At 44.2% G+C, this 259252-nt stretch overlaps 4 protein-coding genes and 1 non-coding gene across 6 annotated transcripts; all 5 read left to right on the top strand.

Moving 5' to 3' along the window:
• Positions 1-17240: 17240 nt before the first annotated feature.
• On the top strand, positions 17241-29602 carry chmp1a (charged multivesicular body protein 1A). Of its 2 annotated transcripts, none has more exons than XM_078210644.1 (7): positions 17241-17324; positions 20957-20976; positions 21811-21888; positions 22761-22907; positions 24065-24193; positions 24422-24615; positions 27319-29602. In XM_078210644.1, the coding sequence occupies exons 1-7, from the start codon at positions 17318-17320 to the stop codon at positions 27338-27340; spliced, it is 597 nt and encodes a 198-aa protein (XP_078066770.1). In that variant the 5' UTR covers positions 17241-17317; the 3' UTR covers positions 27341-29602. The 2 variants fall into 2 exon arrangements, with proteins under 2 accessions (XP_078066770.1, XP_078066769.1); XM_078210643.1 differs by lacking the exon at positions 17241-17324 and adding an exon at positions 18102-18738.
• A 5185-nt stretch (positions 29603-34787) lies between these two features.
• On the top strand, positions 34788-70929 carry LOC144492529 (beta,beta-carotene 15,15'-dioxygenase-like). Its single transcript, XM_078210636.1, has 11 exons — positions 34788-34931; positions 37291-37419; positions 42355-42484; positions 44161-44308; positions 45945-46092; positions 51445-51671; positions 54039-54305; positions 56470-56575; positions 59143-59237; positions 61820-61931; positions 68141-70929. The coding sequence occupies exons 1-11, from the start codon at positions 34868-34870 to the stop codon at positions 68308-68310; spliced, it is 1596 nt and encodes a 531-aa protein (XP_078066762.1). The 5' UTR covers positions 34788-34867; the 3' UTR covers positions 68311-70929.
• trnaf-gaa (transfer RNA phenylalanine (anticodon GAA)) lies at positions 35955-36027 on the top strand. The gene has a single exon. It is a non-coding gene; the product is annotated as a tRNA-Phe (tRNA).
• A 15250-nt stretch (positions 70930-86179) lies between the features above and the next one.
• On the top strand, positions 86180-225700 carry LOC144492987 (polycystin-1-like protein 2). The gene is made up of 45 exons (XM_078211742.1): positions 86180-86486; positions 99072-99236; positions 100217-100399; positions 101286-101396; positions 103729-103876; positions 109153-109382; positions 119166-119570; positions 120074-120193; positions 120850-120899; positions 123178-123346; positions 127192-127399; positions 130203-130323; positions 133659-133803; positions 138811-139011; positions 141194-141339; positions 142998-143189; positions 144212-144280; positions 146482-146658; positions 146780-146907; positions 161524-161647; positions 163432-163563; positions 166533-166761; positions 169210-169403; positions 171248-171478; positions 174760-174861; positions 179824-180002; positions 182799-182945; positions 183648-183847; positions 185613-185827; positions 186767-186983; positions 188461-188490; positions 189110-189116; positions 192514-192693; positions 193592-193823; positions 199979-200075; positions 201557-201694; positions 202903-203088; positions 206103-206430; positions 210857-210990; positions 213810-213937; positions 215565-215725; positions 216722-216932; positions 218844-218945; positions 220144-220275; positions 225553-225700. Exons 1-45 carry the CDS (start codon positions 86180-86182, stop codon positions 225649-225651), a joined length of 7410 nt encoding a protein of 2469 aa, XP_078067868.1. The 3' UTR covers positions 225652-225700.
• Positions 225701-229143: 3443 nt separating this feature from the next.
• Positions 229144-253498, top strand: LOC144492524 (glycine cleavage system H protein, mitochondrial-like). The gene is made up of 5 exons (XM_078210627.1): positions 229144-229314; positions 240472-240551; positions 244373-244436; positions 248332-248463; positions 252846-253498. Exons 1-5 carry the CDS (start codon positions 229170-229172, stop codon positions 252941-252943), a joined length of 519 nt encoding a protein of 172 aa, XP_078066753.1. The 5' UTR covers positions 229144-229169; the 3' UTR covers positions 252944-253498.
• The last annotated feature ends 5754 nt before the right edge of the window (positions 253499-259252 follow it).

The following is a 259252-nucleotide window of genomic DNA, read 5'->3' as shown; positions in this document are numbered from 1 at the left end:
GAAAGAGGCCATCCGGCCCATCGAGTCTGCACCAACCACAATCCCACCCAGGCCCTATCCACATATCCCTACATATTTACCCACTAACCCCTCTAACCTATGCATCCCAGGACACTAAGGGGCAATTTAGAATGGCCAATCAACCTAGCCCGCACATCTTTGGACTGTGGGAGGAAACCGGAGCACCTGGAGGAAACCCACGCAGACACGGGGAGAATGTGCAAACTCCACACAGACAGCAACCCGAGCCGGGACCAGCTTCATGCATATATTTTGAAAAGCGACATGTATTATCTCAGCTAAGTACCTCCACAAGAATGTGGTCAGTGAGCATCTGAAAGAGAGACTGGTCAATGTTTTATGTGTAATGCATTAGAACTAACAGACTTCCTCCTCCACCTTCAGGTGCCATGCCCCAAATAGGCTTCCATGGACTTCCATTGGATTGGTCCAGGATTATGCTTCGCAAAGTAATGTAGTGGTTTGTCATTCTGGCTGACCAGGAAACTCTCTCAATCTTAGCACCTGCCATCAGATTTATTGGAAGGATTCACACAGGCTGATGATCAACCTGTCTGGCCATGTTATGAACACACCTTTCATGGCCATCAAGTCCTGATGTGGAACATGAACCCAGAGCTTCTGGCCTAGACCTAGGGACACTACCACTGTGCCACAAGACCACTGGCTAACGGACCACACGATGATAATGGAATTGTTCTCAAGTTCCATTTCCTCCTTTTATGTAACATTCACCAAGTCTTAGAATACTGAAGGCTTCTAGAGATCAAAGTGGTTCATATTCCTTCAAGGAGTATGTATGTTACAGTTAGAGTATTTTTGAGTTACTACACAAATGGTGTTTCAATGAGGTGAATTACACCCACTCTATGGACATTTTTTTTACCCTCAGCAAAACAGTTTGCGCAACAGCTAAGATTGAACCCTAATTAAGATCTATTAGGAGCCTCTTTAAATTGGCTCTCAAACTGTGAACTCAGAACTGCCTGTTGAAATAATTGTATCATTTGAAATTCAGCCAAGCATTCATAATGACATAATAATACCTTTTGGGGAAATATCAGCAAAGATCTCCCACAAATAAAGAGCCCTGTTAGATCTATTTTTTGATGTGGGGGAGCCGGTTGGCATTATATGTGGTGGGATAGAGTCAGGTCCACCAACCCCAGAAGCAGATCCAGGAGAGTGGACGGTTAGCAAAGTAAGCTAGTTAAAAGGTTTGTTTAACTTCTCTGGGATTAGGTCCCATTTGCTTTAAGCACTGTTAGGCCCTCAAGCCCTCACCCATCACAACTCCTCACCTTCCATCCACTCTCATGTCCTGCCATATCCTCATGCACCTCCATACCAACTCAAGGCCCACCCACCCACCCCATGCCCCCTCATACCCTATGCCATCTTCAAAGCCACTCACTCAGTAGTCATCATAGGCAGAACCTCAGGAGCTATGTGGAGATTTCATAGCCACTCACCCAGTAGTCACCATAGGCAGACTTCAGGAGCCGTGTGGAGAGTTAAGAAAAAAATAACAATCTAAAATAACTCTCACTCATATACACTTGATAGTGATAAACTCCCATTCAATAATTTTTCAAAGTTTTTAAATCTCAAGTGGTTAATCTCTTATTAAATGCAACAAAAACTTCTATTCAAATGTGACATCAAAGATAAATAGTATTTTAATAGCCACTTTAAATTGTCAAACTCTTAACTCAGAACTGCATGCTGAAATAATTGTCGCAATTGAAACTCAGTCAAACATTTATAATGACATAATGGGGAAATGTCAGCAAACATCTCTTTGGAAACTGCATGGTGAGATGGTAATGTATTTTCGAAGATACACTGGGTGATGAGCAATTAAAGCAGCCCAGCAGAGGGTTTTATTTTAACCCTCACTGACCTTAGCCTGTTCATTTTCATATTTAAAGAGCAGGGGGACTTAAAAAACATCAGATCATGACACTTAAATAGGCTTTTATCCACACTTCCAAGTGTGGATAACGCATATCTACTCCGTCAATTTATAATGCCCACATTTTGGGTTCAGACTTTTGCAACAGTCCAAGTTCAAACAAGCCACACTAAATTCAAATGGCCCTGCTGAGTTTGGATTTCTAGCCTGTCTGAATGATGCCCCGTCCCTTCACCCTGCCGACACAACCTGGATCTTTCAGAAATGGGGGCGGGGGGAGGACTTCCACATCAGAGTCCCGCTCACCATTTAAAAGTTCCTTCAATGAAAAGTCAGCCCCTGAGTGTCGAGTGCACGTTTCCTGTCATTATAATGTATTTGTATTGACTGAGCTGGAATTACAATTGTGCTGTGAATGTTTGCAAGACTGATCTTATAACTGAAATGGATTCAGGTGGGTGTTATGAAATATTTAAACAATTTAAGCCCAAGAAATATCCATTAATGTTCCTGTAAATCTGTATTCCAGCTTTAAGTTTTGAGGTTATTGTTACCCTGGTAAAGTAATTATTCTAATCGTTGCTAAGGATGGGTGGTTTAGTGCAATCTGCATTAACCAACAGTACTTTAATAGATGGAAAGTTAGAATGAGTACTAAACCAAAGCTTTAGAGTGTAATCTTCTCAAAACAATTCTAAGGGCATGATCTTACCACCCTGTCCCACCCATCGATTAGCGTGGCGAGGCCAGAAAATAGCACGTGATGTTAAAAATCAGACTCGCACCCGGCATCAAACGGTTTGGTATCTTCTCAGCAACCTTTTACAGGTGTGAACAACCACGCATCCAAAATAGGCACGAAATTTATTAGCATGCATTTGAATGGATTTCAATATCATTAGCGAGATCGGCACAGCTGCTTCCTCCCCTTCCGGATGTTTCCCACCTTGTTGCCGTGACGTCACGCAGGCGCAATTCACAGCTACTCGATAAAAGTCTGGTTCAGGCTCAGCAGTAATGAAGAGGAATGTGGAGGTCAGTGTTACTGAGCACCAACCTCTGTAGTGTGGTCGGAGTGAGGGGGAGGGCGTGACATGTTGCGATGGCTTGCATGGGTGCAGGGGTTTGGGGGGGTTCATGCCGGTCTGGGGGACCTCAGCTTGGCGGTCGCTACTGGCGTGGGGCTCATATTGCGCTCACACCCCCTGGCTGCTGAGTGACCACCGAGGGGTTTCACATGAGGTCGACTTCCAACCCCACGAATATCGCTCTGATTGCCCTGCCATCTGTCTGCTGTGGAGATGCCGGCGTTGGACTGGGGTAAACACAGTAAGAAGTCTCACAACACCAGGTTAAAGTCCAACAGATTGATTTGGTAGCAAAATCCACTAGCTTGAACACCGCTCGACAATCACCAGGCAAGAATGTTCTTTTCCTATTGGGGAACACTTCAGCGGTCACGGGCATTTGGCCTCTGATCTTCGGGTAAGCGTTCTCCAAGGCGGCCTTCACGACACACGACAGCGCAGAGTCGCTGAGCAGAGACTGATGGCCAAGTTCCGCACACATGAGGACGGCCCCAACCGGGATCTTGGGTTCATGTCACACTATCTGTAAACCCCATGACTTGCCTGGACTTGCAAAATCTCACTAACTGTCCTGTCTGGAGACAATACACATCTCTTTAACCTGTGCTTAACACTCTCTCCACTCACATTGTCTGTACCTTTGAGACTTGATTACCTGCAAAGACTCGCATTCCAACCATTATTTTGTAAATTGAGTTTGTGTCTTTATATACCCTGTTTGTGAACAGAACTCCCACTCACCTGATGAAGGAGCAGCAAGCGCTCCAAAAGCTAGTGGCTTTTGCTATCAAATAAACCTGTTGGACTTTAACCTGGTGTTGTGAGACTTCTTAATCTGTCTGCTGGACAGGCTCTGTGGTTCATCGCAGACATTCTTTCCCAGCCCCGCTAACAGTAACAAGTAGCAGCTCTGTCAGCAGCTGCTCCAATCAGGGGAGCTTGGCAGGTGTTAACTCGGCTCCTCACACTGCATGGACTCTGCAGTGCTGCCTTCGATGGTGTTGGTGGGGTTTTTGAGGTGGCCGGATACCATCAGAAATTCACACAATACAAGACTCACAAAGCCAGTGTCTCAGTTTAAAGATGTAACCTTTATTTTGACCAGCGGCCGCAAGGAGAAACCATCAAAGGGTCGGAGCAACTCCCGAGATAGAAACATAGAAAAACTACAGCACAAAACAGGCCCTTCGGCCCCTCAAGTTGTGCCGAACATATCCCTACCTTTTAGGCCTACCTATAACCCTCCATCCTATTAAGTCCCATGTACTCATCCAGGAATCTCTTAAAAGACCCTGTTGAGTTTGCCTCCACCACCACTGATGGCAGCGATTCCACTCGCCCATAGAAATGGAGATGGAGCAGCTAGACCTCGCCAATGAATTCTAATGCATACAATTCAAAACAAATCAATTATAGATTTTCTTATCAATTACTCCCACCTTCCATTCGCTTTAAATCGATCATCTTCAATATACAGAAATCAACAATAATACCTGTCATATCCATTAGTCAATTGCATCTTACCTTCTGGCATAATAGCATTTCATTAGTCCTTGGAATCCAGACGCTTCCACTCATATTGGCTAACCCAATATCCTGTATCTCTTAGCAACCAGGTGCCTGGCCAATAAGTTCAAAGTTAACATTCTCACAAATTTACCTCCAGGTCACTGTTAAGTCAGACTAACACGTGATTCCACGTCTGGGCATGCATCCATCTTATCTGGACAGCGAATAAACCCTATTCATGAAGTTTGATTAAGTGTTCTGAATATTCTTACCACTAGAAACTTTGCTGATAAAACTTGCATATTTCCAAGGTTTCAGTATTCCCTTAGAATATAGCTTTATTCTAATGCCCTTTACCATGATGTTTGCAGCAATCTGCCTTTGGCTAAAGTGAACGATGATTCTTAAAAATACATTCAAAATATCAGCATATGTTTTTTAAATAATCATAATCACTTGTTTAAATCTTTTACTGCGTTTCATGTGTGTAAGCTGCTTTCTTGTTAGTTTATAAGTCTATTTTAAAGTCATCTAACTCAATGCTGGTAGTTCTGTCAGTGTCTTAATGTCTAATCGTTTAAAAATCTTTACTAACCTATTGGGATTTCTTCCCCTTACAGATGGGAAGCCATCTCGTAATAGTCATGAGGGTGCCTCTCCACTGTCTCCCTGAACTGCAAGCCATTCCTGGAAGCCACTGTACCAGATATCCAGATGAGTGTAGCCATGCCTATGCTTCAATGGAGGAGACGGAAAACCTGGGTGTACTGGACCCTTATGTCCTTTGATGGGCTGATGGGTGCTGTGTGCCACTGCAGACTGTGTCTCAGCAGGGAGACAGTGTGGCACCTGGACCAGGTCCTTGTGGATCTGGCACCTCATGGGACAAGAGCACACCCGCTCCTGATGGCAGTGAAGGTCACGGCAGCCCTCAACTTTACACCACAGAGTCCTTCCAAGGCTCTGCGCCATCTGTCAGTCTTCCCTGCACAAGTGTGTCCATGAGGAGACAGAAGCCTGTATGACTGGGCATGACCATGTGTGCGAGAGGGTATCACCATGCGGTCCAATGCCTCGGGGGTTGTGGTTGAGGGGCCTGGGGGGAGGGCGGTCCCAGGGTTTGGTGGGTGCTGGAGATGCCATTCCAGCCTGTCTGTCACTGTGGACCTACAGGGCCCCCACACTGCTGGGACTGCGCGCTTGGAGTATCACAGAGTCAGAGATTTGGCAAAATCGCTTTGAACTGGGGATTGCATACTCGGAGGGCTGATAGGCCTCTCTCGCGCAGAACGGTGTCTGAGCCTCTCTGGGTCTAATTGGGGTACAGTCATCCCTGTGGGAGGTGGATGACAGACATAGAAGTCACAGCTGTGGGGTGCAACAACATTTATTGGTGATTTTTAACAGTGCATATTATCCTAACCCTAACTAGTATATGCCTTCTTAATCTTACATAGAATCATAGAATCCCTACAGTGCAGAAGGAGCCATTCGGCCCATCGAGTCTGCATCAACCACAATCCCACCCAGGCCCCATCCCCGTAACTCCATGTATTTACCCTAACTAGTCCCCCTGACACTAAGGGGCAATTTAGCTTGGCCAATTCACCTAACCTGCACATCTTTGGATGTGGCCTACCGCTTTGTCGAGGTATCTCTCCAGGATGCTCATCAGAAGTGGGGGGGATCAGCTGCGTTCCACACCCCGTGGCCTGTGATGCCCTTGGCAGGCGTCTCCTAGGATGGCCGGAACCTCGAGCGCCCAGGTCAATTTTAGGATGACACGGATGTAGTCGTGGTTCCCTGTTCATCCCACTGCCTGTAAGATGCTCCGGTGTCTGCAAGGGGGGGAAAATCGGAAGGTCTGGCGGGGTCTCCCGGGTGGAAGGCTCCGGCATGGGCTCCAGCCCTTCCTCCATGGGATGGCGGGGCAGCTGGAGTGAGCTCCAAAAGCCTCAGCATCACATGGCTCTGCCAGTCCTGGAGGCCCAACTGCATCCACCCCATGGTGTGCGAGCTCTCAGCAATGGCCCTCTGGAGTTTAGACAAAGCTCTGGATGCTCTCCGTGCTCTGAGACTGGGACAAGCTCTCGAGGCACACAGCCATGGCCCACTGAGTCTAGAGTCCCCAACAGCCTCAGCATGGTCCTCAGAGGCTCACCATGACTTGGACCCTGCTACCCATGACAACCATTTCCTGCCCCAGGCTTTCCATTGCAGATGCCACCCTTAGACAGTTGGCCTGAATGCCACGCAATGCCGGCACCACCTCCTGCACCTCCAAACAGCCTCGCAGCTGCTGCAGTGTTGCTGACAGCTCCTCCTGCAATCCCCGACACTGTTGCTGCATCTCCAGCAGCTTCAGGAGAACTGATCCCAGTGATCTGGCACCTGGCTGGGGGCCAGCTGATTCCTCAGTTCTGGCAGACCTCCATGTGCCCGAGATCTCGGATATTCCAGCCCCTACCCAATGTGCATTTAAGACTGTGTTGTGCACACCAGGAACTGACCCAGAAGCCCCACCATTAACATAGCGAGTCACTGAGATGACTATATCTGCACTGATGGATTGTGTGGTGAAAGCGCGTGTTGAATGCGACGTGCTTTCCTCAGAGGTTTCATCGAGCCTGCCTCTGAGGTGTCATCAGTGCTGTTGTCGGGTGTCACAGCAGGAGGACAGCGGCGACTCCTAATGTGCCAGCCTCCTCGGGGTCATTTCCTGCAACAAAAGACACATGGTTCTGAGCAAAGAAGGGGCAAGTAGTAGAGATATGTCATATGAACAAAGGTTCTGTGGATCCTCACTTCCATGGCCCATGCTGACCTGGCTATCGGAGATAACTCTGTCCTTGGCCTCCCGATAGCTCCAGTGCTCGCTCCTCAAAGGGCATGAGGAGACACAGCTCAGCGGAACCCCATCTTCGGTCTTCTCCGGCTCCCGGCAACTATCATAGAGTTAAAAGTAGAGGAGTGTTTTAGGAGCATAAAAGTAGAGAAGTGTTGTTGCAATTGTATAGTGTGTTGGTGAGACCAGATCTTGAGTATTGTGTCGAGTTTTGATCTCATTTGAGGAAGGATGTGATGTCACTGGAGGCAGTTCAGAGGAGGTTCACCAGATTGATTCCAGAGATGAAAGGGTTGACGTATGTGGAGAGATTAAGTAGTTTGTTTGGGCTTATACTCACTGGAGTTTAGAAAGATGAGGGGATCTAATCACGGTATATAAAATTTTAAAACGGGATTGATAAAGTAAACGTAGACCAAATGTTTCCTCTTATGGGGAAATCTAGGTCACAGGTATAGGTTGAGAGGCGGTAGATTTAAAACTGAGATGAGGACGAACTACTTCTTGCAGAGGGTGGGGAATTTGTGGAACTTGCTGCCCCATAGCGCGGTGGAGTCCAAATTGTTGAACGGTTTCAAGGAGGTAGATATATTCCCAATTTTAAAAAAGGGATAAGGGGACATGGGGACCACATGGGGAGGTGGATTTGAGACCAGGGAGAGATCAGCCAAGATCTGATTGAATGGTGGATCAGGCTCAAAGGGCTGAATTTGCCAACTTCTGCTAATTCCGATGTTTGTTCCCATGATTATGGACCGTTTTCCCCTGCAGGTCAGTTGGGAGGATTGAAAGCCTGATAACTGGAAGGGCCATGGGTGTCGGGGCAATCAGGTGGTGTATGTTGGCAGGCATGGGGGGTTGTGATGGGGTTGCCAGAGGGGTTGGAGGCAGGCGCTGGGGGGTGGGTGGAGTCGGTTGCTGGAAGGCCACAGGGTGTCAGGATGTGGAGATCCCAGGGGCAACAGATGTGACTGATGCCAGGACAGGATGGACTCTCTTCCTTGCTGACCAAAGGAGGTCATTCAGTTTCTTCCAGCACTGGACCCCCGGTCCGTCGCGCCAGTGCGTAGGCACTCACTGTCGTTGCCATGGACTCCCAGGCCACATTGCTGGCCTAGCCCCTGAGCCGTTGACCATCTAGGGGGAAGAAAGTATCCCTCTTCTCCTCCACGACATCCAGCTGCAGTCTCAGCTCTCCTTCTGTGAAGTGTGGTGCTGCTCTCTGCAGTGTCATCTTCCTGGTGTGACTGACTGTGAGTCCATCCTTCGCGCTTAAATGCAGCTGGCTCTTGTTAATGACTTTGGCCGAGTCATGCACCTGGAAGGTCCATTAACGGTGAGAATCGCATGGAGGCTCTTTCATTGCACTAAGTGTTGAATGATTGAGATGCGGGAAACACCAAAAACAAACCAGTGCATTGGACTCCTGTTTTCTCGCTGTTACGATGCTTCGAAGCTTTTTTTTGTAAGATCGCACCCAAATTGTCATAAAAGTCTGGAAAAGTCTAAACCTAACCCTGATGTTCCACACTGGTGTTTTGGGCGAATTTGGCACTGCAATCTCCCCATACTCCGTCCGTTTTTCTGACAGCAGGGAAATTTGCACCAGGTGGGTGGGGTGTCGGGTGAAGGGAGCCAGGGTGACGGCTGCAGACTGCTCGGAGCGCCATTGCGCAGGACTCCCCGATCTGCCAGTGAACCGGGAGACCTCTTCCCCATCATTGGTGGCACTGTTACCCCCATGGTCACCTTGCATAGCCCTCCACCCCGCTGACCAGTCGCTTTGCAGAGCTGCCCCCTGCATAAGCCATCCTCTTTCATAGCCCCACCCCCATCTCCTTGCTCACTTATGGTGCCCAACTGATGCTCAGTGGCCATTGCCAGGCCATGCCCCCTACCACCCAGGAGCTTCAACGGCCTCCCCCTCACCGATGAGGGGGAAGATTGCAGGAGGCTGGAAGCCATGCGGGAGCAGGCAAGTGGTTTTAACTCTCGTTAGTTTTATGTTAATCAGAAGCTGATCCCCGCTGGCAAAACAGGGCCAGAAGCAAACCATCCTTGGCACTATCTTCCTGGCTCGCCACACTGATCGACTGGTCTGGCGAGCTGGTAAGATCATGCCCTAAGTGTCTATTCAGTACCTTTCAATTGTACAGACAACTGTCTTAGTGATTTCAAATTACACATGGACACGAGGGTATGAGTAAATGTTTGTATATCTTTATAAAGAAATGCATTTTCAAAATACTTAAATTTGTTCTCACGATTTATAACTACAAGTCGTTTTTCTTTAAAACAACATTGACAGTCTTATTTTGTATTCTGAAGAACCCTTGGAACTGCATCGTTTATGGTCCTTCTTTGAACAGATAAGTCTGCACTTAGCAAACTACTCGTGGATGGAGCTGTAATTACAATTGTAGGAACCGTTAATTTTCTGCCTTTCTCGTCTTTCTTATGTTTCTGGAGTTTACCTGAAGAGATTATTTTAAAAAAAGTAATCAAAGCCCAAATACTACAAAATAAAATGTTTAACAGAATTCCCTAATATAAGTAATAGTGTGGCCTTTGATTTTCTTTGCATTCTATGATCTGTATTTCTTTCCCATTTTATTCAATGAACTGTACTATAATTCTTAAAATCAGATTAAATGGCAATCGCTAATTCCAATTCCAAAATTATACCGATTATTTACCCACTGGAAAATCTGAGGTGATGCCTCCATCTACTTGAACTCTGCTGGCCTAGTGACCAACAACATTATGACAGCCTTAACTTGCTTCAAAAAACAGTTGTTATCCTTCATTGATTGAAATATGACTTTCACTTGCACTTACAATCTCTAGTTTTTAATACAAGTTAACAAAGTAGCTCGCATTATACTTTACAGTACGTTTAGTCCATCCAAAAGGTCCTCCTGAACAAACTTCACACTAGATCGAGAAGGTTAAACATTTCCTGGATGCGCGACCCCCCCGAGGACTAAGTTCTTATTCTTCTCTGCATTTTCTCCAGTATTTTCACATCTCTTTGTAGAACTGAACAAAATAGTCCAAATGTAGTTTGATCCATGCTGTGTATGGCTTTGTTGGCACAGTGATTTAGCAATGCTGCCTCACAGCGTCAGGGACCTGTGTTCAATTCTGGCCTTGGGAGAGTTTTCCATGTCCATGTGGAGTTTTCATGTTCTCCCCGTGACTGCGTTGGTTTCGTCCAGGTGCTCCGGTTTCCTCCCACACTCAAAGACGTGCAGGTTAGGTGGATTGGCCATGCTGAATTGACCCTTAGTGTCAGGGGTAGCAGGATAAATGTGTTGGGTTATACAGATAAGGACTGGGTGGGATTGTCTTCGGTGCAGGCTCAATGGGCCAAATGGCCTCCTTCTGCACTGTAGGGATTCTATAATTGTGTACGTACTTACTATACATGCAGTAAACTATTGTTCTATTATTCTGCCAGTATTTTACTAGCTTTTATTAATTACTTCACCCTATTGTCCAGATATTGACAAAAGCACAATGACTCTGTGGGCGGCACGGTAGCACTGCTGCTTCACAGCTCCAGGGACCTGGGTTCGATTCCCAGCTTGGGTCACTGTCTGTGTGGAGTTTGCACATTCTCCTCGTGTCTGCGTGGGTTTCCTCCGGGTGCTCCGGTTTCCTCCCACAGTCCAAAGATGTGCGGGTTAGGTTGATTGGCCATGCTAAAAATTGCCCTTAGTGTCCTGAGGTGCGTAGGTTAGAGGGATTAGTGGGTAAATATGTTGGGATATGGGGGTACGGCCTGGGTGGGCTTGTGGTCGGTGCAGACTCAATGGGCCGAATGGCCTTTTTCTGTACTGTAGGGTTTCTATGATTCTATGACTCCCAGGTCCTTCTCGTTTTTCCTGTGTTAATTTTCTTCTCTTCCTTCTGTACTTGTGTCTCATCATTTCGCCCATTGTGCAAAAGTTTGAGCAATAATATTTCATTTATTTTGCTCTTTGGTTGCAAATAAAACTAAGCAGCAATAGCAGTCCAAGTACTGACCTTTTGTGGAAATCCATTCTTCACTTCCTTTCTCTATTCCACTCTTCTCCAAGAAAACACATTTCACTTACATTTCTTGTTTCCAACTCTTCAAGCCATCTACCTTAACAGTCCCATAACCTACTGTGCATTCTCAAGGCTCAGTTTAAGTGGAGGTTTGTCACACAGAAGCTGGTTAAAAGTCTCCAAAAGACAAATAAGTTGATAATTACCACTTTCCTAGTTTGGGTGACACTGATTCTGAGGCCACTATTTGAAAATGTCTGACTACCTGCTGGCTGGGAGAAGATTGGAGCAGAGAGGATAAAATATCGGGAAGAGGCTACTCAATCACATTAAATTGTAATATGTAGAAATCAGGCCATGGACAAAGTTCACAGACGAGTGAAATGGGGGCCTGATTCATGCAAAGTTGTGACTGGATCACATCATAACTTAGTACATGAGGAGGCACAACCTACGGGAGCTCCAGGCAGCTGATCAGAGATGCAGATGCTGAGTATCCTAGCTAAGTGGTTCTATAAGCACACCTTGTGGGTCGAGAGAATAGGAGTGCCTTTCTTCCCACTGAAGAAGCAGTCGGCTTCTCCCAGTCTCATTCTATAGCACTCTATTTTCCTTCTGATCACCAACCATCCCTAGCCCTCCAAATTGGAGATGCTCTCCCCTCCCCACCCCCCCCCCCCCACCCCCGCCCACCCCCTCCACCCCACCCCAGAGTCCTCCTGATCATCAGAAAAGTACGGTCTCCAAGGGTCCTTGGCTATGCCTGCCTGCCACGAGTGTACTTCTCCTTTACCAGCCTATTTAGTTCCCTGCTGGGAGGGAGATGGCCCTACAAAATGGTAAGAATTGGCAGAGCCTCCACATCCCTGGTCTTCAGTTGAGTTCAGCTTTCCCTGCACCACCCCTGGCATGCCGGCAATATCTGGGCCCAAGTGTCTGTTCGGGACTCTTCACAGAAGAGAGAACATGCTGCCTCTGCTATGGGGAGACTTGATAAAGGACTTTATACACTCTACTCACCATCCTAACCCCATTTCACTGTTGATGGCAGTGCCTTCATTTGCCTAGGTTCTAACCTCCACAATTTTATCTCTATGCCTCTCCATCTCCATTAAGCCACCCCTTAAAATCACAGATCTGAGGCCAGAGTTGAACCCGGGTCCCTGGCGCTGAGAGACAGCAGTGCTACTCTGCCACCGTGCCATCCATATAAACACCATCTCCCCAACTGGCTTCTGTGATGGTATGGATTTCAAGAAAGGGCCCAGATAGATCACACTTCTGGTTGAAGATGGTTGCAAATGGCTTGTATTGTCTTCTGCACTTGTGATGGACTCGCCCATCATTAAGAATAGAATAATAATTGATCCTCCTCTATCTGTCAGTTGTTTAATTGTCCATCACCATTCACAACTGGATGTGGCAGAACTGCAGAACCTTGATTATGGAATCACTTAATTCTGTCGACAGCATGTTGATTCCTCTGTTAATCATTCACCTAGTTGGCACCTAAAATTTATGTACTGCTGGCCCGCTGTCAATATGAAGTCTCATCAGCTGAAGGGGGGCAGTATGTAGCAATCAGAAGAGATCCTTGCCCAAATTTAACCTGATGCCATAAGATTTCATCATGTGTGGAGTCAATGCTGTCTACTCCTTGGGCCATTCCGTCACAATAGTATACCACTGTGCCACCATCACTGGTGGACTTGTCCTGAGAGTAGGAGTTGATGGAGGAGTCTAACATATTGACTGAAAGATATGATTCTGTGAGTATTCATATGTCGAGCTGCTGCTTGACTAGTCTGGTCAATATTTGGAATTAAAAAGCCAGCATTAGTAATATTGACTAGACTCGTCGAGCAGCAGCTTGACATATGAATGGATGTTATGTTCGGATTTGAACTAATGTCTCTGGATCATCAGTCCAGTAATACAATCATTAGATCACGATGTCTGTGCAGTTAGTTCATGCAACCTGTCCTCATACTTTTAGTCCTAGAATTCCTCTGGAGAACCTGCATTACAGCCTCTCCAAAGCAACCTATCATTCTTGAGCACAATTCCCTTGATGCGGCCTAACCAAAGCTTTACACAACAATAGCAAAACCTTCACCTCATTGTATTTTAGTCCCATCGGGATGAAGGTTAACATCACCCTTCTCTGCTGTGGGATTCTACGTGTACTCCTCAATAGAATAGGGAAAGAAGAATGTTAGTTGGGAAATGACTGGGACAGAAGGGAATAATAGTTTTGCAAAAGAGATGAGATTCAAAGGCAAAGGCTCTGCTTCATGGTTCACAGTCTCTTGTGAATGGCAGAGCTAACTTCCTCCAGCTCATGTGTGAGGTCCAAGGTGGATTTGTGCCAAAAAGAGAAAGTGGTGGGAGAGTTCCCCTTATATCAATTTACCATTCTCAATCCTTGAGGCAGAGGGATCCTCACAATTGGTCCATGTTCGTAGCAAAGCCTCTTGTATCAGAAGCAGTCAAAGAAGATTCATTTAACTCATTCCTGGGATAAAGGCCTTGTCTCATGAAGAAAGGTTGAATGGTTGGGCTGATGTCCATTGGAGTTTAAAGAATCAGAGGTGATCTTATATCCAAGATCTGGGCGGCACGATATCACAGTGGTTAGCACTGCTGCTTCACAGCTCCAGGGACCTGGATTCGATTCCCGGCTTGGGTCACAGTCTGTGTGGAGTTTGCACATTCTCCTTGTGTCTGAGTGGGTTTCCTCCGGGTGCTCCGGTTTCCTCCCACAGTCCAAAGATGTGCGGGTTAGGTTGATTGGCCATGTTAAAATTGCCCCTTAGTGTCCTGAGATGCGTAGGTTAGAGGGATTAGCGGGTAAATATGTAGGGATAAGGGGGTAGGGCCTGGGTGGGATTGTGGTCGGTGCAGACTCGATGGGCCGAATGGCCTCTTTCTGTACTGTAGGGTTTCTATGATCTTTCTATATAGTACATATAAGATCATCTTGAAGGGACCCGATAAGAGTGGATACTGGGAGGATGTTTCCCCTTATTTTTAAAATAAGAGGTCTCCCCTTTAAGACAGAAATTTTTTTTTCCCCTCAGTGGGTCATTAGTCTGAAGAATTCTGAAGAATTCTGTTCTCCAGAATGCAGTGAGGGCTGCGTCATTTATTTCATTCAAGGCAGAGAAGCAGAGATAGATTTTGAATAGACAGGGCATGAAGGGGAGCAGGAGAGGCAAACAGAAAAGTGGAATTCAGATCACAATCTGGTCAGCCACAATCTTATTGAACAGCAGAGCAGGCTTGAAGGGCTGAATGGCCTACTCTGTTCCTGAGTCCTCTGAATTGATTAATTATTGTCACATGTACTGGGATACAATGAAAAGTTTGGTTTCTTGCATGCTATCCAGACAAAACATTCTCTTCATCAAGTACATAGGGGAGGAAAGGAGAGGGTGTAAAATATAGCGTTGCAGTTACAGATAGGGTGAAGAGAAAGATCAGCTTAATATATATGATAGGAGACAGGACCATTCAAAAGTCTGATGACAGCAGGGAAGAAGCTGTTCAAGTCTGTTGATACATGATTGCAGACTTTTGAATCTTTTTCCTTACGGAAGAAGGTGGAAGAGAGTATATCCAGGGTGGTTGGGGTCCTTGTTAATGCTGGTTGCTTTCCTGAGGCAATGGGAAGTGTAGACAGAGCAATGGATGGGAGGCTGGTTTGCATGATGGACTGGGCTACGTTCACTATCCTTTGTAGTTTCTTGCAGTCTTGGTCAGAGCAGGAGCCATACCTAGCTGTGATACATCCGGATAGGATGCTTTCTATGGTGTATTTGTAAAAGTTGCTAAAAGTCATAGTAGACTTGCCAAATTTCCTTAGCCTTCTGAGAAAGTAGTGGCGTTGGTGAGCTTTCTTAACTATAGTGTCGGTGTGGAGGGACCAGGACAGATTAGTGATCTGAACACCTAGAAATTTGAAGCTCTCAACCATCTTCACTTCAGCACCGTTGATGTAGACAGGGGCATGTCCTCCATTACACTTCCTGAAGTCGATGACTATCTCCTTCATTTTATTGACATTGAGGAAGAGATTATTGTCATCATGCCATTTCACCAAATTCTCTATCTCTTTCCTGTACCCCATCCCATCATTGTTTGAGATCCGACCCACTATAGTGGTGTCATCAGCAAACTTGAAAATGGAGCAGAATTTGGCCAGGCAGTCATAGAATCATAGAATCATAGAATCCCTACGGTGCAGAAGGAGGCCATTCGGCCTATCGAGTCTGCACCGACCACAATCCCACCCAGGCCCTACCCCCACACATTTTACCCACTAATCCCTCTAACTTACGCATCTCCGGACTCTAAGGGGCAATTGTTAACCGAGCCAATCAACCTAACCCGTTGTGTGTAAGGAGTATAGTAAGAGGCTGAGTACACAGCCTTGCAGGACATCGGTGTTGAGGATAATCGTGGAGGTAGTGTCATTGTCTATCCTATAAAGACAAGAATCAGACCATTATTAAGCATTAATCCTGGTGAGTAGCACTGGGCTGGATATCTGGGACTACAGAGTGACCATTACAATGCAGAATGCACGACATAGATGTTCTGCTACACTAAATATAAGATGGATGAGGAAACCTTTGAGATGTGGCATATTCCCAGGCAACTGGAGGCTTGGTACTAGCTACCTAATCTTATATACTGTTTTGGTGTGTGTACATATTCAAAATGATGGTAGCAATGGTTATTATTACATTGAATCATGCTGCTCTCAAGAAGATGCTATTTGTAAGAAATTCCTGCTATCTGGCCATCTTGAAGGATTCCAACATATGCCTATTGGTTCTAAAGATAAGCTAGTAACTACCCTCTTGGTAGAGGGATAAGAGAAATCTTTGGGGTAAAGTTCACTCTCAGGAGGCATTCCCAGCAATGCAAGACAAAAACAGAAAATGCTGGTAAATCATAGATTTACTCAGCTCTACACAGACAGTGAGTGACCCAAGCTGGGAATCGAACCCAGGTCCCTGGAGCTGTGAGGCAGTAGTGTTAACCACTGTGCCACCCTGACAGCATCTGTGGGCAGAGAATGGAGCCAACGTTTCGAGTCTAGATGACCCTTCTTCGGAGCTCTGCAATGCAAGATTGGAAGCAAGTTAAACCTCCCTAAGGTAAACTAAGTAATAATGCCGAAAGATCAATGGCTTGAAACATTATTTCTCTCTCCACATATTCTGCCTGACCTGCTCAGTGCTTTTAGTATGTGTCCCGGAGCCTCTGGTTATTTGCCCCATATTCTTTTGGGGTCTAACCCTGAGGATGGAGATTGTATGCATTGAATTCTTCGCAACACTACGGTGATGAAAAATAATCCTGCTGAGAAAAACTTGGATTTAGTGTCCCTGAAAATGTCACGTGAGGAAGGTAAAAATTGCACAAGAGGCAAAAAGTACAGGTGAAAGAATTTTAAATTAATCTGCAACACATTTTTAAAAATAAATAAAATACTTGCCTTTTACTTTACCTTTGCGGTGTTTCACATGGCTGACTGCGCCGCCCATGGTGAGTGACCAGGGAAGCCCAGGGGAGCTGCTGCCACCACAGAGCTGACCCACCGCCGCCGCGCAGCCCTGTCACTGTCACTGCACGGGAGCCCTTTGTTGCGCCCGTGGTGACGTCAGCCTGGCGAGGAGGGGGCGGGGGCATTACATCATGTGCTGGGCGGTTCGACGTCACCGCACCAGGGGGCGGGGCCATTTACGTCATGTGCTGGACGGCGCGACGCCTCCGCGCCAGGGGGCGGGGCTGCGCGCGGCGGTGACGTCACACGGTCTCGCGAGAGCTGGGGGCTGGAGGAAGGAGGAAACAGCAGCAGCAGCCCTGGGCAACTGGTTCAGTCACTCAGACACCATGGATGGTAATGGGGAAGAGGGGTATGGAGTTAGGTTAATGTTCAAGCTGGGGTAGAGGGAGGGGTATGTATGGGGGTGAGGGAATGGCTGGGGTGGGGTAGAGGGAGGGAGTGTGTGTTGGGGAGTAGGGAGTTAATTTAATATTGACGCTGGCCTGGGGAAGAGGGAGGGAGGGAGTGTGTATGTATGTGTACATGTAAAGTGGAGGGAGGCAGTGAGGGGTGTGTATATGGGGGGGGACATGGGTGGAGTGGGGTGGCTAGAGGGAGGGAGGGTATGTGTTGACCATTCACCCTATCGTGGCTGATGGACTCTCCTAGCACTGGTGTTTATTTACCTCAGCCAGCTTTGGGTTCAGGGGTTCAATAGTCAATTGTCCGGGGAGGGGGGGAGACAACATCTGCCCTTGTATTCCATGTACTCCCTGAGTGAGGGGTGGGAGACAACATCTGCCCTTGTGCACCATGTTACTCCATGAGTAATGGGGTGGGTGGGTGGGGTGGAGGGTAGATTAATAGCTGCTCATGTACTCCATGAGGAAGGGGATGTGAACTCTCGGGTCAGATCTGGTGCGGGGAGGTGGTGGAAAGTGTTCTGGGGCGAGGCAGGGATAGAAATTACTTGTGTTTGTGCAATGCTTTTCATATAAACATGGAATATAGAAGCAGGAGTAGGCCATTCGTCCCTTTGAGCCTCCTCAGCCCTTCATTTTGATCATGGCTGATCATCAAATTCAATATCTTGATCCTGCCTTCCCCTCATATCCCTTTCTGACTGAGAAGTGAGAGTACTAACATTGAGCCAAGGCTGGCTGAAACTCAAAGCAACTTGCATTCATGTGGTGCCTTTAACATCGAATCAGTGCCTTGTGGTACTACACAACCATAAGGGAAAATGAACAATGACCCAAAGGAATAGATAATGGAAAGGGTAACCAAAAACTGGGAATCGAACCCTGGTCCCTGGCGCTGTGCGGCAGCTAACCACTGTGCCACCATGCCACCCTGTATGAGTTTGAATTTAGGTATAGGGTTTTGTAGCACGAGAGAAATGATGAGGAGGATTGAGATGAAGAAGAAATCTAAATACAATGATAAGAATGTGAAATCTGAGCTATTGAAGGACTAATGTAAATCAGAGGACAAGGGAAATGCATTTGTGGGCCAGGTGCAGGGTGGACTCGAGCAGAGTTTTACACAACCAATGTGTGTGGTGGATGGGAGATGGATCAAGGTGAATATTGGAATAGTAGAACCTGCAGAAGACATCAATGAGTGTTTCGGTTGCAGATGGACTGAGATAGGAGAAAGATGGTTGATGTGGGGTTGGATGTTGGTGGCTTCTGTGATGTAGTGGATGTGAGATTTGAAACTCAGCTTGTGATCAAATGGAATGCCGTGCTGGTAACCTTTCCACAAGGTAATTATAATTAGAATATGTCACCGTTCATTTGTATCTGTAATTTTCAAACTCTGGTGGTACTCCTGAGCTTTCAGCAAGAATAGGCAGCAGGTGCATTTTCCTGGGATGGCAATCCAGGGACGACAGTTCAGTAAATAAGCAATGGTCTTATCTTTTTGATTGTCGTTATGCAAAGTGTTGTTCTGTTCATAACACGAGCAAGAAAATACAGCAAGGCCAACCTGGGGATTGAGAAGATGATGTCATCAATTCTGATGGCAATACATTCGGGTAGTTAGACAAGAAAAGGTGAACTACATTCTGTTGAATAACGCTAAGTGTAATCTTTGGACATGGAGTTTTTCCTGTGGTTTCAAGAGGAAACACTCTATTGTGCACTTGTGGCAGGCTAGCCACGTGAACCAACCAACTTTGCCAGTAATTTAGACTTGTATTTTGCTGCTCTAATTCACGTGAAGGCCCAGAGCAGCTCCATAGAACGATTTCCAAATATCATCTTGTCAACCAGGTTGACTTGTGATTCTGGAGCTAGGAACTGTGAACACAAACGAGTATGTAACAGCATTCAGCTTGTGTGCTGGCTTTTCTTGGTATGTTTTTTTTTCCAGATTGACAGATCAGCCACTTCCTGGTTTCTGTCTGAAACCACACCCTGTAAGGCAAAGGTGGAGTAAGGGCTATGACCAAATTTATTATATAGCATACCATTTGTCGGAATATATGGCAAGGTCTACAGTATAATGTCTATTGTAGTACCCACTGGAGCACCTTTAGTTAATTTTTCTGCTGACTGTAAGGAAGTTTGGTATACAAGACAGCATCCAGCTCAAGTATTTTTATCTATGGGTGCCCCTAGATTCTGAATTTTTGTTTTGACACTGAAATAGCAATTGTGGTTAGTGTAATATATATCAAAACATAATGGTGGGGGATCTTTGTATGCCGCATGTTTAGAACTAATCAGCCAAAGTACTGAAGTTAATTATTTGGAAGGCTGGCTCTTAGGATCGACTAATAGCCTAAATAATGCCCTTCACTTGGGGGGGGGGGGGGGATGTAGTGCTGTTGGATTGGAGCTGAAAGTCATATTTGCATCCTGTAAAGCTAGCTAGTGTACAGAGTTATGTTGATCTGCAGTGTAGCTGGTGATCCCAGGTGGCTTTTGTGAAAGCACCAAAAGTTTCAATTTTTGAACAGCCTGTTACGGCCAATGATTGGCATATCAGTGTGATGATGGTACGATGGAATCGGGCTTGTGTTTTTCCTCTGTTGCTGTCCCCATTTCTTTCAGGTGTTGTTGGAATTTGGGTAGCATGTGCAAGGTGTTCATAGCCGACTTCCAACTTCCTGTGGCGGAATTTGAATGTGTCGCAGGTCCAGTAATATGATTACAGTAAAGACCAGCCATTCACGGGAGTTACGTTTCTGTAAAACCTCAAACAGCAAAATTGCGAATGATGAAAATGCTTTTCAATGAGAGTCAGTTAGATAGGTTCCAGCAATGCGAGGGCAGCATTGGGTTAGTGCGGTTACTGTACTGCAAACTGTGGTACAGTACTGGCATATGACATACAGGGGGAGCTTCTGAGCAATGCAAGACGTCTTTAAAAAATTTTAAAAGAGACTATTCTCATTTTTTAAAAAGGGAATCACCTCAAAACTAGTAAGCAAAATCATTCAACATTTCAAAATTGAACAGAGCCATTATTGCAGCTCTGAACTGAAAGATTCAGTTATTTCCAAGCTAGTCTCTCTGTTCAGGCTGCTCTCGGATGCAAACATTACAGGCACCACTTCTCGCCCCTATCAGAAAGGTGCTTCAACAACGAGAGTTCAATGTCCACAGCCAGGACTAATAGAAGGAATCCTCTTCCAGAGACATCTCCCTATTAAATCATGTCCAGGTCTCTGCTCTGTCGTGGCTGCCATTTCGGAGGGGAAAGAAATTGTGAATAAGTGAACGATTGCTCACAATGTGGTGTACAAAGGCTTTCATGCGGGTAAGTGAATACGAGAACAGGGACTTAGCAAGGCAGGACTTCAGTAGCTTGCCACACTGGTCTAGGTATGGTAACCTATTTTAGGAATATAATTAAGATGGTTGTAGCTGGGGCGATATAAATATTTTAAACATGGGATGCAAAGGTTTGATACTTGTAATACTATGCAAGTGTGAATAATGGTGATCATATTTACATTTCCTTTTTTGTTACAGATACTATGTTTCAATTACGGGTAAGGACAAAAGTTCTAATTTGCTTTTTTAGGCTTTAAAAATGAAACAAGTTTTAACATTTTAATAAATGTTAAGTTGGCTATGATGTGATAGTAATGCAGAAGTTATTTTTTATTGTGTTCTGTTTGTGTGTGTGTGTGTGTGTATATACAACATTGATTAATTAATCCTGATCCACTACACCTCCTCCATGGTCCACTACCTATTGAGGCTACTTCTGCATTAGTGGGATAATATACCACATGACCAGATGCAGGAATATCGAGGGATTAATTCCTGGTCTTAGTGACTTCGCTGATTTTAGGCAAAAAAGCCATTGGGGAGAGGGTTGCTCCTCTTGGTCTTCTGCGCCTAGGCTACAGAAAGCAAAAGGACAGGGCTTCTCGACTTACCAATGACCCAGTAATCCCTTCTCCCCTCTCTGCCATTGGCATGTTTCTGTATGTGCATAGGATCTGCCTCAACTCTGATGCCGTCCTTCTGTTGACACTTATTGTTCAGGATCTCACATGTAAAATGACCATTTGAATGATGCACCGGGGACCATGCCAAAAAACTGGGGCAGAGAAGACTCTTCACTGGAAGAATTTCATGGAGTATCATAGAATCATACAGTGCAGAAGGAGGCCATTCAGCCCACCGAGTCTGCACCGTCCACAATCCCACTCAGGCCCTATCCCCAAAACCCCATACATTTACCCTAGCTAGTCCCCCTGACACCAAGGGGCAATTTAGCATGGCCAATCCACCTAACCCGCACATCTTTGGACAATTTATTTTGTCATTGTTTTTTGCTCTATATTGCAGGAAGTTACTTTATAATCTTTTTACAGTTTACATCAAAACAGCTCGAGAGATTGGCCAAGAAGGCAGAAAAAGACTCCAAAACCGAACAGGCGAAAGTGAAGAAGGTTAGTGCTCGCTTTACATATCTTTATTTGAAGTTTTTCCAGCTACCAAGGCATAGTGGTTAGCACTGCTGCCTCTCAGTGCCAGGGACCCAGGTTCGATTCCCAGCCTTGGTTGACTATCTGTGTGGAGTATGCACGTTCTTCCCGTGTCTGCGTGGGTTTCCTTCGGGTGCTCCGGTTTCCTCCCACAGTCCGAAATGGTAAAATTTGGCCATGATAATTCTCCCTCAGTGTACCGAACAGGTGCCAAAGTATGATGACGAGGGGATTTTCACAGTAACTTCATTGCGGTGTTAATGTAAGCCAACTTGTGACACTAATAAACTTTGATTCATAGAATCATAGAATTTACAGTGCAGAAGGTGGCCATTTGGCCCATCGAGCCTCCACCGACAACAATCCCACCCAGGCTCTATCCAGGTAATGCCACGCATTTACCTTCCTAATCCCTCTGACACTCGGGCAATTTATCATGGCCAATCGTTTGCATTAACATTCTATATTCCTATAATTCTGTTCATGGAGGAAGCTCATTGGACTGGACAGCATTTAGATCCCATTCTGTCACTGTTGGGAGCAGGACTGAATTGTCATAAATATTGACACTTTTAAGTTTCATAAATATAAGTCGTATATAATTAAGTATTACTGTCACTTATTGAAAGATGCCACAAGAAAGGAGCATGTAGGTTCACTCATTTAACCCATACAGCTTTGCTTTTGGTGTTATTTAAATTTAACATTTGTCGTTTTTATCATAGCTTACATGTACTTTGTTAGCACGTGTAGTTTCAGTTGTAGCCTTCCGGTTTTAAGCAGCAAAACGCGAAGGTGAAATATTAGAATGGTAACCACCTCCTTTCTTCCTGCAGGCTCTGCAACAAAAAAACATTGAAGGAGCAAAGATCTACGCCGAAAACGCAATCAGAAAGAAAAATGAAGGGTTGAACTGGCTACGGACAGCTTCTCGGGTAGATGCAGTTGCATCGAAGGTTCAGACGGCAGTCACGATGAAAGGGGTATGAAGTAGCTGTTGGGGACTTGATTTTCTCAAATAATTCATTACCGTGTTTCATATCCTGACTTTGATATTAATTGGTGCCTACGCACTGTAGATACACAAATAGTGCTGATGGGACCGAGAGTACACGAGACAGTTACCTCTTTGGAGAGGGTGCAAAGAAGGTTTACCAGGATGTTGCCTGGCCTGGAGGGTTTTAGGTATGAGAAGAGGCTAGACAAACTCGGATTGTTTTTCCTGGAAAGAAAGAGGCTGAGGGGGTGACCTGATAGGAATCTACAAAATTACAAGAAGTATAGATGGGGTGGATAGTCAGAGGCTTTTTCCCAGGATGGAAGGGTCGACTACAAGCGGGCACAGGTTTAAGGTGAGAGGTGGTAAGTTATGGGGAGATGTGCGGAGCAAGTTTTTCAGAGGGTGGTGGGTGTGTGGAGCACACTGCCAGTGGAGGTAGTGGAAGCAGGCACGTTAGCAACATTCAAGGTGTATCATGATAGACTCACGAATGGGAATCGAACAGAGGGATAGAAATCGTGTATCGGCGCAGGCTTGATGGACTAAAGGGCCGACTCCTGTGCTGCATTGTCCTTTGTTCTACCCAATGTGTCTCTATTACACTAATCTTGAATTCTCGGGTAGCCTGGCAAGGTGAAATTAGCCTTTTACTGAAACTTATTTCAGAATGCAAGGCATACCAGCTTAGCTTTGTATCTAAGATAGTATGAGGAGGGAGCAGTGACATGATAATACATGTTAAGAGTTTTGGTGAAGCAAAGGCACACGGATAAGCAAGAGATGGAGAGAAAGCATTGCGTCCTTAGAGATAGTTATATAGGTGGAGAAACAGTGAAGGGTGAAGTGAAATTTGTTGAAGATGTAATCATTGTTACTATGCTGTCTCAGTTTTGTACCACAGATTCTCGATAACTCTAACAAGGGGGCATAGTGGATTTGTATTTAATTGTAGGGAAAATTAAAGTCAAAATAATGTACACTTAAGCTGAATGTGTAGATTTGGTTTTGGGACAAATGCAATGTTTTGCAACGTGATTCATAATTGAAACCTAGGTAACAGGACCCATAGACCTATTGACAATATCTGAGACTGACCAACTTGGAATCAGACTTGGACGTATTTTCTTCTGATATTTCTAGGTTACAAAGAATATGGCGCGTGTAACACAAGGACTGGACAAGGCACTGAAATCAATGGATCTACAAAAGATTTCTGCTGTAATGGACAAATTTGAACAACAGGTTCAGAACCTTGATGTCCATACTTCAGTGAGTACTTTTTATATTGTTGAAGATGACAGTGAAATTTGTATGCATATTTTTTGATCCTCTATTTGTCTTTATTTTCTCCATAAATGTTTTAGTTCATTGTATCTATGCTGTTGGGATGGTTCTTACTGTTTCCCTTTTTTTTCTACCTGTCTTTATGGTTAAGCGTAAATGCTTGCTTAATTTATTACTATCCGGTTGAACTAAGTGGCATATCTATACTTCTAGGTGATGGAGGACTCCATGAGCTCTGCAATGACACTGACCACTCCTCAAGAACAGGTCGATAATCTAATTCTGCAGATTGCAGAGGAGAATGGTCTGGAGGTCATGGACCAACTGAACCAACTTCCAGAAGGTGCAGCGTCCCTTGGTGAATCCTCCGTTCGTGAACAGGACAAGGAGGACCAGCTTTCAAAAAGGTGGGAACCGTGGGGCACTTGCATTGGCTAGACTTGTATCTGCTGGAGTTCAGAAGAGAATGAGGCGATTTGATTGAAACTTATAAGATCCTGATGGGACTTGATCAGGTGAATGTGGGGAGGATGTTTCCACTTGAGGGAGAATCCAGAACTAGGGGTCACTGTTTCAAAATAAGAAATCACCCCTTTAAGACAGATGAGAAAAAGAAATCTCAGGGTTGTGAGACTTTGGAATTTTCTTCCTCAAAAGGCAGCTGAGGCAGAGTCCTTGAATATCTTTCAGGCAGAGCTACATAGATTCTTGTAAAGAAAGGGGGTGCGAGTTTATTGAGAGTAGGCAGGGATGTGAAGTTGAGATTGAAATTAGATCAGACATGATTATATGGCACAACAGGCCCGAGGGGCCGAGTGGCCTTCTCCTAATTCATATGTCTGTTTTCATTTTTTAACTTTTTATATAACATTGAAGATAGATTGTGGACTTCAACAAGTCTTCCTGATGTGGCTCTGAGATAAATGATGCTCCAAAACCCATTTCCATTCGGGCATTTCCTACAGCATCTTGAAATATAAATGATTGACAGTTATTTAACTTTGCCATACCCACTATAGCCCATTGAGAGGTTCTGTGTAAGCCTTTTCTGGTGAGTGGAATGCTGTTTATTCCAGTTGAATATGATCGCATTGCTTGGTAAAGCTGAAGTTCTCTCTCGTAGCCATTGGGTAGCCTGGCCAGTCCTGGTTTTTCACACTCCTCTGTCAACTTGGGGGACTTCACTGCAGGAGATCCTCAGGCTAGTGTCCTAGGCCCAACCATCTTCAGCTGTGAACATCCATCCATCATAAGGTCAAAAGTGGGAATGTTCGCCGATGATTGCACAATGTTCAACATCATTGTGACTCCGTAGATACTAAAGCAGCCCATGTCCACATGCAGTAAGACCAGGTCAATATTCAGGCTTGGGATAGCAAGTAACATTTGCACCACACAACAGCCAGGCAATGACCACCTCTAACAAAAGTGGATCTAATCATCTCCCCTTGACATTCAGTGGCATTACCATCGCTGAATCCCCGCTATCAACATCCTGGGAGTTACCCTTGACCAGAAACTGAATTGGACCAGCCAAATAAATTCTGTGGCTTTAAGAGTAGATCAGAGACTGAGAATTCTGTGGCGAGTAGCTCGCCTCCTGATTCCACAAAATTTGTCCATCATCTATGAGGCAGGAGCGTGACGGAATACTCCCCACTTGTCTGGATGAATGCAACTCCAGCAACACACAAGAAGCTTCATACCATCCAGGACAAAGCAGCTTGCTTGATTGTTACTCCACCAACAACTTTAAATATTCACTCCCTCCACTACTGGTGAACAGTAGCAGCAGTGTGTACCATCTGCAAGATGCACTGCAGCAACCACAAGACTCATTCAACAGCACCTTCCAAATCTGCTACTATCTAGGAGGACAAGGGCTGCAGATACATGGGAACACCACCATCTAAAAGTTCCGCTCCAAGCCACTCACCATCCCATCCCATGGAATTTTATCGCCATTCTTTCACTGTCGCTATGTCTAAATCCTGAAACTCCCTTCCTAACAGCACTGTGGATGTACCCACACCACATGGAAGGCAATGGTTCAAGAATGTGGTTCACCACCACCTTCTCAAGGGCAAATAGGGATGGACAATAAATGTTGGCCTAGCCGGTGATGCTCACATCCTGTGAATAAATATTTTTTTTTAAATCATTTAAAATTCCCCCAGAAATAACACTACCAATTTTGTCAAAAGTCTAATCTTGTTACTTGTTTGTAGTCAAAAGAACAAAGAAAATCACAGCACAGGCACAGGCTCTTCGGCCCTCCAAGTCTGCACCGACTGAACTAAAACCCCCTACCCTTCCGGGGACCATATCCCTCTATTCCCATCCTATTCATGTATTTGTCAAGATGCCCCTTGAAGTCTTGGAGTGTGAAAGCCTAATTGGGAACTATTCTCTCCTGAGTTGAAAAAGCAGGTTTACACCTGATGGGCTCAGTATTGTTCAAGGAATAAACACTGTTTCATTGAAATCTGCATGTTGTCATTTCACCATCTACCGTCAAAGGACAGCGCTAACTACCAATCTTGTTCCAGGACAGAGTCCTTGTTCAGATTTAATGTTCTGTGGCACCATCATTACAACTACTTCTCCCTTGACTCGAAGTCTGTGCCTATAGGCCTGCCTATTGGAGTTGGACTGTGTAGAAACTCTGGAGGTTATAGACTGTAATCACCTTGGGGGGGTGGGGGGGGGGAGATTTTCCCATCCCGCCCACTCGCCACGGGAATCGTAGCGGGGAAGCAGACCATGCACAGGTCCGTTGACCTTGGGCGGGATTTTCCAATTTTGGAGGTGAGCGTGGCCGGAAAATTCCACCCATCGTTTTTGTCTATGAAATCAGCGCTGATCTGACCACTTTTCTAAAATGTTGTCATTCAAATCTAGTGAATCTTCCACTTTTTGCACAAAATGTAGCATTTGAATAATCATTTTCCCCACCATTTTGCCGATTCTGTCATCTCCCTCCCCTTCCTTCCCATCCCATGTCGTAGATCATAAATCTGTGCTTTGTTTAAATACTTGAAAACTACAATTTGAATAAGTAATTTTAACTTTTCCTGATGGCCTTGTTGCTTTTCAATGTTCCCTTCCAGATTGGCTGCTCTGAGGAATTGATGGAGTTGGCGTCTAATCCTGAATTACTGACTATAATGATCCTGCAACATCTTTTGTACGTGTTCCAGTGGTACCTAACTGTACAATCTGTGTAATGGCCAAAAACATTTACTTTCACTTACTAGTTTGGTTGCTTTCACTTTTAAACCCTTATAAAAGTTAATCTGAATTAAAGCGAATATGTATATTAAAGGGTGAGCTTTTATGGGATGTGTAGATATTAAAAATCATAATTGCTACCACTGAATTTAAAATAAAATGGTTTGTTTCTAACAGGCAAGTCCTATATGCTCATTGATATGATGTACAGATGCAAATTGACTTGCAAGCATGCTTTAGACCTGCAGTGAAAGTACGATATTCAGCAGCACACTTGTAGCCTTGATTCTAAGAGCCACATGACTTGACTATTATATTGTCACAGAATCAATGACCGCCTGAAGTTTTATTAGATGCTTTATAAAATTGTTTTTCAGACTATTGATTTGGGAATTTTTGCAAATGTCTTGATAAACTGAGGGTGGAGGGGAGTGGGGAAAGGAAAAAACATGAAATATCTGAAGATTATTTATTCTTCTGTCTATACCTTCTGAAGTGAACTTTTCCTGCAAAATGTGTGCACTCTTCTTGTAGACTATCATTTCCAATAACGTGCTGATGTCTCTGCATGACCAATAGGCACAAGAGTGGGTAATAGAATCTCCTTTTATGCTGTAGATATTAGGATGGTGGCCTGCTCAAGTCTTACATGCTTTTGGTAGATATCTTCTGTTTTAGAACTTTGACAAACAATTGATTTTATCCTGTGAGCAGTCCTAAAGCCTCATTTATGAGATAGGTTTGGTATCATTGCTCTGTTGACTGAACAGGAACACTAACAGAGTTGAAGAACTGCAGTTCTACAAGCAGCTAAGAATTTGAACAAAATCTGGCCTTATTTTAAAAAAGTGCCTCCTGTGTAATATCTGCCTCTTTTTCTAAAAATGCTGATATATTAACAATATTAACTTGCTGAAATTTTTACTTGTGCAACTACTCGCTGATTGCAATTAACTACTTTCTGTATGATTTGTTAACTCAAGTAGCTGGTGTATGTTCCCCTTGATAATATACAGCATAATTTATTTGCATGAACCTGTCAAATTGTAATTTGAATGTGTACAGTTCAGACTTGGAAAAATGAGATCATTCAGAGTGGGGGAAGAAAATCAGAGATAAAATCCCCTGCACCAGTCTTGAGTGTTCAACGTGGCAGTAAGCATGGAGTCGCAAGTTTTGTAATGGTGCTTTTGGAGATTGTCTACAAACGTTTAAACCTTTAGGAAATGTTCATTGTCATGTTGAAGGTACACTAAAATTATCGATTCCAATGTGATATCAGGTTACAAGATTTCACTGCTCCATGTAAAATCTTGTCAATTTGTTTTATTTATGGAGTATCTTTGATTTTAAGCTGTAGCCCATAATCAGTTCAACAAGTGGCCTAGGCCTGGGTTCATCCAATTGTGCTTTAACTGCAGTCTTTAGATTATAGACATAATAATATTGCAACACAGCCAAGTCTATCTCAACACTATCTTTGCCTCATTCAAAAAAGCTATTGAGGTGAAATCAAGGACTAAAATTGACACTTTTTTTAGAACTCCATGGTCTACTAATTTATTTTTAAAACAGGTCTCCGTGATAATACAGTGAACTCTACATGCAGACAATTTGTTGCTGCGCAATTTTCAACAATTTAGGTTAAACATTTTTTTGGGTAGAATTCCTTTTCCAAAATAGGCTGCAGTTTTGAAAATAACTTAAAAATATGACTGAACTAACCAGGATGTTAGCTCTCTTTAGGGTGGCACAGTGGTTAGCACTGCTGCCTCACAGCACCAGGGACCCGGGTTTGATTCCCGGCTTGGGTCACTGTCTGTGTGGAGTTTCACATTCTTCCTGTGTCTGAGTGGGTTTCCTCCGGGTGCTCCGGTTTCCTCCCACAGACCAAAGATGTGCTGGTTAGGTACATTGACCATGCTAAATTCTCCCTCAGTGTACCTGAACAGGCGCTGGAGACTGGCGACTAGGGGATTTTCACAGTAACTTCATTGCAGTGCTAATGTAAGACTACTTGTGACACTAATAAATAAACTTTTTAATCACCAAGCCTGTTTAATTTGCCTCAAAACAGTAATGCTGAAGTTGCTGGTCGAGTACTAATAGACTCTCCTCTTAACCTATAAGTAATGCCTTTAAATTATTTTGTTACAGCGCTGTTCTGGTGGTGCCTGATTACTGGCGTAAACTAGAACGTTGACATAGTCACAGACCATAAAGGTTGCTTAGAGATACTTCCTGAAAAGCATGTTCAGCAAGATTGCCTAACTATTGGAAATGCTTTAAAATACTCGAGCCCTGTAGTTCCCTTAAATAGAAGCAACAAATGCTGAAAATACTCAGGCAGCACCAATGGAGAATCAGAACTGACGAAAGGTCAGCGAACTGACAACTCCCAATAATATTTCCAGCATTTTCTGCTTTTACTTTGGATTTTCAGCACCTGCAGCTTTTGTCTGCTTTCATTAATTCAAGTAAACAATAGTAATATCAGTAAGTTTGCTCTTTAGATTCTTCCAAACACTGAAGTAGGTGCCTGGCATTGTTTTTTATTGTTCTTTTGAGGTAAATATATTCTGTTGATATATTGTGTTTAATATGTTTGTTTTTGGTTGGGTTCTGATTTTTTTGATGGGTAATTTGATTATTTATGTGCGAATAAATGCGGAAGTTAATTTCAGATTTAGTTTTAATGTGTTTATATCTTGAAATAAAGAATTAAATCCTACCTGCAGTTTGCTGTTTTTATTAGTATGTGGGAGGAGTAGAGGTTATTAAGCAGCCTGCCACGAGGTGGTGTATGTGTAGCATTCTGGATTTGCTTCAACCAAGTTAGAGCATGACAGTCCCAAGGCATCAACATCAGAGATAATTGATTAAAGGAACTATCTGGATTACAGCCAACACGTGTATTATTAAGTAAAACCATGACATATCCCCCAGAGTCATTTCGCCAAGTTTGCTTTTCCATTAGCAATGTTACCAGCGATTCTAATTTATAAATCTACACTTTTTATGTACTTGTTTCCCACCGTTCCTTAAGACAATGACTCATTAGATTTAATTTCTATAACGCTGCAACAACCTCTGGTTATTTTATAGAAAGAACACTATCTGTTTTAGCAGTCTACAAAGAAAGCAGGACATTTGGCCTTTCGTGTCTGTTCTGCCCTTCGTTATATTCATTATGATCATGGTTGATCATCCAACTCAATAGCCTGATCCTGCCTTCCCTCCATATCCTTTGATTCCTTTCTCCCCAAGAGCCATATCTGACTCCTTCTTGAAAACATATAATGTTTTGGCCTCAAATGCCTTCTGTGGTAGTGAATTCCACAGGCTTACCTCTCTTCGGATGAAGAAATCCCTTCTCATCTCAGTCATAGAAACCCTATAGTGCAGAAGGAGGCCATTCAACCCATCGAGTCTGTACAAACAGCAATCCCCATAACCTCTCTCATTTACCCCGCTAATCCTAATCTATGCATCCCAGGACAGTAAGGGGTAATTTCGCATGGCCCGTGCACACCTAACCCGCACATCTTTGGACAGTGGGAGGAAACCAAAGCACCTGGAGGAAACCCATGCCATCACAGGGAGAACATGCAAACTCCACACTGACAGCCACCCAAGCCAGGAATCAAACCCAGGTCTCTGGAGCTGTGAGGCAGCAGAGCTAACCACTGTACCATAGTGCCGCCCCTTCCTAAAGGTTTACCCCTCATCCTTAAGACTATGACCCTTTGGGTAAGGACTGATTGCAACTTTATTTCCCTATGTTTACATGCCAAAGTAATAGGTTACTGAATATGAAACAGAAATGGGATGATTGTTAAATGCTATTTGTAGTAAAATACTAATTGCGAGAATTTCTTGCATCCTATAAATTTAAATATGAAACATTTCATGCACATTATTGACATGCTCAAGCAGTGGCAAGACTTTGTTTTTGAAGTTCCTGTGTTGCTTTTAACAGCTCACTTCTCGCATGTGGGCATTGATGAGAGAGCTAGTATTTGTCTCTAATTGCTCTCAAAGGTGGCAGTGAGAGACCTCCCTGAATTGCTGCAGTCCATCTGGTGCAGGTACATTGATGTGGAGATGCCGGAGTTGGACTGGGGTAAGCACAGTAAGAAGTCTCACAACACCAAGTTAAAGTCCAACAGCTTTATTTGGTAGCAAATACTACCAAATACCAAATAAACCTGTTGGACTTTAACCTGGTGTTGTGAGACTTCTTACTGCAGGTACATTCTGCAGGGGATGCGATGGCCGAGTGATAATATTGCTAGACTATTAATCCAGAAACCCAGATAATGTTCTGGGGGACCTGGGTTTGAATCCCACCAAGGCAGATGGTGGAATTTGAATTCAATAAAAAAAATTCTGGAATTAAGAGTCTACTGATGACCATGAAACCATTGTCGATTGTTGTAAAAACCCATCTGGTTCACTAACGTCCTTTAGGGAAGGAAATCCACCGTCCTTACCTGGTCTGGCCTACATGTGACTCCAGAGCCACAGCAATGTGGTTAACTCTCAACTGCCCTCTGAAATGGCCTAGCAAGCCACTCAGTTGTAACAATCGCTACAAAGTCTCAACAAAAGAAATGAAAGCGGACGAACAACCTGGCATCGACCTAGGCATGATGTGAAGATGCCGGCGTTGGACTGGGGTAAACACAGTAAGAAGTCTCACAACACCAGGTTAAAGTCCAACAGGTTTATTTGATAGCAAAAGCCACTAGCTTTCGGAGCACTGCTCCTTCGTCAGGTAAGTGGGAGTTCTGTTCACAAACAGGGCATATAAAGGCACAAACTCAATTTACAAAATAATGGTTATCAATCGCATGACTGTGACTCTGGCATCACATCGACCATGCTTCATTCCCTAAAATGAACAAGCTAGTAAGTTCATGTCACCAGTTTTTTTTAATTTAGATTTATTTTTCTATATTTAATTAACTGAATTTAAATTTCCCACCCAGATCCAGTGGTAGTACTTGAACTCACATCTTCAGATCCATTTGTCCAGTTTATCAATAGGGTCGCCAACTGTGTTTAGTTGTGTTCCTGGAGCTTTAATTACATGACTGGCCCAACCCTCCAGCCAATAGTGGCCAACACATCCACCCTTGTAATCCTGCCTTCCTATGCCAATTGAATGTTAAATAGAATAGAATTCGGCCCATTGAGTCTGCACCGACCACATTCCACTCAGGCTCTATCCCCATGACCTCACTTATTTACCCTGACACTAAGGGTCAATTTAGCATGGCCAATCCACCTAACCCGTGGACTGTGGGAGGAAACCGGAGCACTCGGAGGAAACCCACGCAGACATAGGGAGAATGTACAGACTCCACACAGACAGTGACCCGAGGCTAGAATTGAATCTGGGTCCCCGGCAATGTGAAGCAGCTGTGCTAACCACTGTGCCACCGTGCCGCCCAGGTACTTGGCTATCAACCAAAGAACAATTTATTCGCCAATTTTCAATACTTTCATACTCTCGTTTCTTCGCTATGAACGGTATGCTTTGTCTGTATAGCGTGCAAGAAACAATACTTTTCACTGTATGTTAATACATGTGACAAAATAAAATGAATCAAATCAAAGAGATGTTCAAAGAAAATGAAGCAAAAAGGAATCTCTCTTTTAATATCCCTATGGTGTTTCTCCAGGGTTACACATTGCGGTGTTCAGAAGTATGGTCTTCAATCCTGGAGGGTTGACAACACTATAATCTGTCAGCATGATCACTAAGCTACTGTTCCTGTTCAAAGTCATGATGTGGAGATGCCGGCGTTGGACTGGGGTAAACACAGTAAGAAGTTTAACAACACCAGGTTAAAGTCCAACAGGTTTATTTGTTCAAAGTGCCAGCGTTTATTGTGTATCAAATAAGGAACTTGAACAACGTTCATCTCCACTGCTCTGGTTTCCAGCTGGAGAATCCGTGTGGAGTATTTGTGGTGGTCACAGGCAAGTCTTTAAAGTAACAGATGTCAGAGAGACTGGGAAGTAAACAGCTTTTTCTTATTTTAGCTGTTCTAATGCTGCTTGTTGTACAAGAACCTTCAGGGTTTTTCAAATCGTGAAGATTAGTTTGGAAGCAATCTTTCTGTAAGCAGGAATTTTGACATCTCAACAATTATTTCTTTAATATTTAAAGCAATGGGTTTGGAAATTTGATAGGATCGGGCTAGATGTTTTAAGAAGTCAGAGTGTTACAGGAGAGGCCATTCGGCCCAGTGGATCGGTGCCGGGAAAGTTAACAACATTGTTGATAGTCGAGTGTTTGAGGTACCTGCTCTAAACAAGACTTTCATGTAAAACTTCTTAAAATTGGGCATGACAATTTGAAATTGGTGGTAGGAATAAAGTGTGGCAGAAAGAAAACTCTCTTGTGCCATATGGTGGCACAGTGGTTCGCACTGCTGCTTCCCAGCGTAAAGGAGCCGGGTTCGATTCTGGCCTTGGGTGACTCTCTGTATGGAGTTTGCACTTCTTCCCTGTGTGGGTTTCCTCTGGTTTCCTTCCTCAGTTCAAGGATGTGTAGGTTAGGTGGATTGGTCATGCTAAATCCCTCATCCCTTAGTCACAAAATCATAGAATCTCTACTGTGCAGGAGGAGGCCATTCGGCCCATCAAGACTGCACCAACAACAATCCCACCCAAGCCCTATCCTTGTAACCCCACATAATCCCCCTGACTGTAAGCGGCAATGCCACCCAGATTTGTTCCTGTAAACCCAAGTATTTAGCCCACTAATCCCCCTAATATCTTGGGACAATTTGGCATGGCCAATCCAAATAACCCGCACATCTTTGGACTGTCGGAGGAAACCCATGCAGACATGGGAAGAATGTGCAACCTCCACACAGTCACCCCAGACCAGAATTGAACCCAGGTTCCCGGCGCTGTGAGGCAGCACTGTGCTGCCCCTGTGTCCTTAGAGTCCAAGGATGTGTAGGTTAGTTGGAATAGCCTGCGGGTGAATCTGCGGGGGTTACAGGTGTGGTGGGTGACACAAAAACAGAAAATGCTGGAAAATCTCAGCGGGTCTGACAGCATCTGTGGAGAGAGAATAGGGCTAACATTTCGAGTCTGGATGACCCTTCCTCGGAGTCGTAATGGGTGGAATGGGCTCCTTCTGGTCTGCAGGGATTCTGTGGTTTAACATGGGCAGAAAACAAGTTTTTAGTGTGTTTTGGTGCGTGCTTTCACTTAACACTGGACTGTTATCAGCTGTGTTTTGCCTTTTCCTCCACATTAGGTCAGCAGTGCATGAAAGCAGATTTTTTAAACTCTACAGTTTGGTGGCGCTCTTTTAGTGAGACTGATAGACCTATTTCCAGAGAGAGAGAGAGAGAGCTGTAACGCAGACACTAAGAGAACTCGCACCCTGTTGCTGCTATCACAATGCAATCGCTCTTCACAGGAAATAAAAGGGAAAATCCAGAGCCAGTCAAAGCAGAAATTCAAGGTGAGAGTTATAGTTCTTTACGGTATAACCTAGAATTGTCGGTAGCGGTTCCGTTTAATAGCAACTTCTTATTGCAAGATCAGAATAAAGCCATGGCGTTTTAAAATACACTCAGGCGGTGGAAATTACCTGCCCCAGCAGTACATCAGTTGCAAATCCCCGGGATAATCCCCGGTTTGATCAAATCCTGAAATATTATTGTCTGTGTGTCCTGTTAGAAAAGCAACTGGGACTTTGCTAACTTGTTGCTCTCTGTGAGAGCTCGATACATATACACAGCCAGGACCAAAACTGGTAAAAAGGGGAGATGCGTTTACTTTGGGGATTTCATAGCAGAGGTACGAGGAGTCTGGACATGATGAGAGACCCAAAAGCCTCCCTTGTGTGAGATTTAACCCCGCTCCAAGGAGGATTATATCCCCTTCACTCCAGAGTGAAACTGCGTGAAACTGAAACTGTATCACAAGCACAGTGTTTGGGGAAGTTAACTTCACTTGTTGCTCGTCGGTGCGTGACTTATCAACATCCGCTTCGAAGTTGGGCTGTTTTTTTTCGTGTATCTTGTTTTCTTTCCCCCCGAGCTTGTTTTTAAATCTGGGCAGAACCAATGTCTCGGATTCTGCAATATTTATACTTTTTTGGGGGTAATAAATCTCACAGAGACACACACACGCATTGATCTTACGATGTTACGTAACGAGTTTTTTTATCATTATGTATTAATAAACCGTGTGAGCTCGACTTTCATAATTCTGATCTGATGACAGTGCTTCTTTTAGATTTAGAGCAGTGGCCTTTTGGCTAAGATCAAAACGTCAGATGGCCTTATTCTGTCAGCTTGGATCTTGTCCCTCTTGTGGGGGACCTTGAATTGGATTCAACTGGATTTTTGAACTTGGTTTTTGGAGTAAGAAAGGAATGCATTTGGGTCTACCCAATCCATTCTGAGCATTGGCTTTGTAACTTTTTAAAAATGTATTTAGTGTCACAAGTATGCTTACATTAAAACTATAATTTTGATAAGCCAAAATAGCTCAGTTGGGAGAGCGTTAGACTGAAGATCTAAAGGTCCCTGGTTCAAACCTGGGTTTTGGCACCTGCTGGTTCTCGAAAATAGTAGGTCCATTGAGCCTGCTCTTCCATTTATTTTAGGGGTGGCACAGTGGTTAGCACTGCTGCCTCACAGCGCCGGGAACCAGGGTTCGATTCCCGGCTTGGGTCACTGTGTGGAGTTTGCATGTTCTCCCTGTGTCTTCATGGGTTTCTTCCGGGTGCTCCAGTTTCCTCCCACATTCTGAAAGACGTGCTGGTTAGGTGGTAACCTGTACAGGCGCCGGAGTGTGGCGACTAGGGGGATTTCACAGTGATTTCATTGCAGTGTTAACGTGAGCCTTACTTGTAACTAATAAATAAACTTTTCTTTATGAAGTTACTGTCCTCTGGCGCCTGTTCAGTCGGGTACACTGACGAAGAATTTGGCACGGCCAATGCACCTAACCAGCATATCTTTTGGACTATGGGAGGGAACCGGAGCACCCGGAGAAGACATGGAGAAGACACCTCAGGCAGACATGGGGAGAACGTGCAGACTCCACACATGCAATGGTTCAAGTCGGGAGTTGAACCCAGGTCACTGGTGCGGTGAGGCAACAGTGCTAATCATTGTGCCACTGTGCCAACCTGTGTTGCACCCCATCACACCCAAGATGGGGTGCAATGCCTTATGCCAGCTTTGGATCTTGTTTGTCTCTCTTGTGAGGACCTTGAATTGGATTCAATTGGATTTTTGAATTTGGTTTTTGGAGCAAGGAAGGAATTGATTCGGGTTTGCCCAGTCCATTATGAGCATTGGCTTTGTAACTTTAAGGGTGGAATGAAAATTTAAAAAAATAACAGAGCCTTTTGTGAAATTTAAATTGAAGTTTCCACTTTGGAAAGGTGCTTAGATTTGCAGGTTAGGTTGAGTGCCTATGCTAAATTGCACTTTGTCAGGGGGACTAGCAGGGTAAATACGTGAGGTTACGGGGATAGGCCCTGGGTGGATTGTTGTCAGTGGAGGCTCGATGGGCCGAATGGCCTCTTTCTGCACTATAGGGATTCTATGATTCTACTGCACTGTGACATTGACTAGGCGACTAGGGGAATTTCACAGTAACTTCATTGCAGTGTGAATGTAAGCCTACTTGTGACTAATAAATAATGTTTAACCTTAACATTGATATTTTCAGGTACAAGTAGGTCCTGCTTGCCTTTTCACTTCTTAAAGTGCATGAGGTATTACTGACCTTGCACTGAATTGTAATCTGCACCATGAGCGGTGAATAAAGATACATTTTAACCCGTGTTTATTTTTAAAAAGGCCGGATTCCACAATGGCTACACGGGACACTCATTCGAAATGGACCAGGCATGCACAAGATTGGGGACACTGTCTTTAACCATTGGTTTGACGGGATGTCACTGCTCCACAGTTTCACTTTTGAAAATGGTATGTTACTGCTTGCTTCCGAATGCGAAAATGAGAAATATCAAGACAGTTATGGACATCCGCACCGTGTCCATCAATTTAATTAGGCGTGCATTTCTCATCCGGCATATAATCTGTTTGCCAAATCTAAATTACTGATGGTCTTCAATAAAGGAAAAGGAGCGGGCGGAAGAATGTTTGTCACATGGCACAGCTGTACAGAGATTTCACTCATTTGGATTTGAAAACTGTTGAACATCAGTAACTCGATGTAGTCTCGGGAATGCAATTTTGTTTCTCGTGGATATTTTGTCACTAACCATCCTTTCTCCATTCATGCAACAGTGCACTGTAATAACCTCTGGAGTAAAGAACTGCCTCCAAAGATTTTTGGTGCAGGTTTTATTTGGATAATTAAAGAGAACTTCATTTTTCTGTAGGTAGGTCTGCACTGTTGTCGTGAGAGCAATGACTGGTTCATCTAGAATTATATAGAGTAGAATCACAAAATCCTTACAGTGCGGCATGGTGGCATAGTGGTTAGCACTGCTGCCCCACAGTGCCAGGGACCTGTGTTCGATTCCCAGCTTGGGTCACTGTCTGTGCGGAGTCTGCATGTTCTCCTCGTGTCTGTGTAGGTTTCGTCTAGGTGCTCTGGTTTCCTCCCACTGTCGGAAAGACGAGCTAGTTGGGTGTATTGGCCATGCTAAATTCTCCTTCAGTCTACCCAAATAGGTGCCAGAGTGTGGCGACTAGGGGATTTTCACAGTAACTTCATTGCATTGTTAATGTAAGCCTACTTGTGACAAAAATAAAAAATATTTTCAGTGAAGAATGAGGCCATTCGGCCCATCAAGCCTGCCCTAGCAACAATCCCAACCAGGCCCGATCCCCTTAACCCCTCATACTTACCCTGCTAGTCTCCCTGACACTAAGGGGCAATTTAACATGTCCAATCCACCTAACCTGCACGTCTTTGGAGTGTGGGAGGAAACAAGAGCACTCAGAGGAAACACACGCAGACACTGGGAGAACTTGCAGACTCCACACAGACAGTCACCCAAGGCTGGAATAGAACTCGGGTCCTGAGGCAGCTGGAATAGAACCCGGTTGTGAGGCAGCTGTGCTAACCACCGTGCCACCCTATCTAACATGACAAAAGCAGCAGTAGAGTAATATCTCTGATTCTTTGGATAGTCTTGACGGTTGTTTTTTAGCTGGTAGCAGCAGATGAGAAAAGAGGGATCTGATTCATGCCACAAGTGAAATGAAAGTATAGGACTTTAGAATTAAAAAGTGAAATGGTAGAGTGATGTACATGCAAAAGCAAACCTCCCTTTTGGTTGCTATTAGACCAAGAACACAAGAAATAGGAGTGCGAGTAGACCATATTATGGCCTAGTGGTGTTATCGCTAGACTATTAACGTAGAAACTCAACTAATGTCCTGGGGACCCGGGTTCAGATCCCACCATGGCAGATGGTGGAATTTGAATTCTATAAAAAATTTCTGGAATTAAGAATCTACTGATGACTGTGAAACCATTGTCGATTGTCAGAAAAACCCATCTAGTTCACTAATGTCCTTCAGGGAAGGAAATCTGCCATCCTTACCTGGTCTGGCCTACATGTGACTCCAGAGCCAAAGCAATGTGGTTGACTTTCAACTGCCCTCCAAGGGCAACTAGGGGTGGGCAATAAATGCTGGCCAGCCAGCGATTCCCATGTCCCACGAATGAATTAAAAAAAATACGATCTGCTCTGCCATTCAGTTGGATCATGGCTTATCCTGGGCTTCAGTTTCACTTTCCTGCCTGTTCCCCATAAGACCTGAGACCAAAAATCTGTCTATCCCATACTTAAATATATTCATTGATGGAGCATCCAAAACCTTCTTGAGTAGAGAATTCCCAACGATACAGCTGGGTCTTTGATAAAGATATCCAATTTGTCCTGCTCACCTGTTCTTTTCCATAACTCTTATTTTTTTTTAGGTTTAAAAAAATATATAGTTATAAAGAAGCCAGTGTTTTTGTTTCAGGTGAAAATGGGAGGGATGAAAAATTGGGGAGATGAAGAAATGTTGTAACTATCATCCTCTGAACATTCTGTGCTGGGTCCCATACATGCGAGGGACATTATCCTTAACTATTCTGATATAAGTGAGATAATTGTCTCTCTGATGCTTAATTCAGCAACTGGTGCCAACACAACACCCAAAAGAAAGGGATGTCAATGACTGACACCTAGTTGGAGTTTGGAATGCTGCCTGAGATGAATCAAGCAGTGACATTTGTTCCAGATACAGATTTTAAAAATACATTTTTAACTCCGAACATGTTATTATTCTCTATATATTTATCCACATTCAGATGTACTGGAATGAGTCCCAGTCATTTCCAATCCTGAATTAGATGTGCTAATTAGAAGTAGGACTACTGATAGAACCAATTGAGGTAGTGCAATTTCAATAGATTACATAAGCTACAACTGTTTAATTTTTTTAAAAAGTGGATGAACATCACAAAGGGGTCACGAAATGTTCTTGGCAGACAGGATTAAGGAGAATCCCAAGGCATTTTATTCATACGTTAGGAACAAAAGGGTTGTCAGGGAAAAAATCGGACCTCTCAGGGACAAAAGTGGGGACTTATGCTTGGAGCCCAAAGAAGTAGGGGAGATCCTAAATGAATACTTTGCGTCGGTATTCACAAAGGAGAGGGATGTGTTGACTGGGAGTGTCTCGGAGGGGAGTGTTGAACCGTTGGGGAAAATCTCCATTACAAAGGAGGAAGTGTTAGGTTTGTTAGAGAATATAAAGACTGACAAATCCCCGGGGCCTGATGGAATCTATCCAAGGCTGCTCAGGGAGACGAGAGGTGAAATCGTTGGGCCTCTGACGCAAATCTTTGTCTCGTCACTGGACGCAGGTGAGGTCCCAGAGGATTGGAGGATAGCTAATGTGGTCCCGTTATTTAAGAAGGGTAGGAAGGATAACCCGGGTAATTATAGGCCGGTGAGCTTGACGTCCATGGTGGGGAAGTTGTTGGAGAAGATTCTTAGAGATAGGATGTATGCGCATTTAGAAAGGAATAAACTCATTAACGATAGTCAGCATGGTTTTGTGAGAGGGAGGTCATGCCTCACTAACCTGGTGGTGTTTTTTGAAGAAGTGACCAGAATGGTTGACGAAGGAAGGGCCGTGGATGTTGTCTATATGGACTTTAGTAAAGCGTTTGACAAAGTCCCTCCTGGTAGGCTAGTGAAAAAGGTTGGATCTCATAGGATAAAGGGGGAGGTGGCTAGATGGGTGGAGAACTGGCTTGGCCATAGAAGACAGAGGGTGGTAGTGGAAGGGTCTTTTTCCGGCTGGAGGCCTGTGACTAGTGGTGTTCCGCAGGGCTCTGTATTGGGACCTCTGCTGTTTGTGATTTATATAAATGATCTGGAAGAAGGAGTAACTGGGGTGATCAGTAAGTTTGCAGACGACACAAAACTGGCAGGACTTGCAGATAGTGAGGAACATTGTCAGAGGCTACAGAAGGATATAGATAGGCTGGAAATTTGGGCAAAGAAATGGCAGATGGAGTTCAATCCTGATAAATGCGAAGTGATGCATTTTGGTGGGAATAATGTAGGGAGGAGCTACACGATAAATGGAAGAACCATAAAGGGTGTAGAGACGCAGAGGGACCTGGGTGTGCAAGTCCACAGATCTTTGAAGGTGGCGTCACAGGTGGAGAAGGTGGTGAAGAAGGCATATGGCATGCTTGCCTTTATAGGACGGGGCATAGAGTATAAAAGTTGGGGTCTGATGTTGCAGATGTATAGAACGTTGGTTCGGCCGCATTTGGAATACTGCGTCCAGTTCTGGTCGCCACACTACCAGAAGGACGTGGAGGCTTTGGAGAGAGTACAGAGGAGGTTTACCAGGATGTTGCCTGGTATGGGGGGGCTTGGTTATGAGGAGAGATTGGGGAAACTGGGGTTGTTCTCCTTGGAAAGACGGAGGATGAGGGGAGACTTAATAGAGGTGTATAAAATTATGAAAGGCATAGATAGGGTGAACGGTGGGAAGCTTTTCCCCGGGTCGGTGGTGACGTTCACGAGGGGTCATAGGTTCAAGGTGAAGGGGGGGAGGTGTAACACAGATATCAGAAGGACATATTTTACACAGAGGGTCGTGGGGGCCTGAAATGTGGTGCCGGGCAAGGTGGTGGAGGCGGACACACTGGGAACGTTTAAGACTTATCTAGACAGCTATATGAACGGAGTGGGAATGGAGGGATACAAAAGAGTGGTCTAGTTTGGACCAGGGAGCGGCGCGGGCTAATTGTTCTTTGTTTCTCGTTTCAAGGCTTCATTCTATGATCATCTTGCTGGTGCCAGTACAGAGCGAGACTGCGGATAGTTGGGAACCTGTCTCGGGGGCAGGGAATTCAGATGGTGTTCGTAAAGCAGAAGTGGAAATGAATAGGGTTGGGAAGCATTTTCTGATCAGGGCCAGTGTGATCTCCTGGACTCGTTTCGATCGCCTCAGGGGGTCGGAGAGGAATTTCCCAGATTTTTTTTTCCCCATATTGGCCCTGGGGTTTTCACTCTGGGTTTTTGCCTCTCCCTGGAGATCACATGGTCTGGAATGGCGGGGGTGGGGGTGAGTTAATAGGTTGTGATGAACAAAGCATCGTAGCTGTGAGGGACAGCTCGGTGGATAGGATATTAGTATGTAGATAGGCTGGAAAATTGGGCGGGGATCCTGGATTCAGGATTCAATCCTGGACCGGGGAGCGGCGCGGGCTTGGAGGGCCGAAGGGCCTGTTCCTGTGCTGTATTGTTCTTTGTTCTTTGTTCTTTGTTCTTAAAGTTCCAATTCTAAGTTTCCTAGACTAGAATGGAGAATTGAAAATGCACTTCTGCTAATCACAATGATGACTGGCTTTTATGTTCTTAAATCTAGGTGAGGTATCCTACAGAAGTAAGTATCTCCAAAGTGATACTTACAAGACTAACATAGAGGCCAATAGGATTGTGGTGTCAGAGTTTGGCACAATGGCTTACCCAGATCCTTGCAAGAATATCTTTTCCAAGTAAGCATGGAGTGAATTACTGATGTTTCCTACTTATGTTAATGATCAAATTAAACTGTATCATAGAATTACAGTGTACAACACAGAAGGAGGTCATTCAGCTCATTGTGCCATGCCAGTTCTTTGCTGAAGCAATCTTAAACTAATCTTACTGTTCTACGCTCTCCCCTATGGCCTGATGTCTTTCTCTGCTTCTAATGTTAACTCTACTTCTCTTAAAGGAAGCAATAGGTTCTACCTCAACTAATCCCAGTGGCAAGCATTCCATGTTTGCAAATGGCCTCTGGCAAAGGTATTGGGAAAATGTCTACAACTGCACACGTACAGCACTCGAACTGTGGCCCAAGCAAGTTATTTACATGAATTCATCATTACTCTTCCATTCTCTGCCCTTTCTTATAAAACCTAATCTCCTTTAGCAATGGTTTTAAATTGATGATTTTCGATCATTAACTCCAAATTTGAGAAGATAATCTTTTCCTCTTCACTTCATTGAAACTTTGCATAATTTTTAAAAATATTATTAAATCTTTGAGAACCTGTGTTAAATATTGAATATTCTATGTTCCAGTGTAAATGGTACTAGTATCCCAAGTACCTCCTTGAAACTGGAGTTTCTCATATATCTGACGAACTTGTGGTAAATGCCTCAATGGCTTTAGTGCCTTTGGTATGACAGAGTGTCCACAACTGCACATGTACAGCACTCGAATTGTGGCCCAACCCAGTTACTTATATAAATTTGTCATTACTCTGTTACTCTCTGTCCTTACTTATAAAACCCAAGGTTCTATTTATGGTTAATCTATCGACACTGGCACTTTGAGGAAATTTTCTATTTGAACCCTTTGATCTCTGCTCGCCACAGCCTCGAGGGCTTTTGCACCAAGTATGTCCATTCATTCATTTTTTTTGTTCTCTCTTTCCTCTAAAATATATTATCCTCTGCATATAAAATTGCACCTTCTAATCTCTTATCTTGTCCATTCCATTCTTAAGTTTTTTATGGCCCTCTTATTGTTTTCTGGATCATCTGCGTGTGTGTCATCAGCAAATTTTGAGTCTGTATTGCTGGCAATCCCGATTATCTGTTTATGCCAAGAATAAAAAATGACCCATACTTCCCTTGAGGTGCACCACTTCCAAGCAAAACCCAGTGGTCCTGTTATTTTAGTTTCTTATTTGCCACCAAATCTATGTTGCCATATTACCTGAATTATTGCAGTGAAAAATATTATTGAATGACTTCTGATGACTCAAATACTCTACATCCACTGAACTCCTTTTACCTGTCCAATCTGTAAGTTATTCAAAAAGAACAGTTAAGTTCATCCGGTTTGGCCACAATTTGCATTAAAATCACAGACAAAGGTTGCCTATTCTGCCTCTCCTTCCATCTTAAACAGTTGTCCAGTCACATAGAAAAAGATTGCATGCTTAGGGTAGATTTTAAAATTATATTCAAAGCCTTTATTGTCTCACCTTTGACCTCTTTCAACAACCTAAGTGCATACCATTAGGGTCCAAAACAGCTTATCCACCTGAGTTCCACCAACATTGCAAAAACACTTCTTTTGTAATGTCAGCTCTCAATTATTCCATTGCATACTGACTCAGAATGGAAAACAACTGAATTGAACATAAACAAGTAACGTGCCTCTGTTTTTATTTTACAGGGCATTTTCCTATCTCACACATGTTATTCCCGATTTCACTGATAACTGTTTGATCAATATAATTAAATATGGTGGGGACTACTTTGCTTCATCGGAGGTCAACTATATCAGAAAGATAGATCCTAGGTCACTTGAGACATTGGATAAGGTGAGATCAATTTAAATGAAACTCTATCCCAGCCTCGGGTGACTGTCTGTGTGCATTTGCACGAAACCCAGTGGGTTTCCTCTGGGTGCTCCGGTTTCCTCCCATAATCCAAAGATGTGCAAGTTAGATGGATTGGCCATGCTAAATTGTCCCTTAATGTCAGGGAGATTAGCAGGGTAAATATGGGGATAGGACCTGGATGGGACTGTTGTGGGTGCAGGCTCGATTGGGCTGAATGGCCTCCTCCTGCATTGTAGGGATTCTATGATTCTATTGCTGGGTTTCTAGTTTAGAGCTCAGTGGACAGTTGTGTTTACACAGAAATGGTCCCCAATGTTTAACAAAGGTATATTCAACAATTAAGTATTTTAGATGTCTTTTTGTTGCATCAATTGATCAGGCATGCTTCTATTTTCATCTTCCACCGGAATTAAAGCTTTTAGCCCCATTGGCATTGCACACTATTGTCTGGAAGGGAGGATGTCCAGGCTAAAAGCAAATTACTGCGGATGCTGAAATCTGAAACCAAAAGAGAAAATGCTGGAAAATCTCAGCAGGTCTGGCGGCATCTGTAAGGGGAGAAAAGAGCTGACATTTCGAGTCCAGATGACCCTTTGTCAAAACAGAGACATCCACTGTCCACTAGGCTGACCACTTCCATATCCTGTTCACATAGTAACATAGGAATTAGGAGCAGAAGTAGGCAAATTCAGCCCTTCGAGCCTGCTCCATCATTCAATCAGATCAGGGCTGATCTCTCCCTGGTCTCAAATCCACCTCCCTACCTGTTCCCCATATCCCTTTATCCATTTTATTAGAAATATATCTATCTCCTTCTTGAAACCATTCAATGATTCAGACTCCACCGCGCTATGGGGCAGTGAGTTCCACAAATTCACCACCCTCTGTGAGAAGTAGTTCCTCCTCATCTCAGTGTTAAATCTACTGCCTCTTAACTATACCTGTGACCACTTGTTCTAGATTGCCCCAGAAGAGGAAACATTTGGTCTACATTTACTTCCATCAATCCCTTTTAAAATTTCATATGACCCTATCAGATGCCCTCTCATCCTTCTAAACTCAAGCCCAAACTGTTTAATCTCTCCTCCTACATCAACCCTTTCATCCCCGGAATCAATCTGGTGAATCTCTGAGCGGTTAATGCCGCTGTTAAGTCAGCCAGTTGCCAGTGAACAAATCCACTCTGCTTGAGCTGAGTCATCCCTTGGAATGTCTCATCCTCCCTGTGAAGAAAAGCCTATACTTCACTTTTACAGGTGTTATAATATGGTACAGACATATTAGAAGCTTGAAGTATAGCACAGAAGTAGGAAAACAATTGGAATCCTTCAGGAAGGCTGCAAATTTCACCACTACTCAGTTTTATGTCTCTGTGTCCCTTTGGTTTCATGGGATTGTACTTAGCACCATGTGCCATCATTTTTGTTGTCAGAATCTTCATAAATAGCTTTAATTTTTCATTTCTCGATGCGTTCTAATAACCTCCAATTGAACTTATACTAAAACAATGTTTCAAGTGCACAATAATGAAGAGGTGTGTGTTATAAAACAGTAAATGACAGTGCATCTTCAGAGGTGAAGATTGGTTTAATTTACCTTTGGCCTATTTATATAGGTTGACTACAGAAAATATCTTCCTCTGAACCTGGCGACATCTCATCCACATTATGATAGGAATGGAAACACTTACAATATGGGCACCTCTATAGCTGAGAAAGGCAAAACAAAGTACCTGTTTGTGAAGATACCAAATATCAAGCCAGGTAATGGATCACAAAATTGTAACAGCACGGAGGGAGGCCATTTGGCCCATCATGTCTGCACCAGCTCTCAGAACGAGAAACTCATCCAGTGCCAGTCCTCCGACTTCTCTCCCTAACCGTGCACATTTTTTCTTTTTGGAAAATTGTCCTTAAATGCTTCAATTGAACCTAACCCCACCACAATCTCAGGCATTACATTTGAGACCCTAATCGCTCGCTGCGTGAAAAAGTTTTTCCTTGTATGGCTTTTGCTTCTTTTATAAATTACTTTAAACCTGTGCCTTCTCATTGATCCTTTCACACGTGGAACAGTTTCTCCCTATCTACTCTCTCTCCAGAACCTCATGATTTTGAATACCTCTGTTAAATCTACTCTCCGCCTTCTTTTCTCTAAGGAAAATATTTCCAATGTCTCCAACATCTCTTCATAAGTAAAGTTCCTCATCCCAGGAACTATTCCCATGAATCTTTTCTGATCAAGATTTGTCTGTTGTTTTAACATTCATTCATGGGATGTGGGTGTCTCTGGCTAGGCCATCATTTATTGCTCATACCTAATTGCCCTTGAGAAGGTGGTGGTGAGTTGCCTGCTTGAACTGCTGCAGTCCATGTGGTGTAGATACACCCAAAATGCTGTTAGTGAGGGAGTTCCAGGATTATGACCCAGAGACAGTGAAGGCACAGTGATATAGTTCCAAGTCAGGATGGAGTGTGACTTATAGGGGAACTTGAAGATGTTGGTGTTCCCATGCCTTTCCTTCAAGGCAGTGGAGATCATGGGTTGGAAGGTACTGTGGAAAGAGCCTTTGGTGAATTGCAGCGGTCCATCTTTTGGATGGTACATACTGCTGCCACCATGTGTCGGTGGTGGAGGGAGTGAATGTTTAAGGTGGCGGATGGGATGCCAATCAAGTGGCCTCTTTGTCCTGGATGGTGTAGAGCACCTTATGTTTTTGGAGCTGCACTCATTCAAGCAAGTGAGGAGTATTCCATCACACTCCTGATTTGTGCCTTGTGGATGGTGAACAGGATTTGGAGAGTCAGGAATTAAGTTAGACGTTGCAGGATTCCCAGCCTCTGACCTGTTTTTGTAGCCACAGTATTTATACAACTTGTCCAGTTCAGTTTCTGGTCAATGTTAACCCCCACGATATTGGTATTTGGGGAAGTCTGAAAGATTGGTTTGGTTTTAGTTTGCGTGTTTTGTTTAGTGGGATATTGATAATTCCATTCAGCAAAGTGTTTTATCAGTTTCTTAAAATAAATTATTTCTTGAAGAAATAGCCTCTGACAGGACAAGGTTTATTGAGAATATCTGGGCTCTCGGGCTTGTCTCATCTCTCTCTCCCACTCCCCACCAGTTGTCTGGGACAGGGGAACCAATGTAGTGCCCCTCACTGTGTTGCAGCTGTAGAAGCTGGAGTCTGAATCAAAGTACTTTATAACTCAGTTATGGTTCACATGCTGACTGAACAATTATTCCATGTTCAAAATGCTATGAAATATTCCATTTTAACAAAATATCACTACTTGAAATTCTAATTATCTCTTTATATCAGGACAGCATGGTAGCACAGTGGGTAGCACAGCTGCTTCACAACGCCAGGGACCCGGGTTCGATTCCTGGCTTGGGTCACTGTCTGTGCAGAGTCTGCACGTTCTCCCCGTGTCTGCGTGGGTTCCCTCCGGGAGCTCCAGTTTCCTCCCACAGTCCGAAAGACGTGCTGGTTAGGTGCATTGGCTGTGCTAAATTCTCCCTCAATGTACCCGAATAGGCACCGGAGTGTGGCTATTTAGGGATTTTTCACAGTAACTTCGTTGCAGTGTTAATGGAAGCCCACTTGTGACAATAATAAAACTTAAAGAAAAATTGAGGACTAATTGAGAAGAAAAAGTTACTTTGGCTAAAAAGAACTCCATGAAATATAAATAAAGAATCTACTTGCATTCAGCTAGCACATTGTAATATCCTTAGGCTGTCCCTGAGTGCTATACAGTCAATGGATTATATTTGCAGCTCAGTTATTGTTGTTTTGCAGGCTCACCCATTACCTTCTCAAGAATAATTAGCTTTGAGTAATAAATGCTGCCTTTGCCAGCAAAGGCTACATTATCTTGCAGATATGATCGTGACTTTTAAGGAGCATCTCGACAAATACATGGATAGGATGGGAATAGAGGGATATGGTCCCCGGAAGGGTAGGGGGTTTTAATTCAGACAGGCAGCATGGTCGGTGCAGGCTTGGAGGGCCGAAGGACCTGTTCCTGTGCTGTAATTTTCTTTGTTCTATCTGAATGAATAGTGTCCATTGAAGGAAGCGCATTAACCAAGTTGTCTCATTGCTCCTCTTCAGATAGCTACACTGAGGTTCAAAAATTGTGCTGCACTCGCATTGCAGTGTGATCCTGGTGTATCACAAGCTGCATTTATCTAATGAGGCTGATGGCCCCATCAGGATATTATTAGTGACCTGAGGGCATCATTCACAATCCCTAGGACAGCTAGGTGGTTGTCTGGGGATCAGTGGAGAGGCAGCAATGGGAAATGGTAGAATTCTTCAGCTCACTGACCAGCCAGGATCTTCAGGATCAGGTGCAGGATGCAAGGAACAGACATAATCACAGCAAGGTAACTAAACTCCCAGGCCCCATGTTTGGCTGAAGGCTCTGGACACAGGCCCCAGTAGGCCTGAACATGTGGCCCTGTGTTTTCCTTTTGCTTGAACCCAACCAACCCCCCCTCCCGTCCCCCGTCCCCCCCCCCCCCCCACCCCTCAATCATCAAGGAGCTTCAAAACAGACATCCACAGCCAATACAGGAGGTAGTGGCGAAGAGGTCTTGTCATTGGACTAGTAATCTAGAGACCCAGAGCTGGATTACCCAGATCTGGGGACCCGGGTTCAAATCCCACCATGTGAAATTTGAATTCAATAAAAATCATAGAATCAACAGTGCAGAAGGAGGCTATTTGGTCCATCGAGTCTGCACCGACAACAATCCCACCCAGGTCCTATCCCCGTAACCCCACATATTACCCTCCTAATCCCCCTGACACTGAGGGACAATTCATCATGGTCAATCAATCTAACCCGCACATCTTTGGACTGAACATTCTGAAATTAAAAGTCTAATGAAGACCGTGAAACCATTGTCAGTTGTTTTAAAATCACTTATGCCCTTAAACGAAGGAAATCTGCCATCCTTACCTGATCTGGCCTCCATGTGACTCCAGATCTCCAGCAATTTGGTTGACTCTTAAATGCCCTGTGAAATGGAGGAGGAAGTTAGGGATGGGCAATAAATGCTGGCCCAGCCAGCGACGCCCACATCTCATGGAATGAATTTAAAAAACCCACCAAAAATATCTCCCCAAGGAAATAATAAATAGGTTATAAAATTTTAAGGTCATGCTCATATTTCTCTGCTACATTTTGCTGCCTTCTTTTATCCTTAATTGTAGCTCACACACAACCCGCACGGAGGCCAATTTTTCCTCCTGAAGGTGCTGAGTCCTCACTTGGGTATAACTTCTGTCTCTGACATATGAGCCTTTGTGATTAGTTTTGGTAGCTGTCATACATGGCTGGATAATGAAAAGGTTAAGGAAGCCTGATCAACCTCCCTAAATCAAGGAAATTAAGACCATGAATTTGGGGTTGCGAATCAGGAACGGTGACGGTTTCCAGTTCCCGAATCCCTCCCCAGAGAGAAACAGTCACTCTTTGGGATTTTCCCAGACATACCCCCTCAATCGGCATGGAGCCAGGTTCCCAGTCCGATCGTGGGCTGAGGCTTAGCTCTTGACTTCAAAGGCCTTCCAGCTTCAGAGGAGAGCCTGGCTGCAATAAATGGTAAATGGAGACCGCTCCAAGGCACTTTCTTAGAAACCTAATTTAAAAAATCAAAAAGCAGCCAGGTCAGACCATCACTGTGGATTGGGAGACATTCTATAGGGGTGAATTTGGCTGCACCCTAACCCAGGTAAACAGGGAGAGCCAAGAGACTGTCCTGGAGTGCTGGCACCCACTGGAGCAGGTTTTTTTTGGGCTCCATTGAGGTCAGGAACAGAGGCAGATAGTGCCCAAAAATCCCAGCAAAGGTCAGGGAGTATCCAACCCTATTCCCAATGTCCGCCATTTTTGTCAAGGCGAGTTCAGGACTGGTTGGACTGCTCGGCCCTATGAGGCTGACAGCCAATTCACTCATTATAGGCCCTGCTAAAGGTAATACAGGGCAGCAGGGCTTTTTCCAGTTGGCCTCCAGTTTCCCCACATTCCAGGAGTTGCATTTGACTCCTAGAATGTGGGGCAACTGGAGGCCAATTGGAAAAAGCCCTGCCAGCCTGTATTACCTTTAGCAAAGCCCTTAAATGAGTGAATAGGGCTGGCAACCAGTCCTGAACTCGCCTTGACAAAAATGGCGGACATTGGGAATGGGGTTGGATACTCACTGACCTCTGCTGGTATTTTTGGGCACTATCTGCCTCTGTTCTTGACCTCAATGGAGCCCAAAAGAAAACCCTGCCCCAAATGCAGGATTAGCTGAGCACATACCAAAAACCAAACCTGGGACCTTCCAGGTATCCGTGATGCAGTAATTCACTAACTAAAGCCATTGAATCATTAGACTAGCCATCAAGAAATTCCACTCTGGCAATTTTATAAAAATAACTGCTCCGCAGTTTTCAGAATTGTAAAACTTCAGTCAGAGAGATTCGACTAAGATTTTGAAGCAGTAACTTCCTCTTCCAAACAATTTGGAGTATCAATCTCCAAATCCTTCCAGTGCACGTCATTGGTAGGTGGTGAGAGTTTCCTGATCAGCCTCGTGATGGCAGTACGGTGGCACAGTGGTTAGCACTGCTGCCTCACAGCGCCAGGGACCCAGGTTCGATTCCCGGCTTGGGTCACTGTGTGGCGTCTGCACGTTCTCCCCGTGTCTGCGTGGGTTTCCCACAGTCCAGAGATGTGCGGGTTAGGTGGATTGACCATACTAAATTACCCCTTAGTGTCAGGGGGACTCGCTAGGGTAAATGCATGGGGCTATGGGAATAGGGCGTGGGTGGGTTTGTGGTTGGTGCAGACTCGATGGGCTGAATGGCCTCCTTCTGCACTGCAGGATTCTATGAAATTGGCCTCTACCATCACTGCTATCCATAGCTCCACACTAGAGGTTGCATGTAAATAGTGCTTGTTGCCAGAGCAGCTTGGCCTCCCTGATGGAGCTGTACCACGCCATTGCCACCTTCTTCTCTGGGGATTTTTCTCCCATTACTTTGCAGATTATGAAGTAGCATATTAGCTTTGAAAGTTGTGATTCGCTGCAATTTGGTAACTACTCCTTTATTTCAGAACAAACAGATGACAAAAAGGACACGTGCTTTAAAAATTGTGAAATATTATGTTCCATCCCTTGTCACTCGCTCCTCAATCCTAGTTACTACCACAGTTTTGGTATGACTGAAAACTACATTATCTTCATCGAACAGCCGCTTAAACTGGATATACTTAAAATGGCTACAGCCTACTTCAAAGGAGTGAACTGGGCCAGCTGTCTGACATGGCAACCAAACAACAAGGTAATCTTATTTTTCATTGTACTCCAGATAAAGTACATGGATGTTTTATGGACCCAACACACTCTTGATAACCACAAAGATGCAGTCACTTACTTCTATTTAAGGGAGCAGATTTTAAGTACTAGGACTCTTGGGTTGTTACCCATTCCATTTTGAAATTTATAGTCTGATTTTGAATCATGGGCAGAAGCTTCTCAAAGTCAGAAGATTCTTGGGCGTCGGGACCATACCGGGGGACCCAACCCCGATGGTGTCCATTATGTCTCACCCACCTCCAGCAGTGCCATACAATTGGGAATGGCAGGTGCACTCAGCAGGCAGGCAAAGTGGCCGCTCGAAGCTGTGGAGAATTGGCAGCCCCAACAGAGAGGTAGACATGCCGATGCAGGTGGGAGGCCACAGACTCCTCCACAGGATGGCCTGCAACTGAGACCCTCAGGCACCCAAGGCTCTGGGAAAGGGGAGAGTTAAAGGAGGTCCATCAGGACTCTGCTAGCAGGCCATCTCTGGGCATCTTTGGGACTTTGGCTACAGTAAGGAGTCGCCACAGTGCCACCAATTCAAGAACAGCTTCTTCCCTGCTGCCATCAGACTTTTGAATGGATCTACCTCATATTAAGTTGATCTTTCTCTACACCCTAGCTATGACTGTAACACTACATTCTGCACTCTCTCCTTTCCTTCCCTATGTACGGTATGCTTTGCGCATATAGTGCGCAAGAAACAATGCTTTTCACTCTATACTAATATAACGTGACAATAATAAATCAAATTAATTTGTTCCCATGGACACTTCAATTATTTTAATTAGTCACTTGTCCTGCAAGAGGGATAGCCCATGCCAGTCAGTGCCAGTGCAAGGTCTAGCAAGATTGCTTGGAGGTAGGAATTTGCCAGCTCGAGAACCTGACATTGAAATTTCTGACTTTCTCCACACTCTTGCCTCCAAACCTGCCTCAGGCTGATAAGGTTCTGTCTAAATGAGGGGTATGGACAGGGTGAGTAGGGAACAGCTGTTCCCCTTGGTTGAGGGGTCAATCACGAGTTTTAGGGTAAGGGGCAGGAAATTCAGAGGGGATTTGAGAAAAACCTTTTTCATTTGGAGGGTGGTGAGAATCTGGAATGCACTGCCTGGATAGGTAGTGGAGGCTGTTAACCTTACAACCTTTAAAAGATATTTGAATGAGCACTTGAAATATCATAACATTAAAGGATATGGGTCAAGTGCAGCAAAATGGGATTAGCATGCCTATAGTGGTAGTTATTGTCAGTTTAGACTCGGTGGGCTGAAGGGCCTTTCCTGCACTGTATGACAATGACCCTATATGTTGTAAATGGTAAGTACACACCTCCAGGTCTCTCTCAAACTACAGACCGCATAAAATTTAATTTAATTCACAGTTAATTTATATTTAACTTGCATTGTCTTCACAATGGGGAGACCATCGCTCACTGTCCTTGAATCGAAAGAAAAAAATCATTCACCACTCCTCTCTGCTTTCTCTCAGCTGATCTCACACCCACACAGGAACTGCCCCTTTAATCCCATGTGCTTCAATTGTACAAACAAATCTATTATGTGGTACTTTATCCAACACCTTTTAAAATTCCAGGACTTTTGGTGGGTAGGTGCCATTGCTACTCCCTTGAAATTCCCTTCATTGCATAACAATGGTAAGTGCCAGTGCTGCTGGGGGAGCAGCTATGTACACGATGCAAGTGGAGAGGCTGAGAGAGCAGTGACCACAAACTTTATAAGGGGAATTTGTATGGGGGGTGGTGGGGTTGTAGGCATGGAAGGAGAAGATGGATAAGACTAAGTACATTTCTGCTCCAGGGTTCCCGGGCATGATCTAGACTCTCAAGTGAGCTCTGCTCTGCCCTTCGGTTGACTGGTAAACTGGGTTTCACCTGGTATGTGGCATTGCATCCATAGTATCCATAGAATTTCTACAGTGCAGAAAGAGGTCACTTGGCAGACCGAGCCTGCACCAACAGCAATCCCACCCAGGCCCTATTCCTGTAATCCCATGTATTTACCTTGCTAATCCCCCTGACACAAAGGGGCAATTTAGCATGGCCAATCAACCTAAACTCAAAGTCAAAAAATACATGAAATTTTATGATAGGATCTTTACCATTCAGCGACACAGGAAGAAATGACCTCAATTTAATGCATCATCCATACTTTATGACAACCTAGCAGTCCTTTAGTATTATACTGCCTTAGATTGTTAGTTCAAATTCCACGTACAGTTAAATCCAAAACTTGTTCCGAGGCATGAGTGCTGTCCACGGAAAAACAGCAGAAAGCATTTCAATTGATTTTTCTTGAATTAACGATGATATCAATTCTATGTTTTTCAGACTTACATTCACATCATAGACAAAAAAACAAAGAAACTTTTACCCACAAAGTTCTACACGGATGCATTGGTCGTTTACCATCATGTCAACGCATATGAGGAAGACAATCACATTGTCTTTGATATAATTGCATATGAAGACAACAGTTTGTACCAACTATTCTATTTAAAGAACATAACTTTGTCTGACCGTGAATTTGAAGCACAAGGCAAAGGCTTCAGTCTTCCGTCCTGCAAGAGATTTGCAATCCCCGTGGAATATGACAAGGTAAAAAATTCAGCCATTTCCCTCCAATAAATTAGGATTGCACAGAGAACTCAGTGGTAGAACTGGCAAATCAATCAAACGGTTCTCAGAAAACATGTGTTGCTTATTCTCAGTAACCACACTGGGTTCCAGTCCAACAAAGTGGGATTCTGTTTCTCTATGTTATAAGCTTTAAAAAAAAACAATGTAAAAGCAACTCTGACATGATTACATTGAAGCTATCTCGTGCAGAACCTCTCCAAGTTGCAAAACCTTTCAAAATCTCTCCTGGGGATTGAATTTGTTGAGGCTATCTTTTTGGGGGAGTGGGTCTGTTTGTGCTTATTAAGGTGAGGGATTTCATAGCTCAGAAAGGCAACACTGACCAGAATTCTCCATTGGTGCTCAGCCAAATCTCCATCCATTGCAGCGGGAATGGATAATCCCGGCCACAGGCAAGGTCGGATAATTCCGTGTTGACTATAACCTGGAGCAGGGGTCAAGCCAGCAGGGGGCAGAATGATTGCGAAACATACTCCCTGTTCTCATTTAAAGTTGACTCACAAATTTCCTACTCAAATCACGCAGCAACAAAAAGCCTGCCTAATTTCTGGCTATAATTTCCACCAGGCATACCAAGTGTTCAAGAGGTTATTAAGCAAGCTTGTGCTTGGGTTCCATCTGCTACTGAGCACTCTTGTCAGTGAGGTAAAAATTAAAAGTCAGTGGGGTAAAAATCCACCTGGGCCTGTTCTCATTGCTGCAGAAGAATTCCAGTGAATTGGCAGATATTAGTCGTCAGGCCTCGATGGAGTAATCGTGCAGGCCGTGTGCCCGAGAGGGTGACCGACCTTGCCAGCAGTGGCCATCTGTAAGGATTGAGAGGTGGAGATTGGATCATGGGAGCATTTCTAATCCTTCTTCTTCCACAGGGAAGTGTTACCTCAAAATAAAATATTAATATTGACCCTGAGGTCTGAGGTAGCCATTGAATAATATGACTGAGCTGGGCCCCAATTGCCTGTGTCAATCATTGCTGATTAATTTCTCAATAGGATACTTTAATAAGCACGGTGCCTCTAATTTATATACTTGAAGGGACTGTTGCCTAATTAAGGCATCTACCTGGGACATCTAAGAAGGATCCCATCAATTTGGCAGTGGGTCAATACCTGCACAAATTGAGTGCAGACCCTCCCACTAATAAATTGACCTGGGTCAGGAACACATAAGGATCAGGCATATTTTTTTCATATTCATTCGTGGCACATGAGCATTGCTGGCTGGCCAGCATTTATTGCCCATCCCTAGTTGCCCTTGAGAAGGTGGTGGTGAGTGGCCTTCTTTAACAAGCGAGCAGTTTGTTAGGTCATTTCAGGATGCAGTTGAGAGTCAACCACATTGCTGTGGCTCTGGAGTCACATGTAGGCCAAACCAGGTAAGAACGCCAGATCTCCTTCCCTAAAGGACTTTAGTGAACCAGGTGGGCTTCTTCGAAATGGTTTCATAGTCATCAGTAGGTTCTTAATTCCAGATATTATTTATTGAATTCAAATTCCACCACCTGCCATGGTGGGATTCGAGCCCGGGTCCCCAGAACATTAGCTGAGTTTATGGATTAATAGTCTTGCAATAATATCACAAGGCAATCACCTCCCTGTAAATGATGGGAAGGATCTTATTTGGTGCATTCCTGCATCCTGCAAGTAATTATTATACACTGGTCTATATTTGAGTAGATGTAGAGAAAGAACGGGATAGGGATGATGCGAGACAAGCGGAAGGAATTGGATGGACATAGCACAGGAAGGATGGAGTGGTGCATGGGATTTAAAGAAATACTGTTGCAATAAGGATACTAATGCCACTGCAATGGTTTTGTAAATCTCTGCTTCTACATTCTTAATTTGTTTTGTGCATTAAATTTATCGGAAAGGAAACTGTGAAAAGTGTGTGTGCTGGATTGACCAAGCTTCATGGTGGAATCACCCATGTGATTCTAATGCTTAGCACAGGATTTGATAAGAAAATTATTTCAAAAGCAACACAAAAGCAAATGACTGGAAATGCTGGAAATTTGAAATAAAAATAGGAAATGCTGGAATGAGCTACTTGCCTTTGGAATTGGGCTGAAAGGGAGAAAATGCAAGGAAAACTCCATTCTAAGTGTTCATTATCTTTACAGAACACAGACATGGGCGTGAATATGGTCAAACTTCAAGACACAACGGCATATGCACTGAAAGAAAAAGATGAATATGTGTACTGCAAGCCGGAAGTGTTATTTGAAGGTAATAGCAATAACTTGCATTTATATGGTATATTTTGTTCCAGTCCCAGCCGATAATATTGGACAATTCAGACCCCAAAGTAAAATCTGGCTTTTTTTTATTCATTCGTGGGATATGGGCGTCACTGACTGGCCAACTTTTATTGCCCATCCCTAGTTGCCCTTGAGAAGGTGGTGGTGAGCTGCCTTCTTGAATCGCTGCAGTCCATGTTCTGTGGGTTGACCCACAATGCCGTTAGGGAGGGAATTCCAGGATTTTGACCCAGCGACTACGGAGGAACGACGATATATTTCCAAGTCAGGATGGTGAGTGGCTTGGAGGGGAACTTGCAGGTGGTGGTGTTCCCATGTATTTGCTGCCATTGTCCTTCTAGATGGAAGTGATCGTGTGTTTGGAAGGTGCTGTCTAAGGATCTTTGGTGAATTGCTGCAGTGCATCTTGTAGATAGTACACACTGCTGCTACTGAGCGTCGGTGGTGGAGGGATTGAATGTTTGTGGATGTGGTGCCAATCAAGTGGGCTGCTTTATCCTGGATGGTGTCAAGCTTCTTGAGTGTTGTTGGAGCTGCACCCATCCAGGCAAGTGGGGAGTATTCCATCACACTCCTGACTTGTGCCTTGTAGATGGTAGAAAGGCTTTGGGGAGTCAGGTGAGTTACTTGCCGCAACTTGATAGATCCTAACTTTGTTTGCTTTTTAAAAAAAACACGGAGGTCAGTTACTGGACACATTCATAAGAGTCTGCCAGCATACTTTTAATACAAAGCATTAAACGTTTATTAAACAAGAAAAAAATAATTGTATTACACTAGTCAAAAAGGTTGGAAATATATTAATACAAACACCAGAAAAATGTTCCTTTTACCCCAGCAATATCCTCACAGACACAAAACTCCAGGGAAGATTTACCACTATTTCGACACCAAGGCTTCTTGCTTGGGCTGGCTCAGTTGCAAACTGGTTTCCTGCAGGTGGAATTCCGATCATTCACTCGCTGCTTTTCCCCCAACTGGTATCCCTCCCTAAGGCACCCAAAAGAATCCACAGTCTGAACACAGTATTATCTGAACTTCAGAGCAAACGTGAGTTCCCTTCACAGTCTTACCCTGACAGAAGATGGCGGAGTGCAACCAATATCATGGAGTTAATCAAAGTGAGAAGGTTTCAGGTTTTTCATGACTTCAGCACAAAACCTAGACTGATATTTTATGGCTGTTGGTCAGAGCTGCTGCCCTGGCTCTATTCATCCAGGTGGCATTATTCAAAGAAGTGTAATTCGATCCTTCTAATGTCCTGGTTAACACTTTTTCCAGCCGTCATCGCAATAAATGAATTAACTAGTGCAGATTGGGCAAAATGGCTGACAGGATAGTAGTGACTGATTCTCTGAGGTATTTGTTGAGTGCTTGAAAATATTGGAGCTGTGATAGTATATTGTATAAATGCACATTCTTTCTTCTCTGCTCAGAGCATTTCGAACATATGAATTAGGAGCAGGAGTAGGCCAGTCAGCCTGCCCCAAGCCTGCTTCACCATTCAATAAAGTCATGGCTGATCTGAAAGTAACTTCAACTCCACATTTCTGCTCACCCCCAATAACCCATCAACCCCTTGCTCATCCAGAATCTATCTACCTCTGTCTTAAAAATATTCAAAGACTCTGCTTCTGCTGATTTTTAAGGGAGAGAATTCCAGAGACTCTTGCCCCTCTGAGAGTAAAACATTCTCCTAATTTCTGTCTAAAATGGGTGACCCCTTGTTTTTAAACAGTGACCCAAGTTTCTCGATTCTCCCACATGAGGAAGCATCCTTTCCACATCCATCCTGTCAAAACCCCTCAGGATCTTGTACGTTTCAATCGAGTCACCTCTTGCTCTTCTAAATTCCAGTGGATGCAAGCTTAGTTTGTGCAACTTTTCCTCATAATACAACCTGCTAATTCCAGTTTTTAGTCTAGTAAACCTTCTTTGAATTGCTTCCAACACATTGATATCCTTTCTTAAATAAGAAGACCAATAAGGTACACAGTACTCCAGACGGTTAGGTTGATTGGCCATGCAAAACTGCCCTTAGTGTTAGGGCGACTAGCGGGATAAATAACGTGGGGTTACGGGGATAGGGCCTGGGTGGGATTGTTGTTGGTGCAGACTCGATGGGCCAAATGGCTTCCTTCTGCACTGTAGGGATTCTATGATGATCCTATGTGGCCCGACCAGCATCTGAGGGAAGCCGAACTGGCTTCGTCCCACACCCTACAAAGATCCCGCCATCCTGGAGAATTTCTCTCGCGGTGGCTGCAGCAAGTTGGGAAATTTCCCGGCTCACTCTACCCAACTTGGGAGTGAAAATCCGGGCCAACATGTTCACAATCAGGTAGTTATGGAGTAGCTTTGAGGGTACAAATTGACTTTCCCCAAGCACAAAGATACATAGATAAACAAAATAACATGAAATTGATACTTGGCAGTTCGTCTGTACATTCTAAGATTCAATTATTATTATTAAATATTTATTTGCTGAATAACTTGACCATAATAAATTTCACAACATATTTGTTTGTTTTCCAGCTGTGGAACTACCTCGAATAAATTATGATTACAATGGTCTCAAGTACAGATATATCTATGCATCTGGAGTTCATTGGAAACCAATTCCGACAAAGGTAGAATATTAAATCTCTCCATGAGGTGGGCAAACGTGAATTGGAGAATGCGCTGAGCATTGAGTTACTTGTAGTTTCTTCACAACTGGCTACAATTTTTGATTTTTACAAATGGGATGATTTTGAGTTGATCTGTGCCTTGAATGATATATGTTGAGAGTTGTCCGCCATCTGCAACTGCAAACACTCCAGCAAAGTTTTGCCCTTTACTTACCTGTCTCAGCAGGGTCCACGGTCACTACATGTGGACTTGGTTTCTCAGGAGATCTAATTGGGAAGGATTGATTTGTCTTTAAGGGAGGGATGTGCGTTTGCTCTAAAGTTGATTGTCCATCCTGTGTGAATGTTAACGTTGAGGTGATGGACGAGTTTCCATTTATTCACTGCACGAGTACATTTTCCCTTGCTTTGATTTTGATTTGATTTATTATTGTCACAAGTATTTGTATACAGTGAAAAATATTGTTTCTTGCATGCTATACAGACAAAGCATACCGTTCATAGAGAAGGAAAGGAGAGAGTGCAGAATGTAGTGTTACGGTTGTAGCTAGGGTGTAGAGAAAGATCAACTTAATGAGATGCAGGTCCATTCAAAAGTCTGACAGCAGCAGGAAAGAAGCTGTTCTTGAGTCAGGTGGTACGTGACCTCAGACTTTTGTATCTTTTTCCCGATGAAAGAAAGTGGAAGAGAATGCTTTCTATGGTGCATCTGTAAAAGTTGATGAGAGTTGTAGCTGACATGCCAAATTTCCTTCGTCTTCTGAGGAAGAAGAGGCGTTGGTGGGCTTTCTTATCTATAGTGTCGGCATGGGAGGACCAGGACAGGTTGTTGGCGATCATTTCTACTTCGTCCCCATTGATGTAGACAGGGGCATGTTCTCCACTGTGCTTCCTGAAGTTGATGACAATCTCTTTCATTTTGTTGACATTGAGGAAGAGATTATTGTCATTGCATCAGTTCACCAGATTCTCTAAGTCATTCCTGAACACTGTCTCATCATTGTTTGAGATCCAACCTACTACAGTGGTGTTATCAGCAAACTTGAAAATCTTTGGCAGTCCATATAAGGATACTTCTAGGATTACCTGTATTTTTAATAAGCTTCATAATTATCTGAGTTTTGGTACTTCAAAGCATAATCCCAAAGAGCACAATGTTTTTGCCACTTAATTATACAATCTATCATTTGGCCTGCCCACCATAAGGAAGGTTACAGAAGATGATTTCTGTCCTTGAATGTAAAACAGAGTTTATTCTCATTTGCACTGCTTCAAGATCCACCAGAATTACAAATGGTAATGCAGATTTTTGTGTCTAACCTTATTTGCCGAACTGTTTACAATTCTCGGTGTTGGTTCAGTGCTGGTAGGAGACAGAAATTATATGCAAGCCAAATGTGAAGAAAGGTTGAGTTGGAGAGTCTGACCCTTTCATTCCTCCAGATGCCAAGAGGAGAGTCATGTTCTTCCATGCGCCAGATTTCCACCTTCTCTCCACAAGACCCTCCCAGTACAGCATACCTATCTTTATAGAATCATAGAATCCTACAGTGCAGAAGGAGGTCGTTCGGCCCTTGAACCCTTGAATCCCATCCAGGCCCTATCCCCATAACCCCATGCATTTACCCTAGCTAGTCCCCCTGACACTAAGGGGCAATTTAGCATGGCCGATCCGCCTAACCCTCACATCTTTGGATTGTGGGAGGAAACCAGAGCACCTGGAGGAAACCCACACAGACACGGGGAGAATGTGCAAACTCCACGCAGACAGTGACGCAAGCCAGGAATCGAACCCGGGTCCCTGGCTCTGTGAGGCATCAGTGCTAACCACTTAGCCACCATGCCACCAGGGACTCTTCATACTGACAGCCCAAGGATCACCTCACCTTTCAGGGGTTGGCAGCCACCTCCAGTCCACCTTCTTCCTGAAACAAGTAATCGGCCTGTAACACAAAGCTTAAGAGTTAAATTCACAAAGCCTAAGAGTTAAATTCACTCCAGTCGCCTCTCATTATCCCCTCCCCATCCATGCAAAACCTATAGACCCAAAAATGCAACTAAAATTAATCTGTGATCTTTTTCTGAGACAACACTTTAATTACTTAAAATGCTGAATGATTAGAGGAATGTTCCTTCGATTTCAAAAACTTGTATTGTTTTCTTTTAACTGTTACATTTTAAGGATGGTCTTTTTTGATTTGATTTATTATTGTCACATGTATTAACATACAATGAAAAGTATTGTTTCTTGCGCGCTGTACAGACAAAGCATACCGTTCATAGAGAAGGAAATGAGGGAGTGCAGAATGTAGTGTTACAGAGGGGTGAAGCTAAAGCTTTAAGCTGCAGCGTTCATTCTGTGTGTCCATGGATCAGGTATTAACAAGCTGACTGGTATATATGTTTCTGTACAGAATTGATTCAGTCCATTTACTCTCTATTTCTGGAGTTGGGCAGTCTGAATATTCTTTCCTATTTTGCTGGGGTTTTTTGCAGTAAGATTTATTAATTTGATATGGAAAATGTCTTATTAGGGCTACATTTCCTCTGCATGCTGTTGTAAATAAAGTATCTTCTTCCAGATATTGAAATGTGATGTTCAGACCAGAAGCTGCCTTGAGTGGAGAGAAGAAAATTGCTGGCCAGCAGAGCCAGTGTTTGTCAAAGCTCCAGAAGCTAAAGATGAAGATGACGGTAAGTTTTCCTTAACCCAAAGCATCTCCACAATGGCAGCAGTTAATACAAGCATTAGGAGAAGGTTCTAGGAACAAGGGAACACAAGTAGGCAATTCAGCCCATCAAGCCTACTCCGTCAGCCAGTTAGATCATTCATCTCAAAACAACAGGGACCTGAGGGGCACAGAGGATGGTGTGCACACGGAAGGAGCTTCCAGAGGAGGTGATAGAGGCGGGTACAATTACAACATTTAAAAGATATTTTGACAGGTACATGGATAGGAAAGATTTAGAGGGATGTGTGTCAAATGCAGACACAGGGAGAATGTGCAAACTCTACACAGTCACCCAAGGCCGGAATTGAACTCGGGTCCCTGGCACTGAGGCAGCAGCAGTGCTAACGGTGCCACTGTGCTACCCTCATATCAATGTGCAAGTAGAAGGCATGGCAAATCCAGTTTCTTGGGCATTCAGAGGTGTATTTAATGTAAACACTGCTGGAAGGCTTGCATTCCCGAAAGGTAGGTTTTGGAGTATTTTGAAAATATCTTTGAGGGGCCTATTACTCGTGCCCTCTAGCCATCCCACTGCACAGTAAATTTGCTGATAACACCAAGATTGGTGGAGTAGTGGATGAGGTGGAGGGCTGTTGTAGGCTGCAAAAAGACATAGATAGGACGCAAAGCTGGGCTGAAAAATGGCAAATGGAGTTTAACCCTGATAAATGTGAGGTGATTCATTTTGGTAGGTCTAATTTAAATGTGGATTACAGGGTCAAAGGTACGGTTCTGAAGACTGTGGAGGAACAGAGAGATCTTGGGGTCCATATCCACAGATCTCTAAAGGTTGCCACTCAAGTGGACAGAGCTGTGAAGAAGGCCTATAGTGTGTTAGCTTTTATTAACAGGGGGTTGGAGTTTAAGAGCCGTGGGGTTATGCTGCAACTGTACAAGACCTTGGTGAGACCACATTTGGAATATTGTGTGCAATTCTGGTCACCTCACTATAAGAAGGATGTGGAAGCATTGGAGAGAGTGCAGAGGAGATTTACCAGGATGCTGCCTGGTTTGGAGGGTAGGTCTTATGAGGAAAGGTTGAGGGAGCTAGGGCTGTTCTGTCTGGAGCGGAGGAGGCTGAGGGGAGACTTAATAGAGGTTTATGAAATGATGCAGGGGATAAATAGAGTGAACGTTCAAAGACTATTTCCTCGGGTGGATGGAGCTATTACAAGGGGGCATAACTATAGGGTTCATGGTGGGAGATATAGGAAGGATATCAGAGGTAGGTTCTTTACGCAGAGAGTGGTTGGGGTGTGGAATGGACTGCCTGCAGTGATAGTGGAGTCAGACACTTTAGGAACATTTAAGCGGTTATTGGATAGGCACATGGAGCACACCAGGATGATAGGGAGTGGGATAGCTTGATCTTGGTTTCAGATAAAGCTCGGCACAACATCGTGGGCCGAAGGGCCTGTTCTGTGCTGTACTGTTCTATGTTCTAATACAACTCCTCCCCCGTTCACAGACACGCATATATACACACCCACCCACTTCAAGAATTAAATAGTAATATTATTTGAGATGAGGAGTGTATTGGGATTACGGTGCGGCACGGTGGCAGAGTGGTTAGAACTGCTGCCTTACAGCGTCAGCGTTCCAGGTTCATTTCCACCTCGGGTTGTGGTGTTTGCATTTTCACCCCGTGTCTGTGGGGGTTTCCTCCTGGTGCATCGGTTTCCTCCTACAGTCCAAAGAGTGCGGGTTAGGTTGATTGGCCATGCTCAATTGCCCCTTAGTGACAGGGGGATTAGCAGAGCAAACATGTGGGGTTACGGGGATAGGACCTGGGTGGGATTGTTGTCAGTGCAGGCTCGATGGGTCGAATGGTCTCTTTCTACTCTGTAGGGATTGCAAGATTCTCTCTACGATTCTAGTGGTCTGGCTTAAAGTGACTAACTTCACTTTTGCTGCAATTCTGATATGGCTGCAACATGAGTCTGGCATCAGATTCTCTTGCAACTAGGAATCAGTTTGAATTTAATATCCCTCACCCACTTTGCCTGCCTTGTATTTGTTTAAAATCTGTTGCATTTCTAATTTTTTTTACCAGTTCTCATTATCACTAAAGAAGTAGTGTTGGGCAAGCTAACGGGGCTAAAAGTAGACAAGTCTCCTGGCCCTGATGGAATGCATCCCAGAGTATTATAAGAGATGGCGGGGGAAATAGCAAATGCACTAGTGGTAATTTACCAAAATTCGCTGGACTCTGGGGCTGTGCCGGCAGATTGGAAAACAGCAAATGTGACGCCACTGTTTAAAAATAGAGATAGACAAAAGGTGGGTAACTATAGGCCGGTTAGCTTAACTTCTTTAATGGGGAAAATGCTTGAATCTATCATCAAAGAAGAAATAGCGAGATACCTGGATAGTAATTGTTCCATTGGGAAGACGCAGCACAAGTTCATGAAAGGTTGGTAATGTTTAATGAATTTACTGGAATTCTTTGAGGACATTACGAGCGCGGTGGACAATGGGGAACCAGTGGATGTGGTGTATCTGGATTTCCAGAAGGCATTTGACAAGGTGCCTTACAAAAGGATGATGCATAATATAAAGGTGCACGGTGTTATGGGTAATGTTTTGGCCCTCATTTTAATGATTAACTAACAGAAAGCAAAGAGTGGGGGTAAATGGGTGTTTTTCTGGGTGGCGATCAGTGACTAGTGCTGTGCCTCAGAGGTCAGTGTTGGGACTGCAATTGTTTACGCTTTACATAGATGATTTAGAGTTGAGGACCAAGTGTAGCGTGTCATAATTTGCAGATGACACTAAGATGAGTGGCAGAGCAAAGTGTGCAGAGGACACAAAGTCTACAAAGGGACATAGATAGGCTTAGTGAGTGGGCAAGGGTCTGGCAGATGGAGTACAATGTTGGTAAATGTGAGGTCATCCATTTTGGTAGGAATAACGGCAAAATGGACTATTATTAAAATGGTAAAATATTGCCGCATGCTGCTGTGCATGGGTGTCCTTGTGCATGAATTGCAAAAAGTTGGTTTGCAGGTGCAGCAGGGAATTAAGAAGGCAAATGGAATTCTGTCCTTCATTGCTAGATGGATGGAGTTTAAAAAAGGGGAGGTTATGGTGCAGCTGTATAAGATGCTGGTGAGGCCACACCTGGAGTACTGTGTACAGTCTTGGTCCTTACTTGAGAAAGGATATACTGGCACTGGAGGGGGTGCAGAGGAGATTCACTAGGTTGATTCCGGAGTTGAGAGTGTTGGCTTATGAAGAGAGACTGAGTAGACTGGGACTATACTCATTGGAATTCAGAGGAATAAGGGGGGATCTTATCGAAATATATAAAATTATGAAGGGAATAGATTGAAAGCAGGGAGGTTATTTCCACTGGCAGGTGAAACTAGAACTCGGGGGCATAGCCTCAAAATAAGGAGGAGCAGATTTGGACTGAGTTGAGGAGGAACTTCTCCACCCAAAAGGTTGTGGAATTCCCTGCCCAATGAAGCAGTTGAGGCTACCACATTGAATGTTTTTAAGGCAAAGATAGATTTTTGAACGGTAAAGGAATTAAGGGTTATGGTGAGCAGGTGGATAAGTTGAGCTGATTCCACGAAAAGATCAGCCATGATCTTATTGAATGGCGGAGCAGGCTCGAGGGGCCAGATGGCCTACTTCTGCTCCTGGTTCTGATGAAAGGCCATCAATCGAAAACATTGGGTGGAATTTAATGCCACAGCTGAACAGACTGGGAGGTGGATGGCATCTAATGGGGCAGGAAAGTGTCGAGTGATGAACGCATCGCCTTCCCAGTTCCTGCCCCCACCTCCCCCCAAATGAAGTCCAAGTTCAATGCAAATTTAAACTTACACAATAAAGTAATCAAGAAAAATATAAGATTGACCTAATCCTTAATTAACTAATTTTGTGATCAAAGTACAAAGCAGTGAGATAGATTAAAGATAAAGAATGATTTTATACAATGACATACATGTAGAATAGATTTGAGATCGATTGGTACATTGGAAATGGAGCTGGATTTATATATGTGAAGGGCAAAAATTATTATTTTTTATGTTCAAAGCTTATTTATCAGTGTCACAAGTAGGCTTACATTAACACTGCGATGAAGTTACTGTGAAAATCCCCTAGTCACCACATCCGGCACCTGTTCGGGTACACTGAGGGATAATTTAGCAATCGCCAATACACCTTACCCGCACGTCTTTTGGACTGTGGGAGGAAACTGGAACACTGGGAGGAAAACCACACCGATACGGGAAGAATGCGCAAACTCCACATAGACAGTGGCACAACCCAGAACTGAACCCAGGTCCTTGGCACTTTGAGGCAGCAGTGCTAACCACTGTGCCACCCCTACTAGATTGGAGCCTGGAGACATTAAAGTATTGTCAATGGTTTTAGGGTATGGATTTACATTGGGGCTCACTCACATAGGCCACTGAAGGTTCAGTTACGGGCCTCATTACACCAATTCCGGTATTCAATGAGTGGCTGGCAAGGGTCATGCCATGTGGTAAACCACCTGGTGGGGGTGGAAAGGGAGGGTCCTCCTCGCGTATTCTGTGCCCAATGGAGGGACACGTTGGGTGAAATTGAGACACCCTTGAGAAAGGGAAGGCAGTGGCGTAGTGGTATTGTCCCTCAACTCGTAGCCTAAAGACCCAGGGTAATGCTCTGGATATCCAGGTTCAAATCCCACCATGGCAGATGGTGAAATTTGAATTCAATTTTAAAAAACTCTGGAATTAAAAGTCAATTGTTATAAAAACCCATCTGGTTCACAAATGTCCTTTTAGGGAAGGGAATCTACCTTCCTTACCTGGTCTGGCCTACATGTGACTCCAGATCTGCAGTAATGTGGTTGTCTCTTAAATGCCCTCAGGGATGGGCAATGAGTACTGGCCCAGCCAGCGATGCCTACAACCCATGAACGATTGAGAAAAGAGAGATCCTTGCCAACAAAGCCTTCTCCTTTTATCATCCCTGTGACCTCCCTGACTGGTCCCAGCGATCCTGCTCATTCACCATTGCTCCAGCAATGATCCAGTCCCTGGTAATGGCCATAACATTAGCCCATAGAACTTGGAGATGGGATATCGGATCCTTTATGGCCACGAGGTGTATTGATTTAAACAGCCCTGATTTCTCCCCTCAAAGGTGGTAGTGTCGTGATATTGTGGCTGAACTAGTAATCCAGAGAACCAGCATATTTCTCAGGTTCAAATCCCACCACGGTGATTTATATTCAAATTTACATTTAAAGCTTGCCAATGGTCTGAGACCTTGCCAAGCTCACGACAGGCTTTAGGGGCGGCATGGTGGCACAGTGGTTAGCACTGCTGCCTCCCAGCACCAGGGACCCGGGTTCGATTCCCGGCTTGGGTCACTGTGTGGAATTTTCACGTTCTCCCCATGTCTGCGTGGATTTCCTCTGGGTGCTCCGGTTTCCTCCCACAGTCCAAAGATGTGCAGGTTAGGTGGTTTGGCTATGCTAAATTGCCCCTTAGTGTCAGGAGAACTAACAGCGTACATGCACGAGGTTATGGGGATAGGGCCTGGTTGGGATTGTGGTCGACACAAACTTGATGGGCCGAATGGCCTCCTTCTGCACTGTAAGATTCTATGATTCTAATTGTGGAAACCTTTGTGCATTTTTTAAAAATGCTAGTTTTTAACGGCGTAGTGACATAGATGTGTGCTCATTTTCTGTCTGGCTTCAGGAAGTCCGTTGGAAAATTCCCCCTGTCGGACCCAGGAATCCCGACAGCAGGCTGTCTAATTGGATCTTAATCCCAAAGGGGCTACTAGGAATGAGCAATGCACTATTAGATTTCACTCGTTAAATCGGTTTCTATCTCCTCAGATGCTGCAGGACCTGCTGAGTTTTTTCAGAATTTGCAGTTTTTTCTCAGTATTTTCAGAATGTTCCATTTTAATTACGCACTGTACAGACATGGGGTGGAATTTTCCTGTCCCGCCCGCCACGGGAATCGTAGCAGGCGGGACACGGACCATGCAAAGGTCCGTTGACCTCGGATGCGATTTTCCAGCCTTGGGGCGAGCACGGCTGTAAAATCCCGTCCGCGGTGTCGATTTGCAGCTGAAAGCATTTTGTAAAATAAATATTTTAGCAAGATCACCAAATGTGCAATACGTTGAAGGTTACATTTGGAATTTTTTTTTCAGGTGTTCTACTTTCTTCCGTCATTTCTACTGATGCCAAGAAATCTTCCTTTTTACTTGTACTTGATGCAAAGACTTTTAAAGAACTTGGCCGTGCTTCAATTAGTGCTGATTTGCATCTTGACCTGCATGGCATGTTCATCCCTGAAGAGGAGCTCAGTACAAAACAATAAAAATATATGGACTTTGAAGGGGAGCAGCAGCTGTTTACAACTGTCTTTCAAGTTTAAAAAAAAAGGTTGCTACTTTGACAGAAACTAAGGGGAAGAAATCTGTGGTCATCGCAACGTGCTGATATTATCTTTACTGTGCATTTCTAGGTTTAAATCTCAGTGCAAATTTTAATCTGCGTCCTGTAACAATCAAGCAAAGTGCCTGATTTAACTAATCTTCATTCTGTGATCAAAGTGCAAAGCCTTGTGATAGATCAAAGATCAAAAGCAACTTACATCATCATGGAGACGTGGACTAGATTGAATGTCAATTGTGACATCAAAATGGAGCTGGGTTGATGCTTATGAAGGACAATGACTAGAGGTTTTGAGATATTAAAATATTGTTGGTGTTTTTAGGTAAGGTATAAGAATAGGCTTAAATAAGAAGTTGTTAGAATGATGGGACTGAATGTTTCAGGCCCTGTGGATTCAGGGTTAGAGTTGGGAAGGCTGGCAAGATAGTGGGGCGCTGCATCAGGTTGGCTCCTTAACGCATTCCCACCTCTCGGAGTGTTTTCTAGGGAGGAAGTGGGATCTGGGTTGGCTGCCCACTCTATTGAGACGAGCATCTGATTAGTGCAAATAAGGCCCCACATTTGTGACGACAGCTGTATGTTACTGATATCAGAGAGGTCCCTCTCCTAACCCCCCATTCCACACACCCCACCAGTGTGTAGGCCACCAGCACAATTGAGATGGCCTCCAGTAACTGGTCAGGTGGCCCTCAAAGATGGAGGTCCCATGCTCCAATGATGAGGCCAGGGGGATGAAATGCTGCAATCACAACCATCAATAGACAAGTCATGGTAAACGTTTTCCCCATACCAAGCCCGTTTATTTTGTTACTGCTCTGTTGGCAACCAAGGGTATCTCTGTGCTGAGGCACCCTTGTGCTGGCCTGCCTGCTTCAGCCATGGCCATCTCTCCCAGAAGACCTAGGGCCTGACACTGCTGCAGGTCCTCTGATTGAGCTTTCACCCTTGGGAGCCCACCATTAAGGACGGTAAATGTGAAGGTGGACAGCTGTGAGGCCACCTCCTAGGAGGTTGGGTCGATGGGCACACTAGGGACATGGCTGTGCGCCCATCGCACCATATGGATGAAATGTTGGGGTCCTGGTGCCTGCTGGAAAATCCAGCTCTTGGACACTCTGGGAGGAGTGAACTTGATGGTTTATCTTTTATCAAAGTGGTATTATGACATTTTAAACTCTTAGGGACAAGAGCATGTGATTCTTTCTTGCCATTACTAGAATAAATATTATTAATCAATCCTTCCAGAAGTAATCCATGATTGGGATTGTACATGTTGTTGAGTTGAACTAACCTGGACAGGTTAATCTGGATATGAGTGTGAGGCTGCAACAATTTAAAGATAGCTAAAATTTAATAAAACCTACAAAGTAGAAGGGAAGATAGAAAAAAAGTAGCATTACAGGATAAAATACAGCAAATTGCTTTTGATAAAAGCAAGAAAAACTATGGGAAAAGAAGATACATGTGATAGAAAGTGTACAACAAAGGAAGTGGAGGAAAGAACTTTCTTTTCAATGTTACATTATTGACTTAGTGTCACGCTTCTCTGGCACCTGAATAATCGGTGGCACAGTGGCACGATGGCTAGCACTGTTGTCTCACAGCGCCCAGGACCCAGGTTTGATTCCAGCCTTGGGTGACTGTATGGAGTTTGCATGTTCTCCCCGTATCTGCGTGGGTTTCCTCCGGGTGCTCCCATTTCCTCCCACAGTCCAAAGATGTGCGGATTAGGTTGATTGGCCATGCTCAATTGCCCCTTAGCGTCAAGAGGATTAGCAAGGTAAATACGTGGGGTTACAGGGATAGGGCCTGGGTGGGATTGTTGTTAGTGCAGGCTTAATGGACCGAATGGCCTCTTTCTGCATTGTAGTGATTCTATGATCGTTAATTTCCAGAAACAAATGACAAAACTCTTACCACTACTCAATATTGTGTTAACATGTATACAAGAGGTGCTAAGAACATCGGTAAGGAGAGCTCTTATTATACTAGAGATATGTTCAAAGCCATAACTTATTTCATGTGCCAAACTGACCAAATCAAGAGGAACATAATAATAACCAGATACATAATTGTATAGAAAGTACATTTGGAACACGGAAACATAGGTGGAGCTATTTGGGTTAATTCAGTTACAGTACACAATGACATAGTGAAGAATAAACAATGTTTGGTGTGCTGTGTATTGTATCACGGGCAATGTTGAGAAATCTACAACCTCTATGTGACAAGAAATATGTATGTGCAATGCAACCTGAGGAATAGAAACTTAAATACTCTCCTCCTGGTGATGTCCTGATGCTGCCTCAGCCAAATCATTTTTTCTGACTTTGTTACCATTTGATGACTCTGTTCAGAGAGCGTGAATTATGTGGGTGGATTAACAATTGACTATAACTAGCATATAAACCATAAAAGTGTACAAGTAGCCTATACGGCGAATAAACCATTTGACACATTTCATTTACTGTGTAGAATACATTGAGGCTTTAGTGACTTTATGAAGCAAATGAGAAATAAAGTACCGAATCATTTATTTATAACTGTTGTCTTTGTCCCCCTTATTACCTTACGCTAATTTCTCTGCAAAAACCCACTGCGAGAGAATGGTGAGCTACCTACCCCACGGCCATATAGCCTTCAACAATGGAGAAACAAGTTCTAGCTTATAGCCGCTCTGAGGAGTCAGGTTCATAAATTCATTGAATGTATTCAAGAGGCGGCTAGATATTGCGCTTGGGGTGAATGGGATCAAAGGTTATGGCGAGAAAGCAAGATTAGGCTATTGAGTTGGATGATCAGCCATGATCATAATAAATGGCGGAGCAGGCTCAAAGGGCCAAATGGCCTCCTCCTGCTCCTATCTTCAAGAATAAAACTGTCTCTATGTCCAATGGTGTCTACTTGGGGTCTAATCAAATGAAAATTAACATTTGAAGGATTTCCTAGTTTGGAGCAACAGAAGTGAATTACTGTCAGAAATCAGAGGCAGGGAATCGAAGAACACTAACACCAATGACCTAATTAGCACATTCAGGAGGTCAAAATGCAATCATTATTCTTCGTGTTGTGTTTATCCAACTAATGACCTTTATTGTAAAAAAAAATCCAGGTTTTGCTCACTCAGAATTAATGCTGATTAATAACACATTCTTATTTTTATATTTTTTGACAGACGGATAGAAATTGGACAACTTTGCACCATTAACTTTTAAAGTTTTGTAGATCATTAAGTACCCTAAAAATCCTGGCAAATGTGGTTAGGAATCATGACCTTAAACATTACTGCCTGGAATAAGTACGCTAAGTAATATGTGGTAGGTACTGAGTTAGCAGATTTCAAGACAATATGAATTTAAAAGGAAAAACAACCAACATCAAACTAACTGCCTTATTTTACCATTTTCATTCTAAGTTCTGGGTGGACTTGAAACTGGGAGTGTTTCAGATCCGACTTTTAGATCCATTCTGAGGCGCCCTCATACGCACTCTGCCTGCAAAAATATTAGCGATTCCGAGTCACGCAGGGTTTAGGGGCTTAACGCGCCCCTAAACCCTGCAACTCCAATCAGTGCCTCCAACTGCAAATGCGCAGAAATAAATGATAGAATGCGCTCCACTGCCACAACCTTCCCAGGCTGGATAATGCCCCCCTCCCCCTCCGCCACCCAGACTGATCGCGGACCCCCCACCCACCCCCCGCTAGCTCAGGCAGAGCAGAGCGGCAGCGGACCTCCCTCCCCCTCCTACTGATCTCAGGCAATGTGATCCATCCTGCCCCTTTCCCTTTCCCCCCACCGATCTCAAGCAGAAAGCTATCGGATGCTTGGCACTTACTTCCTCACTAACCCTTACAGATGGAGCGTCCGAGTCGGACTTATATGGAATATGTCTGTTTCGCGCCGATTTCGGATGGGCGATCACATGCAAATGCATTTAAATGGCTGTCACGCCCTTTTCAGGTGCAGTCCAGATTGCGGCCATTTTCGGGCTTTGGTAAAGGGGGAAGCAGCGCAGAGGTGGGCGGGAGTCGTGTTACTGACCTCATGTCCAACTTTACCAAGTTTTTGCGCCTGAAAATGGGCACAACGCAATGGTAAAATCAGGCCCTAAGGCTGAAAAACAATAAAGATACCAAACATTTTAAACAGCAGATAAGAATATCCAGTTCTTAGTTTGAATTAAAGAAGGTACATTCTCACTGGAGCAACACTGTGGCACACTGGTTAGAACTGCTGCCTCACAGCTCCAAGGACCCTGGTTTGATTCCCGGCTTGGGTCACTGTCTGTGTGGAGCTTGCATGTTCTCCCCGTGTCTGCGTGGGTTTCCTCCAGGTGCTCCAGTTTCCTCCCACAGTCCAAAGATATGTTGGTTATGTGGATTGGCCATGCTAAATTGCCCCTTAGTGTCCTGGAATGTGTAGGTTAGAGGGATTAATGGAGTAAATGTATGGGGTTATGGGGAGAGGGCCTGGGGGTGTCAGTGCAGACTCGATGGGCCGAATGACCTCCTTCTGCGCTGTAGGGTTTCTATGATTCTATGAAATTGCTCCTTAGTGTCAGGGGGACTAGCTAGGGTAAATGCATGGGGTTATGGGGATAGGGTCTGGGTGGAATTATGGTTGGTGCAGACTCGATGGGCCGAATGGCCTCCTTGTCCACTGTAGGATTCTCTGATTCTAAATCTTCCCCTCTCCATCTTTAGCTCTTGCTGCAAAACATTAACCCTTTGACCAAGCTTTTCATTACCTGTCTCAATATTTCCTCCTTTGGCTCAGTGCTACTTCTGATTTTATAACCCTTTTCTAAAAAGCATCCTGGAGCATTTTTCTATTTTAAAGGCACCATTTTGATGAGGTTGATGCTGCATGTATCGGCAGATTCTTGTAATCTGATTCCAATTCTTGTGCACATTTAATTAGAACTGTTAGCTCCTTAGTAAGGTCATGGCGTAAGAGGTTTTAACTGACACATTTCATTCATTACCCTAATCCTAATCTAACTGTAATATTTCACTCAAATATAGATAGAACATTATGCCAAAAGTAAATGCCTCTGATTTTGTGACTGTCAGCACATTTGAATTTCACACTTGTGTAATTGTGGAGTGTGACTGTGCCCTGTCCAAAAGACAAGGCAGTGTCAATGACACAGCAGCAGATGAACATGATGGAAATTCGATCGGAAACACAATTTTACAACACAACATTACAGTGAACGTAATCGTAAGTAAGGTGTTTCATAAGTAAACTATCCTTCCAGGCAGTGAGTTCCAGACTCTTACTATGCTCTGGGTGAAAACATTTTTCTTCATGTCCACTCTAATCCTTTTACCAATAACTTTAAATATATGCCCCCTTCCCACTGACCTCTACACTATAGTAATTAGGCCCTTCCCATCAACTATATCCAGGCCCTTAAAGCTTTGTACATCTCAATAAAATCTCCCCTCAGCCTCGTCTGTTCCAAGGGGAACATCAGCTTATCCAATCTTTCATAGCTGCAATGTTTGGGTTCTGGAAACATCTTCATAACATCTCCTCCATACGCTCTCTAATGCAATTACATCTTTTCTGTAATGAGGTGACCAGAGCTGCACACAGTGCTCACGGTGTGGCCTAACTAATTTTTATATAGTTCCAGCATAACCTCCCTGCTCTTAAATTCTATGCCTTGGCTAATAAAGGAAAGGATCCCATTTTCCTTCTTAACCACCTGATAGATCAGTCCTGTTCCCTTCAGGGAACATTTGTTCCAAGGTCCCTGACTTCCTATACCCCTGTCAGTATGATTGTGTATTCCTTTGCTTTGTTTGACCTCCCCAAATCCTCTCTGGATTGAATTCCATTTGCTCATTTTCTGCCAAGCTGACCAGTCATAGATGTCATGATGATCTATGACATCTATGACTGATCAGCTTGGCAGAAAATGAGCAAATGGAATTCAATCCAGAGAGGATTTGGGGAGGATTTGGGGAGGTCAAATTGTCCATTGATATCTTCCGGGAGTCTACTCCTGTCCTCCTCATATGCAGTCAATTTTTGTGCATCTGCAAACCTGATCATTTCCCCTAAGTTTACATCCAAATTGTTAATATATACCACATAAAGCAGGGGACTTTGTACTGAGCCCTGAGGAACCAGACAAGCGGAAACTCAGGAACCAATTTGCACACAGCAAAATTCCGCAAAGAAGAGAAATGATAAATGATCTGTCTTAGTGAGGTTAGTAAATACCGGTCAGGACAACAGGGGAACTCTCCTGCCCAATGTTGGTGGGACACTTTGTTTTAATACTTTTCACAGAGGTGCTAAATTTAATCATAAGATAACACTAAAACCGTTGCAAGTTCTTATCCCCCTTTCACTCTGTTCAACTGCATGCTACAAATAAACAATTATAAATGTAGATTTGATTTTGAATTTAAGGGAATGGTTTTAATTTTAGTCACCCAGTGCAAAACTGACACAATCAGATGGACCATCGGTTTTACCCACTGCCTGATTTTCTTTACATTGAAAAATGAGCAGCTAATATGATATTATCACTTTCTCATTGGGCAAGTAGGACTATGGACTGTAAAAGACTTAGACAATAATTGTATATAAGTTTAACTTTATTTACTAGTCTCAAGTAGGCTTACATTAACACTGCAATGAAGTTACTGTGAAACTCCCTAGTCGCCACATTCCGACACCTGTTTGGGTCCACTGTGGGAGAATTTAGCATGGTCAATGCACCTAACCAGCACGTCTTTTGGACTGTGGGAGGAAACCGGAGCATCCGGAGGAAACCCACGTAGACATGGGGAGAATGTGCAGACTCCACACAGACAGTGACCCAAGTCGGGAATCGAACCCGGGTCCCTGGCACTGTGAGGCAGCAGTGCTAACCATTGTCTAACCATATTGTGTGTGCTCCATGTTACAGAACAGGCCCAGACCAAAAGAAGATTTAACATCGGAGGCATCTCTTGTTCCAAGCTTAGCAGAAAAAATCAACAGCAAAATGAATTTTGTTATTTTCCTGCTGAAGTATTTAGCCTAATTTCTTTATGCTGCATTAATCCTATTGAGGAAAAGTACATTTAGAACTTCCATGCGACAGAGCATGTGAATGAAATTACTGCCTGCTTTGTAATTATGGTGTAATCTCTGGCATATTACTGTCTAGCTCTCTCAGTTTGGATAATTCAGGCTGCAGCGTGGTTATTCAACCTTTCTGAATATAAAACCCAGCTGACAATATGGAACATTGTAAACCGACCAGCTACCTCAACCATTGAATCTTTTATCTGCGTTTTGCAGGCATCTGTTACAGGATAGCAAACCAGCAGTAATGACGCTCCCTTCCAAGTGACAAAGAAAGAGAATCCTTTCATATTTGGATTTAATTACTATTAAATAAAAAGAAAGCCTCTATTGTTTTCCCAAAGCCATTCATTTCCTTTGTGGAAATGCCTAACTCATGCCTAATTTATTCCCCTAGTTCACATAGACACTTGTATTCATTAGTGATATTTATTCCCCTTGTGATTTATGAATCAAAACAATCCAGAAATGTACCAAGCTCCTGTTCCTTGCAGTCTGCCACAGAAAGCTCCTGCTCAAAATATGTAATTGCATTCACAGGCAGAACGCGGGCATTGTTTAAAATTCAGCAAGGAAGTTAGGCCACACTCCTCCAACGCCATCCCTCGGGGGGGGTCCTGCCTCACTGACAAGACAAGCCGACGAGAGATTGCAGCCCGGGTGGGTGGCTCTGGTGGTCCTCACTATTTACGGCAGATCCCTTCAAGATTTTCCAGAACAGTTACAACACTGGCATCTACTCAACAATATGGAAAATTGCCCAGGTATGTCCTGTACACAAAAAGCAGGACAAATCCAACCCGACCAATTACTACCCAATCAGTCTACTTTCGAACATCAGTAAAGTGATGGAAGGGGTCATCGACAATGCTATCAAGCAGCACCTGCTCACCACAACCTGCTCAGTGATGCCCAGTTTGGGCTTCGCCAGACTCACTCAGCTCCTGACTTCATTACAGCCTTGGTTCAAAGATGGACGAAAGAACTGAATTCCAGAGGCAACATGAGAGTGACGGTCCTTGACATCAAGGCCGCATTTGACCGAGTGTGGCATCAAGGAGCCCTAGCAAAACTGGAATCAATGGGTATCAGGGGCTAACACTCTGCTGGTTGAAATCATACCTGGTACATAGAAAAATGGTTGTGGTTGTGGAGGCTCAGTCATCTCAGCTCCAGGACATCCCTGCAGGAGTCCCTCAGGGTTAGTGGCCTAGGCCCAACAATCTTCAGCTGCTTCATCAATGACCTTTCCTCCATCATAAGGTTAGAAATGGGAACGTTCGTTGATGATTGCACAATGTTCAGCACCATTCGCAACTCCTCAGATACTGAAGCAGTCCACATTCAAATGCAACAAGATCTGGACAATATCCAGGCTTGGGCTAACAAGTGGCAAGTAACATTTGCGCCACACAAATGCCTGGCAATAACCATCACCAATAAGGGACACACTAACCACTGTCCCTTGACATTCAATGGTGTAACCATCACTGAATCCCCCACTGTCAACATCCTTGGGGTTACCATTGACCAGAAACTCAACTGGACTCACCACATAAACACAGTGGCTACAAGAGCAGGTCAGAGGCTAGGAATACTGCGGCGAGTAACTCACCTCCTGACTCCCCAAAGCCTATCCACCATCTACAAGGCACAGGTCAGGAGTGTGATGGAATATTCCCCACTTGCCTTGATGGGTGCAGCGCCAACAACACTCAAAAAGCTTGACACCATCCAGGAGAAAATAGCCTGCTTAATTGGCACCACATCTACAAACATCCACTCTCTCCACCACCGACACTCAGTAGCAGCAGTGTGTACTATCTACAAGATGCAGTGCAGCAATCCACCAAAAATCCTTAGACAGCACATTCCAAACCCACAACCACTTCCATCTTGAAGGACAAGGGTAGTAGACACATGGGAACACCACCACCTGCAAGTTCCCCTCCAAGCCACTCACCATCCTGACTTGGAAATATATCACTGTTCCTTCACAGTCCCTGGGTCAAAATCCTGGAATTCCCTCCCTAACGGCATTGTGGGTCAACCCACAGAACATGGACTGCAGCGTTTCAAGAAGGCAGCTCACCACCACCTTCTCAAGGGCAACTAGGGATGGGCAATAAATGCAGGTAAGCCAGCGACGTCCATGTCCCACGAATGAATAAAAAGAAAGAATCCCATGAAGTCTTGTGGCCAACGGTGCCAGTGGTACAGAAGTCCCGATGTGAAAAAGGCAGCACATTTAACTCTCAGCCACTTGCGGCGAAGGGCCCCATTCTGTGAAGGGCAGAACGTAAGTCTGCTCCGCTAGTGCTGGAAACAATAGGAGATGTCTGATTGTGATGTCAACTACTACTCTGCACGAAGGACCCCACTCAATACAAACATGCAACCCTATGAAGTAGAAGCAAAAATAGGCCATTCAGCCCCTCAAAGCCATTCGCCATTCAATATGATCATGGCTGATCATGGTCCAAGAAGGGACAACAACCTAACTTGTAGGCAAGATGCTTTTGACTTAGATGTGCCAAACATTTGTTGCAGTATTCTGGCTTGTGATTGGAGCTCTGTTGGTGAGTGTGTACATCCATTCAGGGGAAGCAGAAGATTTAGTTAGCTGTATGCATCAAAAGTTGACAAGAGGTACAAAGGGGGCTGTAGCTACACTGCCTCTGACTCTGCAACATGAGCAAGAAATGGCGCAGAAGCTGCAGTAAGGGGAAGCTTTGCAATGAGGGAGAAGGAGGAAGCCTCTGTACAGACGGCCCAACACACCACTGGCTCGCAAGGAACACCTCCCTCACCTCCACCTCACCCAGGAGCAGCCGCTGAGGTGACTCCGATTCAAGGAGGGATTTAATGAACTGTACCATCTCCTTCAGCATGCCCTGTAGCCCCACGCTAGGATGAGAACAGCGTTGTCAATGCCTATAAAGGCCATTATCTCATTAAATTTCTACATGATCGGACTATTCCAGGCAGAAGTGCACGACATACGAAACGTCTCCCCAGCGTTCAGGCCATTGCTGCATTTAATGCCTGTTATGAGCGCCAGACTTATATTAAAACTGAGAATGCAGATCAAGTCACGATTGGAGTTTTTCACATGTGCAGACTGGGAGCCACAGTTCTGCATTTTTTTCATTCTTGGCCCATGCCAAACAAATGAATCATTTTGGATGTTGCACGAATAGGTCTAAGCATCTCAGTCCAACTCTAGAAAGTGATCAAATGAAGAATAGATGAATGAGAAGAGGGAATCTTCTACCTACGCATGAAGAAAAATAGTGCGAAGACCCGGGTCAGGTGACCAGGAGGATGCCATTGAAATGAAGTGTCACAAGCAGCAGAAAGGGTGGGAGACAGGGAGAGCTCCCAAAAGGGAGAGAGGACAGAATGTGGCCCCAGAGGAAGAGTCCCAGGCGAGGGGACAGAGACAGGTCCCAATTAAGAAAACAAAGAGCAGATAGACAAGCTCCAAACAGGAAAACAGCTATGGGTACCAGAACTTTAGTGAAGAGGGCTCAGAAGAAGCCCTGAAGATGCAAGAAGGCAACAGAAATTTGGTGACTCCTGGTGGCTGCTGGGGTGGAGGTACCCCTAGGGAGCAGTTATATTGTGCCTGGCGCAGCCAAAGGGCTGAAGTTGTGTCCATGCGTTGGTGCTTGAGTACATATTCAGGAATCCAATGGAATGCAATCTCAGAAGATGAGACTGAAACCCCACAAAATGGACCATCTAAAGCCGTTCGAGTCTCAGAATCTTTTGAAGCGATTTCAAAAATGAGATCTTTGAAGATGAAGACTGGAATCCCTCATTAGAGAGACAGAATTTCAGTGAGATTTGTTGACTCACAGTGTAGACTGACGTCTGGGTGGGTTGTTGAAAAATCCATGGATTCTGTCTTAGTTACGCCTGCAATTTATTGCGCAATGTGGTGTGTTCGACCACAATTTGCCAGTTAATTCACATGTATCGCATCTTAACTGGGAATGTTGGACTAAGATATAGGAAATTGTTTTATCTTTCTGACCTTGCAAAGTAGAGTTTGCTTTTGTTTGTTCAAAACCCATGAAATCATGTGACTTTATTCTCTGACCAAGTATCTTGAATCTCAAAACTTGTCTACTTTAGTCAAAATGTTGTTAGTCCCTAACCTAATCTTACCAAAATCCTGGGGATCTGGTCGAGGATCAAGGATCATAATACACATGACAAAGGCCATATACATGGAGAGAGGCAATTACATTTTGCTGGAATTTTGTGATCCCTCTGAGGATGAGGCCAGAGTGCATCAGGTGGCATGTCAGTTGTCTCCCTGCCACCATGCTATTTTGCCAATGCCAGGACAAGTAACAGAAGGCCTACCTGCTTGGAGCCCAATGGAGTCGCTAAATAACCAATCATGGGCCTCTTCTTAATTCCATTGGCATTATATTAGTTTAATTTTATTTATGAGTGCCACAGGTAGGCTTACTTTACACTTACACATTACTTACACTGCAATGAAGTTACTGTGAAAATCCCTGAGTTGTCACACTCCAGTGCTTGTTCGAGTACACTGAGGGAGAATTTAGCATGGCTAATGCATCTAACCAGCACATCTTTCAGACTGTGAGAGGAAACTGGAGCACCCGGAGGAAACCCATGCAAACACGGGGAGAGAATGTGTAGCTTCCGCATAGACAGTGACCCAAGTCGGGAATCGAACCCGGGTCCCTGGCACTGTGAGGCAGCAGTGCTAACCACTGTGCCATCATGCTGACCTGGTGGTGGGGTGTCTGCCACTTTGCGGGCAGCCCATCAAATAAACCCTAGTGGTCTCATAGCAGCTGGGCGGGACAATCATGTTTGGCCATTCTTTGGCTCACCGAGGGGCTTCTTGGAGGAAATAGCTGACCCCCACTTGCCCACAGCAACTCCCCATCCCACCCCACCGAGGCCTGCTTGGCTTGCCCAGCAACCCACACACACATGACTCTACAGCCCCTCCATGAAAAGTATAGGGACTGAAAAGACAACCATTCCATGGATGTTCGGTTGATGTGCAACCATGCACAGTACGTCATATGGGTAATGAGTGCTATCCGAGAAGTAGCCATGATGCCATCATTCTGAGGCAGTCAGCTGTTCCAGTTGTCTCCAAGCAGAACCAGAGGGTGGCAGCTCGGAGATACTCCCTGATGGGTACATGTAGTATGTCCATGCTTGACCATACCCTCACCACACAGGCCACGTGAGGACAACAGGCAAACAACGAAAACCATGCAGCCACCAGAAATCCCATAGAGCAGACCATTGATGTGCTAAAGTAATGTTTCAGAAAGCTGGATCACTTGGGGGAACCTACAAGTGCCCCAGAATGTGACTCAAAATTCATGGTGTCCTCTGCAACATCCCCAACACCACATCATGGAGGGGCAGCCATGGCAAGGAACAGGGGCCACCTTGTGAGGACAAGGAAAAGGAGGAGGAGGAGGAGGAGGAAGAAGGGTAGATGTAGCCTGGATCCTTCACACAGGACCAATTGTCCAAAAACATAAGCTGAGTTTCTCCTACCCTTTTAAAAATGTATTCACTGAGCTGATCACCTGCATTTGGTAATTGAACTTATTTCAGCTCTACTGACACCAAACTCCTTTTATTGATTTCCCTGGCCACCAAACCCTAACATTATACCATTCAATTGGAAGGGTGATCCTTAATAGCATCCTGCTCCCCAACCACCATGGAAACATGGCCTCCATCCTCCTGTCCAACTCCATGGCAAAGACCTCCAGCACTTCATCTGTGAACCTTTACACTCCCTCGCTGCCACTTTGTTTCCTATCGCAGTATCAGCTGTCAGCAGCAGCTTCCTTTCAGTCAATGTAGCGCTGCTTTTAAAGGGGCAGGTTGCCTGGAACAACCCCAAGCCTCACACGCTGTTGGGTTCCCTGCTGAGCATGCAGCTAGTTGATCGTGTGGGTCGAACCCTGCAATTAACTACAACTAGACAAACGAGGAGGCAGCATGAAGTTTGCAAACTGCCTCCCTCAACAGGGCAAGTCACAAGCCATTGCTGAAAGTGGATGCCAAACAATGTTTCAGCCTGAGGTTATTTAATCCAATTTCACATAAATCTGTCACAAAATTATAGCAGAACCTTTCATCAGATCATTAGTTTTCAATGTCCTGCAATTACATCCATCTTTGGCTCTTTTGCTTTCTATTTGTCCTTTCTGGTCAAGGGTATAAAGGGAATAATCAAACAGCAAGTGGCTGCAATTTGCAATTTTATTGTCAAACAGGAAGAAAGAAGAACTTATGTATAAAGAACAAAGAACAGTACAGCACAGGAACAGGCCCTTCAGTCCACCAAGTCTGGGCCGACACAGATACCTCTACGTGGTCCATGTTTCTCTATTCCCTGCCTATTCATGTATCTATTCAGATGCCTCTTGAACGTTATTATAGAATCTGCTTCCTCCACCTCCTCCAGCAGCGCGTTCCAGGCATTCACCACCCTCTGTGTGAAAACTTGCCCCTTACATTTCTTTCAAACTTTCCCTCTCTCACTTTCACCATATGCCCCCTAGTAATTGACCCTTCGACCCTGGGAAAAAGATTTTGACTATCTACTCTACCCAAGACTGTCATAATCGTGCAAACCTCTATCAGGTCCCCTTCATCCTCCAACGCTCCAATGAAAACAATCCAAGTTTGTTCAACCTTTCTTCATAGTCCATATCCTCCAAATCAGGCAACATCCTGATAAATCTCTTCTGCACTCTTTCCAATGCAAAAAACAACCTTCTGGTAGTGTGGCGACCATAATTGTACACAATACTCCAAATGCAGTCTAACCAAAGTCTTATACAACTGCAACATGATTTTTCAATTCCTATACTCAATGCCCCAACCAAAGAAGGCCAGCATGCCGTATACCTTCTTGACTACCTTGTCACCTGAGTTGCCACCTTTATCTGCACATCTGGAACTGCACACCTAGATCCCTTTCTGTGCTAATATTTCTAAGGTCCCTACCATTTACTGTATACTTTCCTTCTGTAGTAGACCTTCCAAATAACATCGCCTCACATTTATCTGGGTTAAATTCCATCTGCCATCTTTCGACCCAGGTCTCCAGCTGATTTATATCCTGCTGTATGCTCTGACAATCCTCCTCACTATCCGCCACTGCCCCAATTTTTGATCATCTGCGAATTTACTAATCAGGTCACTTACATTTTCCTCCAAATCATTTATATATATATTACAAACAATAGAGGCCCCAGCACTGATCCTTGTGGAACACCGCTTATCACAGATCTCCAGTTAAAAAAGTACCTTCCACTGCTACTCTCTGCTTTCTATGCCCAATAAGAAGTCTCACAACACCAGGTTAAAGTCCAACAGGTTTATTTGGTAGCCAAAGCCACAAGCTTTGGGAGCGCTGCTCCTTCATCAGGTGAGTGGAATTTCTATTCACAAACAGGGCATATAAAGACACAAACTCAATTTACAAAATAATGGTTGGAATGCGAGTCTTTACAGGTAATCAAGTCTTAAAGGTACAGACAATGTGAGTGGAGAGAGGGTTAAGCACAGGTTAAAGAGATGTGTATTGTCTCCAGACAGGACAGTTAGTGAGATTTTGCAAGCCCAGGCAAGATAGTGTGACATGAACCCAAGATCCCGGTTGAGGCCGTCCTCATGTGCGTGGAACTTGGCTATCAGTTTCTGCTCAGTGACTCTGCATTGTGTGTCGTGAAGGCCGCCTTGGAGAACGCTGACCCGAAGATCAGAGGCCAAATGCCCGTGAACACTGAAGTGCTCCCCAACAGGAAGAGAACACTCTTGCCTGGTGATTATCGAGTGGTGTTCATTCATCCGTTGTCGTAGCGTCTGCATAGCGTAGCGTAACGTCTGTCGTAGACGCTACGACAACGGATGAATGAACACCGCTCGACAATCACCAGGCAAGAGTGTTCTCTTCCTGTTGGGGAATACTTCAGCGGTCACGGGCATTTGGCCTCTGATCTTCGGGTAAGCATTCTTCAAGGCGGCCTTCACGACACACAACAACGCAGAGTCGCTGAGCAGAGACTGATAGCTAAGTTCTGCACACATGAGGATGGCCTCAACCAGGATCTTGGGTTCATGTCACACTATCTGTAACCCCCATGACTTGCCTGGGCTTGCAAAATCTCACTAACTGTCCTGTCTGGAGACAATACACATCTCTTTAACCTGTGCTTAACACTCTCTCCACTCACATTGTCTGTACCTTTAAGACTTGATTACCTGTAAAGACTCGCATTCCAACCATTATTTTGTAAATTGAGTTTGTGTCTTTATATGCCCTGTTTGTGAACAGAACTCCCACTCACCTGATGAAGGGGCAGCGCTCCGAAAGCTAGTGGCTTTTGTTACCAAATAAACCTGTTGGACTTTAACCTGGTGTTGTGATACTTCTTATTGTGTTTACCCCAGTCCAACGCCGGCATCTTCACTTCTATGCCCAAGCCACTTTTGTATCCATCTTACCAGCTCACCTCGGATCCCAGATGGCTTCACCTTCTGTATCAGCCTGCCATGAGGAACCTTATCGAAGGTTTTCCTAAAGTCATGAATACAACATCCACTGCCCTACTCTGGCCAATTTTTCTTGTCACTTCTTCTGTAAAGCAAATATAAAAAATATAATTAATATGATATAATATTAATGGTCATCTGGCAGTACAGAACTTGAGCATTGCTGACAAAATTACATGTCAAAGCTTATATATTATATAACATAATATCTTCCATGACTTCAGGACATCTGAAATTGTTTACCAGTCAATTAAGTATGTTTTTGGAAGAGTAATCTTGGCTTATCTCTAGCTATCAGCCACTCAACAAGTGCCAAGTGAAATAAAAACAGAAGATGCTGGAAAATCTGAGCAGGTCTGACAGTATCTGTGGAGAGAGAATCCAACCAATGTTTCGGGTCAGGATGACCCTTTCTCAGAGCAATTCTGCTTTTATCTTTCACGGAAAGGTGAGGTATGCTAATTTTGCAGATCTCCTGACATTGAGCAGGGCAAAGGTTGAAACAATAAAGATTGATAATTTAAAGCTTCATGAACTGATTTACAACAATGACACATCTCACTTGAGCCCTAAAGGTGTATTGTGTAAAGAGAACCAATGCCTAATCACTAAAAAGAGGAGATAGAGGATAAATTCAACTCCATTCTCCCTCTTCCCCTCCATCCCACTGTCTCTCTGACTCCTTCATCCAGTCCTGATTGCTTTCTCTGGACAGACACAAGAGTGTGCGATCCTTGTATTTTGTTTGCTACATACTTATCCAACACTGAACAATAACTGAAAACAAGCTTCATTTACAAATGTGATTTTGAAAGATGTCATCGGCTTGAAATAAAAGCAAAGTTGTTGCTCTGAGGAATAGTCATATGGGCTCGAAACGTTAACTCTGTTTCTCCCCGCTGAATTTCCTAGCAATTTCTGTTTTTATTTCATCATCCTGAAATGTCGGGCACGATTTTACCACCTCACTGCACCCATCGATTAGCGAGGCGAGCTGGGAAAGTAGCATGCAAGGCAAAGCAATCCAATTTGCGCCCAGCACGTAATGGTTTGCTATCTTCCCGGTCCCTTTCGAATGGCGTTAACCACTTAGTGCCCAGAAAGGGCGCGAAGCCAATTGGCATGAATTTGACTGGATTTCAATATCGTTTGCGAGTTTGGAATGGCTGCTTCCCACTCTGTAGGAATTTAACATATATAGAAAAGTTTCATGTTTTATGAATAAAAACAACCACTCGAGTAAGAACATGGAACAAAATCCCCAGTGTAGAAATTGACCATCAATCCTTCAAAACAAAGGTTAGAGAATTATTAGGATGGGGACATTTTTGAATGGAGGAATGAGAGCAGAGCTGGATTGGCTCCCTTGAAAGGGCACAAGATTCTCAGGGTAAAAGGGGGGACAGTGACGTCACAGGCATTAACTCAGGAAATCTCCTGACTTTCCGAGTTCTACCCCTGAAATAGAGTCCACAGGGTCACCTTATTGTCTGACGGGGCTGGGGAACTATCTGTGGAAGAGAGTGGTGAAATAAATGTTGCATTCAAATAAAGCGACAGGAGGAGAGCTAAAACAGAAATGTCATGGAGCACTGACACAGGATAAAGTTGAATGGTGCTAGCTCCTGGAACAGAATGAGGTCAGTAGCTCCAATGACAATGAGATTGTATCTGATCTTTTGGCAGTGCCTATTATAATTATGTCCTCGCTTATCGTGTAAACAAGCCTTGCTGTGCTAGCTTTTCTTTTTGACTGTGAGGCTATTATCTCAATCCTGCACATGTCCCAATAAAGAAGGAATAACATCTGTGTGTGTTATCTTTGACATTCACTGGACATGGAGGCAAGACGATAATTTAGTGGATGGCCAATGTCAATTGTGGAAAATCTATACAAAGCTTTAAATGATAATTAATAGGATTGTGTCTTTTAACATTTTGTCTGTTTTATGGAGCAGATAATTCATCAGTGTATGCTTAACAACACAGACAATTCAATTATCCTCAGTTTGTGTACAATTCAGATTTTTAGCAGACCCAATTGCAGCTTGAAGTCAGTTTGGAGTGCTGTAACACAAGAAGCTCTCCTCTACTCAAAGCTTAGTGAATGAGTCAAGGATGAGGCTGGATTTGAAATTTCTCCTTTCTTTAACTTTCACCTTTACTTTAAGCCCACGAGCAGCTGCGAGCCCCTGCTTGGAGCAACAGCTGGCCTTTCAAAAGAGTTGCTATGAAGTCGTTCAGATGCAGCGTAGTTTCCAGGGTGCTCAGAGATGGTGTGAGCGGGGCGGGGGACATCTCGCTTTCATCCTGAATGAGAAGACTCAAGAGTTTATACAGAGGCACCTGGAGGCGGACAAAGACATGTGGATTGGCCTAGCCCCATGGAAACAGAACCTGACCCAGGATGAACTGGCCACAGATGGTAGGTGAGAGTGCATGAGAATTTGAATGAGAAAAAGGTAAAGATCTGGGATAATCACTCTTTCTCTTCCTTCACCATGATGCTGCACGGTAACAATATCACATTTGTTTTATAACCTTTTTCTAAAGATGCATATTGGACTCAATTTAGTTTAATTGAGATTGCCTTTGTTCCGTCTGATGCCTAAATAATAGAAATGTATATCACCTTTCAAGCTGAAACCAAATGACTTTTGGATGTCTATTTTTATAGGTCTGAATGATTACATGTTACAAGCAGTGTTACCTTTAAATTTTGTTATTGAGCACGGCCTGTTTTTTGCAGCCACGATTGCTTTAAACTTTTTTGTGTGGCCCTCGCACATTTATTATTTCTCACAGAAGAAGGCCTATGTGGTACTTTTCAGGCGACTGCTTAACTGCATCGCTGCATGGCTTAGCTAGACCGTTGCTACAAGGGAGAACTCTCAGATCGAAAGTACTGATTTGAAGCAATCCGGATTTGCACAATTAGGGTCATTTTGAATTCAGATCAGCCTGTAGGTATTCCAGCAGTACAGTTCCAATACAGAATAGTATGCTAACAGTTCATTGTTATTGTAGAGTTTTGGTCATAGTTCAGTAGATCTAAAGAGGTCTTTGTAGTCTTACATCGGGTAACTGTAAGCCTTTATTGACTTCTGGGGCTATTTACAAATATACAGTAAAGGTTACAAACCAGTAGCTGCCTCCATGCTTGCTGGACACACAGCTCTGTCCAACACTAGATTAATCCTGTGTTCTCTTACATGAGTACTGTGTGTGCGGTACTGTACTCAATCCCACATTAAATCTATATGTGCCAGATCCTTATACTACACCACCTCCCACCAGTCTTTATCTAGTGTATTTTAAGGGATTATAGCATACTTTATGAATCTTGTGTTTCAAAGCTACCAATTCAGCTTTGATGCAAACATTGCCCAGCAGTCTTATTTCATTTTGCTTTTGAGGGGTTTTTGGAATATTTTGGAATTCATTAGATAGCTTTCCTTCATTCACAGTCAACTGCTCACTCTACACTGCCACCTGCTGTTGCAGTTTGGCTTTCCAAAAAGATTTCTTTGAATATTAGGTTTACGCTGCTCATTAAAGCATTGACTTTTAAGTTTACTTGGAGATGAACGGGAAGAATCTAAACCTCCCTGACAGTTACAGCTCTGGGTTTCATTATTGAATCTGACTGGCTGGCCAGTTAGTAACAATGTCCTGACTGGTTCAGGTAACAGATAACTGAGTCCGCCACGCACCTTTACTCAGTTCACAGCTTTCATTGGCATGTAGGATATCTGATCCACATTGCTGCATTCCCCCACCCAATAGTCACCAGATAGTCATTCGGCAACTTGCAAGTTTGAGCTTTTTAAGTTAAATGAGTACTTTCGTTGGAATGCATGCAAAACATAAACACTGTATTTTATTCCCATTACTGTAATAGGCCATAACTTAATCTCATAGAATTAAAATTAAATTAAAATTATAACCCAAAGCTGCTGTCCAGGTGGTTATCCTTTACACAAGCAATGGCTCTAATCCAATGTGCCTGTTGCTCACATATCCATTTATTTCCTTCCCCTTTAACCATCGATCTCACCTATTCTGAAACATTACAGGGGGCAGGAGTTTTCACCTTCATTGTTTAGACAGTGATCTATCAGATGGATCACTTGTCCACTGTTGAACCACCCAGAATTTCATTTCCAGATGCCAGCTTACAACCCAAGTGGTGAAATTAAACATTACCCCATGACCTGATCAAAGGTCACTGACCTGAAACATTAACTCCATTTCTCTCCCTCCACAAATGCTGCCCGACCTGTTGAGTCTTTCTGGCATTTTCTTGTTTTTATTTCAGATTTCAACATCCACAGTATTTTGCTTTGGTATTGCCTCATGGTCTCTGCTTCAATCACCAATTGATGGTGTAATCCACAACCTCCTAGCCTTCTGTGTATAAATGTTTCTTCCTTTCTCAGGTCTGAATCTCATTCATTAGTGGCATGGGAAAATGTCCCCACATTAGTCTGTTTATCTGTCTGGTGAAGAGATTTCAGCTAAACGTACACAGAAAGGTATGGCCCAAGGAAGAACCGATTAGTTTTTGGTGAACATACGGATCCAGATCCTGGAATTTACAACCGATCTATAAACGTTGGGAGTTAGGGAAACCATAGAACCATAGAATCCACACAGTGCAGAAGGAGGCCATTCAGCCCATCGAGTCTGCACCAACTCTTCAAAAGGGCATTCCACCCAGGCCCTCCCCTCCACCCTAACTCCGTAACCCTGTGCATTGCCCATGGCCAATCCACGCATCTTGGGCACTAAGGGGCAATTTAGCATGGCCAATATGCCTCACCTGCACACTTTCTGACTGTGGGAGGAAACTGGAGCACCCGGATCAAACCCACGCAGACACAAAGAGAATGTGCAAACTCCACACAGTCACCAAAGGCCAGAATTGAACTACATAAAAGTATAACACAGTTGGGTCCCTGGCACAACCACTGTGCCACCGTGCCGAATGTTGTGGGTTGTTTTATTTAGAATATTGTTGATCATTTTAAAATATTGTGGATGGTCCCAGCTGCTGTGCTGCAATTTGTCACAGCTGTCAAAATGTGAACAGAGTTTTCAGAGCAGGTTGTTGGATATGGATTGGCCTGTAGCCGTCAGTCAAATGGAGGTTCTTAATGATTTTTTTTGGCTTTGTTGTTGCCGAGCATCAGTAAGGCAGGGAAAACGCTCAAGAAAGAACACAGCATGGTGGAGATGTGCACTTCACTGGTGCTGCCTTCACTTAGCAATGGTCCTTCCTTCAAGAGCTGGAAACAATCTATCTTTTATTATTTATTTGTTCACAGGACTTGAGTATTACCAGTTAGGCCAACACTTATTGCCCATCCATGCTCTTAAGTTGCTCTTAAAGTTGCTCTTAAATGTTTGAAGTCCATATTGTGTAGGTGCACCCGCAGTGGTGTTAGAGGGGGAGTTCCAGAAATTTGACTCAACATTAATGAAGGGATGGTGATTTTGTTCCAATCCAGGATTGTGTGTGGCTTGGAGGAGAACTTACAGGTGACGACGTTCCCATATACATGTTGCCCTTGTCCTTTTAGGTGGATTTGGGTTTGAAAGGTGTTGTCGAAGGAGCCATGGTGAGTTGTTCCCTCTTGGTACCCAATCCATCGCCTTAAACATTCACTCCATCCACCACCGACAAACAATAACAGCTGCGTGTACCATCTACAAGATTGACAGCCATGCAAGCAGAGAGAGAGAGACAGCTGTGCAGGCAGAGAGAGAGACAACCTGGTCCCGTTCAGTTTCTGGTCAATGTTAACCCCAGGGTGTTGATAGTGGAGAATTTCAGTGATTCAGCCATTTCTTGATATCACGTGGAATGAATCAAATTGACTAAAGACTGATGTCTGTGATGCTGGGGACCTGAGGAGGAGGCCGAGATGAATCATCCACTCAGCTCTTCTGGCTGAAGAAGGTTGTAAATGCTTCAGCCTTGTCTTTTGCACTAATGTGTTGGGCTCTCCCATCATTGAGGATGGGGATATTTGCGATACCTTTTCCTCCTGTTTAATTGTCCACCATTCATACGACAGGACTACAGAGCTTAGATTAGATCCTTTGGTTGTGGGATCACTTAATTCTGTCTATCGCATGCTGCTGTTTTTGCTGTTTGGCATGCAAGTAGTCCTGTGTTATAACTTCACCAGGCTGACACCTCATTTCTCAGTATGCCTGGTTTTGCTCCTGGTATGTCCTCCTTCATTTAACCAGCATTGATCCCCAGGCTTGATGTAGAGTGGGAATATACCAGCTCATGAAGTTACAGATCGTGGTTGAATACAATTCTGCTGCTGCTGATAGCCCAAAGTTCCTCACGGATGTCCAGTTTTAAGTTGCTCGATCTGTTTGAGATCTGTCCAATTTAGCACAGTGGTAATGTCACACAACATGATGGAGAGCATCCTCAATGTGAAGGCGGGATTCATCTCCACAAGGACTGTGCGGTGGTCATTCCTACCAAACCTGTCATGGACAGATGCATCTGTAACAGGTAGATTGGTGAGGACAAAATCAAGTTGATCCTGTAGTTGGATCCCTCATCATCAGCCGAAGACCCAGTCTAGCAGCTATATCTTTTAGGAATCGGCCGGCTCGATCTGTAGTGGTACTTTACTGAGTCACTCTAGCTGATGGACATTGAAGTTCTTCACCCAGAGTACATTTTCTGCAATTGCTGCCTTTAATGTTTCTTCGAATTGGTGTTCAACATGGAGGAGTACTAATTCATTCGCTAAGGGGTTGGGGTCAGTATGTTTGACCTGATGCCATGTAATTTCATGGAGCCTGAAGTCAATGTTGAGGTCTCAGAGCAACTCGCTCCTCAGTATACCAGTATACCACTGCGTGTGCTCTGTACTTAGGCCAAAGCTGATTATAGACAAAGATAACAGCTGGGCTAAATTAAGCTAATTTTATATCTACGAATAGTTCCCAAACAGTACACAAGAATTTCGGTATTCTGAGTATCAGACTATCTTTTACTCATAATGTATATTTTGTATTTTCCTTTGTTGAACCCATGCGATATTTAATATAGTTAAAGTCTCTTTATTTCTCTTTATTTGTCCAAGATTATTGTGACCTTTTTGGGCCTGGACTTTAGCATCTCTCAGTGTGGTGTCCTCTAATATTTAGAGAGATCGGAGTGTGTTGTGTCAGAGAAGAAGAGGGTGCATGCATCTTTCCTCTCTCCGGGCCTGAAGAAAACTCCAAAAGTAGACCATATCCTTATCTGGGTTATGCATCTATTGAAAGTGCAAATTTGAGCTCTCAAGAATGCAACATGCGTTTGATAAGGCACCACACAAAAGACTACTTGATAAGATAAGAACCCAGAACTCATGATGTTGGGGGGGGGGGGGGGGGGTTATATATTAACATGGATAAAGGATTGACTAACTAAAGAGGACAGAGAGTTGGACCATTTTCACTCCACTGTAACTGGTGGAATGCCATAGGGATCGGTGCTGGGGCCGCAACTATTTACAATATATATTAATGACTTGGATGAGAGAAGTGAATGTACTATTGCCAAGTTTACAGATGACACAAAAATAGGTGGGAAGGCAAGTGGTGAGGATGATAGAGGATCGATCATTTAGAACGAAGGTGAAGAGCAATTATTTCACTCAAAGGTTATCTTTTGAATTGTCTTCCCCAGAGGGTTGTAGATGCTGCATCATTGAATACATTAAAGGCTGTGATAGACAGATTTGTGATCTCTCAGAAAATTAAAACCTATGGAAAACATGCAGGAAGGTGGAGTTAAAGCCTAAAGTCAGCCATGGCTGTACTGAATGGTACAGCAAGCCCGACAGGCCATGTGCTCCACGCCTGCTCCGATTTCTTGAGTGTTCTTGTGTAACCTTCCAAATACTTATTTCTTGATGTGAAACAGTTGAAAATGCAGATTTTCTTAATATTTGTGCTGACTGGAGCAAATATTCTTGACAGGTGCCTTCTGTATGTGGTGAAATGGCAATGTGCAACCCCTGCGAGCTTTGGTCCCTTCAGCTTGGAAGGTGAAAATCATTTTGATGTCATGCGATTGAGGTCACAAAATTTCATCTTAGCCTCAAACTTTGGGTGCATGGTGCCCCTGTTATTGATGTTATGGGTGCTGTGTTGGGTCCAAAGTGGCATCCAGGTAGCACCGCTGATGTGATCAAAGCAGCAGTCTGAGCTTCTGTAGCACCAGATGTTGGGGAGCTTCTGCCTTTGCTGAAATGGAAGCCATATCATGGTCGGTCCATCAGTGTGGTAATGGAATCATAGAATCGTAGAATCCCTACAGTGCAGAAGGAGGCCATTTGGCCCATTGAGTCTGCACCAAACTCAATCCCACCCAGGCCCTATCCCCATAACTCCATGCATTTACCCTAGCAAGTCCCCCTGACACTAAGGGACAATTTAGAACATAGAACATAGAACAGTACAGCACAGAACAGGCCCTTTGGCCCACGATGTTGTGCCGAGCTTTATTTGAAACCAAGATCAAGCTATCCCACTCCCTATCATCCTGGTGTGCTCCATGTGCCTATCCAATAACCGCTTAAATGTTCCTAAAGTGTCTGACTCCACTATCACTGCAGCCAGTCCATTCCACACCCCAACCACTCTCTGCGTAAAGAACCTACCTCTGATATCCTTCCTGTATCTCCCACCACGAACCCTATAGTTATGCCGCCTTGTAATAGCTCCATCCACCCGAGGAAATAGTCTTTGAACGTTCACTCTATCTATCCCCTTCATCATTTTATAAACCTCTATTAAGTCTCCCCTCAGCCTCCTCCGCTCCAGAGAGAACAGCCCTAGCTCCCTCAACCTTTCCTCATAAGACCTACAATCCAAACCAGGCGGCATCCTGGTAAATCTCCTCTGCACTCTTTCCAGCACTTCCACATCCTTCTTATAGTGAGGTGACCAGAACTGCACACAATATTCCAAATGTGGTCTCACCAAGGTCCTGTACAATTGCAGCATAACCCCACGGCTCTTAAACTCCAACCCCCTGTTAATAAAAGCCAACACACCATAGGCCTTCTTCACAGCTCTATCCACTTGAGTGGCAACCTTTAGAGATCTGTGGATATGGACCCCAAGATCTCTCTGTTCCTCCACAGTCTTCAGAAATCTACCTTTGACCCTGTAATCCACATTTAAATTAGTCCTACCAAAATGAATCACCTCACATTTATCAGGGTTAAACTCCATTTGCCATTTTTCAGCCCAGCTTTGCATCCTATCTATGTCTCTTTGCAGCCTACAACAGCCCTCCACCTCATCCACTACTCCACCAATCTTGGTGTCATCAGCAAATTTACTGATCCACCCTTCAGCCCCCTCCTCTAAGTCATTAATAAAAATCACAAATTTAGCATGGCCAATCCACCTAATCCGCACATCTTTGGACTGTGGGAGGGAACTGGAGCACCCGGAGGAAACCCACACAGACACAAAGAGAATGTGAAAGCTCCATGCGGACAGTGACCCAAGCCAGGAATCGAACCCGGGTCCCTGGCACTGTGAGGCAACAGTGCTAACCACCGTGCCACTATGCCGCCTAAAGTTGGTTACCACATCCATGCTGGAAGCAATGGGTGGCAAACTCTGCATAAGGCAAGATACAAGGTTGGTGCCAGACTCCTCTATGTTTCTTGACAGGGACCACAAGCTTTCCGGCAGGTCTGATAATGCAGCAAACATTTCTGTGCGTATACTTATTAACCTATCAGCATTTTCCTGTACATGTGCACCACACCCCGCCCCCCCCACAACCATTTAAGCAATTAAGTTCTCCTCTAAGTCCTCTGCAGCATAAATCATGAGTGATCTTGCCCTCTGTTGAGCTGGCATCTGTGCTACCTTTGTCCCTTGCCCTGGTTACAGGCCACTTATGCCTGCTGCCTCATCAAAATGCCATGCTTTAATGTACACACCAGGCCCTATTTTACCATTGCGTCACGCCCGTTTTCGGGCACGGAAATGTGGTAAAGTCGGGTGTGAGGCCATTAACGCGATCCGCGCCCACGTCCGTGCAGATTGCCACTTTACTGACGCCCGGGAATGGCCGTGATCCAATTCACGCCCGAAACGGGCGCAACGGCGATTTAAATGCATTTGCATGCATTTAAATTGAATTAATGAACTGCCCACCCAACTTTATCAGCATTTCCCCCTTTACCACCAGGTTCACCGATGCTGAAATGAACATGCTGAATAAAAGTCTGAATCGGGCGCTCCAGCTGCTGAAGAGGCGAGTTCAGAGCTTCCAACGGCTCTCTGACTCTGATCAGCGGTGGGGGGGCGCGGAGGGATCATTCTATGGTTGGGGGGGTGGGGGGAGGAGGAGGTGGGTCAGATGTATCTCTGGTGGGGATGGGGGGGAGGGAGGACCGATCGTCATCTGGTTGTGGGGGGGGGGTAGGGCTGATCATTGTCTGGTGGGGGGGAGGGCCGATCGTTGTCTGGTTGGGGGGGAGGGAGGTGAGCCAGATCATTCTTTGGTGAGGGGGTGGGGAGGGAGGAGGAGGCGGGTCAGGTGTTCCACTGGGGGGGAGGGGAGGTTAGTGAGGTCAGATCATTCTCTGTGGGGGGGTGAGGCAAGAGCGTTCTCTCGTGGGGGGGGGGGGGTGGAGGGGGGGGCGGGGAGTGAGGCCAGATCATTCTCTGGAGGAGGGGGGAAGTGAGGCGGTGGGGGGGGGGGGGGGGGGGGTTGAGGCCAGATCATTATTGGGGGGGGGGGTAGTGAGGCCAGATCATTCTTTGGGAGGGGGGAGGAGGGGGAAAGGAGGGAGGCCGGTAAGATGCATATCTGGTGGGGGATGGAGGCTCGCTCGCTCAATGGTGGGGGCAGATGTATCTCTGGTGGGAGGGGTCCGCTGCCACTCTGCGGGCAACCGGTGGGGGGGAAGAGGGCAGCAGGCCGCGATCAGTCTGGATAGTGAGGGGGGGGGGAGGGGGGGGGGAAATGGGGGGGGAGGGTGGGTGGATAAGGGGGATAGTGATGTCTGTAGGGGCTTTTGCTCCCGCTTTTCGCTCCTGGGCCGCTTTCTCCGCTTTCTGCGGCTCGGGAGCGATCTGACACGGGAGCGATTTTTACATTTTTTTTCGAACTGCGCATGCGCGGTTCAGAGCTCCGATCGTTTCGGGTGCGATAAGCCCCGCCCACAGCACGTTTCAGACCCGCGATTTTTTTTCAGGCTGAGTGCGTATGGGGGCGCCTGAAAGCAGATTTCCACGTCGGATCTGAATTGCGCCCAGATTCAGCACTTAGAATGAAAATGGTAAAATCAGGCCCACCGTGTCTGTAACTAAACTGGTGGTTGTGAGTGTGGGAATGGGTGACAGTCTTGCTTCATCATTAATCTCTTTTTCCTCTCTCTCTTCCTGCTCCTGCACCACTGCCTGACCAGGTTGCAGTTCTTGGTTACCTGGAAGGAGGAAGGCAGAAGGGTGGGGTTTTGGTGAGGGGAAGAAGAAGAGGTGAATGCTTGCACGATATGCAGTTTGAGAATCAGAAGGGATTGTGGGATGAAGAGGAAGTGGAAACTGAGGAGAAGAATTAGGGATGAGCATACCATCATCTTCGATGGTTTCAGTTCCCCTCAGTTGTTGCTGCACTGTGAGTGCTGTCTCATCCCCCATGGATGTGTGAGCGTGCAGCCATGCCTATTATTTGAATCATAGAAACCCTACAGTGCAGAGAGAGGCCATTTGGCCCATCGAGTCTGCACCGACCACAATCCCACCCAGGCCCTACCCTCATATCCCTACATATTTACCCACTAATCCCTCTAACCTACACATCTCAGGACACTCAGGGGCAATTTTTTAGCATGGCCAATCAACCTAACCCGCACATCTTTGGACTGTGGGAGGAAACCGGAGCACCCAGAGGAAACCCACGTAGACACGAGGAGAATGTGCAAACTCCACACAGACAGTGACCCGAGCCGGGAATCGAACCCATGTCCCTGGAGCTGTGAAGCAGCAGTGCTAACCACTGTGCTACCATGCCGCCCCCTGTGCTACCATGCTGCTTTCTCCATGCTGCTGTCTCCATCTTGTCATTCAATAGAAAGGGGATTGTGTCAGTGAGTGTGGTGCAATGTGTCTGGGTGATGTGCTTCGCATGATTGAATAGCTGACAATGTGTGCAAACTGTGTGAGAGGCTTGTAGCAATGTTATATGTGAGCATGAGGCAAGACTATGAATGTGAAGTATGAGGTATGAGTGATAGAGATTGTTGGTGGCTGAGTGAAGTAGGGATGGTGAATTGAGCAGTGGTTGAGGCGAGTTGCTCAGTTGTAAGGAAATAGCATTTGGAGATGAATTCATTGGCTCTGATCACTTGTTTGACGTCATTGATTGAACTTCATTTAGTTGGACTACACTGCTGGTGTTGACCATGATGACAATCTGCCTTCACAGAGTTTGTCTAGAGGTGTACCTCATCTCCTGTGGATGGGGAAACCTCTCCCCTCATCTCCAACACCTGGACAAAGGTCTCCAGAACTGCATTGAAGAAGCTTGAAGTTCGCTCTCTGCCACGTTGTGCCATCATTCAGAGTGCTTTCTGCTCAGATAATCTTCCCCAGTTACTTCCAGTACCTGCTGTAACTGAGGAGGCATGGTGGCACAGCGGTTAGCACAGCTGCTCACAGCACCAGAGACCCGGGTTCAATTCCGGCCTCAGGTGACTATCTGTGTGGAGTTTGCACATTCTCTCCGTGTCTGCGTGGGTTTCCTCCGGGTGCTCCGGTTTCCTGCCATGCTAAATTGCCCCTTAGTGTCCCAAGATGTGTGGGTTAGGGGGATTAGCAAGGTAAATATGTGGGGTTACGGGTGTAGGGGCTGGGAGATGGGTGGGATTGTTGTCAGTGCAGGCTCGATGAGCCAAATGGCCTCCTTCTGCACTGTAGGAATTCTATTATTCTGTGATAACTTTAATGAACCTTCCCTTTAAGTGCAAGTTGGCTTTAATTTAGTGCAGGCTAACTTTAATTGGTGCGAGTCTCACACAGACACAGAACCCACGCTGAGGCACACAGCATAGTTAGTGCTACCTACACACTTTGATCATGGTAATGAACAGAAAGCTTGTGCACTAACTGCACTGGAAGGATTGGACATGGGTTAGTTGTGCATCGCAGTCCCTGCACTTACTGTCCACTTTTGCCCTCCCCACCCCTTCCCTGCACATCCCCCCAACATGTGCTTCCTGGGTGAGCCAGGAATGAATAAGCAGAACTTTTACCTACATTGCCTTCCACTACGATTTACGCAATATTTGTCTGTGGGAGTCGCTGAGTCAAATAATCACTGCATAAATAGACTACAGTTTGAATATTTTGGCAGGATCTTTGTGATAGACCTTCCAGCAACAGAGCCACAGACTGGTTAACCCATTCACAGCTGAATTATTTGCATAGTCTTTTGGAAAATAGTCACACTGCTGCAGGATTCATTTTCATGATTTCTGAACATCAATTAACTTATTTGCCAATATATCAAAATTTTGAAAAAAGGATTTTCACCAATGTTAGTTGGTGGACAATCTCCCATTAATCAATTTCAAAGCCCTCAGCAGACAGTGAAGGCAATTTTGACTTTTGGAAGTTGTGTAAAAATCATATTGAAGTCAACAAAAAGACCCATCAGCTGTCAAATGTCTTCCTGGTCTGCTACAAGGCTGAATTATTTTTTATTCATTCATGGGATGTGGTGGTCGCTGGCTTGGCCAGCATTAATTGTCCATCGCTAATTGCCCTTGAACTGAATTTCAGAGGCATGTAAGAGTCAACCACATTGCTGTGGATCTCGCTCACATGTGGACCAGACCGGGTAAGGACGGCAGATTTCTTCCCTAAAGGGCATTCGTGAACCAGATGGGTTTTTCCGACAATCGACAGTTGTTTCACTATCATCATTAGACTTCTAATTGCAGATTTTTATTGAACTCAAATTTCACCATCTGCCATGGTGGGATTCGAACCCAGATCCCCAGAGGATGGCTAGCAGGGCTGCCTCACCGGGCCAGGGACCCGAGTTCGATTCCCGACTTGGGTCACTGTCTGTGCAGAGTCTGCACGTTCTCCCTGTGTTTGCATGGGTTTCCTCCAGATGCTCCAGTTTCCTCCCACAGTCTGAAAGACGTGCTGGTTAGGTGCATTGGCCATGCTAAATTCTCCCTCAGTGTACCCAAACAAGTGCTGGAGTGTGGCAACTAGGGAATTTTCACAATAACTTCATTGCCGTGTTAATATAAACCTACTTGTGACACTAATAAATAAAGAAAAGCATTACCCTGGGTCTCTGGGTTACTAGTCCAATGATAATACCACTACGCCACTGCCTTAATCCTTTCTGTCATTTTGCTTGAATTGTTGCTTTGAGGAGGTTACATACTGTGCCAGAAAGGAGATCTCAGCTCTTATTTCATGGAGAAACAGCTCCATAGCTACGTAAGAGCATGGTGGGATTCTTTCCCATTATGTTGCAGTGCTAAGTGTGTGAGTGCTTTCTCTGCTTCCCTTTCTGCTCCTACTAATGCTGAATGTTTGCTAATGCAATGCTGGCAGGGACATTTTTCCTCTGATGGGTCCCTTTCCCTTCAGCCTTTACCATTGTGCTGCCCAATTACAAGCCCTAAGCTTTAGCTTTCTCTCACTGGACATGGAAATTAAAGCCAGAAGTCCTTGGTTAACTGTTTGTTCATAAAAAAATGTGAAACACTTTCATTAAGTGGAACAGTGAAGAAAGGGACAGGAACATGAGAGTAAATGAAAAATTATAATTCATTACTCGGTCTATTATATCACTTCTACCTGTGGATCAATACTAGCAAATTTGCAGTAAATTCTCAAGCGTATCATAATATTTTGACATCTGTACAAATCTAAAAGTTCGATTTACACTTTAAACTTGTGCTAATTGTGTCTATAAATGTCTCCTGCACAGCAGCCCTGGCCTGGTTGGATGGTACCAATATCACATACGATAACTGGTCCCCTAAACATCTGTCTTCTCCATCAGTGACTTGTTCTCACATTCTCCAGAACTCTGGGTACCACTGGATGAGCGCAAACAACTGCGAACAAGAATTTTACTTCATTTGCGAGTTTGGTAAGCAAGATATATTTCCCAATTCTTCAGTGATGATATAGATCCTGGAATTATAATCTAGTGTGGTATAATATTACTGGTTTACTGCAACAGTGCTTCATTCAGACAAAATAATCTCCCTCTGTAGCTGCATCTTAGTTTATTTCTCTCCATCTGTCCGTTAATTTTCTAACATTTCTCCGCATGCTGAGTTTTCTTGTGGTATTTGTTTTTCAGTTCGTATGGTGCATTTTTCTCACTTTCCACATTTCTACTTATATCTCTTTGGTCTCCCATGTCTTCTGGATGTCTTCCAGAACCTCTTCATTTCTGTCTCCTCTTACTGTTGGACTCGCAGTTTTTCACTTTTACTTAAGGTCCATAGGACTAGAAATTTGTTGATGCCACACAGTTTATCAGGCATAAAATGGGCACCTCAGCCTCCAATCTGTGTGCACACATTCTGAGCTGGTTGTTCACCATCCACCATTTTGGTAAAGGAATCTGTGTAGGAACCAGCGATCTCTGCCCACACCTGGTGCATGAAGATGAGGTGTCTGTGCATGAATGACAGATTCCTCAAGGGAGGACTTGTCCTGAGTTTGGAAAGCGTAGGTGAACAATCAAAGAGAGAGTATGATTATCCAGCGAGTATCTCTTAGAATTCAATAGCAATTCAGTATATTGAAAAGATGAGAGAGAGCTGCAGAAAACTTGGGTGTCTAGACACTCGGAGGGGTGGGGATGGGCTGGAATTGGAAGCTCCTTGTCAAATGAGCTCCGTTAAGCCAGTTATTAGAGGCATTGGAAGACGGGGTGGGTAAACTTCAGAATTATAATTTTTGTTATGTTCAAGATTTTACTTCTTGTGCCATCTGGCGAGATAGGTGGGAAGGCAGCATGACAGGCTGGTAGGAGCTGACAACTAATAACACAACATTTCGGTTTTTGAAGGGATACAACAATCTTATTTATCCTGTGTTGTATTATCTTTGTATTAGAGTCCGAGCAAGCGTTTGCCTGTGATCACTTTAATGCCACACTCCAGTGTCAGTCTGGGAAAGTGATTGAAATCAATGGCAGTTTTTACGGTCGTAAATCTCCCTCCTACTGTTCCTTGGAGAATGTAGCTCCAACTGAGTCACAAGAATGCAGCTGGATTGATGTGAGAGAGAAAGTGGCAGGTAATATTTTTTTGTGATAACTCTCCAGAGATTAATTACCAGGTGTGGAACTGCTCAGAATTTCCTATTCTGACATTTCTATTCCCTGCCATTTCTGTTTGTTGAGGATTATATTTGGAAACTTTGAATGTTTGTACTTGCCTGTTCTGAAATCCCTGGAATGTAACTCCTTTCATATTTCACATTCTCAAGTGATTTTGCCTTTATTCTTCCTGATCTTCTATTTGAAAAGCTATTCCCCATTTGAGACCACAGTCAAGTGACCAGCCCTGAGGTCTGTGTCAGTGCCACTCTTGTACCCGTCACTAAGTGGTGCACAAGAGAGACATGGATTAATTTATTCTTTTGTTTACAGCTTCAGGAAATTCATGGTTAAATCTGGTATATTATTGTGTGTGGAGCAAAGATAATTAGTGATCTTCCACCTCAAAATATCAAATACTTGATATAACATAAAAATAGGGGCGGCACGGTGGCACAGTGCTTAGCACTGCTGCCTCACAGCGCCAGGGACCTCAGTTCAATTCCAGCCTTGAGTCACTGCCTGTGTGGAGTATGCACGTTCCCCCCATGTCTGTGTGGGTTTCCTCTGGGTGCTCCAGTTTCCTCCCACAGCCCAAATATGTGCGGGTTAGGTTGATTGGCCGTGCTAAATTGCCCCTTAGTCAGGGGGACTAGCAGGATAAATACGTGGGGTTACAGGGATAGGGCCTCAGTGGGATTGTTATCAGTGCAGGTTTGATGGGTCAAATGGCCTCTTTCTGCACTGTAGGGATTCTATGATTCTACAACCACATGGGTTGATTGCTCGAATGTCCATATTGGCGAACTGGAGAATTCCACATTTATTTAAGATGAAAATATAATGCAGAATTTTATCTTTAAGGTCAGTGCCATGGGCTACAGGCTTGCCAAGCTACAGCTGATAAAACAATTTTTGGAGATCTTTGTCCAAGATTGGGCAATTACCTTGTCATAGACTATCACTGCAAAGAAGGTGAGACATGCAATGGCAAAATGTATAATGCCAACATTCTCCAAACTATTAATAGCATTAACTCACATTGTTTAAAGCTAGTCTATTTAGTTGTTTGCATGAAATTCTTGTTCGGATTTAATAGAGAAATTTGGACATTGCTGGCAGATCAAAACCCACTGAGACAACATTTGGAATATTTGTGAGCAATTTACGGCCCCGTATCTCAGGAAGGAAGTGCTGGTCTTGGAGAGGGTCCAGAGGAGATTCACAAGAATGATTCTGGGAATGAAAAGCTTGAGGTGTGAGGAATGTGTGAGGACTCTGGGTCTGTACTCGATGGAGTTTAGAAGGATGAGGAGGGATCTCATTGAGACTTACAGAACACTCAAAAGCCTGGATAGAGTGGACGTGGAGAAGATGTTTCCATTAGTAGTAGAGACTAAGACCAAAGGGCACAGCCTCAGAGTGAAGGGACAGCCATTTAGAACTGAGATGAGGAGGAATTTCTTCAGCCAGAGAGTGGTGAATCTATGGAATTAATTGCCACAGAAGTCTGTGGAGGTCAAGTCATTGAGTGCATTTAAGATAGACATAGATAGGTTCTTGATTGGTAAAGGGATCAAAGGTTATGGAGAAAAGGGGGAGAATGGGGTTGAGAAACTTATCAGCTACGATTGAATGGTGTAGCAGACAAGATGGGCCAAGCCTAATTCGAAGACCTATATCTTATGATCTTATAGTAATCAGGAAAGTACCCCCTTCAGTGGGAGAACATGGACAAAATGACCATGCAAGAAACTGTAAATAATGTCAAGGATGTTAGTCAGGTTCTCAAAGAAGAAACCATCAATTTCATAGTCTGCATTGTATGAATAGTCATCTCTCCTTACAGTGGTCAACTCCGCAGACCCAACAGTGACAAACACTGCACTCTATTTTTATTTCTCCAGATAATCATTACCCAAAACAATAGTGAGAATAGTCTTTCCTGGAGTTAATTACTATATGTAAATGTTTTGTGTGTGTGTGGCTTTATTGCTGTGTCCTTGGTGCATCCTTGAACTTAGTTTGATCCATCTTTTACCTACTATTCCAGTTACTGAAATGAGTAAGTTAGTTGTGTGCTAAACATCGGTAGAAGATCCTCGAGACTGCCCTCAGCTGGATTGAGGTGAACTAGCTATTGGCTCTGCCACTCCTACAGTTTGTTGGATCTGCCTGCAATGTTCAATGTGATCTCCCAGCACTTGAAAAGCACAAAGAAGCACTGACTCCATTGTGAAGTTCAACGCCTAAATTTACAGTCTGCTTACTGGTGAACTGCAATGCCCTGAATGTGCCCTTCATCCCTGTAAGGTGTGGCTTGTGAACTGCTGCATGTGGCCTTCAACTATTTTAGGATTTTGTTTTCCATCACTCCCTGTTCTTGCTTCCCTGTGGTCCCAGTGAACCCTGTGGTCCCAGTGAATGATAATGACATTATTGATTGATGCCTCTTTGGGTTCTTGAACTTTATGTTATCAGGAATTTGATTTGATTTATTATTGTCACATGTATTGGTATACAGTGAAAAGTATTGTTTCTTGCACACTACACAGACAGAGAATACCATTCATAGAGTACATAGGGGAGAAGGAAAGGAGAGAGTGCAGAATGTAGTATTACAGTCAGAGCTAGGGTATAGAGAAAGATCAACTTAATATATGGTGGGTCCATTTAAAAGTCTGATGGCAGCAGGGATGAAACTGCTCTTGAGTCAGTTGGTACGTGACCTCAGACTTTTGTATCTTTTTCCCAATGGAAGAAGGTGGAAGAGAGTATGTCCAGAGTGCGTGGGTTCCTTGATTATGCTGGCTGCTTTTCTGAGGCAGTGGGAAGTGTAGATGGAGTCAATGGATTGGAGGCTTGGGTTACGTTTACAACCCTTTGTAGTTTCTTGCGGCCTTGGTCAGAGCAGGAGCCTTGGGATCCTGCCCATTTTAAGATGGTATAGGATGCAGTGATTCAGTACTATATTCTCCCATTTAATAATTCTAAGCTTATTAGTATGCTTTAAAAAAAACCATGGGTGTGCAACTGTGCATCCTGAAGGATTTAACTTAACAATGTTAATTTTGACCAACACCCAGAGATGTTGATCAAAAATGTCATTCTGTTCTCATTTCCACAAAGCTAATATTTTGTAGAACCAACAGCACGCTGATTTCTGAGGTCGTGCAATATTTTTCTGTGCACACATTTTGCAGTTTGGAAGTGAAATGCTACACAATCCTCTCCTCAGTCTGTAATAAAGTTGTTCTGAATGATAAATCATTCATGAGGCTTAACGTTTGTGTGATATTTTGCTTAGGTCTCCGTTTGCTGGTTGATGATGTATACTCAATCTTAGAAAATGTCACCATTTCTTCAAAGTGGTTGCTACACCCATATACTGGAAACCTCACCTGCACACTTAACACTGGCGATGGCTTTACGATTGATCCTTATAATCCACTACTGTGAGTATTGCTGAAAATCAGATTGGCAGAAAGAATGGATGTATATATTAGTAGGCTGGATTTTGGTAAATCTTTTGATTTACTCCAAAATAGCTCCAACAACTAGAACTGTCCATGTATCTATTTTATCCTTAATTTTGAACATCTAGAACCATAGCATCCCGACAGAGCAGAAGGAGGCCATTTGGTTCATCGAGCCTGCACTGACCACAATCCCACCCAGACCCTATTCCCGTAACCATGCATATGTACTGAAGAAAGCAATTCGGCCCATCGAGCCTGCCCCAACCACAATCCCGCCCAGATACTATCCCCATAATCCCAGATATTTACCCTGCTAGACCCCCTGACACTATCGGGCAATTTAACATTGCCAATCAACCTAACCTGCACATCGTTGGAGTGTGGGAGGAAACCGGAGCACCCAGAGGAAACCCATGCAGACCCGAGAAGAACGTGCAAACTCCACACAGACAGTGGCCTGAGGCCAGAATTGAACCCGGCTCCCTGGCGCTGTGAGACAGTAGTGATACCCACTGTGCCATCATCTCTCCTGCCTAAATTCTGGAGTGAGGCACAAGATGTAAATGTTCTGCTCTTGATAGGATTTCTCGAAATCAATGCCGGTATGTTCTTTTTTTCAGCAAATGCCAGTTAACTCTATGTCTATTGATACAAGCTTGTTTAATTTTATTTAAGTAACGCAAGGGAATCAAAATGAACAGCACTTGAAAGAAGCACTATGGGCCCGATTTTACCATTGCATCGGCCGCGAAAACGTGGTAAAGTCGGGTGTGAGGCCATTAACGCGATCTGCACCCACGTCCGCGCAGATGGCCACTTTACCGAGGCCCAGGAATGGCTGTGATCCGATTTGCGCCCGAAACAGGCGCAACGGCGATTTAAATGTATTTGCATGCATTTCAATTGAATTAATGAACTGCCCGCCCAACTTTATCAGCATTTCCCCCTTCACCACCGCGTTCGCCAATCCGGAATCGCGTCAAAATGGACATGCTGAATAAAAGACTGTTTCGGGTGCTCCAGCTACTGAAGAGGCGGGTTCAGAGCTTCCAATGGCTCTCTGACTCAGGTCGAAGGTGGGGGGAGAGGGGGAGGCGGATCAGATCATTCTCTGGTTGGGGGGGGAGGAGGAGGCTGGTCAGATGTACCTCTGGCGGGAGCAGGGAGGGGAGTGAGGCCAGATCATTCTCTGGTTGTGGAGGAGGAGGGAGGTGGGTAAGATATATCTCTGGTTGGCGGGGGGAGGAGGCCCGATCACTCACTGGTCGGGGGGGGGCGGTGGGGAGGCCAGATGGATCTCTGGTGAGGGGGCGGGGGGGCAGGGGGGGTCCGCTGCCACTCTGCGGGCGATCGGCGGGGGGGAAGGGGCAGGGGGTCACGATCGATCTGGGTAGTGGGGTGGGGGTGGGTGGATAAGTTATGTCTGTGGGGGCCATCACTGCCGCTTTTCGCTCCTGGGCCGCTTTCTCCGCTTTCTGTGACCCGGGAACGATCTGACAGGGGCGCGCTTTTTCAAATTTGTTTCTAACTGCGCACATGCAGTTCAAAGCTCCGATCGTTTCTGGCGTGCTACGCCCCGCCCACAGCATGATTCAGACCCATGATTTTTTTTCAGGCAAAGTGCGATTGGGGGCGCCTGAAAGCAGATTTCCAAGTTGGATCTGAATTGCGCCCAGATTCAGCACTTAGAATGAAAATGGTAAAATCAGGCCCTACGTGGAGCAATGGTGCAAAATATAATTTGGGTGGAGGACATTGTCCATCACAAAGAGTAGGTCAGTAGCGCCACGACTATCTAAGCTTGCTGAGTCCTGAGGTGTGTACCTGCTAGGCTAGGTCTACAGCAGGTGGTCAGAGAAGTCACAAAGGGGATAAACAATTTCATCCTAAACTCACTAATCTACCTGTGGCCAATGTATGTGACCAAGAGAGTATTGGTAGCAGTGGCCACCACACAGTCCTTGTGGAAATAAAGTTCCATCTTTACAATCAGAAAAATCTGCATTGTGTTGTGTGGTCTATCACCAGGCTGACTGGGAAAGATTCAGAATGGATCTAGCAGTTAACAAATAGCATTTGTGAGGTGCTGTGGGTCAGCAGCACAACCTGTAACCTCATGGTCCAGCATATCCCTCACCCAATTATCGCCAACACTGGTTCAGTAAGGTGTAGGGGTGCATACCAGGACTAGCACTAAGCATACCTAAGAATGAGTTGCCAGCCTGGAATGACATAGAATCTACAATGTAGCAACAGGCCATTTGGTCCAACTGATGTATGCTGCAGTTTATAGCCCACACAAGACTCCTCTCATTCTAATTGCCTCTTTCCTCTCTGCCCTTTCCTTCTGTTCTCCTCCCCCTCACATCTTCTTGAATTCTCCACCCGAGACAGGTCCAACCCGCAGCAGCGCAATCACCACCACAGATAGGGCAAAGGGGCAGGCCACAACTCCGCCCAGCCGGAACGGGGACCAAACCCTATGCTGTTGGCACCAATCTGATCCACACTAGCCATCCAGCCAACTACCCACTGTGCCCCAAGACGTCCTCCCTCATGTATGCATCCGTAAATGCATCAATGCCATCTGCTTCAATAACTCCACGTGACATCGATTTCCACATTCTTACCACTCTCTGTGAAGAGCAATTCCTCTTTAATCGACATCTGATTTATTCCTCCTTGTCCCTATTATGAACCACTTCCTAATCTTAAAGATCTCCATCAAGTCTTTTCTTAACCTTCTCTTTTCCCAAGAAAAGAACCAAGCCTCTTCAATTTTCCTTGGCCGACCCGTGCTCTTATTTTCAATGTTTAAGTTCTATCCCCTCAATTCTGGTAACATCTTTGTAGATCTTTTCTGCACTTGCCCTAATGCTTCTATGTTTCAGTAAAATGGAGACCGGAGTGTCACAGCATGTGATCTGACCAACATTCTACATAATTTTTCTTTTTTGCATTTATTATAGAGAGAGAAAGAGAGAGAGTCAAAGAGAAATACAGCATGAAAGCAGGCCCTTCAGCCCAACTGGTCCATGCTGACCATGGTGCCCTCCCAGCTAGACCAAATTGTTCATGTTTGGCCCATATCCCTCTAATCCTTACCCGTATGGCCTACTTGAGCTGTACTTTGAGTGATTTATATATCTATATTCCCAGATCTCTTTACTTCTGTATTGCATTTAATTGTTTCCCTCCCAGGAATAAATAGCCTCCTTACTCCACCTAACAACCTCACACTTCACTGCATTGAATTTTATTTGCCATTTATCCACCCACACTGCGAGCCAGTTTATTGATATCTTTGTGTGGTTTGGTTCAGTCCTCCACATTATTTGCTGCACACCCCAATTCAGTACCTTCAGGTTTCAACTGCATACTTTCCATTCTGAGTCCATTTAATTCATGAATATGATGAACAGCAGTAGTGCCAGCATTGATCCCTGTAGGACTGCACTCCTCACTTGCTGGCAGTCCCTAACTACCACCCTTTTTTTGTGGTTTTGAAACCCTTTCTCAATCCAATTTGATTCCAACATGCTCCTGACCTTCACTGTGAGTCTTTTATGGGGCACATTGTCAAACCATTACTGTTAACAATTAACCATTACCAAAGAACTGAGATGAGGAGGAATTTCTTCAGCCAGAGGGTGGTGAATCTGTAGAATTCATTGTCACAGAAGGCTGTGGAGGCCAGATCATTGAGTGCATTTAAGACAGAGATAGATAGGTCTGACAGCATCTGTGGAGAGAGAATAGAGCCATCCAGGGTCCATCCAGGGTCATCTAGACTCGAAAACATTGGCTCTATTCTCTCTCCACAGATGCTGTCAGACCTACTGAGATTTTCCTGCATTTTTTTGTTTTTGTTTCAGATTCCAGCATCCGCAGTATTTTGCCTTTATCTATAGAGATAGATAGGTTCTTGATTGGTAGAGGGATCAAGGGTTACAGGGAAAAAGCGGGAGAATGGGGTAGAGAAACTTATCAGCCATGATTGAATGGTGGAGCAGACTCGACGGGCCAAAAGGCCTAATTTTGCTTCTATATCTCATGATCTTATGGCCTCTTGAAGGTCCACCCATATCACATGTACCACATTGTCCTGTCTTGTCTTTAACTTCTTTTGTCAAAGAACTCTTGCTATTTGCATCACTGATGGCAAAGAACATTGAAAATGCCATTGAGAGGTGGAGGATTCAACCCATATCATTTTATTTAAGTTTTATTAGTGTCACAAGTAGGCTTACATGAACACTGCAATGCAGTTACTGTGAAAATTTCATTCTATTTTCAGCTGGAGGTCTCTGTAGCTGAAGTGTAACCTAAGCAGAAAACCGCACCCTATTTATACCATGCTATCAGTGTACCATCCACTGACCTATCTGATTGACTTCATTTTCTCTGATTTTATTGACATGTTAAATAACAATAAATGGTTGACTCATCCAGTTATTCTGGTTTGCAAACACTTCAGAATACAATCATGGAAAAATGAATCACTGTCAACAATACCAGTAACGTGACATTATTAAATATTAAAAGCAGAAGTTTTTTTTTCTGGATTGACTGAGATTGTACTTTGGGATGAGTTTGAAATATATCTCATAAAAGGTCCTCCGGCTCCTTTCAGACTAGAATGAAATTCTTTTGCAACATTCTTTTTTTTTCAAATTTAAAAATCTGCAAACTAATAGAATGACCAGATATGAAGCTTTGTGATAAACCTGGATATATTATAAAAGATCCTACTTTGGCAGCAATATATTCCAAATACACATTTTTTTTATTCATTCAAGGGCTGGGCCAGCATTTATCATCCATTCCTAGCCCTTGAACTGAGAGGTTTGCCTGGTCATTTCAGAGAGGCAGTTAAGAGTTAACCACTTTGCTGTGGCTCTGGAGTCACACGTTGGCCTGACTGGGTAAGGACGGCAGCTTTGCTTCCCTAAAGGACGTTAATGAACCAGATGGGTTTTTACAACAATGGTTTTGTGGTCATCATTAGACTTTTAATTCCAGAATTCTATTGAATTCAAAATTCACCATCTGCTGTGGTGGGATTTAAACCTGGGTCCCCAGAGCACTACCCTGGATCTCTGGATTACGAAACCACGGACAATACCACTACACCAGCGCATTCCCCAAAGGAAATGTAACAAAGGTATTGCCTTGACTTGACCAGCACAGAGTTTATGATAAGAATGTGATTCTCCTGAATTCAACTGGATAACTTTCACTGTTTTCCAAAGGCCTTCTGGCAATGTGACACACAGATACATGACCCCGGGCCTCTTCACCATCAATATTGAATGTACAACTAGCGAATGGCATGTGACAGCCCAGGAAACTGTATCCATCCAACAGCCAATCAGTGGTTTTGGAATCATCAAGTGTTGCAATGTTAATCAATCGGAGGACGTTAATAACTGCACAGTTCTCTATGGAGATCCATTGTGGATTCAGCTTGAAGTTGAAGAAGGTACAGTTTACTTTTCACGTATAGTAATATGAATATATGCATATTTTATGCGTGTGTTTATCCTATGGTATAAAATAACTTGCACTTCTCATTTCATGAGCAGTGTAGGTCATAATGAAAAAATGTTGTAAGAAGTACCCCATAGCTGCCTTGAGCAAGACTTTGACAACGTTCGGGCATGGTTAAAATTTAAAGTTTATATATTAGTGTCACAAGTAGGCTTACATTAAAACTGCAATGAAGTTCATAGAATCTCTGCAGTACATTTTTCCCATCGAGTCTGTACCGACCACAATCCTACCCAGGCCGTAATCCAGCACATTTACCCTGCTAATTCCCCTGACAGTAGGGTCAATTTAATATGGCCAATCAACCTAACCTGCATATCTTTAGACTGTGGGAGGAAACCGGAGCACCCGGAGGAAACCCATGCAGACACAGGGAGAATGTGCAAACTCCACACAGACAGTGACCCCCCCACGGCCAGAATTGAACCCAGGTCCCTGGCGCTGTGAGTCAGCAATGCTAACGACTGTGCCACTGTGCCTCTGGGTTCAATTCCAGCCTTGGGTCACTGTCTGTGTGAGTTTGCACATTCTACCCGTGTTTGCGTGGGTTTCCTCCGGGTGCTCCGGTTTCATCCCACAGTCCAAAAATGTGTGGGTGAGGTTGATTGGCCGTGCTAAATTGACATAGAAACATAGAAACATAGAAACCCTACAGTGCAGAAGGAGGCCATTCGGCCCATCGAGTCTGCACTGACCACAATCCTTGTGTCAGAGTTAGCAGAGTAAATATTTGGGGTTATGGGGAGAGGGCCTGGGTGGAATTGTGGTTGGTGCAGACTTGATGGGCTGAATGACCTCCTCCTGCACTGTAGGGATTCTAATCTTGGAGTCATATTTTAGGGCAGCATGGTGGCACAGTACGGCGGCACGGTGGCACAGTGGTTAGCACTGCTGCCTCACAGCGCCAGGGACCGAGGTTCAATTCTGGTCTCGGGTCACTGTCTGTGTGGAATTTGTATGTTCTTCCTGTGTCTGCGTGGGTTTCCTCTGAGTGCTTCAGTTTCCTCCCACAGTCCAAAGATGTGGGGGTTAGGTTGATTGGCCATGCTAAATTAACTCTAGTGTCAGGTGGATTAGCAGGGTAAATATGTGGGGTTACGGGAACAGGGCCTGGATGAGATTGTGGTTGGTGCAGACTCAATAGGCCGAATGGCCTCCTTCTGCACTGTAGGGATTCTATGATGATGAAGTTACTGTGAAAATCCCCTGGTTGCCAAACTCCAACGCCTGTTCAGTCACACTGAGAGAGAATTTAGCATGGCCAGTGCACCTAACCAGCATGTCTTTCAGACAGCGGGAGAAAACCGGAGTGCCCAGAGAAAACCCACACAGACACGGGAGAACGTGCAGACTCCATACAGACAGTGACCCAAGCCGGCAATCAAACCTGGGTCCCTGGCACTGTGAGGCAGCAGTTGCTAACCACTGTGCCTCCCACGATAAGAAATAGGTAGATAAGAAATAGGTAATATCTGTGTCACGTAAATATCTAGCAGTGAACATCTCCAACATCTGAAGTCTCAAGCACCTCCTTCTAAGATTCAATGATATCACTGTTGATGAAAAGTCACAAAGATCAACAAAGAAGAATAGAGAGAAGATCATAGCAAACAAATTACTGTGAGGATTGGGATGATGAGAGATGCAAGGATTTTAAAGGAGAGGGTGCTCGGAGAGGGTTATGTCCTTAAATGAGGACCAGGTGCCAGAGAGAGGCACCGAGCATGGTTCAGATAGGACATTTTGATCATGGAATTGCAACTCTGTAATAAAGAAATTTACCTAGTGATGCACATCAATTTAGACATGAGGCTCGAAGCTTCAGCAAATGAAGGCTTTTATTAACTATTAATGAAGCTATCAGAACTTATGTACACTATCCCAGACTGAAGGGGTCCCGGCCAGAGCAGGGACTCTTATACCTCTCCCAGGAGGCGGAGCCCGACTGGGATGTGCCACAACAGTAACAAACACAGGTGTAACAACCCCACCCTAACCCAACAGCAACAGTAGTACAATCCAACAGTAACATATGTACATCCTTGTAGTACTGGCCAGCCCTGGCTCAGTACTATCCAGTGGGAACCAACGATGGTTCATCACATTCACCCCTCCTTTGAGAACAAAGGCCGGCGGGGTACAAAAACAGAATAAGGTGTCAGCAGTCTATAAGTTCAGACGGTCAGGGGGACCGCACCGTCGTTGTGACCTCCTCAATACCGGCGGTGACACCGGAGCAGGCACTTGCAGTGGCGTTCTCCCCAAAACGGCGTCCAGCTGTTCTTCCACAGACTCACAGGCCGGTTGACCCTGATGAGACGGTAGTGCAGGGGATCCTGACACGCCCTGCGGTGGCGACCATCTTCGGGGCTCAGGCAAGCTGTGCATTGGAGTAAAATTGTTAAGCAATGGTCCCGATGCTGCCCGCGCCGTGTCTGGGGAAGAAATGAGAGATAATGGATTTGTTACTAGGGGTATGGGAGCGACAGGAGTTGCTACGTCCCCTGCAGGCGCCAGGTCTCGGATCGAGACCGTGTCCTCTCGCCCGTCAGGATATGCCACATAGGCATACTGAGGGTTGGCGTGGAGGAGGTGGACCTGTTCGACCAAGGGGTCGGACTTGCGGGCCCTTACATGTCGCCGCAGGAGGACGGGTCCTGGGTATGTCAACCAAGCTGGTAAAGATATCCCCGAGGAAGACTTCCGAGGGAATGAGAACATCCTCTCGTGGGGAGTAGCATTGGTTGCCGTACACAGGAGGGAACGGATAGAGTGAAGCGCATCAGGGAGGACCTCCTGCCAACGGGAGACTGGAAGACCTTTGGATTTCAACGCCAGTAGGACAGCCTTCCAGACTGTAGCATTCTCTCGTTCCACCTGTCCATTACCCCTAGGGTTGTAACTCGTGGTCCTACTAGAGGCAATCCCGTATGAGAGCAGGAATTGCCTCAAGTCATCACTCATGAACGACGAGCCCCTGTCGCTATGGATATAGCTGGGGTACCCGAACAGGGTAAAAAGATCACGGAATGCCTTGATCACCGTGGCAGCGGATGTATCCGAACAGGGGACAACAAACGGGAACCGGGAGTACTCATCGATTATGTTTAGAAAGTACACGTTCCGATCTGTTGAGGGAAGGGGGCCCTTAAAATCAACACTCAGTCTCTCGAAGGGACGAGTGGTCTTGACCAAATGTGCCCGGTGAGGTCGGTAAAAGTGCGGTTTGCATTCCGCGCAAATCCGACAGCTCCTTGTTACCGACCTGACGTCCTCCACCGAGTAAGGCAGGTTGCGGGCTTTGACAAAGTGGTAGAGCCGAGTGACCCCAGGATGGCACAGATCATTATGGAGAGCGTTCAAACGATCCTCCTGAGTACTAGCGCATGTTCCGCGCGAGAGGGCATCCGAGGGCTCATTGAGTTTCCCTGGACGATACATGATATCGTAGTTATAGGTGGAGAGTTCAATTCTCCACCGCAAGATCTTGTCATTCTTGATCTTGCCCCTCTGCGTGTTGTTAAACATGAACGCCACGGACCGCTGGTCCGTGATCAGGGTGAACCGTTTTCCCGCCAGGTAATGGCGCCAGTGTCTGACGGCCCCAAAATGGCCTGGGCCTCCTTTTCCACCGCTGAATGCCGAATTTCGGGACCTTGGAGGGTGCGGGAAAAAAATGCGACGGGCCTGCCCGCCTGGTTAAGTGTGGCGGCCAGGGCGAAATCAGATGCATCGCTTTCCACCTGAAAGGGGATGGATTCGTCTACCGCGTGCATCGTGGCTTTCGCGATGTTGTCTTTCAATTTCTTGAAGGCCAATTGGGCCTCTGGCGTTAGGGGAAAAGTCGTGGACTTAATAAGCGGACGGGCTTTGTCCGCGTAGTTGGGGACCCACTGCGCATAATAGGAGAAGAAGCCTAGGCATCTTCTCAGTGCTTTTGCACTAGCGGGCAAGGGAAGTTCAGCAAGGGGGTGCATACGGTCTGGATCAGGGCCAATGACCCCGTTTTCCACCATGTATCCCAGGATGGCTAAACGGCGCGTACGGAACACACACTTCTCCCTGTTGTAGGTCAAGTTCAGCCGAGATGCAGTGCGTAAGAAGTTTTGGAGGTTTGTGTCATGGTCCTGCTCATCATAGCCGCAGATGGTGACATTATCCAGGTACGGGAAGGTAGCCCGCAACCTGTTCTGGTCCACCATTCTGTCCATAGCACGCTGGAAGACCGAGACCCCATTGGTGACACCAAAGGGAACCCTAAGAAAATGATACAAGCGACCATCCGCCTCAAAAGCCGTGTATTGTCGGTCCTCTGGGCGAATAGGGAGTTGGTGGTAGGTGGACTTGAGGTCTATGGTGGAGAACACCCGGTACTGCGCAATCTGATTGACCATATCAGATATGCGCGGGAGAGGATACGCATCCAGCTGCGTATATCGGTTAATGGTCTGACTGTAATCAATGACCATCTGGGGTTTGTTCCCGCTCTTGACCACAACAACCTGTGCCCTCCACGGACTAACACTGGGCTGTATGATCCCTTCTTTGAGGAGTCGCTGAACCTCAGATCTGATGAAGATCCGATCCTCAGTGCTGTAACGCCTACTTTTAGTAGCGATGGGCTTGCAGCCTGGTACCAGATTCTGAAATAAAGAGGCTGTGGTGATCTTTAACGTAGAGAGATTGCAGGCAGGGCGCGTTGGGCAATTTGGAGACTGCAGCTGTTCTCCCACTGCCAGCGAAAGGAGTGGCCCACCGTTCTGTAGGATCACACTCCTCAAGTGGACCATGAAGTTTAGTCCGAGAAGTATTGGTGCGCAAAGATACGGCAACACAAGGAGCTTGAAGCACTCGTAAACTGTGCCTTGTACTTTCAAGGTTACCACACAACTCCCTAGCACGGCAACAGACCGGGACCTTGATGCCATAGATATTGTCTGTTTGGCAGGTTGAATCTGGAGTCCACGCCTCTTCACAGTGTCAGGGTGGATAAAGCTCTCAGTGCTCCCGCTGTCAAACAGACAATAAAGCACATGATTGTTTACCTGGATATCCATCATTGAACGATCGAGCCTATGAGGCTTAGCCTGGTCCAGGATGATCGCGCCACCGTTGGTTCATGAACCCCACTGCAGGCAGCTGAAGTCGATGCTGAGGACCCCTGCTGGTCGCTCGTGGTCATCGTCGACCAACTTGGCCGCCCCCATGAATCGCACGTGGGTGAGGGCGCCAAACTCAGCGACCCCTGGTGGTCATACTCCTCTGACTCCGTCGACCGTAATGGCGTCGTCCTGGACTCGCACGTGGATGAACCCCGCGACGACTTCGACGATGATGGTGATGATCCCAGCTCCGAAGAATCGCAGGCCGCACTGCCGTTCCTGGGTTTCGATCTGCACACCTTAGCATAATGACCTTTTTTACCGCATGCGGTGCAGATTACCGCTTTAGCGGGACACTTTTGTCGGGTATGTTTTACTCCTCCGCAGAAATAGCACCGCGGGCCGCATGGGACTGCCGCCGTCGTCTGGCCCAAATGGGAGCACGCCATAACACAGCACTTCGAGCCCGAGGGGCGAGGAGGGATTTGCGACTGCTCCTGCCACGTTGTCTCCACGTGGTCCTCTGGATATAAGACTAAGCTCTTTGAAGCCGACTCGAGCATTTCAGCTAATTCGATGGCCTGGGTAAGGTTGAGATTACCCTTTTCCAGCAGTTTGAGACGGATGTATGATGACCCGACCCCGGCCACAAATGCATCTCGGGCGAGGTCGTACATGCTCTGCTCAGCCGACACAGCTTTGCAGTCACAACCCCTGGCTAGCTGTAAGAGCTCATTGGCATAGTCCTCCATGGTTTCGCCCGACTGCCGACGTCGCGTAGCGAGGAGGTAACGAGCGTGTATCTCATTAGGTGGTTTTATATAGCGCTTCTTTAGAAGCTCGAAGGCCCTAGGATAAGTGGTGGCCGCACGGATCGCGAGGTAGACTGTGTCGCTTACCCTCGCATGGAGGACCCGGAGTCTGTTATCATCTGTAGTGACCGCTGCGGAGGCTGCTAGGTAATCTTCGAAACACTTCAGCCAGTGGTCGAAGGTGTTAGAAGCGCCCACCGCACGTGGATCTAACGTCAGACGTTCTGGCTTGAGAATTTGCTCCATACTCTCCTTTCTTTTTTCTTCCGTCGAGAGTTTAATAATAGTTAATAAAATTGATGCACATCAATTTAGACACGAGGCTCGAAGCTTCAGCAAATGAAGGCTTTTATTAACTATTAATGAAGCTATCAGAACTTATGTACACTATCCCAGACTGAAGGGGTCCCGGCCAGAGCAGGGACTCTTATACCTCTCCCAGGAGGCGGAGCCCGACTGGGATGTGCCACAACAGTAACAAACACAGGTGTAACAACCCCACCCTAACCCAACAGCAACAGTAGTACAATCCAACAGTAACATATGTACATCCTTGTAGTACTGGCCAGCCCTGGCTCAGTACTATCCAGTGGGAACCAACGATGGTTCACCACACCTAGAGAGTCAACCGAAGGCGAGAATGGGGAAAAACGATTTCGCCACTACAATAACTGATTTCATTACTAAGTGTGTAGAAGACTGTGTGCCAAATAAACAAATCTGTGTGTTTTCCAACTGGAAACCATGGGTGAACAGGGATATCCACTGCTTCCTGAAGTCCAGGTCTGAAGCGTTCAAGTCAGGCGACACTGACCTATACAAGAAAGCCAGATACAATCTAAGGAGGTCCATCAAAGATGCCAAAAGACAATACCGGACCAAGCTAGCCACACTGACCCCCACCAACTATGGCAAGGTCTTCAAGACATAACAGGCTACAAGATGAAGGCACGTAAAATTGCTGGCTACAATGCACCCCTCCCTGATGAGCATTCTACGCCTGTTTTGAGCAAGAGGCCAGCGAGAGCATGCCCTCCACCCTGGAAGCCCTGGATGAACCTGTATCTGAGGTCACCATTGCAGATGTCAGGCCAGCTTTCTTGACGGTCAACCCACGGAAAGCAACTGGCCTGGATGGGGTACCCGGACGTGCACTCAGATCCCGCGTGGATCAGCTGGCGGGGGTATTCACAGACATCTTCAACCTCTCCTTACAACAATCTGAGGTCCCTATCTGCTTCACGAAGACGGCCATCATCCCGGTACCTAAGAAAACCCAAGCAGCGTGCCTTAATGACTATCGTCCGGTGGCTCTGACATCCATCATCATGAAGTGCTTCGAAAGGGTAGTCGTGGCACGAATCAATTCCAGCCTCCCGGACTACCTAGATCCACTACAGTTTGCCTACCACCACAACAGGTCCACAGCAGACGCCATTTCCCCGGCCCTGCACTCAACTCTGGAACGCCTAGATAACAAGAACACCGATGTCAGACTACAACTCAGCCTTCAACACTATTATTCCCATGAAACACATCTCCAAACTCTGTGGCCTGGACCTCGGCTCCTCCATCTGCGACTGGATCCTGAACTTCCTAACTCACAGACCACAATCAGTAAGGATAGGCAACAACACGTCCTCCATGATCATCCTCAACACCGGTGCCGCACAAGGCTGTGTTCTCAGGCCCCTACTATACTCCTTATACACCTAAGACTGTGCAGCCAAATTCCCCTCCAATTCAATTTTCAAGTTTTCTGACGACATCATCATAGTGGGTTGAATCTCAAACAATGACGAGACAAAGTACAGGAATGAGATAGAGAATCTGGTGAACTGGTACGGCAACAATACTCTCTCCCTCAATGTCAACAAAATGAAGGAGATTGTCATCGAAGCGTAAAGGAGAACATGCCCTGTCTACATCAACAGGGATGAAGTAGAAAGGGTCGAGAGCTTTAAGTTTTTAGATGTCCAGATCACCAACAACCTGTCCTGGACCCCCCCATGATGACACTATAGTTAAGAAAGCCCACCAAACACCTCTACTTTCTTAGAAGACTAAGGAAATGTGGCATGTCAGCTACGACTCTCACCAACCTTTTCAGATGCATCATAGAAAGCATTCTTTCTGGTTGTATCACAGATTGGTTTGGCTCCTGCTCTGCCCAAGACCGCAAGGAACTACAAAAGGTCATGAATGTAGCCCAATCCATCACGCAAACCAGCCTCCCATCCATTGACTCTATCCCGCTGCCTCGGCAGAGCAGCCAGCATAATTGATGACCGCACACACCCCAGACATTCTCTCTTCCACCTTCTTCCTTTGGGAAAAAGATACACAAGTCTGAGGTCATGTACCAACCGATTCAAGAACAGCTTCTTCCCTGCTGCTGTCAGACTTTTGGATGGACTTACCCTGCATTAAGTTGATCTTTCTCTACACCCTAGCCATGACTGTAACACTACATTCTACACTCTCTCGTTTCCTTCTCTATGAACGGTATGTTTTGTCTGTATAGTGCGCAAGAAACGATACTTTTCACTGTATGTTAATATATGCGACAATAATAAATCAAATCAAATCAAATCAAAATAATATTGTTGAGAGCAGCTTAGAGTTTTGTGACTAAGTTTGTCACTGCCAAAAATCTTTGGTAGAGAACCTTCAAAAAACAGATAGGTCAAAAGGGACAGGTTTCTGAGGGTGGACAATGGATGTTGGCCAAGCCAGCAAAAACCCTTATCCTTTGAATGAATAAAGAAAAAATGTTTGTTTCAAGGGTAAGCAGCATTGATTATCGTATGGATACAATTATAATAATTAATGAAAGTTTATGGTTGTTTGAAAATTAGTCATACTTTAAATAATACTGTCACCTGGAGGGCTTTTTTTATTCATTCGCATGGGCTTCACTGTCTAGCCAACACTTATTGCCCACCCTCTTGTTGTTCGAGGGCAGTTAAGAGTCAACCACATTGCTGTGGCTCTGGAGTCACATGTAGACCAGACCAGGTAAGGACAACAGATTTCAAAGATGTGGCGATGCCGGCGTTGGACTGAGGTGGGCACAGTGAGAAGTCTCACAACACCAGGTTAAAGTCCAACAGGTTTATTTGGAATCACGAGCTTTTGGAGCACTGCTTCTTCATCAGGCCATAGAGGTTTACAGCGTGGAAGCAGGCCCTTCAGCCCAACTTGTCCATGCTGCCCAGTTTTTATCACTAAGTTAGTCCCAATTGCTCAATATCCCTTTATACCCAGCTTTCCCATGTAACTGTCTAAATGCTTTTTAAAAGACAAAATTGTACCTGCCTCTAGTATTTCCTTTCCTGAAGGACATTAGTGAACCAGATGGGTCTTTCTGATGATTGACAATGGCTTCATGGTCATCAGTAGATTCTTAATATGTTTTATTGAATTCAAATTCCACCATCTGCCATGGCAGGATTTGAACCGGGTCCCCAAAACATTAGCTATGTTTCTGGATTAATACTCTGGCGATAATACCACTAGGCCATTGCCTCCCTTCTGCTTGGGTCTCAGATTTACTGTTGTGACTCCATCAGAAATCAGCAAAACACTTAGAGCTGCTGCATTTGTGGATGAAAATATCTGTTTCTTGAGAGTTTGACTGATATTCTGCTGAAGTTACAGCAAAACTTCAGGAAGATCCTATGAAATTATCTTGCAATATGTATGGAATATAAAGCTCGACTTATTTTATGATGTTGACCTCTTTAAAAAGTCGGGTTAAATGAGGTTAAAGTAATTATTCACAGCTTTCTTCTTTCACAGGTACTGATGTGACCTATATTATCCAAGCTGGAGCTGTCACCCTTCACACCTTCACTGCGTTCCAAGGAAATATTCCTCAGAATGCCACAGTGGAAAGTGCTGCCCAGCATCAGATAGGTCCAGGCATACATCAGCTAACCATTCTAGCCAAGAATAATGTGACAACACAAGAAGTATCTCAGGATATTACAGTTCAGTTGGTGGAGCCAATCAAGGATTTGGTGGCTACGGTAAACTCGACTGTTTTGGAATTGGGAAATGATCTCACCATTAACGTCTCAGTCTCGTCTGGTGCCCCAATTGAGTTGCAGTTTGAATTTATTGGTTCCAATGAGACCTTTTCTGAAGCTATTGAAAATCCTGATGGAAAACTGGGGGCTTACAGCATTCAAATGAATTCTGAAGGTAACACACTTTCCCTTGCCTTTCAGCAGAATAGTTTACCAGAATGTCTGTATTTACCTGTTATTATTAACTGAATCATGACATGTTTCTATGATTATGCATCAGATGAGGATTGACTAGAGCCAAGATTGATATAAAATGGAGAAGTTAACATGTGGACATGGGCACATTTATAACTATTAAATTGTCAGAACTGTGGCCACACATTGTGCTGTTAATCTTGAGGGAGACCAGCAGAAACTTTGGGGAAATGATGCACATAGCCATTTTCAGGTACTTAGGTCTATAGTCTGGGGAAGAACCAGAATAATTCCTATGGATTTAGGGCCATTATCCTTAATGTGTTATCACTAAGGTGAATTTGATTGAATAATCTTTCCTGGTCCTGATGAAAACACAACTGCTTATTCAACTGGTCAACAATATAAATGAAAACAAGAAATCACTGTCCAATTTGACCGCCTAATCTGCTGATCTCATCTTTACTTTCTGTCTACCTGCAGGTACATTTTTAGTTAGAGGGAAAGCTGTCAACGCCTTTTCTCGTGTTAGTTTTAATGTTGGAAACATCACTGTTGTGGCAAATACTTCAGCTCTGACACACCATGGTATGGATGCTAGAGGTAACCCTTTCAAAATTTTATTTGCTTAAAAATAACATTAGTGCATCGAATAGTCCCTGGAGATTTTTGTCCCCTTGTACCTTCTCTCAGTTTGGATCATCAATGTAACACAGAACCATGCTTCTTATATCTATTCACCTCATACTCAGCTAATATAAATAGTTAGGATGTCAATCTAGACTCAATGGTAACACTCTTCCCTCTGGATTCCAGTCCCACCCTGGTGTCTTGAACATATCTTTGGTGTGCTCCTGGTGAGGTCTTGTGGTACAATTGGTGACAGGCTTGCCTCTGATCCAGAAGCTCTGAGTTTGACTCCCACCCAAGGACATGATGGCCAAGAAGGAGTGTTCATAATGTAGCCAAAACATGTTCGCTGGGATTCTCTGGCCTCCCCGTGGCGTTATTCTTAGCGGCAGGAGGCAGCGCGCCACTGGCCAGCAGTGGGATCTTCTGATCTCGCTGCTGTCAATGGGATTTCCCATTGATCTCACCCCACGCCGCCGGGAAACACATAGCTGTTCAGTCGTGATGACTGAGGCAGGGACACAATTCACTGCGCCGCAAGACCTCTTTGTTATGATAATGGTACCATATAAATACAAGTTGTTGTTGTAATCACTGAGAATCACCTGAACTTCTTTTATTTTCGCTAGCTTCCTCACACAATGAAAGCAAGGATCCATCCAAAATGTCTCCAGCAGAAGTAAGCTATTAATATTTATAATTCTGTTTGTAAGCATTTAAAACTTGTGTGGGAAAGATTTGTTCGGTCGACCTAATTTTCCCTTTTCTACAGATCCTTCTGACAGTTGGCAATCTAAAATTCCTCTCCTGTTGGATCTGCGACAGAATTTCTTGTTAATTTACGGTCACAGTGATGTTACTAAAACCTGCTTACACCTTGCTTTTCTGAAACCGAAATATCCCTCTCTCCCTCTCTTGTCAGATTGGAGAAATAAAGCAATCAGGTTATCAAAAGAGAAAATGCTGGAAAATCTCAGCAGGGCTGGCAGTGCCCGTAAGGAGAAAAAAGAGCTGACGTTTCGAGTCCTGATGACCCTTTGTCAAAGCTGTTATTAACTGTTATTAAGCTGTTGTTTAGGAGAGCTTTGACAAAGGGTCATCTGTACTCGAAACGTCAACTCTTTTCTCTCCTTACAGATGCTGCCAGACCTGCTGAGATTTTCCAGCATTTTCTCTTTTGGTTTCAGATTCCAGCATCCGCAGTAATTTGCTTTTATCTGTTATTTTAATCAGATTATTAGGTATTGTTCAGCATTTCATAGCTTTGCACATGTCACATGATGATCCCCTCTAACGTTACACCCTTGGTCACAATCTCATAAACAATTGCACACCTCCACTGGGACATGCTTTTAACATGGTAAATTATATGATTCTATCTGTGGAGTTATTGGCTGGAATTTTACCGCCCCGCCGGCCACGGGAATCGGAGCAGGCGAGGGGCGGACAATGGAAAGGTCCGTTGACCTCGGGTGAGATTTCATGGTTTTCGGGACGAGAGAGGCTGTAAAATTCTGCCCATTGACTCTGCACCGCTCCCACTCCACCGCTGTAGAACCACAGGACTGAATCTTTTGCCGACCGGTGGGTGGGGGAGGGGCAGGGGCAAGGGGGAGAGGGAAGCTGGTGGTGGGGGGACGGGGCGCGGTAATGTTAGAACGCACGTCCCCACTTTGCTGGTTCACTTTGCATCCATTCAACAGCCATCAGGCCATTAGTTGGCTTGAGGAGGGCCTTCTGCCCTCATTGGAGAGGATGCATCCAAATAGCCTTTTCTTCCTCCATTTTCAATATATTTGTATCTGGTAAAGAGAAATGCTCAAAGAAAATTACAAACAGTAGCAATACTTTTTAATGTCCTGATGATATAATTTTCTGGAGATTGATCTTCAAATCCTAGAAACCTCAAGCCCATCCTAGTGGGTTGGCAACCCTATGCTAAAGGAGGGAAATCCTACCCATTAATGGGTATCAATTGGCCCTGGGTGGGCAGACCCTCCCAGTGTCTGGGTAAAATCATCATGGGGGTAGGGGTGGTGCCAGGAACAAGTGGAGGGGTTGCCATGGGAGTCTCCTGTCCCTGCCAACTGCCCCAGAGGGGGCATAACATGCAGCCCATAGAATGGTGACAGCACAGAAGAAGGCCATTTGGCCCGTTGTGTCTAGGAAAGCACTCTGCAAGAGAAACCCACCTAGTCTCAATCCTCTGTGTCTTCCCTGTGCCCACCCCCCCACACAAATGTTTTCTCTTTAGATAATTATCCAACCCTCTTTTGAAGGCTTCAAGTAAATCTGCCTCCACCACACTCTCAGGCACTGAATTTCAATCCTAGCCCCTCCTGCATAAAATAGTCCATCTTCATGTTCCCATTGCTTCTTTCAGTAATCACATTAATATAAGAAGATGCAATACAGAGATTGACAGATATCTAGAGATGGATAACATTAAGGGATGTGGGAATAGTGCGGGAAAGTGGCGCTGAGGAATATGATCAGTCATGATCCAGTTGAATGGTGGAGCAGGCTTGAGAGGCTGAATGGACTCATCCTGTTCCTATGTTCCTAGAAGATGAGAAATAGAAGCCCCTCAGCCCCTTGAACCTTCTCAGCTATTGAATAATATCATAACCGATCTGATTGTGGTCTCAACTCTACTGTCTATCTGCTCCACAATACTCTTGTCTCAACTGTAGATCAAAAATCTGTTTATCGCCTTGAATGTATTCAATGATCCAGTCTGCACTGTCCTCTGTGGAAGAGAATTCCATAGATTCTGAGGGAAGAAATTCCTCCTCATTTCTGTCTTGAATAGGAGACCCCTTCATTCTCAAACTGAGCCTTTTAGTTCTAGATTCCCGCACAATATTATTGCCCTTCAAATGAAGCGCTGGGTCATTATTGCTTTTCAATTTATCAACTTGGCCAAAAGAAAGCTTTGCCGCCTTTTTCTTTTTCAGTCAGTTCTGAAAAGGGAACCAGATGAAAGACTAGAAAAACTTCAAGCTAAAATTAATGGTGGCCAACTCGAGGTGGCAAATCCTTTCTCCCAGCTTGTTTTGAGTGGAAGAAAATCGAAGAGTCGTGACATGAATGGCAGCAGTGAAATGGCTTTCCAGTGGTCATGTGGTATGTTGCTGAAGCACTTGGAATTTAAGGATGCTCGCTTGGTTAAAATCTGTATAATGCAATCCTAATTATTTTAAACATCTTTGTTAATCTTGGCAAAGTTATCACCACCTACCTTCAATTATGTGATTCAGGGGATGCGACGGCCTAGTGGTATTATCGCTAAACTATGAATCCAGAAACTCAACTAATGTTCTGGAAACCCGGGTTCGAATTCCACCATGGTGGAATTTGAATCCCATAAAAAAATATCTGGAATTAAGAATCTATTGATGACCATGAAACCATTGTTGATTGTCGGAAAAACCCACCCGGTTCACGAATGTTCTTTAGTGAAGGAAATCTGCCACCCTTACCTGTTCTGTCCTTCATGCTGCTCCAGAGCCACAGTAATATAATTGACTCTCAGCTGCCCTCTGAACAGGGGCAACTAGGGATGGGCAATAAATGCTGGCCAGCCAGCGACGCCCATGTCCCACAAATGAATTTTAAAAAATTATACTAAATTGCACTGAACCATTTCGGTTAAATTGACCGAAGTACCTTTTCCAACGTAGCTTCCTGAGCTACCTGCTTCAGGTCCAACCAAAGCAGGATTATTTCACTCAGCCTTTTTGACAATCCTTGGATGTTTGCTTAATGTCCCAATAGTTCATCAGCTCTCGACTGCTAATTTCTTTGATCCATTTTTCTTAGGTAATCTGCATCAGTCGCATTTATCATGTAGTCCTTCTTGCCTATTTCATAGTCCTGAGTATATGAGTGTGAGTTTTGACTGTAACTTTAGCAGAAACCCCAGAGAAATGGTTTAATTGATATCATTTCTCTGGAGATTCGAAGTACAGCAGTCAATTGAGAAATTCCTTGTGGATATTCACCCTCTGTCCTTTACACTTATCTACATTAAATTGCAGAGATGAATTGGTCTGTAGACCCTCCCAAATGTTTTGTTCCCCTGTAGTTTGGGCCCATCTAGCACTATATTAAATAGTAATGCCAGCGTGGTGTCATCCGTGAACGTGGAGGTGAACTCACCTTTATTCACTTCTGGGCAATTCCTGAAAATGTTGTGGAATTCTGATCCATGTGACCACTCATTCAGAGAAATTTCCACCTGTCCCAACAACTCAATCCATCTGAACCATCAGTACCCAAGTACATAAGATTAGTTTCTATCAGCTATCAAAAGTTTATTCAAATTCATGAATATCACATCTACACTCTTAATTTTTTCTATACTTTTTATTATTTATTAAAAAGTTTTATTAAATTGCTCTGGCATAACTATCCTTTTGTAAGTCCATGCTGACTCTTACCAATTATATCTTCCAATCTGCCTACATCACAACCTTCTCTTTGATAATTGATTCTAGAATTTGCCCATTTAGTGATCTGAAACATGGGCGGAATGGTAGCACAGTGGTTAACACTGCTGCCTCACAGTGCCAGGGACCTGGGTTTGATTCCCAGCTTGGGTCACTGTCTGTGCGGAGTCTGCACGTTCTCTGCGTGGGTTTCCTTCGGGTGCCCCAGTTTCCTCCCACAGTCCAAAAGACGTCCTGGTTAGGTGCATTGGCCATGCTAAATTCTCCCTCAGTGTACCCAAACAGACGTCAGGTATGGTGACTAGGGGATTTTCACAGTAACTTCATTGCAGTTTTAATGTAAGCCTACTTGTGACACTAATAAATAAACTTTCAAGCGGAATGCTTGAATATCATCTTCAGATTGCATGTTAATTAATGGCACTATCTTTGCTGCATTCCCGTTTCATCATGATTATCCCTTTTTTATGAGTGACAGTATCAATGTAGGTCTCTCAAATGGAGCTTAAATCAACAATTTTCTGCCTCAGCGTGCTAACAACTGAGCCATAACTCACACCACAAGACTGGGTAAAAAATAAATGCTCCTAGCCAGATAACTGGCCAAATGGGGTTGGGAAGAAGGTACATCCATGGGCCTGATCTGTTTTGATTTATTATTGTCACATGTATTGGGATACAGTGAAAAGTATTGTTTCTTGTGCATTATATAGACAAAGCATACTGTTCATAGAGTAGATAAGGGAGAAGGAAAGGAGAGGGTGCAGAATGTAGTGTTACAGTCATAGAAAGATCATCTTAATATAAGGTAGGTCCATTCAAAAGTCTGATGGCAGCAGGAAGAAGCTTCTTGAATCGGTTGGTACGTAATCTCAGACTTTTGCATCTTTTTCCCGACGGAAGAAGGTGGAGAGGATGTACAGGGTGCGCAGGGTCCTTAATTATGCTGGCTGCTTTTCTGAGGCAGCAGGAACTTTAGATGGAGTCAATGGATGGGAGACTGGTTTGCGTGATGGACTGAGCTACGTTCACAACCCTTTGTAGTTTCTTGTGGTCTTGGTCAGAGCAGGAACCATGCCAAGCTGTGACACATCCGGAGAGGATGCTTTGGTACATCTGTAAAAATTGATGAGAGTCGTAACGGACATGCTGAATTTCCTTAGCCTCTTGAGAAAGTAGAGGCATTGGTGGGCTTTCTTAACTATATCGTTGGCGTGGAGGGACCAGGATGGGTTGTTGGTAATCTGGGCACCTAGAAACGTGAAGCTCTCGACCATTAGGTTGGGGTAGGGGAGCTGAGGTGTGTTCCTGATTTTTGCCAGTGTGGGAGGAGCCCAGGTTGTTTAGGTGGGGTCCAAAGGAGCATTCTTCGTCCTCCCAGGCCTGCAAAAAAAAACCTTGCAAGAAACCTCTTGGCCTCCTCTTCAGCTGGACCACCAGCTGAGTCTGTGCAGAGAGTGCACAATGTTTGCCCTTCCCAATGGTATCTAAAATGGAAATTGTGTTGCTATGTACATCAGCAGACCCCAATATACACATTGAGAAGACCTTCCCTGTCTGAGTTAGGCAGACTCTCCAGCTATCCAGTGGAATGGCCTATCGAAGTTGCCATTGGATGGATCAGAAATGGGGATGAGCAGTCAGGTTTGATTTGATTTATTATTGTCACATGTATTAGTTAGTATACAGTGAAAAGTATTGTTTCTTGCATGATACAGACAAAGCATACCGTACATAGAGAAGGAAAGGAGTGAGTGCAGAACGTAGTGTTACAGTCATATCTAGGGTGTAGAGAAAGATCAACTTTGTAGAGTTTTAAAAGCATAAAACGAGAGTGAAAGATAGAATTGGAGGGCACAGCTTGCAAGAAGGCGCGTCGCTCCAGTACCATGATATTTATAAAGGCACCGTCGCTCTCTTTCCACCTAACAGTGCCAGTAAAAATCTATCCTAAAGCTGTGGGTGAGAAAGGAAATAATGATGGAGTGGGTAGAAGGGTCTCTAATATCCCTCCCTCCTCCCCCCTTTCCCTCTCCCTCTCTACCACCTTCTCTTTCCTGCCTCCTTAGCTCAGTGATGCTGTTTCCCCAAAAAACGTTCCTGACCTGTAAAGTGCCTTTGGTCTTGGCCTCTCGTCTGCAACGCCATGATGGAAGATCACCTAATTTTAGTTCAAGCACCAAAGTAAATCACCCCGGGATGTAATTATTTACGGTTGGGCACATTAACAGTGAAGTGTTAATGAGAAGTGATTTTGATTTTGCACTGATGTTAAGTGTGTATCATGTGAACCAGGCGTTCAGGTTGGAACTGACACTGATGAGCTGACAGCAGAACCCTTGTGATGTAGAATGGTGGTGGTTCACAATGAGTGTCTCCGGGCAAACTCAGGTTACAATGTATTTTTTTTATGATTAGCCCTAATGCTTTTTCAGTTACAAACACAATTTGCAGCTGACTCACATATCAATAACAGATGGGGCTTCATTGTTTTCTACACGTTATCTCTTGTCTTTGAAGGTGTATGCTGGCCATTGTGGGACACCTGTGTGCAGAACAACCATATTGATACAGTGCATCAGGATCTGACCATCCATCCGTCCTGCCTACCTCCACCTAACTCTTTCATCTCAATCAGACTAACTGTAAGTAAACCTGGCACAATGAACAGTACGGCAGAGAAGTGTCTGATCTTCACCAAGAGGAGCAAAAAGGGCATGAACATCAGGTATGGGATAACATTTGGATCGAGGATTACTGTGTGCAGGATGGCTAGTTAGTGAGCTAAGTCATTTTCATATGCTGCTTAGCACAAATGATAGCAGATATCCAAGCAATCTGCAATCCAATTTCAGTAATACTATCACATGGTTAGTTTGCAGACTTTATATAAATATCACAGAATCATCATCATAGAACAACTACAGTGCAGAAAAAGGTCATTCGGCCCATTGAACCTGCACCAACAACAATCCCACCCAGGCCCTATCCCCGTAACCCCACATATTTACCCTGCTAATCCGACTGACACTAAGGAGCAATTTAGCATGGCCAACCCACCTAACCCACACATCTTCGGAGTGTGGGAAGAAACCGGAGCACTTGGAGGAAACCCACGCAGACACTGGGAGAATGTGCAGACTCCACACGGACAGTCACCAAGGCTGGAATAGAACCCGGGTCCCTGGCGCTGTGAGGCAGCAGTGCCAACCACTGTGCCACCGTGCCGCCCTATCTAACATGTCAATAGCAGCAGTAGAGTAATTACTCGGATTCTTTAGCGCTGTGAGGCAACAGTGCTAACAATTGTGCCACCGTGCTGCCCAAAATATATATCAGATCTAATCATAGTCTTGGTTTGGATTTCAAATGCTTTGTCATTGAGTACTACTTAACCCAGGGGTAGCATTTCCTGGCAGATTTTTGTTTTTGCTATTTTTAATCATTTCCATGCTTGGCATGACAGAAATTCCAGCCGCCTACTAGATGGCTATCATTTAGTATGTGTATACTGAATCATGCTTAGATTAGAGGCTCTCAGTTCTAGACTGTTATCCTCAACAGCTAAGTTTATTTATTAGTCACAAGTAACTTACATTGCAATGAAGTTACTGTGAAATTCCCCTAGTCGCCACACTCTGGTGCCTGTTCGTGTCAATGCACCTAACCCACACATGTTTCAGACTGCGGGAGGAAACCGGAGCACCCGTAGGAAACCCACGCAGACACAGAGAGAACGTGCAAACTCCACACAGACAGTGACCCAAGCCGAGAAACGAACCCAGGACTCTGGCACTGTGAGGCAGCAGTGCTGAACACTGTGCCACCACTGTGCCACTATGCCGCCCTTCTATCAGTTTACTTTAGAGTTGAATTCATACTGAGGTATGAATGGACATCATTAGACATTGTGGTTTGTAGTTTGTTGTTTCCCATTGAAATCATTCTGGCCAAGAAGTATTTTCTCGATATTTTTCCCTGGAAAGATGCGAAGAATGAACACAGACCATAAGCAACAAAGTTAAGGTAATATAAATGGAATGGGTATAATGGCATCAGTCCAGAGATTGTGATATTTTAGAACCCACCAATAGCTGAATTTTGTTCTCTGACATTATAAGGATTTATTGTCCCAGAAGATGGTGCAGGATGCATGATGTAATAAGAATGAGACTATAATCAGATCTTGGACTTAGTTCACCCATAGTCAAGCAGCATAAATTTGAAGTCCACTCAGATTTGATGATGAGGGCACAGGTAACCCCAGGAAATAGACACATCCAACTGTCAGTCAATTCTGACATGGAATGAATTTGAGCCCATGTTCTCCGTCCGAGGCGCATGTACAAAATCCAGAGAGACGCAAAAAGCACAGTTCACGCTGGCGAGTTTCCAAATCCAATTTTCCAGCCCCCTCATTGGCAGAGTGGCATGAAACATGCCATGGGAAGCTCATGCCAATACATTAGCATGTCACTAGCAAGGATGGTCTCCGGGACTTCCCCCTCACCAGATGTTCAGCGAGCGCCAGAGTGACATTTACAACAGCTACACCCTGGATGTGAACTTGTCGTGAGGGTCTCCCCGGGGGCATAAAGGTGAATAAAGCCCCCGGGGAGAGGGGCGTGGCCAGACAGTGACATGGCAATGCCACCTGGCACAGGGCACCGCCAGGGTGGCACCATGCCCATGCCAACCTATCATTGCCAACCTGTGCCAAGGGGCTGGCGGGCCCCAGTGGCAGTTTCATGGGGAGGGGGGGTTTCATTCAGATTTGGTTGTGCATTGGGAGTGGATAGAGAGGCAGGGGATGCAGGAAGGGGGGGCCGAGGGGGAAGGAGCCAATGATCGGGCGGAAGGGGGGGTGGGGGGAACAGAGAACAGAAAGAAGCCAATGATCAGAAGGATGCGGGGAAGGGGCTGACGATCAGGGGAAGGTTGAAAGGGCCAATGATTGGGGGCTGGGAGGGGAAGGAACCGATGATTTGGGGGAGGAAGGGATGATCAGAGAGAGAGGGGGACGAGAAATGCCTACTCTAATTGGGGGTGGGGAGGGGAGCCCCTGAGACCCCCGTGGTGAGCTTGGGGGGAGGTTTATTCCTGTTCTGATCAGGGCACCCTTTAAAGATGGTACCCCAATCTCAGTGCAGCTGGCGTGTTGAGGCACCCCCCCTCCCCCCAGCCCCCCACCTCCCCGCATGATAGCGTGAAACACACCCCCTTGATTTTTTTGGGCAGAGTGTTGTGAGATCTGGAGAGGAAATCGACCAGGTTCCCTGAAGGAATATTAGCAATGGTCACCTAAGTAGAAAATGTGTGCAATCCAAATATGACTTCTCATTTATTCAAAAATTACACTTGATATCCTCAAAATATGACAACAGCCTGTGTTTATAAAGCAGCTACACAGTGAAACATCCCCAAGTGTTTATGCTCCTGTGAAAGATAAATCTTTTGTTGGAATAACTTTGGTTGTCTATAGCAGTCATTAAGTTGAAGATGAAACCGAGTTTTCCTGTGCAATATCTTAGATGTGAGAACAACTGCAATCCAGTTGACTCTTCAGAAAACGTTACATTGACTGTCGATTGTCAAGATTGCAAGAATCCAATCAAATATAAATGGTACAGAGTGAATCCTTCAAACCAACAGGTAAAGGGGGAAAAACAGGCAACTTAATTTATATTGTGTTATAACCAAGTCTGGTGGGGTGAATAATTTCCTCTTTTCCGCTCCTGAAGTTGGCTATAATGGAGTTTGAACTTATTGGAAAAAGTTGTAATTTTTCAATTCAGTACGACAATATTTAAAACTATCGAAGAAATCAGCCAGCCAGATTTCTTGCGTTAACAAGTAAGGGGTTAGTTTTAAGTCTTAAAAACTCACTCAGGTAAAAATATAAGACTTAGTAAAAAGTGAAGACACTGCCCGGTACCCATGACATACACTGATATTCACGAGCATGTAAAGATAGAACAAATTACAGGGTGGAGGAAGTGGGATTGATTAGAGTTAAAGCCTGCATGAAAAAAAAAAGTTCTGACATTCCTTTGGTGGTCTTGAAATTCCGGGTGTTGCGGATGATGAAAGCTAATTGTTTTTCTGGAGACAGTGGGGCGATCTTACCAAAAACATTCTAAGTTCTGAACAAGCGTGAAAACAGAAGAAATTAAGTTTCTTTGAGCGACTTAAAAATCGAATCTAACCTGACTTAGTCAAACAAATTAGCAAAATTTGGTTTCCACAAGTAGGGGAAGTGGGTAGGGCTTAGCTCGCCCAAAAGCCGGCTGATAGCAGCAGAGGGCACCATTGTGCCTGTGCAAATCTCTGTGTCCTGTGAACACAGAGATCTGTCACAGCCTTCCCCCCAGCTATAGACGGCCATCGTTGTCCATCACTGCACCCCCACCATGCTACCACATGGCTCCCCAGCCGATCATTGCCCCTCCTGCCCAGACCCATCTTCTCCCCCCCCCCCCCGCACAGACCAATCGTGGCTGAATCCACAACCCCCACTGATCGCTGTTGCAGAATGGCAGCAGTCTCCCCCCTCCCCCCCGACCAATCGCTTTGCAAAGTGTACAGTGGTCCCCCCCCCGCCCCCGACTAAATGGTCTGGCCCCACCCTTCAGGCCCCACCCTTTTGGCACTGCCCCCTTGGCACTGTCCAGTGTCTGGTGGGCACTACCAAGGTGACAGGCTGGTAGTGCCAGGGTGCCCAGGGTGCAGTCCTAGAGTGCCAGGCCAACAGTACCAGACTAGCACTGCCCAACATACACCCTCCCTCTGCCCCTGACCGCTCAGGGGGCTTCTTTGGCATCCGATTCTAACAGCAAGGCCATGGTCAAGGCCATCATGACAATCTACCATAGCATTTAAATATAGAGATCAGCCTCATACCCTTTTCGGGCGCAAGGCTGATCTTGCCAGATATATTTTAATAAGTTTAAATGGAATAACTTCTCAAGAAAGTGAGAGGGCATGGGATCCAAGGGGCTGTTGCCTTGTGGATCCAGAACTGGCTTGCCTGCAGAAGGCAGAGAGTGGTTGTAGATGGGTCTTTTTCTGAATGGAGGTCGGTCACCAGTGGAGTGCCTCAGGGATCTGTTCTGGGACCCTTGCTGTTTGTCATTTTCATAAATGACCTGGATGAGGAAGTGGAGGGATGGGTTGGTAAGTTTGCCGACGACACGAAGGTTGGTGGTGTTGTGGATAGTTTGGAGGGACGTCAGAAGCTGCAGCATGGCATAGATAGGATGCAAGACTGGGCGGAGAAGTGGCAGATGGACTTCAACCTGGATAAATGTGTAGTGGTACATTTTGGCAGGTCAAATGGGATGAAGGTGTATAATATCAAGGGTAAGACTCTTAGCAGTGTAGAGGATCAGAAGGACCTTGGGGTCCGGGTCCATAGGACTCTTAAATCAGCCTCGCAGGTAGAGGAGGTGGTTAAGAAGGCGTACGGTGTGCTGGCCTTCATCAATCGAGGGATTGAGTTCAGGAGTCGGGAGTTAATGATGCAGCTTTATAAGACCCTCGTCAGACCCCACTTAGAGTACTGTGCTCAGTTCTGGTCGCCTCATTACAGGAAGGATGTAGAAATTATTGAAAGGGTGCAGAGAAGATTTACAAGGATGTTGCCTGGATTGGGTGGCATGCCTTATGAGGATAGGTTGAGGGAGCTTGGTCTTTTCTCCTTGGAGAGATGAAGGATGAGAGGTGACCTGATAGAGGTGTACAAGATGTTGAGAGGTATAGATCGGGTGGATTCTCAGAGGCTTTTTCCCAAGGCTGAAATGGCTGCTACAAGAGGACACAGGTTTAAGGTGCTGGGGAGTAGGTACAGAGGAGATGTCGGGGTAAGTTTTCACTCAGAGGGTGAGAGGAATCGGCTGCCGTCAATGGTGGTGGAGGCAAACTCGATAGGGTCTTTTAAGAGACTTCTGGATGAGTACATGGAACTTAATAGGATTGAGGGTTATAGGTAAGCCCATATATAAGCCTAGGTAGGTAGGGACATGACCGGCGCAACTTGTGGGCCGAAGGGCCTGTTTGTGCTGTAGTTTTTCTATGTTCTAACTAGGCTTGACGCTATAATCTGCCCACAATGCACCACTCGCACCTGCCCACCCTGCCCACCCAGCAGCGTGACATCATGCCGATGCAAATCATACTGGTTTTCAAAAGCAAAAACCAGCCGTGATGACCATGCTGGGGCGCGGAGATGCATGTTGGACCTCAAGGTTGAGGGGCTAGGCTAGGCATTTTCACTTGGCACCTTGGCAGTGCCCTTTATAAAGGGCGCCCAATTTCAGAGTCCCAGAATTGCTGGTGTGTTTAGGCCCCGCCCCTTCAGCTGGCTGTGTGATCCCTGCCAGCACTTTGAAATTTAAGTGCAGTTTAATCAGGCGCAAATAAGCGTCTGTGAAGCCGGCGAGTTTCACACAGCTTTTCCTGCCTGATCCAGCACTCTGTAATTTTGGTTAAAATCACATCTCGTGTTCTTGCAGTTCAAGCTGCTTCTTTTATTTTTAAAAAAGCAATCCAAAACATTACACCAGCAGATGAATTAACGATTAATATTCCACATTGCACGTGACACATCACAGAATCACAGAATCCCTACAGTGCAGAAGGAGGCCATTCGGCCCATCAAGTCTGCACCAACCACAATCCCACCCAGGCCCTATTCCCGTAACCCATATATTTACCTTGCTAATCCCCCAACACTCGTACATCTTTGGACTGTGGGAGGAAACCGGAGCACCCGGAGGAAACCCATGCAGACACAGGGAGAACGTACAAACTCCACACAGACCTTGACCCGAAGCCGGAATTAAACTCGGGTCCCTGGCGCTGTGTGGCAGCAATGCTAACCACTGTGCCATCGTGCCGCCCACGAGGCATCATCGTGACAATTAGCATCACATTTAATCTTATTTTACTTTTGAAAATCTCGTAACGTGTAGGTATATTTCTTGTTTTAGATCAAGCTGCCTTCTGCTTGTATTATCAAACAACAAAACATCGCTCAGGAATCATTGACATTAATGAAGGAAAACACAAATGTGTTGGTCTTGGGAAATGAGGAACTGGTTAAGTTTGCTCCAGTTTTAAAAGTGAGAGCAGTAGGTAAGTCAGACTGATCTTCTTTACAACCAGCACTGCTTTTGAACAATATTGAAAAGAATAATTATTTGATTCATAGCAAACAGTTCCAAATTGAATCAACTGAAATGCTTACAAAAGGAACTTAAGAGGGAAATTAGAAGAGCAAGAAGGGGTCATGAGAAGGCCTTGGCAGACAGGATAAAGGAAAACCCCAAGGCATTCTACAAGTATGTTAAGAGCAAGAGGATAAGATGTGAAGGAGTAGGACCTATTAAATGTGACGGTGGGAAAGTCTGTATAGAACCGGTAGAAATGGCAGAGGAACTCAATGAATACTTTGCTTCAGTATTCACAGTGGAAAAGGATCTTGGTAGTTGCAGCGCAGACTTGCAGTGGACTGAGAAGATTGAGCATGTGGACATTAGGAAAGAGGATGCGTTGGAGCTTTTGAAAAGCATCAAGTTAGATAAATCGCCGGGACCGGATGGGATGTACCCCAGGTTACTGTGGGAGGCGAGGGAAGAGATTGCTGAGCCTCTGGCGATGATCTTTGCGTCATCAATGGAGACGGGAGAGGTTCCAGAGGATTGGAGGATTGCGGATGTGGTTCCGGTATTCAAGAAAGGGAGAAGAGATAGCCCGGGAAATTATAGACCAGTGAGTCTAACCTCAATGGTTGGTAAGTTGATGGAGAAGATCCTGAGAGGCAGGATTTATGAACATCTGGAAAGGAATAGTATGATCAGAAATAGCCAGCACAGCTTTGTCCAAGGGAGATCATGCCTTACGAGCCTAATTGAATTTTTTGAAGATGTAACTGGACACATAGACGAGGGAAGAGCGGTAGATGTAGTTTAAATGGATTTCAGCAAGGCGTTTGATAAGGTGCTCCATGCAAGGCTCATTGAGAAAGCGAAGGGGCATGGGATACAATGGGACATTGCCTTGTGGATTCAGAACTGGCTTGCCCACAGAAGGCAAAGAGTGGTTGTAGATGGGCCTTTTTCAGCATGGAGGTCGGTCACCAGTGCAGTGCCCCAGGGATCTGTTCTGGGACCCTTGCTCTTTGTGATTTTTATAAATGACCTGGATGAGGAAGTGGAAGGATGGGTTGGCAAGTTTGCTGATGACGCAAAGGTTGGTGGGGTTGTGGATAGTGTAGAGGGATGTCAGCAGTTGCAACGAGACATAGATAAGATGCAAGACTGGGCGGAGAAGTGACAGATGGACTTCAACCCAGATTAGTGTGTGGTGGTTCATTTTGGCAGGTCGAATTGGATGAAAGAATATAATATTAAGGGTAAGACGCTTGGCAGTGTGGAAGATCAGAAGGATCTTGGGGTCCGGGTTCTTAGGACGTTCAAAGCAGCGTCGCATGTGGAGGCTGTGGTTAAGAAGGCGTATGGAATACTGGCTGTCATCAATAGAGGAATTGAGTTTAAAAATCGGGAGATAATGCTGCAGCTGTATAGGATCCTGGTCAGACCCCACCTGGAGTACTGTGCCCAGTCCTGGTCGCCTCATTACAGAAAGGATGTGGAAGCCATAGAAAGGGTGCAGAGGAGATTTACAAGGATGTTGCCTGGATTAGGTGGCATGCCTTATGAGGATAGGTTGAGAGAGCTAGGTCTTTTCTCCTTGGAGAGGCGAAGGATGAGAGGTGACCTGATAGAGGTGTATAAGATGTTGAGGGGTATTGATAGAGTGGATTCTCAGAGGCTTTTACCCAGGGCTGAAATGGTTGCCACAAGAGGTCACAGGTTTAGGGTGCTGGGGAGTAGGTACAGAGTAGATGTTAGGGATAAGTTTTTCACTCAGAGGGTGGTGGGTGCGTGGAATCGGCTGCCAGTAGTGGTGGTGGAGGCGGATTCGATAGGGTCTTTTAAGTTCATGGAAGTTAGTAAGATAGAGGGTTATAGGTAAGCCTAGTAGGTAGGGACATGTTCGGCACAACTTGTGGGCCGAAGGGCCTGTTTGTGCTGTAGCTTTTCTATGCTCTAACTTAAAGATGGCTTCTGGGCAGTCAGCTCACTAGGGAACTCTTCATTCTGTACCTCTATTCTTGTCCAGCTACTACCTTTGCATCCACTGTCTCCTCACATCCATCATTTGAGTTCCCCTGACTCTAATCATGAATGCATTTTAGTTCAAAATATAAGTTAACATAGACCGTGCTTGCTCGATTTGAGCTTTGGATCTTCTCTCAAATTTGGTTTCCAAATTCCTTGACTTCTCTGGATATGAAGACTACATTTCTGCACTTGACTTCACTGTATCTCAGCTGTTGTTGAGCGCCCATTGCACTGTTGCTCTGTTATTAAATAACATTGATCACTTTACAGCCTTTCCTCCAACCCTCCCCACAACCCTTCTGAATATCTGCACTCATCAAATTCTGATCTCTTGATTTTTTTGCTCCACCATTGTTGGCCATGTCTCCAGCTGCCTAGGCTCCAACCGCTGGAATTCACTCCCTAAACTCTCCCTCTCTATTTCTTTCTTGTAAGATGTTCCTCAAAGCTTATCTCTTTGACCAAGCTTTTGGTCAGATGCCCCAGTATTGTTTTATGTCAAAATTTGGTTAAAGCTTTGTATAATGCTCAGGTGAAGTTCTTTATAATGTTTTATTACAATGCTTATTACAGAGTTGTTATATTGTAGAGCATTAAAGGCACCATATAAATAAGACATGACGTTGTTATCCATCATGATTAATTGTGTTAAAGAGCCAACTCAAAAAATATTGGTCCAAATTTCTTCTAACTGGCTTAGAACAGTTGTTAATCCTACCAGTGTGGTCAAGTTGAATTAGCGTTAAATTCCCTGGTCTAATTCACATCTCCAAAGTCTGGATTTGTGGGCACAGAGGTATACCAGACTAAAGGGCTGCCATGAGCAAAGATAGTAATGGTCAGCTGTGGCCTGAAATATAGCTCATTGGAGACTAGCTATAATGCTGATATATCGGAAATACACTGTAGAACAGCACAAGAGAGCAACCTTCCCTTCATGTACCTGCAGTGTTGTTATGATCTCAGCAGCCATAAAACAAAAATACGAGGCAGGCTTGCTCGCTCACCTCAGTCAGACTCATGCCTGCGCCAGGGTTTTCTCTTTGCTTCATTTGTCCTGGGACTTATTGATGTCCTGGCCCGATAACTTTGACAAAGGTTGCTGTTGTGTTGAATTGCCTGCAAAAAGCTTGCCACATATTAGTCTCCTTGTGGGCAGCTCTCCTTTAATATTCCTTTAAATTTCACCAAAATACAATATTTTCCCCTCATCACTAGTGTCGTCTTTCAACACTAACCATAGCAAATGTATGTTTCTCAAACCTTCTTTTAGCTAATCCACTTGTAAAACAAACATTAAGAAAAGTAAAAAACAAATTCTTGATAGCAGCCCCAACAACTGTTCCTGATTTTGTGAAGCATTGCACTTTTACGGCGAACAACCCAATGATTCTATTTGCCTGACAGTGCAGGGAAATCCCTGGATTTGCTGCAGTGTAAAACATGAACCATGTGCACTGACGCTATGATTGGCCTCGTATGACTGGTCAGTGGATGGCTAATGTTGGTTAGGTGTCCATTCAAAAAGACGTGTGCCTGAGTTTGGCTGACTGATGTTGCTGGGTTTGGTTCCTAATTGTCTGATCACAAAACGAAAGATATTGGGCAGAATAATAGCTCCCAAATCTGGGGCGTTCCCTGAATCCGGAGATGTATTATCAGCTATGATAACATCGGGCGGCGTTCCTGATGCAATCACACCCATTTTGTATAATATGGCAGGCAGAGGAGCTTAAAAGTCTGAACTCCACCCATCCTGGCTTCCTCCGGGTACTCTGGTTTCCTCCCACAGTCCAAAGGTGTGTGGGTTAAGTTGATTGGCCATGCTAAATTCCCAGGACCATATATATCTGAGAGATCAGCACTGTGGTCTCGCTTCTCTTGAAAAATGTCCAAGTGCACTTACTAGCAGTTTCAGGTTATTTTATGGCAGGCTGCCTGCCCATTGTTAGCTAAGTGGGTGCCAGTTCATCCGTCACATGCTCATTCTGCCAAGCACAACCAATACACCTGGACCAAAGCTTTAAATGCACAATGACACTGCCAAAGACAGCTGTGTCCTTGTTGAATTATGTTGCCTTTGAAGTCCAGCTAAACTGATTTCCCTCTTGTATTTGCGAGCGTGCTCTGTGGCCCACAGACTGAGGTCTTACTCAGCCTGGACACCTTCATTAGGTCAATGAGCTTTTCCTGGCATTGGGACCATTTGCTTCTGACCAACACTGCTGACCCCCTTTGCCACCACCTCCCAAACTGAACGTGTTTAGCTCAATTTCCCCCTCTTCCCAGGGGTAGGCATCAGCTACCTATGTCAGACAGAGACTACACATAGAAGGACACTGAGGGAGTTCTTGTTGAACCTACGGGCTGATTTGGCCATTCTCTCGTGCATCTCCCCTTGCTTCGATGGCACAGACATCTTTAGAGGAAAACATAGATAACAGCTCCATGTGAGGAAGTGGTGAACTTGTTCATGTTAAAATAGAATGCCAGCTCTAATCAGTGCAAATGTCTGGAGGCAGTAGAACTAGGTGACATAGTGGTATTGTTGCTGGATTAGTAATCCATAGACTCGAGGTCTGTGAGGACCTGGATTCAAATTCCACCATGACAGATATTGAAATTGGAATTCAATAAAAATTTGGAATTAAAAGTCTAATGATGATCATAGAACCGTTGTTAATTGTTGCTAAAAACCCGTCTGGTTCACTAATGTCCTTTAGGGCAGGAAATCTGCCGTTCTTACCCGGTCTGGCCTACATGTGACTCCAAATCCACAGCAATGTGGTTGAATTTTAAATGCCCTCTGAAATGGCCGAGTGAGACACTCAAGTTAGATTAGCAATGGGCAATAAATGTTGCCCCAACCAGCGATGCCCACATCCCATGAATGAATAAAGAAAAGTATGTGTGAGATAAAATTGTATATTCGTTTAACTTGTGTCTTTTGCTTTAGGGATAAGCGAAAATGGCGATTATAAATACAAAGATTACATTGTTAACATGATGCCTCCACTACCGGTGCCAACCTGCAATGTTTTTCCCAGAGAAGGATCTACAGTCTCGACAAAATTCAGCATCAAATGTACCGTCACCTGCAGCTCCAACTCATCCTGCAGTTCTTCAGGCCTTACATACTGTTTCTTTGTAAAACCAGGTAACAGTTATTTTGATGAGTTTGGGTTTTAAGATTTATTTGGACTTTGAACAACCTGGAATGAAAATTTCAATTCTCAGTCCAATATACCTGATGGTCACAAAAGTCTCTCCTGAGAGAAAACCACCAAGACCCATTGTTAACTTTTCTGCAACACACCAAGTATTGTTAGATTGGTAAATTTCCCATGGTAAATCTTTATGCCCTGCAGGAGGGAAAGAATGTCATTATTTATTGCAGTGGCAGCTGATCTTTCTCCTTTGTTTCTTCTCCATGGAAGGACGTGAGACAGTGAGAAAGTTAGGTGGAATCTCTGCTGACAGAGAAACAATTGCGGCTAAAGATTAAAAGAATAAAAAAGGGCAAACTCTGGAATATGTGCTGGAAACATAGAATGTTCTTATTCATTCAAATGATAGGGGCTGACTCAGCCAGCATTCATTGCCCACCCCAAATTGCCCTTGAGGAAGTGGTGGTGACCTGCCTTCTTGAACTGCTGCAGTCCCTGTGATGCAGGTAAACCCACAATGATGTTAGGGATGCAATTTCAGGCTTTTGACCCTACCTCAGTGAGGAAACGGTGATATCTTCCCAAGTCAGGATGCTGAGTGGCTTGGAGAGGAAATTCCAGGTGATGGCATTTCCATGTGTCTGCTGTTCTTGTCCTTCTGGATCGTAGTGGTCATGGGTTTGGAAGGTGCTGCCTAAGGAAACTTGGTGAGTTCCCGCAGTGCATCTTAAAGTTTTATTTATTAACGTCACAAGTACGCTTACATTAACACTGCAATCAGATATATTGGACTGTGAAAATCCCCTAGTCGCCCCACATTCTGGCACCTGTTCAGGTACACTGAGGGAGAAAAATAGCACTGCCAATGCACCTTTCAGACTGTGGGAGGAAACCAGAGCACCCGGAGGAAACCCACTCAGACACGGGGAGAATGTGCAGACTCCACACAGACAATGACCCAAGCTGGGAATCGAACCCAGTTCCCTGGCGCTGTGAGGCAGTAGTGCTAACCACTGTACCACCATGCAATGGTGCACACTGCTGCCATTGTTCGTCAGTTGTGGAGGGATTGATTGCTTGTGAAAGGGGTAGTAACAAGCGGGCTGCTTTGTCCTAGATGGTGTCAAACTTCCTGAGTGTTGGAATTGCAAGTGGAAAGTATTGCTTCAACTAACTTGTGTCATTTAGATGATAGACAGGTTTTGGGGAGTCAGGAGGTGAGTTACTCTCCACAGGATTCCTTGCCTTTGACCTGCTCTTGCAGCCACAGAGAAATTTACAGTAATGATAATTTATTATAGTGCTGCTGATATCATTGCCTAAGCCTGCAGCTTTTCAAAATAAAACTTTGCTTCAAAATGGAGGCATGAAGCCTCCTTAAAATATTTAACCTACTTCCTGAGAGTGGTTGGTCACCTAATGCTCACCAGCCTTGACCCAGTTCTGTTCATCCGGAAAGTGGGTGGGTTTGGAGGTGAGCTAGGGTTGTGTGGCCCATATTTTTATTTTTAACTTGCATCCACTCTAGGGATTTTAAAATTCCTTCCATAAAATCAGAGAAATAAATTATTATTTGAGTGTAGCAACAAAGCAACCATCAATTATGGATGCTGAATTGTGGAAACATATTTAAACTTTAAATGACAATGAGAGAAAATATTTTTGAACGACCATCAAATTAGCAAGAGTGAAGGTTGAAACAAGAGCAACCTGGCCCAACAATAACATAAGAGACATAGATGTGAAACCCCTCAAGCTGGATATTAATAATAGTTTCAGAATTTAACAAGTATGTTTTAATTGGGGGTTAGTTTCATTTTGTGGATCGTCTGGACAGGATTTGATTTCAGTCTAGATTTATAAAATCTTGAATGAGGAGATTGTTTGGCCCATCCTACCTCTGCCCCTTAGAAACATAGAAAATAGGAGCAGGAGTAGGCCACTCGGCCCTTCGAGCCTGCTGCACCAACATAAACATGGCTGATCCTCTATCTTGACAACATACTCCAGCACTCTCCCTATACCCTTGTGACCTGTTCTTTCCCCATACCCCTGCTATTTTTACCCTTCCAGTCTTTATCCAATTCCCTTTTGAAATTTCCTCTTGAATCTGCATCCTCTATCCATCCAGGCAGAGAGTTCTGGATCATAATGTATTTGATGTCTTTTCAGATGTTCCTTTACACTGCGGACCTCAGCCGACCTTGCCACCTACTTACTTACCACTGGGAGACCCAAAGAATGATAACCAGTTGAATATTACAGTTACTGTCAGAAACAGTGCCGGCTCCTTTACCAGTATTCTTGTCACAGCAACGGTATGTTGTTCTCAGTGCCTTTTTACCTTGCAATAATGAATTTCTGGAAGGAGTAAGTGGTTGGAAACAGAGCAGAAATGTTTTGTTGAAATCCAAGGGAAGAAAAAATAGTTGCTGCAAATCTGAAATAAGATAGAAGCTACTAAGTGCTTTAACTTCCTCTTTTGAAAACCACTTATTCCTTTTGAAGCAACCACAGGCTGTCAATCAGGCTGAGAATCTTTGTAAACATTGTGATTAGGATCAGTGGAGGTACTTGAGATGCATTTAAGCATGAAAAGAAATGAAAATAAGCACAGCCCACTTGTACATGAATAGAAATCTATTGATGGAATGAAATGGGTTTCAATGGTTTCAGTTTGTTCGGAAGTCACAGAAACTTCAAATCAAAGCTGTGTGAATACATTGGGGCTGAGCAAATTGGAGCCCCCCACCCCCCACTCCCCGCCTGCCAAGTGAAATTGACAAATCCTCTTTGTCAAAGGACTTCAAAGGGGGCTGCTCTGACAGGAAGAAAGGGAAATTTCTGCTGCAGAGGGAGTGCTGCAGTGATATTCAAGGCTGCTAGATGACCAGGGGGCCTGGAGTTTAAAATGACCTGGTCGCTTCAACATTTTCACAGCTGACAGGCAGGAATGCAGATGTTGGTCACAGGGCTGTCTGAAATCGCCATGCCAGGGGTGATCTTCAGGTCTGCCAGGGCTAGAAGGAGCAGTCTGGCCTTAACATCCCCATCCCTGGCTAGAGTGTTGGGGTCAATCCCTTGCCCCCAGCCAGAGCCCACCCAATCCCAGAGCCCCTTGAGGGATCCTTCATCTGCAGCCTGGCAGCAGCAGAGGGGCAAATGGTCCTGCACCTCCCTCCTCAACCCCCTTCAGGGCCCAAGGAGGACTCTAGGGGACAGTGCACCGTTAGCACTGCCTCGGCATATGGCCTAAAAGGGGGCTTGAGTGGGGGTCTGAGGGGGAAAGTGAGCCTGAGTGGGGGTCTGAGAGGGAAGGGGGCCTACTTTGGGGGGTCTGAAGGGGAAGGGTGGCTGAATGGGGGTCTGAGGGAGAAGGAGGACTGAGTGGAGGTTTGAGGGGGAGGGTGGCCTGAATGGTGGGTCTTTGGGTAGGGGGCCTGATTTGGGGGGTCTGAAGGGGAAAGGGGGGCTGATTGGAGGTCTGAGGGGGTAGGGGCCAGAGTGGTGGGTCTAGGGGGTGTTGGGTTGGGTCACCTTCATGCCTGCATGCATGTGGGGTTGGTTACCCTTTATTAATGGATGGGGGGAGGCTGCCCCTCTTTGGTGAGGGGTTGGTGGTTCTCCCCTGATCAGTGGTGTACCATTTCATTTTTTGGATGGTAGAGGGGGGCCTGTCTCTGAACGCAGAGATCAGAGTACCCTTTAAAAAGGGTGTCCCAATCTCGGCACAACGGGGCTGGCCGTGGACTCCCCAAGATGAGCTCATTTGCATCTTTCAGGTTGGTGAGTCCCACCTGGCAGACACTGCCATGCCAGTGAGAAACTCTCCAACTAATATGCAGTAAATGTCAGTGTGTGCTGTTGACAGTGTGCTGTCACAGAGAAATTGTGAATTTTAAAAGGAGAACACTATATTGAAGGTAACCTTATTGCATTTAATTCCACCCCCCTCTCCCATCCATTCTAATTGCAGGTTCGTGAGTTCTCAAACACTGATAATGACAAGGATCTAGCCACACTCTTCTCAGAAAATTTAAAGGATATATCAGGTGCAACAACCAACAATTCTTTACTGATTCAACTATTCGAGTCTGTCTCTTCTGTACTGAATCAAGAGGCCAGGGCGGGATCTATGGGAAAACTGGCCCTAGAAGACAAAAAAGAGGTAGTTTTTTTTAAACATAGCTATTGTGCAAATGAATAAAACACCGATAATTATGACTTTTAGTCTTGAATATCAACTCAAATTAATAACACTTTTTCAACATTTTCACAGCTGACAGGCAGGAATGCAGATGTTGATCATTCTGTCTAAAATCACCATGCCAGGAGTGATCTTCAGGTCTGCCAGGGCGAGATGGGGCAGTCTAGCCATGACAACCCCATCTCCATGGAGAGTGGTGGGGTCAATCTCTTGCCCTCAGCCAGGGCCCACCCTATCCCGCAGCCTCTTGAGGGACCCTTCCTCTGCAACCTAGCAGCAGCAGAGGGGCAAATAGCCACTGCACCTACCTCCTCAACTTCCCTCAGGGCCTAAGGGGCCAGATCAGGGTGCCAGAGCCAGGATGCCAGGGGACAGTGCGCCATTGGCACTGCCAAGGCTTATGGCCTAAAAGGGGGCCTGAGGTGGGGCCTAAATTAATAAAGCTAGTCCTATATACCTCAGCTACCAATTTAAGAATGAGACAAATAACTTCTAAATCTGGAACTTCTGTTGGTTATTTATTTTGATCATCTGATATCAATTTCACATGAAACTTAGGTTTGAATTTATCCATCAATTCGTGATGCTTTAACATGTGTGTAATTTCTGAGATTTAGATCTGTTAACAAACTTGTGGCTACCAACTTACTTAATGATTGTTCGTGGGTCTTTACGCTGTATAATAATCACAGTTGCTCTCATTTCCCATTTAGTGTCAAAATCTAAGATCCTTTCTTAAAGAGTCAGAATTCTACTCAAATCCATGTCGCTTAAATTAATTTAGTTCAAAAACTGGTTGAAGTAACCGCAGACACTGGCTAAAATTTGAATAATTTCCTAGCTGACAGACTGTATAAAGAAGAATTCACTGAAGAATAATGAAAGTGTGTCTTTTTCTGTTTCCTGCTACCAAATACATCCCCAAGTTGAGGGAGACAATGCTTTCAAACTTGTCCGTTGTGGATGTCTCCTCACTGCACAAGGCGGTGGAAGTTTCAGAGGTTCTAAAACAGCTTACTCACAGGACTGACGAACTCACCTCTACATCACAGGTACCTCTAGTGATCTCTTCCCAGAGAGCGCGGGAGGTAGGGTCAGTGAATATTTTTAAGGCAGTGGTAGACTTCAAGGGAGTCCAAGGTTATCAGGGGTATGGAATATGGATTCCAGGCTACAGTCAGACCAGCCTTGATCTTACTGAATGGTGGATCAGGCTCAAGGGGTCGAATGGTTTATTCCTGTTCCAGATTTGCATGTTTGTGTGTTAATTATTATTCCCCCAATGATCCTAGCTGCTCTTGCTCTGTTGCCTTCTGTCAGGAAGTTTCTGTACTGAACAATTTAGTAGCAGAAAGGGTCATTCATTTGCTTGTGTTCATCCTGAAGGCAGGTCTTTGTCTTGTTGTCTGCGGATTCTTCATCCTGAGCAGGTTTTTTTTACCAGTGAAGATCTTCCACCCTCATGGGGAGGCATGAGGGGACAGATTACAAAGCCCATCTCAACCAGAACAGAAATGAAACCCATGCTGTTGGTGCTGTTCTGAATCCCACACTAGCCAAATGAACAAAGCAACCCCAGAGGAAGAAGAGATTAAAATCTATCTGAAGGTATTCATAGAGTCATAGAGAGTTCTACAGGACAGAAAGAGGCTCTTTGGTCCATCATGTCTGCGCCAACCGTCAAGCACCTATCCATTTTAATCCCATTTTCCAGTACATGGTCCGTAGCCTTGTTAGCTATGGCATTTCAAGTGCTCAACTAAATGCTTCTGAAATATTGTGAGGGTTCCCGCCTCTACCACCCTTTAAGGCAGTGAGTTGCAGATTTCCACCACCCTCTGAGTGAAAATGTTTTTCTTCATTTCTCCTCTAAATCTCTTGCTCCTTACCTTAAATCTATGCCCTTGGTTATTTACCCCTATACTAAGGGGAAAAACTCTTTCCTATCTACCCTATTTATGTCCCTCATAATTTTGTACACCTCGATTAGGTTTCCCTCTCAGCCTTCTCTGCTCTAAGGAAAACCAACCTAACCAGCCTCTCTTCATAGCTGAAATGCTCCAGCCCAGGTAACATCCTGGTGAATCCCCTCTGCACCTTCTCCAGTGCAACCACATCCTTCCTATGGTGTGGTGACCAGAACTGCACACAGTCTTCTAGCGGTGGCCTAACGAGTGTTTTATACAGATCCATCATAACCTCCCTGCTCTTATATTCTATGCCTCAGCTAATAAAGGCAAATATCCCATATGCCTTCTTAACCACCTTATTTACCTTATCTTGGTGCCTTCAGGGATCTATGGACACATACCCCAAGGTCACTCTTGTCCTCTGTACTTCCTAGTGTCCTGCTATTCATTGTGTTTTCCCTTGCCTTGTTAGTCCTCCCAAAATGCATCACTTTACAGGATGCATCACACTTTCCAGGATCAAATTGCCACTGTTCTGCCCATCTGACCAGCTCATCTATGTCATCCTGTAATCTAAGGCTTTCCTCCTCGCTATTTACTGCACCACCAATTTTTCTGCAATCTGCAAACTTACTAATCGTACTCTCCACATTCATTAATGTGCACTACAAAAGCAAGGGACCCAGCACTGATCTGTGCAGTACATCACTTGACACAGGCTTCCAGTCACAAAAACAACCTTCAAACATTACCTCCTGCCACTAAGCCAATTTTGGATCCAGTTTGCCAAATTTGCCCTGGATCCCATGAGCTCGTACCAGTCTCCTGTGCGGGACCTTGTCAAAAGCCTTCCTGTGAGGTCCATGTAGACAACATGAACTGCACTGCTCTCATCTACACACCTAGTCACCTCCTTGAAAAATTCAATCAAATTTGTTAGACATGATTTCCCCCCTGACAAAACCATGCTGACTAAACTTGATTAATCCTTGCCTCTTCAAGTAGAAATTAATTCTGTCCCTCAGAATTTTTTCCAATAATTTCCTTACCATTGAAGTTAGACTCACTAGCCTGTAATTACCTTGTTTATCCCTACTTCCCTTCTCGAATAATGGTACTACATTAGCTGTCCTCCAGTCCTCTGGCACCTCTCTTATGGCCAGAGAGGATTTGATCTCTGAAATGACTTAAACCTTCAATTATTCACACTTTTTCTTGATTGAAAACATTATTGGAAAGCAAGATAATGTAAAGAGGGAAAATGTGCTGAAGTGATTAGTTTGCTGCATTGTGCCAAGGCAGAATATTGAACTATCAGTATCTCTTTCCTATCCCCTGTTAAGTTGGAAGCCAGTTCAACCCTACTTAATATGGGTAAATCGTTGCTGACTCTCAGTGCCGTGGAAGATGATGATCCTGAGAAAAGAACCATTGCAGCCAACACTCTCTTTAATGTGGTTAACAATGTTCTGGAAGCTTCTGTAGAAAATGATCTGCAGGACGATTTGGCCACAGATACGGTAAAAATCATACAATTTACAATAGAACAAGCTCAGACTTTTGGTAATTAAATCATGGCGCTATTAAAATTGAAAGGAATTGTGCTGTGCAACTTTTTAAAGATATGTTTTTACCTTCCAGCAAAGAGTGGTATCAGAAAAGCTATTGGACACACTTGGCCATTTGCAGTCTGTGGTGCTTAATGAAGCAATAGCAGATGAAGAACCTGTTCTAATGACAATGCCTTCAGTGAGCATGTACTTACAGAGGTAAACACAAAACTTCTGTCACCCGTTTTTTTGATCAATAAGTCTAAGAAGTCTAGTGCAATGGCGTGCATCATGTTATTGAATGGACCGATGACATCCACTGTTACGTGACTGCCAGATATTTGTAGAAAGAATGTTTATGATAGGTGTAGTAACTTGCAAAGATGGGTGACCACCAAGTAGATCGATGAGTGAACGGTTTATTAAGGTAAGTGACTATGTACAGAGAGTGATATAAAGGCTACCGTACTCCACCACTCCAGACTCCTAACTGGCAAGGAAAACCCAGCTCCAGGATTTGCATGCTCCAGCCCAATTGGCTGAATGGGTCACATGACCCTGCTTGCCTCTTAAAGGGCCACACTTCTACAGTAGGGAATTGAATTCTTCCCACTTCGAAGTATCCAGAATCAGATTTTCCCACCTTGGTTATATCACAGCCAGATGCAGAGTAAACCTTTCCCTCATTATGACTCTTATATTTTGCCATGTAGCACCCATTTTTCATGAGCTAATAAACCTGGAAATGTGCACATATTTCCATCTACAGTGCACCATCCACCACACTAAGAAGGGTGGTTGTACTGACGACAGAAGCACAGGCTGGCAACAGTTAAAGGGAGAATAAGTTATTTAAATTAGATTCCTGTTTTTGTGGATCCTGTGGTAATTTTTTAATCACTTCAGTGCTTCATTCACTGCAGACGAAATTGGCACAGCGCATGGTGGCATTAAATAGCAAGAAGGTCCCCTTCATATTGCGCTGAATACTCCTCCCAATCTCAAAAAATTGGTGCCCAATATGTTCCTGCCCTCTCCCTCTCCTAATCCTGGCCACTGCAACCTCCTCCCAAAATGAATATCCCCTCACCCCCAACACCTCCCCCCCCCCCCCCCCCCACTCCACCCCCCTGCCATTGGCCATCGTTATCCTTCCCCACTGGTATATCAAAGATGTCCATCATCTACAGGAAGCACATAGAGTCATAGAATTATAGAATCTACAGTGCAGAAAGAGGCCGTTTGGTCCATCGAGCCTGCACCATCAACAATCCAACCCAGGCCCTATACCGTAATCCAGTATTTACCCTGCTAATGCCCCTGACACTCAGGGGCAATTTGGCATGGCCAATCAACCTGACCTGCACATCTGTGGGACTGTGGGAGGAAACCAAAGCATCCGGAGGAAACCCACGCAGACACAGGAGAACGTGCAAACTCCACAGTCATCTGAGGCTAGAATTGAATACAAATCCCTGAGTCTGTGAGGCACCAGTGTTAACCACTGTGCCACCGTGCCACCAGTTTTCATCTCCATCACCTCGAAGGACAAGAGGGAAAGTCTTTGGGAACATCATAGGCCCAAGGTTTCCCTCCAATCATACACCATCCTGGCTTGGATGCAGTCACAGAATGCCAGTGATGGAGTGGGTGAATATTCAGCTGTATTTTGGTGTCAAATTTTGTTTGCTAATGCTCCTGTGAAGCTTCTGGGACTTTGTACAATCGGCAATGGGCGGCACGGCAGCACACTGGTTAGCACTGCTGCCTCACAGCGCCAGGGACCCGGGTTCAATTCCAGCCTTGGGTCACTGTCTGTGTGGAGTTTGCACATTCTCCCAGTGTCTGCATGGGTTTCCTCTGGGTGCTCCAGTTTCCTCGCACGGTCCAAAGATGTGCGCGTTAGGTTGACTAGCCATGCTAAATTGACCCTAGTGTCAGGAGGATTAGTAGGGTAAATATGTGGGATTACGGGAATAGGGCCTGGGTGGGATTGTGGTCGGTGCAGACTCGATAGGCCAAATGGCCTCCTTCTGAATAGTAGGGATTCTATGATTCTACGAATGCTGTTTATAAATACAAGCTGTAGTTGTTGAAAAGGTGATGATAATACATTTGCCTTAAGTGTGAGACATGACAGCTCGAGATCATGTTCAGACCACTACAGTCAGTAGTAAATGCTCATTCATAGAGAACGTGAGTAGGTCAACAGTTGCTGGCACTAAAAGCCAGTTGCTGTAGTGATAAACATTACTTATCTGGTAAAGGCAAAGGTTTGGAAGGCAAAGTTCAAAGTCAAGGTTTAGCTTATTGTTTATTCTGGGCTGAACATTTAATCAGAACTAAGAAAAAAATGAATTCTGATAAGTAGAAACTGAATTAGCCTGCAGGAATTGCTTACAACTTTAACACTCCCATGCTGGGTGTTAGGTTGAGGTTTGTGGACTTGAGTCTCCATTAACAGAAACACATGGGGCGGAATTTTACTGGCACGTCCACCCGAGATTCGTACGATCCCACCCGAGGCCAACAGAGAATGCTGTTCTCCGAGCCTCGCCAGCCCCCGGAATTGGGCCAGGCGTGCCGGTAAAATTCCGGTCATGGATACATTTCTCACTGAGATTATCTTTATTTAACCACCAATACACGGATCAAATAATAAATGCAGCCTGCCCTGGGTGGAGGCAGCCTTTCAAAGCTTGTAGGTTTCTGCAGACAATGCTGACCACAACTGCCAGAGCACAGATGGGGAAATCCTCCATCGGGTGGCCTGCATGGGTCAGAGGTGTGCCAACAGTTGGAATCTTCCAGTAGGTGGCCACCTTCCTATTTGCATCCAAATAGGGATGACAAGTGGGTTCCCAAGGTGGGAGGATCCAACAGAGCATCCAAAACACTGGATGGCCAGTCGTCCCATCAGGAGAGGTGAGCACTGCTGAGGCAAGTAGGAGACCTCAAAATGGAGGTGTCCCCCGATCCAGGCTGAAAATGTAAAAATAAGGAATGTGACAGCTTAGGGTCAACTGTGTGGAGCGAGAGATCCCCATTCCAGGCTGCGGCCTTCTCATCGCTGTGGCTCTGTGATTGAAAGGAGGCTCTGATGGCTCCTGGCCTACCATTGGGAGATTGCCACTGGGCAGCTGCCCAGCTCCAACCTCAGGAGGGGGCATTGATATCAGGAAGGTGATGGCTTGTTCTGGAAATGGCCCCTTAATTGTCCTAATTGGCTGTCCACCATGGAGCAGATTGCTGGTCCCCATTACAGTCCATCTCCAGCAAGGTTGCTCAGAGATCTAAACACAGTACGCAACTTTCAAAAATTCCCCACCACTTCCCTAAGCCTCAACCACCCCCACTGGACTGATGAGGTTCTGTCTTGTGTGCCTCAGTAAAGATTCTTCAAACTGATTGGTTAAAGAGATGCACGGGGGGGTCAACTGGTGTGGCGAGCTGGTAAGATCGCAAAAGAGGAGAAAAACTGGCTTTGTGCCTTGTTTCTTGCCTCCTGCGATACTGCCGGCACTAAAAGCCAGTGGTGGGAGGGGGTTGGACAAGGTGATATCCGGGGGTGGGGGGGGCAATATCCAGGGGGTGGGGGGAGAGATCAATCTCTTGTACACTTGTACACAGAACACTGAGAAAACAGCGCATGTACGATGGTGCCCTCTAACTGTCATCAGGCAGCTTTCCATCCACTCCCCCTACTGGCATGAATCACACTTTGCCTCATTTTTTGCACTAAGTGGCATAAGATACCGCCTGAGGGCTCATCAAAAAAAATAATGGGCACGATTCTCTCCCGTTTTCATGCTCGTTTGGCACTTAGGATTTTTTTGTTAAGATTGCCCCCACAGCATCTGCAGGTCAGTCAGATCTCAAATTCCTGGTAAAGGATGTTGCAATGTTTTTAAAAGTCCCACAGAGATGAACAGTGCACTGTATGGTTTCCAAGCTGAGACCAAAATCTGTGCCTAATGTTTCAAAGCATGTGTGCCTGATATATTCCAATCTTGCTTTAAAATGTGCACATATTTTGTGGAGTTTTAAGAAGTTACCTCGGGGCTCTAAATGTTCTTTGGAGCAAACTCATTTGGCAAAAGTCCTTCTGGTTTAGAACTCTGCGTAACCAGGAATATTGTCCGTCCAGTATGTTATTATGATAACAAGCACAAGGGACACAGTGATGCATTTTGATGAGGTCTGTGTCATCACACTGAGTATTTGCAAACAACCAAATGTTAAGTTTAAGCAATCGATTGCCTCAAAAATGAAGTAAAGCTAACTTCATGGATTTAAAAGCCAGCCATTAAGAAAAACACCTTGACCAGCTTAACAATGTGTTTAAAACTAGACACAGGAGGTATTTTTGTAATTAAATTCTCACAACTTCAATTTGGATCTTCCATTTTCCGTTAGCTTTTGCCAAAGTACTTAATGTCCCAGTAAATGAGCCGCAGTAAAAACCACTTCCAGAGATGGCACCATGCCATAGTGAGAGAAATTTGGAGGGTACGTCAAGGGAAATCATTCTCATTGATCATTACAGTCCAACACTGACTCAGAGCTGGAACAGAACTCTGCCATTTTGTCAGGAATACGGAATACAGCTGAGCAATAAACAGTTTTTAAAAAGTGTTCGTTCGAAACAATGGGCGGAATATTCTGTAATAACGGCGAGAATACTGGAACGATCCTTGCCAGTCTATCGGTGGGGGGGGGGGGGGGGGGGGGGGGGGGTGGAGGGGGGGGGGCGTCGGGAGGGAGAAAAATTCTGGTGAGCCCGGCTGCAGAGATGTCGGGCACTGTTTCGCAAGGGCGCCCCAATCTCACAGTGCGCTGGGAGATTCCCTCCCCCCATGATTAACAGAACCACCCCCATCAGCAGCACGTTCCCCCACCCCCTCCCTAGCACGGATCTCCTGCATCGGGGCATTGGTGCCCTCTGATGGGTCCCCCTGCCTAACCCCTGATATGCTCCCCAACCATGCCCCCTTCTTGATCCATCCCTGCACAACCCCCCTTCCACAATCGCTTTGCTCCGCACAACCTCCCCCCTCCAAAACCACCCCCCCAAATGACCCTACCTACACGACCTTACCTGCATGACCGCCCCCCCCATCATAGCTCTTCCATCCTAGCCGCCCATCATAGCCCTTCTATCATAGTCCCCCCCGCCCCCCCATCATAGCCCCCACTCAGGCCCCACCCCTTTGGCACTGCCCCTGGCACAGCACTGCCCGGTGTCCAGTGGGTACTGCCTGGGTGCTAGGTGGACACTGCCAGTTGGGCACCACTCAGCCTTGCCCCTGACCACCTGGGGGCTTCCGAGCCCCCCAACATAGCCAGCGCATCAGGTTTCCGCTAGTGGAGACCAGTAGTGATTCTTACCATTCTCGTGCCGCGCCCGAATGTTGGAAGATCCCGGGAGCTGGGAGAATCCTGTTTCGAATGGGTTATGCTTATTTAAATGCTATCTCAAATATAGAATCATAGAATCACAGAATCCCTACAGTGCAGAAGGAGGCCATTCAGCCCATCAAGTTTGCACTGACCACAATCCCACCCAGGCCCTATTTCGGTAAACCCTTGTATTTACCCTGCTAATCCCCCTGGTACTAGGAACAATTTATCATGGCCAATCAACCTAACCCGCATATCTTTGGACTGTGGGGGGAAACCGGAGCACCCGGAGGAAACCCACGCAGACACAGGGAGAACGTGCAAACTCCACACAGACAGTGGCCCCAGGCCAGAATTGAACCCGGGTTCCTGGCGCTGTGAGGCAGCAGTGCTAACCACTGTGCCGCCGTGCCGTACTTGGCCCCACGCCCTTTCTGGGCATGATCCGGTTTGTGCCATTAGAAAAGGGGATGGGATGGTTGCAAACAGTTTGGCGCTGGACGCAGAACTTTTAGGCCCACATGCAATTTTCCAGAATCGGTGCAATCTGCACCAGTCGCGACGGGACCGGAAAATCACCCCCTATGTATGAACTTGGCTTTGCACAAACAGGGATCCATGGAGAAGACTACATAATAATTAAATCCTTTTGAGTTTCCCCATAAATATTTGTTTCTTTTTGTGTCTTTGAATCAGAAACATAAAAGACAATGTTTTCTGGGTTCTTTCAGGTTGTTAATGCTCCCTCTAGCGGCAACGCAATTAAAATTGAGAGTGTGACAGCTGCCAATTTATGTTCAAGTTATCCCTGCTGAGGTTTCTTCAAAGAGATTTCAAAAAAACTTTTTAAGTTTTTAAAGAAATTTCAAAAGAAGTTAGCAATAAAATGTTTTTTGATCACTGCCCTGCTGTGATACAGAACTGGGATTGTTTTTTTTTAAATGCCTCACCCTGTTTGAACCAGCACCACCTGCTGGACTTAATTATTTAAGAATGGAATTTTGTTTTGGTCCAAGAGAATCAGTGCTAAATTTCAAATTCTATGTTGAGAAGTCCGTGTAATCATCAAGAAGGAAGGAAGTGCATTTATGCAGCGCCTTACACATGCCAAAGCGCTTTACTGTCAATCAGTTACTTTTGCAGCACGCACACTGGTGTCAGGTAAACAATCAGAGAAAGTAATGTGAGCACAGCTAAGTCCCAGAAAGAGAAATGAGATGAATAACCAGGTAACCAGATAAAAGTTGGCAAATGCAGTTATATAAAACGTTGGTTAGGCCACATTTGGAATACTGTGAGCAATTCAGGTCACCACACTCCCAGAAGGATGTGGAGGCTTTGGAGGGAGTACAGAAAAGATTTACCACGATGTTGCCTGGTATGGAGGGTATTAGCTGTGAGGAGAGATTGAATAAACTAAGATTGTTCTCCCTGGAAAGACAAAGGCTGAGGGACGACCTGTTAGAAATTTATAAAATTATGAGGGGCATAGAGAAGGTGAACAGTTGGAAGCTTTTTCCCAGGGCAGAAATGACAATTACAAGGGGACACAAGTCCAAGGTAAGGGAGGAAAGGGTCAGTGGAGATGTGCGGGGGAAGTTTTTTACACAGAGGGTGGGAGGGTGGGTGCCTGGAATGCACTGCCAAGTGAGGTGATTGAGGCAGACACGTTAGCGACATTTAAGACTTATCTGGATAGACACATGAACAGGTGGGGAAACGAGGGATACAGGTAGTTGGTCTAGATAGGACAATGTGATTGGCACAGGCTTGATGGGCCAAAGGGCCTGTTCCGTGCTGTACCATTCTTTGTTCTTTGTAACCTGTTTTATGACCAAGGGGAAAGGTTATAGTGGAGATCAGTCAGAATTCCCCATGGTACCATGGCATCTTTTAAATCCACCTGACCAGGTAAAACAGGGGGATAGAAATTGGATCTCATTTTCCCCTTGTGTCAAAGTGCAAAACAGAGATAGAATAAGGGTGAATGTCCCCTCCCAAAGTGACCTGAAGGATTGCAAGATGACTGATCTAATATTGACCTAGCCACTTGTAAGATTTCTCTGGCGGCAAATTAAAACATGCATTGGACTCTTAGACAGGTAAATAAGGGACCTAATGTCTTCTTTACACCCTCACCAATCCCCCACCCCCCAACTAAATCTCCCCCCACCCCCCAGAAATTGGATAGTGCAACCAAAGGCTTAAGCTTCTGTTTTCAATCTCAGAATTCATCCCCATTGACCCAGAGAACTGGGTATTGAACTGATTTCACAGACTAACAATTGTGCCCCCTTTCCATTCTCTGACTTTATTATGTTAAGGTTGAGGTATCTGTGGAGGTACAAGAGGTGCTGGTCACTTGTCAAAATTATGCTAATAAGTCCCAAGGCCCAATTTCAGGTTGGCTTCTAGCCCCCCAGTTAGGGTAAGTAATCCTGGTTTGAGACAACTGGGGAAGTTTGATCATGTGAAAGTGTGACCACATGACACTTGGTCACATGATCAAATGTTTTTTGAAATGAAATTTTCCTCTTTACCTCAATATAGTCACTTGATGTAATGAATCACACGGTTTTACTTCACTCAATTCAATTACATTCCCTCCTTCCTGCTGCTTTGTTTGTTCCTGTTCCTTTGTTCCATATTCAACCATCAGCAGAAACGTTCTTTCATTACTTACATACAGTAATGTCATAGGTTTCACTCTGCTCCTCTCTCACTCACTACCTTACTGCTCTTGCTGCTGCTCCCAATTCTGGGGCTCAAGCCTCCATGGTTACCCTATTCCTCAGCCTCTGTCCATCCCAGTAAGCCCCCATTCCCTGGATTCTCACTTCCCGCTCTCCCTGTATTCATCCCACATGCCTCAAAGCTCTCCCACTGCTGATTTCAGAGACCCTCAATTTCAGACTACCCACCCCCTCCTCCACATCCCACCCCACCCAGATCTCTAGGATCTGAGCAGCAACCAATAACCAGTTTTGTGGGAGCTGGGAATTGATTCTGTTTAAAAATAATGCAATTTACTCTCCTTTTGACTCCCAACGCCAGGCTTCCAATTAGTCATTATTTATAATTCCTCACAAAGATATCGGTTGGTCATGGGGTGTACTCAACTGTAAAATTAAATCACTAAGCTTCCTGGCTGCTGGAGGCAGTGCTCGGGCTAGAAATATCTGATTCTCTGAAACTGTTGCTCCCTTTAGGAAGGTTGGCAACACACAGTCAGACAAGATACTTTGTGCAGGGCATTTCAGGAACAAATACAAAGGACAAAAGGAATGTTATGACTGGTCCCCAGATGACGTTCCCCAAATTTTTTAACCCATTTATTAACTTGCAGCTGGGATACCCCCAAATTGTCATGATCCCTAGGTGAGGAGGGGTAAACTGGCTCCCCTTCTTCAGTCAACCCCGTCGATTGGCCGCAACAAGATGAATGTAGAAAAAAAGAGGATCCCTTCCTTTACAGATAATGTTTCCCAATCCCAATATTTATGGTTTGAAAGAAGCCAACTTAGCCAGGCTTTCTTGAGTTAAAGAAAGAGTGCGTTTATTAATTATTAAATACAACAAAATGGTAAAACGCATGCATATACACCCATACAGATTAGAAGTGAGGATTGAGCCCAAAGCAAGTAAATAGAAGTATGTGAAACAGTCCTTGGATTGTCTGTGAGGACTAGCTGATAAAACGTTGAGATTCGTGATTCAAATAGTGTTGACTTCAGCAAATGAATTGTTGGTTTTGAGATTCTGGTTTTCTGCAGTTTGTTTGAGAAGCTTCCTTGTTTCCCTTTTCAGCTGTGGTCTGGCTGCCTTGGTTTGTTTCAACAATCAGAATGAGAGCACATACAAATCTTTGCAGGCGTTGGTCTTCTGTCTTTTCTCCAGTATTACACACTTACACACCCAGGACCTGTCAACCCTGACCAAAATTTGCAGTTAACTTTTATCCCTATCATTGCATATTCCTGGAAGGCAAAAGTCCCAAATTTGTCTGGGAAATTGCTCAGAGGATAGCATTCCTGCTGAGATGATACACATCTCCCATTGTCTCCATAGGAAATGACAATTATTTCTGGACAGCATCCATACTATGATGTATCTTTGTCTGGGAGCAGGGTATCACTTGTTTGCCTCTCTCTTAATATAAACCACCAGCGATTCAGTCAGTGACTGAATTTATATTCTCACCCATCTTTGGCTTATGTCCATTATTTAAAATCCACAGATCTCATTTAAAGTTCAATATTTCAGTGCATAACTTGGTGCGTTTTTCTACATCATCGTGACAACCCCAATATCTTGGTTTAATATCTCTTTAATAAGAAGGCATCTGCCTCTATTAAAACTTTGAATTCTCAATAGGTATATAATTCCTGTAGTGGGGCTTGAACCTACAATCTTTCGACTGTCACTGATCAACACTGACACAAGCATGCCCCTTGATGGCATTAGAGATCAACAATTTCTCCCAAGTAAATCTGATGCCAGAGTGAAACTGTATCAGATCAGGACTGAAACAAAGAGCTGGATGTCACTCAGGGCAAATTGCTCACCACCCATCCATCCACCCACTCGCCCCAATCGCAAGAGTCACCCGGCAATCAATACATAATGGGCTTAGAAGGCTGAGAGTAGGACTTCTGCCCCTTCAGTGGTTCTCTGGCCAGTGGTGGCAGCTCTAGCAGTCCCAACAATGTCAGATCTGAGCAATGGATGATGCTGGGGCTGCAAGCAGCTCCATAATGCTAGCAGCCATGGTGTCCGGCCTCAGGTAAGTCGGAGGTTTTGGGGCCCGGGAGAGTTTGGGCAGAGGAAATGGACGAAGGAGTGGGAATGTGTATTTTGGAGATCAGGTGAGGAGAAACAAAGTGGGTAATATCCTGGGTGGATGCCACTGATGTTCAAAGGGCACCCTCTGAAAGCTGTGCTCCTTCTCCATTGCTGCCTTTACAAGATTCTTAAAAAAAATAGGCCGATGCACTCCCTTGCACCTGCTCACGCCAGCTACTTTATGGTGTGGGCAGTGTACTTTTAGGGCCCTTTGGCTTGAAAACATGCTCGATTGATCCTTAGTAAGTTTTTTTCAAAATGGCGGGCAAGCTGCTGTTTTCGTCATCCCCCCACCTAACATATTATGGGGGACAGCTCAGAGGTGGGTGAGAAGGTGGTGACCTTGCCGCTCCTCATGTTTTACAAGCAGCCCCCCACCCCATCCCCCACCGCTGCTGAAAACATGCCCAGCAGGGGTCCATGTATTCCAGTCCCAGGATTGGCAATAAGAATTCATTATGGTGAAATTTTATGAACTGAGGGAAGGGAGTTAGATGGAGAGCATTTCTTTTAAGAATTCGGAAGACTGAGCGGCGAGTGAACTTCAAGGGGAATGTGTCTCGGTGAATAGTGGGTGTGGTTGCTGGAGCTCAGTGTCTCTCTGGAGGAATGGGTCAATGCCTTCGGGAAGGAGGATAACTAGTACATTATTTGGAAATATGCCAGTCAGCTTTCTCCATACAGAAAAACCCAAAAGTCACAATTTCTCCTCTCATTTTTACATCAGAGAGGTATTAACTGTGAGGCAAAAAATAGTGCAGTATGGTTAATGAAAATGCATAATTTATAATGCATAAAATTCAAAATTTTCTATCAATAAATGCTTCGAGCTTCACTCCACCCAGAAATACCATTGGAAAGATGCAAGGCATCTCCTCAGTCAGGGAGCTTCACCCAGATTCATTCTGGACTGACTTTGGATTTTCTCGAAAGTTATGGCATTGGTGCAAAATAAAACAATTTCACACGAGCAGTAGCATTGTAGTTAAACCACATTGTGCTCATTCATCCCAGTAACATCCATGCAAACCTGGCAGAATTGACCAAAACAGCACAATCGGGGTATTTAAAAAATCAGTGAGTTTATTGAGTTTTAAGTTTATTTACTTATTAGTCAAAAGTAAGGTTTACATTTACACTGCAATGAAGTTACTATGAAAATCCCCTAGTCGCCACACTCCGGCACCTGTTCGGGTCAATGCACCCAACCAGCGCGTCTTTCAGAATGTGAGAGGAAACCAGAGCACCCGGAGGCAATCCACACAGACAGTGACCCAAGCTGGGAATCGAACCCAGGTTCCTGGCACTGTGAAGCAGCAGCGCTAACCACTGTGCTATCGTGCTGCCCATTATCTTCAAGGTCACCAACACTTGGGGCACGATCTTACCAGTCACGCACACCACACCCCTGCTGCAGCGAGGTCGGAGAATTTGGTGCCCAGCCAAATCACCATTCACTGCATCGCCGGCGTGAATGGTTGTAAGATTCCAGCCTTGGTGTTAGATGTACTCTTTTACATTGGTTTAAGATTCAATTTGCCAGATCTAGCCCTGCCCACTAAGCTGGCCAGGCCCTGGCTGAGATTGCAAGATGGTGCCAGCTACACTAATTCACGAAGGCCCTTCGAATTGTATTTATTTCTTCCGCACACGGGCCCGAGTATGCACATTTCAAAAGGGTTTTCAGATCAAAAATACCTAATTTGCTCAGAATCTGGCTGATATACACTAATGAAACAAGCAAATGGTTCTGTATAGGAACATAGAAACATAGAAAATAGAAGTAGGAGTGGGCCATTCGGCCCTTCGAGCCTGCTCCACCATTCAATATGATCATGGCTGATCATCGAAGACAATATCCTGATCCCCCCTTCCCCCCATATCCCTTGATCCTTTTATGTAATTTCTTCTTTAAATCTTAAACATTTTGGCCTCAACGACATTGGTTTCTTTTTTAGTCATCTTCAATTATTTTAAATTAGATATTCAGAGGTGGAGGACTAGGCACTTATTAAAGACACTTTCTGTTGCTGATAAACCCAATTTTAGCGGTGTTGATACATTGCACCAGTGATCACCCTTTAAATACATCAGGGAATACTTAAAGTAACAATTACTTTCTATTACACTGCCCAATTGCAGTTGTCTATGGAAGATTTTACATTTTTGAAGAATTAAGTTAATTTTGTCAGAAACTTGAACTGTTGCCCGAAGCAGCATAAGTTTAAATATATTTTGGATGCACTTTCCTGATTTGCACCCAAAGCAAAAATTCTACCTTACTATTTTGGTTTGTAGGTAAAATTTCCATGATATTTTCCAAGTTTAAAGTTTTACGTGTTTTATTATTAGTCACAAGTAAGGCTTTACTTTAACATTGCAATGAAGTTACTGTGAAATTCCCCTAGTCGCCACACTCCGGCACCTGTTCAGGTCAATGCACCTAACCAGCACACCTTTCAGACTGTGGGAGGAAACCGGAGCACCCGGAGGAAACCCATGCAGACACAGGGAGAACGTGCAAACTCCATACAGACGGTGACCCAAGCCAGGAATCGAACCCGGGTCCCTGGCGCTGTGAGGCAGCAGTACCACCCCACTGTGCCACCGTGCCGCCCCAAATCATCATATATAACATTTGGATTTTTTCCCATTTTACAAACTTAGTTAAAATTTGTTACAAGCTAGAAATTAGACCTTGAAAGGAATCCAAATTTATACCTTCGTATGAATTGCAGCCAGTGAGATATGAAACCAGATGAAAGCACAATACAACCCTTATAAAATTTAAAATGAAAAAAGAGAATTCTGTTTAAATCTGGTGCAGAAGTATTAGCGGAGGGTTAACACATCATCTAAAAACTTTAACAAATTGGATTTAATGCGTAAATTATTAGTATAACAGGGTAGGAATTCATCTGGGTAGTACCTGGAAATGGGAAAAATAACATCAGCTACCTGTTACACCCACCACTTGATAGCCAGTTCGATTGATGTCAATGGAACTGAATATCAGGCAGGAAGTATACCAGGTGTTTATAAGTTGCATGATTCTCACTACAATCTAAGACCGAATTCTACTTCAAAGAATTTCCACGAAGGTGTAGCTAATATTAATGGAACTTTGGCAGTCCAGCGTACGATCAGTCCAGAAAAGATCACAAACTGTGATCAAATTTACACATGGACATACCCCTGACATAAAGATAAATGCAAAATTTTGCAGATGTTTGAATCTGAAACAAAAACAGAATTATGCTGGAAAATCTCAGCAGTTCTGACAGCTCTGACAAAGGGTCATCTAGACTCGAAACGTTGGCTCTACTCTCTCTTCTCAGATGCTGTCAGACCGCTGAGATTTTCCAGCATTTTTCTGTTTTTGTTACATACTCTCTTCCACCTTCTTCTGTCGGGAAAAAGATACAAAAGTCTGAGATCAGGTTTTAACTGACTCAAGAACAGCTTCTTCATTGCTACCATCAGACTTTTGAAAGGACCTAGACCACAAGGAACTACAAGAGGTCGTGAATGTAGCCCAATCCATCACACAAACCAGACTCCCATCCATTGACTCTGTCTACACTTCCCACTGCCTCGGAAAAGCAGCCAGCATAATTAAGGACCCCATGCACTCCGAACATACTCTCTTCCACCTTCTTCCATCGGGAAAAAGATACAAAAGTCTGAGAACAGCTTCTTCCCTGCAGCCATCAGACTTTTGAATGGACCTATCTTATATTAAATTGATCTTTCCATGACTCTAACATTATATTCGGCACCCTCTCCTTTCCTTCTCTCCTATGTACTCTATGAACAGTATGCTTGTCTGTATAGCACGCAAGAAAAAATACTTTTTACTGCATCCCAATACATGTGACAATAATAAATCAAATCAGATGGAGCCCATGGATCTACTTTCTTCCCAACCCCATTTGGCCAATTGCCTGGCTGGGAGCATTTATTTTCTACCCACTCTTGTGCTGTCAGTTATGGCTCAGTTGTTAGCACTCTGAGGCAGAAGATTTTTGACTTATAGCTTCTTCCCTGCTGCCATCAGACTTTTGAATGACCTACCCTGCATTAAGTTGATCTTTCTCTACACCCTAGCCATAACTGTTACACTACAGTCTGCAGTCTCTCCTTTCTTTCTCCATGAATGGTATGCTTTGTCTGTATAGCGCGCAATGAACAATACTTTTCACTGTATGTTAATACATGTGACAATAATAAATCAAAACAAATATATTAAGCTGATCTTTCTCTACACCCTAGCTATGACTGCAACACTATATTCTGCACCCTCTCCTTTCTTTCTTTTCATGTACTCTATGAATGGTATGTTTTGTCTGTTTAGCGCGCAAGAAACAATACTTTTCACTGCATCCCAATATATCTGAATAATAAATCAAATCAAATCAAACCTGATGCAGATTATGGGAGAACACCAAGGTAAACATTATTATTCAAAATCTAGAAATTATTCATGTTTAATTGATTGATATTATGAATGTCTTTTTTTTGCGTTGATCATGCAGGGAACTTTTATCAATTAAAGCTTGACATAAAGTGAATTGCTGTTGATTGTGTTTGAAGGATGGCAGCAGATAGCGCAGAAGAAAATTCCATCGTTCTGTCTGATTCCGCTATGACAAGTTTCACGCTTCCAGCTTTCCAGTCTCTGAATGTTAAAGATGACATGGACACAGTTGATGTGCGGGTGGGTATAATGCACCATAAATGAAGCTGTATCCACTATGTTATTCTTATGTGCCTATTTGAATGGAAAGGCTGAAATTTCAATTTAATCTAAAATTGGTTGAACAACTGCACTGGATGAACACATGGGAGTTCACTAGTTGAAGGGTAATTTTGAACAACTTTCCTGGTCTTTCATAAATCTGTTAAAAAAAACCCTAGAAACTCACCTGGTTTGTTAGTGGCCTGCAGTGGACCTTTCATGATGCGGAGTAGGCTGCTTAACATCCAGTATCAGTGGTGAATGTGAATAGTGCGTCAGGATCCTAAAGCTTGTGTAGAACTTCCAATTTGCATATTGTAAGTTGGCTCCCATATGAAACTGCAGGTCATCTGGTTTGCCCAAAAGACCACCCCAATGGAATTACGAGTGGGTAGATTATGATAGAATCATAGAAACCCCATCTTGCAGGAAGTGCCCATTCGGCCCATCGACTCTGCACCGACAACAATTCCACCCAGGCCCGAACCCCATATATTTACCCTGTTAATCCCTCTAACTTACGCATCCCGGGACACTAATGGGCGATTTAGCTTGGCCAATCAACCTAATCCGCACATCTTTGGACTGTGGGAGGAAACCGGAGCACCCGGAGGAAATCCACGCAGACAGGGGAGAACGTGCAAACTCCACACCGACAGTGACCCAAGCCAGGAATCGAACCCAGGTCCCTGGAGCTGTGAAGCAGCAGTGCTAACCACTGTGCCACTGTGCCACCCCAACTAGATTGTTGCCACTATCTAGTTCATTGGTCATGTGAATATATTCAAGGTAAATTTTAATTCTGAGGAGATTAAAGTTTATCTGTAAAAAAAGAGATAAATGCAGTTAAAGCAGTTTGAAGGCTATTATACTTAAAAAGTTGGGAGCATGTTGACTTAAGTGCTTAACAGCTGGAAAGATAAGAGCCTAAAACAGCAGGTGGACTTACTTAGCTGGAGAGCGGGGACATGGGGTGGGATTCTCTGGCCTCCCAGCGCATATTTCTTGGTGGTGGGAGGCAGTGTACGCTTTGCTGGTGGCAGGATTCTCGGTCGCGCCACTGTCAATGGGATTTCCCATTGAAGGCATCCCAAACTGCTAGGAAACCTCCAGGCGAGGCTGCGTTGCTGGAGGAGCCAGAGAATTACTTGGGTCTCTGGACTCTATTCAATATTAGAAGGGTCTTCAGCCTCAAGTATGAGTAGGTGGGAGTTTTACTTCACCATGCTAATGTCACATGCGGCCCCAGGAATTATCAGGCATTAATTCCTTCCCATCCAGAACAAGAACTGAAATCTAAGGAAATAATTTGAAGAGAAGTACTGCCTTCCCCTCTAAATAATGAGCAGGTTTGTGACCAATTTACAGCTGCAATTAGGATCAGTTTGACATTTCTCAGACCTGTTGCGGAAGAAACTCTAGTTTTAACATTGCAATAAACGTATTAAAAATGCACTGAATTATCTTAGTTAATTCTGCTTTATTTAGTCCATTAATGTTGGTTGAACCAAGTCAAAGTCGATGGAGAAGAAAATTGGCCGGAGTGTAAAGCAAGCAGCTGATTCACAACCACAGGCTTTTTGTCACTGCCTGAGGTGAAAGGTCACCCCTTCCAATCTTACTGCATGGAATTCCAGGATTTGTACTGTTGTTTTGGGGATGGCGTTTTGCAATTATTCTGTTTTTTTCACTGAGAAATCACAACCCAGTATCTTTGATCTGAATTGAAATTCAGCAAATAGCAAAGCTTTATCTTTGTTCAGGTGGTGAGCTTTTCGGTGAACCCTTTCACATGGGCGAGCAAGAATGAAGTCTCAGGAGCTGTGAGTGGTCTGACACTGACGTCAGTAAATGGTACTATTCATTCTGTCTGGAATCTGACAGAGGAAATTGAGGTAAATCTGTGAGCTATGTCCCTTTCTTTCCATCATCAACGGAAAGAATCTTGATATTTGAGGGGGGATTTTGACACTGAGGCCAACTGGGGAAAGGCAGGTAGGGAAAAAAGTCAAATCTCTAACTCACCTCCAATCTGCCCACTTCCAGTTTTAATAATTCAATAGCAAGACCAATAAGAATTTCCAGACTAATGTACAATTGAGGCTTTTCTAACCAATAGTATTTCTGAAAATTGTAAACAAAAGCTGTGGGCAGGCAAGTTTACTTATTAGTGTCACAAGTAGAGTCATAGAGTCATAGATGTTTACAGCATGGAAACAGGCCCTTTGGCCCAACTTGTCCATGCCGCCCTTTTTTTATAAACCCCTAAGCTAATCCCAATTGCCCGCATTTGGCCCATATCCGTCTATACCCATCTTACCCGTGTAAATGTCGAAATGCTTTTTAAAAGACAAAATTGTACCCGCCTCTACCATTACCTCTGGCAGCTTGTTCCAGACACTCACCACCCTCTGTGTGAAAAAATTGCCCCCTCTGGACACTTTTGTGTCTCTCCCCTCTCACCCTAAACCTATGCCCTCTAGTTTTAGATTCCCCTACCTTTGGGAAAAGATATTGACTGTCTAGCTGATCTGTGCCCATTATTATTTTGTAGACCTCTAAGATCGCCCCTCAGCCTTCTACGCTCCAGAGAAAAAAGTTCCGGTCTATCCAGCCTCTCCTTATAACTCAAACCGTCAAGTCCCGGTAGCATCCTAGTAAATCTTTTCTGCACTCTTTCTAGTTTAATAATATCCTTTCTATAATATGGTGACCAGAACTGTACAGAGTATTCCAAGTATGGCCTCACCAATGTCTTGTACAATTTCAACAAGACGTCCCAACTCCTGTATTCAATGTTCTGACCAAGTAGGCTTACATTAACACTGCAATGAAGTTACTGTGAAAATTCCAGAGTCGGCACATTCCGGCACCTGTTCGGGTTCACTGAAGAAGAATTTAGCATGGCCAATCCACCTAACCAGCACCTCTTTCGGACTTTCCAGCCCTTCCTGCCAGCAAGACCTTCAAGTCCTGCCAAATTCAACCCCCCATGACAGGTTTCCCGGCGGCAGGGTGGGCGAGCCATGCAAAAGGCCGTAGGCTTCGGCAGGACCAGAAGATCCCACTGGCCACCAATGGCTCGTCCCATCTACCAAGGTAAAACCCACCATGGGGTTGCCAGAACATCCTGACCTGTGGTACCGAAGACTTGAGCTCAGAACTAGCTGTTCCATTCACAACTTCTCAGATACTGAGGTAGTACGTGTCCAGATGCAAAAAGAACTACATCAACTCAGGTATGAGTTGATAAGTGACAAGTAACATTCACACCATATAGATACAAGGCAAATACTGTCTCCAATAAGAGACAATACTAAACATCTCCCCTGAACTGTCAAACCAGTTACCATCACTGAATCCCCACATCCTAGGGATTACCATTGTCCAGAAACTGAACTGAACCAGCCATATAAATACTGTGACTACCAGAAGCTTAGAATTTTGAATTAATAACTAAAAACGGTGGCACAGTGGTTAGCGCTGCTGCCTCACAGCACCAGGGACCCGGGTTCGATTCCCAGCTTGGGTCACTGTCTGTGCGGAGTCTGCACATTCTCCTTGTGCCCATGTGGGTTTCCTCTGGGTGCTCCGGTCTCCTCCCACAGTCTGAAAGACGTGCTGGTGAGGTGCATTGGCCATGCTAAATTCTCTCTCAGTGTACCCGAACGGACGCCGGAGTGTGGCGACGGGGGGATTTTCACAGTAACTTCATTGCAGTGTTAATGTAAGCCGATTTGTGATACTAATAAATAAATGTTAACCTCCTGGCTCTGCAAAACCAATCCATGCTCTGCGAGACACAAGTCAGGAGTGTGATAGAATACTCTCTATTTTCCTGGATGATTGCAGCTCTAACAACACTCAAGAAGTTTGACAAAATCCAGGACAAAGCAGCCTACTTGATTGGAATCCCAACTTAAACATTCAAGCTCTCCACCACCACTAGCACACAGTGGCAGCAGGGTGTACCGCCTACAAAGGTGCACTGCAGCAACTCACCGAGGCTCCTTTGACAGCACCTTCCAAATTTGCAGCTTCTGCCACATAGATCAACACATCCGACTGATTTATGTTATTGCTTCACTGTCAGTGGGTCAAAATCCTGAAGCTCCCTAACAGCACTGTGGGCGTACCTATATCACATTGACTGCAGCGGTTCAAAGGGATAATAAGAAATGGGCAATAATACTAGTCTTTTTAATAATGTTCCCATTCCAGGAACAAATACTGAAAATTATCTCAGCAAAAATTATAATATTTTAAAAATATATTTGATTTGATTTATTATTGTTACATGTATTAACATACAGTGAAAAGTATTGTTTCTTGCACGCTATACAGACAAAGCATATTGTTCATAGAGAAGGAAACGAGAGAGTGAACGAGAGTAAAAGATAGAATTAGAAGGTAAGCTGGGCACAGCTTGCAAGAAGCCGCCTCGCTCCAGCGCCATCTCAGAGGGAGAAATGAAATGCAGATTACTGTGGTGTGTCACTCTGCCCATTTCTAAGCTAGCTTTAGTTATTTATAGTTCTTTCAGGGAAATTCTGGTAATATTGGAGTGGGGTCAGTTCAATAACGTGTTTTTTGAACCATTGTTAAAAAATATCTATTTAATTTGGGTTCCAAATGTCGAACAGTTCATTAGAGAGTGATTTTTAAGTTTATTACAAGAGCTAACGGCAGAGCATGTTTGTCTCGGAAGAAGCACGTAAAGATAAAGAGCAAAGAAGAATTTGACATCACTGTATCGAATTCTACCAGAAAATTCAAAAATAAATTGAGAATAAGGTTTACTGCTACATCACGGGATCATATTTCCATAACTTTTGAATTGTAAAAGAGTTTGTTTCTTTCACAGATAATGCTTCCCAGGCCTAACATGATGCATGAGAATCGGACTGAATTTAAGCTGGTAAACAATCTTACCACCGTTCAAGTGAATGTAACCTCAGACGGCGGAACTCTGCTGATTCACCTGGATCCTGAGCAAAGCATTCCCCTGCTCCTATTCTTGAACTATGAAGCTGAACCCAATGAGACCAGCTTTCTACTTACCACACAACTTCCTAACATTAAGTACACTGGAGGTAAGGGCAAGAGAAAGAGTAAAGCAATAACAAATCTCCACAGGGAAGATAGGTTACAAGAAAACAAGCAAAAGGACCCCTTTCCATCTTAATGTTCCATGTCCAAAGATGTGCCGGTTAGGGTGATTGGCCATGCTAAAAAAAAATTGCCCTTAGTGTCCTGAGATGCATCGGTTAGTGGGATTAGTGGGTAAATATGTAGGGATATGGGGGTAGGGCCTGGGTGGGATTGTGGTCGGTGCAGACTCGATGGGCCGAATGGCTTCTTTCTGTACTGTAGGGTTTCTATGAATTTTTCTGAAGAAGAGTCATATTAGATTCAAAACATTAATTCTGTTTCTCTCTCCACAGAGAGTTTTTCCAGAACTTTCAGTTGTTATCTTTGTAGCTGTGTGCACAGAGTGCCACATTGATATAAAAACACAAGAGTTCTAAAGCATAGGAGGAAAGCATTCAGGCCTTCCCACTCATGCCAACTCCCTGAATGAGCTATCTCTAAGTCCCAGTTCCCTACGCCTGCTGATTTTGTCCCCCACCCACCCCCTCCCTTTATTATAGTACTGGCATCTGGAATAGAACATTAGAAAGTGCAATACAAATGTAAGACTAGTAAATTTGATGCTTCTAACCTATCAGAGTCAGAAAAAACAGCAATGAGCAAACAGTAGGTTGAAAAATTCTTCAATCCTTCCAAGTGTTTTCTACTAGTTATGAGATTAAAACAAATCATCAAGATTCAGTATTGCAAGTGTTGGTTAAATCTAGCCAAAATGGACATTTCTAACTGTAACTTAACTTGGCTAAAAAGATTAAATTTAGAAGTTTAACTTATTTGGTCAGCTTGAATCAGCAGTTTTGGCCATACACCTTTAGTACAGGACTGTGTTTTAATTGTATTTTGAACAGTTAGTTTTTTCAGAGTAATGTCAGAGTTTACACATTCTTTTTTTATTCATTCGTGGGACATGGGCATCGCTGGCTGGCCAGCATTTATTGCCCATTCCTAGTGGCCTGGGGGCAGTTGAGAGTCAACCACATTGCTGTGGCTCTGGAGTCACATTAAGGCCAGACCGGGTAAGGATGGCAGATTTCCTTCCCTAAAGAACATTAGTGAATCAGGTGGGTTTTTCCCGACAATTGACAATGGTTTCATGGTCATCAGTGAATTCTTAATTCCAGATTTTTTTTTATTGAGTTCAAGTTCCACCACCTGCCATGGTGGGATTCGAACCCAGGTCCCCAGAACATTTGCTGAGTTTCTGGATTGATAGTCTTGTGACAATACCACTGGGCCATTGCCTCCCCAACACCATGCGTTGTAGATTGACAGGCCTCACTAACAGCCTGTCAAAGATCATTTGCATGCCCTATAGTTTACTTAATTAATCTGAACATAGAATCTCAACAGTGCAGAAGGAGGCCATTCAGCCCATCGAGTCTGCACCAACAACAATCCCACCCAGGTCTTATCCCCTTAATGCCATGTATTTGCCCCACTAGTCCCCCTGATACTAAGGGGCTATTTAGCATGGTCAAACAATCTAACCCGCACATCTTTGGAGTATGAGAGAAAATCAGAGCACCCAGAGGAAACCCATGCAGACAGGGGAGAATGTGCAAACTCCACACAGACAGTGACCCCGAGGCCGGAATTGAACCCGGCTCCCTAAGGCAGTGGTGCTAACCACTGTGCCACCATCTCTCCTGCCTAAATTCTGGAGTGATATATGGAATGTAGGTGACCTGTTCTTTATGGGGTTTCTCAAAATCAATGGCAATATGTTTTTTTTTCAGCAAATGCAGTGCCACTGTGGCCCCCCTAACGAGTTCAGTTGAAACTGGGTTGAGTTTAATTCTGAAGTATCCACAACCCTAGTGATTCCATTATGTATCTTTTGGGAAGTTATGATTAACACACTCATAGCTCCATTTTATTTGTTTAATTTTACTTCCTGCGTTCTTTTACAAATACTAGCACCTGTACATTGTGCAAAGCTGAACTCTGTTCAAACTTAAATATGTTTATTCACAGCACGGTGACACAGTGGTTAGCACTGCTGCCTAACAGCACCAGAGACCCTGGTTCAATTCCTGGCTTGTGTCACTGTCTGTGTGGAGTTTGCACATTCTCCCCGTGTCTGCTTGGGTTTCCTCCACATGCTCCGGTTTGCTCCCACAGTCCAAAGATGTGTGGGTTAGGTGGATTGGCCATTGTAAATTGCCTCTTAGTGTCAGGGGGACTAGCTAGGATAAATACATAGGGTTATGGGGATAGGGCTTGGGTGGGATTGTGGTTGGTGCAGACTTGATGGGCCAAATGGCCTCCTTCTGCACTGTAGGAATTCTATGAACAGAAATTTTATTCAGATGTGAGCATGTTTCAGTTGACACAAATTGCACTGGTTTTTTTTAACCGTGTTCATATTTTTCTCCATCTTTTCCAACAAGCTGCAAAATATACCTGGCTTATTTCTCCTGCTGAGCTGCTGTATGGAGTAGGGACGTATTATTTATCCGTGAAACCTGCCCCAGATCTAAACTCTTCATTACCGACTAACATTACTGTGGCCTTCACTTCCTTTATATCCCAGTGTGTATACTGGGATGAAGTTAACAGCAACTGGAGTTCATCTGGATGTCGTGTAAGTGCCCTTACTTCATATTGTAGCAGTCCCAGTGATATGTTGCCCAAGTTACATTCTATAAGACAGCACCCGTACAAGTTATTAAATATCATTCATTCAATACAACAGCTCACTCAGGATCTGCTGACATGCTACAGCATTAGCATCATTGTGATTTTATGTGCCACCATTCCAAATCAATGACTGTTAAAAATTTCATTGTTGAATCAAATGTTTTCAGCCAAATCAGATACTTTAGCCCAAAGACTTAAGTAAGTCAACCACAGCTTTATGATTGACTGGATACACTGTTGGAACAAGGACAGCTTCTCTGCAATGTTGAGGCCTTGCATAGATAAATGTAGATGATAAAGGCAAAATACTGTGGATGCTGGAATCTGAAACAAAAACAGAAAGAGCTGGGAAATCTCATCAGGTCTGACAGCGTCTGTGGAGAGAGAATAGAGCCAATGTTTTGAGTCAGGATGACCCTTCGTCACTCTGGGAAGAAGGGACACCCTGACTCGAACCGTTGGCTCTATTCTCTCTCCACAGATGCTGTCAGACCTGCTGAGATTTTCCAGCCTTTTCTGTAAATGTAGATGATGCTGCTAAACAAGCTTATGGTACCAAAGTTCTTTTGTCTGTAATTTTGTAAGGACCTTACTGTAATAATAGTTACTGCGATATTAATTTAATGATTCTATTTACCACATGGAATAGGAATACATAAAGGTTAGGGGAGGAAAGAACGAGGATTTTTAGATCTGCATCTTAATACCAGCACATCACTAGCAATGGGGTTAAAAGAACACAATGCTTTTGGATAGACAAGAAATTTAGCCCCTCAAGTCTTGTTTTATATTCATTCATTCATGGGATGTGAACATTGCAGGCTAGGCAAGCATTTATTGCTCTTGTTTAATTGCTCTTTTCTGCCAATCAGTGAGGTCATGGTTAATCTGTATTTGAATTCCATTTGTCTGATTTGATTGAGATCCTTGCCTCCCAAAATCTATCTTCCTACCACACTACCTTTTCTTCAAAGATTCCAGCATTGGTTTTGATATCTCTATCGGCTATAGTCCCTCGTGTCAACAAATAATGATCTGGATGTTATATCCTCTTTAATTTGGATGATTTGAGCATTATTAATATATAATAATTACCCCTTCAGATTAGCCATAACCCGGTTTCCAAGAATGCAGCAAGAACAGGGTTAGTGTAGATCAGTAACAAAATAATTAGATATCAAATTTGAACAATCACCTGTTGGAGCTTTCTTTTTAACTTATAGAATCATAGAATCCCTACATTGCAGAAGGAGGCCATTCGACCCATCGAGCCTGCACCAACAACAATCCCACCCTACTCCATAGCCCCACATATTTACCCTGCTAATCCCCCTGACACTAAGGGCAGAATTTTCCCTTCCCACCCGCCACAGGAATCGTAGCAGCGGGACAGGGCCATGTAAAGGTCCATTGACCTCGGGCGGGATTTTCCGGTCTTGGGGCGAATGTGGCTGGAAAATCCCACCCTCTAACAATTTAGCATGGCCAATCAACCTAAGCCGCATATGTTTGGACTGTGGGAGGAAACCGGAGCAACTGGGGAAAACCCATGCAGACATGGGGAGAACGTGCAAACTCCACACAAACAGACAGTCACTTGAGGCCGGAATTGAACCCAGGTCGCTGGCGCACTGAGGCAGCAATGCTAACCACTGTGCCACCATGCTCTCAATCCACACATTCACTTCCTTCCAGGATAGTTTTAAAGGGACTTTCTGCCCATATCTCAGGAGGAGAATGCATGTCTTATGAGTGCACGCTGCTACACTTCTCTGTTGTGTATTTCAGGTGGGCCCTTTAACAACCAGCAGCAGGACTCAGTGTCTGTGCAACCACCTCACCTTTTTCAGCAGCTCCTTCTTTGTCATGCCCAATGCAGTAGATGTCAGCAGGACGGCCGAACTCTTTGCCACATTTGTGGATAACCCCGTGGTTGTTACGACTGTCGCCTGCATTTTCGGGCTCTATATTCTTGCTGCCGTGTGGGCAAGAAGAAAAGATAAGCAAGATATGACCAAGGTGAGTTGTTCACGCACATACTTTCCAAATCTTTATTTCCAATCTCTCTCTCATCTCTGTCTCTCACTCAATTCCTCTCATTGGATGTTTCCCCATTTAAATGGAAGGAAAACAAGATATTCACATTTTAAACAGCTCATCTATTTTACACACAGCAGGCGAATTTTAATGTCCCTCTTCCATGGCGGGTTTGTTGGTGGGGGAGGATTTAATTAGGCGGGAGAGTGAGGACCACACCACTCTCCTGCCTCCATCTTGATTAAGTCCCTGGCAGGTAGGCCCGTGGATAGTCTTCTCATCCTGCCACCAATTAAGGCCTTTGAGTGGGAAATTAATGTCCAGTTCAGGACCTCATCCTGCCACCACTGGTATTAATCCAACAGCAGGTAGAGAGGACTTACCATGTGGGGATCAGGACAAGCAAACACTACTGGCTATCAGAGGGGTGGGGGAGTGGGGGGGACGGAGCCTCATTCAGAGCCTAATCAAGGGATCCAGCATTGCGAAGGTGGTTGGGGTGGGATGGATGTGGGAGGGTTGGGGGTGGGATGGGCACTGAGCCACATACCTACCCTTGCTGCCAAACCTCCTCCCAACATCACTCACCTGAAGGTGAGTCATCCACAGGCCTTGGGAGGGTGCAGTACCAGGTGCAGAAATCACCCCCCCCCCCCCCCCCCCCCCGGTGGCGCTACCGAGCAAGCACACTCCCAGCTTCTGATTGGCCTGAATGGCACTTAGTTTAGCAGATCTTCTGTAAAAGAGGTAATGCGGAGCTCCTACCAACCAACAGGTGAGATCCCCATTGCCTCCAAAAAATACCAGCCAGTGGGTAGAATCCTGTACCCTCCCCCATGGTGAGATTGGTGGTGAGGGGGAATTTAATCAGGCGGGAGGGTAACAGACGGGGACCCTGCCAACTTTGTTTCTCCACGCTGACTAAGTTCAGGGTGAGAAGGCTGGTTGATGACCTTCCCACTCTGCCTCCAATTAATGGCCACTTAAGGGCCTCATCCCACCGTGACTGGTATATCCCAGTGGTGGGGAGGCTTCCCTCATTCAAAGGGACTCAGTGTCTGATCTAAGGACCTGGCATCAGGAAGGGGGCCCCTCTGAAAGTCATCCCCCTGTCCTTACTGCTGAACCTCACACCCACTTCCACACAGCCGCCACCTGGTGGCACCTCCTGCCATCACTTAGCTGTGCCCTGTGTCCCCCCTGTGTCCATGGTTTGTGTATGATGTGAAGATGCCGGCGTTGGACTGGAGTGAGCAGAGTAAGTGGTCTCACAACACCAGGTTAAAGTCCAACAGGTTTATTTGGAATCACAAGCTTTCGGAGCACTGCTCCTTCATCAGGTGAGTGGAGAGGTAGGTTCACAAACACAGCATATATAGACAAAGACACAATTGCAAGATAATGTTTGGAATGTGAGTCTTAACAGGTAATCAAGTCTTTACAGGTACAGACAGTGTGAGTGGAGAGAGGGATAATCACAGGTTAAAGAGATGTGAATTGCCTCAAGCCAGGACAGTTAGTTGGATTTTGCAAGCCCAGGCCAAATGGTGGGGGTTACATGGAGTGTGACATGAACCCCGGTTGAAGTCGTCCTCATGTGTGCGGAACTTGGCTATCAGTTTCTGCTCGGCAATTCTGCATTGTCATGTGTCTTGAAGGCTGCCTTGGAGAACACTTACCCGAAGGTCGGAGGCTGATCGGAGACCTGAAGATTGGAAGTTTGTGTAGCATTCGCAGCAGTCGCTGCCTCCATGTCGAGTTGAGTATAGAGGAGCTGCCAGTCTCAGATTGGCTTGCACCTCTCTGTTGAGTGGAGCTTCTGCCCTGGGATCCTTGATCCCAGGAGAAAGCCCAGAGCTCGCCTGTTAAGTGGCACAAGATATGGCAGGTGTTCTAGAAAAGAGGCCACATGGGGTTCCAAGACCCGCCTCGGCTCCACTGATTACAGTACAGAGGTGAAAGGCTGTCAGAGAGAGGAGAGTTCACAGCGACATTGGGACAGGAGAGAGTTAAGGATGGTGCATTCTGATCTGGGAGAGTGTTTGAGAACCAGGTGTAATTGTCACGATGACAGCCTGAGGTATAATTTGCAGTTGTAATTATTTGTATTTTGTAAGGCGTGTGTGATTCTGAAATGTGGGGCGCGATTCTCCCATCTCTTTAACCTGTGATTATCCCTCTCTCCACTCACACTGTCTGTACCTGTAAAGACTTGATTACCTGTTAAGACTCACATTTCAAACATTATCTTGCAATTATCTCAGCGAGGGGGGGTGTGTCTGACAGGGTGAGGGGGGGTGGAGGGATCGCCATTGCTGAGGAGGTGTGGGCAGGACATCGGAGAGATCCGGGACGGGGGGGGGGGGGGGGGGAGGGTGGGTCGGGGCTGGCCTGGGAATTGTTGTGGGGGCCGCAATCAGGCCGTGGGGGACTGGAGGGGCAGCACTGCAGGTGTCCCAGGCTGGCCAGTGATCGGGCTGGCCAGCAAACGGGGGGAGTGACAGTTTGGGACGACTGCGCATGCGCAGAGTTCCAGAGCTGTCAAACTCCGGCGCGAATAGGCCCCGTCCCTCTGGGTTTTTAATGAGATTCACGATTGTGGCCTCTGCAGTGCACAGAGTGGGGAGATTCGAGTGAGAAGCTGAACTGACAAAACAGTCGTGATCTAGAACAGTTTTCCCACCAATTCAGCACTTTTGGGAGGATCGGCCCCGTGATTTGGTGTTCCTCTGAAATGTGGTTGTCTTTTGGAATTAGTAAACTATCCAAAGCAGAAAATAAGCAGTGTGGTACCAAAAAAGAGCTACTGGGACAAGACAGCTTAATTTTAAAATACAACTGTTTACCCGCTCTCACAGTGGGTGAGGGTGAGTGAGTAAACACTGTGAGATGAGGAGTGAGCCAGTCACATACATGCGCGCCCTCTTACACTCTCATGGGCATTTTTATTCATTACTCTTTTTTTTACAACTATCAATCGATTGCCAAAATTGCTTTAAATTTGCTGAGCAAATTGTTTCTTTTCTTCATATTCAACTTATTTTGAAATTCATTCATCTTACTGAAATCTGCTCTTTGACCCATTGAGTGAGGAAAAAATGGAAATCTCGGAAGATTGGACAAGCGTGAGCAAATACATCATTATTGTTGAAATGATAACACTTTCAATCTGCTTTTGACTTTATTAATACTTGAAAGTGAACCATATCTGCAGCACTGACCTCTTTATCTAATTCTCGTCCTTCTCAACTTGAAACTAAAAGGTGAAGATAACGCTACTTGCTGATAATGACCCATTCGCCCAGTACCGCTACCTGGTGACAGTTTTTACAGGACATCGCAGAGGAGCAGCCACCACATCTAAGGTTTGTGCCCATTACAAGTTATGTGTAATTTTTCACTGCAGATTTTAATTTGGGATGTAGGGCTGTGGTTATGGAGTTGGCAGTAGGGCTGCGGTTATGGAGTTGGCGGCATTCGCTGTAAATTGTGAAACCAGAATGGCATGTTAGACTGCAAGAACAAAGAACAAAGAACAAAGAACAATACAGCACAGGAACAGGCCCTTCGGCCCCCCAAGCCCGCGCCGCTCCCCGGTCCAGGATTGAATCCTGAATCCAGGATCCCCGCCCAATTTTCCAGCCTATCTACATACCAATATCCTATCCACCGAGCTGTCCCTCACAGCTACGATGCTTTGTTCATTACAACCTATTAACTTACCCCCACCCCCCCATTCCAGACCATGTGATCTCCAGGGAGAGGCGAAAACCCAGAGTGAAAAACCCCAGGGCCAATATGGGGAAAAAAAAATCTGGGAAATTCCTCTCCGACCCCCTGAGGCGATCGAAACGAGTCCAGGAGATCACAATGGCCCTGATCGGAAAATGCTTCCCAACCCTAGTCATTTCCACTTCCACGAACACCATATGAATTCCCTGCCCCCGAGACAGGTTCCCAACTATCCGCAGTCTCACTCTGTACTGGCACCAGCAAGATGATCATAGAATGAAGCCTTGAAACGAGAAACCAGGAACAATTAGCCCGCGCCGCTCCCTGGTCCAAACTAGACCACTCTTTTGTATCCCTCCATTCCCACTCCGTTCATATAGCTGTCTAGATAAGTCTTAAACATTCCCAGTGTGTCCGCCTCCACCACCTTGCCCGGCAACACATTCCAGGCCCCCACGACCCTCTGTGTGAAATATGTCCTTCTGATATCTGTGTTAAACCTCCCCCCCTTCACCTTGAACCTATGACCCCTCGTGAACGTCACCACCGACCCGGGGAAAAGCTTCCCACCGTTCACCCTATCTATGCCTTTCATAATCTTATACACCTCTATTAAGTCTCCCCTCATCCTCCGTCTTTCCAAGGAGAACAACCCCAGTTTCCCCAATCTCTCCTCATAACCAAGCCCCTCCATACCAGGCAACATCCTGGTAAACCTCCTCTGTACTCTCTCCAAAGCCTCCACGTCCTTCTGGTAGTGTGGTGACCAGAACTGGACGCAGTATTCCAAATGCGGCCGAACCAACGTTCTATACATCTGCAACATCAGACCCCAACTTTTATACTCTATGCCCCGTCCTATAAAGGCAAGCATGCCATATGCCTTCTTCACCACCTTCTCCACCTGTGACGTCACCTTCAAAGATCTGTGGACTTGCACACCCAGGTCCCTCTGCGTCTCTACACCCTTTATGGTTCTTCCATTTATCGTGTAGCTCCTCCCTACATTATTCCCACCAAAATGCATCACTTCGCATTTATCAGGATTGAACTCCATCTGCCATTTCCTTGCCCAAATTTCCAGCCTATCTATATCCTTCTGTAGCCTCTGACAATGTTCCTCACTATCTGCAAGTCCTGCCAGTTTTGTGTCGTCCGCAAACTTACTGATCACCCCAGTTACTCCTTCTTCCAGATCATTTATATAAATCACAAACAGCAGAGGTCCCAATACAGAGCCCTGCGGTACACCACTAGTCACAGGCCTCCAGCCGGAAAAAGACCCTTCCACTACCACCCTCTGTCTTCTATGACCAAGCCAGTTCTCCACCCATCTAGCCACCTCCCCCTTTATCCCATGGGATCCAACTTGCAAGTTGTGATTTGTATTCTGCTTTGTATGCTGCAAAGTGGGGTTGTACTGAGTTTGGATTACCCTGTGGGTTTTTATCCGTGGTGTGAGTATGGAAAGCACCGAAAAGGGATTGAATAGTAAATTTATGATGCGCTCAGAAGATCCAAAGAACTACATCAGCACTTCATAATTTGGACTAAATTGAAATCACACTTTAGTTAATGGAAAACCCGAGTGGTGCAAGATGGCTTCCTGGAGAGAATTTAACACCTCTTTCTATTTGTGCTTTGGGAGTTAGATGAGGACATATACCTTTCATGTTGATTTACATCTACCATCTTAAAAATGCAAAGGAAGTATAATCAAAGCTTAGGATTCCCTCAAGATTAAAATGGAAATGCTGATTCAAGCTCTCTTGAATAAACAACCACTCAGTTCTTGAAGAAAATGCCACAAACTTTAACTCCATGGTGGCATGTATGCCATTTAAGTCCAAAATGTGTATGTAAACTTATGGTGGGGTGTACACCAGTGACCATCTTGGGAAGGTCCAAAGCACAGGCATCAGGAGCCTGTGTTGAAAATATACAGAGTAGGCAGGTCTTGGCATCAGTTAGTGTCTAACAATGAGCTAATGGTAAGACTACCTTCCCGACTTCTCTTAAACCCACACAACTGAACAGGCAGGAAGCATTCCTCACCAGCGCTATGTAATGGGATCATGAATCAGTCGTTTGGCTGGTGACAAGGGTTTTGCCTTCATGATGACATTGTTAAGGAGCAGAGAGCAGACCTATGATTTGGACGACACACACCAGCGAGTACTGTACTGTTGGGCGGCACAGTAGCACAGTGGTTAGCACTGCTGCTTCACAGCACCAGGGACCCGGGTTCGATTCCTGGCTTGGGGGGGTCACTGTCTGTGTGGAGTTTGCATGTTCTCCCCGTGTCTGCGTGGATTTCCTCCAGGTGCTCCAGCTTCCTCCCACATTCTGAAATACGGGCTGGTTAGGTGCATTTAACCGAACAGGCGCCGGACTGTGGTGACTAGGGGAATTTCATAGTGACTTCATTGCAGTGTTAATGTAAGCCTTACTTGTGACTAATAAATAAACTTTACTTTCCTTTAACTGTACTGGAAGGCCTCTTCCACTTTAGTATGTATTGCTTCAGGTGTTTGCACGTACTTGTACCTGTGCATGTGTATGTGTGTATGCACATGTAGGCAATGGGGAGGTGATGGCTGAATGGTGTTATCACTAGACTGTTAATCCAGAAACTGAGCTAATGTTCTGGGGATCCAGGTTCAAATCCCATCACGGCAGATGGTGGAATTTGAATTCAGTAAAAAATATCTGGAATTCAGAATCTATTGTTGACCATTGTCAATTGTCAGAAAACCCCATCTGGTTCACAGATGTCCTTTAGGGAAGGAAATCTGCCGTCCTTACCTAGTCTGGCCTACATGTGACCATGATGTGGAGATGCCGGTGTTGGACTGGGGTAAGCACAGTAAGAAGTCTCACAAAACCAGGTTAAAGTCCAACAGGTTTATTTGGCAGCACTAGCTTTCGGAGCCCCAAGCCCCTTCGTCAGGTGAGTGAGGACTCGTGTTCACAAACAGGGCATATAAATACACAAACTCAATTTACAAGATAATGGTTGGAATGCATTCCCTTCCAATCGGGGAACACTTCAGCAGTCACGGGCATTCGGCCTCTGATCTTCGAGTAAGTGTTCTCCAAGGCGGCCTTCACGACACACGACAACGCAGAGTCGCTGAGCAGAGACTGATAGCCAAGTTCCGCACACATGAGGACGGCCTCAACCGGGATCTTGGGTTCATGTCACACTATCTGTAACCCCCACGACTTGCCTGGGCTTGCAAAATCTCACTAACTGTCTTGGCTGGAGACAATACACATCTCTTTAACCTGTGCTTAACCTTCTCTCCACTCACATTGTCTGTATCTTTAAGACTTGATTACCTGTTTGTGAACACGAGTCCTCACTCACCTGAAGAAGGGGCTTGGGGCTCCGAAAGCTAGTGCTGTCAAATAAACCTGTTGGACTTTAACCTGGTGTTGTGAGACTTCTTATTACATGTGACTCCAGAGCCACAGCAATGTGCTTGATTCTCAACTGCCCTCTGAAATGGTGGGTAATTAGGGATGGGCAATAAATGCTGGCCAGCCAGCGACCTCCATGTCCCTCGAATGAATTTTTTAAAACGGCAGCATAGGGAAGCCCATTATCCTGACAAAGCCACATACCCATTCTTCCTGATGTACATGGCTGGATATAGCGATGGATGGTGAACTGAGAAACATTGGTTAAGGCATTGGCTTCAGCCTGCTATTGTAGAATGTGTAACCTTGGCAGCCACTCTCCATGTCATCCTCATCCCTGCTTTGCAGCTGCAGGACCAGTTTGAGGAGATGGCACAGGTTTATGCACTAGCCTTATCATAGAATCCTACAGTACAGAAGGAAGCCATTTGGCCCATCGAGTCTGTACCGACCACAATCCCACCCAGGCCCTATTCCCCGAACCCCACACATTTACCCTGCTAATCCCCCTGAAACTAGGGTCAATTTAGCATGGCCAATCAACCTAACCCGCACATCTTTGGACTGTGGGAGGAAACCGGAGCACCCTGAGGAAACGCATGCAGACACTGGGAGAAAGTGCAAATTCCACACAGAGACCCGAGGCCGGAATTGAACCTGGGACCCTGGCGCTGTGAGGCAGCAGTGCTAACCACTGTGCCACCATGCTGCCCTTCTCTCACCATTGAGACCAAATTAATAAAACAATAAACTATAGTCTTTCTCAAATGTGACTGGGCTATTAATGAGACAAACTATACAAGAAAGCTAAACAGTCACCACAAAATACTGGCAATTGATGCCATTTGTTTAGAGTAAACAAGTGTACAAAGATAGGCACACATTTCCTTTGAGATTCTACTCACTTTGATCCTTTAAGAAACTCCATTTTAGTTACTTGATTAACCATAAGAAGCACACAAGAATAGAAAAGCCTCTGGGCTTTGCCCGATAGAAATGTAAAAGAAAATGTGTGTAAGATTCTATAATCACTCAAACAGAATTTGGTTTTGCTTGAAACAGATAAAGTAAAATCAGTTATATTTTAAACAAATCAGCTCTCTGATGTCTGAAATTGTGACAGGTTTATGTCTCCCTTTGTTCTTTACATTTTGATATCTTGCATTATCTAGGTGACAATTACATTGTATGGCTCAGAGGGAGAGAGCGACCCACATTTCCTTACTGACCCTGAGAAACCTATCTTTGAGAGAGGAGGGGTTGATGGATATCTCCTAACAACTCTATTCCCACTTGGGGATCTCCGGAGTATTCGACTGTGGCATGACAACTCAGGGCCAAGCCCATCCTGGTATGCTTTTTTTTTGTGTATCTTCACAGTGGTTTGCACTGCTGCCTCACAGCGCCAGGGATCTGGGTTCGATTCCCGGCTTGGGTCACTGTCTGTGTGGAGTCTGCACTTTCTTAAAGTTTATTTATTAGTCACAAGTAAGGCTTACATTAACACCGCAATGAGGTTACTGTGGAATTCCACTAGTCGCCACAGTCCGGCGCCTGTTCGGGTCAATTCGCCTAACCAGCACGTCGTTCAGAATGTGGGAGGAAACCAGATCACCCGGAGGAAATCCACACAGACACAGGAAGAACATGCAAGCTCCACACAGACAGTGACCCAAGCTGGGAATCGAACCCAGGTCCCTGGCGCTGTGAAGCAGCAGTGCTAACCACTGTGCTACCATGCCGCCCCCGTGTCTGTGTGGGTTTCCTCCGGCTGCTCCAGTTTCCTCCCACAGTCTGAAAGACATGCTGGTTAGGTGCACTGGCCATACTAAATTCTCCCTCAATGTACCCGAACAGGCACTAGAGTATGGCGACTAGGGGATTTTCACAGTAACTTCACGGCAGTGTTAATGTAAGCCAACTTATGACACTAATAAATAAACGTTAATAAACTTATTCCAACCAAAAAACTAAATTCAAATTGAATCCAATTCATGGCCTCGATCTGAGGGACAAACCAGATCCAAGCTGACAAGATGAGATATTACATTCCTTTGTGGGCTTGATCTACCACTTCATCTTAGCCAAAAGGCCATGATGGCTTTGAAAAATTGCATCAGGTAAAGCCTCGGTTTTACCTCATTGGCTACCCTGATCGCTTACTCTACCCTAGCCTGGGCAACCACCGTCACTAGCGTCAGCACAGCCCTAGCGCAATGGGCTAACCTCGTCACCTGCATGATCATGGTTTCACCACTGCCAGGTATGCTCTTCTGGGCAAATTAGATAGCACACAGGATATTCTTTTGTCTGTAGGGGGCATAATAATGGGGAAATAATAGCGAGGGCATTATTCAGTTATAACTTACTGCATAGAATGGAATAGAACACTTCAAAATAGCAGCTGATTGTTGAACTAACCAAAATGATAAACGGAAATGAATAAAAAGGAAACCCACGTTCGTATCATCTTCAAACCCAGTAAATGGGATTGAGGGCTATAGATAGGCCTAGAGGTGGGGATGTGATCGGCGCAACTTGTGGGCCGAAGGGCCTGTTTGTGCTGTGACTTTCTATGTTAAATGCCAAACTGGTTTTTGGAGTGCATTTTAGGTGATAATTTTGGCTCTGTCGCTGTTGCCAGTATAAATGTGATAGTGCTGGACCTATTATTACGAATGGTAGTTATCTGTTATGTCGTACCGAAATACTGAGTTTTCTAAAGCAGATAGTGACTGAGGTATTTATAACGATAAATATAACGAGATAAGATTAAATGACGTATGCATTTGGTTAATAACAGACATTTTCTGATCAGCTGAATTAATAAAATTAGATAACTCCAGAAAAGTCCTTTTTTTGGAAACCCGATACATCAGGCACTCCAAACTCGAGCATAGCATGGACTTTGAATTTTTCCAAATTTTCTTAAAAAGGCTTCTTAGGTAGAATACAGGAATTAAACCCATCGTTGGAATGAGGCTTTGACTGTCTGATTTGTCTTGCCTTGAATGTGCAGCTTAGTATCATAGAATTAGAAAGTCACACATTATTGCAAGAGGCCATTCAATCCTGTGCTGGGTCTTTGAAAGGGCTTTCCAATTTAATTCTGCACCCCAGCATTTTACTCATAAACCTGTCAATTATTCCTCTTCAATTAAATGTCTAATTGCCTTTTGAAAATTCCAATGGAAACTGATTCTCTCAGCCTTTCAGGTGGTGTATTCCAAATCTTACAATTTCTTGCGTGGAAAAATGTCTTCTCATTTTTCCATCTCGTTGTTTTGTCAACTGTAATTAACTGCTGATTACTGACATGCTTGCCAGAAGAAACTATTTCTCACTATTTGCCCTGTCAAAACCCTGAAAAAGAGGCATGTTGTCAAACAACAATTTATTCCCATTACAATTAGTAACTTCTTGGGTCTGTCCTGATGAGTGCAAAATGAAAAGCTTCGACCGCATGCCTCTTTTTCAGCAATACTTATGTCCTGTACTACCAAGTGATTATTTATTGAAACCCTCATAATGTTGAACACTTCTATTTATTTCCCCTTAACCATCCCTGGTGGACCATTCCACCTTCTTCAATGTCCACATATAACTGAAGTCCTCCTCCCTGTTTCATACATTTTTAGTTGAAATTTACTTGCTTGGATATGTCATGTTGAATGGAACCCGTGGATGTATGAACAAATTAGTGTACTGAACAGTAAGGCATGGCCTATTGCCCATCTCAAACCGACTGAGAGGGCTAGGGCAAGACACTTAGGCCGGAATTATCTGACCTCATTTGTGGCGGGGAGTCTCCAGTCCCGCTGAAGTCAATGGAGTTTTAGCTGAGCCCCAAATTTTCCGTTTTCGCTGGCAGTGGCGGTGGGGCAAATAAGACCGGAGAATTCCGGCCACAGTTTGATAGAAAAATGCAAAACCCGCATGCCTTTTGTTCAACTCCTACATTCAGAGTATCATTGACTGATTGAAGGAAAGATGAAGGTTATTGAAAAGACTAGCAGCTAAAGCAGCTGGAGTACAAGGATAGGATCATATGGATTTTGTTTTTGCAGATTTTAATTTTTTGATCTAAATGATAATTGCTACTTAGACGTATGTGAAACTTCACATTACTATTTGATTTACTTTCCAGGTATGTGAATCGTGTAACGGTGCTCGACTTAGAGACAGATCAGCGATGGTGTTTCCTGTGTAACACCTGGTTAGCGGTTGATGTAGGTGACTGCCTCTTGGATAAAGCCTTTCCAGTGGCAACTGAGATGGATCTAAAACGTTTTAGGTACTAGAAGTTAATACAGACTCAGAGATTGTCCAACCTATGTTTGTTCTGTTATTCTTTTAAAATGATTTCCTGCTTCTGTGACAAAGCATTAACTGTGACTGTATGGAACACTCTTTCTTCTGATGGCAGGAAAGAGCTTAAACAGGGACTTAGGAGGGCTAAAAGGGGCCATGAAATGTCCTTGGCAGGCAGGATTAAAGAGAATCCCAAAGCTTTTTATGCATATATAAGGAGGAAGAGGGTAGCTAAGGAAAGGGTGGGTGCACTCAAGGATAGTGGAGGGAATTTGTGTGTGGAGCCAGATGAGGTGGGTGAGGTCCTTAATGAGTACTTTGCACCAGTATTCACAAAGGAGAAGGATGTGGTGGATGGTAAGTTTAGAAAGGGGGATATTGACATTCTCGGACATGTTGAGATAAAAAGGGAGGAGGTATTGAAGGTTTTGAAAAACATTAAGGTGGCCATTAAATGCCAAGTTAAAATAACACAATATATTACTGGATAATGCATGATTGTTTAAGTTCTTTTTATGATGCAGTTATTATATTTTGACTGCCTCCTCACCTCTGGACATTAGTAAATTGCATCGCTTTCTGGAATAGTTTTTTAACCACCGTGAATTCTGTAATTTTTAATACTTTCCAATTCCCACTTTCCTCAGTAAGACTAAAGCAAATTCATCTTGTTGTAACCCAACAGTAATCTGTTCTTCATGAAGACTGCTAAGGATTTCCGAGATGGACATATTTGGTATTCGGTGCTAAACCGTCCACCAAGGAGTCCCTTCACAAGGGTACAGCGTGTGTCGTGCTGTTTTTCCTTGCTCCTCTGCACAATGCTGACCAGTATTATATTCTGGGGAGTGCCGAAGGATCCCGCCCAGCAGAAAATGGATCTGGGTAAGGTCAAGAATTCTTTGCAGGATACACTGTTTAAAAATATTCATCTTTGAACAGAAATACTGTTTAAATATCTAATCAAACCAATTGGGCTACACTTGGATTTCTGTACACTTCTGTTCTTCATAATATGATATAGTTGAGTTTTAGTTTATTTGTTAGTGTCACAAATAGGCTTACATTAACACTGCAATGAAGTTACTGTGAAAAGTAACCACACTGAAAGTCGCCACACTCCGGCGCCTGTTGGGTTGGTTTTTGATCAATAAAAGGATCAAGGGTTATGGGCAGAAGGCAGGAGAATGGGGGTGATTCAGCCATGATTGAATGGTGGAGCAGACTCGGTAGGCCGAATGGCCTAATTCTGTTCCTATAACTTATGGTGGTATGGGTACACTGAGGGAGAATTTAGCATGGCTGATGCACCTAACCAGCACATCTTTTGGACTGTGGGAGAAAACAGGAGCACCCAGAGGAAACCCATGCAGAGACGGGGAGAACGTGCAGACTCTGGAAAGACAGTGACCCAAGCTGGGAATCGAACCCAGGTCCCTGGTGCTGTGAGGCAGCCACCGTGCCACCCTGGTGGGTGGCGATAGGTGATAGCAGGACTGAGAGATGACAGGTGTCAGGAAAAATTTATCGGATTTCTCTTTAGGAAAGAGAAGCCTGATAGAGGTCTTTAAAAATTATGAGTGGGTTGAATTGGATAGAAGCGGACAGAATGCTTCCAGCTGCCAGACAATCCAAAATCACTGGCCATTTAAACAAGATTGCAACCTCTTGGGAAATAAGGAGAAATGTTATATTTAACTTGTTGTCTAACTGCTCATTTGCATTAATGATCCACATCGTTTTGCTCATCCTTGGCTATTTTCTCAGATAAGGGAGCACTGAACCTATTTATGTAATAAATGGCAAACTATTTATGCTGGAAATAAACCCAGAAGAATGAAGAGTCATTTATGCCGTGACAATATCATGCACAAAAGCTGTGATGATGCATACTCGATGTGATTAGTATATCACCTTGTGAGAAAACATCTTTTCCTCCGAAAATGATATTACTTTCTGACTAGATAAATGGGATCTAAATGTAAATGCTTCGAAAGTGTTCTGAAGTACCCATAATGGATACATTGTCCATGCTATGAGCGGCAAAGTGGCACAGTGCTTAGCACAGTTGCTTCACAGCACCAGTGACCCGGGTTCAATTCCAGCCTTGGGTAACTGTCTGTGTGAAGTTTGCATGTTCTCCCCGTGTCAGCGTGGGTTTCCTCCAGGTGCTGCGGTCTCCTCCCTCAGGTTAGATGGATTGGCCATGCTAAATTGCCTCTTAGTGTCCTAAGACGTGTAGTTTAAATGGATTAGCCATGGCAAATGTGTGGGGATAAAGTGGGGGAAAGGGTTATGTAAGGTACTCTGTCATATAGTTGGTGCAGACTCGATGGACCGAATGGCCTCCTTCTGCACTGTAGGGATTCTATGATTCCATGAACAGCATCTTGATTAGTATAGTCAGTTTGTCATCTCACTCAGAGCATAGATGGGTGGTGAAAGAGTCAAGCATCATCCCAATTGTGCCAGAGTCACACTAATGGGGTTTTAACCTTGTATTTGTGATTTTAAAAAATTTTCCTTTGAATTTATTCTGTTTTGCTAATCCAGATGTGTTTTAATGCAGACACTTGTGGAAATCAATTGTTTTCCACACAAATTGGTTCTTTCTCTCTCTCATTTGTGTTTTTATTATCTTCTCACACAGGTAAGATTGAATTTACCTGGCAGCAAGTGGTGATTGGTTTCGAAAGCTCACTGCTGATGTTCCCCATCAATCTTCTCATCGTGCAGGTTTTCAGAAACATCCGACCGAGGTCGAGGGAGAAGAAGCATTGCAAACATGGCCGTATATCACCTTCTTTGCCAGCTTCTTCCCAAAGTCTACAAACTTGCTCCCTCACGCCTGAAGCTGTTATAAAGGTTGTCAGAAAAATATCCAAGTCTCTGTAATTTAACTTTTTCATATGGTGGTTGTTGGTGCCATTATTAATCGTCGACAGTTGCACCTTTCAATGAACAATGCTGAAATTTGCAATTGGATTGCCCCTGAATGTCAAGAAGACCCTTCGACAATTTGACATAGATATAAGGAAAATAGAAATGAGCCTAAAGGAGGGGTTAAGAAAGGGTCTGAAGGCTCGGCCAGTGAGACAGATTTTAAGAAGATTATTAATGGAGGTGGAGAGTCAAAGACAGCATTACATAGAAAGATAGAAACATAGAAAGTAGAAGCAGGAGTAGGCCATTCAGTCCTTTGAGCCTGCCCCACCATTCATTTGGATCATGGTTGATCATCAAATTTAATATCCTGATCCCGCCTTCCCCCCATATCCCTTGATCCCTTTAGCCCCAAAGTTATATCTAATTTCTTCTTGAAATCACACAACTTTTTGGCCTCAGCTACTTAGTATGGTAGTGAATTCCACACATTCACCAATCTCTGGGTGAAGAAATTTCTAAAATGTTTACCCCTTATCCCCAATTATTCCTAATGGTGGGGGAGTCCGGAATTCCGGACTCCCCCACCATTAGGAACATTCTTTCTGAATCTACAGAGAATAGGATGCAGGCAACTGGAGGTCCTACCACAAATGGTAGGATGAAGGGAACTGGGATGCACTAAAGACCAAAATCAAAGGAATGGAGTCATAATGTATAACTTCAAATGGGCTTGTAAAACCTAAATTGTCATTCAATCAATTTCTTCTAAATGTTACATATTTTTGGAATAAAATTGTGTTTTATTTCTTTAAAAGCAAATGGATCAGTTGTTCAGAGACTAGAAACAAAAGACATTGACAATGTAAAATGAACTTGTGTTAAAAGCACTAACACAAATAAATGATATTGTACACTTAGGACATCCAGAGGATTGCTAACTCACTAACTAAAACACTGAAGAATCCACTTCCAACACTGGATAAGGATTTTAAAAAGACAACCGATATCAACAAACTTCTGGCACTGGTTGAAAATATAATCCGGGAGCAAAATAAGGTCGACCATGAATTTTACAATGAGAGTCGCAAGAAAGAGGATCCTCTCATTCTTAGCCTTGGATCAGTTGACTTGCAAGGTGAGTTTGAAGGTCTGCAGTAACCACAGGCAGCATTTGATGGAGGCAACAGGGGTCTCACCCACAAGCAGGAAAGCCAGAGCCGCATGGTGTCACTTTTCAGCAAGGCTTGTCATATTAAATGCCAATCAGATACTGAACTGGCAGTGGCAGGCCTTTCCTGTGATCAAGGACCTCCGGGGCAGCGTTGCCGCCCACCAAAAGCTACTGGCAAATCAGAGGCCAACATCTCTTCATTGCTCAGTAGTGCCACTGGAGAGGTAATGGTGAACTACACAACACCCTCACCAATCACAACCTCAAATGCCACACTAGCCCTCCCAACCTGAAAGTTCTCCCTCCACCAAATGAATATCCCTTCTGACCATCCACCTAACTACCCGAATACCTCCCCTGACCTGACTAGCACCCCTTCCGCCCCAACAACAATCATCCAGCTAACCCGACCACCCAATGTGACTACCCTACATTCGAGCAGCAATCATGCATGGTGAAGTATTGTGCAGTCATGCATTAAAGGGATCATTTTGTGAAATTGCCTGCGTTGTGGCTGTTTTAATTGATGATGTGGAGATGCCAGCGTTGGACTGGAGTAAGCACAGTATGAAGTCTCACAACACCAGATTAAAGTCCAACAGGTTTATTTGTAGCATGAGCTTTCGGACAGCTGCCCCTTCATCAGGTGAGTGGGAATTGGGTTCACAAACAGGGCATATATAGACACAAACTCAATTACAAGATAATGGTTGGAATGCGAGTCTTAACAGGAAATCAAGTCTTTACAGGTACAGACAATGTGAGTGGAGAGAGGGTTAAGTACAGGTTAAAGAGGTGTAAATTGTCTCAGGCCAGGACAGTTAGTGAGATTTTGCAAACCCAGGCAAGTCGTGGTGGTTACAGATAGTGTGACATGAACCCAAGATCCCGGTTGAGGCCGTCCTCGTGTGCGGAACTTGGCTATCAGTTTCTGTTCAGCGATACTGCGTTATCGTGTGTCGTGAAGGCCGCCTTGGAGAACGCTTAACTGAAGATCAGAGGCTGAATGCCCGAGACTGCTGAAGTGTTCCCCGACAGGAAGGGAACACCCCTGCCTGGTGATTGTCAAGCACTGTCCATTCATCCGATGTTGGAGCATCTGCATGGTCTCGCCAATGTACCACGCCTTGGGACATCCTTTCCTGCAGAGTATCAGGTAGACAATGTTGGCTGAGTCGCAAGAGTATGTACTGTGTACCTGGTGGATGGGGTTCTCACATGAGATGGTGGCATCCGTGTCGATGATCTGACACATCTTGCAGAGGTTGCTGTGGTAGGGTAGTGTGATGTCATGGTCACTGTTCTCCTGAAGGCTGGGTAGTTTGCTGCGGACAATGGCCTGTCTGAGGTTGCACGGTTGTTTGAAGGCAAGTAATGGGGGTGTGGGGATGGTCTTGGCGAAATGTTCGTCTTCATCGATGACATGTTGAAGGCTCCGGAGAAGATGTTGTAGCTTCTCCACTCCAGGGAAGTACTGGACGACGAAGGGTACTCTGTCTGCTGTGTCCCGTGTTTATCTTCTGAGGAGGTTGGTGCAGTTTCTCGCTGTGGCCCGTCAAAACTGTCGATCAATGAGTCGAGCGCCATATCCTGTTCTTACGAGGACGTCTTTCAATGTCTGTAGATGTCTGTTGCAATCCTCCTCATCTGAGCAGATCCTGTCCATAGGGGATGGCTTCTTTAACGTGTTTAGGGTGGAAGCTAGAGAAGTGGAGAATCGTGAGGTTACTTGTGGGCTTGTGGTACAGTGAAGTGCTGAGGTGACCGTCCTTAATGGAGATGCGTGTGTCCAAAAATGCAACCGATTCTGGAGAGTAGTCCATGGTGAGTCTGATAGTGGGATGGAACTTGTTGATGTCATCATATAGTTGTTTCAGTGATTGTTCGCCGTGAGTCCAAAGGAAGAAAATGTCATCAATGTATCTAGTGTATAGCGTCGGTTGAGGTCCTGTGTGGTGAAGAGGTCTTGATCGAACCTGTGCATGAAGATGTTGGCATATTGAGGTGCGAATTTGGCCCCCATGGCTGTTCCATGTGTCTGGATGAAGAACTGGTTGCTGAAGGTGAAGATGTTGTGGTCCAGGATGAAGCGGATGAGTTGTAGAATTGCGTCTGGAGATTGGCAGTTATCGGCGTTGAGTGCTGAGGCAGTTGCAGCAATGCCGTCGTCATGGGGGATGCTGGTGTAGAGTACCAGGATCTCACAGAATTGCCAAGTGGAGACTGATAGCCAAGTTCCGCACACATGAGGACGGCCTCAACCGGGATCTTGGGTTCGTGTCACACTATCTGTAACCACCACGACTTGCCTGGGTTTGCAAAATCTCACTAACTGTCCTGGCCTGAGACAATTTACACCTCTTTAACCTTTACTTAACCCGCTCTCCACTCGCATTGTCTGTACCTGTAAAGACTTGATTACCTGTTAAGACTCGCATTCCAACCATTATCTTGTAATTGAGTTTATATATGCCTTGTTTGTGAACCCAACTCCCACTCACCTGATGAAGGAGCAGCACTCCAAAAGCTCATGCTACCAAATAAACCTGTTGGACTTTAACCTGATGTTGTGAGACTTCTTACTATTTTAATTGAGGAATGAGTTTGTACCTGTGCTAGTTATCCAATAGGCTTTGGTAGGCAGACCCCACCTTTTTAATTTTGTGTTCAATACAAAACTATTTTATGATGACCGTCCTGTATTAATTTGGTGCTCAGACCAAGATGAATTTCTCTACAGCCCCGTAGAGTCACAAAAACAACAAAAGGATCACCAGTAATAAGAGAAAACAATCAACTTACAGGAATGGCATGCATTGAACAAACACAAACGTGGATTGTCTACCAAATGGAAACCGGTGCTTTTAGCAAAGCAGTCGTAGTTTCAGAACAGCAGTGAAAGCTTTGTGTCTTACAGAATGCATTACCACCACCATATATAAAGGTGCAGCCTGCTGAACAGGTTACTGCTGCTTTTTTCACAATGCTCCAATGTGAAAAAAAATAGATTTTTATAGCACCAAACACAGTCCTAAGATGAACATGATGCTCTGGTGTGCATTACTCTGCTATAGTCAGTTTCAGGGATGGGGGGGCGGTGGGGTGGGGGGGTGGCAGAATTCCACATATTACAAACTCCATTGCATTAGGAGCAGTTTGTGACAATCAATCTTTAAGATTATTGGTAAAGTGCAGCATGTAAGTAGCAATGTAAGTAGGGCGGCACGGTAGCACAGTGGTTAGCACTGCTGCTTCACAGCTCCAGGGACCTGGGTTCGATTCCCGGCTTGGGTCACTGTCTGTGTGGAGTTTGCACATTCTCCTCGTATCTGCGTGGGTTTCCTCCGGGTGCTCCGGTTTCCTCCCACAGTCCAAAGATGTGCGGGTTAGGTTGATTGGCCATGCTAAAAATTGCCCTTCGTGTCCTGAGATGCGTAGGTTAGAGGGATTAGTGGGTAAATATGTGGGGGTGGGGCCTGGGTGGGATTGTGGTCGGTGCAGACTCGATGGGCCGAATGGCCTCTTTCTGTACTGTAGGGTTTCTATGATTCAATATGTGCACAAAGCACTTGTGTTTTACTGGAAATTACCACCTGCTGCATGATGCTTTCTCTATGCTAATTAGATGTCATTTTTAACTGAAATACACTTTCAATGGCAAGTGCGGAGATGTGGGTGAGGCAAAAGTTAGTGCTTCAGGCAGTATTGCAAAATCTTTGAAACAAGAAAAAAAGATTCTGTATTGTGTATTTTAGTTTAAAAGTGACTCTCGTTATTCAGTCGGACTTGGACAGCTGTGGAACAAACTGTTAATCTTCTTTCTTTGTGACAATTTAATGTTGCTTTGGAATTGCCCTGACTTGAGGACCCAAGCCTTTTTACATCGACAGGAGTCATTTTTCTTTTTCTGCTTTTTCCAGTGATAAACTAACTAGTGGCAAGTAACATTCACGCCACACAAGTGCCAGGCAATGACCATCTCCACCAAGAGAGGATTAAACCATTGCCGCTTGGCATTCAATGGCATTGCCATCACTGAATTCCCCTACTATCAACATCCTGGGGGGTTACCATTGACCAGAAACTGAACCCAACTAGCCATATAAATACTGTGGCTACAAAAGCAGGTCACGGGCTGGGAATCCTGCAGCGATGAACACATCTCTTCTCTCCTCAAAGCCTATTCATTATCTACAAGCACAAGTCACTCGCCAATTGCATGGAAGAATGCAGCTGTAACAACACTCAAGAAGCTTGACACCACCCAGAGCAAAGCAGCCCACTTGATTGGCATCACAACCACAAACATCCACTCCCTCCACCACCGACATTCAGTAGCAGCAGTGTGTACCATCTACAAGATGCACTGCAGAAATTCACCAAAGATCCTTAGACAGCACATTCTAAACACACAACCACTTCCATCTAGAAGGACAAGGGCAGCAAATACATGGGAACACCACCACAAGTTCCCCTCCAAGCCACTCACCATCCTGACTTGGAAATATATTGTTCCTTCGCAGTCGCTGGGTCAAAATCCTGGAATTCCCTCCCGAACGGCATTGTGGGTCAACCCACAGCTTGAGGACTGCAGCGGTTCAAAAAGGCAACTCACCACCACCTTCAAGAGTAACTAGGGATAAGCGATATATGCTGGCCAGCCAGCAACGCCCATGTCCCACGAATGAATGAAAACAAATCATTGCCATTCCTCAGAAGATCTTTGCCTATATTTTCCAGTCAAATCTGTGCTTCACTGCTGGGTGAAACATACCTCACTCCTCTTTGCATTTAAGAATTCATTGCTATTATTGCTAAAACAGTACTGGCCACTTGCAGAATATGTTACTCAGAAGCAAATTCCCACAGACTTTGAGTAAAAAACAGTTTGTTTTTAATATGGCCCACTCCTTGACAGACCTTCTCATTAGGGAACAAGTCAGGATTGATATCTATTACATCAATCTGGATCTAAATACTTTGAAATAATTTCATTCTCAGAGGTTGGATGCCATGCAAACTGTGCCACCTTGCAGCCTTTTTTCTAGCAAGTGATCTATGGTAAAATGAATGACATTCACTTCCCTTTTTCCCAGGGTGGAAGAGTCAATTACGAGGGGGCATAGGTTTAAGGTGTAAGGGGCAAGGTTTGAAAGAGAAGTATGAGGCAAATCTTTTGCACAGAGGGTGGTGGTTGCCTGGAACTCACTGCCGGGGAGGTAGTGGAAGCAAATACGATAGTGGCTTTTAAGGCGCGTCGGGACAAATACATGAATAGGATGAGAATAGAGGGATATGGTCCCCAGAAGGGTAGGGGGTTTTAGTTCAGTCGGGCAGCATGGTCGGTGCAGGCTTGGAGGGCCGAAGGGCTTGTTCCTGTGCTGTAATTTTCTTTGTTCTTTGTTCTTTCATACTGAGCTACGAATTCTCCCTTATTACTTTCAGAACACACCACGGGCTCTGATTCAGAGAAGGGAGTCATTGAGAAGCAGAGGCGAAGTGACTATAACCGCTATCTGTACCTGCAGCTCCAGCATGTAGAAAATGAACTGGACTTTCTGGGTGCCGGCAAATTCCACAATCCACAAAGCTACACTCGAGCTGTCCGCCAGGTGCAGCACATGAAGGACCTTCTAGAAAATGCTATCCTCTGCTCCAGTTCTGTTTCAGAAAGGTGAGAACTTCTCATAACCTCAGAAAAGGAGAGTGTAATAATGTATTGTAATGGTAGCACTTTTGTGAGATTACCCTCAGGGTGAGGCTTGAAAACCCATATCCATCCATGCTGGAATATTGCCAATGGTAAATTTTTTGGAAGTTAATGAAGTAACTGTAGAAGACAGAGAGACTAACCTGTTGAATCTACGTTACTTCCACATTGAAGTTCCAAGCTTTTCTGTCCTAATGCTCAGCAATTTCCACAGATTTAAGATTTAAGTGGTTAGCACTGCTGCCTCACAGCGCCAGGGCCCCAGGTTCAATTCTGACCTCAGGTCACTGTCTGTGTGGAGCTTGCACTTTCTCCCCATGTCTGTGTGGGTTCCCTCTGGGTGCTCTGGTTTCCTCCCACAGTCCAAATATGTGCGGGTTAGGTTGATTGACCAAGCTAAATTGACCCGAGTGACAGGGGGATTAGCAGGGTAAATGTGTGGGGTTATGGAAATAGGGCCTGGGTGGGATTGTGGTCGGTACAGACTTGATGGGCTGATTGGTCTCCTTCTCTACTGTAGGGATTCTATGATTCAGCACATGGTTTTGCCAGCAATTACTCACATATAACTACAAGGAGGGAAGCTTTGGAGTGTGAATTGTCTAAAGTTGTTTCAACATACTTTTCTGCAGCTAATTCCAGTGCAGCACAACTTAACAACCTACATTGTTTGTGAAGCATTAAGAAGGGAATGGGAAATTTAAACACATTTGCAAAAACGTCTAATGCGCTATCTTCTTTGATATTCTCAGTATAGAAATTCATAGCATGGGGAAGCCACTAGAGATATTAAAGTGGCCCTAGCTTTAGAAGGTGTCTAAATATCTACATTTAGCTATAACCTTTCGTTCCTGCTTTTCAGGCTCTCTCCTACTCCCAGTCTTTCTGGAGACAGCAAAAAAGGACATGGCTCTAAAGGGTTACCCTGGTGGTTTGTCTTCATTGGTTGGGCTTTGGTTGCTGCCACCAGTGGTGTATCTGCCTTCTTTACCATGCTCTACGGGTTACACTATGGCAAAGACAGTTCTATCAAATGGCTCATCTCCATGGCAATCTCTTTCTTTGAAAGTGTTCTGATTACACAACCTTTAAAGGTAATGAGCGGATACGGTTAACATTGTGTAATTGAATCTGGTTACATCATAAGATAAGATGATAGTGAAGTGTTACTCTTTAAATAGGTTTTTCCAAGTGTCTGACTGAGTTACCATGGTAAATGATTGAATTTGGTTTGCAGATGTATTAGCTTTCCTTTGCGTTACTGTTTATAGAGGCAGCCTATTCGTGAATGTCCAGCATTGCTGTGTGTTTCTTCCCATCCCCCCTCAACAATCACAAATATACATAGACACTAAGGGAATCAAGAAATCCAGGATTGGGTGCCAAAATGGAGGGAATTAAGGGTGGGAAATAAATACTTGCCTTGCCTGAGAGGCTCACTTTCCAACAACGAATAAACAAGAAGTTATTGCCCAACAATACATTTGGCAAATTGGGAAAACCAGGGGAAAATGTTTAGCTTCAGTGGGGATGCAAAGCTGGCCACTTGGTGGCTTGACCATCCGTATAAACATATGTATTAGGAGTAGAAATAAGCCATTTGGCCCTTTGAGCCTGCTCTGTCCTTTAATAAGAACATGGCAGATCTGCTTGTTGCCTCAACTACACTTTCCTGTCTACCTCCTGACCCTTTGACTCTCTTGTCAATCAAAATTCTATCTGACCCAGCATTAAAGTGTTTCAACGTCCCTGCCTCCATTGCTCTCTGAGGAAGAGAACTCCACAGACTAATAAGTGAGAGAAAAAAAATCATCTCCGTCTTAAATGGGAGACCCCTTATTTTTAAACTGTGTCCCCTTATTCTAGTCTCTCTCACAAGGGAAAACATCCTCTCAGCGTCCAGCATGTCAAGTCCCCTTTGGATCTTATGGGCGGAATTCTCTGGCCGCGCTGGTCTAAAAGTCAGAAATTCCCATCAATGGGGTTTCACATTGTCTGCAACCCGCCCGCTAAAATTCCAGTGGCAGGCGGGATAGGAGAATTCCGTCCTATATCTCTTTTTCTCAACTGCAAAGGATACAGGCCCATTCTGTCCAACCTTTCCTCACTAGATAACACTTTAACCACAGGAATCAGTCCAGTGAACCTTCTCTGAACTTCTAATATCATTATATCCTTTTTCTAAGATACCAGAACTGTACATAATGTGGTTTCACCAATGCCCTGTACAATTGTAGTGAAACTTCCCTACTTTTATATTCTACTTCCCTTGCAATAAACACCAACATTCCATTTGCCTTCCTTATCACTTGCTGTACCTGCATACAAATGCTTTGTGATTCATATACTAGGACATCCAGATCCCTCTGTACCACAAAGTTTTGCAATCTTTCCCCATTGAAATAACATTCTGTTTTTCCATTCTCCCCACCAAAGTTCACATTTTCCCACATTATACTCCATCTGCAAATTTTTGAGCCATCCATTTAACCTATCCGAGTATCTTACTCAAGCCCTCACCCTATCTTATCCCTGTAATCCCATACATTTATCATGGCTAATCACATCTAACCTACACATCTTGAGACACAGTTAGGGGGTAATTCAGCATGGCCAATACACCTAACCTGCACATCTTTAGAACTGTGGGAGGAAACCGGAGCACCTGGAGGAAACCCAGGCAGACACAGGGAGAACGTGCAAATTCCACACAGACAGTCACCCGAGGCTGGAATTGAACCCGGGTCCCCGGAGCTGTGAGACAGCAGTGCTAACTGCTGTGCCACCCTGTGCCATCCTGTGCCACCATGCCGCCCTGATGCCCCAGCATTGATCCCTGCAGCACGTCACTAGTTACAGCTGGTTAACCCAAAAATTACCCATTTATTCCTACTCTCTTCTTCCTGTTAGTTAACCAATCCTCTATCCAAGCTAATATGTTACTCCCAATACCATGAGCTAATTTTGTCCAGTAACCTTTGATGTGGCACCTTTTCAAACACCTTTTGGGAATTCACACCACATCTGCAGGCCCCCTTTATCTATTTTACTTGTTATTTCCTCAAGGAACTCTAATAAATTATTGAAACAAGATTTCCCTTTCACAAAAGCATATTGACTTTTCCTAATTGCAATTAGCTTTTCTAAGTGCCCTGCTATAACCTCTTTAATAATAGATTCTAGCATTTTCCTCATGACAAATGTCAGACTAACTGGCCTGTAGTTACCTTCTTCCTGCTCTTTACGTTCCTAAAAAGAGGAGTTACATTTGCTATTTTCCAATCTGATCAGAATCAAGGGAATTTTTGAAAATTGCAACCAATGTGTGTACTATATCAGCAGCCACTTCTTATAGATAGTGGAAAAGTCCACCGGTCTCTGTTAGCCTTCAATTCTAATAGTTTTCTCAGTACCCTTTCCTGGTGATTATCATTGTTTTATGTTCCTCCCTCCCTTTCACCTCTTGATTTGCAAGTATTTCTGGGACCTTATTTATTTCTTCAACAGTGAAGATAGACACAAAACATTTACAGTTTCACCATTTCCCAGACAACTCACCAAAGTCAATAAAAAGGAAGTTGAAAAGATTATATACTTGTGGCTCATCTATTATCGATGGATTTCTGTCCCTACTGAATGTGCAAATTAATCCTACCAGCTGTGAGTGAGAGAAACCATAGATATGGTGCCTTTCATGACCTTGGGACATCCCAGATTTCTGAGGAAAAAAATATACTTTATTTATTTATTAGTGTCATAAGTAAACTTACATTAACACTGCAATGAGGTTACTGTGAAAATCCCCTAGTCACCACACTCCAGCACCTGTTCGGGTACACGGAGGGAGAATTTAGCATGGCCAACGCACCTAACCAGCACATCTTTTGGATTGTGGGAGGAAACTGTAGCACCCGGAGGAAACCCACACAGACACAGGGAGAACGTGCAGACTCCACACAGACAGGGATCCAAGTCGGAAATCGAACCCAGGTCCCTGGCGCTCTGAGGCAGCAGTGCTAACCACTGTGCCACCGTGCCGCACAAATATACAGGAAATAGAACACCGGGTGGGACACACACCTGCTCCACCACTCCATGAGATCATGGCTGAACTTCAATTCCACTCCCCCCACCAATCCCTTGATTCCCTTGGTGTCCGGAAACTTTACAGCCAATGCAGGATATTTGTAGTGTAGTCTCTGCTGTAATGTGATTGAGTAGCTAACTAGAGGACATAAATTGAAGATCATCAGAGAAAGAACAACAGCAGAGGTCAGGGGATTTACTTAATTGACACAGGCTGGAGAATTGCCAGAAACAGTGGTGGAAGTGGAATCCATAACCAATTTTTAAAAGAGAATTATGTTAACATTTGAAAATAATATTTGAAATAAAAGGTTATGGGAAAGTAAGTGGATTGCTTTTTCAGAAAGTTGGCAAAGACACAACAACCCAGTTTAGCGGCTGGTGAACTTACAGCTCCGCAGCCACATGAAGCTCATTATATGACTTGTGCAGCTCTTGACCTTGATCCAACCTTGATCTTGTATTTAAACAGCTGGTTCTATTTTTAAAAATTTATTCACACGGTTGTGAGAATGTATCATTCAACTAATATATTTTCTGCAGAAATCTTTAAAATGACATTGAAATGTGTTTCTGTCCTGCTTTTTATCATTAGTGGCATTCGAGTAACAGCAATGCAGCTCTGAAGATATTGCATTTTAACTACGTTTTATAAAAATTGGCTATTCTTGTTATTATCATTGCAGACCCCTGGCCAAGGTGGCGATGGTTATGTGGTAACATTGCTATGATTCTATAAATTACTTCTGTGAAATAAAAGATTACATACTAATTTGCCACAGTTATATTAACTTTTTAAGCACATTCCGACCTAAAAAGTATAAGTAGAACGCATGTTAACCAGGTGTTATGATCTCAATTGGTGTTATAACTGGACGAGAAGATCCCAGCAGGGAATGTGGCTCAAAGGATCATAATTTTTTTATAACACATGGAGGGACAGAGTCACAGGACCACTAATTAGTTTTAATGACAAGAAAAAAACACTTATTAACATGAAAAATTACATTATGATGAGGGAGATGTTCTTTCTCTAGCCTTCTAAACCATCCGCTTCTAGCAGAGCAATGAGAGCTCCCTTCTCTCTCATTACCTATTCCCAACTGCAATCAAATTAGCTGAGCTAAAACCTAAAGCTTCTCTACCTTACAAGGGCCCCAGTTGCTAAGTAACCACTGCTGGTTTATTTACTCTTCACACCAAAGCCCTCTCGAAGTGCAATAGAAATCACAGTTGGAATTAAAACCAACCCCCACACATACAAACACCTTTGTCCAGCATGAATTTAACTATAGGTTTCACCCTTCCAGGCACAGAAATATTAAATCAAACCCCCTTAAAACTATACCTTATTCCGAATGTTTACCAATACAAATATGCATTCTTTCAAACTACCTTTGTTTTCCTAACACCTCCCCCTTGATGTTATAAATGGACAGGAAAATCCAAGAATGGAAACCTGGCTCAAAAGATCATGACATTTATTGTTTTAATTAAATTAATTTTTTAAAATTCACATTAAAAAATTGGATAATGATACAATACGCCTTTTCTTCCCCCTTAACTTGGGTTGTAGGATCAATGCAGATTACAAAGTACATCTTAATCTACAATGGCCTCATTGAAACTGCTCATCTCAATCCTAACCCCATTATCCTGAGATTATGACCCTTTAGTTCAGTCTTTCCAGCCAAGGGAAACAGCCTGTCAGTAATTTTCCTATCAAACCCCTTTTCTTAAATATATTTTCCTCAGGTCACCTCTCATTATTCTGAAGTCCAGAGATCATTGACCCATTTCACTTCATCTCTCTTCATAGGCAGCCCTCATCTCATCCCAGGGATCAAGCTAATGAATATTGATTGTACCCATTCGCCACTGCAAGTATATGGATGAGGGGACCAAAACTGCACAAAGTATAGTATAGTCTCACCAAAGTCCCATACTTAACTTAACAATGCTTGCTCACTCTTTTATAACCCTCTTGCAATAAAGACCAAAACAGAATTTGTCTTCCTAATGGCTTGTTCCTACATGTTAACTTTCTGTGATTCATGTACAAAGATTTTCAACTCTCTGGGTACAAACATTTCCAAGTCCCACCTTGTAAAAAGCATTTTACATTTCCATTTTCGTACTAGCATAGATAATTCTAAATTTCCCACATTATACTTCCTTTTCCATCTCTTGTCACATCAGCAAACCTGTTGACACTCCTTTGCAGCCTCCTCACAGCGAGCTTCTCATCATCAGCAAATTTGGATATTAACTTGGTCCCTTCACCTAATAGATTATAAATAGCTGAGGACCCCCAGCGCTGGTCCTTGCTGCACTCTGCTCATGAGACCCTGCCACTCCAAAATAACCTGTTTATTTTTTCTCTGTTTGTTAGCTAATCCTCAAGCTATGCTAACATATTACCGCCAATCCTAAACAGATCCTAATCTTGTGTAATTAAGCTTTTCGAAACTCATTAGGATTTCTTGAAATCCATGTTTCTCTTTGCCAATCAAAACAAAGTATTAGCAAATTCAAAAGATTTAGCAGCTGAGGCGCCTTTGTGTTTGTGTCAAAGCTTCAGCTTGTGGAGCTGAATGATTGAAGAATGAGCTCAAATTCAAATTGCATCAAGTTAATTCAAGTTTCAAAGTGAACTTGCATAACTTCATGTTAAATAATAAGTTTGCTGCATAATTGTATGAAGAAAGCCAAATTACTACTGAAATGCTACCATTGTACAGCCTTTTATGCAAAAAGCAACAGATTTACCTAGTCCAGTAAAACTGGTGTAACATATAAGTCAGAATCTTACCACTGTCCACGCCAGTGGGATTTTCCCATCCTGCCTCAGTGAATGGAGATTTGGCTAGCCACCAAATTCTCCGACCTCGCTGTAGCAGGAGCATGGCATGAATGGCAGGTAAGATCGCGCCCAAAGCCTTGATACATTTTAACTTCATTTTTGAATATTTAGGTAAGAGTTACCAATTCTAAAAAATGTAGGGACAACTGAACTTAATTGGAGTTGTGAATGAATTGCAATAATTAATCAAAGCAAAAGGTGCAATTTGTAGCTGGAAATAATCAGTAGACAGGAATAAGTCTAATTCATATGTACTAATGAATGATATTTTTTCCATCATGTTTTAATTTGCTTTTTCAGGTATTGGGTTTTGCTGCCTTCTTTGCACTGGTTTTGAAGAAAGTAGAACAGGAAGATGATGGGGAAGGTCCAATTGACAGTCCCTTATCCACTTCAGGTGACTTCTCCAATCTAACTGATGGGTCAAACTCTCACCTAAGACATTGATATGGAAGAGTTGATTTGACCAGGTTACATCTTCAGCATGCAGATCAAATCATAAAAATGGGCTTACTGGCCAGAGCGCTTGAGGGGAAGTAGTGTCTTACTTGAGGATAAAGACTTTTGGGCCTGGTGGAAGAGGCTGTGCTTGTGGAAGCAAGGTTAAAATGGGCAAATTACTTTTCCACAAGCTCAGCTACATAAAACAGTCCATGATCAATGTTGTTGTCCGACTTGCTCAAGTAAGTCTCACAAAAACAAGGCTTAAATGTCTCGGCCACAATAAACTTTTTTGATTTATTCTGTAATTGCCATGCTTCGAGGAGATATATCATTCAGAGACACAATCGCAGCTGAGTCCAAAGGTCATCGTGACTCTATACCTTTTTGTATAATCAGAAAAAGCAAGAAAGACAATGGGGGGAATCTTATCAAAAAGGTGTCAGGCTCAGACAGAAAATTGGCACGAAGTTTTCCAGTTTGAGCTGTCAAGACTGACTCCACTGAGATTGGGGCGCCGTTTTTAAAGGGTGTCCGATCAGAACAAAAAATTAATTCCTCCCCACACCCCATCATCATGGAGATATCGGGGGCTTCCCCCATCCCCGTGACGATCATCACTGGCATTCCCATCCAAAACTCCCATCATTGTCGGCATTCCCATTCCCCCCCACCACCCCACCCCCCCACCCCCCCCCGCCACAATCGTCGCTGGAATTCCCTGCCCGCCACTCCAACAATCATTGCCTGCATTCCCGTCCCTCCCCCACCAACAATCATCACCGGTATTCCCATCCCCCCACAATCATTGCCTGCATTCCCAGCCACCCCCACAATCATTGCCTGCATTCCCGTTCCTCCCCCCGCCAACAATCATCACCGGCAATCATTGCTGGAATTCCATGCCCACCACTCCAATAATGATATATCTCCTCAAAGCTGGCATTCCCATCCCCATTCTCCCCCCCACAATCATTGCCGTCATTCCCATTCCCCCCACAATCATCGCCTGAATTCCCATCCCCTCCCTGCCCCACAATCACGTTTCCCGATTCTCTCTGGATTTTGCACTGGCGATCCTGCTCATGCAGAGTGCAGGCTCAAAATCGTACCCTCCTCCGCCCCCCTTATCTACGATTTATTCTCATACTCTTAAATCATTTGGGTATATCTCACTCTTCCTCAACTTGGCAGTTTGATGGACTGTTTTCACAGTAGTAGAGCATTTTCTTTTGGAGAAAAATTACTAAGATGTCCTTCTTCACGTCAAATGCAGTAATATGAATGTGGTATAGTGGAGTCTTGTGACTGCAGTGAGGGAGGGCAGAGTGAAGGTGAGAAAATATTAGAAGAACATAATAAGCTTCACAAATGTGGCATCAATGTCTTCAAATCTACATTCCCAGGTAGTCACACTTTGTACCTTTTCTGTAGGAGACCCCAGTGCTCTGCTAGCAACCCGAAGGGACAGTAGCAGCAATATTTATCAGCCGCCACCTCAAATCGAAGTCGAACACATGAAGAAAAATTCCCTCAAGGAGCAGAAAGTATTTGGATTGATCAGGGAAATACTTGGTAAGCAAGTAACCTCTCGAGTGCTGTTTGTTCTATAATCTTAAGTTTCTCTGAAGTGTTAAAGTTAAAATGACAGGAACCAGGAATTGGGTAAATTGGCTTGGCAGATTTTCATTACCAAGGCAGAGAGCTCGAGTCATGGAATTCCTTGACGCAATAATCAAATTAAGGAATATTTAGTAAATGGTCACATTGTATGTTTTTGATTTGATTTATTATTGTCACATGTATTAACATACAGTGAAAAGTATTGTTTCTTGTGTGCGATACAGACAAAGCATACCATTTATAGAGAAGGAAAGGAGAGAGTGCAGAATGTAGTGTTACAGTCATAGCTAGGGTGTAGAGAAAGGTCAACTTAATGCAGGGTAAGTCCAATCAAAAGTCTGATGGCAGCAGGGAAGAAGCTGTTCTTGAGATGGTTGGTACGTGACTTCAGACTTTTGTATCTTTTTCCTGACGGAAGAAGGTGGAAGAGAGAATGTCCATGGTGTGTAGGGTCCTCAATTATGCTGGCTGCTTTGCCGAGGCAGCAGGAAGTGTAGACAGAGTTAATGGATGGGAGGCTGGTTTGCATGGTGGATTGGGTACATTCACGACCTTTTGTAGTTCCTTGTGATCTTGGGCAGAGCAGGAGCCATACCAAGCAGTGATACAACCAGAAAGAATGCTTTCTGTGGTGCATCTGTAAAAGCTGGTGAGAGTCGTAGCTGAAATGCCAAATTTCCTTAGTCTTCTGAGAAAGTAGAGGCGTTGATGGGCTTTCTTAACTATAGTGTCGGCATGGGGGGACCAAGACAGGTTGTTGGTGATCTGGACACCTAAAAACCTGAAGCTCTTCACCCTTTCTACTTCGTCCCCGTTGATGTAGACAGGGGCATGTTCTCCTTTCCACTTCCTGAAGTCAATTTTGATTTGATTTGATTTGTATGTCTAGAATTGTTGATTAGATTAATTGATATTTTAACAAATTTAAATTAGCTGTGGTGTTTGACTGCAACAATAGCTCAATAGCCCATTTTAGAAAATAAAAATATAGAAGATAGGAGCAGGAGGAGGCCATTTAGTCCTTTGAGCCAGCATTACGATCATAGTTGATCATCCAACTCAATAGCCTAATCCTGCTTTTTCCTCACAACCTTTGATCCCATTCAGCCCAAGTGCTTTATCCAGCCGCTTCATTTGACATGAGATTTTGTTTGTTGCAGCGTATCTGGGGTTTCTGTGGATGTTGCTGTTGGTTGCTTATGGTCAGCGTGACCCGAATTCCTATTATCTAAATAAAGCCATTGAAAACAGCTTCACCAGTGGTTTCGATGACATCTTGGGTTACAGCGATTTCTTCAAATGGGCAAACAGTACCCTTATCACAAATTTATTCGGCTTCTACCCAGGTGAGGCAAACATTTACATGTTCCAAACTGTGGAAACATTGATCTTTTATTTCTTGCCTGTGGTGAATAGAAAGACTAAAGTTATTAAAACTCTTGCTGCCTGAATTATACCAAGATGTGGAGATGCCGGCATTGGACTGGGGTGGGCACAGTAAGCAATCTCACTACAGCAGGTTAAAGTCCAACAGGACTCATCTGATGAAAGAGCAGCACTCTGAAAGCTCGTAATTCCAAATAAATCTGTTAGACTTTAACCTGGTGTTGTGAGACTGCTTACTGAATTATACCACACAGCACCAAATTGTCGAATGCCATTCATAACAATAATGGAGGACGAAGGAGCATTGCTCCGAAAGCTTATGGTATTTGCTACCAAATAAACCTGTTGGACTTTAACCTGGTGTTGTGAGACTTCTTACATTGGTATTTCACACATGGTCCTGATTATAATTAACATGTTAAGAAGCAAATAAGGTGTTGGAGAACCCTACTTGAATCCTGCCTGAGCATTCCCCTGCTCGGATGGAATTCCACATTGGCCCAAAGCCTAGACCACCCCCCACTCCAGGTCAGGTACCCCACAGCATGTGCCGCCTCATGGAAATTTCCTCCGTGCCTTTTTCCACCGCACGGAGGTGTTTCCTGTATGGGCTGCTGCTGCACACTTTCCACTACCGCGTCCTCACCTGTCGCCCGGATACACCTTGGCGGGCCTTGTTGCCACCGGGCGGCGGAGGTCCCCAGTGGAAGTCCCTCTACAGAGGGATCTCCCCCAATTATCTTGGGGACCTGGGGTGGAGGGTGTTGCATGCAGCAGTTCCGTGCAACCATAGGTTCTATAGGTTCACAGGCTCCCATGCTTGCCCCTTCTGTGGCCTTGTGGAGTCCGTGGACCATGTCTACGTTTCGTGTCTTAGGTTGCACTCCCTTTTTGTTTTCCTGAAAAACCTCTTATTGATGTTTTGTTTGCACTTTAGTCCCACGCTCCTGATCTACGGACACCTGGTGTGGAGAGGGGCGGGTCGAGATGGCGACCTCCTCGTGAACCTGCTCCTGGGCCTGGCAAGACGTGCCATTAACAGGTCCAGGCAGCGGGCGATCGATGGGGTCATCCATCCTGACTGTCTGCCCTTCTACCCCAGCTACATTCGCGGCCAGGTGTCCCTGGAGAGGGAGCATGCGGTGTCCATGGGCGCAGTTGACGCTTTCCGCGCCCGTTGGGCACCGCAGCGGCTGGGGTGCATTATAAACCCCAATTACCACATTATGATTTAATGTTTTAAGTTTCCTTTGTACTTGGATTTTGTTCGGGCTGTTCCCCCTCCTTTTGGGGAGCTGCCCCTCTTACTTTGTCCCTAAGTTAATTTGAGTTCGTTTATTTGTTTGATATAAAAGAGGAGAACCCTACTTGATATAGCTGTGGTTTTGTGCAATTTGATAAACTGGATTTAAATGAAGAAAAGCTGTTTTTTGGTTTAATTGTTATCTTGCCACTCATATAAAATTGAATGTGAAGGCAAAGTTTCCATTTTACAGCCTAATCATTGCTACAAACTGCTCAGTTTGACCTTTTTTAATGTTTGTTTACACCACGCTTTCATTGTGAAGCAACATTGCATATGTTTTATACTGTACAGTGAAGATTGGAAAATGAAATCACAAACCACAAACTAACCTTTCAGAATATACAAACAAATTGTAACACAACTCAAGTTTGATGCTCGAGGGTAGAACAAGTCATGGTCATAACTATTGGGCTGAAGAAGAAAGATAAGCTAGACTTGGCCATTTTCCTTAGCAACAGATGTACCTCCTTTTTGCCACGCAGTTTAGTGATGATAATATGGATGTAGTGAAGTTTGTGATGTGGAGGCCTCAATCTTTACTGGGATGAGATGTCCAAGTGGGTAGGGTAGGGAAGGGCTAACGGGAGAGGTGTTATTATCTCCATGCCACATGCTTGTTTTCTTTCCCAACAAGATCCTTGCCCAGAAGGTCAGAACATGACACACGGCACGGTGGCACAGTGGTTAGCACCGCTGTCTTACAGCGCCAGGGACCCAGGTTCGATTCCTGGCTTGGGTCACTGTTTGTGTGGAGTTTGCACATTCTCTCCATGTCAGCGTGGGGTTTTCTCCGGGTGCTCCAGTTTCCTCCCACACCCAAAGATGTGCGGGATAGGTGGATTGGCCATGCTAAATTGCCCCTTAGTGTCAGGGGGACAAGCTAGGGTAATGGGGTTATGGGGATAGGGCCTGGGTGGGGGCAGACTCGATGGGCCGAATGGCCTCTTTCTGCACTGTAGGATTCTACAATTCTATGATTCTACGATGATCAGGGAGACAGATCGGGGTCTGAGATGGAAAGGGAGGTGACTGAGATAGAAGTGGTCTTATCACAGGCAGGGGTGTTAAATTGTTAGAGGGGTGGATTAATGATTACAGTCCGGGGCTCAAATAGCTGGGGATTTCTCAACTGTTGGCAGTATAGCAGGTTATCTTAAGGGGCTGGGAGAAACACTTCTGCTCCTTCTGGCCACAAACAGTTCCGGGAAAATACTTAGCCCTTCCATGCAGTAGCCTTTGCCCCCATTTAGCTGCCAGACTTTCTAAGCCCCGTGAGACTCACCTGGCAAGGATAAAACCTGGATGAGAAATACACTGTGAGCCATGGAACCTCTTTAAAATATTCAATGAGCAGCCTGGCTCCTGGGAGTGGGTTGGTAGTCTAGCACTAACCTCACCCCCTGTCCCACCTCCTCTGCAACCTGAAGTGATTGGTTTCCAATCAGATTGGGTTTGGATTTGAGATTTTTAAAACTTTAACATCTCACCTGTTCTTGGGGTTTTAAATTCTCCACAAATTCTCTGTCTGACGGCCCACTCCACCTAATTTGAAACGGCCTGTACAGAGAAAAGCAAGGCAAATCATGCAAGGTATGGTAAAACTATTTTTTTTGGGAAGAAACCATAAAATTAGCTAGCAATTAGACAGGTATTTGTTTTGAATTGCAGGGTTTGTCACTGATGGCAACTCTAAGCTGGTTGGGTCCGCCCGCATTCGCCAACTGAGGGTAAAGAACAATATTTGTCAGATACCGAGAAAACTGAAGAGTTCTATTGAAGAATGCCACGCTCAGTATTCCTTGCATAATGAAGACCTCTCTGACTACAGTCTCCAATGGAATGTGACAGCGTCTCAGAATTCCTCAGATCTGGAACACGTCTGGCAATACAGGAGCCAAACTGAGTTGCGTAGCTATCCCATCTGGGGCAAACTTGCCATGTATAGAGGGGGCGGCTACATTGCAGAGTTGGGTACAGATGCACAGAGTGCTTACAGGTAACTGGCTTCAGCTGATGGTTTCGAATGGGGAAGCGATGGCCTAGTGGTATTATCACTAGACTGTTAATGCAGAAACTCAGCTAATGTTCTGGGGACCCGGCTTCGAATCTCACCATGGCAGATGGTGGAATTTGAATTCAATAAAAAATATCTGGAATTAAGAATCTATTGATAACCATGAAACCTCTGCCGATTGTCGGAAAAACCCACCTGGTTCACTAATATCTTTTAAGAAAGGAAATCTGCCGCCCTTACCCGATCTGCCCCCAATGTGACTCCAGAACCACAGCAATGTGGTTCATTCTCTCAACTGCCCCCCTCAGGCAACTAGGGATGGGCAATAAATGCTGACCAGCCAGCAATGCCCACGTCTCATGAATAAATAAAAAAATCATTGCCATTCCTCAGAAGATCTTTGCCTATATTTTCCAGTCAAATCTGTGTTTCTCTGCTGGGTGAAACACGTTTTACACATCATATAAAATAATGAACCACTCAGGGAGTGCAATGGTTCAAGAAGGCAGCTCACCACCAGCTCATCAAGGATAATTAGGGATAGGCAATAAATGCTGGCCTAGTCAATGACACCCACATCCCATAAATGAACTACAAGAATCAGTTAACAGGGAGAATCATAGAATCCCTATGGTGCAGAAGGAGGCCATTTGGCCCAGCGAGTCTGCACTGACTCTTGACATAGCATCTTACCCCGGGGTCCCTGGCACTGTGAGACAGCAGTGCTAACTAACCACGATGCCACTGTGATACTCACACATTAATTTTTTAAAATTTATTCATGGGACATGGACGTCGCTGGCTGGCCAGCATTTATCGCCCATCCCTAGTTGCCTGAGAGCAGTTGAAAGTCAAACGCATTGCTGTGGCTCTGGAGTCACATGTAGGCCGGACCAAGCAGATTTCCTTCCCTAAAGGACATTAGTGAACCAGATGGGCTTTTTTGACAATCGACAATGGTTTCATGATCATCAGTAGATTGTGAATTCCATATTTTTTTTAGTGAATTCAAATTTCACCATCTGCCGTGTCAGGATTTGAACCCAGGTCCCCAGAACATTAGCTGAGTTTCTGTATTAATAGTCAAGCGATAATACCACTAGGCCATTGCCTCCCCCAACATTTCATGGTCATATGAAGGCAATTATGCTTCTGTTGGTTTTTATTAATTTGGTGTGTTTTTTTCCTTCATTCAAATTAAGTATCCGCTGAAGCACTGTGCAATATTTCCTGTTTGAAAGGTTAGGTAGATGATGTGTGATAAAACTCCCGCCAAAAGTGCCTGAGGATCCATTGTTGACAAGTGCCATAAATAGGTAACACTTGTGCAGAATGATGTAATTTGACCTGCCCTCTAATTTTAATTCCCTTCCTCCCAACCCAGCCCTCATCAAAGCTCCTTTCCTTCAATCCAATCCGCCCCACTCCAAAGCAGCCTGTAGTTTCAGAGTAGCTATTTTGTTGAAGAAAATCAACCATTTTTTAGTTCAATCTGTACAGTTCTGAAATGAATTTCTTTGTTTTCCTTTCTTTATCTGGAACTTTTACCGATACTGAGTGCTGCGTTATCACCATAGAATAGAATCATAGAATCCCTACAGTGCAGAAAGAGGCCATTTGGCCCATCGAGTCTGCACCGACTCTCCAAAAGAGCATCTGATCCAAGCCCTCCCCTCTGCCTTACCTCCAAAACCCCGTGCATTCACAATGGCTAACCCACCCAACCAACACATCTTTGGACTGTGGGAGGAAACCGGAGCACCTGAAGGAAATCCACGCAGGCATGGGGAGAATGTGCAGACTCCGCACAGACTGTCACCGGTGGCACAGTGGTTAGCACTGTTGCCTCACAGCCCCAGGGATCTGGGTTCAAATCCCGGCTTGGGTCACTGTCTATGCGGAATCTGTATGTTCTCCCCGTGTCTGCAGTGGGCTTACTCCAGTTGCTCCGGTTTCCTCCCACAGTCTGGAAGATGTGCAGGTTAGGTGCATTGGCCATGCTAAATTCTCCCTCAGGGTACCCGAACAGGTGCCGGAGTGTGACGACTGGGGAATTTTCGCAGTAACTTAATTGCAGTGTTAATGTAAGCCTACTTGTGACACTAATAAATAAAGTTAAAACTTAAACCCAGGGCCGGAATTGACCCGAGTCCCTGGCGCTGTGAGATAGCGGTATTAACCACTGTGCCACCATGCTGCCCGTTTCCTCCTATGATGTCATCCCCAATGACATCACGTAATTGTTCTCCAATGCCACCTCTGACTATCATCTCTGCTGGATGTAAATGATCCCGTGGCACTGTTTAAAGAAGACTAGGATAGTTCTTCCCATTGTCCAAGCCAAAATCTAACCCTCAAGCAACCAGCAAATGTTTTCCCTTGGATGTTTCTTTTTGTGTCTTCATAGTATTATTAGCGTTTTCTTACTAGCAGCTCTCCAGCTGAACAGGGGGACTTTTAAGCGAACAATTACGTGATGTCATTGGGGATGATATCATAGGACGAAACGGGTGGCACAGTGGTTAGCACTGCTGCCCCACAGCTCCAGGAACCCGGGTTCGATTCCCGGCTTGGGTCACTGTGTGGAGTCTGCACATTCTCCCCGTGTCTGCATGGGTTTCCTCCGGGTGGTCCAGTTTCCTCCCACACTCCAAAGATGTGCGGGTTCGGTGGATTGGCCATGATAAATTGCCCCTTAATGTCAAGGGATTAGCTAGGGTAAATGTATGGGGATAGGGCCTGGGTTGGATTGTGGTTGATGCAGACTCGATGGGCTGAATGGCCTCCTTCTGCACTGTAGGATTCTATGAGATGACATCATCAGCTGTTTATGCAGGCAAACTGGCAATGTAACAATTCAGTCAATAGTGTTCACATTTCCTGAATAAAACTCTTATTTTTGTTTAACCTCCATGGCCTCTTAATTAGCCGTTCAGGTCCCACTGCCGCTGCCAGCAAGGACAGAGAACTTGGCCATCAGCCACATTTCTGTTCACTGCAGCAGGACCGGAGAATCTCATCGATGTGAATGGCTGGAGGCTTCACATTTGTGAGTAGCCCAGTCACTGTCTGTGCAGACTCTGCACGTTCTCCCCATGTCTGTGTGGGTTTCCTCCAGGTGCTTTGGTTTCCTCCCACATTCTGAAAGATGTGCTGGTTAGGTACATTGACCCGAATAGACGCCGGACTGTGACAACTGGGGGAATTTCACAGTAACTTCATTGCAGTGTTAATGTAACCCTTACTTGTGACTAATAATAAATAAACGTTTTAAACTTTAAACAGTATGTTCCCAACCTTTTGAGTTTGTGATTGTTGACCAACTCATGGAGATTAAATGCCTTGATTGCTCAGGATCAGTTAGTTATTGTGTAGTATGTGGTGGCACGGTGGCACAGTGGTTAGCACTGCTGCCTCACAGCGCCAGGGGCCCAGGTTTGATTCCCGGCTTGGGTCACTGTGTGTGCAGAGTCTGCACGTTCTCCTCGTGTCTGTGAGGGTTTCCTCCGGGTGCTCCAGTTTCCTCCCACAGTCCAAAGGACATGCTGGTTAGGTGCATTGGCCATGCTAAATGCTTCCTCTGTTTATCTGAACAGGCCCCAGTGTGTGGCAACTTGGGGATTTTCACAGTAACTTAACTGCTGTGTTAATGTAAGCCTACTTGTGACACTAATAAATAAATTTAAACAATTGCCAGCTTTGTAGAAAAGAAACTTGATGGACCTTGGCCTTTTCTCATCTCGCAATTCAAAGTTCCTGTGAAGTGATGGGCTTGAAGTGTGAGATTTCCAAGTTATGGTATTGAGCTAAGCACTGAGGTGAAGAATATTCTGTTTCGTAATCATTTTCCGTTGTCAGGTCCGATTTGCAAGCTTTTTGTTTTTTTCCAATTTCTTCCATTTTCTCATTGGGGCCGGAATTCTCCCGCATCACCCGCCATGGGAATTGTAGCGGGCGGGTGGCAGACCGTGCAAAAGGCCCATTGACCTCGGGTGGGATTCTCCGGTTTGGAGGTGAGCGCGGCCGGAGAATCCCACCCATTGTGTTCCGATCAGTGGTCTTTTTTTAAGTTTTTGATTTATTTAACTCTACTTCCATTAATCTTACATTCCTTTCCTTTACATTTCCTACTGGGGTCGTATTTTACACCGTCAAACAATTATTTCTCTGTGTTTTTTCCCTTTCCCTGATTCTTTTAAAATGCTAATTTATCTACGCCTCTCCAGCTTTGAGGAACTTTGTGACTTGTTGGCTTGTCTATTCTCTCCAAAGATGCAGACTGCTGTGTTTCTAGAATGAATGGCCCTTCTAGCCCAAGGAGTGTAAATTATTGTGGGCGGGAGGTGTAACAAGCAGAGCCAATTCATGATGCGTAAATTAACATATACCTTTCTCCTCTATTCTACAGAGTTCTTCAATATCTGTTTGACAATACTTGGCTGGACACCTACACGCGAGCCATTTTTGTGGAATTCACTGTCTATAATGCAAATGTGAATCTTTTCTGTATTGCCACGCTAATATTAGAAAGTAATGCTGTAGGTAAGACTAGAGGCCTGACATTACTAAGGCACTGTTATCTTATTGAACAGTCATCAGCACCAAATATTCACAGCACGACTGTCAAACATTATTACAAATCACTCCATGTGGCTCTGCAATATAAATTAGTCATGAATTTACAGTTGCCTCCAGCTGCATCTTCTAGTTATTCTTCAAATGGTCAAATGGGATGAAGGAATACAATATAAAGGGAAAGACTCTTAGTACTGTGGAGGATCAGAAGGACCTTGGGGTCCGGGTCCATAGGACTCTAAAATCGGCCCCGCAGGTGGAGGAAGTGGTTAAGAAGGCGTATGGTGTGCTGGCCTTTATCAATCGAGGGATTGAGTTTAGGAGTCCGGGGATAATGATGCAGCTATATAAGACCCTCGTCAGACCCCACTTGGAGTACTGTGCTCAGTTCTGGTTGCCTCATTACAGGAAGGATGATGGAAAAGATTGAAAGGGTGCAGAGGCGATTTACAAGGATGTTGCCTGGATTGAGTGGCATGCCTTATGAGGATAGGCTGAGGGAGCTCGGTCTTTTCTCCTTGGAGAGACATAGGATGAGAGGAGACCTAATAGAGGTATATAAGAGGGTTGAGAGGCATAGATTGGGTGGACTCTCAGAGGCTTTTTCCCAGGGTGGAAGTGGCTGCTATGAGAGGACACAGGTTTAAGGTGCTGGGGGGTAGGTACAGGGGAAATGTTAGGGGGAAGTTTTTCACACAGAGGATGGTGGGCGAGTGGAATCGGCTGCCGTCAGTGGTGGTGGAAGCAAACTCAATAGGGTCTTTTAAGAAACTCCTGGATGAGTACATGGGACTTAATAGGATGGAGGGTCATAGATAGGCCTAAAAGGTAGGGATATGTTCGGCACAACTTGTGGGGCCGAAGGGCCTGTTTTGTGCTGTAGTTTTCTATGTTTCTATGCTTCTAATTTGCAAAAAAACGCTTTACCGGTAGTTTAAAACGCCGTGTCTCCCTGTCACCCACATCTCTCACTAATATAAACTGCTCGAGCTGTAGTTTCATCAGCACAATAGATCAATTTTTTATTGTGGGTCCAAAGTTCTGCTGTCAGAGTAGTGCAGAGTTTGGTTTCACGGGGGAGATATAAATGACATCCCGTAGGGATCAGTGTTGCTATCTTTATTAATATAGGTATTTGGGAAGTGGTCTATAATTTGTACAAGTGTTAGTGCTGGCTGGAGGCAAGGGGACAGAGACAGATCCCAAACTTACTCAGCCAGAACAGGAATTAAACCTGTGATGTTACTATTATTCTGAACCACGTGCTAGCCATCCAGCCAACTGAGCTCAACAGCCCCCACGTGTGAGTCATAACCAGACTAATAAAGTAAATCAGATATGGGGCTGTATTCATTGGTTTGATCAATTTAAGATGAGACACACCCTTTCATCCTAGTTAGACTCATTTAGAATACTGGTGCATAATTTCCACTCAGTCACCTTGGCTTTCTCAAGACGATTTGCCTGATATCAGGGTGACCAGTGCAAAAGATCTCTGAATTTTAAGGTCAAATTATGTTCAACTACAAATCACATTTCCGCAATCTTTTTGCACGAGTTTAGGAAGCATCAAACTAGTAGCCGGCCGACCCACAAAACAACCTATGTCTCCAGATCCAAGGAGTTGCCACTAATTGCATTCATTTTCAGGGCTTCCAGGCTCTTAAAGCTGAGCTGGCTCGTTCAGGCACACAGACACAAATAGGCACAATTTAAAAGCTTTTGGATGTAATTTAATTTAATTTACTCAGAAACTGACTGCATTACCCCCAATGTAACTAGTAAATGGATTCAATATTTTTTTAAAAAGTAATTTCCAGTGTTTCATAATGAGCTCACTCACAAGAGGTGGATTAACAGCACCTCCTGTGCTGGGCAGCATGATGGCACAGTGGTTAGCACTGTTGCTCACAGCGCCAGGGATCTGGGTTCAAATCCTGGCTTGGGTCACTGTCTCTGCGGAATCTATATGTTCTCCCCGTGTCTGCAGTGGGCTTACTCCTGTTGCTCCGGTTTCCTCCCACAGTCTGAAAGACGTGCTGGTTAGGTGCTTTGGTCAATACTCCCTCAGTGTACCCGAACAGGCGCCAGAGTGTGGCAACTGGGGGATTTTCACAGTAACTTCAAGCCTACTTGTGACACTAATAAAACTAATCACTGGTGAAAAATACTGATTTTTCTTTGTGATAAACTCATTTTCAGTTGCATCAATCAAACTGTGCCAAGTTAACATTTGTAAATCTATTAACAAATATTTCTTAAAAGAATTCTTAAAAATTATTTCTTTAAAACACTGCTCGATTGCCCTGGTTCAAGGCAGATTTTGTATTCTGTGATCTGCTAATTACTTTGAATGGAAATTCAAGGAGAAAGACATTTCTCAAAAATATTGCCATTAAAAATAGTTTACAGACGCACTGGGTCAGAAAATCCACAGGCAGATTTGTTTTTGTTTTGTTGTATATTCAGTTGAAAGCTTGAAACTAATTGGATTAGAATTAATGTTATGCTTTCAGTATGGAAAAATGGGAGACAAATGTAAGGGTGATGTGGTGGATTTGGGTAGACAAGCTATGCAAATGGCTTAGCCCCTGGTTTTTGGGCTGGTGTCTCTGGCTTTGAGTGTGGGTGATTCATGCTGGCCATGTGGGGTCCCAGCAATTTCCAGATCTGCAACCATAAAAAGAGACTGCCATCCGAGTCCATGTCTGTACCCCCTTGCACCCAACTGCACCACAATTGAAATGTTCATGGTCTGTCAAACTGACTTCTTGTACCTTTTGCAGGGGCCTTCTTTACACATGCTACTCTGCAAAGTATCCGTCTCTACCAGTACACAGATGGACTGCACATCTTTGTTGTTGCAGCTGAAGTGGTATATTTCCTCTTCCTCATCTATTACATGGTGATTCAGGTGAGTCTGCAGGTAGATCAACATTATTACAAACTATACAATCAGTGACGACTAACCAGTATTGAGAGACACAGTTCCCAGAAAATTTTTTCAGGTGAAGGTTCTGTCCTGAATTCTGACCCTCACACAAACATAACTGAAGATAACCAAAAATAATACTAAATGGGGTGAAGCAAAAAATAAGTGGCATTCACTATAATGTTAATTCTCGTTAATTCTCACATGATGTGGAGATGCTGGCGTTGGACTCACACTTACCTGACGAAGGAGCAGCGCTCCGAAAGCTAGTGGATTTTGCTACCAAATATATCTGTTGGACTTTAACCTGGTGTGATGTTTCACATGGTCATTGCTGTACTGGAGAGATAGGAATGACAATGCGTATAATCATGGGGAGGTACTGGTGTAGTGGTACTGTCACTGGACTCGCAATCCAGAGATCCAGGGCAAGTTCTGGGGACATGGGTTCAAATCCCACCATAGCAGATGGTGAAATCTGCATATGGAAAGGGAACAGCATAGGTAATTCTGGCATTAGATTGTTGTAAAATTGCAAACGTTAATGTCCTTTAAAGGAAGGGAAGTTACTGCCCATATTCAGCCGAGCCTACATATGACTCCAGTCAAACATTGCATGGTAAATTCTTAAAGCCTTCTGATGTGGCTTAGCAAATCACTCACTTGTAAAAACCATTGCTATTTGGGAAGAAGGCCCACCAGCACTTTGGACGGCATGATGGCACAGTCATTAGCACTGCTGCCTCACAACACCAGGGACCCGGGTTCAATTCCAGCTTTGGGTGACAGTCTGTGTGGAGTTTGCCCGTTCTCCCTCTGTCTGCATGGGTTTTCTCTGGGTGCTGCGGTTTCCTCCCACACTCCAAAGATGTGTGGGTTAGGTTGATTGGCCATGCTAAATTGTCCCTTAGTGTCAGGGGGATTAGCAGAGTAAATACGTGGGGTTACAGGTATAGGGCCTGGGTGGGATTGTGGTCAGTGCAGGCTCAATGGGCCCAATGGCCTTCTTCTGCACTGTAAGGATTCTATGATTAGTATAATAGAGATGATGTGGAGATGCCGGCGTTGGACTGAGGTAAACACAGTAACAGTTTTAACAACACCAGGTTAAAGTCCAACAGGTTTATTTGATAGCAAATACCATTCGCTTTCGGAGCGCTGCTCCTTCGTCAGATGGAGTGGAAATCTGCTCTCAAACAGAGCACAGAGAACAAAATCAAGTTACAGAATACTGATTAGACTGCAAATCTCTACAACCAACCAGTTCTTAAAGATACAGACAATGTGAGTGGAGGAAGGAGCATTAAGCACAGGTTAAAGAGATGTGTATTGTCTCCAGACGCTCCAGAGCGTTTGTCTGGAGACAATACCTTGCTATTTAACGGGACTTGCTGTGCATAAGTTAGCTAAGATTTAAAGTTTTAAAGTTTAAAAGTTTAAAATTTATTTATTAGTGTCACAAATAGGCTTATATTAACACTGCAATGAAGTTACTGTGAAAATCCCCTAACTGCGGCATTTCCCACATCACAGCAGTGACTATGCTTAATTATGAGTTGTTAATTGGCTGTCCTTTTTAGTTACAATTTATTTCATGTGTCTTTCCCAGGGAAAACTATTGAAGGAACAGAAATGGAATTATTTCAAAAGCAAATGGAACCTTTTGGAGACAGCCATTATAATGATCAGTTGGAGCGCACTTTCTGTATTCATCAAGAGAACCATTCTGGGAAAGCGAGACATTGAATACTATCACAATCACAGAAAAGGGTACTCTGTAGTTTAGTGTATATTGTTTACTTAAAAAGTAGTGGTTTTTAATTACTGTATTATACATTCTGGACACATGATTTTCCAGTATCAGCTTTGGAGGTCAGGTCATTGAGTATATTTAAGACAGAGATAGATAGGTTCTTGATTGGTCAGGGGATCAAAGGTTACTGGGGAAAAAGTGGGAAATTGGGATTGAGAAACGTGTCGGCCATGATTGAATGGTGGAGCAGACTCGATGGGCCGAATGGCCTAATTCTGCTCCTATATCTTATGGTCTTATGGTCTAATTGTTTCTCAAAAAAGCTGTAGAACATCAAACGTAATAATAACCCATGGACCTGACCATGCATTAAAACCATGGAGTGAATTGGCAATCAACAAAATAGATACAAAAGTAAGCACTGGAATGCAAATGTACAATAGTCTGACAAAATAATAGACACTGCAAAGCAATATCAGTATTAGTCATTAACTTTAAGATTCTAGTACCAGATATATGTGACTAAGGCACTGGTTTGTCATCTTGAGTGACTCACTTAGTCATGTAAACACAGTAAGATAGCAATAATATATACCTACATACTACTACTCCACAGGGTCTTCTGTCTTTTCTCTATCAACGATTTTCAAAGTCAATTTCCAGTTCCTCTTTCAAGATGGTAGTCAGCCTAAATCTCTCTCCCTCTCTCTGATTTTACCTCTCTTACCCATGTTCCAATGAAGGGAAGTATGAGGGAAAATGAATGAAGGATGCAAAGCAGAATCTTTCCATCCTGGACACAAATGCAACCACCAATATTGAAATAATTTAATTATTTACAGTAAAAGTCTGATCATTATCATCAAAATAAACTTAGCATATCCAAACTCAAAATGAGCCAGCTGTTTTCCGAACTATTAGTAAAATAACAGGAGGTGCCAAAAGGATATTTGTACTGATGAACGTTATTATTGAGGAGATGTTTAATCTCCATTTTGCTATGCTTCTTACAGGTTTGTGAGTTTCTATGAGACGGCAATGTCAGATGCAGTCATGGGGTATCTGATTGCCTTCCTGGTTCTGCTAGCAACCATCAAACTTTGGCATCTGCTGCGCCTTAACCCCAAGCTCAACATGATTACATCAACCTTAAGAAGAGCCTGGGGTGACATCTCAGGCTTTCTGACTGTCATTTTAATCATGTTTCTGGCCTATTCTATTGCAGTAAGTTCTTACTATTTGTGGAGCAATACGCCCAACATGTCATTAGTGTTTTTAAACTGAAGTTTAATAAACAGAGTGTATTTTTCCTCAACTTATTCTTTGAAAGTGTACACCTCAGAGACTTTTAGCCTGAGTTCAACTGAGTTTTGTGAAGTATGAAGAATTATAGGATCAGTCATCCTGGTCGGTTAGATCATTCTAAAACGTATTATTATTTGAACAAAGATAATTTCATTGATCTTTGTTTTAAATTTATATCCTCTGGTATTAGTTTTTTGAATCCCACCTTCCAGCCTCCATAAACATCAACTCATCTAAAACTCTGCATAGAATTCAGCAGAAGCTTTATCCCGAGTGGTGAGCGTGCAATAGTTCTGCAGTGGTTGGAGAGGAGACAGTAGCATTATGTCCCTGGACTAGTCATCCAGAGGAACAGGCTAACGTTCTGGGTGCTTGGGTTCAAAACCCACCATGGCAGGTGACGTACCACAGGCATCTGTGCTGGGTCCCCTGTTATTTGTCATTTATTTAAATGACATGGATGACTATGTGGGGGTAGGATTAGTAAGTTGCAGATGACACAAAGATTGGCTGGGTGGTTAACATTGAGGTTGAGTATCTTAAGGTACAGGATGGTCAAATGGGCAGATAAGTGGCAGATGGAACTTAACCCTGAAAAGTGTGAGGTGATGCACTTTGGAAGGGATAATTTGACAAGGAAGTATTCAATGAACGGCATGACACTAGGAAGTTCTGTGGAAGAAAGGGAGCTTGGTGTGTTTGTCTATGGATCTTTGAAGACAGAAGGGCATTGCCTTCATCATTCAAGGCATAGATTACAAAAGCAGGGAAGTCATGTTGAAGTTGTATAGAACTTTGGTGATGCCACAGGTATGTATGCAGTTCTGATTAACACATTATAGGAAGGATGTGATTGCACTGGAGGGGGTGCATTGGAGATTCACAGGGTGCTCACTGCGATGGAACATTTAAGATATTAAGAGAGGTTGGATAGGCTTGGGTTATTTTTGTTGGAGCAGAGAAGACAGGGGTGACCTTATCAAGGTGTACACGATTATATGGGGCTGTTCCCCTTAGCTGAAGGGTCAGTCACGAGGGGACACATCTTCAAGGTGAGGGGCAGGAGGCTAAGGGGGAATGTGAGGAAAAGCTTTTTTACCCAGAGGGTGGTGACGGTCTGGAATGCGCTGCCTGGGACTGTTGTCAAGGCAAGTTGCCTCACATCCTTTAAAATGTACCTGGATGAGCACTTGGCACATCATAACCTTCAAGGCTTTGGGCCAAGTGCCGGTAAATGGGATTAGGTGGTGGTGCAGACCCGATGGGCTGAAGGGCCTCTTCTGCACTCTATGATTCTGTGATTCTATATAAGTGACTTCAGAGAGTTTTTTCAGGAGTGGGCACAGAGGAAAATGGGATTGGGAAGGGGATTGTGGCTGTAGATGAAGAACCATACAGAGAAGACCTTATATGTCAGAGGGACAGTGGGAACAGCAAAGACACATGAGATGGCGAGGCCAAAGGGGTTGACAATGACTATGGGAAGGAGAGAATTAGGGAAGGAAGGCAGGCAGCTGAACTCTGTAAGAAAACTCTGAAGACATCATGGCAAAATGTTCATTTCTATTCCCCACCTGTTTGATTATTTGCAGAAATCTAGGATGCAGAAGGACATTGATTTAATTTTAATACATATTTTGTCTAGGGAGTTCTATCAACCTGAACCATTGTATTTTCAGGCTGTTTAATAGACTTCTGTAATTATCCTGTCAATGATGTGGAAACAGACATTGTTTTCAGGATCTGTTGAATATTCAATGTTGATAATTTCATGTCCAACATCAGTAATTAGAAGATTATTACTAATGCAACAGTATCTCTGCCCTACAGACAAATATAATGTTTGGCTGGAGTATGTCCTCCTATAAAACCATTTTTGATGCTGCAGAGACCATGGTCAGTCTTCAACTGGGGATCTTCAACTATGAAGAGGTACGGAAAGCAAAAGCTTGTTGCAAAAAGATCTCTGTTCAAAAAAATGAACTTGATTCTATCTAATCTATAATTGATTCATTTAAATCTGTTTCATTAGGATTCACGGTTTAATCTTGTTATATTGCAGGCATTGGAATAAGTAAGGTGTCTCATTTTTGTTAGTAGGTTATATTTAATGGTAGATTTATTTTAACAAAAAGATGGAAGGAAGCTAGAGTGAAACATGAGTGTCATTGTGCCACAGTGGCTAGCACTGCTGCCTCATAGCACCAAGAACCCGGGTTCAATTCCAGCGTTGGATGATAGTCTGTGTGGAGTTTGCACATTCTCCGTGTCTGCATAAGTTTCTTACGGGTCTCTGGTTTCCTCCCACAGTCCAAAGATGTGCAAGTTATGTTGATTGGCCATGCTAAATTGCCCCTTAGTATCAAGGGAATGGCAGGGTAAATACAGGGGGTTACAAGGATAGCACTTGGATGGAATTGTTGTTGGTGCAGACTCAAAGGGCCAAATGGCCTCCTTCTGCACTGTAAGGATTCTATGATTCTAACATAAACACGGACTGGTTGGGCCCAGTGGCCTTTTTCTGAGCCATATATCTAATGTAATCTTTTAAAATCTTTTTATAATTTGGTTTAACACCACACCTTGTGTTGTGCTAAATTCAAATAATCTAGAATGGCATTGTAATCCAGATTTGTATAATTACCTGACCCTAGAATTCAACTATCACAATTTAATTGTTGCAGAGTGAAAATTGCAATACAAAAGTGACAGTACAGCTTCACTTTTCACGTCACAGCTTTATAGTGGCAATAATATTCTTCGGACAACTTGTTTGAGAAAACTGTTTTAACTATCACTATTTTATACTTGCATGCAATTGCAATAACTGTTTTCACTTCTACACAAGTGTGGTTCTGGGTTCACTGCCACAATGATGACCCATTAATATCATCAAGTTATCTCCAGGCTCCAATAATAACGGAATCGATAATCAAATTGGATACAAGGGTAGGGGTTCGTGAGGTCCTCTGTCATCCAAGCTGAGCCTCAGACAGAATCAGTGCTTATCAGAATCGCATTCGTTTTGACCATTTTCACTAATAGTTCGGTTTTAACATTAAGTCAGTTCAGTCTATTTACACAATGGTTTGGATCAGATCTGAACTTATCTTTGTCTTTATCTGGTCAGATATTGGACTATAATCCAATTTTGGGTTCGTTTCTGATTGGTTCCTGCATCATCTTTATGACATTTGTCGTCCTGAACCTCTTCATTTCTGTCATACTTGTGGCATTTAGTGAGGAGCAGAAAAATTACAAGGTTCGTATTATAATTCTTTTTATTTATCTCTGTACAATGTTTCAATTACATGAAGAATTGAGTGAGTGGGGGAAAGTTCAAGGGAGACATGAGGGGCAAGTTTTTTACACAGAGAGTGGTATGTGTCTGGAATGCGCTGCCGGGGGTGGTGGTGGTGCGGGCAGATATGATAGGGGTGTTTAAGGGGCTTTTAGATAAGCACATGAATATGCAAGGAATAGAGGGACTTGGACCAAGGGCAGGCAGAAAGGATTAGTTTAATTTGTTCAGCACAACATCGTGGGCCGAAGGGCCTGTTCCTGTGCTGTACTGTTCTATGTTCTATGAAGACTTGACAGATTTTAATATATGAAGCTAAGTGAAATAATTAATTTTAATACATTAAAAATTTCAAAAACTTCAATTATTCAAAACTTTTACTTACAGTATATTGTTCGAACTAAATTGCTATGGGGTATTTATGCTTGTGTCAGGATTTATTTTTCCCAGTTTCCCTCTCCTTTCCTTAAGGGCCAGGTTTGACAACAATATACTGCTGTCTCTTTCACACAAGTAGTTATTCTGCATGTGTGAATGCATGATGTGGAGATGCCGGAGTTGGACTGGGGTGAACACAGTAAGAAGTCTCACAACACCAGGTTAAAGTCCAACAGGTTTATTTGGTAGCAAATACCATAAGCTTTCGGAGCGCTGCTCCTTCGTCAGATGGAGTGGAAATGTGCTCTCAAACAGGGCACAGAGACACAGAAATCAAGTTACAGAATACTGATTAGAATGCGCTTCCCTACAACCAGCCAGGTCTTAAAGGTACAGACAATGTGGGTGGAGGGAGCATTAAACACAAGTTAAAGAGATGTGTATTGTCTCCAGACAGAACAGCCTGCAAGTCCAGGGGGAAAGCTGTGGGGTTTACTGATAATGTGACATAAATCCAACATCCCGGTTTAGGCCGTCCTCATGTGTGCGGAACTTGGCTATCAGTTTCTGCTCAGCGACTCTGCGCTGTCGTGTGTCGTGAAGGCTGCCTTGGAGAACGCTTACCTGAAGATCCGAGGCTGAATGCCCGTGACTGCTGAAGTGGTCCCCCACAGGAAGAGAACAGTCTTGCCTGGTGATTGTCGAGCGGTGTTCATTCATCCGTTGTCGTAGCGTCTGCATGGTTTCCCCAATGTACCATGGCTCGGGACATCCTTTCCTGCAGTGTATCAGGTAGACAATGTTGGCCGAGTTGCAAGAGTAGGTACCGTGTACCTGGTAGATGGTGTTCTCATGTGAGATGATGGCATCCGTGTCGATGATCCGGCACGTCTTGCAGAGGTTGCTGTGGCAGGGTTGTGTGGTGTCGTGGTCACTGTTCTCCTGAAGGCTGGGTAGTTTGCTGCGGACAATGGTCTGTTTGAGGTTGCGCGGTTGTTTGAAGGCAAGAAGTGGGAGTGTGGAGATGGCCTTGGCGAGATGTTCATCTTCATCAATGACATGTTGAAGGCTCCGGAGGAGATGCCGTAGCTTCTCCGCTCCGGGGAAGTACTGGACGACGAAGGGTACTCTGTCCACCGTGTCCCGTGTTTGTCTTCTGAGGAGGTCAGTGCGGTTTTTCGCTGTGGCGCGTCGGAACTGTTGATCGATGAGTCGAGCGCCATATCCTGTTCTTATGAGGGCATCTTTCAGCGTCTGGAGGTGTCTGTTGCGATCCTCCTCATCCGAGCAGATCCTGTGTATTCGCTCGACAATCACCAGGCAAGACTGTTCTCTTCCTTTGGGGGAGCACTTCAGCAGTCACGGGCATTCAGCCTCGGATCTTCAGGTAAGCATTCTCCAAGGCGGCCTTCACGACACACGACAGCGCAGAGTCGCTGAGCAGAAACTGATAGCCAAGTTCCGCACACATGAGGACGGCCTAAACCGGAATGTTGGATTTATGTCACATTATCAGTAACCCCCACATCTTGCCCCCTGGACTTGCAGGCTGTTCTGTCTGGAGACAATACACGTCTCTTTAACTTGTGTTTAATGCTCCCTCCACCCACATTGTCTGTACCTTTAAGACCTGGCTGGCTGTAGGGATTCGCATTCTAATCAGTACTCTGTAACTTGATTTCTGTGTCTCTGTGCACTGTTTGAGAGCACATTTCCACTCCATCTGACGAAGGAGCAGCGCTCCGAAAGCTTATGGTATTTGCTGCCAAATAAACCTGTTGGACTTTAACCTGGTGTTGTGAGACTTCTTACTGTGTGTGAATGCAGTAAGAAGTTTAACAACACCAGGTTAAAGTCCAACAGGTTTATTTGGTAGCAAAAGCCACACAAGCTTTCGGAGCTCTAAGCCCCTTCTTCAGGTGAGTGGGAATTCTGTTCACAAACAGAGCTTATAAAGACACAGACTCAATTTACATGAATAATGGTTGGAATGCGAATACTTACAACTAATCAAGTCTTTAAGAAACAAAACAATGTGAGTGGAGAGAGCATCAAGACAGGCTAAAAAGATGTGTATTGTCTCCAGACAAGACAGCCAGTGAAACTCTGCAGGTCCACGCAACTGTGGGAGTTACAAATAGTGTGACATGAACCCAATATCCCGGTTGACAGTGCAGACAATGATAATTGGTCAGCTTGGATTTGATTTGATTTATTATTGTCACAATGGGATACAGTGAAAAATATTATTTCTTGTGCGTTATAGACAAAACATACCGTTCATAGAGTACATAGAGAAGGAAAGGAGAGAGTGCAGAATGTAGTGTCACAGACATAGCTCGGGTGCAGAAAAAGATCAGCTTCATATATGGTAGGTACATTCAAAAGTCTGATGGCAGCAGGACCAATTATCACTGTCTGCATTCACACACAGTAAGAAGCTGTTCTTGAGTCGGTTGGTACGTGACCTCAGACTTTTGTAAGTTTTTTGGGTGGCACGGTGGCACAGTGGTTAGCACTGTTGTCTCACAGCGCCAGGGACCCAGGTTTGGTTCCCGGCTTTCGTCACTGTTTGTGTGGAGTTTGCATGGGTCTGCATGGGTTTCCTCCGAGTGCTCCGGTTTCCTCCCACAGTCTGAAAGACGTGCTGGTTAGGTGCATTGGTCATGCTAAGTTCTCCCTCAGTGTCCCCAAACAGGTGCCAGTGTGTGGCAACTAAAGGATTTTCACAGTAACTTCACTGTAGTGTTAATGCAAGCCTACTTGTGACAATAACAAATAAATTTTGAACATTTTCCTGACAGAAGGTGGAAGAGAGAATGCCCAGGATACATAGGGTCCTTGATTATTCTAGCTGCTTTTCCGAAGCAGCAGGAAGTGTAGACAGCGTCAATGGATGGGAGTTGGTTTTCATGATGGACTGAGCTACATTCATAACCCTTGTGGTTTCTTGCGGTCTTGGTCAGGGCAGGAGTCATACCAAGCTGTCATACATCCAGAAAGGATGCTTTCTATGGTGGTTATCCATGGAGGGCTTCAGGGATGAGCCTGATCTCCCACTTAATTTGGACGATGCAACATACACCAATCTAAATGGCCAGACGCCAACACAAACTGCAGAGCATCTCTGTGCCTCTGGATACAACCCAGTTGGGTTTTGGTGACTGGCTCCATCTAGTAAAATTTGGCTGCAGTTCAAACTTGACAAGAATGTTGGTTTGGCATGGGTTTGGGGTTTAGTTACACAAGCAGAAGGAGCACTGAGATTTACAGAGTTTCCCAAACAGACAATCAAGTCAAATTTAAACAGGCAAAATTGAGTGATGTAACAAATAGTCATGACATACAAAATTGACATTCAAGAAAGAAGTAGCTGGAACATTTGGGTGGCATGGTGGCACAGGGGTTAGCACTGCTGTCTCACTGTGCCAGGGACCTGGTTCAATTCCGGCCTCGGGTCACTGTCTATGTGGAGATTGCATGTTCTCGCTGTGTCTGTGTGGGTTTCCTCCGGGTGCTCTGGTTTCCTCCCACAGTTCAAATTTGTACAGGTTAGGGATTAGCCAGATAAATATGTGGGGTTGTGGGAATCGGCCTGGGTAAGATACTTTCTCGGAGAGTTGGTGTAGATTCGATGGGCCGAATGGTCTTCTGCACTGTAGGATCCTATGATTAAGTCACACCTCAATGTGGCTGGGACAACATGACTGGAAGCCATCAATGTAAGATAATCCCCAAGAAATCCAATAGGGAATTCAGAAGAAAATTCTTCACCCAAACAGCGTTGAGTATGGAACTCACTATCACAAGGAGTAGTTGAAGTGAACAGTATGATGAACCTATGAGGGAAATGGGAATAGAGGGTTATGATGGTGGAACTGTGTGACATTAGTGTACCATTAAGAGATTTTTTAAATATCATGCTCCCTGCAGCTCACAGCCATAGCTGATGTCATTGACACCAGGTTGTCTACTAGAATCCCTTTTATTGCTCCTTCAGTGGTTTGAATGGGGGTTATTTATGTTTAACTTTGGGAATTAGTTTGATGACCCTGCATTGTCAGGAGGAAGAATGTTTGCAGGTCAGGTGACTGGAACTCTTTCATTTTCAGTTCTGACCTGCAGGTTTTAGTTTTAGAAGGGACATCAAGCTGGAAAGAAGTCTCTCTCTCTCGGGTTTTGGGAAATTCTATTGGTTAGCTGAAAGTCTTCCTGGAGTAGAAAATCTGCTGTTGGTGGCTTCACCGGAGTCTCTCCCTGGTGTTCTGGGAAGCTGTTCTGACTTCAAACTGTTCTGAGTGTATCAAGAGAACTGCAGTATTCATCCAAATGATTCAGTTCCAGTATCACGTGAGCATCAGTCTTTGCTGTGTTAAACCCATGGAAGGGTTTTGTCTAAAGGAAGTTTTTGTCTGATTGGAATATCTTAGCTATCTTTAAGGATTATACATTATCATGATTGTTTTATTTTTCTTTGTAATTGATAAAAATTATGGTTAATTTTCTTTCCATACATGTTAACTATGTTCTTAAATAAACTTTGTTTGATAAAAGCTCCCTCGTGGGTCATTTGAATCATACTTGAGGTGAAACATATCATGTTTATCCTAGCCAAATTCAAGGTGCAAACCCACTGATCCCGGCAGACTCCATAAAGCACTTTAGCGTTTCTGACCTGAACCATAACAACTGGATGATAAAAGATGGGAGGGGGTTTGACTGGAGCATAAGCACTGACATGGGCAGGTTGTGTTGAATGGTCTGTTACCATGCCATAGGTCTAATGTAACCTGTGTAAAAAGTATTTTTGGAAAATATTTGAATATCAGATGGGACATTAACCTTTTTCTTCCCTTTCAGGTGTCTGAAGAAGAAGAAATAGTTGACTTAATGCTGACAAAATTGTGCAGTTTTTTGGGGGTCAAAAATAAGAAGGGTTCCTCTCAGTCAGAACAGTGACCAAAGCAAACACATTGGATTGGAACCTAGCAGCTGATAGCAGTTCAAATTCTACAGTGTGTAATTTCTTCAATAATGAATAATTTAGTAGATTAATTTTAAGAATATCTATAAATGTAACTTGTCACAGTTGACGCACAAAGTAAACCCGGTTCCTCTGCATATTTGTTTTCTTGTATTGAATCAATGTGCCGAAATAAAATGTAATGAAAAGCATTCAATCATCCCGAGTCAACTTTCAGGTTCTTGCTTTCGTTGTGTCACGATATTTACATACTGACAGCATTCAGTACGGGAAACTAGGTACCAGGTTAGATTGGAACATAATCCTTTCTGCAGTGATCTTCAAATCCACTCCAGAATCTTCACTCCATTCTAAATTAGTTCTTGCCTGCCACGGGCGTGCCTGCCACGTATCTAGTCCAAAGATGTGCGGGTTAGGTTGATTGGCCAGGTTAAAAATTGCCCCTTAGAATCCTAAAATGCGTAGGTTAGAGGGATTAGCGGGTAAATATGTGGGGGTAGGGCTGGGTGGGATTGTGGTCAGTGCAGACTCGATGGGCTGAATGGCCTCCTTCTGCACTGTAGGGTTTCTATGATTCTATGATTCTAGAACACAAAGTAGTCCGTAGTTCCTCTCAAAAAGTGTTCGTGTGGGACATAGAAAAAGCTTGGGAACTTACATTTATCTAGTGCTTCTCCCAATCTCAGGACATCCCAAAGCACTCCACTATAGTTAGGAAAGCCCAACAAACCCTCTACTTCCTCAGAGGACTAAGGAAATTTGGCATGTCAGCTACGACTCTCACCAACTTTTACAAATGCCCCATAGAAAGCATTCTTTTTGGTTGTATCACAGGTTGGTATGGTTTTTGCTCTGCCCAAGACCACAAGAAACTACAAAAGGTCATGAATGTAGCCCAATCCATCTCGCAAACCAGCCTCCCACCCATTGACTGTCTACACTTCCCGCTGCCTTGGCAAAGCAGCCAGCATAATTAAGGACTGCACACACCCCGGACATTCTCTCTTCCACCTTCTTCCGTTGGGAAAAAGATACAAAAGGCTGAAGTCCTGTACCAACCGACTGGAGAACAGCTTCTTCCCTACTGCCATCAGACTTTTTGAATGGACCGACCTTGCATTAAGTTGATCTTTCTCTACACCCGAGCTATGACTGTAACACTACATTCTGCACTCTCTCGTTTCCTTCTCTATGAATGGTATGCTTTGACTGTATAGCGTGCAAGAAACAATACTTTTCACTGTATGCTAATACATATGACAATAATAAATCAAATCAAATCAAAATCAAAGTTCAAAGTCAATTCTGAGAAGTGGTATGGGATCTTTTACACCAAGTGTAAAACTTCTTTTGAACATCTCATCTAAGTTCCATCAAAATTCTGAGTTTTGCCCATTTTTATTATTTAGCGAGTTCAATTTCCCCAAGCCAAGTGATTGGCTTCTCATTTGCAAAGTTTAACTAGTCCACCACTTAGTCTATAGAGGGGACACTCCCCAGTAATGTGAAGCATTGTTTATGTCTTTCCACAAGTGCAGAGGGACTTTGTACTGAGGCCCTAGCGGTGGAGGTTGGCTGCAGAGGGGCCCTGAACCTGTTTAAAAAGGAACATTCTCACCATGATAGTTCAAAGCCTGCCATTTGACAGTTTGTTACAAGGAACTTGTCAGTGACTTCCCGTGTTTCCCATTCCTTGATCTATTTGCTGGTATATCTTGCTCAGGGAGGTTGCTCCATATGGGACGCTGAGATAGTGGGGCAAATTTTCACATTCTGCCCGCCACAGGAATCGACGTGGGCGAGGGGCGGACCATGGAAAGGTCCGTTGACCTCGGGCGGGATTTTACAGTTTCTGGGCAAGCGCAGTTGGAAAATCCCACCAAGTAGATGGATTAGCAGAGCATCATGGAATATTGAGGTGCAGCACGGATTATGGGTTTGTGTCAATCAGCAAATGGGCAGGGGGGTGGGGGAAACAAGGGAAGCGACGTTGAGGGAGGGTTCCAGTTATGATGTGGATTGTTGGATTCAACTGAGTGTCAACAAGATGTGTGTGTGGGATTACCGATACCAGGGAAGTGCACAGTACTCTGCTGCAGAGGATGGTAGGACAAGTGCTGAGGTCTGAGGTGTTGCAGCACTCAGATCCAGCAAAGTGTGGTGGTAGCAGCTTGTTTCTGGTTTTGACCTTTGCTGCTGTTTCCTTCAGATGTTCCTGAAAGGACAGAATCCTGTCAGGCGTCACTCCCTGGTATTTTGGCTTGGGATCATGTATTGGTTTCTGGCCATCCATTTCGATGTGCAATTATTTTTGGCATTGCTGTTGTGGAATCCACTGGTACGGTTTTAGAGAGATTCACCATGAGATGCCATGTGACATCACCTTTGTAATGTCTTTGATGAGAATCAGCTCCAGGGTGTATTCCCTGATCCCCAACATTCCCCTCCCGCTGAGTGACAGTTCCCTCCCAGGCCCTGTTCCATTCCCTTCCCGCTGCGTGAAATTTTTTAGGTGTCCAGGTCATCAACAACTTGTCCTGGTACCCCCCATGCCGACACTATAGTTAAGAAAGCCCACCAACACCTTTACTTTCTCAGAAGACTAAGGAAATTTGGCGTGTCAGCTACAACTCTCACCAACTTTTACAGAAGCACCATAGAAAGCATTCTTTCTGGTTGTATCACAGCTTGGTATGGCTCCTGCTCTGCCCAAGACCGCAAGGAACTACAAAAGGTTGTGAATGTAGCCCAATCCATCACGCAAACCAGCCTCCCATCCATTGACTCTGTCTACACTTCCCACTGCCTCGGCAAAGCAGCCAGCATAATTAAGGACCAGGCACCCCGGACATTCTCTTTTCCCCCTTCTTCCATTAGGAAAAAGATACAAAAGTCTGAGGTCATGTACCACCAGACTCAAGAACAGCTGCTTCCCTGCTGCTGTCAGACTTTTGAATGGACCTATCTTGCATTAAGTTGATCTTTCTCTACACCCTAGCTATGACTGTAACACTACATTCTGCACTCTCTCCTTTCCTTCTCTATGAACGGTATGCTTTGTCTGAATAGGGCACAAGAAACAATACTTTTCACTGTATGTTAATACATGCGACAATAATAAATCAAATCAGTTCCCTCCTGGCCTCCTTCCATTCCCCTCCCGCTGAGTGACAGCTCCCTCCCGGGACCCCGTTCCATCTTCCAGGGCCCCCTTTTCCATTCTCCCGGGTCACGTTCTCTCCTCCCGGGCCCCGTTCCATTCTCCCGGGTCACGTTCCATCCTCCCGGGTCACGTTCCATTTCCCTCCCGCTGAGTGACAGCTCCCTCCCGGGCCCCGTTCCATCCTCCTGGGTCACGTTCCATTCTCCTCCCGGGGCGCCCCCGTTCCATTGCCCTCCCGCTGAGTGACAGCTCCCGCCCCTCGCGCCGGCTCCCGGGCACTTCCTCTGCGAGCCGCCCCATCCGCTCGCGCTCATTTGCTGCTTTGCAAAGATGGCGTGGAGGTGCACCGTGTCGAATTTGCGAGTGGTGGCTTCCCTGTGCCTGCGCTCCCCGGCCACCTGGCAGCCCCCGCACAGGACGGTGCGGATGGTCTGGCCGCTGCGGAGCCTGAGCACCGGCAGACCGGCCCTCTCCGGTGCGTCCACCTTACCCTGTGTGTGTGTTTCAGGGGGAATTGTGTGGGGGCGTTTGATCAGAGGGTAGCAGCAGTAAGTTGAGCAGCAGCTTTCCTGAGCAAAGTCAAGCCCAGGTCATGTAGCAACTTCGCAATGGAGCGTTTTTGTAAAAGTCTGAAGCAGAAAAAAATGCAGCTTTATATTTGCAAATGCTGGGCCTGGTTTGAATGTGTGTTTCCCTCCTGCTCTGATGCATTTTATTTAATGTGTAATTAATTGTAACGGTTCCCTGCTGGGCAATCAGGAGGATTAAGGCGAGAAGTTAGTTAATGGGTCACCCAGTTGGGGCTGTTTGCTATTATGTTTAAATTTTGTCCTTTAACAAGCAGTGTTTCCTAATGCTTCTCGCGTAAACTTTGCATTCCGTGTTCTTGTCACCTGGGGCAGAGTTTTGTTGAAATGCATTTATTTTTAAAATCAAATGCATCCACTTTAATGGGTATATATTTTTTAAAGGATTGTTCGCTGACGGAATGCCACGCACTGTGCGTCCTTCCAATTGCCCTCTGATCCGAGTGCCCCCTTCAGTCTGGATCCCTCCACAGTCCCGTGGACTTTCGTACCTGTGGCGGATTAAATAACACTTTTATCTGTAAAGTTCATTTATGGGCTGAAGTTGGAAGTTTTCATATCAGAGCACTGGCATTCTCAGCAAAAGTCTTTGGATGGGTCTCGCCAAAGTATAGAAAAATGTCATTAGCATATAACCTGTGACTAAATAAGGAATTGTATATTTAAGTAAAAAAACTAAACTTAAGGCAATTTCTAATTAACCTACCTAAAGAATCCCTACGGTGCAGAAGGAGGCCATTCGGCCCATCGAGTCTGCACCGACTCTCCAATGAGCATCTTACCCAGGCCCTATCCCTGTAACCCCACTCATTTCCCATGGCTATTCCACCTAACCTACACATCTTTGGACACTAAGAGGCAATTTAGCATAGCCAATCCACCTAACCTGCACAGCTTTGCAGGCACAGCACAGGAACAGGCCCTTCGGCCCACCAATCCTGTGCCGATCACGTTGTCCTATCTAGACCAAAAGCCTATATCCCTCTATACCCCACCTGTTCATGTGCCTACCCAGATAAGTCTCAAATGTCGCTAATGTGTCTGCCTCAGCCATCTCACTTGGCAGTCCATTCCAGACCCCCACCACCCTCTGTGTAAAAAAACCTTCCCCCCACCCCCCCATCTCCATTGAACCCCCCCCCCCCCCCCCCCCCCCCCCCCAACACCTCCACCTACCTTGAACTTGTGCCTCCTTGTGATTGTCACTTCTGCCTCCTTGTGATCATCACTTCTGCCCTGGGAAAAAGCTTCCAACTGTTCACCTTATCGACACCCCTCATAATTTTATGAACTTCTATCAGGTCGCCCCTCAGCCTCTGTCTTTCCAGGGAGAACAATCCCAGTTTATTTGAACTTTCCTCATAGCCTCCCTCATAGGAATCCTTAGCACCTGGAGGAAACTAGCACAGACACGGGGAGAACACACAAACTCCACACAGTCATTCAAGGCTGTATTTGAATGAGAAATGGAACCCAAGAAACAAAATAATACATGGAGCATAATAATGGCAGGATGTAAGAGTCCATATAAAAAAAATTTTTGACATTTTTTCAGGTGAAACTCACGTGATGTTTAGGAATAGCTTACTTTATTTACTTTATTTAAACGGTGAAAGAAAATACTGCTTACTTTGGATACATATGGTGTATTATGTATCAAAGTAATTCTTTAGTTGTATTGTGTAGGGTTCCTAATGTTTATTCTTGAGCACAAACGATCCTGATCCTCACCCTTGATTTAAGTGGTGTGACTGTAATGCTATAATGATCGCGATAAAATATAGATACATTCTACTGCTCATGAAGAAAGTGGTAACTTGTGAATTTCAGAAAAGGTGTGGAGGCAAATCAATCTTCAGGTTAGAAATTATTAACTGGACTTGGATCGCCAATTATTTTATAGAGAATTCTGGTTGAAAGGCACCATTTTTGGGAAACTAATCAGTAATCAGGGCGGCACGGTAGCACAGTGATTAGCACAGTGATTAGCACAGTGATTAGCACAGTGATTAGCACAGTGATTAGCACAGTGATTAGCACAGTGATTAGCACAGTGATTAGCACAGTGGTTAGCACAGTGGTTAGCACTGCTGCTTCACAGCTCCAGGGACCTGGGTTCGATTCCCGGCTCAGGTCACTGCCTGTGTGGAGTTTGCGCATTCTCCTCGTGTCTGCGTGGGTTTCCTCCGGTTTCCTCCCACAGTCCAAAGATGTGCGGGTTAGGTTGATTGGCCATTGTAAAATTGCCCCTTAGTGTCCTGAGGTTTGTAGATTAGAGGGATTAGCGGGTAAAAATATGTAGGGATATGGGGGTAGGGCCTGGGTGGGATTGTGGTCGGTGCAGACTTGATGGGCTGAATGGCCTATTCCTGCACTGTAGGGTTTCTATGATTATCTGGGTTCAGTTGCATAGTTTAACCAAAGTATTAGGTGTGGACATGATTTGATGAGAAATGTGATTCCTGTTCCTGTAATCTGCTGGCTGTTTACCAGTGCTGTTCTCCCCTTCTTGATATCTGTTGAGGTCAAACTGCTCATTCAGCTAGGAATGCCACAAAGCACTGGAAACCCCTAAAAAATGATTCAACATACAATCTCAAGATGGTTTCAGCTTGAAATCACACAAACAGGGCAGATGGTCAAAATCTAAAGGGCAGAAGTGACAATCGCAAGGGGGCACAAGTTCAAGTTAAGGGCGGGGGGGGGAAAGGTTCAGTAGAGATGTGTGGGGAAGTTCATTTACACAGAGGGTGGTGGGGGCCTGGAATACGCTGCCCTGTTTGTATGATTTCAAGCTGAAACTATCTTGTGGTTTGTATGTTGACTCATTTTTTGGATTTCCAGTGCTTTGTGACATTCCTAGCTGAATGAGCAGTTTAACCTCACGTTGCCAGGAACTCGGGTTCAATTCCGGTCTTGGGTGACCGTCTGTGTGGAATTTGTCTGTGTGGGTTTCCTCTGGGTGCTCCAGTTTCTTCCCACATTCCAAAGATGTGCAGGTTAGATAGATTTTGTCATGTTAAATTGTCCCTTAGTGTCCCAAGATGTGTAGGTTAGATGGTAAATGTGTGGGGATATGGTGGGCGAAAGGGCCTGGGTGACGTACTCTGTCAGAGCGAGTTGGTGCAGACTTGATGGGCCGAATGGCCTCCTGCACTCTAGGGATTCTATGATCCTGTCGATGCCAGTGTTGTAGCTGTTTTGGGAAAGTTTGGCTACAGGCGCTGTTAGTTGTGAAGCATATGTGTTCAGTATTATTGCTGGGATGTTGTGCAGATCCATCACCATTGATGAATCCAGTGCATTATGCTGTTTCTTGATATGTGGAGTGAATCAAATTAGCTGAAGGCATCTCTGATGCTTGAGACCTGAAGATGAAGAGATGGATCATTTGCTTGATGTCTTTTGTCCTTGTGTGCTGGCTTCCCTCGTTAAGATCGGGGAATATTTCATAGAAATCATAGAAACCCCTACAGTACAGAAAGAGGCCATTCGGCCCATCGAGTCTGCACCAACCACAATCCCACCCAGGCCCTACCCCCATAATCCCTACATATTTACCCGCTAATCCCTCTAATCTACGCATCCCAGGACACTAAGGGACAATTTTAGCATAGCCAATCAACCTAACCTGCACATCTTTGGACTGTGGGAGGAAACCGGAGCACCCGGAGGAAACCCATGCAGACACGAGGAGAATGTGCAAACTCCACACAGACAGTGACCCAAGCCGGGAATCGAACCCAGGTCCCTGGAGCTGTGAAGCAGCAGTGCTAACCACTGTGCTACCGTGCCGCCCCTCCTCCTTTTGTAGGCCCCCCTCCTCCAGTTAGTCGTTTAATTGACCAACACCATTCAAGATTGTGGCAGGGCTACAGAGCTTTGACCTGATCTGTTGGTTGTGGGCTTGCAGATACTTAGTTCTGTCTATAGCTACTGCATCTGCAGTTTAGCATATTGTCCTGTGTCGTAGCTTCCCTCGGCCAGCTCATGTGTCACCAAGCCATTATTGGTGATGGATTTTGCAGTCTCTGACTCAAAAGTACATTTTGTGTCCTTGCTACACTCAGTGCTTCTTCCAAGTGGCGTTCATCATGGAGGAATAATGCCTCAGCAGCTGAGGGAGGTCAATAGGCCGTCCAGGAGGTTTCCTTGCCCATGTTTGACCTGATGCCATGAGGCTTTATGGGGTCAATGTTGAGGACTCCCAGGCAAACTCTTCTGACTGTATGCCATTGTGCCACCACCACTAGTGGAGTATGTCCTGCTGATGGACAGGTCATAACCAGGGGTGGTGATAGAGGTATCTGGGATATTGTCTGTAAAGTGAGTATGATGATGTCTGACTGTTGCTTGACTAATCTGTGCAAGCCTCCTCTCAATTTTGGCACAAGCCTCCCATATATTAGTAAGGAGGACTTTGCATGGTAATCTGGGCTGGCCATGCTATTGTCATTTGTGATGCCATCCAGTTTTATTCCTTTTTGATTTTTCGGTTCGATACAACTGAGTGGTATGTTCAGCCAAAGAGTCAACCATATTGTGCAAGTCTGGAGTAAAGTGTAGGCCAGGCCTGGTAAGGGCAGCAGATTTTCTTCCATAAAGGACATGAATGAATCAGATGGGGTTTAATAACAATCAGATAAACATGCGATCAGCTCCCAGGTCTGTGTTGACCCATGCGATACACAAGAATAGGCACCCTCCCAACTTTTTCCATTCCTCACTTGTGGCAACGATACAGTTGTATAATTTGTTTTCTATTCATTCAGTGGATGTGGGTGTCGCTGGCGAGGCCAGCATTTATTGCTTATACCTCATTGCCCTTGAGAAGTTCATGGTGAGCTGTCATTTTGAACCACTGGGGCCTCATTATGTAGAGTTTGGAGGCTCTGTTATTGTGCTATAGTGGATTACACTCCAACGTTCCCATATCAACATTGAGTGAGCTCAATGTGACTAATAATAGACTGTGGTGAGCTGTCCTTTTTAAATAAGGATCTGATCATTTGGGTGATTGAACAACTGGTGTGTAAATCTTTGCATATGTTGTTGGAGGAGCACACCACTGCCGGAGAATGAATTGTGAAGCCTTTGTTGTGACGACAGACATACTGCGTAACCTCCACTTGTTAATGAGCTAACAGTTACTTTGTTTTTAAACCTGATGTAACCTTATCAGACTGAGGTAGGCTAAGTGCTGTTAGTGGATATCCTGTAGCCGCACTTACTGAGTCAAAGGATATGTATGTAAATAACAGTACCATCAGAGCCACTGATGTTGATCAAATTATATATCCATTTTAAAGATGGTCAGGAAGATGTTCCAGCTTGCAGAGATAAATAAGGGGATACGAGAAGTGGCCAAGGTAACTTGTTCATGTTGGAAGAGTGGGAAAGGATGGAGGTAAAGGTGTATCGGGAGCACTGGGGAAGGGGACAGAATACCAAACCATCAAGTGTCAAAGGGGGGAAAGGCATTGATATCCTGCAAAAAGGGGAAGTAAAACAGAAAAATCGAAAGGGAATAAAACTGGATAGCATCACAAATGACAATGGGAAGCAAATCCAAGGTAGAGATGAGGTAAGAGATGAGATCTTGCGTAAATGGCATTGTGAGGAAACATTGCACCCAATTTAGACTGAACTGCAAGAACTGAATGAGAGTCAGACACATAGGCGAGCTTTCATTTTGACAAGATAGGTTGAGAAAATTTTACAGGGGGTAAGTGGGATGTTTACATGGGCAACTCTTATACATAACCCTCTTAAAAATCCCATGTGATTGTGTAAGAGGGCACAGTAAAGTATGATACCTGAAGTAAGTAAGGAACTAAGCTTGACTGTTCTAGGAAGTATGTGCAATGGAAAAGTAAATTGCCATGTGTGCATTTCTAATAGAAGCTATGTTGATGTAAACTGTTCCACTCAGTAATAATAATTTCTCATCAGTGGTAATTGTGTAGTGTCTCCACTACAGGAATGTGCAGTTGTAATATGTGACAAACAGATTTGATTTATTATTGTCACATGTAGTGGTATACAGTGAAAAGCAAAAGCATACCGTTCATCGAGAAGGAAAGGAGAGGGTGCAGAAAGTAGTGTTACAGTCATAGCCAGGGTGTAGAGAAAAATCAACTTAATACGAGGTAGGTCCATTCAAAGGTCTGATGACAGCAGGGAAGAAGCTGTTCTTACATAGGCAATTTCCATTTTAAATGTGGATATGGGAGTTTATAATGGGGTATGTACAGATTTGATAAGATTACATTAATGTGTAAATTAATTATTAGACAATAATAGTGAAACTGGGTCTGGGTATTGATGGGGAATCAGTTACTTTTGACAGCATGTTGGCCAAAGCAAACCCAAAACTAGTAGTTTAACCAGTGTGTCTGTACATCTTATTAACCAATTCCACATGGAATATCGAAGTCACCATTACTGCTATTATCTGAAAGGAACAGAAGATTCAACAGTATGTATTTGTGTCTTAAATGCCTTGCCTTCAGTCATCACCTACACTTGGCAAGAAGTATTTTGTGAATGTACAGATCTTGGGGTGAAACTTGGGTGGAGCTTTGAGTGTGGCGATCAAACGTGTATTTGGAATGAAAGGTGAGAGGTGGTTGAAGAAGGTGAATGTGGCGATTTGGTTTGCTGCTCATAAGGATACATCAAGAATACCTTTTGAAACATGCCAGCAGACACAGATGGTAATTGTGAGCTTATTTGAGGGGAATTGAAGCCTAGGTCACTGCCAGCTTATCAGGAAGGCAAAGGGGGTAAGGTTAGGATAAATCAGGATTAGGGTGGAGGAGGTGCAGTATATTCAAATTATATACTATTGGTTCATTCAGAAATAAAGTGTTTGAAAATATCAAACGTGTTATAATACTGTTATTGGACGAATGTCCACTCAAGTGAGTGAAACCGGATCCTTGGGTCAGTTTGATGGAAAAATATAAAAGAAAATCTCGCCCAGAGTGGTATTTTTGCAGTTTCTGAATAAATGTAGCCACCAATGTAATGAAACTTTATGTTGGATAGAAGGCCAGGAGGCAAATACAGGAAGAGAAATGAGCTGCAGAGGGAAAACAGAAACGTTAACAAGAGAAGAGGATGCTGAAGGAAAATATAAGTTGATTGAGGTGCAATTAATAAAAGAAACTACAGAACAGAAAATTAGAACACAAAAATATACAAAAATGAGGACGCTCAGCTTAAGTTGCTACATTGAGGGCTTTCAGATTCTGCTAAACCAAGGGTAACAAACCTTTTATTTTGCGTGAAAATTCATTTTTTTTCTCACTCAGTGAGCAAATTTTGCAAAATGAAGAATTAGAAATTTATCTTGCTATTATCAAAACAACACAAAATGTGCATTTTTTTTCATGAGCAAACATCAAATCCGAAGACCAATTTATCAGTTTACTTTTCTTGTCCCATACTGAAGACAGATTTAATGAGATGGCTGGCATTGCAGTGGCTACACCAAGGTGGGAGGTGATTTCTACATGACCTGACATTGCTAAACCAATTACTCATCATGCATTTGAATCACCTCTTGTTTACCTGCGCATGCACAGCCCAGCATGGTGGCTTTCGGGGGGGGGGACAAATCAGATCAACTCCTCCCCATAGCACATACTAAGACTCTGGAATTCCCTCCCTAAACCTCTATGCTTCTTTTAAAACAACATATCCGGGTGTTAATTGGAAAATAAATAAATAGATAGCCTCGGGAACCCAAGTGGTGATGCATTTCGTAGCATAGATGTGTTTTTAAACAGTTCTCTGTTGATAAGTGAATTCTCCTCCATCCTTCCAACAACATTTAGTCACTAGTTTTGCTTCATCCATTCAAACGTATCAAAAACAGATAATATTCTGCCACATTAGAAATCAGAGGAAATTTAGACAGTGCCATGAAAAGGATAAGCATATAGATATCATCTTTTTTTTCAAACCAACATTAGTATAACTTTATCTAGACTTTTATCATGCTGTCATCTTTTGTCAATAGAATACTCGCTCATTTTATAAAAAATAATGTACGACTTCAATGCCAGGCGTATATTCTCAAGGCAGCACAGAAAAAAAAACTTCTTTGAAAGCTCAAAGCTGAAGGCACTGCAGCGTGCAGAATCATGTAGACCAGGAAGATTCCAAACTAAGATGGCTGACTGGATAACCTTAGCACAGCTTGAAGGAAGCAATGTCATAATAGCCTCATTATTCTTGACTTCATTTTTGTTACCTCCATTTCTTCATGGGATGTGTGCTTTGCTGGTAAGGCCAACATTTGTTACCCACCCCCAGTTGTCCTCGAACTGAGTGGCGTGCTTGCACGTTTCAGAGAGCAGTTAAGAATCAACCACATTGCTGTGGGAGTCACATGCAAGGCGGACCAGGCAAGGATGGCAGGTTTCCTCCCCTAAAGGACATTAGTGAATCAGATAGGTTTTTAAAACAATTGATTTGAGGTTCTTGGTCACCATTACCGAGACTGGCTTCATAATTCCAGATTCATTTAATTGCTGTGACGGTATTTGAACCCATGACCCCCAGAGCATTTTCGTGGGCCTCTGGATTACTAGTCCAGTGACATTACTATTATGCCACCATCTCTCCATGACATGTAGATTGTGAAAAGGAGGTTAGTTGCCTGGGAGAATACTGCGCTTTTGTCCAGTGCTTGTAGTCACAATATTTTTGTGGCTGATAAAATTTATAGTCAATTTTTAACCCCCAGAATGTTGATGATTTGGGATCTGACAATGTTAATGTCCCTAAATGTCATGGGTAGATGAACTCTCTCGATGGAAATAGCTATTGCCTGGCACTAGTGTGGCATGAATGTTACTTGTCACTTAGAAGCCCAGACATGAATGTTGTCCAAGTCTTGCTGCATGCAGGCATGGACTTCTTTATTATCTGAGGAGTTACAAATTGAACTAAACAGTGTGTGTGATCCTCAACAGATATCCTGACTTCTGACCTCACAATGAAAGGAAAGTTACTGAAGTGAAAGAAGAAATTGTTCTTCATCTGATCACAGTTCAGTTACCCTTGCTGAAAATTGCATCTGATTGGATAGGACTGGACTTGGCTGCGAGACTCTCAATGGCTGAATGTGAGGCCAGATGAGAGTGACTGCCCTTGACAGCTTTTGACTGAGTGTGGCATCACTGCAGGATTGATATCACTGCACGAGCTCCTCAGAGTAGTGTCCTAGGCGCAACCGTCTTCAGCTGCTTCAGCAATGACCTTCTGTCTGTCTTAAGGCCAGAAGTGTGCAGTGAACATCTGACAATGTTCAGCGCCATTCCAATGTCCTCAGATACTGAAGTCTGTGTCCAAGTGCAGCAAGACCTGGACAATATCTGGGCTTGGGCTGACAAGTGGCAAGTACCTTTTGCGCCACACAAATGCTAAGCAATACTTGTCTCCAACAAGAGAGAATCTAACCATCGTCCCTTGACATTCAATGTCAATCGCTGAATCCCCCACGATCAAGGAGGTTACCATTGACCAGAAACTGATCTGGACCAGCCATATAAATACTGTGGCTATAAGAGCCGGTCAGAGGCGAGGAATGCATTGACAAACTGGTTGGACAACCCTGTATTAAACAATGTAACAACTTGGGGTCTGCAGCTCAAGTATTTATTCGTCACAAGTAGGCTTACATTAACACTGCAATGAAGTTATTGTGAAAATCCCCTAGTCGCCACACTCCAGCGCTTATTCGGGTACACTGAGAGGGAATTTAGTATGGCCAATACACCTAACCAGCACATCTTTCAGACTGTGGGAGGAAACCGGAGCACCCGGAGGAAACCCATGTAGACACGGGGAGAACATGCAAACTCCATACACAGTCACCCAGAGGCTGAAATTGAACCGGCGTCCCTGGCACTGAGAGGCAGCAGTGCTAACCACTATGCCACCGTGCCGCCTGTAAGATGTAGGGAATTGAATCAGCATACTCAGATGCATAAGATGCTTTCAAAGGTCTTTATATGATGTGACCTCTGATCCATACATTAAAAATGAATCAAGAATTCGAAATTGTCTTTTATAACCAGGTTTGTATTGAATATGAATATGTCTACAGTGAATAATGGAACATGTGCTGAAAGCTATGGGTTGAAAATGTTACCATCATGTACATAAGATAATATGTCATTGTGTTAATCAGTCTTTGTATCCATCATCACGAGATAATTTGCTGCAAAGTTATGCAATCTAGGCTACATTTTCTGCTTTGAAACAGAAATGATAAAATTGACTGATATTTAAGGAAAGTTAAGCTTGAATGATACCTGATCAGTGGAGACTACGTTTAAAAAGCAACTAGTACTTAGTTCTAATATAAAAACAGAAAATGCTGCCGAAACACAGCAGGTCTGGCAGCAGCTGTGGAGAGAGAAACGGATAACGTGTCAAATCTATGACTTGGAGTCATATGGAAATCATAGAAACCCTACAATGCAGAAGGAGGCCATTCGGCCCATCGAGCCTGCACCAACAATCCCACCCAGGCCCTATCCCCGTAAACCCAGGTATTTACCTTGCTAATCTCCCTGACACTAAGGGGCAATTTAGCAAGGGCAATCCACCGAACCCGCACATCTTTGGAGTGTGGGAGGAAACCGGAGCACCCGGAGGAAACACATGCAGACACGGAGAGAATGTGCAAACTCGAAATTGAACCCAGGTCCCTGGCGCGGTGAGGCAGCATTGCTAACCATTGTGCCACCGTCCCGCTCTTCCAAACATGGAAATTATAGGAAGGTTTTTTTAAAAAAAGTCATTGTATTTCAGTCGTGACATCAGGCTAATGTGTGGTTTCATTTGAATGCTTTAATTTATGACTTCTGGTGCAGTATCCAAAGTAGCATCCTTGCTCAGGCATTTATAGCTTTATTAGAGATCAAGATCACCAAATTGTACTTAATATGTAAACATTAATGTTATGTGGACTGCCAAACCTTAGACATGTTTTATCACATTTGATGTTGGCTGATTATGTATTACAGCTCGTAAGTTTACAGACAAACATGAATGGGTAACAGTTGAGAATGGAATTGGTACAGTGGGCATTAGCAATTATGCTCAGGTGGGTACTTTCTTTATTACCATTCCGTGTAATTCTTCTATCAGTCCTTCACTTTTGAACTCCGCGATACTATCTGTGCTGGTTTAAATGCACAAGGTTTGCTTGAATGTTTCTGGACTTAGTCCATTGTTCAGTTTGGCATTGCAAGATCAGCTTTTCCTAATCACGTTTTAGTCCTGGCGTTTATTATCAATGAGACCAAGGTACACTTCACTATCAGCACTTGTGACCCTTCTGTGAAAAATTGTTCTAATTTATCATTGTGAATAAATTTTATTGGCATGAAAGTGGGAAATTACTAAATAAACTTTGTAGATATGAACACAAGAATGCAGTTGAGCCTTGTGATTCTTAAAATACAAAAGTCAGACTTGTTAAATTTTTTAAAGCTTATGTTTTTGCAAAAAACTATAGTCGTTAGTTATTGTTGGTTAAAATATGAATTTTCCAGAAAAAAAATCAATTTAGTTGTGTTAAATATTGTGCCTGTAAGAGCACCAATCTGTTTAAAACAATATGTGACTTTGAAGAATTAGTCATGCAAGGTGGATCTAGCACTTAGCTACCAACAAAGTATCTTGGACTGAAAAATATATGCCTTAAGTTTTAAACATATCATTCAGTCCAGCAAATGAGCTAATCCACTTATTGAAGCCTGACACCATCCACGACAGAGCATCCCTTGACTGTCACCCCATCCACACCTTTAAGTGTTCACTCCCTCCAACATTGGCGCACTGGCTGCAGTGTGTACCATTTACAATTTGCACTGCAGCACCTGACTGAGGCTTCTTCAGCAGCACTTTCCAAACTTGGAACCACTGCTACCTTGAAGAACGACAGCAGCAGCAGTAACGCCATCGCCCACAAGTTCCCCTCCAAGTCACACACGTTTTTGACTTGGAAACATATTGCCATTCATCCTGGACTTCCCTTCCTAACAGTGCTGCAGGTCTACATACACCACATGAGCTGCGACAGTTCAAGAAAGAGGCTCACTACCACTTTCTCGAGGGCAATTGGGGATGGGCAATAAATGCTGGCATTGGCATAGATTCCCACATAGGTGAATGATTAACGAGAATGGACTCTATACTTGCATCTTTGAAGCTTATTGGGGGGAACAGAGGAAGGGTAACTTTAAACATCAATAGGACAACTAAGAAAAAGGAAGTGTGTTAGGTTGGGTATGTTATGTTAAAAGCAGTAAATCTTGGAAGGGCGTTGTAAAGAGCTAAAATATATTTCCCTCCAGATTTCATATTAAGGTTGTGTGCAGAACTTCAGATGTTTGCTTGTTTTGTAATCAAAGACTTAGTGCAAACGGTCTTTACTCAAACTGTTCAATCGCAAACCAGGAGGGGATTTGTTCTAATTTTAGCTCAATGTTGAATTTGCATTTAAATAAGTGAAATGTCAGCAAATGGTAAACATTTAACCCAAACAATGTGTATTTACATAAATGATATCATTTTCTTCTGCTTCATATTTTGTATATGAAATGTGAAAGGTGCTTCAATATCCGTCCGCTACGTTGCTTGCCTGCCTTCTGTCCCTGGCTACATCTCTGGATGAGCTTGGGAACAAATGTTGTGCTTTTAATTCTCAGTTTGATGTACTGTATTACTATTAATGGTCAGTCTATGGATCAATAAATATTCTTAAGTGTATGGGTACATTGCTTTACAATTCACCTCTTCAAATGTTAGGTTTTGGTCAGGGATCTGGGCATTTAATATCCGACACATGTTCCTATGATCTATTATCTATTATGGATCTCTGTTCAACAGTCCCTTATGCCCACCTTTGAAATACTTACCCTCAGTAAAACTTTTACATGTTCCCATTCACAACCTGCGGCCCCTGTCGCAATATTCCCGACTGCCCTGGCCTGAACCTGCACCTTCCTCCCGTATTACCTCATGCCCTCTCCTGGCTCATCTTGTCCACAACATTAGCCTTTTGACCCCGTTTCCAATAAATTGCTGACCATCCAATCTGTCCTTCTAATTCATATCGGAATTGACATTGTCAATGGTCCCCTTTTCCCAAATCCTGCCCCTCCTCCCTTTCAAGACCATCCTTGTCACATCCCGCAAAAGAAAAGCCATCCTTGTCCTTGCTGATCACTCTCCCATTCCCAATTTCTTTCCTCACTGAAACCCTGGAATTTGTCATCTCCCACCTTTCCCGTATCTTCATATTTGAATCTCAGAATCAGCAGCATCAATAACATACATTTATATAACTCTTTGCACCGTGTACATTCCAAGGCGCCACAATGCCTCTGTTTTGAATGAGTTGCAATTTCCTTTTCCCCGATTAAACATTGGGAAAACCAAAGCCATTTGAGTGAGACAGGAAATCCCCACCCGAGGTTAAGAGACATTTCCTTTGCCCCTCGCCCGCTTCGATTCTGTGGCGGGCTAGGCAGTAGAGTTTCGGCAATTGTCTTTAGTCCACTTACAAACTCGGTTTTATTGCAACCAATTCTGTTTCACTCCCTTGGACCACTTTCTCTGGTCCAACCAACTTTTTTGTTTTTTTTAAAAGTTTTTTAATAGGTGTCACAAGTAGGCTTAAATTAACACTGCAATGAAGTTACTTTGAAATACCCAAACATGGGTGGCATGGTGGCACAGTGGTTAGCACTGCTGCCTCACAGCACCAGGGATCCAGGTTTGATTCCAGCTTGGGTCACTCTGTGTGCGGACTCTGCACATTCTCCCTGTGTCTACGTGAGTTTCCTCCGGGTGCTCCAGTTTCCTCCCACAGTCTGAAAGATGTGCTGGTTAGGTGCATTGGCCATGCTAAATTCTCCCTCAGTGTACCCGAAGAGGCGCTGGAGTGTGGCGACTAGGGGATTGTCATAGTAACTTCATTGCAGTGTTAATGTAAGCCTACTTGTGACACTAATAAATAAACTTATAAACACCTCAGCCTTGGTGTCCTATTTGACCTGAGTTGAGTTTCTAACTCCATATAATCTCCATCAGTAAGACTGATTACTTCTATCTCTAATAATGCCAATGAAACCACTAGTTGCTGAAACTGCCATTTATACCGAATGGCACTTGTCATCTCCGGACTGTTATTGCAGTGTTCTCATGGGTGACCATTGATCCTCTGAAGCCTGTAAATTGTAGCTCATCTGCCACAGCTTACTCTACACTGAGTCTTGCTCAACCTTCACTCCTGATCTACATGAGCTGCTGACCCTCCATCGCCTCCAACTTTCATCATCATGTGAGGGAGGCAGTGGCGTTGTCACTGGACTTAAAATTCAGAAACCCAGCACAATGCACTGGGCACCTGAGTTCAAATCCCACCATGGCAGAGGGTGAAATTTGAATTTAATAATAAAAAAGAAATCTGGAATTAAAAGTCTAATGATGTCCATGGAACCATTATCGATTATTGTTTTAAAAAAACCATCTGGTTCACTAATGTCCTTTAGGAAAGGAAATCTGTCATTGTTACCCGGTCTGGCCTACATGTGACTCCAGAGCCACAGCAATGTGGTTGACGAGCCAGCAACATCCACATCCCATAAACAAGCAAAAAAAATGTTTACCCCGGTGGTGGGATGAGGCATCTCTATTGATGTTCAATTGGTTGAACAATATTACATGGTCTGTTTTCATTAACTGTGGGCATAGGAATTTATAATTCAAGACATTGATAGAAAATGTGGGAGATTGAAGAATATTTTGAAATAGTTTCAAGCTCAAGTATATCTGTCCACCTGTTGCACAATAGAGAATTAACATTACTAAATGAGTGCTAAAACTCCTGATGTACAGGATTGTTTTTCTCTTTAGGAAGCATTAGGAGATGTTGTATATTGTGGATTGCCAGAGATAGGCACAAAGTTGAACCAACTGGGTGAGTATTGGCTTTGTTCCATTGTCTTAAACGTAAAACCTGAACACATTTGTGTATGGAACCAAAAGAGATGGGGGAGATACTAAATGGTTTTTTTGCATCCGTATTTACTGAGGAAACGGGCATGGAGTCTACGGAAATAGGGCAAACAGGTAGGGAGGTCAGGGAACCTTTACAGATTAAAGGGGAGGAGGTGCTCGCTGTCTTGAGGCAAATCAGAGTGGATAAATCCCCAGGACCGGATAGGGTATTCCCACGGACCTTGAGGGACGCTAGTGTTGAACTTGCAGGGGCCCTGGCAGACATATTTAAAATGTCAGTATTCACGGGGGAGGCGCCGGATGATTGGAGGGTGGCTCATGTTGTTCCGTTGTTTAAAAAAGGTTCCAAAAGAAATCCGGGAAATTATAGGCCAGTAAGTTTGACGTCGGTGGTGGGCAAGTTATTGGAAGGTGTGATAAGGGATAGGATCTACAAATATTTGGATAGACCGGGACTTATTAGGGAGAGTCAACATGGCTTTGTGCGTGGTAGGTCATGTTTGACCAATCTATTAGAGTTTTTCGAGGGGGTTACCAGGAAAGTGGATGAAGGGAAGGCGGTGGATGTTGTCTACCTGGATTTCAGCAAGGCCTTTGACAAGGTCCCTCATGGGAGGTTAGTTAGGAAGGTTCAGTCGCTAGGTATGCATGGGGAGGTAGTAAATTGGATTAGACACTGGCTCAATGGAAGAAGCCAGAGAGTGGTTGTGGAGGATTGCTTCTCTGAGTGGAGGCCTGTGACTAGTGGTGTGCCGCAGGGATCGGTGTTGGGTCCATTGTTCTTTGTCATCTATATCAATGATCTGGATGATAATGTGGTAAATTGGATCAGCAAGTTTGCTGATGATACAAAGATTGGAGGTGTAGTGGACAGTGAGGAAGGTTTTCAAAGCTTGCAGAGGGATTTGGACCAACTAGAAAAATGGGCTGAAAAATGGCAAATGGAATTTAACGCAAACAAGTGTGAGATATTGCACATTGGAAGGACAAACCAAAGTAGAACGTACAGGGTAAATGGTCGGACTCTGAAGAGTGCAGTTGAACAGAGGGATCTGGGAATACAGGTACAGAATTCCCTAAAAGTGACATCGCAGGTGGATAGGGTCGTAAAGAGTGCCTTTGGTACATTGGCCTTTATAAATCGGAGTATCGAGTATAAAAGTTGGAGTGTTATGGTAAGGTTATATAAGGCATTGGCGAGGCCGAATTTGGAGTATTGTGTACAGTTTTGGTCACCTAGTTGCAGGAAGGATGTAAATAAGGTTGAAAGAGTGCAGAGAAGGTTCACAAGGATGTTGCCGGGACTTGAGAAGCTGAGTTACAGAGAGAGATTGAATAAGTTGGGACTTTATTCCCTGGAGCGTAGAAGATTGAGTGGAGATTTGATAGAGGTGTATAAGATTTTGATGGGTATAGATAGAGTGAATGCAAGCAGGCTTTTTCCGCTGAGGCTAGGGGAGAAAAAAACCAGAGGGCATGGGTTAAGGGTGAAAGGAGAAAAGTTTAAAGGGAATATTAGGGGGGGGGCTTCTTCATGCAGAGAGTGGTGGGAGTGTGGAATGAGCTGCCGGATAAAGTGGTAACATTTTAACATTTAAGAAAAACTTGGACGCGTTCATGGATGAGAGGGGTTTGGAGGGATATGGTCTAAGTGCAGGTCAGTGGGACTAGGCAAAAAATGGTTCGGCACAGACTAGAAGGGCCAAAAGGCCTGTTTCTGAGCTGTAATATTCTATGGTTCTATTTGTGGAGGGCTCAGTTGATTAGTTAAGTGGAAATAAATATGGAGCCTGCACCAAGCAAGAGGCCAGCAGGACTCGAGACCAGTCATCTTGGACTGCTCTCTTTCACCACCTCACGTCAGACTGCAAAGCAACATTGATTGAAGCTTGGAAAGGAAGACATCTCTGGTCTTTCCCCCTGGCTTGGAGTAGGTGCATGGCATGGGAAGCCTATTTGAGAATGAAGTGCAAGAGATGCTTGAGTAATTGAAAATGAGTTGGCACGTCCAGTTAATATCAAGTGTTTGTGCCTCTAGATGGTGTAACCTGGATAGGTAACTGGCTGTCTGATCGAAGACAGAGGGTGGTGGTGGATGGAAAATTTTCGGACTGGAGGCAGGTTGCTAGCGGAGTGCCGCAGGGATCGGTGCTTGGTCCTCTGCTCTTTGTGATTTTTATTAATGACTTAGAGGAGGGGGCTGAAGGGTGGATTAGTAAATTTGCTGATGACACCAAGATTGGTGGAGTAGTGGATGAGGTGGAGGGCTGTTGTAGGCTGCAAAGAGACATAGATAGGATGCAAAGCTGGGCTGAAAAATGGCAAATGGAGTTTAACCCTGATAAATGTGAGGTGATTCATTTTGGTAGGACTAATTTAAATGTGGATTACAGGGTCAAAGGTAGGGTTCTGAAGACTGTGGAGGAACAGAGAGATCTTGGGGTCCATATCCACAGATCTCTAAAGGTTGCCACTCAAGTGGATAGAGCTGTGAAGAAGGCATATAGTGTGTTAGCTTTTATTAACAGGGGGTTGGAGTTTAAGAGCCGTGGGGTTATGCTGCAACTGTACAGGACCTTGGTGAGACCGCATTTGGAATATTGCGTGCAGTTCTGGTCACCTCACTATAAGAAGGATGTGGAAGCGCTGGAAAGAGTGCAGAGGAGATTTACCAGGATGCTGCCTGGTTTGGAGTGTCGGTCTTATGAGGAAAGGTTGAGGGAGCTGGGGCTGTTCTCTCTGGAGCGGAGGAGATTGAGGGGAGACTTAATAGAGGTTTATAAAATGATGAAGGGGATAGATCGAGTGAACGTTCAAAGACTATTTCCTCGGGTGGATGGAGCTATTACGAGGGGGCATAACTATAGGGTTCATGGTGGGAGATATAGGAAGGATATCAGAGGTAGGTTCTTCACGCAGAGAGTGGTTGGGGTGTGGAATGGACTGCCTGCAGTGATAGTGGAGTCAGACACTTTAGGAACATTTAAGCGGTTATTGGATAGGCACAGGGAGCACACCAGGATGGTAGGGAGTGGGATAGCTTGATCTTGGTTTCAGATGAAGGTCGGCACAACATCGTGGGCCGAAGGGCCTGTTCTGTACTGTACTGTTCTATGTTCTATGTTCTAAGGAAGCCATCAGGAAACGAATGCATTGTCAAACATAATCAACACTTCCTTGAAACAAGAACCCATATTGAAGTAAATTGTCCAATGCTGGAAATTTATGGTATACTATTATGTTTTGCTTCAATATTTAACAGCAGAGGAAATGTGAGTGGCTTTGTACAACACTTGTGTGTAAGCTTATTACACCTCTTTAGCTAACAAAGCAGCATTCATTCTAATTTGAATGAAAACTGTACCAATTTGTCTCTTGTAAAAGGGGAACGGTCCAGTAAAGTAAGCACAATGAAAGCAGATTAAAGTGGCAGTCTTGAATTGCTTTCATCTTTCCCCCCATTGGGCAGATGTCAACATAGTCCTCTAATCGCTTCAAACAGCAACCAAGTTAAAGCGTTTATTTAAACTAGTACAAAGTATTATTGTCAGCCACTTCCATGGCATCAGTAAAATGTCGAACTTCCAACTTGATGGAAAGATATTACTGTTGTCAGTTGTTTCAATATATACGAACCTACCTATGAACTCTGAGCAGGACACATCCAATCATCTCCCTCAATCCTGTCCCTCCATTTGATACAAATCATAGCTGATCTGATTGCGGGCCCCCAGCCCTCCTGTCCTGCCTGTCCCCTTTTAACATGGGACTCCCTTGTCAATCAAGAATTTATCTAATGTTTTCAAAAGTAATCATCAGTACTGTACAAAGTGTGGCAAACATTCATTTCTCAGATGAATTTGGTGCTCTGGAAAGTGTGAAAGCTGCTAGTGAATTGTATTCGCCCCTGACTGGAGAGGTAACTGATGTAAATAAGGCTCTTGCTGACAATCCAGGACTAGTCAATAAATCCTGCTACGAAGAAGGTATGTGAATTATTTGTAATAAGCTTAAATAAGGAGGTTTTAACTTTTCAGTATGTTGGAATTACTTTCTGAGATTCCTTTTTTCTAAGCTGAATGCTGTGGCTTTTTGGGGGGGAATGGTGACAGGAATGTGAGACTGTCAACCAGTAATGTGACGTCCGTTGTAATAAGAATAGTTTTATTTCAAATCCAGTTATTTGGTGTAATTTAAGATTATGCTTTGTGTATTTTGGGCCTTGGACATGAAAGTATTTCAATTAATCATTCTTGAACATAGCTTCATATTGCCTTGCAATTTAGAGTTATAGAGGTTTACAGCATGGAAACAGGCCCTTTGGCCCAACTTGTCCATGCCGCCCTTTTTTTAAAAAAAACTCCTAAGCTAATCCCAATTGCCCGCATTTGGCCCATATCCCTCTATACCCATCATACCCATGTAACTATCTAAATGCTTTTTAAAAGACAAAATTGTACCCGTCTCTACTACTACCTCTGGCAGCTTGTTCCAGACACTCACCACCCTCTGTAAAAAGATTGCCCCTCTGGACACTTTTTAAACCTCTGCCCTCTAGTTTTAGACTCCCCTACCTTTGGGAAAAGATATTGACTATCTAGCTGATCGGTGCCTCTCATTATTTTATAGACCTCTATAAGATCACCCCTCCGCCTCCTACGCTCCAGAAAAAAAAGTCCCAGTCTTTCCAGCCTCTCCTTATAACTCAACCCATTAAGTCCTGGTAGCATCCTAGTAAATCTTTTCTGCACTCTTTCTAGTTTAATAATATCCTTTCTATAATAGGGTGACCAGAATTGCACACAGTATCCCAAGTGTGGCCTTACCAATGTCTTGTACAACTTCAACAAGACGTCCCAACTCCTGTGTTCAATGTTCTGACCGATGAAACCAAGCATGCCGAATGCTGCCTTCACCACTCTGAACACCTGTGACTCCACTTTCAAAGAGTTATGAATATGTACCCCTAGATCTCTTTGTTCTGTAACTCTCCCCAACGCCCTGCATTAACTGAGTAAGTCCTGCCTTGTTTCCATCTACCAAAATGCATCACCTCGCATTTGTCTAAATTAAACTCCATCTGCCATTCGTCAGCCCACTGGCCCAATTGATCAAGATCCCGTTGCAATTGGAGATAACTTTCTTCACTGTCCACTATGCCACCAATCTTAGTGTCATCTGCAAACTTACTAACCATGCCTCCTATATTGTCATCCAAATCATTAATATAAATGACAAACAACAGTGGGCCCAGCACTGATCCCTGAGGCACACCGTTGGTCACAGGCCTCCAGTTTGAAAAACAACTCTCTACAACCACCCTCTGGCTTCTGTCAAGAAGCCAATTTTGTATCCATTTTGATACCTCACCCTGGATCCCGTGAGATTTAACCTTATGCAACAACCTACCATGCGGTACCTTGTCAAAGGCCTTGTTAAAGTCCATGTCGACTCAGAATTTCTATGATCTGAGCTTCAGTCATCTACCTAAATGTTCACAAAAGAAAGCTTTGCATTTGACGTTGCTTCACTGATACTAATGCTCCCGCTGCCACTAATTATGCTGTCCATACTATTCTCTGTATTGATTTTGCAATATTATTGTATGTCTCTGCATTCTTGACCAGAAGGTGCTGCCAATTTCCATTGGCCAGCAGAAAGAACTCCTGTAACATGGTGGATGATGACAGTTTCACTGTATTTCATATAAATGGGACCAAAATGTTTGTCTTGCTCTTGTCCTTCACTCAACTACTGAAGGAGTTCCTGATTCTTGTGTTGGTCTGCAGATCTTTATGCCTTTATCATCAAAATACTTGTTCTCATTAGTTTCTAATTAGGTGACCTTTCATCTGCACAATTCTATTGATCAGAAACAGTCACTTCTATAACCCTGCACTCGTGAATTCATTTTGCGAGGAACCAGGAAACCTCATTGTGATGACATACAACATGTTGCTTTTCCATGGTCAAATCCTTCATTATTACTCCTTGAGATCATCCTGGAGAACAACAACTACAAACTCCTCTTTCCACGAGATGCAGTTACTGCCAACTTCACACAACTGCACCCTCCTATTGTGACCACAAACCTCAAATTTGAGGCTATGTGCTCAATTTCCCCGCCACCTAATTTTACCACTCTTTTATATTCCAGCCTTCTTGATTGAGCGATCACTTTATACTCAGTCGGCTACTTAGAAATGTACAGAGTGGGAATGATTTTGAATCTGGCATCCTCCTCCGCTCACCGCCTCCCAATGTACTATTAAACCACTTCCTGAAGCTCAGCACCTTCAATTTGCTCCCGCTCATGTTTCTAATATCCCCCCCCTCAACTATTAACACACTGTCCGTCCTCTGGCACCACTTTCTCAGCATCATTGTTCCCATCCTGCAGAGAGTCCTCCTTCCGTTGCCACTAACTATTGCATCATCTAAAATCTTCCACTTTTTCTTAAGTATTTTGGAATACATTGTTACTTTGGAATTATCTCATTCATACCTCTTTAGACTCTCCAGTTCAACTCTGTCTTCAGCTGCAACACTTGAGATTGTGCTGCTCAAAATCACATACAGGGCGCTGCCTGAATGTGAATTCGTCTTCTCCCGATCCTCCGGGATTTTTCTGTGTTGCCTTTCTGACTATCAATCACAAGAACACAAGAAATAGAAGCAGGAGTAGGCCACCAAGCCCTTTAAGCCTGCCTACCATTCAATACATTCATGGCTGATCTATACCAGCCTCAATTCCTTTTCTGTGCTATTTCTCCATAGCCTGCTATTCCTCGATCTGTCAAATATTTATCCACCTCCACTTCAAATACTTCTAATGATCCAGCCTTCACCACCCTTTAGGGCAGAGAATTCCAGAGATTCACTCCAAACCCTTCCATCGTTCACTGCTATTGTGCTGTTTCCTCAAGGCCCTATTTATAACTTGCATGTAGACAGGGCCGGGATCATTTTTTGAATTCCTGTAATTGCTGAGGAGTTTTAATGGACAGACATTTGTTGGTGGCATGCTTATTATTTCCCAATGTGTGAGATCCCTTTGCCAGTGGTGCATACGAGAGATCTTGGCTACTGTTTCTCTTTGCATGGTCACCTCTTCTGTGCTTTCTGGCTGCATCCTTGATCCTTTTTCTATCATTTGTGTTTTCCACCTGCAAACAAAGGATCAGCTCCCACATGCATGATGGTCTTTCTCACCACCTCCATCAATCCCAAAGCTGTGGCTATGTCCTGACTCCCAATTCATGATTCAATCCTACATGAGCTGAACATGCCTGCTGCTTAATAATGACTTACTCAAATCCATCCCCCGTCCAATTTTATCAGCCTTTCAACTTGCCTCCATTAATATTCCTGGCTACCATAAACGTAGAACCTTTCCATGCTGCTCATTCCCAAACTGAGAGACTATTTTCCTCCCACTTCAAAAAAACTGTATGCTTCTGCCCTACCTCTGTCCCCTCTCCCGTTCCCTGCTACCCCTGCATCACCACCCCCAGTCATGTTACTATTTTAGTTTGCTCTGACACTTTGGCATCTCTATCTCTTTGCCTGCCAAATTGATTGGATCATCCCAGTGTTCTGGTCTTTGGCTCACTCGTTTCCTCTAGTGGCTGTCACTGCACATAACCTCCACTATGCAGCACTGACTTGCTTTGTTTTGCCGCTTCCTCTTGTTTGAAGACTCATTGTATTTTCCATCACTGTAAATCACTCTCTTTTTGAGCAATGCTATAGAGGTGCAGATTAGATGTTTCACTAGTCACCCGGTGAATTATTTACTGAGACTAATAAGACACACCAGGAAGAAATAGCGAAGCCTACAATCTTGTGGTTGTAAGACTACAGTGGTAATAAAGAAAGGTGATTGCGATAGATATTGCTCTCCCCAGAACAATTTAATTATTGTTCCCACCCCACCCTCAGGCAGATTATCTCACTTTGTTCCTGGAAAAATACTGTATCTGCACAATATTGAAAGTATTTTTATAGGTAACATTCTTTCAAATAGCTTCGGGTTTTGGCCTATCTTTTATTTACCAAGAGATGGAATGAAGACCCTTTCCCTTAATTAAATCATTTTGGAAATTCTGAGAACATGTTTTCTGCAAGAAAAAATATTTGGTTTTAAACAGAACTGAAATTCATCCAATGTAAATCATGAAATTTCTTCCAAAAATCTCTCAAATGAGCTTAACATATAGTTCTGATGTAACTTAGGAAGTGAAATGTCTGGATATTAATATTTCTAACTTCACATTTCATTTTTTCATGTGAAACTAGATTTATTGAAAATAGCAATTTGTGTAGAATTTTTCATGTGTCGTGACCTGGTGATTTTTTTTTTTGACAGGCTGGCTTATTAAAATGGCACTTGATAATCCCGCTGAAGTTGATGAATTGATGGATGAAGAGGGTTATGAGAAATTCCTAAAGTCCATTGAAGACTGAGCCACTCTTCATTCCTGGCAATTAAAAGTTGCACGTCTTGTTCCTGTGTACTTTAGCAGTGAGAGTGATGGGTTGTGTACCACAACTCTTGGCTTAACAAGCAAGAGTGATTTATAAGGAGTACGGTTCAATGTGATCCTCTTAAAAGTAGTCATAATGGAAATAGATGAGATTTCTAAAAATGACAATTAACTTACACAATCCTTCTGGTTTTACGATGTCTCAGCAATTGAAAGATGAGCAATATATTGGCCGTAAATTTTTAACCATTCAACAGTAGGTTGTAATTAACTTCAAATTTGAATTTGATACAATGGAACTAGTCAATAATGTGTAAAGCTGGTCGCTATGGCACTGAATCATGACAAGGTCTGTTTTTGACCAATGATACTATGGCTGTGTTGGTGAATTATTTTGTTGTTTTTATTTTCAGGTTATTTTGTTCTCTCGAAAGCCATGATGTCACTCGATTGTAGTTATTTTTCTACAGATTAAACCACAATTTAATGGCGGGTGGCTAATTGGTAATAAAACTTGACATAACTGGAAAATCCCTACAGCTGTTGTATTTTGTGGTTCTGCCTACGTTGCATAGTTGATACAAAGTCTACACCTCATTAAATAATGGTAAATGGTCTTGATTCATTCAGTTTCTATAATGCAATATTGCTGATAAAATAAGTTTTTGTGGAAGCTTTTCATCTTCCACTCATTAGGACAATTGCAAGAATACTAATGTCAGAGGAAGCAACAACTTTATCCTGTATGAAAAGAGATTGCTGATTGGTTGGCAAGTGGACCCTGGTGTCACTTTAACAGAGGGCCATTTGTTGGTTCATTCCTCAGGAAAATGCCTCGACCAATCTGTCAAGTTGCCTAGTTTAAATTTTCAAACAGTGTTTGGCAGTTAACAGTCAGTCACCATTTTCATGCATTCTCCATGGCAACGCCTCTAATGATCAGAGTCCACTTGCTGACCAATGGGCATTTTCTTCTCGCACAGGATAAAGTTGTTTCCCCTGACATTGGTATTTTTGTGACTGTCCTAATGAGTTCAAGATGAAAAGCTTCAACAAAATCTTATTTCAACAATTAAATACTTCATATTTGTAAAGTATCAATTTGAACTTTTTCCATTTTGAAATCTGTAGGTGTTCAGAGAGAATAATAGAAACAACATAAAACAGTGCAGGGGCAATTAACAATATGTACACTAATCTTTATTGTGATATGTACATTCGTACCACATTTCTGTTTCATTATATGATTTTTGCTTCTCATTTGAGATGTCAGCTAAGCAGTTTCATGGGCTATAGCTTTTATTCTAGCCTAAAGGAGTAGAACTACTCCATATTGTAAAGATGATTCTGCAGACAGAATAGGCTCAGCCAGAATCTTACTCATTTGGCATATAAAAATTAAGATTTTTTGGCAGGAGACGACGTGGGTTTTCACACATAGGTGATAATATAAACATATGATTTTGATGACTTGAATTTTTTAATAGAAGTATAAATAATTTCAAATGAAGATGAAGAGGTCCAAGGCTACATCTGCACAGGGTTTTAGCTACTATTGAATTAACTGTCCACAGGTTCCCAATGTTTTGTGGGACTTGCATTAAATTGCAAACCTATGAGGGGATCCAGTGTTGTCCCACCAAATATGTAGTTTCTCACACGTCAATGTACTTGGTTAACAAAGGACTAATAAATTATGTAGAAAACATTTGTAATTGAGCAATGCATTTCTTTGTCGAAAGAAAGGACAGCGGGTATTGTAGTATTGGAGTAAACTGCATATCAGTCTTTCAGACGGAATCATGTTGCTTTGCAAGTCAATTTCTTAGACCAAACACTGATCACAATAGATAGAAACTTGAGTAAATTGCAGGATTGTCAATGTTCCTCTTCAATAAAGGAAGTTGAAAGAATTTTTACATCTTCCAAGATTACAACGGATCTGAATCCAGGAATAGGCAATTCTGAATCTAGAATTTAAGGATTGTATCTGCCAAGTAATAAAGGTAATTTGTTAATTAGAATGATATCATCGTAAACATCTAAATTGAAATAGCTGAAGATTGTAGATTAATGTTTTGGGTTCTTTTGAGGGTATCACTGGACTCCCAAGAAGTGATATCCTTGCACAACTGCCACACTAATACAACTGATGTGAGAAATGGGACTAATGAATTTCCCTACAGCTGAAAGATCAAAGGATTAGACTTTCAAATAGCTAAAGCATCTCCACCCCATTTATAGAATCCATATAGTGCAGAAGGAGGCCATTTAGCCATCGAGTCTGCTTGACTCTGACAGCATCCAAGCCAGGCCCATCCCATCCTTGCAACCCCATGCATCCACCTCACTAACCTACACATCTTGGGACACTAAGGAGCAATTTACCGGGGTATCCCATCTAACCTGCACATCTTTGGACTGTGGGAGGAACCTGGAGGAAACCCACGCAGACATGGGGTGATACAAAAGTCTCCGGTCATGCACCAACTGACTCGAGAACAGCATCTTCCCTGCTGCAATCAGGCGTTTGAATGGACCTACCTCGCATTAACTTGATCTTTCTCAACACCCTAGCCTATGACTGTAACACTACATTCTGCACCCTCTCTATGAATGGTATGCTTTGTATAGCGCAAAAGAAACTATACTTTTCACGGTATACTAATACACGTGACAATAAATTAAATCAATGTGCAAATTCCACACAGGCATTCACCCGAGGCTGGAATCAAACCCAGGTTTTTGGCGCTATGAGGCAGCAGTGCTAGCCACCATGCTGTCATTTAGCTACCTTTATTCCATAATCTCTTACTGAATGTAACAGAAATCTCTCCATTTCAGTCTTGTAAATTTCAATTGATGCAGAATTTACTGCCATTTTGAAAGAGCATGTTCCAGATTTCCCAACTTTTTTTTCATGAAAAGTACAGGTGCTGGAATGTGGCAACTAGGGGAATTTCACAGTGACTTCATTTGCAGTGTCAATGTAAGCCTTACTTGTGACAAATAAATAAACTTTAACTTTAGAATGGGATATGACCAAAGCGCTCTACTTGAGGGAGTCAGTGAATGCCCTTGGCGTCAAGGCAACATTTGGTTGTCATCAAAAAGCCCTAATCAAATGAAGGACTAGGGCTTTTTGAAAAGAATTTTCCCAAAAAATGGCAGCTGTTCTTGTTCTAACGGAAAACCGGTGTGTTTCTCCCCAGAGGCCGTTATGGCTGTCTGTTAGTGGGAGTTAGTAGCCATAATGGGATTTTTGCCTGTGGCAAATGGACCTAGAAAATCACGGTCAAAGTCAATGGGAATCGGAGAAAACATTCTACTGTCTGGGATAATTTGAGAACAAAGGAAGATGGTTTTGGTTGTTGAAGGACAATTATCTCAGCTCTAGGACGTTGTTGTGGGGGTTTTTCAGGGGAGTGTCATGGCCCAACCATCTTCAGCTATTTCATCAATGACCTTCCCTTCGTCAAAAGGTCAGAAATGGGACATTTGCAAAGTGTTCAGTTCCATTTGCAACTCCTCAGATAATGAAGCAGTTTGTACCCACAGACAACAAGACCAACATTGAAAGTCTTACTGGTAAGTAGGAAGCAACATTTGCACCACCTAAGTGCCAGGTAATGACCATCTCCAACAAGAGGGAATCTATCCTTTGATATTCAACAGTATGATCATCACTGAATCCCCCACTATCAATATTTGGGGGCTTACCACTGATCAGAAACAGAAGTGGAGCAGCCACATTAATATAGAGGCTGAGAACTCTGGTGTGTAATACACCACTTGGTTCCCCAAAGCTTTTCCACCATTTACAGAGCAGGAGTCTGATGGAGTACTCCTGTTACGATTCCAGTTGGGACACTGGCTCAAAAGACTGTAACTTTTTTTTATAAAACAGAAATGGAGTCACAAGACGTCCAATAAGATTTTAACAACAGACTAACTTTTAAACATGAAAGTTTGACTATAATAGAATACTTCACTCCCACTTATCTTCACAGATGTATACAAATTTTAAGGATAACATGGCTTACAACATATATTTTATGCTGTATGGTTCTCAGTAAACACAGTCCCTGTAACACAACAGGCTGACTGTGGTCTGACAACAGCCCACTCTGAAACCCAATGACAGATGCCACTCAATCTTATGTGGATTTATTCTCAAATTCCCCCAAATGATTGTCATTCAAATGTTTCCAAGCTCCCCTCAAGAAAAAACACACGCTTTAAAATCTTTCAACCAATATTTTCCGTCAGCTGTTCCAGCAGGGATCCGCCTCCCGGTATTCCAACTCTCCGTATTCCTTTTTCGCAAAGTGCCACAGGCATCCAAACAAACACTCAGGAACTGCCCGCCCCCCGCCCCATTAGAATACTACTGTTTCAAAGGCTAGAAATAAGGACATCAAACCTTGCTCTCATGCCCACATCTCAATTCTAGGCTTGCTGCTGGGCTCCAACGCAAACTGGAACACAACACCTCTTCATCCGCGTAGGCTCATTACAGTCCTCTGTACTCAACATTGAAATTTAAAGTTTATTTATTAGTCACAAGTAAGGCTTACATTAACATTGCAATGAAGTTACTGTGAAATTCCCCTTCGTCGCCACAGTCCGACTGACGCCTGTTCAGGTCAATGCAAGTAACCAACACGTCTTTCAGAATGTGGGAGGAAACCCACGCAGACATGGGGAGAATGTGCAAACTCCACACAGTGACCCAAGTCAGGAATCGAACCTGCATCTCTGGTGCTGTGAGGCCACTGTGCTAACCACTGTGCCACCCATACCTTTTCTTCAGTCCTGTACCGGGATCATTTAGATCTGCAATGTTAACTCGGTTTCTCTCCACAGACGCTGTCAGACCTGCTGAGTTTATCCAGCGTTTTATGTTTTTACACCTAACCTTAACAATTGCACAGTGGTTAGCACTGCTGCTTCACAGCGCCAGGGACCCGGGTTCAATTCCCAGCTTGGGTCACTGTCTGTGTGGAGCTTGCACATTCTCCCTGTGTCTGTGTGGGCTTCCTCCGGGTGCTCCAGTTTCCTCCCACAGTCCAAAGATGTGCGGGTTAGGTGGGTTGGCCATTCTAAATTGCCCCTTGGTGTCAGGGAGACTAGCGAGGATAAAATGCATGGGGTTATGGGGATCAGGCCTGAGTGGGATTGTGGTTGGTGCAGACTCGATGGGCCGAATGGCCTCCTTCTGCACTGTAGGATTTTATGATTCTATTTGGCTTTTCTTTAGCCAATCAGCTCTGCTCTTCCCAGGTTTGATTTTAACGTCAGCAAACTGTTCCCTGTTCTATTTCTCCAGTTTCTTGACCTAAATTTAAATAGCCTATTTGATTACTGTTTTATGCCTATGTCCTACCTTCATCCAATTTCTATTGTTACGTTTGAAACATAAATACCTCATTATTTCGCCGGAGTGATGTGATGATAATAAAAGCAAAATACTGTGGGTGCTGGAGACCTGGAAAAAAGAAAGTGCTGGAAAAACTCAGCAGGCCTGGCAGCCTCAGTCAGGAGAGAGAAACAAATAATTCTAGTCCTCTATGATTATTTTTCTTGAAGTGATGTTATCCTGATCCCAGAAAACCTGAGTAATGATAAAAAGTATTAATTTCCTTTATCACCCTAATTGTAGAACTGTTCATTTCTATTGCTATGAAAAAAAAATCACAAAGATTAAGATAATTTCGAAAAAAAATTATAGATTTTTGCTGAGGTGCTTCAAGAAATTGCCGTCTATTTAGTTATTATTCCATCTGCCTTGAGGTTCAACTCAAACTCAATTCAATTGTATTTTTATTGTGGATACTACTAAGAAACACTTTTTAAAAAATGGAGCCTGCAAGAGTAGGAAAGGTATCTGGCAGGATGACCATCAGCCAGGAGCTAAACTTTCACTTTCCTGAAAGCAGGTTCAAATTCAGAGATTAACTCAGCAGTGTGATTGTGGTGGGTTGGACCTCACTCCATCTACTGTGATACATTTCATTTTATTTAAATAGTAATATACCACAGCAGTCTAACCAGTAATATACCACAGCAGTCTAACCAGCAATATACCAAAATAGTATACCTCGCAATATACCATAATAGTATGCCCAGCCATATACCATAATAGTATATCCACCAATATACCAATGTAGTATACCCAGCAATATACCATAGCAATATATTCAGCAATATCCCATAGTATATCCAGCAATATGCTATAACAATATACAGAACAATATATCCAGCAATATACCATAATAGTATATCTAGC

This window comes from Mustelus asterias, chromosome 4 (assembly GCF_964213995.1).
Source record: "Mustelus asterias chromosome 4, sMusAst1.hap1.1, whole genome shotgun sequence".
Taxonomy (NCBI): Eukaryota; Metazoa; Chordata; class Chondrichthyes; order Carcharhiniformes; family Triakidae; genus Mustelus; species Mustelus asterias.
This window is presented reverse-complemented; position numbering and strand designations above follow the sequence as displayed.

What these genes read in the sequence shown, in the direction of transcription:
- chmp1a (XM_078210643.1), top strand. Translation starts at nt 18,630, where the DNA reads ATGGTTGATGTGGGGTTGGATGTTGGTGGCTTCTGTGATGTAGTGGAT. An exon ending in CGGCAGTCACGATGAAAGGG is followed by an intron (nt 22,908 to 24,064) that starts GTATGAAGTAGC and finishes TGATATTTCTAG; the next exon opens with GTTACAAAGAATATGGCGCG. An exon ending in GAGGACCAGCTTTCAAAAAG is followed by an intron (nt 24,616 to 27,318) that starts GTGGGAACCGTG and finishes GTTCCCTTCCAG; the next exon opens with ATTGGCTGCTCTGAGGAATT.
- LOC144492529 (XM_078210636.1), top strand. Translation starts at nt 34,868, where the DNA reads ATGCAATCGCTCTTCACAGGAAATAAAAGGGAAAATCCAGAGCCAGTC. An exon ending in CATGGCAACCAAACAACAAG is followed by an intron (nt 51,672 to 54,038) that starts GTAATCTTATTT and finishes TATGTTTTTCAG; the next exon opens with ACTTACATTCACATCATAGA. An exon ending in AGCTAAAGATGAAGATGACG is followed by an intron (nt 61,932 to 68,140) that starts GTAAGTTTTCCT and finishes TTTTTTTTTCAG; the next exon opens with GTGTTCTACTTTCTTCCGTC.
- LOC144492987 (XM_078211742.1), top strand. Translation starts at nt 86,180, where the DNA reads ATGAGGCTGGATTTGAAATTTCTCCTTTCTTTAACTTTCACCTTTACT. An exon ending in TTACTTCATTTGCGAGTTTG is followed by an intron (nt 99,237 to 100,216) that starts GTAAGCAAGATA and finishes TCTTTGTATTAG; the next exon opens with AGTCCGAGCAAGCGTTTGCC. An exon ending in ATTGATCAGGGAAATACTTG is followed by an intron (nt 201,695 to 202,902) that starts GTAAGCAAGTAA and finishes TGTTTGTTGCAG; the next exon opens with CGTATCTGGGGTTTCTGTGG.
- LOC144492524 (XM_078210627.1), top strand. Translation starts at nt 229,170, where the DNA reads ATGGCGTGGAGGTGCACCGTGTCGAATTTGCGAGTGGTGGCTTCCCTG. An exon ending in CACAAAGTTGAACCAACTGG is followed by an intron (nt 244,437 to 248,331) that starts GTGAGTATTGGC and finishes TTCATTTCTCAG; the next exon opens with ATGAATTTGGTGCTCTGGAA. An exon ending in TAAATCCTGCTACGAAGAAG is followed by an intron (nt 248,464 to 252,845) that starts GTATGTGAATTA and finishes TTTTTTTGACAG; the next exon opens with GCTGGCTTATTAAAATGGCA.